The sequence below is a fragment of the Phyllostomus hastatus genome, unplaced genomic scaffold (genome assembly GCF_019186645.2).
Source record: "Phyllostomus hastatus isolate PE091 unplaced genomic scaffold, TTU_PhHast_1.1 phas_contig_58, whole genome shotgun sequence".
In the NCBI taxonomy this organism is placed as follows: Eukaryota; Metazoa; Chordata; class Mammalia; order Chiroptera; family Phyllostomidae; genus Phyllostomus; species Phyllostomus hastatus.
Window position 1 is genome coordinate 41,533,392 of NW_025333916.1, and position 288,358 is coordinate 41,821,749.

Genomic DNA, 288,358 nt, shown 5'->3' on the forward strand with positions numbered 1-288,358 from the left:
GAGCTTCAGTGTCTTTCAGACATCCCAAGAGAAATTTAAGTAGGTGGTTGATTAGATGGTTAAAATCAAAAGTTTGATTGTGGTTAATAAGTTGATTATAGGCTAAATCTATCCTGATTAACAGTGGTTTCTTTTATACCATCTTTTGAAATAGCCTGGATGAAATGTACTCTTTCAAGTAATTATTACTAAGCATATGGCAAGATTATAGTATATGTGGTTTTTACGGACCTAGGCTTCAGTCTAACTGAATGAACAAGGTGGAAATTCTTGAAACAGTTATGTAAAAAGCCCCATGTGATTCAAAGTGAAAATGAGTACTGATGTAGGAATGAACACAGGAGTCCAGAGGAGAATATCAGAGCCTCCATGCATAAGGTTAGGAAAGGCTAAAGAGAAAAGGAAGACAAAAAGCACTCTGGTAGGGTAACAATTATAGCAAAACAATTATTAGCATAGAAAGAAGAAATATCTTTGCATGCACATGGGTGCTATGAACAGGGTAATAGCAAAGTCATTTAATTACAGAGTTGATAGAGATACTTATTGGAACCCATATGATAGGGTGGGGTCTGTGTATGTACACAGATGGTCCCTGACTTATGATTCTTTATCTTTACAATGCTGCAAAAGTGATACATGTAGCAGGCACGACATAAGAATAAAATTCAATGCCCTTTATTTAATGTGCATTAAATGCCCTTGTCATTGCAGAAATAATCCGTTGTTCAGAAAAGTCTTTTGATGACATAGACAGAAAATGAAAGTGTGCTTTCCTTTGGCTAGTGTATTTAAATATTAGTTCTATTGTAGTCGCATGCCCCTGAGGCTATAACAATCCAAATTATTCCAGAAGTCAATAAGGGAGAAGACTTTCTTAAACAAATGATTCTTGAAAATGACTTAAACTTTGAGACAATTCTTTAATATTTTTTAGTATTCTTTGTTGCGCTGATCAGCCCTTTTCTCTTTGTTTCCCACTGAAGAGTTAACTTTGCAAAACAAGGAAAAACACACTGACAAAGTACACAAGCTCTCTCAGCATGGGCTCCTCGTGTGCAGAACAAGAGTGGCAGCCAAGGCTGGCTGTATAGTGCCTGCTATGGTCAGGGGGGACTCCAGCCAACTCATACGTATGGACTCACTCCATCCTTAGCACGCGAGGTGGCCTTGCTCCCATTACAGGTAAGGAAACTGAGGCTGGGCTATCTGTCCAGGGTCACATAATGCAAAGCAAAGTTTCAAGCTCAAGGACTTGGGCACCAGCATCTGTGCTGTTGGCTACAATGCTGCATTGTCCTACATGAACAGGCTGAGATAGCCTCCTAAGACTCTTCCTCAGACCAATCAGACAAGGGAGATAAAGAACAATATTTTTTAGAGGTTATATAAACATAAGCTAACATTTTTATTTAAATGAGTGGTGCTAGAATGAAACAAAATATATAGGCTATTATGGATGACATATTACAAGACCTTCTTCACCAAAAAGTACCTGATCTGAGATGCCAAATAAATGGGAGGGAAAAAAGAAAGACTTTATGTGTTTCATAGTACTATAAAATATTACTGACATGTCTCACCACAAGTAAAATAAAGTCTTAACAATATTCAGTACCTTATAGCTTTGTCCTGATTAAAGCACACAAAGAAACTATAACTTATTTTGTGAGTGTGGTCAAATCAGCTTAGGCTATAAAATTGTTATGTAAACTCATTTTATTTTTTACAGTGAATACAAATTACAGTTAGTGTATTAACTACCATTGCCTGAGAAATTTTGAAGTTGTTTTTCTCTAATTTTTTGAAAAACTATAAAGTTGTAATAATAAAAACTAAATTTTCAATCTTGTATTGGTGTTTATTCTATCAGTAAAGAGACACAGTAACTCAAATTTTTACTCTTATTACTATTCCTTTCAACTTCAATATGTTAGAAGATATTTCCCATTGTTTTTTTATCATTTACTTGTGGCTGAGATGAGCTATACCCATAGAAAATACTACTGACTAGCATTCATCTGTCTGGAAAAAGTCCAGCCATTGTTAACATGATGAGAATGGTTTTCATGACATCAATGTAACCTGACAGCCAAGAAGAGTGGACTGGAATGCGTGAACAATGACCACTTCACTGTGCTAGTCAGAGGAGGTGGTAGATGCTATTGAGTGAGTATGTGTACTGTGTGGCCATCACATTCAAAAGGACTGAGCATAAACTGTACTTGAACAATTAAAATAAAAATTTTAAAAAATGACTGAGTGAGTAGAACAATGAACCTGCATCAGATTTTTCATTAAGCTTGAACATTTTCTCCACAGAAACTATTTGGATGATTCAGAAGGCCACAGCTATGGGCTACTGGTGATTAGCAACTTCATCATGACAACACACCCTCTCATGCATCATGCTTCAGGCAGAGTTTTTTGGCATAACATCAAATCACCCAGGTAGCTCAGCCCCCCTAAAACCCAAATTTGGTGCCCTGTGACCTCTGGCTTTTCCCAAAACTAAAATCACCTTTGAAAGGGAAGAGATTTTAGACCACTGATGAGATTCAGGAAAATATGACAAGGCAGTTGATGGCAATTGGGAGAACTATGTGAGATCCCAGGGAGCCTACTTTGAAGGGGACTGAGGTGTCATTGTCCTATGTATAATGTTTCTTGTATCCTCTTTAATAAATGTCTCTATTTTTCATTATTACATGACTGGTTGCCTTCTGAGTAGACCTCATATATTTAAGTAGCTATGAGAAAAAAGTAGCAAAAGGGATTATACAGGGACCAGCAGGAGTAACGTGTGCTTGAGTATGGTTGGAAGGTAATGATATGAGTATAATAATTTCTAGTTTTAATTTGAATATTTCACCTAAAATATCATATTGTGTGCTCAAGTGTGACATTGTTATGTCACAGAATTACATGCTTATGATTTTATAATTAAAAATTTGGTAATAAAAAGGGGGCATTATTTGTGCCTGACCCTCTATAAAATGGAGTTACTTTAACCAATCTGCTAAAACTATTAACATTACGAGGGCTGAGAACTTAAACTTTTTTGAATTTTCCACTCCTGTATCAATGTCTGTATATATAGATGTAGCTCCAGTTAACTCTCCAATGGTCCCCTGAAGGACTCATGGATCCAGGCCACCTGATCACCTTCTGTAGGACACACATACACACCCACCTGAAATCCATTATCGAGACTACCAGACACGACCAGACATCCTGACACCCATCTTCCACCATCCAGACTGTCTGACATGTGACTGATAACCGTCCTGAGCCATTTCTAAGGCTAAGAATGCAGAACTAATAATTCTCAAAGATTTATTTTTACTATTTGAACTTCTAACTTTTCTTTCTTCTTTGAAATACTACAGGGTTTCTGCCTACCTGTGTTCCGGTTTGCCAATTCTAACACCCCTGGATAAATCTTTACCATTTCTTTCTTGTAAAGCCTCTGGATTCCTTTTGAATTCATTTGACAGTTAGAAAGATACTATGAGAATAATAAAATAAATGTTAGAAATTGTTCTATATCAGTATAAAAAACATAATTTTCATTTCCATTATTTTCAAACTTGTAAATGTTTCATATCCATGAAATAATCCCTCATGATTTTGGGAATTTTTTATTTCTTTTGACCAGTGTCATATTTTAAAGAAATGTTTTATTTTTTCTCTTGCTGTAATCTACTTAAAGTCATCTGCCCTGGCTGGTGTAGCTCAGTGGATTGAGCACAGGCTGTGAACCAAAGGGCCACTGGTTCAATTCCCAGTCAGACCACATGCCTAGGTTGCAGACAAGGTCCCCAGTAGGGGGCACGCAACAGGCAAGCACACATTGATGTTTCCCTCCCTCTTTCTCCTTCCCTTCCCCTCTCTGTAAAAATAAATAAGTACAATCTTTTTAAAAAATAAAGTCATCAATGTAATGTGCATTTTGTTATAGTTTAACAAGCAAGAACTTTGTTTTTAAAAAGCACAAATTTTCACCCTGGTTGGTGTAGCTCAGTGGATTGAGTGTGGGCTGTGAACCAAAGGGTTGCCAGTTCAGTTCCCAGTCAGGGCACATATCTGGGCTGCAAGCCAGGTCCCTAGTGGAGGCCACATGAGAGGCAATGACACATGATATTTCTCTTCCTCTCTCCTTCCTTTCCCCTCTCTCTAAAAATAAATAAATTTTTTTAAAAAAAATTTTAATATTTAAAAATAAAAAAATTAAAAGCACAAATTTTCACAATAAATCTTAACATTTCTCTCAACATCTGAAGACAAAGTAGCCAGAAAGCATTTCACAAGAGGTTCTATCTGAGTTGAGGGTGTGTGATAGCTAAGTCATGGTATTCAGGTGTGTGGTCAAACACTAGTGTAGATGTTGCCATAATGGCATTTTGTAGCTGTGATTTACATATACAACCAGTTGACTTTAAGTAAAGCAGGGACCTTCATGCAGTCAACTGAAGGCCTTAAGTGCAAGAACTGAAGGAGGATTCCCAAGAAGGAATTCTGACTCAAACACAGTAACATAGAAATCCTGCTTCAGCTCTGAACCTCCTAGCCTACCCTGAAGGTTTTGTGCTAAAGAATGCAACATCGACATAATGCCTACCTGAATTTCCAGCCTGACTACCTTCCCTACAGATTTCAGATTTGCCACCGCTGCAATCATGTAACCAAATCCCTTAAATAAATGCCAATTAACTAATTAATTAAAAAATCTCTCCCTCCCATCCCTCTCTTTCTCTGAAAGAGAGAAGAAAAAAAAAGACCTGAACTCTAAATTATGTGGAATGATTAATTTGATAAGGTAGAGATAGAGACATTTGAGAACTATTGTTTAAATGCTTCAAATATATGATAATAATGGCCCTGGCTGTTGTGGCTCAGTGGATTGAGTGCTGGCCTGTGAACCAAAGGATCGGCCAGTTCAATTCCCAGTCAAGGCACAGGCCTGGGTTGCAGGTCAGGCACCCAGTAGGGGGCACACAAGAGACAACCACACATTGATGTTTCTCTCCCTCTCTTTCTCCCTCCCTTCCCCTCCCTTAAAGTAAATAAATAAATATATGACAATATATTTTATAACCTATTGATGACATATTTATTTTCATATGGCTAAAAAACATTTCCTAAAATTATTGTATTAATGATTGTAAAGAAAGTCATAATACATTCCTACCAGAACTTTTCTAACTCACAATGCATTAATATCAGTAATTTAAAAGCATATGCATATGGAAACTCAAAAGGCAAAAATAATAAAGAAATATAATACAACAAAAACCTCCTAAACTACTCCTATATCAAAGAGGAAATTTAAGTTTCTACTAGCAGAGATCTTTAAAAATGAGATATACCCCAAATGGATACATTTGGTTTCCTCACTGGAAGTGCCTCCCCCAGATCCATATGCCGAGGCCCTGATCCCCAGTGTGGTGGTGTTGGAAAGCAGGGCCTCTGGGAGGTCATTGGATTTGGATGAGGCCATGCGGTTGGGGCCCCCACGATGAGGCAGACGAGTGCCCATAGAAGGACTCAAAGGGACAGGCGCTCTCTCTCAGCCTGGTGAGGCTACTGAGAAAAAGTAAGTTGTCTACAAGCTGGGAGAGGGCCCTCACCAGACCCTAACTATGCTGCTCCCCATTCTTATACTTCCAGACTCCAAAACTGAGAAATATTGTTGCTTAAGGCCTTCAGTGTATGGTATTTTGTTATGGCAGCATAAGCTAAGACATTTACCCTCCTAATTTTCTGCTGAAATAAGCCAAGCCAAAGAAAGTGGTTGAGAAAATTGTATACTGCTATGGGAAATTCAAGAGGCTCTTTAACTGCACATTCAAATGTCAAGGAGCTGTGACTTTTGAATAATGTCATTAAAAGTGAAATTATGAGAAAGGGTGAGTGTCTACTTCTGCTACCACACAGGAGGCAAGCAGAAGACAAACACCTGTGCTGGATTGTTAATACAGAGAAAAATAACATGGTCAAAAGATAATTTTGGGGGGAAAAAAAGAGAAAATGTTACAGTTGTGACTCTCATACAAATATGAAAATGAATATGTATTACAGATTTTACTTAACTCATTAATGAGGAAACTGTTGAGGTGTAATAACCAGTTCAAGAAGTTACTATTAGAAAAGTACAGAATTTGTTTGCATGTCTATAGACAAGAATTATTTTGCATTGCTACCAGTTACTACAACTTATACACAGTTGTAACACAGCTCCCATAGAATCAGAATCATATAATGTCTTTCAGACAAAAATCTAGACCAGTGGCTCAGCAAATCATTTGTGGATGCAGAATTTAACAGCCCTGGTTATAGTGACTTTTATGTGATATGAATAATCTACTATACAAGTTCTCCTCATCTCCATTCATTTTAAAAGGTCACGGCATTTATCCATTCAAGTTTAACGGTTGATATTTACATTACAAGCTGAAGAGAAGACCAGAGCCTGCTCCAGCCAGTCTCTTTATAGTTCCTCTGTTTACACATCAAGTTAGCTTTCAACCACCCTAAAAATCTGCCCTGTGCCATCAAATTATACACCAAATCTGAGCAACATTCAGATGTGAGAAAGGACTAAAGAGTGATAAAGAGAATTTAGGTGTGGCCTGAACATCTTATTCTTGCTCATTCTATATTCCATATTTTTTAAGAATTCTTTTTCCTTTTTTTAATTTCATTATTTATTTTTAGAGAGAGGAGAAGGGAGGAAGAAAGAAAGCGAGAGAAACATCAGTGCATGGTTGCCTCTCATACGCCCCCTACTGGGGACCTGGCCTGCAACCCAAGCCAGTTCCTGGCTTTGGATTCCTGCCTGGGAATCCAAACCACAACCCTCTGGTTCACAGGCTGGTACACAATCCACTGAGCCACACCAGCCAGGGCAGGAATTCTTTTTCTGATGTGTTTCCTTCTCCATATTCCAATTCTTAATGAGTATGATTGATCTCTCTAATTACTCTGGCCTGGATTTCTAGGCATTTTAATATTTGTAACAAATTTCTTTAACTTGGAAGAGATGATATATGCATATCCATTGAAAAGGGCTCAGAAGAGACAAGATTATTGTAGCTATTTATGATTACATGTTGATACTGGGATGATGAGGATTTTATTTTTATATTTTTGTTTGTTTTCCACCTTTTCTACAATGAAACTATAGTGATTTGAATTAAGAATCAGTATGTTTTATCTGAATTTTGATAAAAGCCTTTGAACAATTCAGTTTTCTCTTGGGAGTTTTTTCTATCTGAATGTGCTATGCAGAAAGCCTTAGACCAGACATTTAATGGATATACTACTCATGAAAAAATTGGACAGGTTATAATTATTAACATTAATTGTATCCTGCTTGTGTTCAAGGGACCCAAGTCCCACTCATTTCATCTCAAGAAAATGAGAGGAGAGTGTATTTCTTATGCAGTTTTGTTGAGTCCCCGAAGTTATTGACTTAATCACCACCACCACCATCATCTTAGCTAATTAAATGTGTTTTATATGCTAGACTTCCATTCTAGGTGAGGTGTTCCATATATCTCCTCCATCCTCCTGGCAACCCTGTGTGGCGAGCACTGGCATCAACGCCATTTCACAGACAGAACTCTGAACTGGAGAGATGTTAAGAAACTTGCTCTTCTGGGTCCCATGGCTAGATAGTGTTGGACCAGGATGTGATCTCAGATGACAGACTCTGTAGCCCATATTCTCATCTTCCGACCTCTCTGCCTTGCCATTGTCTGAACCACATTAACAAAAAGGAGAATAGCAAGCACTAATGGGGAGGGCACACACTCAGAACCTGGCAGAAGTAGGCAACATGTCTCTCCAGCCGTGCACTAGATTCACACTGACAAACTGTCCGTCTTCCCCGCCGTAAGTACAGGAGAGCACGTGATATAAACCTTGCCCAAGAGGTTTTCAGCTGGGTCATATTTTTACATCAGGCCAAATAGCACATGGGTTAACGAAATCTTTGAGTCCTTGAACATAATCTTTATGTACGAAATGGAATGGAAAGTCTACTTTCAGTTGAGTATGGAGGTGGAGTCCAGGGTCAGGGAACACACGGGGTTTTAGGGCACATCCTGCCTTCACAACCCAAGTATTATCCTCGTCCTTCTCGTTCCCCTGACCTTCCACAACCTGGATTCCATTCTCAGTCATTTGAACAACCTGCTCAAACATGGCCACCTGCCTTTCTCCCATGCCCACTTTCCCACTTACCAACCCTGGGAAAAGCTGACCATCTGTTCTTGATCACTTTCCACTCCCACTTCTGAGCTGCCAGCAATTATCAGAAAAGAAATAAAGCCATGGAAGTTGGCCTGACTATAAATTCTCATTATGAACCTCAATTCAGGCTTTCAGTAACATTCAGGAGCAATTTGCATTTAGTTCTTTATTATTTTCCTTTCCTGCAAGGGCTGATATTCCTGAACTTTCCCCCCTCACTCCTTCCTTCTAGCCCTGCTCCTTCCCTCACACTCATCAGGTTGCCTACCTTCTGTTGAAGCCTTTGTTGTCCCCATTTCCAAGGTTGATTTATTTTATAAAACTCCTCCAGATCCTAAAGTGATTTGTCAGCAACAAGACTCCCAAAGCAGGGGAAGTTTTGTCTGTCTTCAGGAAGCAGTAACCCAGAGTCATTCTCTGTGGGTGCTAAATGAACATTAATTAATGATGAATAAAGGATACTTCACCATCTGTTCAGCCCTGATTCAAAGTATACTGTTGTGACTTAATTGGATTATTTTTAGTCTTGTAGTTTCAGCTGGTTGAACACTAATGGCTGGAACTGTGAGATGCCATAGCAAATCATAACTCTCATTTTGAAATCCTCATCTGGAGGAGTGGCTAATTATTGAGTGATAAGAACATCCTAACAGCAATGAAAGAAGGTCTTTCCTTAAAGTGATAAAACATTCCCTCTTCAGCACAATAATTCAAGTCGTGTATAACAAGTGACAGCCTGGAGGACTGGGAGCTAACGGATGAAAGACAGGAAATGTACGGAATGCATGTTTTTGAAAAAGGAAAAGGAAACAAATGATATTTACTTATATGGTAAATAGCCCAACATTGTCTTTTTTGTCATTAATCCCCCAGCACTCCCTGGCACATACAGAGTTGCCATGCTGTGCTGCCCTCTGGAGGTACTTACTGTGATATGCAGCAGAACTGGGAAATAAATTTCAATACAGTCATTTCAAATTACTAACATGATCGCCATTTCTTCATGATGGAGAAATTAAGCTGTTATTAACATTACTGAAGGAAAAAGGTTTATGAGAGGTTATTTTACATTTTTTCAAACTTCCAAAATAAAACTAAGAATAAGAAGTAAAGATATCTACCTAGGTATGTATGCAAGGGATTGTTTTCTTAGGTATGCAAGGTAAGCATGTAGTTTAATTTTACTGTACTCTTTTTGACTTCATGAATTGTAGGCTAGACACACTAGGACAATTTATTGATAGCCCCAAATGCTTTATTTGCCCTAGTGAAGGACTTTAATAAAGTGCAATTTTCCCTAGTCTGCTTTTAGCTGCTTCAACGTAACATAACCATCTCAGATATTTAATGACACCAGATTTAAAAGGTAGTCAATGCCATTGCTTCTAAGAGGCATGCTCAGATTACCAGAGTACGTTGCAGAGGCCAACTGCTGGTCTTCGAATCTCAGTGCCACCACATTCCAGATATGTGGTCTTTACCTCTATAAGTCCCAGTTTTCCCTCAAAGAAAAATGAAAATTTTAATAAAATCTATACCACAAGGTTGTTTTGAGTATCACATTAAATGATGTATATGGGTGCTTTGTACAATACCTGGCATGCCTATGTTTTTTAAAGGATGTATTATATAGAAATTTCCAACCACGCCATTTGTCCTATGGGAGATCTAACTGCTGGACTGACCCAGCCCCTTCTGAAGGGTCAACTGCACATGGATCCCATGACTTGGACTTAGGCCGAAGCAGATTGGACCAGAGCAGGAAGCCTGGTACAAGAACAGTCAAGCTATATGCTGATGAGAGACCCACACAATGGCCTAATGCAACGTCTTTGCTCTAAAGGGATGACTGCAACAACTGAACCAAGAAAAAAATCCTCTTGGAGAAGAGAAGTGAGAGATATCAAGATAATCCAAAGGTGGCTAGAGCAGAAGCTAAATGACATGTACGTGGAAGACCATACAGGGAATACCTGTGACTCCAGAATAAACAAATAAGCAGAACTGTAAGGCAAGGAGAAACCAGTCTGTAGTGGCGGAACTTGTACGAGAGTCCCAGTGAGAATGTGAGTCCATATGGTGAGTATAGATAGATAAACACAAAATAAACCCTTGTTGCCACACAACCCTCTGGTCCCCAGAGAGCATTCCCTGGCCATTCTCTCCAGCTGGGTCCATCCTGCCTGGGCAACGGCAAAGAGGGTATTTCTGGCAGTAGGCTGCCCACATTGTGCAGAAACCAGGGTTGGGAGCATTCACTTTCTCTCAGCCCTCAGTCCCCAGGGTTTCCATGCCAAGCAACAATGCTCTGCTGCCCGCATGGACTCAGCCAGAGTCAGCAGGAAAAGCTACTTTCTTAGTCCCCAGAAACTCTCTGGAAAATGCAGGCTCAAGTTAACCCTTTTTACATTGTGTCTATGCCCATGCCTTTCACTGATTCTGACTTCCCTTCTCTTTCAGACCTTACCTGGCTCAGCTCATCCTATGGGTGTGTGCTCTCATCGCTGCAGCGAGAGCTCATTCCCACAATGTGTTCGGTGACTCTGTTTTCCTGACTGATAACCTAATTCATAGTCATTTAAGGAGCTGATGGAATTGTTTTTAATATTTATCATACACCAGACACTGGTCCGCTCTACATGAATTAAATCATTTCATTCCCTGCAACAATTCAACCAGTTAATGTTGTAATGATCCTTACTTTATAGATGAAGAAACTGAAGCAAAGCAATTCTAAGTAATTAGTTCAACATCAATTCCCCTGAAATCTGCAGGTATGGCCTTCTTTGATTCTCCCTATACCATTACAAAAAAGTCCAAAAATCCAGCTTAACATATATGTGTACTGGTTTCTTAAAGCCTTAAAAAAAGTCTGATTAATATTCCTAATATATTTTCATATATATGTCCTTCAATATTTTTACTTTGATGTAGATTCATAAAGAATCATAAATGCCCTTAATAAAGTTAAGAAGAAGAGGGCCAGTGTGGGATTACAAGTAGAAACAGAAGGAGAATAATAGAGTGTGAGGTGAGAGTGGGAGTTGGAGGCAAGCTCATAGAAAGCCTTGCAGTCTACGGTAAGGAACTTGGTAAGGCCGATGGGAAGGCAATTATTTGCAGGATTTTGAACAAAGGGTCACTTTGTGGCTCAGGCTGTGCATACAACACAGGGCTCTGAATGAGGCTGCCTGGGTTTTAATGGGGAAAAGGCATATCATGAGCCATGTTTTAAAAGGATAACTCTGGCTGCTGCTTGGAGAAATAAAGAGTTGGGATCTGAGGGTAGAAGTAGGAAGGCTAGTTAGCAATCTGTTACAATTGTCCAAGCAATAAACACTGGTGGCTTTGATTAGAGAGGGAAAAGGTAAGAGTATAAAGAAAGGATGAGTTTCTGGGCATGTTTAAGAGGTCACTGTCAAGATTTCCTTGTGGCTTGGACATGATGTGTACATTGGCTTTCTATTGGTACCCAACAAATTGCCACCTGAGTCCTCTCTTCAGAGTCTCACAAAGCTGAAATCCAGGTGCCAGTTGGGTTGCATCCCCATCTGAAGACTTAAGAGGAAAAGAGCCACTTTAAAGCTTCCTTGGTTTGTTAACAGAATTCCTTTCTTTGCACCAGTAGATCCAAGACAGCTTGTCTCTCCAAAGCCAGTGATGGAGATTACAAGAGTCTATGCTATCTGAGTTCTCTAATACAGGGAATGTTGAGGTCCTCTAATAACAGGCTCACCTGACTGGGTCAGGGCTACCCAGGATAATCTTCCCTTTGATTAACTCAAAGTCAGCTTCTCAGACATTTTGTTCCTTTACTGTTACCACATACCATAATATATCATAGGAGTTATATCCCATCACCTATACTATATTTGCCAGCATAAAGCATGCCATGTGTCCCACTCACCCTCAAAGGGAGGGGATTTCACAGGGCCTGAGTACTAGGGGCAGAAATCATGGGAGCCACTTCAGGGCACATCACCCAGAAAGTGTAAGAGAGAAGGGGAGCTTGCTTTCAGACATATTATATTTGATATGCCAACCTGAAATGCCAGTGGAGGGGGCATGGGTAGACTGTATGATTGTCCAGGCAGAAACCACCACATGGGGCCTGCCTGGGTGAATTACCCTCATTGCAGGTCCCTTGACTTCCATCTTGACAGTTCTGAAGTGTGATTGGGTCAACGTTCCACTATCAGACTGGCTCTGCTCATTCATAAGAGACTAAATTACTGACAGATTTACATTAATTCACTTCAGCAAATGTCACTGTAAAGCAGGCTGGATATTTATATAAATATGGTAAGCACTTTCCCTGTGCAGCCTAGAGTGGGCAGTGCTAATCTTTGACCTAATGACCCATTTTTCTACGAATCCATGACTGACCACTTCCCCTACCACTGAGCACATTCTTTCCGCAACTCGGAAACGTTCACTCGCGCTGCCCCTGAACACCACACGGCTCTGCAATGTTTCCTGAGAGGGACCGCTGCCTCCTGAGAATCCCTTGGATGCTGCTCTGCAGTGTTATATATTAATTTCCTAACTCTCCAAGAACAATTTTATCACCTTATTTCCCAATATCTTCAGGCTCACCTGATTGTAACCACACACTGTGCATACCTAATAAGACATACATAATCTCCAATTTTACAAGTGGAAATTGAAGCTCAAAAAAGTTAAATGACTTCCCTAAGGCCCACATCTAGAAAGGACCAGGGGAAATTATCCTTAAGTCTAGACAACTCCGAAGTCCACATTCTATCTTAAATATCTACATTTTAAAAACTGTTCTGTGGAGGCTCGGGGTGGGGACAGGAATATGCTTTAAAAATTAGAAAAATGTTCCTTTCTGTGTTGAATAATTAGAAGTTCTGTGTTGAATAAATTAGAATTGGCCTAGAGAACAATTGCCTATCATTTTCCCAATACTGTCCCAATAAGTGGAATAAGCACATTAGTACATCCCAAACACCTGTTTCCTCCTGACGTCACCACTGAGCCTCCAATATAATATCTAAATTCAAATAACTCTTTAGTGAACCCTTCAAACAAAATTAAGAACACACTCATAGTGTTCAAAATATTCAAACATTTTAGTATTTACCATATTTATTACAACTATATCCCTTTCTGGATGTCTTCACCACCAATCTCAGAGCATCTTGAAGGTGGGTGTTGTGTCTCAATCAGCTTTAAATCCTCAGCACTTGTGGACAGTTCACGTCAACCCAAAGGGTGTTCAGGAACTGTTGAATGAATGAATGAATGAACATATGAAAAAATATTTTATGACCTAGCATTGTCACTATTATTGCAATAGTAAAATAGCAAGGACATAATTCTCTGAAATGGAATTTTCTTCCATTGGCTTAAACAAAACAGTAAAAGTAAACAAGTAAAATATGCATTCCAATTTATATTCTGGAATATGTATGACTTAAAATAATAAAGATTAATAGCTCCTATTTATGAAGTACATGCCTACTCTTTGCCAAACACGGTGCTTTGCCTTGTACCTACAGCATCAGTTTCAATCCTGAAAAAACTATAAAGAAATGAGCATTCCTACCCCATTTCCATATGTAGTAATATCCTGCAAAAATCACACCTTTAGCAAGTTACACAGCCAGGATTTAAGTCCAACCCATCTGCTTCTAAAGTTCATGCTCTTCTTACCACTTTATAATATTTTTAAAAGTTGCTAAATAAATAAAAGCCTGTGGTAATTCAATGTGAAAGAAAAAAATAAAACATCCAAAAGTGTATTGTTTTGCTTCAGTTTCTATGACCACTTTTATAGTGCTTCAGGGTAACCATACCTTTATAGATATTTTATTGGGGGACATACTGAGTGACTCTTTGATCTCTGCAGTATCTCAGTTTGGCACTGGTTCTGGTTTGGATGATGAAGTTGTTTCAGCTGAGATTTCTTTTCATTTATTGTGCGTGTGTGAGAGATAGTGTGTTTTATACTGTGTCCAACCATTCTGGTAGTAGCATATGGTTAGTTTTGTTAATTGGGCTTTTTGTTGTGCTGTGTCTGCAAAGCCTTTTAATTTATATTCAAATGTTTGTCATCTTCTGGCAGTCTGTTCTGTGATGTCTGTGTGTGTTTGGTGACCCACGATTATACCATGTTTTCAAGCTGGGTTCTGGCAGATTATTGGAAGAAGCCGACCAGGTGCTGGCTTTGTGTTGCCACATAATTCCTTCTCTGTTTCCTTAACTAGCCAGCAGAGCTAGCCTTGAGAGAGGGTAGGGAAGGGGAAGGTCATTTTGGGGGCTCCTTCCAGTCAACTACATTGTTAGAAATTATATAGATAGGATGAAAGTTAGCTTATTTATCAAAGGTGGAATGCTAGATGATTTGTGTAGCATCAAACATTTAAAAAAAGCCTATTCTTTTCCAGGTACTGTGCATGGGTCAAGTTCTAGAGATTTGTAACAGAGGGGAAAGTAGGGGAGCCACTAAGAATGGTGTTGATTACAACACTTGAACATAACTGCTTTGGTTCAAATTCCAGCTTCACTCATCATCTGTGTGACTTTGGACAAAATAATTCACCTCTCTGTCCCTTAGTTTTCTCGTCTACATAATGTGGTTTGCAAAATATCGATTTCCTAGGATTGGTGAAAAGATTAATGAGCTAATACCTATAAAGCACTTAGGATAATGCCTGGGACACAGTACATCCACTGAGTGTTAGCTGTTGTCATTATTATTATTTTATATAGTTCCTGGTAAATACAGGGATCTGGCTAGTACAAGGGGTGCTGCAAAGTAGAAATATCAAGCCCAAAGGTGTCTCATCAATATTTTCCAAACTGCATTCTTCAGCAAATGAATCAATTTAGAGAAAAAACCCTCTGTGATTTCATATGTACAGGAAATGCCAAGTTACACAGATGACTGTGCATTTCACACAGCCTGCAGTAGGCCGATGGGTATTATGACTCCCAGAGAGGAAAGAGAACAGGCAGCGTCCAAGTGTGTTAAATACCGGACCTGTCTGTGGGGTCTGGATGAAGGGACTTAGCTAGCCCAGTGATCTAATCTTAAGAGACTAATTTCCATAGAAAAATCTTTGGGAAGTTCTGGGTAAAAGTTGTAGACAATCACAACTAGCAATTAGAGGGAAGCTAAAGTTAAGGTTATTAACCTTGTTCTTAACTATTTATGACTGAATTCTTAGAGGCTTAAGTACATTGCTATGATGTATTATGTGGCACCAGAGAGACAGAGAGAGAGCGAGAGAACTTATCCACAAAGCAATTCTTTGGTCCAAGACCAGATCCTGCGACACTTTTGATATCTCACCCTTTCTAGAATGACATTTCTCAAGGAGAAGCTCAAGAGCCTGTAAATCCTAAAAATGTGAGAACTGTAAGGTATAGCTAGGACTTCATTGCTACTCAGGTTAAATCATGAAGACAGAAAATATTGTCTCCAATTCTGCTTCTGGCAAAAAATGTAAAAATACACTTATTTGGTTGTTTGTCCTACAATTTGTATCCTATCATATTGCTTATTTCATGCTTCTCTAATTATGGGAGAGTTCAGAAAGCAGGTGGGGGCTCAGAGGGAACCAAAAGGAATGTGACAACAGGAAGTCACTGGAAAGTAATGATGTCTCACAGACATCCCTATATAGAAACATTTCTTCTCAGCTAAGGAACTCTCACATTTGGCTTTTCAAAAGTTGGTGTGGAAATATTCAACCAGTTTTTGATGGGGGTGCTACAGTCCCTGAAACCAGGTGGCACAGCTCCCAAGTTTTAATGTAGATATAATTCTCAAACGTTCCTCCTACGCTGTGCAAGATGCTAGGGGGGGAAATGGTGCACCTGACGCAGCAGTCTCATACCATCCTCACCAGTAATCACACAATTTCAAATCTCAGCTCTGAGCAAGGCAGTTTAGAAGCTTTGAAAACAGAGGGATGAGCCCCTTCACTCAAGTCAGCTGGGGAAGCGGAAGGGGAATCCTTCCAGAGGAAATGGGTACTACACTGAGAGCTGGAGGGTTAATGGGAGGTGGCAAGGTGATGGAATGTGGGAGGAAGAGATGAGTGGCACAAAAGAGGGAACCCTGCTGACAGGAGACAGAAGAGCAGAGCTGAGAAGTAGGTTTAATACGGTTGCAGTGCCGCATGCAGAGGAGCAGAAGCATGAGAGATGAGAGTGGGTAGATAATAAATGAATTCACAAATAGATAATAAATGACTTCACAAGTCAGGTTAAAAAACTTGAAATTTTCCCTGAGGATTATGGGGAGCTACCGAAGTGTTCTAAACAGAGCAGAGATACGATCACTTTGCCCTTTAGAAAGGTAATTCCAGTTGCTGTGAGAAAAATCAATTTAGTTGGGGAAAAATCATTTTAGTTGGGGAAAGACCATTTAGTGCACTGTGTCTGCAAAGAAGACAAAAAAGGATAGGCAATGGAAAGGTGTGAGAAATTCAGGAGGTAAAATTCGTGATTAATTTAATGTGAGAGATAAAGAAAAGAAGAATTGGAGGATGACTCACAACTCTTAGGTGTGTGGTAATTGTTGATTTTTGGAGACAAAGAAGCAGAACAAAGGGTGAAGATGGTTCACTCACCTTGGAATATGGGGAGTCGCACATCTACCTGGAAATGACCAGTGGACGGTTGGGTGTGAATCTGGATCTCAGCTGTGTGCCAGCTATGCTGGAGCTACCCTTGGATGGTGGCATGTTGGAGAGAGATGATGCCTAGAGAGAGTGCACTGAGGAGAAGAATTTCTGGGACAGTATGCTGAGAGACAAATAGACGACGAAGAACCCCCAAGGAGACTAAGAAGTCTGGGAATAACTAGAGAAGGAAAACCAACAGGAAGAAGAAAGGCATGTCCACCCATGTGGTAAGATGCTAAGAAATGAGAAAGGTTAAGCCCGAGATGCATTCCTTTCAGCGAACAGTATCAACGGCAGACGGAGTGCACTGAAGACAGTGGAGACGAGGAAACAGGGAAGAGTGATGTAATGGGGAGCTGTAGGAGATTGCTGAGCCATGGAAGGAGGTTTTTTCTCAGTGTCATTTTCATTTCAAGACAGGGAAGACCTAGACATTTAACTATGGCTGAGGAGAAGAAAGTAGATAGAAAAAACTGTAACAGTAGATTAAATAAAGCATTTTTAGATACCAGAGGGATAGGTTCCTGAGCTCATAGTCCTTTTTGTATCCATGCCACCCCCCCAAAAATTGCATCTATTCTATTACCTCTCTATGAGCCTTTTAAGTCTCCTTTGCATTGTCTACAGTGAGCTCTATGTAAATAGGAACTAGAACTATCCCTATTTACTCATCCCTGTGTCCCTCATGCCCACAGTAGGTGCTCAGTAAACATGTAGTTAGATACAGCAGGTGATGTTTAGCATTTCTATAATGCAAGTATTAAGAAATAGGGCTCAGTATAAGGACTATGGGTCATGTCATATTATTTCAAAGGCTAAATATGTCCTAAACCCTGCAGTAGCTCAACAATATTCTCGTCTAACTCAAACATTAAGACTATACGAAGAGGCAGCATGGATTAGTGTGCCCGCAGTCTGCTGCCTTTGGGCCCAGCAGGCCTGGGTTTGAGTTCCATATTTAGTTCATAAGTGAGTTCTACCACTTATTAGGAGGGATGTACCTCAGGCAGATTGTTCAGCATCTCTTAACATCAGTTTCTTGATCAGCAGAAGCTAGGAGAAAGATAGGCCTGGAGGAGAGGGACAGGAGCTAGAGAAACCCCATAAGGCAATGGATCCCTTCTAGAGTTGTCAGGAGAAGAAATAGTCAGAACCAAGGACTGCATATTATCATCCAAAGGCTTTCAGGACTCAGTAAACAAAATCTAACTGAGCCCTATCTGATAGCTATTTTTATGAACTTGCCTTTTTCATAGCTAAATATGATTTTTGTTAGTATTGCAATTGTACCTAAGACTTTTTAAAACATATGTTCCCTTAAGATCCTCTCCAGCAGACTGATATCCCAGCTTGATATCACATAGCTAGCAAGTAACGAAAGTGGGATTCAAAACCACATCTAACATAGAAACTAGATTTCAAATCCCTTCTACAAGTCAATTTTAAAAAAGATAGACAACCCATAGAAAGATGAGCATGAGATTAAAGAGGCACCTTGCAAAAAATTTCAAAGACGCCCAATAGGTAATGAATATATGCAGTGCGCTCAACACAACTGATTATCGAGGAAATGCAATCCACGAGGAAATACCTCCACGTCCCGACAGAATAGGGAACACCTGGGAGTCGCTGGAATAGTCAGGCACCTCATTTTCAGAAGACAGGAGTCCGTTTGGTGTTAATGTTGTATCAGTTTACCTGTGGTTTTTTAGTTGGAACACATAGATTTGAATAACCTAGAATTAAAGGAGCTTAAATTTAGTCTATGATGAGCCTTGTGATTTGTTTTGGTTTGGTTTGGTTCAATTTATCTGTTTTTGCAAGTTATAACGAAAGTTAATTTTGCAAGTTGACTTTCATTTCATTCTCAATTCCCCCTTCACAGTCTAATTGCCTGAAGGGCAAATTTTATCTTTGTGGCTATATATGTATATACTACACATTACTTTATATATATATATTCATTCAGTTCATATTAACATAAATATTATATATGTTATATATTCATATGTTAAGATAGATGTAGGCTTGTGTATATCTATGAAATATAACATACATATATAATATAAGGAGGCACCCCCCCAAAATAACAGAATTATCTTCTGGAGGGCGGGCACCTTGTAGTACAGGCTGTGTCTACTAGGTGAGTGTTCTAGGAACCCATCTGTATCAGTGGACAAGCTGGTGTTGTGAGAGGCTGTGTTCGGCTTCACTGAATTCCTTTGTGAAGACTCTTTCAATGCGTTTGCCCATTTCATAATGGGTGATTTATGAGTGCACCTGCCCACACCACGCTGAGTGGTCAGAAGTTTTTGACCAAAAACAGCATTGCCCCTGTGCCCCACCCTCCCTATTCACCCCATGGCACCCGGGGCACCTTTCTTTTTTGTTTCCCCGAATGAGAAAAAGTCTTCAAAGGGAAACAGTTTGCCAATGTGAAAGAGGTGAAACAAAAAACAGCCGAAGCACTTAAAAGGCATCAAAATTGACAAATTTAAAAACTGTTTTGAGCAGTGGAAAAATGCCTTGATAGGTGTATTTTATCAAATGGAAAGTACTTTGAAGGTGACTGAAGTTTAGCCCGTAAAACATGTAAAAATAAGTACACAATTTTTAATAAATAAATTCCAGGTTTGAGGGGGTATTTCTTTAGAATTCAATACAGTTAATGAGTTCTACACTTATGTGAACTTCCTTGACCTACATTATATTTCAATAATTTACTAAAAACAAAAAGAAATCAATTTCCCAGTTCCTATTCTGCTTCCCTTCTCTTCATCTTCCCTGACTAGTGGCCCATCTCCCCTCTGCACCACTGTTCTCTTCTAGCCATGAATTGATGGGCATCTTGGCTTCTCCCCAAGCCCACCTCCGGAATGTGGTTGCCCTGAGTCTACACAACTTCCCTGAGAAACCAGCTCCCTTTCCTCTCCTAGACCTGTCCTGCGCTCCTCACGCAAAACCCCTCTGGTGGTGCTGGGCCTTCCCCAACCCCTTTCACAGTTTCCTTCAGGAGAGGGAAGAAGGAACACATATTTCACCATAGGTTAGAAAGTAGCTTATTTTAAATCAGGAAGTTTCTTGTTTCTTCTTTCTTTCATTCTTTTTAAATTGTAGATACACTGAAATAATATCTTGCTCTGTGGAAAGAAAAGTTCTTACAATGCACCTATTAATGGTAATAAGGTTAGTATTACGAGCCCTGTGATTACTATATTGTTAAGATCACTTTGCTGACAGCTACCAGGTAGGACTTTGTTACACAAACCAGACAACACAAGACACTAAACATTCTCTATTCTAATTGTGAGGCACAAGGTATTTTTTAAAGAGCAAAATGGATGGGATTAACTAACTAATTTTTAATTTCCTTGTATTGTCCAAATTAAATTAATTCTATTTCTTTTTACATTTTTTCTTTTTTTTTTGTTTTTTTTTACTCTTTTTTGTGGGTAGGAAAAGTATAGATGTCAAACATTTAAAATTTTTCAGCCTGAAGAGAAAAGGCATCACTTTTCTCTAATATGGCAATGAATTGAGAAAATCTATTTATAATTAACAAGCTGTAATCTGAATTGTCATAATTTTGCTGCTAGATCTCCCAGTTTAACAAAATAGATGAGATGAAAACACGATATGTAAATTAATCATCTGGCTTCCAGTGAGAAGTTCATGTACTCCGTTCAGTCATTAAATGAGGTCCTTTTAATACCAACCAAGCATTTATTAGCATCAGGAACTCCACAATAAACAAGAGGTTTGTTTAAGAGTTGACTAGAGGCATTAAAGCTATAACTCTCAAGCTATAATTCTAAAGCCCTTATAAATTGATAGCTATAATGGAACTTAAAATTTTAGTTTAAACATTTAATTTTTTTAATTGTACAGATGAAGGGGAGAGGGTCCTGGAATGGGAATATCAATAAATGTCACAGCTGCCCCTGGAACCCAAAACCTGAATCACAGGCCAATGCTCCATACAGTTTCTACTGTATCCTTGTCCCTTAAATATGGACTTGTTATTTATATCTTGATAGCAATTATTTACATCATATTGTGGATTAATATAATTTCTACCTTTAACTCACTGGTTTATCAGATGGTAACAATGGATCATATGATCTGGGGACAAACTTGGGGACAAGGAGTATTAGTTATCTACTGATGCATCATCAATAAGCACAGCACTCAAACATCACCTATTTACAAGCTCTAGTTTCTGTAGACAGTGTCTGTAGCTTCTGTGGGTTGAGTCCAAGCACGGCTTAGCTGGGTTCTCTGCCTCAGGGTCCACACGGCTAAATTCGAGATGTTGTCTGGGGCCATGGTCTCATCAAAAACTTAACTGGGGAAGTATCTGCTTCCAAGCTCTTCAAGTTGTTGGTAGGATTCATTTCCTGGTGGCTGCAGGACTGAAGGCCTCATTTTCTTACTATTTATAGGACAGAGATTCCTCTCAGCTCCTAGAGACCATGCGGACCTCCCTGCTATAAAGGCTTCCCCAATATAGCCACCCACTTCTCCAAAGCCAAAGAGAGGCTCCCGCAAGACAGCATTACAGTTTTACGCAATATCACTGCAGAACCATAGAATTGTAATCACAAAAGACCCTGACACCTTTGCTACATTCTATTGGTTAGAATCAAGTCACAGGTCCTGTCCAAACTCAAGGGAACACCAGGGGGTAAGGCTCCTAGGAGCCACAGTTGAGTCTGTCTCCCACAATTAGATCAAAAAATACAAAGCTCACATTTGTATCCAAGTGGTATTTAAAGATATAAAAGTTCCCACATGCATACATTTGCCTTGAAAGTGCTAATATGTGTATGTCTAATTTAATATGAACACCTGAGTGGTGCTGGGCATTTCTACAGTGAAACAGCTCCACTGAAGGGCCCAAGAGTGAGGCCACCTTTGACCAGTCACCATCTCAAAGTGCAAGAATATTCCTGCACTTAGACGTGTTGTGAATGCTCTTCAGAGAGAGATGACAGACAAAATCTTATTTCAAGATTGCTACAAAATAGAAAAAACAGAAATAAATCCATTTGCATAAACCTTACAGACACTTAACTATTTTGAGTTTTAACTAATTTTCCATTGGGTGTACACCCAAAATATTTATTGCTGGCCATCTACCACATTTTCCAACACCTGTTTCAATTGTCTTGATTATCTGTTCAAATAACATACATTTTAATAGCTTCCTCTATGAGCTAAGTAGTGACAGTTTTATCAATGTATTTTCCCCCCAGTAATTCTTGGAATTCATGGACTTAGATCTGAGGAGCACTATAAGTAGTGCTGGGAACAGATGTAGGGAATGTTTTATTAAGACGAACAAGCAACACTAAGCTATTTCCTGTATTGAGAGGGTTTGGCTATGGCGATCCATAAGGGCAATTTTGGGGCTTTAAAGATGAGTTACAACTAATTAAGCATAGACTCAGCAATGTTAGCATATGGCCAGCTTGATAATAGATATTTAATAAGTCTCATTTAATCTTCAAAATAACCTTGCAAGTCATAGTATTATCCTTACTTCATGTATAAAGAAACTACTGTTTAGAAGTTAGGTAACTAGCCCAAAGTGAAGCAGACAATAAGTATAAATATTCTGACTTCATATCTAGTGCTATTTCCATTTTAGAATACCTACCTAGTGTTTTCAAGTTAAATTAACTTAATTTCTTATGTCTGAAAATATCTAAACTGATATGTGACCAACTGATATTATTTACTGGATTTGGCCCAAAATCTTATGCATTGATTTCTAGTTGATCTGGAGAGTGTGTGTGCTTCACAATTATTTTTTTTAAATACCCCATGGATAAGGAAATCAATGTACAAATGCCCTTGGTTATCCAAATTTGCCATGCCAGTGATCTGCAGAAAGGAAGGATCTTAAGCTGAGCTTTTGGCTACTAGAATCGACAGATTCCTTGGGGACTGGGAGAGCCAATCTGAGGAGCCACCCGGGGAGGCTGTGGAACTCTCTGGACAGGAAGTGCATCGTAGCAACTGTGGAGTAACCTGTCCTCTATTTGTCCTGCACATGTATATGGAAGCTCAGATTTTAAAAAAGAGGTCTGTTCAATTCACTTGGGAAAGGATGAATTATTCAATAAACACGTTTTTTGAAAATTATTCATTTTTAAAACACACATTCAAAAGATATCTATACTTTATACCAAAAAAAAATTCTTATCACATTAGTATAATTGCAAAAGGATTAAAAATATTATATACCTGTATTGGGAAAAGACTTTCTTAGTTTATCAACTATGTAAACACACATCTGCACACATGACAACTGTAGAGATACTTTATTGTTCTTGTCAGCATCCATTCCCTCCATTTTTTCAGTAAGATAAAGCCACTGATGCTTTCAGGAACCATTCCTTCCTATTGTTCAGCCCTTGTAACTAACTCACCATTGCTACTCTTTACAGCCAGGCCCTGGCCCATCACAGCCACATCCTTCAGGCCACTTCACATACATGGGGATGTGACCCATGCCAGGCCAGGCCTAAGGGCTCTGCTAGAATTTTCAAGAAAAAGGCTCTTTCTCTTCGGGGTCTTGGGAACTAAGGACTGGTAGCATAAATCCATTGCAGGAGTAAAGAAGGAAGGAAAGGAAAGAAGAGTCAGAGGAACAGCAGAAAAGATGAAAAAAATAAAAGATAAAAAGGAGAAAGAAAATGAAGACAATGATCAAGAATCCTCCTCCTGCAACATATGTTTGGAATATAATGTTTTAGCCTTGGGATAGTATTTGAGCCCCCAAATAATTTTGAATTAGGGAATGGAAAGGAGTTAGCAATTTTCAAAGGTTGAATTTCTTTAAATGACTATACTGTCCCTCAGAATTAAGGCAGAAAAATGGTCTACTGATTGGAGTGAAAAAAATACTTTCAATTAAGAGTATGTGTGCTTTCTGCTCTGCTGTTTAAGCTATCCAGTTTGTGGTTAAGAAAACTTGTATTCCTCTTCATATTCTCTATTGAAATTCATGGACTTTAAAGAAACATGATGGATAATGAGGAGGATGTGATTTATTATTATTCAGAAAATTTTAATGATCAGAGAAACCAAGAGCTTATGTTAGCATAAAATACTTCATGTCACATTCTGTATTTACCAAAATGGATGCACAATTATGTCAACTAATTTATACTTAATCCATTGTTGGAATAATTTATTTATGAGAATTAACTTGAATAATATTGCCACCAGTGGGAGAACTGAAATGGGCAAAAGCATAAATAGCATCAATAAATAACGGTATGAAATAAGTAAATGAAGAGGGACCATGGTTCACTTTCAGAAGCAAGTTAGGGCTGTTCGTGCTTACCTCACATGGAAGATAAGGACACAATCTGGCGTGTAAATGTCACTGAAATGCTGATCTGGCTTTCAGGGAATGTCTTTGTTTTACGCCAACCAACCCCTGTCTTCCAGCCTGCTCTGTCCACAATCATGTCTCTACCTTTGGCTGCTACCATATTTTGTCATGTATAATGTGCTCCTGTGTAGAATGCACACCCATATTTTTGGCCCAAACTTTCAGGGAAAAAACAACCCTTTGTTTTAATGTTTTAATTCAATTTTTTATTTTTTATATTTAGAAACAAAACCAATTATCATATTCCAAGGTATTCTTTTGCATATGGATATTGTTATTGCTTTCTAGAGGTGCACTTTTAATGCATAAGCATAAATAAAAAAATTAAAAGCATTTATATAGATATAGAGTTAGTAATACCCATATATAATTTGCATCCTTATTTTCACCTCAAAAATTTGGGCAAAAAAGTGTGCATTATACACAGCAAAATACGGGTATTTGTGGAAGAATCCTTAACACCTGCTCATTTTCAGTTTTAAGAACAACTTTATTCAGGTAACTATTATGGGTACTTATTCTCCACTCCTCCTGTATCCAAATGGAAGAATGTCCATTGGAAAAAGCTCTCACCTAATTCTTCTGCCTCCCTCACTACTTCCTGACCCTTAGCAGTTGTCCAACACTGCCTGCGACTGGGTGGGCAAGTTAATTCTGGGGTGTTTTTAGTTGAAATTTTTTAAATATCACTAAAGGAGTATGTATTAGTCTGCTAGGGCTTCCATAACAGGGTACCGCAAACTGGGCAGCTTAAACAACAGAACTGTTTAGTCTCACAGTTGTAGAGCCCAGAATTTTGAGATTAAGGTGTTGTCAGGGTTGGTTCCTCTGAGGCTCATGGGCAAGAAATACGTTCCTTGCTTCTCTCCCAGATTTTTGGTTTGCTGGCAACATTTGGTGTTCCTTGACTTCTCCATCTCCTCAATCTCTGCCTTCACTGTCACCTGGCATTTTCCCTGTGTGTGTGTCTGTCTATGTTCAAATGTCCCCTTTCCAAAAAGACACCAGTCATATTGGATTAAGTCCCTATCCTAATCCAGCATGACCACATCTTAATTAATTACATCTGTAATAGCCCTGTTTCCAAATAAGGTCACAGTCTATGGTACTGAAGATTTAAGTCTTTACACAATGCAATCCATAACAGAGTCCAGAGTCCAGAAGTAGATTTAAAGTGTCAGAAGAAAGAATCAGGAAACTTGCACAAACATCAATAGAGATCATGAAATCTGAAAAATAGAACAGAACCTCAGAGCAATGTGGGCATCATTAAACATACAAATAAATGCATAATAAAGTACAAGAAGGAGAAGATAAAATATATTCAAAGAAATAATACCTGAAATTAGTTGAGGTTGGAGGGTTGGGCATGGAGCCCAAGAAAATAGATGAGAGGTAGAAAATGGGAGGGGTAGAAAATGGCTGAAAATGTATTATAGCAGAAATATTTGTTCAATTTTAATTTCTATGGTGGGTTGTGCTTTGTTATCCCACCACATTACCCAGCTCTTCAGCATAATTTTACTACACAATGAATATATGTTATTAATTCTAGGAAAATTAGGGAAAAGAACCACTGATATGGAAGACAAAGCATTGGACACGAGTAGTGCAATGGAGGAAGATGGAGAAATCAAAGCCAGTTGACTAAGCCATAAACTGAAAAACTGCAAGAAACATTGGGTTTCACACCACACTTAAGTTAGAGTTTCAACCAGTTCTAACTCAATCTTCAGAGGCAAGGGAAAAACAGCCAGATTGCAATTTGTTTTACAAGTATAATTATAAGTTCAAAATGGAGAACATAATTACTGTACAAATGATACTAAAAGCTTTATGGAAAAAGGACTTGGGCTTCGTTGCTTTTTCATAAGTTACCACATGGCTTCAAAAAATGTCTAAACAAAGAGTTGCAGAGCATATGGATTCACATTGCTTTTTTTTTTTTCCTGCTTCAGATTAATGTGTGTTCTTCTTCTTTTAGGGAGATTTAATTCACATCACATGTTTGCATACCTGGGGGAATAGAAGTCGAACTTACAGCTGTGATTTCTTCTGTAAGATCATTTCCCATCCTTCAGTGTGAACCTTCACACCAGTGGCAAAGGATTCCAAACTGCTTGGCTACAGGCGCACATCACAATTCATTGAAATCTCAGATATACCCCGACAGCGAGCCACTCCAGAAGGGACCTGCCCTTCCCACCACTGCAGATCTCTTCAAAAATTGTATCCTCATTTTATCAAGGTAAACCTTTTTATGAAAAAGATAAATCTTCTTCAATAAAAATCCTGTAAACCTTACATCTGAGAACCTCTGTGAACAGTAAACAAATATATGTGAATGAAGAGTGAGGTGAACAAATAGAAAAGTCTTTGGGGAGAATTCCTCATCGTTTTTATTGAGGTGTAATCGACATTTCAGGGTTTTTATATTTTAACCACAAATATAAAATTTCACCTCCCATATTTTCCTTTCTAGAACTGTAAGAATGGCTTTGTTCTTGAATTAAAAATACTAACTATAATATCATTCTCTCCTTGGAGTAGAATTTTTTTTCCATGAGTTAACAAGCAACCTCTGGCTGCAACTTAGCAAAGCAAAAGCACTGCGGAGAAATGAGCAGCATGGCTCCCCAACCCTGAGTCAATCTGAAGGTCAAGGAGCAATGGATAACATGTTTCTCTCTGATCTGAACTGCAGGGTGAGTTGATAAAGACTAAGATTCATGCAGGGGACAGTGGACAGAATCCTGGGCACCTAGATGAACATAAACTTGCAGCCAGGCGTGCTACACCAGTCGCTGACCCTCACACTGACCCTGGCCAAGTTAACTATTTTAAGCCTAAGTTTTTTCTCATATGTAAAAGGAAGATAGTATTTTTAGCTTACAAGGTTGTTCTGGGACATAAATGAGATACCGTGAGTAAAATGTAGCTAATTTGGCAAATACTGTTTTTTTTCTCCCCTGCTGTCATCCCAAAATTATACAATAGGTCTAAAATAAAATCTTTATAAATAATGCTTGAGAATTATTTATCAATATTTGTTTTAAGAAGAGTATTTTTGTTGTGAATAAACATAACATGGGGAATACATTACTATAATCGGAATGGAAGGAAGTTTGAGCTGAGATTGATTTTTGATGCTCAGATAAAGAGTAAAGGGAACCTTCGTGTCACCTAGAAGCATCACACCCAATATAACCTTCTGGGAAATTATTAATTAAGTCAGTAAACGTAAAGTAATCAGGAGAGAGAAAGTGCCACAGAGCACGGCGACTGCTTCATGGACCATAAAATAGTCTCCACCCTCTTGCAATGCAGTATCTGCTGGTCGGTTTCTTCATCTATGCAAAGGAACAGGAGGCAGAGGGCGAGGGTTATAATCTTACTCTGGTTCTAATTGGCACTTTTTAATTTTCTGCAAAATAAAAATTATTTCACTAACCAATACTCAAGCAAATGTCTGATCCTTTCAGCAAATCTACAGAATTTATCTGGGATGATATGTACAGGAATGCTGTTTATAGGAGGTCCCATAGAGCTGGTACTGGGTAACTGGCTAACTGGGAGAACACAGAAACTCATGGGACTCACAAGGCTGCTGGAAGGTATTGTCGCCCTGTGTTCCTAAGGAATGAACATCCATTGTTTGCTGTATGAAGAGGCAGGATATCATAGATGGTGAATGGTGCCTTCTGGGCAAAGGCAAGGATTACAGGATCCACTCCTGCTAATTAAATGGCTTTGGGCAAGTGACCCAGACTCTCTAAGCCTTGTGTTCTTCATCTGTAAAATGCTAGATGCCAACAATAATAGCCACATTATAGGATATTTATGAGGGTTAATTAATTCAGGAAAGCACTTTCTCAAACTATAATATTCAGGCAAATCAATAGAAATCTTGGCAAAATGTAGATTCTGATTGAGGAGGTATGATGTCAAACCAAGACTATGCATTCCTCACAGGCTCCCAAGTATTCGACGCTGCTGGTCCTCGGACCACCTTTTCAGTAGTTCTCTCAGGCCCATCGCATTGTAAATATTCAGTAAGTATTAGCTTTATTACTATGATTATGATTAATTAAAGCACCAAATCAAAGACCTTGGCATGCCACCATTTCTTTCAGCTGTGAAATGCCTCCATAACTCTTTACAGAAACAGTGTTTTTTAAAAAATTGCATGCAGTAAAGTTAAAAAGCATTGAAGTAGTAGGCTGAGTAATAGCCACCAAAAGCCATCAGGTACTATTGGGACCAGATACACAGATCCCTGGAACCTGTGAATGTTATTTTGTATGGCTAAAGGGTAATTAAGTTTAGAATTTTGAAATGAGGAGGATATCCTGGATTATGTGGGTGGGCCCTAAATGCTATTACAAGAGTCCTTTTAAGAGAAGACAGTCCGAGATTAGATAGAAGAGGAAGTGATGTAAAGGAAGAGGCAGAGGTTGGAGTTAGGTGACCAGCAGCCAATGCCAGCAGCTGCCAGAAGCTGGAAGACAAAGAAGAATCCTCTCCGACAACTTGCAGAGAGAACACAGCCCTGCTGCTGCCTTGATTTTGGACTTCTGGCCTCCAGAACTGTGAGAGAATATATTTCTAGTATTTTAAGTCACCGAGTTTGTGAAGACTTGTTACAGCACTCATAAAACATAAATACAATTGGTTTTAGTAAAATATATGTATACAAGCTCAATTGATAATGTGATGAAAGCTAAACATTTTACAAAGTAAATTCTTTTCTTTTTGCTTAAAACCAAAGGTTCTGATCTGCAAGAGAAACAGAGAGACTTGTGGCACATTAACAATGAGGTTTTATTTTAGTAAATTAGAAAAATCCTATGTTCTGCTTCCACTAATACGTAGTAAGTTTCAGAGAAAGATAAAGGGCCCCCATTCTAAAAGTGAGAAAATGCCAGAGACACTGTGAAATTATAACTTTTATTAGAGATCTGGAATGGAAGAGACCTTTGTTACACTGCACTGGCATAGCTTATCCTCTTACCTTCAGGAAACACTCCCAGAGTTCTCACCAAAGCACTTTTGTAACATAGGGGGCGGTTGACCTTACACAGGGTGTCTCAGGCCCTCTGTGCCCTGCAGACTCTGGAAGAGGCCGGGAGTCCACTGTGTCCAGCCTTTTAGCTCTGAAAGATCTGGTTTTATCAGAAAGCACCCTGCCTGTTGGAAAAGATAATGGGGTTTCAGTTTATTTTTCATAATTAACCATACATTAAATGAGTCTTAAAGAAAAAACTGACAACCCAGAATTCTATACCCAACAAAAAATTTAGGCAAACTCAAAACTTTGTGGATGACAAAAGCTGGGAAATGCCAGCAAGAATGTTCCGCAACAAATGTTCAAAGAACTTCGTAAAGGAAAAGCAGTACAATAGCAGGTGCAAACTTTGTTTTACATTAAAAAAACTGAAGATAGAAGAAAATGGAAAAAGTTAAAGTCATTTCTCTCATTTTAATCACTCTAAAAATGAATTGATGAAGGCAAAGATAGTTACAATGTGTTATGTAGCTCATACCTCACATAAAAGTAAAGTATGTAACATTGGTGGCAGAAAGGATGAGAGGGAGGGATTGTAAGGTTCTTAAATATGAAGTGATATAATTTGAAAGCAGACTGTGATAAGCAAAAAGGCATATTGTAAATTCTTGTAAAAGGACAATTGCAGTGGCACATTAAAAAATAACATTGGCCCTGGCTGGTGTGGCTCAGTGGACTGAATGCTGGCCTGCAAACCAAAGGGTCATTGGTTTGATTCCCAGTCAAGGTACATGCCTGGGTTGTTGACCAGGTCCCCAGTAGGGGGTGTAGGAGAGGCAAGCACACATTAATGTTTCTCTCCCTCTCCTTCTCCCTCCTTTCCCCTCTTAAAATAAATAAATATTTTTTTAAAAAAAATAGCATGAAGACTTTATTCAAGACTACTACAATAGGGAAAGAGATTGAGTTCAACTTGCTGAAACAAAAGGCAGGGGGACTTTTAAATGCTGGGGTGAAATGAAAACATACTGGAGGACATCAGCAGGGACATTTGTCAATGTGAATAAGCCATCTCTGTTTGCTAATCATAGCTTATGAAAGACAGGCTCCTGCCCTCCCACAGAGACTGGGAGAAAGGGGCCCCATCTTTCTTGATGATTTCATTGCAGTGGAATGGCTCCCAGGTCCTTGAGAAAGAATGACAGCTCAAAGGGGCAGAGGAGAGATTTACAATTACAAGTTTTCTGAAGTAAATGCTCTAAGAAAAGGGAAGTAACAGCCCTACTGTCAAAAGTCCAGTCAGGCTGAGGGGACGTAGGCCATCTTGGTCATCCTAGGACAGCCATCAACAGAAGGGAGAACCCTTCTGTTCCAATAAGCCAATATTGGAAATAAAAATGGGACCATAAATGATACTCCACCCAAAGCAGGCAGAAAAAGAGGGGGAAAAGGATTGAAGAACAGATGGAACATGTAGAAAACTAGTAAGATGGAAGATTTAAATCAAACCATACCATTAATTACATGAAATATAAAATGGTCAGTACATCCCAATTAAGACACAGGCTACCTGATTATATTAAAAATCAATTGTAAATTACATAAGAAACTCACACTAAATATAAAGGCATAGAGAGGTTTACAAGGTAGAAAAGTAAAGGAAGGAAAATAATAATCAAAACAAATCTGTAGTGGCTATATTACTATCACAGAAAGAAACACCGAAAGAAAAAAGTTAACAAGGATGAACAATAAAGAGGCCACTTCACCATGAAGGCATTATGTTCCTAAGTGTCAATGTAGCTAAAAACGGAGCTTCAGAACCCTCGAAGAGTCACCGTACAGGTTCTTGGCAGCATCGTTAGTGCCATCGGGGAGCTTGCTGGAAATGCAGAGCCTAGGTCCCTACCGATTGTAACCTGCACTTGCAACAAGATCCCCGTGTGCTTCAAGTGCATATTAAAATTTGGGAACACCGATCAAGTGCATTATGCCACATTTCTAATAAAGAACAAGCACTTGGGTGATATGTTTTCACAATAGCTCTTCCAACCAAAAATCAATAAAGAAACTACGTATGTGAGGTGATGGATATGTTCATTAATTTGTGGTTATTATTTCACAGTGTACATGCATATCAAATCATCAAGCTTTACAAATAAAATCTATATAATTTTTCACTGTTAATTATACTGCCAACAGGAAAAAATTAATTAAATTATATATTCTACTTCAAACTCTCCCATGTAAATTTGAAGGAGACAAAAAACTATTCAATAAACCTACATACAACTTAGCCCAAAAGTTACAATTATTTTAATTTTTTAAAAAGAAATCTTTTTGTTTCATGGGTTCATAGAGCAACAGAATTCAGCAACAGTATTTTATAATCAAGAGTTGAAAGTTGGAGAATACATAAAGGACACTGGTAAAATGACAAACATTCCAATATCTCTTATTTAAAAATAGTTTTACCACCTCAACTCTCTTCAGTTACGTTAACGCTCTAAGCTGTCTGAACCACAAATATGATTCCCAATTACTTTATGATGACTGTTGTGAACAGGCCCACCTGTTCGCACTTTAAAAACTAGAGGTTCTCCACCCTTGCTGCTTTAACAGGACGCCCTGGTCCTGCCCCCGATATTTCGATTTTATGCAACAGTGCTGAGACCTTGGCATCAATATTTTTTAAAAAGCCCCCCAGGTGGTTTTAACGCACAGCCAAGGTTAACAACTACTACTATAAAAAATTAAGATTTTTTTCAAATAAACAAAAGCGACTGTGACTGCAAACCCATATTGGCTGTTCATTCTCTATCTCCCTTCTGTCATCTCCTGTGCACAGTCCCTGGTTTGCAAATGCAACAATCGGCCTCGCTATCTGAGCTAGCACAGAGGGAAGGCAGTGTCAGATCACAGCTTACGGTGTGCATGTCAGCGTCAGACATCAGCATTGAAGGACATTTCAGAATTCCTACTTTGGGTATTTATGACACACCATGCAGAGGGAAATCACAGAGGTTGGAAAGCTTTCCTTTGGAATTGACTTATAAATGCACACATGTCAAAACAATAAAGATGAAAGGAAGCCAAGAAATCAGTTCTCTTAATCTGACAACAAGGAGGAAATAGCATTGAGGCAGATAGAGCTGGTCTTAACACCTAATGAGAACTGGAAGGACTGCACCTGCTGACCATTGGGGTCACCTCCTAAAGAAGTGTCCTCACGCCAGGTGGTGGCAGTCCGCCTCCCTCCTTGTTACCTGAATTGACCCATAAGAGGGAGGGGGAGAGGAACCTACCTTTGCTGAGCACTCCTTTGTTCTGGGCACTTTCTGATTGTGTGTCTCGACTTTTCCTCACAGCAGCCTCACCAGGAAGGTATTGTATACCCACTTTTTGGATGAGGGGAAAATAAAATAGTAACCAAATGTCTCAAATGTACCCAGCTAGTTAATGGCAGGTCTGTTGGCTCCCAATGCTCCGCTTCCTTTGATCACCCTCCTACCTCCCAGGCATCACAGTGGCCAAGACATGGAGTGCCCGGGAAGCAAGCTGGGGACAAGGACGGCACCAGAGAGGAGGGAGTTATCCAGGCAGGACCTGCAGAGCCCAGAGGTAACCACTCTGCTATTCCTGTGACAAACGCCGCCACCCAGGGGCTTGAGTTGGGCAAGTAGATGGTAGAGGTGGGAAACTACAACCTTCAGCAGAGCAGGCCTGGAAGCAAGGGCTTGAGATGGGGGTGGGAGTTAGTTTAGGATTAGGGAGTTAATTTAGGATTCTTTTTCCCATGGATATTTTGTTACAGAGTCGAGTCTGTACCTATGATTAATGTCACAATTACACATAAAGAAGCTCATGGTTAATGGAACCTTTAGGGAGCTGGGTGGAGCCTAAACAAACAAAATAATAATCTAGGCCAGTGAAGCATAGAAGCAAGTGTCTTTAAATCCAAGTCTCTATCTAAATGCAAGTACTGCTCCAAGGAGGTATCATCTCACACCATAGCAGTTCAGCCTGATGAGAGCCAAGGGCATACCTGAAGGTGGTGATAAGACAGAGAAAAGGGTCTTTGTGCAAAGACACAGTGAGGGTTTCACAGCTTGGCAAAGGTTCGTCCTGGTCTATGCAATCCTGTAAACCACCTTGGGATTTACATTAGTGGCCACAGATCCTGCAATGCCATGCTCACCACAGAGTGCTCCCCTGCAGCAGGAGCTGGGTGCTGTGGACTCTACCCCAGCAGAACCACAAGGACACCGCTACAACAAGGTACAAGGCCACACCATGGACAACTCTACGGGCTGTGACGAGGCTGTGTCTAGTGTCCCATTGCTTCTGTGAGATGTATTGCTATAAATTACAAGGAGGCTGGCATGAAATTATATTGCTAAGGTCTATTTAATTCCCAGATGATTTTTTATTCTCTTTCATATTCACCTAAAATCCACTCCTATTATATGAAAAGAGAGATTTAAATTTCTCTAAACTAAGTTCATTATTTTTATTTGCATGTAAGACATAGAATTTAGAACAGTACATGTTTGTGCTATATGTTGTACATAATATATATTTGCAGGAGCAATGGTTTACTTACATGTAAATGCAAGCATACTAGTATTAGTAGGGATCAAAATAATGAACTGTGCAATGATTCTACATCTCTAACATCATCTTAGAAAAGTTGCCTCACTATTCCATACTCAGCCCAAATTTATCAGTAAATTTCCCCATCTTTACATGGTATCAAATGGGTCCCAAAATGTGTTCTGCTTTTCTCCACTGAAGAATATTAGTAGGCTTTTAGCATGAGGAAAACACTTTAGAAAAACAAACAACAAATAAAAATAAACCAAAATAGGCTAAAGCAACCTAAACATATTCATTAGCTATATTCTCCAGTTAATGCTTGATTTTTCTGATTTCTAATACAATCAAAATACTTACAAAAGAATTTTTGCTTTCCAAGAATATGATTATGCTTACAATGATCATCTTTGAAAATCCCTCATTTGTAACACTTATAAATCTTTGTGAGCAGTAATATAATGTATCAAGGGATATAAGGTATGAACAATAGCAATTTATTTCATTCCTGAGACACTAAAAACATTTTTGCTATTTGCTAGAAGAGCAAAAAGTTTCATTGGTGCAAGCAAATGATCGCTGTTCAAATGATAAAACCCTAAAATGTTTTATAAACTCTTTTTCAACAGGTCAACTGGGACTTGCTTTAAGAATCTGCATAAATAAATTATAAATGGATAGATCACAGCAGGCTGCACTGAGTGAGGTGAAACACCATGGGGTGAATTTTAAACTGCACCCAGCAGTAAAGAGGCATGTTCAGTATCAGCTAGAGCACAGGTTTCGCTTCATAATCCTTCACAAATCTCCGCATTCCGTGCCTTCTAGGCAGTCTCTTCAGTGTCCTTCATCAGATTTAATCTTTCTCCTTTCTCAAGTACTCGTGAACACTCTATGTGGCCTTATTAAAATTGACTCCTGCACAAAATATGGGGAAACTTAATTGGCTTTCTGGGCAAGTCTGTTTGTGATTACATTTGATACGAATGCTATGCATATTAGCCTACTCAAAGAAATAAATGAGGCAAGGTCTTAGCAGCACTCACACAATGTTACTAGAGCAGGAGCAAAGTAGCCTGCTGCACGGCATGGCTTGGCTCTACCCACATGACACACAGCAAGGAACGATAACATATAGCTCAATGAAAAATGGCATTTGGCATGCAAATACCAAGGAGGGCAAGGCTCCCAGTATTGGCTCTGCAGCCATCCAACATAAACTCAAACTTGGAAACAATTAAACTTGCCTATAAATCCAGAGCCTTGGGAAACTAATGGAGCTCTAAATCATGAAGGCACAGAAAAGGCAGAGGAAGAAAACTCATTAGCCAACTCACACAGTGGTTTTATGGATGTTCCTTAAAGGGAGGAGCGAATAGGACTATTATAAAACCACATATTAAATTTTTTAAGGCATTGAAGTTATAATATTAGATCTTAATACTGCTGGCATTTGTAATGAAAACTTTGAAATCCAGTGGATAAAGAAGCTATTTTTTAGAGGCTCATTTGAAGCATTTCGGAGGGATTATTCATCCATTGTCTTGATCCGCCAGGGTTATTGCTGCTACAGTTGTGCACGCGTAACAATGTGTCAGTCGGCAACAGACCACATGCACTATGCTGGTCCCGCAAGGCTCTAGCAGGGCTGAAAAACCTGTAGCCCTCACAAAGTCACAGCATCACACATTCCTCACCTGTCTGTGGTGCTGCTGGTGTAAACAAACCTGCCACACTGCCACTCATGTAAAAGTATAGCACATACAATTACGTAGACTTCATAATATCTGATAATGATGAATGACCATGTTACTAGTTCATGTATTTACTATCATATACTTTCACCATCATTTTAGAGTGTGCGCTTTACTTATAAAAAATTTTCTGTAAAGCATCATGCCGTGTTACATGGGCAGCAGCCTCACACATCTCATACTTACCTCATGTCTTGATGGCATCACTTTCTCTTGTACTTGATTTAACCTCATGCTGTTTTGTACAGGACCATGCAGTACAGGCTTGCAGCCTAGAGCACTAGGCTCTCCCGCATAGCCTAGCTGAGTAACGGCTGTACCATCTAAGTTTGAGGAAGTGCACTCTGTGATGTTCACACGACGACAACGACGACGGAATCATCTAACAATGAATTCCACGGAAGGCATGGCCCTCGTTAAGTGGCATGTGACTATAATCAAATTCTAACAGTGCCTGAGGAAAAGAAACCAGATCCCCTTCTTACTCACCATCCCACTCCACTCAGAATACTTCCTTCCACCCTTTAATTCCCTGCCCTCCCACCTAGTCCCTTTATTCTCTTCATGCAAATGAAAGGGGAGAGTAGGGTTCAACCTATCATTACTGTCTACTCAGCTTTAGGATTTTCCAGGCTCAAGAAGAAAACCTGAAAAGCCCCTCAGGGTGCATGCTAGGCAGGTGACACATTCCACTCTTGCACTGATAAGGTCCTTGGTTAAAGTGCAACACAGAATGAGGCTCACCATTTTAAAGGGGCAAGCAACATGTTTGCAGACTCACAGTTGCGTAGCCAAATCTCATATTTGAATCTAAAGCTGACCTTGAGTTCTCTCCTATCCTTGATTGAAAGTGTTTGTGGACATAACAGGTACCAGTCAACTGACCAGAATCTACCAACATCAAAAGTTTTAAAACTGAACACCAGAAAAATTACCTGGCAAAACCACTAGATTTCCTTGTTTTCATAATGTACTGATTTGTTAAATGGTTTTCCAAAGCATGCCACCCAATCTGGAAGACCGTATTGTAAATATATGTGCACCATTTGTTCACCTTGACAGACCTTGCTTTGATGTGCTGACAGGGGCTACTAATCAACACTAATCAATTGCACAATGTAATTTTTAAAATCACTCCTAATACTTGCAATACAGGTAGCATTTGAAATGTAACAGCTTTGTATTTCTCAGCTTCCTGGACCATGCACTCAATGTCTTCCTTGCACAGATGACCCTTGTCAGTAGTGATGGTAATCTTGTTCTCTTTTCCTGTACTCTTATCCACAGCAGACACACTAAAAACCCATTGGCATCTCCATCAAAAGCGACTTCAATCCGAGGAACACCACAAGGGGCAGGAGGTATGCCTGTGAGTTCACACTTGCCAAGCAGGTTGTTATCCTTGGTCATGGCACACTCACCTTCATAAACCTGAATCAGCACCCCAGGCTGGGTGTCAGAGTGGGTGGTGAAAGTCTATGTCTGCTTGGTAGGAATTGCATTATTGCTCTTGACGAGGACAGCCATGGCTCCACCAGCAGTCTCAGTGCCGAGGGAAAGAGTAGTAACAGCCAACAGCAGCAACATTTCAGTTTGTCTCCAGAGAGCAGGGCTGCCTGGACAGTAGCATCATAAGCAACAGCCTCATCAGGGTTGATGCTCCCATTCAACTCTTTTCTACTGAAGAAGTCCTGCAGGATTTTCTGAATCTTGGGGATACAGGTAGAACCCTCTATCAGGATAATACCATGCATCTGGGATTTGTCAAGCCTAGCATCACTAAGGGCTTTCTCTATAGGGTCCAGGGTGCCACAGAAAAGGTCAGCATTCAATGCTTCAAACTGAGCACAGGTGATAGAGGTATAGAAGTCAATTCCTTCATAGAGCAAATAAATCTCAATACTGGCCTCAGTGCTGGAAGAGAGAATATGCTTAGCATGTTCACGTAAGCAGTTAGAAGGAGAACAGCCCTCTTATCCTCACTGATGTCCTTCTAGTGCCTGCACTAGAACTGTACAATGAAATGGTTGACCGTTCGGTTGTTAAAGTCTTTCCCACCTAAGTGGTATCGCCAGCCATAGATTTTACCCCAAAGATTTTACCTTTTAGTCCCTTTATACCCTGCCCCCAGCAATCACCACACTGTTGTCCACATCCATGAGTCCTTTTTCCTTTTTGCTCAATCCCTTTATCCCATAACCTCCCCCACTAGCTGTCATCCTGTCCTCCATATATGAGTCTGTCCCCATTTTACTCATTAGTTTAGTTTATTCATTAGATTCCACATACGAGTGAAATCATATGGCATTTGTCTTTCTCTGACTGGCTTATATCACTTAGCATAATGTTCTCCAGTTTCATCCATACTCTCACAAAGGGTAAAATTTTCTTCTTTTTTATAGCCGGGTAGTATTCCATAGTGTAAATGTGCCATAGTTGTTTTATCCACTCATCTACTGATGGACACTCGGGCTGCTTCTATATCTTGGCAATTATAAATAACACTGCAATGAACATAGAGGTGCTTATGTTCTTTCAAATTAGTGTTTTGGGTTCCCTCAGATATATTCCCAGAAGTGGGACTACAAGCAGTGGGACAAGGTATCTTCCAAGAACTCAGCCAAATCTTGTGCATTCAACATGAAAGCAACTGTTGAAGATGGAAAACTTCAAGGCAAGATAAATGGTGAGGACAAACAGAAGATTGTTGACAAGGGCAATGAAATCACCAACTGGCTTGATAAGAATCAGACTGCTGAGAAGGAAGAATTCGAACATCAGCAGAAAGAGATGGAAAAAGTCTGCAACCCAATCATCACTAAGCTGTACCAGAGTGCAGGAGGCATGCCGGGAGGAAAGCTTGGGGGCTCCCCGGTGGTGGAGCCCCTCTACCTGGGGGAGTCTCCTCAGGGTCCACCATTGAAGAGGTTGATTAAGCCAACCTTTTGCATAGATGTAGCATTGTTCCACACAAAATACTGAAGGACCCACATTTGTAGCAAATTCCAGGCAGTTTTAAAAGTTGAGATGCTGTATAATGAACTGAGCATTGTTGATACTTGAACACGGACTATGTGCACAGGGAAAGGAAATAATGCACTTTATAAGCACTGTATTGTAAAGTGGAAAGTGTAATGTCCTAAATAGAGCTATTTAGAATTAGCACCAAAATAAATACATAAATAAATAAGTAAAATGTAAGTGATTATGCGCTCATCGGGGCCTGACAATTTTTTTTTTAAATCTATGTTGTAGATTTGGGTGTAGGGGGCATATTATGTCTTGAAGAGAAAATTGCTTGCACATATACTATCACATTTTTATCATTATTAAATATTTTTGTGTTGCAAATATTATAAACTATACTATTAGTGTGCATTAACATATCTATTTTCCATAATGCTGCACCTTTGAACAAAACTTTATCATTGATAAAGACATTGTTGATGCAGAGTATTTTATTTATACTGGTTTGCTCATCATGTCTCTTAATGTTGAATTCTTTTTTTTAAGATTTTTATTTACTTATTTATTTTTAGAGAGGGAAGGGAGGGAGAAAGAGAGAGAGAAAAACATTAATGTGTGGTTGCTGGAGGCCGTGGCCTGCAACCCAGGCATGTGCCCTGACTAGGAATCGAACCTGCGATGCTTTGGTTCGCAGCCCGCGCTCAATCCACTGAGCTACGCCAGCCAGGGCTGACATCTTGAATTCTTTACAACAAGGTTTTTCTATTGCAAATAACATTTAACACAAAGAAGGAGTTCTCGTTCCAATGACTTACAGACATATGATTTCCATCAGCCACTATTCTGCAGTTGGCAGCAGTCATAACGAGGTTCTCGAATGCATTCAGGAAGCAGTCCTTCTCAGCCCTCCCGTCCTGGCCAGGTTTCCTGTCACTCATCCTTCAGGCTCCATGCTCGCCTCCTCCCTTTAGGAAACAGACAGTATGTCCTCAGTACTTGTGGGGCTGAGATGTTTTCTCTTTCTCCTTCATGTTTGAATGTAGATGTCACCTTTGGCTGCCATTCCCTGTGGCCCAGTTAAATTGCATCTCTGCAGGGAAAGAGTGCCCCCAGTAGATGGGGACAAGGCCTCATGGAAGCTGAGTTGGTTCAATGTTCTTTCCCTTTAAGGAAACAGCCAACATTTCCTTAAAGGAAGGATCGTAGAAGACTGAGGTAAGTATCTGTGAAATGGTGATTACAGCCCCAAGTATAGAAGGATAATTAATGTAGCAAAGTTTTCTCCCTTTGTCCCAATTCTGGGAGGACCCTACTTGCAGAGAGGCTCACCGGTTGCTGTGAGCTGCACAGGGGAGCCAGAGGACCAGAAAAAGCCCAGCAAGGATGTACATTGGCTGTTTCAGCTCAGGGGAGCTCCCAGCTGCTGTTACACTCTACCTTCTTAGTTAGAAATAAATGAGAACACCTTTTAGGTGGTGACAACCTCCCCACAACAACATGCCTCTCACTAAGGACCTCCTTCATCCCTCATCAGAAGAGGAGAACAGGGAACACCAGAAGAAGCACCTGTGCAGAACCCCAGTTCCTGCTTCCTGGGTGTGACATGCCCAGGATGCTGTAACATCGCCACACCTCTATCCACGCACAGACGGTAGTTCTGAATGTGGCTGCTCCACAGTCCTCCACCAGCCCACAGGAGGGCAGCAAGGCTTCCAGGGGGTACTCCGTCCCAAGGAAGGAGCACTCACTGCCCCTGACTCCAGGTGAGCAGGGAACCATCCAATAAACACATTTTGGATACCTGCTGTTCATTGTCTTGTTTTACTACCAGGAAGTCCCTACTGGAAGTTTTCAGGGACAACCAGAAGCATGGACTGCCAGAGTCATTTGGGGCAATCTGTGAAGACAGTCTCCAAGTCAGAACTCTGTGGTCCTGAACATGCTGACTCCTGACCTGGTAAGATGAAAGCTGTTGATGTCAGCACCGCAAAGAGGGTAAAGACGAGGATCTGGTAGGAACCCAGGAACTTACAGAGACACACCCACATTTGTCTATGCATTGGCCAGAACAAAGGAAGATCATCATTATTTAATAACACATCTAGGGCAGATGCATTTTAAACCTTGTGTGGTCATAAGAGTACAGTATGTAGCAGAAGCACTCCAAATCCAGCTCTCTAGGATAGTGTTTTGCTTCTGACCAGCCTATGCAGACAGCTTTAGTTGAACAACAATAAAATAATTTTTTAAAAAAGAGGTGAACTATACTTGGCTCCATCTTCTTTGGCTTTTTCCCATCTTCAAAGTAATAAACTCCTCCAATTGTTGGCCCTCTTACTCCTTCCTCTCAGCTTGCCAAAGAATATTTAAATCTTCTGCCATTTAGAAGTGCCTGTTACTTTGCCTGTGCACTTGAACTCCAGGTGACATGCTTCCCTTCACCCAATCTATGTTGGTTGGATTTCTAATTCTAATCCCTCTAACATAAAACATTTCTTTGTCTCTCCAGTGACATCTTAAATCTAGGGGTCCCTTATCCTTGTTTACACAAAACATCATTTCTAGGGAACATTCAGATTTGCATTTAACCTTGTCCTTAATAAAACTTTACACTCCTGTCTTTGATGCATAAAATAAAGAGACAGATAATAGATAGATAGATGGATAGATAGATAGATAGATAGACAGATAACCACTATCATGAGGCTTCTGCCTGCTAATCTGTGACTCACCCAAAATGCTGCAGTCTCCCTTGTATTTCCCTCACAGCATTTAACCCACACTCTTTGTATTTTTGTTCTGTGCACCTCATACATGTGTCATGTTATACACTCATAAATTGAGATTACATAAAATTACATACCTAAATAGTGTCTTATTTTCTCTGTCTTTGGTTCTTTGGCACATTCCATGAAATCAGAAACTGTGACAATTTTTTTCCCATCAAATTCCACCAGTGCACCAGAGTGCCTGACACACAGGGGGTACAAAATCAGTAATATTTTGATAGGCCAATACTGACACAGATGAAAAAGACTGCTCTCTCACTCTGCATGGCAGCAAGTCCCTCAATGTTGTTTTCTCCACATCCATGGAAGTTAGTGACTCCCTCCATCACCTGGCAGATCAGTCAGGGGGTCCTCCCTAGCCCATGATTCAGCAGAATGCAGGACGCCCTTTCATGGGGGGAGGGGTATAAAGATGGAGTTGAAGCAGAACGGCACCTCATTGGCTCTTCACTGCTCAGAGACATTCCTTGCTGAACAGTTGCAAAAGCTGCTAGTTATTTTCATGATGTCCTGTTCTACTTTGGGTCTCCAAAACATATTCACACAAACACACACACCAACATGAGTATATCACAGTATATGAATTGTGCATTTTCAAGTTATTTGACTTAAAATCAAGTTTTGAAAGCTTAATTCTGAATACTTGATGGCACTTACCCCCTTTCTAATAAGTACTAATCTCAATTCAGACATTCATTAACAACTCTTTATTAATTCTGATTGTTTTCACATTTTCATTACACGTTCTTCAAAATAAAATGATGGTTTCCCCACAATCCACATAAATCAACTGATATATTAACTCAGGCCAAAAGAAACCACTCAAATGAAAACAGCATCATCCTCGATGGGTAGGAGCCACATGAACCACTCAGGTCTATCTTGCCATAATTAGCATAAATTGATACTTGCTTATGACAAAGTGAAGCCTAATGATAGGGGCCTACACTTGTCTCCCTACCACCACCCCCCTCCTATGAAAGCTTTTGTCATCAGAAACAAGTTGTACAGATCTAAGTTAACCAAACATTTGCAAACCACCATTCTAATTTAATACCGACCAAGTTTTTTAGTCAATAGGTTATAGATGAAGCAATTTCTAACTAGAATTTAAAATAAAAATTTATCAAAGTTTCCTTAGATAGTATTTTGTTTAATAACAAAAACCTGTGTGAAGTCCCCATACAGTGTATGGTACACACTATCTAAGACTTTTATCTTCTCCTTATTTTTTTCTTCCAATTATTACTTTTTTCCAAGTCAACTGAAACCTTTACCATGCTATCATGCATGTTTTTATTTTTCCACATTACTGTCTTATCTTCATGCACATGTAAATACATTTTACAGTTATAATCACAGTGCTCGACATTTGTGATTGCATCTTTCAATTAATATGTGTCTACTATTTCCACCTTATGAAATCTTTAACATTTTTCATAGCTGCCTAATTATCTCTTAAGTTCCTTAAGCACAACCTTATTATTGAATATTTAGGGCATTTTTAATTTATGTCTGTTATTGAATATATTTTTACATATAAATTTTTAAAGTCTTCTAAATGGTTTCCTTGGTATAGATTTCCAGAAGAGAAAATAAGGACCAAAGCCTCTGAAACTTTTTATGTCTCTTTCTCTGCTTAGTTATTTAACTATTTTACAAAAAGTATCGGTCGGTTTTCATTGCTCTATGGATCTGTGAGTGAAACCCTTTTGCAAGGATCTCAGCACAATTTACTTTTAGCTTTAATTTTTTTCTTATAACAAATATCACTTAGTATCTTATTATTAATTACCAGTGGGATTGAACGTGATATGTCTATTCTATAGATTACATGAACTGTCTATGTGTCCATTCACATTCTTACCCCATTTTTTCTATTTCCCTCTATTTTTAAAAGGTATTTTTAATTGGCTGTTTGAACCATGAAAAAAAAGTCTCTTAACTTGACCTAAATGCAGAAAGGCAATAAAAGCAAAATCAGCACAAACTTGCCATGTTGCCTTAGAGAACAGGGTTGTCACCAGAAGCCCATTAACAGACGAATAACCTTTTCCAGGGAAATGCCATCTGTTTAACCCAGTCAGTTCCTTAGGCTTGAAGAAAGAAGGAAATCTATTATTGTGGATTTGAAGGCCATGCTTCATTAGGAAGTTGTAATTTTTTCTTTTAAATCACCAAGTAACTTTTCTACAAACACAGTGATTGGTCATTTATGATAAAACAGGTTAAATATAATTAAGCATCCAGCCAAGGGAAAACCTATGCAGCTCATTCATTATGATCAACCTGATGTACACGATGTTCACTGCTCATACAAGATAACGGTTGTGATCACTTGTATCCTGCATTTTACAAAGTACGGGGTGGGGACATGCCCCATGTTACTTGACATCACAGAGAAGGGCGACCCCACGGAGCACCCAGTGTTCCGGTGCCTGGGCCGTCCTCAGGTCCACAGCAGCGATGTAATTCAAGTCCGTTCGGACTGGCTTCTTGTAGATGGGGCAGGAGTAAAACCGAGGATCTCTTAGAGCTGTAAAAAAATCATACAAGAAAAAAACTTGGTGACTTTCTAATTTAAGTAACTCAAACAGTGCAGAGCCAAATATCTGCATTTCGAAGGTCATTCCAAAGAGAGATGGGTTTGGTAAAATGAGAGAAATTCTTCCTGAGGTCAGTCAATCCCTAGATATGAAGCAGATGCTACCGCAGGTTTCCAGTGGACATGACAAGATATCCAGACATACTCAGGTTTTCCCCATTGGCCTTTTGTCCCATGTCAGTAACCCCTGCCCATATAACATGACCATGAACCTCCCGCCACTGCCTCCCTCCCTCTCCTTTTCTCAACATTCCTCCTCCACCCTTTCTCCTTTACTTTCCTGCCAAATTTTGTGCTCTCATGACCTCTCTGTTTTTTCTTTAGAGCTTGCTTTTGGCACAAGGCACCTGTCCCTTTTAATCCGATATCCAGAACCAACACCCACTATTATTTCATTATTATTATTATTATTTTAAAGTCCTGTCTTCAGCTCTCCCTGCCATAGTCCAAACCACATTTGAAATCACAGGACAGAGGATGGTCCCCCTCCTGCCAGGTGGTGTGAGTTCTCCATATGTAGAGAAATCTAAGTGGCTGAGAAGCAGAGTCGTAACAGAGTTCAGCTTCCTGAGATTCAGTCTGCTTTTCTGAAGTAGAGGAATACAGGGCGTATCCAAAGCCACATATGCCGTGAAAGACAACCTGTGAATGGCCACCCTTCAAAGGTCCTCCCTAATGTATTCATCCTTAATCAAAGGCTCAGTTTCTCTCCACCCTTGGAAAACCCCATGATCAGGGGCAAATCCAGGCCTCATATGGCCATAAACATACAATTTGGGAAAAAGGGATCTTTAAGAAAAAGAGTAAAAAATTACAAATATATAAGTAGGTTTGGGAAGGAGCCTCTGCATTGAGTAGACTTGGAGTTTAAGCTTCATTAGCTTCTTGTTAAATCTACTGTGTCCAGAGTGGTTTATCTGCATATCTTATAGCATCCGTCTCAGGAGGCAGGATATTATTTCCCCTTCTCTTCCAGATTATAAATTTCTTCAGGACAGAAGTTGTGTCTGTACCCATCCTTGTACTCTTCTGGAAGGCCAATATTATAAATGGCCCTCATATAACTATTGAAATGAAAACACATTTAACCAAGAGGATAACTTTGTTTTGGTTAATTAGTGTTACAAACATGGGCACTGATACATGAAAATGGTAACTTTCTAAATGCAATGTTAATATATCAAAGTGACTGAATTTATTTCTCCAAACTAACTTGCTCAATAATTTAGCTTTCCCTAACACATTACAAAAGCAAGGCACTATCAGAAGTTAAAGTCTCATTCGTTGGCCCCAATAAAACCTTCAACCTGCTGTACCATATGCTTTTATATCTTCACTATAATTAATTTTATTGGAAGATGTTAAATATCTAAATATGATAATATTATAGATAAGTTGCAATACAAAATATTAAATATTCTAAAGCAGCAATTCTTAACCAATGGCAATTTTACTCCCAGGGTGGGAGGGTGTGATTTGCCAATCTCTAGAGATATTTTTGGTTATCAAAACTGAGGAGGTGCTGCCAGCATCTAGTGAGTAAAGGGCAGGGATTCTGCTAACATCCTATAATACTCAGGGCAGCCCCTCCCAGCAAAGACTTACCTGGACCAAAAATGTCAGTAATACCACAGATGTTACACCTGGTTCTAAAATAGATATTTTACAGTATTTTCAAGCTACGTGTTTGCTTAATCACATGAAATTAATCCTTAGAAACAATCTAAGTAATGCAACACCTAATTTTTACATCTAGGTACTATTTTTAAAATTCCTGGAGGGAATATTATTAGTAATCATAATTGCACAAATATATGAATCTACGTGAATAACAGTAAATTCATGAAGTGCAGTCAATACTAACTCTACTAACTGATATATTTAAATCCTTTAATCTTAGGATCTGTAAACAAAACCAATATATAACTACTTGTTCTTCTGGATGAAAATTTTATTAATAATCATTTTGTAAATCTTACGGTAAGTCATTGGAGTCTTACATTTGAACCAAATGATAATTATAATAATTATGACTTGGCAAGTATTTGACTGCTCAGATTTTAATCCCCAGAAAAAATATAATTGGAAAAAAATAATATCCTTTACAAAAATCAGGTTTAAAAATCCTCTGTAATATCGATCCAATGTCATTTATTTGTAATTGCATCAGAACTGCAGGGGCCATGCCAAGTCACAGCATGCAGCAGACTTCTGCAGCAGGGCTGGGAGCCGCTGAAAATACACTTTCATAGTGGAAGTGCTGACAGATGCTCAACCACCACATAAACAGATGATTCCAAACCATTAAGCCTGGTTCGACAAATAACTTTGAAGGGGAAAATAAACATACTATGTAGGTAGAACAAATCAGCTAAACATGCTCAAAGCCTTGGGCTCCAGGAGGAGCGGAGAAGCGGCTGTCAAAACTGGTGAGCTACAGGCTTCAGGAGCCTAAAGGCTTTGAGGAAACACCTTGAAGGAATTTCATTTTCTAACTATGTAATCTCCCTCTCTAGCCTACATTTTTCATCCAAATGTTATTACATCATTTATTCCTTCCCATGCCCAAAATAACCAAGTTCTGTAGAGATCCCCTATGTAGCCTTTAAGTTAGGGCTGTCTGACCCTCGGCCTGCGGACCTCATGCAGTCCTGGATGGCTATTATGCGGCCCAACATAAAATTGTAAATTTACTTAAAACATCATGAGATTTTTTGTGTGTGATTTTTTAAAATATATTTTATTGGTTATGCTATTACAGTTGTCCCATTTCCCCCCTTCATTCTCCTCCACCTTGTACACCCTCTCCCACCCATATTCCCCCTTTAGTTCGTGTCCATGTGTCATTAGTTATTTAGCTTCTATATTTCCCATACTATTCGTGCCCTCCCTCTGTCTATTTTCTCCCTACTGTCTATGCTATTTATTCTCTGTACCTTTTCTCCCTCTCTCCTCCTCCCACTCCCCTGTTGCTAACCCTCCATGTGATCTCTGTTTCTGTGGTTCTGTTCCTATTCTAGTTGTTTGCTTAGTTTGCTTTTGTTTTAGGTGTGGTTGTTAATAATTCTGAGTTTGCTGTCTTTTTAATTGTTCATATTTTTTATCTTCTTTTTCTTAGATAAGTCCCTTTAACATTTCATATAAGGGCTTGGTGATGATGAACTCCTTTAACTTGACCTTATCTCAGAAGCACTTTATCTGCCCTTCCATTCTAAATGAAAGCTTTTCTGGATAGAGCAATCTGGGATATAGGTCCTTGTCTTTCATGACTTGGAATATTTCTTTCCAGCCCCTTCTTGCCTGTAAGGTCTCTTTTGAGAAATCAGCTGACAGTCTGATGGGAACTCCTTTGTAGGTGACTGTCTCCTTATCTCTTGCTGCTTCTAGGATTCTCTCCTTCATTTTTACCTTAGCTAATGTAACTATGATGTGCCTTGGTGTGTTCCTTCTTGGGTCCAACTTCTTTGGGGCTCTCTGAGCTTCCTGGACTTCCTGGAAGTCCATTTCCTTTGCCAGATTGGGGAAGTTCTCCTCTATTATTTGTTCAAATAAGTTTTCCATTTGTTGCTCTTCCTCTTCTCCTTCTGGTACCCCTATAATTCAGATGTTGGAACATTTCAAAATGTCCTGGAGGTTCCTAAGCCTCTCCTCATTTTTTCTGAATTCTTATTTCTTCATTCTTTTCTGATTGTATGTTTTTTCTTCCTTCTGTTCCACTCTATTGATGTGAGACCCAGTTTTCTTCCCAACACTATTGGTTCCTTATGCATTTTTCTTCATTTCACTTAGTGTAGCCTTCATTTTTCATCTAATTTGTGACCAAAATCAACCAATTCTGTGAGCATCCTGATCACCAATGTTTTGAACTGTGCATCTGATAGGTTGGCTATCTCTTGGTTGCTTAAAAGTACTGGCTTTAAGGCTTACATTTGTTCTTTCATTTGAGCCATCTTTTTTTTGTTGTTGTTTGATCATGCCTGTTACATATAGGGGGCGGGAGCCTTAGTTGTTCACCTGGGCAGGGCAACCCAGTTGCTGGGTTGTGATGTAGTATGTGGGAGCGGGGTCCGAGAGGGAATAATGGCTCTTGCTCCACTCTCTGTCGGACTTCAGTCCCCTCTGCTGCTTCCCACAAGCAAATTGGGCCCTTCTGGTGCTGGTTCCCGGGTGGGTGGGCTTGTGTACATTCTAGGACCCTGTGGGTTACTCCAGCGAACTCTCCTGTGAGGCTGGGAATCTCTCCCTGTGCCTCAACCCCCACAGGTGTTTTCAATCGGTGCTTTTAGGCTTTATTTCCCGGCGCTGGGGCCCTGGGTTGCTCCGTCTATCTCGCTGTCCATTTTCACCTGGTTTATCTGCGTGTGAGTGTGTGACTGCGGACACCCCGCTGCCTTGTGTACCCCACTGGGGAGCTTATTACCTCCCCAAGCCTGGGGTCTGTTAGCTGCCACCTGTGCACCTGAGGTCTGCCAACAGCCACCTGAGCCCTACGTGCCTGGGTCTGCCAGACACCACTTTTTCCTGCTACGACCCCTCTCCGCTGGTCTCCAACTCTGCCCCTTTCACCGATCTGGACGAATGGTTGTTGGACTTCCGTACAGTTCAATTTTCTGTCTGTTCTGGTTGTTTGTTTCTAAATTGTTGTTATCCTTAATTTTGATTGTGCGAGGAGGCACAGTGTGTCCACCTACACCTCCATCTTGGCCAGAAGTTCCTGTGTGTGTGTGATTATGTGTTGCAATGTATTTAATGTGGGGCCCAAGAAAACTCTTCTTCTTCCAGTGTGGCCCAGAGACACCAAAAGGTTGGATGACTTAGTAAATCATCCCTTTATTTAACCCCTCTTTTGCTAATAACATTTTACATGGGGTATCCAACCTTTTGGCATCTCTGGGCCACACTGGAAGAAGAGTTGTCTTGGGCCACACATTAAATACACAAACACTAATGAAAACTGATGAGCAAAAAAAGTTTAAAGAAAATTTACGATTTTGTGCTGGGCCGCATTCATGGCCGTGCTGGGCCACATGCAGCCTGCAGGTTGGACACCCCTTCTTCAGATATAAGATAGAGCTCCCTTACATAGGATATTTCTTTTAATCTTTCAACAAGCATGTCAGATATCAATAATAACAATAATAATAAAATGATTTGTTGTATGCTATGTGCTGAACATCGTCAGTGTAGTACTCTCAACAACCTGTGCGATGGGAACCATGATTAAATCCATTTCACAGATGAGAAATTGGACTGTGAGCAGGCAAGCTCCTTGTCCAAGGTTACAAAGCTGTGGGGGACCCAGCAAGAACCAGGCCTCGCCAGATCAGATCCAGAGCCTGTGCTCTTCATCTCAGCAATAGCTGGACATACTATGTGTATGCATGTGCTTCTGGGTCTTTGCAGAAAGATGTAAAAATCAACCAGCGATAACTAGATACCTGACTTCAGTTGCTAGCATATTCGAGTCCCCTCCAAAGCCACATGACTAATCACTAGGGTGATAAAGGCACGGGAGCAACCTAAATATCTAGGTGCCTGGCTCTAGGTGCCTGACTCTCTTCTACCTATGAACATGTGGCCCCACCAGTAAGTAGGCAGGGGAGGGGACCTCCTTTAGCCTGAAGCATGAGGAGAGGGAGGCCATTGGGTGAGATTTTCCTTCAGCAGAGGATGTTAGTATGTCTGCTTTAGCAGCTACCTGAGAAAAATAAACCCATGACTTCAAAATGCAAGGAGCTGCCCTTGTTTTCAATTTAGCCTTGATTTTCAGAGACTGCCTAAATGCAAGGTCTTAAGTAGAACACTAACCCCAGGAATTCCCAAAGGCCTGCATTCATCCCACAACAGATGATTGGGATTTTGATACCAGCTTTGGTGGGTGGGAATCACAGGCAAATTGCATAATGTCTCTAAACCTTACTTTCCTCATCTGCAAAATTGGCATGATATATCTTAGAGAGTTATTGTAAAGGTTAAATAAGTTAATATATGTGAATACCTGCCATTATATAATGTCTGGAATGCGGTACTTGCCCAAGATGTGTTAGATTTGTCTCTATATCCCTTCTTTACGATTCCTACCACGTACTTACCTCTTCACAAAAACAAATTCCCCAGGCTTGTATTCTCCTTGTCTTTGACAGAGTTCCAGGCTTACAAATTTGAAGTGGGTTAAGTGCTATGGGGCTCAGGAGTCACAAGTTCTCCACCTCCTGGGCACCCACGGGCTATTCCCACCCACACCCCACCATCTGCAGTGGTAGGTGGAGAAGGAGTTACAGGGCATTCTTAGAAAAATGTGTTCCCAAGCAGGAAATATCCTCATTAGCTGCAGGGACCCAGAGCTTTTTCTCAGCCTATGACATAACCAGAGGTACCTATAAGTTTTGCGTCATTCCCTCAAAATGTTGTAATCACGGTTTTCCCATCACATCAGCTACAGCACTGCAGTTCATTTATAAGCATCACTATCTACGAAGTAAATACATGAGGAAACAAATCCTTCCTATGTCTGCCTTTTTTCACCCTCATTTGAAAATAGAGGACCTGAGTTGTGTGGGTGCCTTTACCCTCTTGGTAAACTTAGCACTATTTGGGCAACTTCCCCATGATGTCTGGACAAGAAACATGAATAAAATAAACATTTGGGGATCTATCGCTCAATTTTTAGAGTTCAAATAAATCTCTAGACATCTTTCTGAAAATAAGTAAGCCAATTCAGTATAATGATAATAATGATAAATTATTTAAGCTGAAAATTGCCCTTCATATTAACATGAGAAGAATTCATTATAAGGATTTTAGTTTTAAAACACTGTGCTTTTGTTGGAGTGTCCTTTGGCCATTAACAATGCTACACCTCTTTATCTTAATTAGAACCCTATTCAGTTATCAAAAATGAATGAAAATTAGATATAATATACAAAAAGAGCAACAGAATGTTATTTTTATGATTAAACAAACAGCTCTCTAACAATAAAGTTAATTAGTAAAACAAGTTTCCACCAATTTCTATTGAAACCAAAAAAAAAGAATAGAGAACTAAAATTTTTTCTTTTTTCTTCTTTCAGTACTTTGAAATTAGTCACTTTTTCATTTGTTTATTTTATTTCCTCCCTTACCTGCTGCTAATGAGCCTCACTGTTGACTAACACCCAGCAGGGCAAACACAATGCTTGTAGAAAAATCTGTTCTTACATAAGGAATTGCCTGAATTATAAAATTATTACTTTAATACTACCATGCTGAGATGTTCAATGTCATATTGCAATGGATTTTTACAGTTTAGTCACAAGAAATAAAAAAGTAACCCTTAACTCCACATGAGAAAGACCTTTCTTGCATTTTATAAGGAAAACATTTTTACAACATGTTGACTAGCTACAATGATAGGACAACGCAAATTTTCTAAAATATGATTTTTAGCCAAAAGAACACTTGATTTTCATTTGTATAAAAGAGCCACTGTCCCAGGATCTCACACTGCCCTGAGAGCCAGTAAACACGAGGTCACAGGTAGTACGCTTGCCCAATCCCAGGCAGACTTGCGTTTCTCTCAAATACAGCCAGCGTATCCTGAGCAGGGTATCCACGGGCCAGGGCCTGTGCTGAGCCCTCACCTTTCTTTCCTCTCCCATGGGTTCCTCTTCTTTCACACCCCTTCTCTCTGTTCCTCCAACACAGCAACCCTTTGCTAACTCACACCTTCACACTCTTGCCTCTTGATGTCAGAAGAGCCACTTTCTGTCACCTGGATGCCAGTTCAATGTTCTTTCATCAACGAGGCCTTCGTCCAACCCTAAAGTACTTTACTTCTTATCATACCAAGTGTGTACTTTTCTTTATAGGAACAAAAACTATGTGACACCAGTATGTTCACTTATAATCAATTGTTGTTACTCATGGGACTCATGTATAAGTCTCCATGAACACTGAATTGGGGACCATGGAACCTGTGCTTCTAGGGGAAATAGAGGCTTAGGTTCTTGAGAGGCTTTGGTCCCATTTTCAAAACCCACCAATACAAAACTTTGTTTTATGTGTGTTTTCACTTAACAACACCTTTTTAATATGCATTGTTGACTCACTGACATTGACTTCGAGGCAGACAGCACTGTATCTCATGTCTACATGAAGCACATCTAACACATGTGTTTTCTCTGTAAGGCACGTGGTGGCCTTCTCATACTCAGGACACCAGACAGCACTTCAGCCCTACACTTGGGAATTCTATTATGTACAGTGAAAGGTACACACATGTGAAAATGTAACACCAAACAGACCACAAAAAGGACACTTGTTTACAGCTGAGACAGTGTCACATAGTCAATCTCAACTGGGGACATGCATGTTGAGAGCCTCACATTTTTCATTCCTTTGTGCATATCTGTCAGTGATCATGAAAATGCCAAAAACATGGATTTGGAGGTCACAAATAATCTTAGCCAGGAGGTGAAACCATAAATAGAGAATCCATGAGTAACAAGGATTGGCTATATTTGCTTTGTTTTAGGCTACTCATTCCCTCCTTTTTAAAAATATCCTCACCAGAGAAAATGTTTTATTGATTTGAGAGAGAGAGAGGGAGAGAGAAACATCAATGTAAGATAAAAACACAGATTGGTTGTCTCTTCTACACACCCCAGCTGGAGATCAAACCTGCAACATATGTATGTGCCTAGGATGCCTGGGATCAAACCCACAGTCTTTTGGTGTAAAAGATGATGCTCCAACCAATTGAGCCACCTAGCCAGGGCTGTCCTTCCCTTTTGAGTTCCACGACAATAGGGATTCTCCCTGTTCTTTTTGCACTGTTGCATGCCCAGCACCTAAGCAGTGCAAGGCAGATGTTCATTACCAGGTAATTATTCATGGAATGACCAAGGAAGCTAATGTTATTTCCCTCTGCCAAAGGAAATCGTTTTTTAACTCTCTAGCACACTCATTCTCCTCCTGCAGAGCACATCTAAGGAGTCTGCACCAACCTCCTAGGCATAGTTTTGATCTCCTTCTAAGGCCTCCTGACCATTCTGGGTGAATCTCTGTCATAACATGTATTAAATTCTATCTATATACCAGTTTCCCTCACTAGACTGAGTCCTTTGTGGGCTGAATCAGGTTCATAGTTATCTTGTGTCTCTTGCACCTAAGGCTGTGGCTGGTATATATATAAAGCATTAACCCAATGTTTGCTTAAAAAATAAGTTCTCATAGTTTATAAACTCTCTTTCCTTGGCCCATGTTCCAAATTGGATATTCATCTATGAGTGGGGATACTAAAAGCTGTCTTTTAAAAAGATGTTAAATTTTATCCCTTGCTTAAAGAAAAATATTTTGTCCTGCTGTCACAAAATCAGTATTTCCTTAGGATCCACTACCATGGTTACCTCTAAAGTTTACAGCTAATAGTAATCATTTCACTGTGTGTATGTTGGATAAAAGACTTAAATATAAGTCATGACACAATAAAAGTCCTAGAGGAGAACACAGGCAGGAAAATTGGGTATTCCATGCAGCAATATTTTCACTGATATGTCCCCTAGAGCAAGGGGCATAAAGGAAAGAAATGACAAATAGGACTTCATCAAAATAAAAAAGTTTCTGCACAGCTAAAGAAAACATCAGCAAAATGAAAAGGGAACCAATCGTGTGGGGAAATATATTTGCAAATGACACCTCGGACAAAAGTTTGATCTTCAAAATATATAAAGAACTCACATGAATACACTCCAGAAATACAAACAACCCAATTAAAAAATGGTCTAAGGACCTGAACAGATATTTCTCCAAGGAGTACATACAGAAGACCCAGAGACATATGAAAGGATGCTCAGCATCACCGGCCATCACAGAAATGCAAATTAAAACCACAATGAGATACCACTTCACACAGGTCAGAATGGCCACCATAACAAATCAACAAACAACAAGTGCTGGTAAGGCTGTGGAGAAAAGGGGACCCTAGTGCACTGTAGGTGGGAATGCAGACTGGTGCACCCACTGTGGAAAACAGTATGGAATTTCCTCATAGAACTAAAAATGGAATGGTCTTTTGACCTGGCAATTCCACTGCTGGGATTATACCCTAAGAATCCTGAAACACTAATTCAAAAGAACCTATGCACCCCAATGTTCATAGCAGCACAATTTACAATAGTCAAGTGCTGGATGTAACCTAAGTGCCCATAAGTAAATGAGTGGATAAAAAAATGTGATATATGTATACAATGGAATACTGTGCTGCAGAAAGAAAGAAGGAGCTCCTACTCTTTGCAACTGCATTGATGGAACTGGAGAGCATTATGCTAAATGAAATAAGCCAAGAGGTAAAAGTCAAATACCATATGATCTTACCTATAAGTAGAACCTAATCAACAAAACAAACAAGCAAACAAAATATAACAGAGACATTGAAATTAAGAACAAACTGACAGTAACCAGTGAGGGAGGAGGGGATAACAGGGGAAAAGAGGGAAAAGGTCATTAAGGAACATGTATAAAGGACACATGGACCAAGCTAAAGGGGAGTAAGATTGAGGGTGGGAAGTAGGGATGTGTGGGGAGAACTGGGGGGAAATGGAGACAACTATACTAGAACAGCAATAAAAATGTGAGTAAAAAATAAAGTGATTTTTGATAGATAAAGAAATTTTAATTTTTTTAAAGATTTTAATTATTTTTTTTTAGAGAGATGGGGAAGGGAGGGAGAAAGAGAGGGAGTGAAGCATCAATGTATGGTTGCCTCTAGCACACCCCATACTGGGGATATTGCCTGCAACCCAGGCATATGCTCTGACTGGAAATCAAACTAGTGATGCTTTGGTTTGCAGGCCTGTGTTCAGTCCACTGAGCTACACCAGCCAGGGCCAGAAATTTTAATTTTAAAAAATGAACAGGAAAGTTCCACATGCTCAGAAAGGTGTTTATTGCTGAGAAGAGTTTAACTGAGTAAAACACAACAACGAAAGCCCCCTGAAAACATCAAGTCAATAATGGAAAGCAGTTTAGGTCATTTTAGCCTTATCAAACAGAGCCTTTGATGACTTTGTCAAGGTAGAATAATATACGTGCTTCAAAGACATGTTATTACATTCATAGGCTGAAATGTGAATCCAGCAATTTGCCATTAGCTACTGGATTAAGCTAAATGTTCCAGAATTCAATATAGATTTCATGACCTGGCTTCAATCTCCAGGCTGGTACAGACAACACATCCAGTGAGCCCTGGGCTGACCTGCCTAGAAAGCCTCTTTCCACCATTTGCCCCTGCATTATCTCCATCTTTCCACGCCCAGTCCAGACCCCTGTGCCCTGACCACTTTACCCTATAATTATCTCACCCTCCAAACACCTGTTTCCTACATTATCAACTAACACTTTATCATCCATATATATTTTATCAGCTTTATTAGATAGGCAAGAGTTATCTGGATAACTATTTCCTTCCCAATAGCACCCAAGAAAGTGACTAATAGTCACTAAATACTCATTAAGCATGGGTGTGAATGTGAAGCTAGTTGATAAAAGAATCAAATCCTTATTTTATGATACAAAAATAAAAAGATTCTGTGTTTATAATGTCACTGAATCTAATAATACCAGCCATCCCTGAATGCACGAGAAAACTTACTGTTGTTTTCTGCATAAATCCTTATGACAGGCATCAACTCAAAGAGCACTTTTGGTTTGGACTCAGTGAGCTTCATGTTCCTCTTGTCCCAGCCAGCACCTTCAAGGTATAAGCCATAGACGTAGACACCCTCTGTGGGAGGGGCAGAAATGTCATCCTTCATCCACTTGGTGACTTCATTGCAAAGCACCATATTGTCCAGAGCCCAGCCTTTGTTGGCCCGAGTTATCTCCTACTCCAGGCAAGAACAAAAGCAGAGGATGCAGTTAGCAATTAGAGAGGTTTGTGTGTACAGAGCATAAATTCCAGTGCAGCCCCAAACTACCCTAATGCAAAGTAAGTAGAATGGTATTTAAGGTTAAAAAGATTCTCTCAGAACCAACACTCATGTCCCAAGTTAACCACTTGTACACATATATGTTTTATTTTATTATATATAATAAAATCAAATATAAAAATAACAAATAAAGACTTTGAAATTCAAGCCAGCAGCCTCAGAACAAGTTCCTGGATTTATGTTCAGGACAATGTAACAGCTAGCACCCATAAGAGACAGTCATTCCCTGTCTTATTATATTCTCTAAAACTATAATGAAAGAAGAGAACTTTACAGAGGAAAATTATAATAATACAACAGGTATAAATCAGAGCTATTACCTGTCGCATTGCAGTTAAAAATCCTTGGGGGTTAAAAAAGCCCGTCATCCAGAAGCAGTGGGGTCGGCCATTGAAAACCCACGAGGTAAATTGGCAGTTTCTTTCTATAAGTTCAGTAAACCAGAAACCCAACGTACTTGAAACCCATGACGCCTGAAATACATACATTTAAACAATACAAGCTTAATGTTGCTGTCTAACTAGCTGTGTTCACAGAAAAAAAATGATAAAATGCCAATTTCACTTTTAGAATTTAAAAGTCCCTAAGACATGAACTGCCCTGGGGTTCTGAAATTTAAGTTTCCAAATGATTCTTCCTCCTTGAGATGATATGACAGAATCAGCTAACAGTCACGTGAATACAGATGGACTGAGAGCTCAGATGCTGCCCCAGATGTCTGCGGTCAGTAGAATCACCTTCCACTTACAAACACATTCATCACCAATTCAGCTAGAGAGCAATTAAAACAATTGTATTAAATTTAACTGGTTCCAACTATTTTCCTTCAGTTACATTTTCAGCAGATGCGTTATAAACAAGATCTCTATTTGCATGACTGTGCTCATGGCCCAACCAATGCTTCACAATACATTCTCTGAATACCAACTCAGAGGAGCCTTTCTCCATTTATCATTTGTAACGAGACAAATAACAATTATATTCTGAAGTTTTTGTCGCTTAGAATGTACTTTGATTTCTTCTGATGAAGGAGCAGATGTAGAAACACAGGTCCCTTTACCACCAACAAATTAATTACATTCATTGCCTGTAACATTCCTCCTGAATTCACATGTGGAACTTCTATCTATTGTTACAACTGGCATGGATATGTCATTGACGTTATCAGCAGATGTGCTGGCGAGTGTCTCTGAATCATATTTTATAACATTTTACTGCTACTGCAATATTTTATGTATGAATAAATGTAGTGATCCATCTGGATAGATATACCACTTGAATTTTAAATATCTTAAAAATTAATTTTCCTGTTTTTCAAAAAAAAGGGATTCCAAAGACTGATAGTATATTGATCATAAATTAAAAATTGGGTAACTCCTTCTGCTCAACATTTATAGATGTGTTAACTAAAAGAGAAGTGCTGACACTACATTTGATCTGAGGACACAGGGAACCACTGTTGAGAGGGTGCCTCCTGGCAAGGATCCCTGTTGCAGAACCTCCCAGGCGCGGACCAAGCTCAGTTTGCTGGGTTAGTGGGAAACAAAACAGTGGCCAGTGACCAGTCAGGTTCTCCTTCTGTCACTGGCAGGGAGGAGAGGCAATTCAGATAGAAAACTGTCTGGCCTTGGCAATAAATTTGTGAAGGGTGAAAAATAGTGGAAGGGGTCCAGTCAAAGCTAATTTTGAGTTTCTAAGCTGTGTGATTAGAGCGATGAATAGTACTGTCATCAAATAAGAAGGAGAAGTCAATAGGAAGGGCACTCCCCAGGTACTTTATGCTGCCCGTGGGACCCACTGCCTTGGAATCTGCCCGGACCCTGAGTGAGAAATTGGAGGCTCAGCACTGAGTGAGTCTCTTCCGAAAGACTATCTGTTCTAACCCCATCAGGTCTCACCTTCCCAATAACCTGAGTAACTTCAAAAGGCCAAGCACCTAGTCACCCCATAACCCAGCCTCATCTCTAGATGCAGCCCTCTCCATACAGCCCCCAATCTGACCCAAACCTCAGCCCTCTGCCCTCCCAAGTCTTTCTACTGCACCTTCAGCATCCTCAGTGCCATGATGAGCCAACTCCTCAAGATCCTTCACCTTTTCTCTGAATATTTCCCCTACCTCCTCTGTAATCTCTCCCCCACCCTCACCCAGAAAAAACTGCTTCCTTTGTAGCCCTCTCAGAATGTAAGACACTGTTTACTGCACAGCCATCAGGGCCAAGGAAGGAATAGATATCCCTGTTTCTGACGAGTTATAGTTTCCCATTATTCTCTTCCTTTGAATCTCAGACACTCTGGACATCCCATCCTCACCCCTTCTTGTTTCTGTCACCACTGGTTACTGCCTCTTACTTATCAAGGAATTTGGCTCCTGGTTTGCTCTTCCATTCCATCCCCAAAATAATCATGAAGATGAGGATGATGACAGTGGTGATGATATAAATGGTGGTGATGGAGGTCTGGCGGTGGAGGTGCTGGTGGAGGAGGTAGTGGTGGTGATGATGGTAGTGAAAGAGGTAGTGGTGACAGAGCTGGTGAAAGTAGTAGGGATGCTGGCAGGGTGATGGTCATGAAGGTGGTAATGATGGAAGTAGTAGTGGCAGAGATGGTGGTGGTGGTGTTGGTGGTGGTAATAACAGAAATGGTGGTAGTAATAGAAATGGTGGTGGTGGAGGTGACAGAGGCAGTAGTGGCGGAAGTGGTAGGGTGAAAGTGATGGTGATGCAGGTGGTAATGAAATAGTGGTCATGAAGAAGGTGGTGGTGGTGGAGATGGTGGTGGTGGTAATAATGGTGGTAGTAGTATTGGAGGTATGTGGTTTTAAGAATAATAATAGCAAGGACTTATGTAACACTGGCCACATGCCAGACACTGTTCTAAGCACTTTACGTTCTTCAATTTAACGCTCACAAGGTCTGTAGTAGAGATGAGACTAATAATTCCCGTGTTACAGATGAGAAAACTTAGGCAAGGCAAGACAAGTAGCTTATCTGAGCTTGCACAGCTTGGGTGTGGCAAAGGCACAATTTGAAGGCAGGTATTCTGGCTTCAGAATTCAGCTCATCACCCATTAACTGCATTTATTTACTTCCGCTAATCATTCTTGGTGACACCAGGATCCACATGAATGACCCATTTAATACCCTACCTTCTTATCTCCTGACCTCTGATCTCTAACTATCCACTTAATTCACCCAGTCCCACCCTTGCTCTTTCAACCTTGTCATCAAACACTGTCCTCTTGGGCACAGCACATTATCTCCACAACTCTATTTCCTTCCAAGGACTAAGAGCTCCATTTACGTAACACTCCAGGCTTCTTTATCCCGTCGCTTCCCTCACTCCCAGGAGGTAAAGAAACACATCTGACTTGAGGGGAGGTGGGGTGTGGCACAGATAGTTTGTTAAATGACCAGCGAGTTTTCATCCCCTGTGGGAAGTGACCCCTACACTTCCCAATCTCCTATTCATGTTGTCTTGTTGTGTCCCTGCATCTATTCTGATACATGACGATCAGATCCAGTGTACCTCGTCCATTCCTCCCTTCTCCTGACTATGACGACTTCACAGGCCACATGGTGGAAGAGCCACCACCACACAGTGAGGCCTCCACCAGATGGTCCCACTGTAACTGTGGGGAGCTTCGGCCCCACCCAGCGTGTGGAAAAGAAAGAGAAGTAACCTCCAATGTGTGTCAGTAGATCAGCACGGAGACAGCAGGTGGTTAGGAAAGTCCTATCGGCAGCAGAAAACATGGAGATACTCGTTCAGAAACAGCAACTTTCTCTTTTTCCTCTGGGGCTCAGAAGCCTCCAGGGAGCACACACCCTGCTCTGCTCTGCAGGGGAGCCCTATGGACACCTTGCTTTTGGACGCCCCACATCTAGAACTGTGCAACAATAAATCACTGTTGTTTAAACCATTCAGTCTGTGGTAGCTCATTATGCAACCCCAGAAAACCAACACATCTTCCATTGCACTTGCCTAGGGAAGCCCAACATGGCACAACCTCGACCATTCACCCTCCCCAGGCCCACTCCCAGTCGGCTGAGTGTGGTTGCAGGAAACTGCACAACTGTACAGACCCAGTTCACTTTGTATCCGTGACTTCAGATCACAAGTGGGGAAAGCCTGGCACAGTTCTCCACCTGCCATCCATCCCAGTTTCCTCCTTCTGCCAAATCTTCAGGGAGGGTAGAGCACATATGCACCTCTGAAGGGGAGCAGGGACTTTCAGAAAGAGCTGTGAGTCGAGTACCCGAGGAGTTCCTACTGTGGCAGCAGAGTCACCCTTGGTGATGGCATATGACAAATGAGCAATTTCTCAGGGAATATGGGATATAAATACAGCAACACCCCTACCCTTTCCCAGGTCTCTTCTCCACCATAAGCAATCTTAGAGATTTCACTTATTTTCCCCACAAATTGCACTTGCATACAACACACAGAGGCTTAAACACAGAACAAAGAAGCTATGTCATTTAGGCGCCTTCTGCCCTCAAATACACACATTTTCCTGCTTAAAAAAGACACTCAGTCCTTTTTTAGAAAGGACTATTCCAAGTAGAAATTATTTCTTAAAACCACATCACATGTGACACAATCACCAACAGGTAATCAGTAAGCACACTTGTTATCTTGAGATATATATACTCACATATCTACAAACAAAAGAAAGAAAATGTTTAATATGCATGAGTATCTCAGAACATTCTCTTCTATGAAACTAGTATCATGGGCTCTGAAGCCCAAGAGCTTGGATTTAAATTCTGATTCTTTGAGAAAAGATATAACCTCTCTCAGACGCAAGTTCCTCATCTGTAAATTTAGAGCAATAAAATGTAAGACTGAAATGAAAGAATGGATGTAAATTGCCCACCCCAATACATGGGAAATGCTATATAATTTCCTTTTCTACCTACAATCTAAAAATGCAGGACTATAAGGGGATTAGTCCCTAAGCAAAAGAACACTTTCAAGTAAATTATCCATAGATGCTTTCCACTTGCCAGTTGCAACTCTTCACAACAATAAAGTGACTAGGCAGAGGAGGAGCAGACTTCAACGTACTTTTTTCCACTGAGCAGGAATTCTGGCATCAAACATGCAATTCAATGCATCGCGAAGATTTTCACTCATGATGATGGTGCCGTCGATGGCAAGTTTTAGCTCAGTCAGGGTGCTGCGGACCAGCGTGAGCACCCTTTGCATTCTGTCTATCTCCTGCCTGAGGAAGATGTTCATCGGCTGGAACAGTCCCATCTTCTGCAGCCTCTCTCTCACCTGTCATGGAGACATCCAGCACACGTTATAAAGTAGAAAGCTGTTAACATTTATGTCACTGGGACTTCAAAAAGGCCCCAGATTTTACAATTCCACAAGTGGTAGGCTTTTATTTTTTTTCACTGCCAGAAAACAGACAAGAAATAAGAAAGGAAACGTCTGTTAGAGGACCAGCCGATTTTCCAGCCCATATGGGGAAAACAGGCAGCCACTAATGCACAGGAAAATAAAAGCGCGTGACCACAGCCACGCAGCCTTCTACACAGCAACTGTGCTGATTTGGAAATAGTCACTTACTGCTAACCTAAGACTTTCAGATACATAAGTGGACACACACAAACAGACATGTATACATACATGACCATTCTGCTGCCTGCCTCAAAAAACTACACATATATTTTCAGAGCTTCCTGTTTGCCATCAAAGCACTCATCCATCCACCCACCCACCCACCCAATCATTTCCACCCTGCAAGCATTAATTGAGAATCTTCTACGAATCAGTTATTGTGTTGGGCTGAGTTGTATTATCCTAAGGTAGCTCTGATACATTCAGCAAATGGAGGGAGATGCTTCTAAACCCCATTACTTACCTTATTTATTTGTTTATTATATTTTTATCTATGTTTAATGCTTCATAAATATTTCAACCACTGCTAGACATGAATGACCTGTTTCCTGTTACTATAATGAAAGGTGTTTGTAAAAGCTGATTGCAGTATTGATTTTCTCCAGGCAAGCGATCAGAGTTTCTTCCCCAGGAAATGATTCCCTTGGTGATAGGTCCCTGAGTTCAGTCTACCGTATTCACAGCCAAAGTGACCTGCTTCATAAAAAGTAATAGGATGCTGAGGAAACAAAAGCCCGCAGGGTTCCTCCTGAAAACAGGTGGAAAGGGGGCAATACAGAAAGGAACAGGGTGGCCCTGTGACAAAAGTGTCACACTTAGTCTGGGTCATCTTTTAAGACAATGTGGAAAGTAACCTAGTTATTTTTGTTTTTATCAAAAGTTTAAAATTCTTGTCAGGGTAAATATCTTCACAATTTGCTAATATGTCTAAAAAATTAACCTTCATAATCATGAAATTGCTTAGAAGTTAGTTGCATATTAAAAAGACATACTAATAAGTGGACTAAATGGTAATGGAAACAATATAATAAAGGTTATATATATTTTAAAAGACATACTAGTGTTTTAAACCTGTGAGATGAAGAAGCTGCAAAGCAGGTTAATGATAAAAATACAGACTCCCTGAAATTAAGAATGCTTGAGTTTTAAGGTGTACATTAAATTGCACAACATTTTTTAAATAATCAGGTGCTACACTATAAAAATACATTACTTTTCTTTCAACAAATAGCAATGTGAAGTACCTCAATGGAAAGCTCTAGAAAAGGAATCCTAACCCATCAGTATATACTCATAACTTAATTATGAATATTAACATTCATATCAAGTTTTCTTATTATTTGTATGTCAAAATGATCACATTTATAGATTCAAAAACTTCTTTTTCTGGGTTTTCAGGAAGTGAGGTTTTTTAAAATATTTTTTTCAGAAAAACGTTTGCCCTCCTTCCTCATTCCCCTAACTGAACACACACATCCACAGCAGACATTCTGTCAAGATTTCGACTCACTTCAAACGGGCCATAGTCAGGGGGCAGCTTTTCCAGCATGTCGTCAGCCAGCCGGGCCACCACGGCCTCCCGGGTTTCATCCCCTCCACCAGAGCTGTCCTTGGGTTGGATGCCCAGGATGGTGTCCAGCACGTCCTTGGCCAGCTTGCTCTGGTACGTGATGTCGGCATTGGGGTGCAGCCCAAAGACCTCGGGGCTGTCGTAGGTGGGCAAACTCTGAACAACAAGTACCGTGGTAAGCACAGACTGCTGCCATAAAGACCGGTTAAATTATACTGTCTCAGGGAAGAAGCACGCTTTTATTAGAATATGTGTTTATAAAAGATGCCTTATTTGTATCAGACCACCATCTCAATAATTTCTCCAGAAAAAAATCAAAAGTTGCCTTGAAAAAAATTAACATTGAGAAACATAATCTGCTCATGGTACTTTAATGTCTACACCTCCAACAAATTTAATCAAAGACATACTGTCTTGTTTTATAATATGTAAGACAGAGAGGGAAATGTGGATTGGTATTTTGTTTTCTGAAGGTCTGGTCTAATTCAAGCCAGTTTTTTAAATGAATGTTGGATAATTAATGGTTATTAAGTGTTTAAGATACCAGAAAATGACAGTTGTAGCAATTAGGACCCAAATAAAAGAACTGTATTCTCCTGGAGAGAGACTATGAAAAGAGAGAACTATTAACAGAGCAATAGAGTCAGGGAGGAAAACAGCAAGAACAAGTGGGCAAAATTCTCCCCCTGCTACTAGACAAAAAGAAAATTTACCTGCAATTTGACATATTTCTACATGTGAATTGTTTTATTGTCCTATTCATAGTTCCCCTCCTATCTACTCCCTTATTTTATTTCTTTTTACATAATGTCTTCCTGTGTATGAACTCAAGTTCATTGTGAAATGAGATGTATATAAATAAATATATGTACAGGCATATCTGAGTTTATACCTTCAAAGGCACTTTTTTATTCAGTGCTAATCATTTAAAGACACATATAGTACAATTAAAATACATATATTTGCTGATTTGAATTACTGAAAGTGTAAAGATGATAATATATGATAAATTCATCACATCTATTTATCACAGAACCTCTAAATACACTAATAAATTTAGCCCTCTGGGGTTGTTGTGCTTTAGTTTGCTCACTATGAGATAAATCGTAGAGGCAAATGAGATTGCTAAATAATGATCTAATGAATTCAAGGTATAGAGACAGAAACTATAGTTACCTTGAAACACAAATCAACTTTCTTCCCCAAATTTCCTGTCAAAATCTATTTTATTCTTTCTTAGAGCAATGTTTCTCAACCAGGGGTGAATTTGCGCCCCCAGAAAACATTTGGTAATGTGTGCTGAACGTTTTGGTTGTCACAACTGGGTAAGAGATGTGCTGACATCATGTGGGAAGAGGCCAGGGTTGCTACTAACCCCAGGAGAACCCCCCATCATCGCCCCCTATGACAAAGAAGTACCTGGCCCTGAATGAAGAAGTTCTTGTATGAATGGACTCCTGTACACACTCACATACTGTCCGTTAGACCCAGATTAAGGAACAGATGTCACAAAATAAGGCAAGTGTATTGAAAACTAGAACAGACTGTCCAGAAGCTGCCTCTGTCCTGTTATCACAAGTCACTGAAGTCTCATAGGTGGAGAGCTCTGGGGAGTTTGTGCAGGTTCCCTGGCTCTCATCTGCTCAATCTGTCATCTCCCCAAAAAATATTCTTCACTACCTGGCTGGCATAGCTCAGCGGATTGAGCGTGGACCAAAGTGTCACAGGTTGGATTCCCAGCCAGGGTACATGCCTGGGTTGCAGGCCATAACCCCCAGCAACTGCACATTGATGTCTCTCTCTCTCTCTCTCTCTCTCTCCCTCCCTCCTTCCCTTCCCTCTCTAAAAATAAATAAATAAAATCTTTAAAAAAAATTCTTCACTGAAGCATTACAAGAGAATGGGAGGAGGGCATTCTTACAAAACACATGCAGAACAAATACAACCATTTTAATCATTGGGGAAATATAAACATGAAGAAAGCATCGATGGTGGAAGTTTCAATATGTATCACCATTAAAAATTATACTAAAGAGAGTATATGAGTAAATGTTGCAAATCAATAACCAAAAGGTCAAATGCTGAAGATATTTACTCTATGCATAAAAGTTTGACATTGACACACCTGGATATAATGAAGATAGTTATCCACCGTGCTGCATTTTGGAATATTATATCCTTGGTAAAAGCTGAAATCTGGTCCAAACATATTTTCACTGAACCAAACCTTAGCAAATGTGTTCAACAATCTCTTATCGTAGTCATCAGTGACTCTGCCTCCATATTGAATCTCGCCTATCATGTAGCGGATGGTGGTCCAGGAGACACCCTGGGAAAATTTACAGAATAACTGTGTAGAACTGATTACTGTCTTATCCTCATTTTCCCTGCCAAGGAATGTCATTTATTCACTCATTTATTCATAATTTAAAATGTACAGAAAGAAAATTAATTAGGCCAATATAAATGATTACTCAAAACTCATCCTCGTAACTTGACATAGATTCTGCTTCATATTTTCATATTTTAATTTCAACAGAAAAAAAGATGTTTATTTTTTTGAATATTTGGAAAGTTCTTTAAGAATCACACACTTCAAAAGTAATCTAGAGTTCATTTTCATTTTTTAAGGTTTTTTTAAAAGTTTCCCCACTCACTCCCCCCACCCTCTAAAAAACTCTGTTAGGTTGTGTTATGTGTAATGTCAACTTGACTTTAATATATAAAAAGATTATCAAAACTTGGTTATTTTTTAGCTGAAATCAAGAGGCAAGTATGACCTAAGTTGCTATGACTTAAAGATAATGACTTTGCAAGCACAGAAAATCATCACTCTTACAAGATTTACTCCAAAACTGCCCCCACCCAGAAAACACTGGTGATGTCTGCAGAACTTTCTGGTTGTCACAACTGGGTAAGTGATGTGCTGACATCCCTTACACCCCTGGGTGGGGGTCACGTTAGCTTGAGGACCCACAATCACCAGTGGCATGAAGCAGCACACACACGGTACCTTTTTGATATCCATGTCGTCTAAATGGTTTTGGATGAACTGCACAGTGGCATTAAAGTCCGCTTGATTAAATTCATAAGGGATGTTCCACCCCAGGGCACCAAACTTCCGCCTCTCCTGGACCGTGGAGTGCAGGAAAGCCACGGCGTACAGCAGGGGCTTCCACGGGGCCGCCGCGCTCACGTCCAGCAGGTCTTGGCTCACGCCTGCTGAGGTCAGCCGGGTGGAAACCTGGGTCAGCTCTCCAACATCTTCAGTTTCTACTGCTTTTATCAGTTATTAATTCTTTTTGTAAATTCCTAATATTAAACTTCACTTATCTTAAATTATTTTTTATCACATTCATATGGCGAGAGTAATTTAAGTTGGGTACCTGGAGGGCATCGCTCTCTGAGAAATCGGCAAAGAGATTGAGGGGAAGAGGGGCTGGCTGACATGGATCAAGCTCCTGCCAATCTAACAAGATAATGTGGGGAGAAAGTAGAGGTGGAGGAATGCTGGCAGTGAAATAAATACTGCTGCTATGACCACAACCACCACTAAATAATAACAATAATAAGCTTACATCATCATCATCATCATCATCATTATTATTATTATTAGGAGCATGTACATACACTATTTTAATTAATATTAAATTGTTAATACTGTGTGTATAGAAGCCCATGGCAACCTAAATATATTCCTGAAGCAATAGTTATGATGATTATATATGTATCTATAATACACACATAAAACCATAAATTTTCTCATTTGGTAACCTGTTTTCATTGCCATTACTCTTCCACATCCGTTTTATCCTGACATTACTTTATAAACTGGCAGGAATTTGAGTCCTGTTAACAATTCCAAAAAATCTCCTTATAGATTTTTCAGAATGATATAGAATTGTTACATTCATTATTATTATTCATTACACTAGATTCCAATCATCACAGATAGATTTTACGTTCCTTATTTTACATGTGAGAAAATGAAAACTCCAGTTGTTTGAGTGACTAACACCCAAGAGAACACAGCATTTTGTTGAGGGAGGATCAGAAACAGGATTTCTGACTCCTCAGTCCAAGCTCTTTTCAAGACCACGAGTCCCAGACAGGAAGCCATGAAGTACAGGAAGCAAAGGCAAAGAGAAAAATCTCAGTTCCAGTTCTAAATGGAGGGCATTTGGTCGGCTTTTGCTCCTTTTGTTTGATTTCTAACTTCACTACTGTTCTGATGTTATGGAATATGGCTTCATGAAGTAAAGGCAGGCCATAATTTTAGTTCAGCCTCTCCTCTTGGAAGGGGTTACCCTCCTTCCTCATGTATGGTGCATAAAGACCATATATGACCAAACATCAACTTTAGATATTTACATAAAAAAGTAAGTATCTAGCAGAAAATAGTATAGGACAAAATAGAGCAATATTAGGGAAAATATAAGGTGGGAAATTCTGAGCTCTGGTGCCTAATCCTGCCAGGTCACGTTCCATAACAACCATGACAAAGAGGCCATCCACTCCTCCACATGTTAAATAACAGTACTCTTTGCTATAACTATACTCTAGCTAATTCTGTTTCTACAATTTCTTTAAGAAAACAGTTCAAGTGCAAGATCACCAATAAACTTGGATGTATTCCTCCACTCACCGCCATATGTTCTTTTCAGTCCTGCCCGGAGGCCCTGCGGAGGCTCATTGGCAAACTTAATGGACATCTGAAGGAGTGTGATGGGAAACTGCTTGTGAACCTCAGTGGTCATCCACAGGCGGAAAGCGTCGTGCACAGTCTCAGTGTCTGTAACTATGTCCATCAGCTCAGCCATGAAATCCAGTCCCAGGTGGCAGTTCTGCAGAAGTGCCCATCCTCCCTGAGTCAACAACAGTGAATGGCAATGAGGCTATTTTGTGTTTTGCCCAGAGATTTAAGTTAGTATATTCTTTAAAAATTAAGTAATTATAACTTAACAAAACAGCACATTAAACACTTTAAATGAATCTAGGTCAAAACAAAGACACAATAAAGTTTAATTGAGACAGGTGTATCTTTTCCTGTTCCGTATACTGGTCCCACATATAGCATGCCAATTGTACTAATACGTGGCAGGAGTCACGAAAATAACCAATGTGGAGCATAAAAAGAGACAGTGGCACTTGCCAGTGAACATGCTGATTGAAAATATCCGTCTAGCTCAGCTCCTTCCGCAAAAGGCCATGAAAAGTCCAGGGACGGGACTTTTTTTGAAGGCATGAACTCTTAAGAACAAAAACAGCGAGGGCAAAGACACCATCAATAACATACAAAATGAACTCAAGAAAGTTGAATCCTCAGCTGACATTCAGGAAAGCTGAGATGTAAACTGAAATACCCTGAAAAACTCCCAAAACACTCAAGAATGGTGACAAGAGATCCCTTGGGAAGTCGAGAGAGAAGGTGGGTGAGAAGATTGAAAGTCCAGACCCCTGACATGTTCCTGCCTCACCTACAGAAGGATAGAAAGCTAATTTTCTTTAAAAGGCAAAACAGACAGCCTTTGCACTGGAGCACATCAGCACACAGGGTGCAGGAACCTCACTGAAAACAGACGAAAGAAAATGTTCCCACTAATTTTGAGACCCGCCCCTCATACCTCCCACTGACTTCCCAGAATACTAATAGCTGGGCATACACCCTCTAGAATGTGGAAGAACTTTTGCTGGGGAATTTGACCATTCTAAGAATAAGAGCCTTAGAAGATAAGCCTGATCTTTTTCATAAATTTTTCTATGAGCATAAGAATATTCCGTGTATAAAGCAGGACTGGAAAAATTTTAGGTCATATAATAATAATTGACTCAATATCTAAATCTATAGAATATTTTTTGCTAATATTACCCACAATATCCAGATGATAATCCTGAGTTGTTTTCTTGATCATTTTGTGGGTCATTTAGTTTTGACTGAGTTAATCCTGAGTTTAATCCTGAGTTCATTCTTTTTCCAAGAAACAAATCAAGCACTAGATCTAAAATCTTAGTAGTTACATATAAAATTGATAATTTTGGAATTTGATATATTCCCTTATAATTTTATTCAGAAGGATACAGCAGGTACTAAGTAAACTATTCTTTGTCCTTTGAAAATAAATTTTTAAGTGTCAGGTGCATACTTTAGTTAAATCTTTTTTATGTTTTTTAAATTTTTTTATTGATGTTCGAATACAGTTGTCCCCATTTCCCCACCACCACTTTCTCCTGACCTCCCACCCTCAATCCTACCCCGCTTTGGCTTTGTCCATGTGTCCTTTATACATGTTCATTTACAACCTTTTCCTTCCCTTTGAAAAATTTAATTGACACTGTCCACCCCTTCAAAACAAAAAGAAATTAAACATAACACTTAACAACATAAGGCTTTACTTGCTCTCCTTCATCCAGCATACAGGTAAATCCTAATCTAAATTTCTTAGGTGAGAAGTTCGATGCTTCAGTGTTCACCCACAGAATCTGTGGCCAAGGTTCTTCCTTTGAATTGCTGCACACTGTATTCGATGTTTCGAGTTCATACAGATTGTTCGTTTTGCTCCTATTGGGTAACTGGTTCATTCTGTCATATTGCCTCAAACCTTTCTTACAAAACTTATAAAAAGCTATTGTCTCTGACAAATAATAAGCATTCGAATAATACTGGATAAACGAAAGGCTAACAATATTCCATTTAAATTATAATTTGGTTGCCTGAAACTATATTATTATCAGTTACACAAATATATATTTTAAATTCAAGAAGTGTCCTGTTCACATTAGTGGTTTTGTTCTCAGTGCAGCAATAGGCAGAGGGATGAAGAAGGAAAGTAGAGAGGAGGGAGGGAAGAGAGGAGGGAGAAAGAAACCAAGATTGAAGCCTACCAAGCCCTCATGTCACACCAGACATGGGAGTCTTAAATACAGATGAATTTTTTTCTGTCTCCAGAAACATTTTAATCAGACCCCTTCATCTTCCCTCTCCCGCTGCAAACTAAGGTCATCAGACATAGCACAACCCATGTGAAGAGCCCCTGTCTTTCACCAAAGCTGGGGGTAGAGCTTTGAGGTAAATATGCAGATTCTAAAACCCAGTGTGCCAGGTTCTAGACCAGGAGAAAAGAACTAGATGCAGCACAGTCGTAAGGTTCTAGATTCCGCAACAGGGACCTAGAACCAAATGGTTTCATAGGGCGGGGGGGGGGCGGGCGGCGGGGGTGGGGGGCGCACTGGTTGGGAGTTGGAAGGAAAAAAAGCCAGTCCTGCCTCACGATGGGAAGTCCCTGGAGAGCATAAGAATCTGAAATATGAAGGATAACCAGACACAAGAAAGAGGAGTAGGGTCTGGCCCAATAAAGGCCAGAAAGGGATCTAAACTAAGACTGTGTGTTATGTTATCCAATAGAAACAAGAATCCAAGTGGTTATTCACCCCCACCTTGCTTAGCCAAAGTGTGATGGAAGAAGGGAGTAGGGATGGAGGGGTCCTCCAGACTGAACTGGACACCCTCGAGAAGGCTAGGCCAGAGTAAACACATGAGTGCCTTGTCCAGGAGCTGGGTTCTAGAAATGAAATGGAGGACTTCCAGCATACTGTTAAGTCCCTGAAAGTGCTGCAGCTCTGGACTAAACTATCCCATTAGCAAGGTCAATGTGGGGTTTCTGGAGTTCAGTGGCTCCCAGGCCAGGCCTGAGCACCACAGGCTCTGCATGCTGGAGAATTTGCAATCCACAAAGGACGTTAGGAACCTTGCCAGAAAGCAACAGGCCAGGTGTCCTAGAACCTCTAGCACCACTGCAGGGTATTGGCAGATTCCTGGCCTCTAGGATCTGGGCCAGGCCTGGGGGACTCCCGGAGATAGACTGTGCATTCTGGAACTCAAGAAAGATACTGGTGTTGTACATGCTGGAGTGTTCAGTATTCCAAGATTGAAGCTGGAGGGGCTGGAGTGAGTAACAGAGGGGGTGGGGCTGTGGACCCCACTGAAGGTTTGGGATCTGGAGTCGGTTTAGCATTATGAAACTGGTTAGGAAATAAGATTTTCAGCTGGGTAAGTTTTCTGTAAGACAAAGCTCAGCGGAAAAAAAAGTTTTAATTGTATCTGTTTTTCGATGAAAATTTTCTGATATATGTTTCTTATTTCATAAACAGCATGCAGTATGTAAATTTAAACTCTTAACAATGCGCATGCTCTTCACGCAATTGTTAACTCTGTAATCTGCAATATCAGCAATATAACACAAAAGTAGACGTTTAGCCTCACGTTTGCCATGGTCTGCTGCAGGAGCTTGCGTGCATGGACCTCCTGGCCCTGGCCCATGGACACATAGCGGGTTTCTATTTTTAATCTCTTCCCCAAGGCGATGATGGAATCCGTGGGATCTGAGCCCATAGACAGGAGACAGATGAGTGGTGTCCGTGGATCAGATTCCTCCCATGTCTTTTCCAAGTCCAGGATGACCCCTTCGGCATAGTTTTCTCCCATGGAGTCCATGATGTACTTGCGGGCCTGCCAAAAGTGGTACACATGTCACTGAAACTTGTTCTAACTCCTTCACATGTACAGTGCGGTATGGTTTCCAAAATTAATTTGTGTAGATTATCACAGTGATGTCCACATTAACCCTGCCAGCTACATAGGGCAGAGCCTTTCATAATTATACATGTTATATTTTTTCACTTGGTAATAATCTCTTTTCACTGCTGTCATCCCTCCATGTCCATTCTATCCTCACTGCCTTGTAAAGTGGCAGGAATCTGAGCCTCATTACTAACTCAAAAAGAAACTTTGTATATTTTCAGATTGATATGTAATAATCATAATGCTCATTATTATCATTAAATACATTGTTTTGATTAAAATGCATTCCAATTATCCTGGCTAGATTTCATTGTCCCTATTGTACAACTGGAAAAATGGAAACCCTGATAGAACATTATTCCTGCACCAGGCAACTGAATATTCCCTCATGTGAGCAGCCATGCTCAGGCAAAATGCTGAAAACAAGTCTGATGCTGCCTACGGGGAGGGGGGTTGCATGGGTCCACACTGCAGATCTTCTGCTCTGCTTCCCAGAAAGGTGTCTGATTGAACATCGCTAAAGGAATCTAATCAGAGAGCAAAAACTTTAGAGGAGAGAACATTTTTCCAGAGGGGCCTTCTAGACCTAGTTTAAGACTTGTGTGTTATCATAAGGGTCACAGGAAGCCATTTAGGGAAGGGCATAATAATATTTCCATTTCCTCTAGAACACACAGTATGGACTAGAGTGGACAAAAATGACGACAGGAGACCAGTGAGGAAGCCATGGCTGTTGTCAGCCTATGGATGTCAGAAGCCAGGATGAAGATACAAAGGAGCATGGAACACTTAGATTTCAGCTTTGGATCAAATACTTTATGAAAAAATAATAATCATAAGGAAGGGAGGGGCCATTTGAACCTTCTACACTGCCCATAAAGAAGGCAACTGCTTGACAATTCATCTGGGCGGAATACAAGTAACGAGGTTGAGAAGGAAACTGAAGGAAGGGTGATCTCAGTGTCCTGAGTTACAAAACTCCGTTTCCTTTTCTCAATAAATCATGGAATCTAGTTGTTTCATAATTGCACAGTACCTAAGTGGACTTGGAGAGGGTTACTCCATATGTTTTTGGAGTGAAGGGGAGAGTGAAGGGGAACATTTCCTACATTCTGTTATAAACCCTGCCTGCCATCACCCCTTAGGCTTTCTTGGAAAAGGCCTTGAAAAATCAACCTATGTTGAATATTACAGTTAAACCTTTAATTGCAAAAGCACAATGAGCCTTTTTTAGTAAATTTCCAAGATGGTAGGCCAACGGGTTAAAGATATTTAAAAAGATGGATACTTTGGAGGTAGCATTCATATGTAAACCATATGTAAAATATGTACAATCTAAAGAATTTCAAGCCAACTTTCACCCTTGCATCGAGGGTTGTGACACTTTCTGGGGAAAGGAATGCAGGTTTGGGGACGCTCTGCTTCACCTCTAGCCTCTCTCCTCCCTGGAAACCTCACATTCATCCTACTTAAGTGAACATCGTCTTACTACTAGCAAAAGACAGCAAACGTGTCATTTCTGAGTTAATATAAAAATGACACAGAAGAATAAGACATTTCCTTTATGTTATACCCATATACCAACCTTAAAAACATGGGGTTTTTTTCATTCATTTTTGTGGGACCATTTGGGCCAAAGAAGACTAACAAATCACTTAGCTTCAATGTATACTTCAGCATATTTATTTGTGGTTTACTTTTCCATGTTTCTCATTTTATTGCTAGAAAATAACATGGAAGACTACAAGAAATTCTCATTGGGATTAACATTTTAAATATTTCTTTACATTTAAAAGGACATTCTCCTTAAAAAGATTCTTTTAATTTTTTAATAAGCGCTTCATACTTGGGCAATGGTTCTGTCAGGACACCAGGATCTAATAAGAAGAAGGCGTCTGAAGCAGTCCAGAGACTTATCATAGGCATTGGGAAGAGGTTCTTCCTCTGGGTTTTCCTTATCGAACCAAATTTTCCACATTTTCTCATTCCTTGATATCTGAAAATACAAGGGGATAAGAATATGTCACACTATGGAAAAATCTTTCAGCAATACTTCACAGATATGTTCCATTGAACTTTCTGACCATTCCAGACATGTGTGAATGAAATTCCTTGGTTATTTTTTTATTTATGTTCTAATGCCCAAAGGTTTGAAAATTAACAGTCAAATGTTGTTTGCTCTAAAGTCACTCTGTATTAACACCAGCCTACAGCTAGCTTCAGAAGTCCAGAGAGTCCTGGGTTGTTTAATTTTATCTATGACTTTGTGGTTAACATATTTGTAAAGAGTAAAGAAATCAATGGAAACTCATTTTCATTATTTTAAAGAAATCTGACTTGCTCCATGAAATCCTCTCATGATGAAGAACCAAGTCTCATTCACTTATGTTTCCTCATTTTCCAAGACAACTCTACGTACAAAAAAAAAAAGGCATTTAACACATATATTTCTAATTGAATTAAGTTTTTGGCCAATACTCTACTAATTAATTAGAAATACACCACTTAATATCAGATAATAAGATTTCAGCTTCCTTTAGGCTACTGACAAGGAGAGAAGAATACTGTCCATTATCCTTTGGAGCTTGAAAAATCAAAGAGAGAACAGCATTACATAAGCAAACACCTCCAAACAGAACAAACAATGTCTACAAACAAAAACAATCCTATGTTCTCTGGTTTATTCCCTTTGATTAAATAACCAAGTGTACTTCTTAGTGGTCTAATAAGAAAAACCACTCCAGGCTTGTATTTAGAGAGTATCATGTAAGAATAATAAATAACCTCTTTCAATTATGAAAGACTACATAATGTAGAGAAACTGCAGGCATAAGATATGATCTCCAGAACATAACAACCTCAATAACAGGTAAGATCACCAAAAATCATCCTGTGGGGGACCAAACTAGAGTGCATTAAAATCTCCCAGATAAAAGTTATTTAACCCCCCCAAAGAATGGTGTGTACCCTAACTCCATGGTAATCATCAGTTGTAAGCCAAGATATAAAAAATATAGCAGAACTTAAGCTTCTAGTCAACTTAAACTGGGAAAGTCAAAAACCAAGCTTAGGAAATGTTCTGGTTAAAAAACATTTTTTTTAAGCCCTCACCCTATAGCAGAGCAAAGCTACCTTGCTGTCAATGTGATTTCTCTCTGATCATCTGATTTTCAAAAACCCTTATGTCCTGGCCTGTCCCAATTCAATTCTCTATACTCAACTTCCATGACCCCAACATTTCCACAGTTCATCAGCAACTGACTGATTATGAAGGGACAGTACCTTCTCAAGACAAGGGGCCAAGTGTCTGCATTAGATTCATACCCGGATGCCTAGCTGAAGCATATAATGGGAAGGGCAGAAGAAAAAGAAGAGGGAGAAGAACGAGAGGCAAGAAAGGGCAGTTAGCACTGAGAGGCTGGCTGTTCATATCTCTTTTCCTATTTAATGTCTAGAAAGAAAGCAAAACTTTTAAAGGATACCTAATTATTGCATCTACTTGAATTTATCAGTCTTTCTACGTGTGCATCTCCAAATGATGATACTAACACATGGCGCAGGGCAAATAATCTCTCATTGTAGACAAGTCTGCGATGGGTGATGTATGCTCTACCAGAGTGTAAGTGGGCTGTGAGGAAGGTCAAACACGTGTCATACCACTTTAAGACTGTCAATATTAAATCTTTCTCTTCCACAAATATTGTAGCTGATGATAAATCAGGAAGATGTTCACTGTGACATCATGCTACGTTTATTCAAAGCACTGGTTACCTGATCAAGGACATCTGAAAATTGTCTGAGTTTGCTGAGCTCCACCAAATTCAGCCAGGTCATGTCCAGGATCCATTTAGATGGCTTGGGCGGACAAGCTTTAAGGTCCAAAGAGGCACCACCTTTAAAATTAAACATATAAAGTTATTAGATTTTCCTTCTTTATTATAGAACAATCTATAAAAAATTTTGCTTAATCAATTTCAATTTCAATTATTTTACTTCCTTAACATTTTTAAGCTTAGAAATATAAACCATGGTGACAAACAAGATTAAGATTTTAATAGATAATTTCACAAAAACACATTTAAAAGTTAGTAAGATAACTCTGGAGCCAGGCAGATGCTGGATTCTACCTTATCTCCACCTTGCCAAGGTCTGGAATAAAACAGTTCCCCTGTCTGGGCCTTATTTTCAAATAAGTAGAATGGAAGTAATGAACCTTGGGTGTTGTGATAATGACATAATGACAAGACACATATGTGTATATCACATAAAACAGGATCAAGGACAAAGCCAAGAGTCACTAAATGAGCACTTACTGTCAACATTAAGAACTACTCAATGACGACACAAGCTAATTTTAGAGAGAGAACTTATCTAGAAATGTCAGCAGTATTATGTGTGTTTGAAGAGTTGTCTTCCATAGACCAGTATGTTATTTATATCCATTTTGAGCACACCCCTAGGGCCCAGCTGCATCATCTGCGTCTGGTCAATCCAACCACAACCAACATTTCCATTGGGTGCTGACTGCTATCTTTTCACTGATGATTTGCCTGTGCTCATGTCACTCCCATAACTCGCACCGCCCCATAAAAGAAATGACACCTTAAAAATGTTATTGTGGCCCACCTCAGAAAAACTACCCGTGAGAACAATTGTATTTTAAGTCAAAGAAAGAGTTAGTAATTCTTCTATGGTGTAAAATATATTGTTTAATAAATACCATCTATTAACCTGTTTCAGGGAAAATATACTCTAAGCATAACTCTTAAAGAATACAACCAATGCATCTGGCTACCTTTAAAGTAATTTTTTGAACAGAGTAGGTCATAAACAAATAGCTATATTTAAGATATTTATTGGGCCAATCTCTACTTTATCTAGGTACCATATACCCAACTAAATTGCTCTTTTTTGCCAAATCTATCTTAGTATATTTCCAGCAAGGTAAGTATGAACTTGAAGCCATTTCAATGAAAATATAAGCTCATAAAATCAAAACATTGTTTTAATACCAGTGAGCAGTTAAAAACCCAAGGACAATGCTTTTGTTTTGAAAAACATCACACCAATATCCATGAAAACTGCCCATCCTCCACCAGAAAATAAGGTACTCACCAGAGGGTTATGGAGAAGCTAATGCATGGAAAGGAAAGGATGTTCCTTGCAGTCAAAGCATTATTCGTTGTTTAATACAAGGTAGCTGTGTTATGAATATCTTCCCTGGCTCAAAAGTGTACAGTGGGCCACAAAGAATGATTGTAATGGGCAAGAGGCAGGGGCAGACATATTCCCAGATAATATGGCACCATATTAAATAGACTGATGAATAAACAACTGAGATAGGAATAATTCAAATTAAATCCTCAAGATGATAGAGAATTCTTCAAACCCTAGCTTGGGAAAAGTAAGTTTGAACTTTTACTCTAATACTTTGTAAAAATAACACATACTTATAACGAAAGACTTATACAAGTTATACCACATAATCATAAGTGGCAGAGTTAAGGCAGACTTAGAAAGTCATCTACAATCTCAGCTGATCACGGAAGCTAAGCAGGGTCAGGCCTGGTTAGTATTTGGAAGGGAGAAAGTCATCTAGGCTCATCCTTCCCCATCTTAGAGGTGAGTAAGCTAAAACACCAGTATCCAAACACTGTTGCTGTCTGAATAACATTTTCAAACGAGTGATTTAAAGTCCTTGCAGAGGGAGGTCACATGATTGGGTAGTTCTCTCCAGCACAACTATCAAAGCGCAATCTTCTGAAACTCTATTTCATAAGCACTGTGCAAGCCTCAGACTAATAAAAATAAACTAAAATACTAAAGGTAATACAGCAGTGCCTATCTGCTGAGCATATTCTACAGGCCAGGGTTTACCTAAATTATGTGATTCTCAATAATCCTATTCTGTAGATATGACTATCCTTGTTTTATAGCTGAGGAGACTGAAGCTTGAAAGGTTAAATAAGCTGCTCGAGACCACTCATCAAGAAGGTGGCAAATCCACTACTGTCCCTTAGAGTCTTCCTAACTCTAAATCCCATGTTGGTTATCATCATGTGACACGCTTGACAGTTTTCCAACGAGACAGACAGGCTACGTTCAATGTCATTTCCACGGGGAAATGCATTTCCTGCTTGGATTGAGGAGGTCAGAAACAACTTTCGCCTTGGAAATCTCAGTCAAGTAGAGGAACAGAGTACTGAGGCCAGAAATCAGTAGTATGTGAGGGGCTCTCGTAGAAGGCAACTCCTACCCCCACATATCTATCTAAGGTGGTGTTTCTCCAGATCACTCATCTGCTACATGGTCAGCTTTAGGAAACTTGGAAAATAAAGAAACCTAAGGAGCAAGAGTATAAGAGACAACAAATTAGAGAGAGAAAGAGAAAGAGAGAGAAAATGTCCATAAATCATACATTTCAAAGCTAAAGTCTAATTGAATGAGACTTGGTTGTTACTATTATATGCATATGCATATGTATATGAACATGGATAGGCACTTGTATATGTATCAGTATGAGTATGAGGGACCTACACACCCTCCAGGGCACAGCATGCGCATATCCACAACCCCCTACTTTCCCCATCAGGGTCCTCTTTAAGTTCCCCTGCAAATACACTCAGGTGAAGTCATGAAAATTGGCCCCCATCCCCAAGATGAAATTGCATCTTATCTTTAAAAGCTTTGCTTAGAAACGTTTAATAGATAAAATCATTTAGACCCCCCACCATCATTTTCACTGTCACTTCTTCAAATATTTGTTGTCCAAACATTCGAGAATGGGACAGCAGATTTATGTTTCCCAGCCTTCCCCTGGGCTGTCTCACTCAGCTGGCACAGGGGATCTGTCTATGAGCAAAGCTTCAGCAGACACAGAATAAGTGTCCACAGGCTGAGCTGCACGGCCACCTCACCCACCCACTCCAGCCTCTCTACTTTCTTAGCTCTCCCTCCATCATCCTCCTCACTTCCACTGGAGCCCTTAATGCCGGCTCCGCTTCCTTCAACACTCTTCCTCCAAATGTCCCCAGGGCCAGTGCTCCCTGCTCTTCAGGCCTTTGCTCACCTGTCCATCTCTCAGGGAGGCCCACTGCAGGTCCCATTAAATATCCCATTGAAAATTTTAAACCTTCCCTGTCCCCCACACCTTTATTCAGCTCTGTTTTCTCTGTAATGCTTACCAACTCTACACGTACTAAATAATTTATTTATTGTTTTACTATTTTTTTCTGTATCACCCAAAAATTATATAAGCCCTACAAAAGCAAGATTCTTCTTTTAGTTCACTGAAGTGTTCCAAGTGATTACTCTGTGCCCCAGGACACAGTGGGTTCTAAACAAATATTCACACAATTAATGAGCAAATAACGTAGCTCACGTAAATGCAGTCTGCAGTGAAATGCAAGGAAACTGTTATAATCAGAAGAAAATACTAAACAGGACCTTCGCAGTCATCCCTACACCTGCACCTGTGTACAATGCTTTCAATGTTATATTGACCTTTAATAAGGGTGAGAAACTCCTCATGCTTGACCCGGTTCCTCTGCATGTCAATCTTCAGGGTAAGCAGCAAGGTGAACAGGAATTTGTGCTCCTCGTACAAGCCCCGGGCAGCATACTTATAGACTTCGTAGGTCATGTGTTCGATGATATTGGCAATTCTTTTGCTTGTAATTGGGCTCTTGACAGACCTGGAGTGGAGAATATTTAAACATGGCTATCCCCCTGCTCTTTGCCGTTGTCCATATAAACGTCTTGAACAGTGAGTAAGTACCTTTGGAGGACCAATTCTCATTTTGTATACATCAAGGTTAAAACTTCTAAATCTAAAATAACAAGCATTCTCCCAACATGAAATAACATGAGTCCAAAAGATGTCAAAATCAATTTTACCCATGGAACATTATCACTCACAACCATGAGTCTTGGGAATTTTCTTGGTTAACAGAAACATATAACACCACAGGAATTAATCAATGGATGAATGGTTGCTGGAGTTTTCTCTGAGCATAACAATGACACATGAGAATGATTGGTTAGCACACTAGCAATTATGCTAATCTTAGATTTTAGATAAAAATAAGACTCAGCAGATGAAAAGGAAGTTACAAATGTAAAGTCACCATTCTACCCCACAGAGAGAGAATGATACAGATACAGAAGTCAGCTTGGCTTCCTGAGCACGGACGCACCTGGCTAAGGAAAGGTCAAACAAGCCAAGAAACTGGCGGAGCGAAGTCTGATACATCTCATTAACCAAGCACATCTCGGTGATGAGGAAATACAGGATGCTGCCCCGTGTAGCCACTGAAAGACAAAAAGTCAGGTTGCATGCACTATCAGGGTGGAACATAAATGACCCAAGCACTGATCAGCCTCAACTCTAAATGAAAACAACTTTTATTTGTATGTCTTATCAGTAACCACATAAGGGCAGCAATGGGGGTCTAGAGCAATGCTCATTCTGTATATTTAATTCTTACTTAATTATAGTACCTACTAAGCCTCAGTACTTACTAAGCTTAGTGAAGACTAGCAAGTACTTCACTATTTGTATTTATCAAATGGTACTCTCCACTTTAGAATTTCTAGATTCCTTATAAATACATTTTACTGTTTTTTATAGGAAGAAAAGACAACTGTAGGGATATCAAAGGTTTTAACACTCCACGAGTTGTGTAGGCATTGGAACGACCTCATTCTTAAGCGCCATGGAGAAGCTGTGTCCAACCTTGGCCTCGAGCTGGCAAAACAAGGCATTGCAAAGAGAATGCACCTGACTCTCCACCCGTAGAAGATATTGTTCTGACAATCTCTACAGGAGGAACGATAACTTAGTAAAGGAGACTGAATTCTTCTAGCTGGTTCCTCTAGCAACCAATAGACAACACTAACTTGCAAACTGGTGGAGAAGACTGAAGAGCTCTTCAGAGAACTGCCAGAGAACTGCCTTCCTGACACAGAGACTGAATACAAAACACTAGCTTATTGTTGCCAAATGATAAACAACTAGTGAACAGCCCAAAAACTGTGCATTGATTCCTCAGATCGCCCTAATATGTAATCAGATTTCCTTTGTTTTGCAGGCCGGCACTCAATCCACTGAGCCACACCAGCCAGGGCATGTAGTCAGATAGTCTTTAAATAATTTTTCTCTCTTTTCTACTTTAATAAGTTCCTAGTAACTTTAAAAGATTTTCCAACTAACATAAATTATAAGCATTTTAAAAATTAACATCACTATAAAATATTCTCATCTCAATTTAACTGAATAGAAATGCCACAAAACAAATGGCCACCCCACTTTGCATGGTCATTGGCATATAGTGTCCTTCCTTGCTTCAATTCTCATTTATTTCCTGCTTCATTTTCCCGTGACATTAGTCTTTCATTACCAAACTCACCAGGTCTGTATTCCTCCCGGGCTGAGTTAATTTGAATTTCTGTCTCGACCGAAATTTCCAACTTCTGTGTCACCTCTTCAGCAGTCTTTTTCGTGTTACTCAGCACAACAATGAGACTCTCGTCTTCCACCAGCGACCCCTGGATACTGGTCAGCCGATAAAGCAAATTATCTTCTAGCTCCTTCATTCTTCTTTTGTTTGCAGTTACATCTTCCATAAGATGAGTTCTTTCTTTCTCCAATTCCTGTTAATTTGCATAAATATATTTTCTTTCTTAATTAACAACTATTGTTTGTCTATTCTTTAAAAAGTTAACCTAAAGGGCTACCCTCAAATTCCTGCACTGTAGTTCTCATATTTGACTGCAGAAAATATGGACATCAAAATAAGAAGAGGAAAATTAATGGAGGAAAAAAAGAAGTGGTGGCAAACAATGTGAAATTTGCTAAAAATATTACCAATATTCCCTTTACCATTTCTTTCCTAAAGTCAAATCATTTTAAGTACCTTTTGGGATTACATTTAAGCTTGTTTTGAAGGTAACATATATTTAAAAAGATATTGAAATATATTTGAAGACAAATCTATGTGCCTCAGATTAAATACATTTATTTCTACAGGTACATTTAAATTGAAAAATCTTCTTGGCCTGAAAAGGGGCTGTTCTCTCAAAGAGAAGTGAAGATCTGTATCTTCCATGGGGAGATTGGGTTGAGAAGATTATTGTCCCTATTGGCTATTTCTTTGTCCTGGTAATTTGGAGAGGGAGAGGCAGTGGAAGAGAAGGAAAGAAAAGATGGGCTGGTGAGGGCTGGAGAAGGAGGAAATGGCCGTGACACTGAACAAGCCAGAGGGAGCAGGAGGCCCACAGGCTGGGGAACAACAGAAAAACTATGCTTCTGGCACCAAGTCACATTGTATGTGAAAGTCGAATTGTTAAAAGAGAGGTCCTAACTTTGAAGCTAATAAAAGCATCAGAAATGGAAAGAACAATGAGTAAATAGCATTTAAAATTCTAGTCATGTCTTGGTGCCAGAGGTACAGACATGAAAATTCTTTGTAACTGAAAAACGCTGATGTTAAAATCAAGGTTGTGGTAACAGAGCTGCATTAAGGCAAAGAGCAAAGAACAGTGGCCTCTGCTTTCCCACCTGGCCAGCTAACCATTGAACAGTTATGACAAGCAGGGCCCTACAAGGCTCCCAACTGGTACATATATGCTCTGAAAACAATGAGTGAGGTCAGGGAACATTCTAGAAAAAGAACATTTCCTCTTTAAGCAAAAGAAAATCTCAGAACTTACAATGCTTAATTATTTAAGATGTAGCAACTCAAGCAAAACCTGCTCTTACTATCTTTGTTTCCATCTGTTATTTGCTTATATTCAGAAGCTTCCTGAGTAGTTATTTTAATTCATTTATTCACTAGATGAGAATCTCAGAGTTGAGGTAATGTAGAAATTAGTGCAAACAAGTGACATTTAAAGACTACAATAAAATTTCCTTCCAAAGGCAGTTATAATAATAAAAACAGTCACACTAGGAAATGATAATAAAATTAAGGGGAAAAACTTCAATTATTTTTTATTGCCATAATCCTAAATTCCATACACTAACATGACCATTTCTGAGTTCCTAAAGGTGAGCTTTATAAAAGTCCTCACCAGAAGGCAGGTAAGAAGGAGTGAAGCAGTAGGAAGAGTGATGATTGTGAAATCAGAAGGACATGTTTGAATCCAGATTCCCAGGACTTATTAACTACATGACCTTGGCCAAGTCAGATAACTACAGGCCTCAGTTTCATCATCTCCAAGATGGACACAAAACCAGCTCAGAGAGTGATTGTGAGGATATCACCGTTAAAGCAGCTAAAACATCTACTGGATCATGAAAAGCCACTCAGAATGTCTCTTCCCTTCTATTCCCTCCCTTGATTCATTTCCAGCATGGATTTTCAGAAGGATTATGTTTATTTAGAAATAAATCGTTTTTAAAAATAAAATTATAAGTTGGCACCAAATATGTCATACTTTATATTTCACATGTCATCATAAAAGCATAAGGTAGTTGAAAAGGGATATTTAAAAAGGAGAACTTTCTACCTGGCTGGCATAGTTCAGTGGATTGAGAGCGGACTGTGAACCAAAGTGTCGCAGGTTTGATTCCCAGTCAGGGTACATGCCTGGGTTGCAGGCCATGACCCCCAGCAACCGCACATCGATGTTTCTCTCTCTCTCTCTCTATCTCCCTCCCTTCCCTCTCTAAAAATAAATGAATAAAATCTTAAAAAAAAAAGGAGAACTTTCTAATCTTGCACTCACAATGCTAAGGACGTGAGCTTTCGCATCTGCGGGCAATGAGAATGTGGGCTGTCAAACCCAAAGCTGCACTAAATCTTTGTGAGTCTTTTCCTGCACGGCCATTTTTTATTCTATTTTTCCCCAACTACATACCCTCTGCCCTAATTGGGGCATTAATTATTCCTCAATGGATTACTCTGACCATACCTAGTCTCCCCACTGACCCTTTTCTCGGCCATCAACTCTTTCTGCTCCTTGTTGTTCAGAGCATCGCCCTTAGCTTTTTGGAAAGGGCCAAAATTCTCAACATAGTTTGCAAAACCTGTCATGTCCCACATTTCCAATCTTGTCTCCACTTGCGAACTATAGAAATGGAACTAAAATTGTGCCTCCATGTTGCTTTAAAAGCCATTATTAATAAAATAAGGACAGTTATCATAATGCACATGATAAGGGGCAAATTATTCAATTCCTGATTTTAAAAGTAGTAAGTAAAAGCCTGAACACTACTGAGATGGTGTGGTCAATTTAACACCATTATTAACACTATTTAAATAGATTTGTCAATTAAAGTAGTACTTATATCACCAACGGCTTAAAATAAGGGTTAGAAGTAGAGTCCCCCCAAAGTCTGAAACTAATGAAATCATATTTTCTAAAATAAATAATACATTTTAAATAATATTTGGGATTACAAAAGCAAAGTATGTATTACATGGCACTCAAGTGGCCAAACAGTAGAACCGGGCAATAGTGTGAAAAAAAGAAAGGTATCTTTGAAAGAAAATAGAACAAAAGTAAACTAACGAACAAAATAGAAAGAGACTCATAAATAGAGTCTCTTTATGAATAGAGAACAGACTGACAGCTGTCAGAAGGAACGGATGTTGGGGAACTGGGTGAAAAAGGCAAACGGATTAAGCACAAACGAAACAACAACAACATATAGACACAGACAACAGGAAGGCGGTGACCAGAGAGGAGGGGGGATGGGGCGAGTAGAAAGGGTAAAGGGGAGATAAATGGTGATGGAAGGAGACTCGACTTGGGGTGATGGACACACAGTACAATATACGGATGATGTATTATAGAATTGTACACCTGAAATCTATATAATTTTATTAACTGTTGTCACCCCAAAAGATTCGATTTAAAAAGAAAAAGAAAAGAGTGCCATTGCCATTTGCTTTTCATTCGAGATTTAAAAAAAGAAAACCTCCTTTGGGGGTTTTAGGCATATTTCAATTTGTATGACTGATTTAAACTTATTTCTGTTGAATTACAACTTTAGTTCCACCAAAACATAAAAAGATAGCTCTTTTTCAATGTGAATGGGCAAAATTAATTAATCAGAATAATTTTGTCTGTAAGCATTCTCCCCACAAGAGGTTATCTGTTACACAGACCCACACAAAGCAGTAAACATTTGTGCTCTGTATTCTATATCCTAAGTCTATAATGAAAAAATTTTATGTAAACTGTGAAAATGTGAAAAGTATCCCCAAAGTCAATAAGAAAGCACAGCAGTGATTCAGTGCAATTTCAGGAAATACACTATTTATTAATTAAATGATCAAAAAACAAGTGGCTCAACAAAGGTACAAATGAATGCTAATATCCTCTGTGTACATAAATGACATCTGCAACCAAAGTTTTGAAACAATAAAACAAAACAGAGGACAGCCTTTCAGAGTTCTCATTTCTAATGTATCAGCCAGGCTTTCATCCCCAAGATTTTCTCTCTGCTGTACCTTACGCTGGTAATTGAAACAGAAAAATTAAACAACAGAACTCAGAAACGGATTTATTTTTTTTCTCTACCACCAGTGAGCTAGTGATAAGAATGTCTGCCTAGTGTCTTTATTAAATCACTTCCTATATCAGCCCCACCAGGCTCAGGTTCTTTTCCTCCGAAGGAAATAAATCACCTAACCTGTCTGCTCATCCGGAATTCTAAACAATAATTACTCCCGAGGCTTTGTACTGTGTGACCAGTAGAGTTGTTAATTGATATTAGTAGTTTTGTCCTAATACTACAGAGCTTTCTTTGAGTTTTTGACTTATTCTCTAGGACCAAGGTCAGAGTGAGCCATAGAAACTGGGCTTTCTTTAAAAGAATGTTGCTGGAGGGCCACTGGTGTGCTGCCTGCTTAAAACGGTCTCGATACATCACCTTCTGGTGACAACAGAAGGCTGTCTAAATCTACTCACAGGTGCATCAATCAGGTCAACAATAGAATATGGCCTTGATGTGAACTTGAACAGCTCACACATTTTAAACAACTGCCTTGAAGAACACAGGAAAGTATAAAGTTGGTTCAAAAGTCTGCCTTCTTTGCATTCATGTGCTCTGAGATTTCTACTTGTTTCTGAGGCAAATAAATCTCTGAGTCCGGCAGGCTGTACAGCTGAGCATTCACGAGACCAGATCCCATGTGAGAAGGCTTCTCACTGCCTGTGTTTTGGGGATGCTGGGAAGCTGGTGAAATTACGGAATCAAAGGATAGTGGTCCTTCCTTTGCATCGTAAGCTACTGTTCCAAGAATCTACACAACAGTAAAGGCACAATACGTCCTGACTGACAACATTCACCAACCGTTGCAGCCCCACATTTAAGGGATTTTCTTGGATGCTTTCCAACATCGACTTCCCATCTATGGGATCTTCCTAGCTTCCAATGCCCCCCTTGGTTCTATAACATCTATATTAGTATTTTATATTGATATTTATAATGACCCAAAAGTGTTCATAGAGAAACAACATCATCATTGATGTCAAAGGAATAATTTAAACCTTAAAAAAAAACTTTTTATATCTGTGTCCCCATGGCAGAGACATCAGCCTTTCTCAGTGGAGTCACTAGATTATCGGAAATGCCCTGAAGGCACCAGAGACCACCTCAGATCCACTTGCCAGCACCCAGGCTGGAGAGACTTGGCAATGGGAGCAGATTCAGTACATATGGTGAGAAAAAAACAGAAGCTGCAAAAGAAAAAGCTGCTTGTAGAACATATACTACTTAAAAGCCATCGAAAGTACATCCAGCGGCATGAGACTTTGCTTTAGAGAAAAGAAAATTCAATAGGTTACATATTGTGTTATAAAATGGGTCAGGGTACAAGACCCTCTTGTAAGGGCTGAGTGGCACACTACTCCGACCACACGTTCTACAAGAGTCATTTACCGTGAGACTGGAACGGATTCTGATAACAAGATGACAGAAAAAGAGTAATTTCTCAGGACATTGAATTTTTCCAGGACGTAAGAAAATGCCAGGCCTGGAATCCAGAGTGGCTTTTCAAAGCCATTTGAAGGCTTTTTTTTCAAAGGAGCTGAAAGTGTTCCTCGCTCCATCTTAAACTTCTGCTGCCACAATTACGGCTCAGTGCTGGCGCTGTTTTGTTTTGCCGCGACCACAATCTGTCAGGCTAAGTTATTTTTCCCAAGGAGACTCTATTCATCTCAGTGGAACAGAAAGAAATCCAAGGACCAGGATATTATTCAAACCGCCGGGAGAGCCCTTTATCTCCCCGAGGCCAGCGCCACAGGTGAGAGCAGAGCCTAAGATACAGCACTGGGTCCTGCCCGAAGACAGCGTCACGTGCTGCCGATCGGGACCCCGGTCCATCCCGCTGGAATGACACAGCAACCCTCAACTTCCTCAGCCACCTCCACTGAGACTCAGAGAATAAGCAAGTACATATTTCAAAAGTGTTATCACTTTGTAGCATCCATCCCAGCATACTGATATTAATGACTGTGTGAGTTTGCCAAGTCAGGTTAAAAGCTCTTAATGCCATTTCCAACTGTATGGCTCTATCATGTATGTACTGTAAGTTACAAAATAAAAAGAAAAGATTCATAAAATAATGAAGAAGCAGGGAGGGAGGGAGAAAGAGATAAACATATGGAAGGGTACAAGTATGACATAACACACAAAGAAGGTAAAAATAACAGGAAGGACAGACTCCACTAATTTTGCCAGTTTAACCTAAATAAATCTTCAGGTAAAGTAAACTAAACCCTCATTACTACTGAATCCAGAAGAAAAGCAATAGCAACTTCAGAGTCCACCCAATTTCACCAAAGCAGTCCTAATAAAATCCTCTGCATTTCTCTGCCTGACACTCACATGCTCCCCACAGAAAATGCTGACTCAGAACAAGGAACTTTCTAAAGTATTGGCCATTTTTCATTGAGCATTAAGTTACCCTATGAAATAGAATTTTTTTAAAAAGATCTAGTGTTGTGCTTGTAAAGCATCATTAAGCCAGAGCTTCCAGAAGGAGCTCAGTGAAACTCTGGTGTGACAAACTTCTGTCTTCTCACGACATCACAGAGCTTTCTTCAACAACAAATAAGAACAATATTAGGTGTTATCTGAGTACAACTTTTTAATTTTACACTCAAACCATATAACAATGAATTGAATGAAAGATAAACCTAGACATGTACTAGAAAGCTAAAAGTCCATAGGTGAATAGAACTCACAATAGGACAAACTCTTCAGAAAAGTAAAGCAATATAAAAGCAGAATGATGATGCTTAAAAAATATTCTCCTAGTTACATTGTTTGTTTAATAAGATCAATTGATGATATGTATGTGATTTATGAGATGCAGATAAAATATATTAAATAAGTAATTGGTTAGCAATTATCTAATACACTTGAGAATTAATAATGAAAAATATTTCAGAATAAAACAGGGGCTATTCAGTCCTATTGCAACCTTTATCATGTTGTTTTCATCAGTGAAAGAATCACAACATAATGCAGAAACGGGGTATCCCTACTTCACTCACCTGTTTCTCTGTGAGAATGACTCTACCCAACAACTGATCTTCTAGACCTTTCATGGTGACAGTGAAGTCGATGATGGAGGTGCGAGCACTAATTTCAGGGGTGTAGGCTGGGTTGGGCAATTTGGTGGTAATGTAGAGTCTGAAGCCATCCATCACATCTACTTCCTTGTCACTGACTTTCACCTTTTTTATGAAAGAAGTTAAAAGTTGTAAAACAGAGATGCACTTTACTGTGTCTTTTGTATGGAATTAAGCATTACTTTAAATAATTATATTCCTAAAGATAATTTATACTAAAAGTGAAATGGTGCTCAGACATTCATAGTGCTTCAAGCCACTAGGATGGAAGAAGGAAGGAAGGAAGAAAGGAAGGAAGAGAGGGAGGGAGGGAGGGAGGGAGGGAGGAGGGAAGGAGAAGAAAGGAAAGAAAGAAGGAAGTTCAATATATACCATGCAATAAATACAGACTTTATCATTGAAACTGCTGTGATCATACTGGGGAAGTGAAATGAATACCCCACCCAAAATTGTTTCAGAAGTCCAGACTGGTGATGTCACACCAGCACTGAAAGGATATAAACAGGTATACCACTCATGTGAGATTTTCTGGGCAGATTAGGCTTAGGCTCCCAAGCAGGTTCAAAATTATCTTTTGAGAGGGTCAGGAGGGGCAGCGATTTTAGAGATTTGTGGTGATTAGGGTATGGGGCTGGAAAGAAGGTTCCAAAAAATGGTCATGGACAGGGAGTTACATGATTTAAATTTCTCACCAAAGTCAAAGCAGAGAAAGAATGCCCAGGTTATCTTAACAGCCTGGCCAGGTTTGGGGTAGAAGGGGGAGGGACATGATGGGTCTTGAAAACTGTCCCCAAACATCAAGATGGAGTCAAACTTTACTGCACATGTGAAGTAGATGTTCCTACAAGTACTGCTCTTGAATACTTTAATTCTACCCAGGAAGGATAAGAAGCAAAGCAAATGCCTCCTGCCACTGACTGGAATTTGAGTTACTGCCCACTGAGAAAACTTCATCTATGTAACATCTACCTGATCTCACAGTAGTTGCTCTGCACAGTTTGTCAAAGGGGCCAACCTACCTTAAACGTAGACCCTGTCTTAATGAAGTTTCTCTCCAAAACATTTTCCAGGGCTGGATCTAGCTCCTCCCCAACATCTTCAATCAGCAAGGGCCTTCCAAGAGAAAGGCTGTCCTCCAGGTGGTTTCTGAAGTACTTGTGATTTAGAGATGTGACCTAGAAACCAGATCAAAATGTGGCCCTTGACCGATGGTACCATGATGCAGTGCACAGAGATAACTCATAGGAAGTTGCGTCTGAGCATCCTATCACAGGAGACAAATACAGAGAACTCAGAGATCCTTACTTAAAACCACACTGGTGAAGTGGTGCAGAAAACTTAAACTGTTTCCATTCTTTTGCTAGTGTCACACAACTCCACCCTGCTCTTTTTATTAGAGAGCCTTAGCCCCTCACAGGAGAGAACCTGAAACCTTTGAAAGATGGCATCAGTAGAGATCAACACAAAGGCAAATAATGCAATTTTTAGAAATTATTTCTAAATATCAATATCTAAGTATTGTACTTTGTAATGTACAAATGTTGGATCATTATGTTGTACACCTGAAACTAATATAATACTATATACCAATTACAAATTAATAAGATAAACAGAAAACAGTTCTGTAAGACAGATAGATAAAATTATTTCTAAATATCAAGTATTCCTTTATTCTTGCATACTTGTTGATCTGGGGCAATAAACTTGGTTACTAACATAAATATACCCAAACACAAATTACCTGGAGTTCATTTTGGCTTTCTTTATTTTTAATCCAGATCTTGCCTTGAGTCTGCGGATCAATTAACAAAGGATAGCGAGATGCTTTTGTAACAATAATTCCATTCTGAATGGACAGGTCGTCATTTGGCAGGCCTTGGAGATTCCATTCACTAATTGTAGGAGCATCAATCAACATCTCGTTGAGATTCAGATTGTCTGCAAACGGAATTTTCCGGGCTTTCATTTCCTTCTGCCAGTCATTTAACAGCAGATTGCGAAATTCTTGGTTAAATGGACCAGAATAAGACAGAAAAGCTGTGGCCAACAAAACATCCCCTATAATGGAAAACAAAACACCACTGAAATACTTTACGATCAGCCTTATAATTTTGCATAATATCAAAAATGAAAAAAAATCCTTCAAAACTAAATTTCAGAAACCAAATTATGACAGATGTTGCTGTGTCTCAATGAATAAGCAGTAGTTTGGTTCATGTTAACCAGGGTCCAAATGGTCCGCCAAGGGCTGGCTGCACCGAATTATTTTGACTTCTGAGCTTGATATACAAAACTTAGAAGACAGAGACTCCCTTAAAAGCGACCTTGTACCATTCACTCACAGGAGAATTCGAAGAGTCCTGATAATAAGAGGTTTCATGGTGATTAACACACCTAATAAGGATTACATAGATGTCAGACCAATGTTCATTCTTCTGAAATACTGGGGACACACACACACATACACAACATTAAAGTAATCGAGTGTTGGTTTGCATTTTGATTAAAGCTTAAATCTACTAACTCCCTATCACAGTCAACATATAATCTAATTAACAAAGGAATTTGCATACCTACAAGTCTTTTAGTTTGTGCAGCAAACTCTTTACTTTGCTCTGTCCACCTTTCCTTTTCTCCTGCCAGGCCACCGATCAGAGCAGAGGCCGTCTGCATCTTATGTCTGCACCGCTCGGCATCCTCAAGCAAGGTCTAAAAACCGTCAAAGCCAGCAGAAAACATTGGTTCAGATAAATACTGCCTCTGGCTCAAAAATGTAATTTAAAGCATTATATATTATCTGCCTTTCTGAGACATGTGAGCCATTCATTTCTTAGGAAGCATAAGATTCAATTCCCATGTGCCTGTGTCTGCCCAAGCCTGTTTTAAGGAACTTAAAGGAAGTTCCTGTTTTAAGGAACTCATTCAAGGAACTTGAATGAGGGCCCCTGCGCCAATTGGTCAGACCCTCCCCAGATGTTAACAAGTGAGAGATCATGAAAATTCGCATCATTGATGATTTCTCTATCTATAAAAGTAGAAATAAAATGCAAACACACATACTAATTCATAAAGCACAAAAAAAATTAAAGAAATGCATATCTCAATTTAAAAATTAGGACAATTTCTCATGTAAAAGTTTGAGCATCATTATTACTTCATCTAACACCACATCTCCTTTCACTTCAAGTGAAACTTTAGATTATCTTCAGTCTGTGGTGTCCTGTAGTCCACTCGCAAAGTTTAGCCACACTTGACTCAGAAGGTCACTCCCCTGCTGTCCCTTGTGTCAATCAAAGACCTTTAACCAAATGTCCACATCCTATTGCCACTGGTTGCTTAGTTTTTAAAAACAAATGGTTCTGTCTCTATGTTTAAGAGACTACTGTTAATCTACTTGTAAAAGTTTATATTTATGAAATAATAAATATGGATAAAGATTTAACTGTGTAACCAGTCCCTGGAAGTTCATGTACAATATTTATATAATTTGTAATACTTATCTATATATTTAACATATACAGCTAACACTTGAACAATGCAAAGGTTAGAGGTACCAACTTCCTAAAAAGTTAAACATTCACAGTAAGTTTTGATTCCTCAAAAACTTAACTACTAACAGCCTCTTGTTAACCAAAAGCCTTACTGATAGCATAAACATTTAACACATATTTTTATGTTATATGTTTTATATGCTATATTTTATAATAAAATAAGATAGAGAAAATAAAATGTTAATAAAGTCATAAAGAAGAGAAAATATATTTACAGTACTGTATACATTTATCAATATTTTTTAAAAATCCATGTGTAAGCCCTGGCTGGCGTAGCTCAGTGGATTGAGCGCGGGCTGCAAACCAAAGTGTCGCAGGTTCGATTCCCAGTCAGGGTACATGCCTGGGTTGAAGGCCATAACCCCCAGCAACCACACATTGATGTTTCTCTCTCTCTCTATCTCCCTCCCTTCCCTCTCTAAAAATAAATAAATAAAATCTTTTTAAAAAAATCCATGTGTAAGTGGGCCCACACAGTTAAAACCCATGTTGTTCAGGGTTCAACTGTATATGCTAAAAGTCCAACAATAGAGGATTATTTAAATACATTATGGCATGTTGTGAATAAAAGCTAGGTAGCAATACTTATAGCCAACAAAATAAGATTTTAAAACCAGGGCTACAGTAAGAAACACAGAAGGACACTACATAATGATAAAGGGAACAATCCAACAAGAGGATATAAACTTAGTAAACATTTATGTACCCAATATAGGAATACCTAAATATGTAAAGCAAATCTTGATGAACATAAAGGGAGAGATTGACAGAAATATAGTCACAGTTGGGGGTTTTAATACCCCACTGACAGCAATGGATAGATCTTCCAGACAGAAAATCAACAAGGAGACAGTGGCCTTAAATGACACACTAGATCAAATGGATTTAATTGATATCTTCAGAGCATTTCACCCCAAAGAAGCAGAATATACAAACTTTCCAAGTGCACATGGCATGTTTTCTAGGCTAGACCACATGTTAGGATACAAAACAAGTCTCAATAAATTTAAGAAGACTGAAGTCACAACAAGCATCTTCTCTGAACATAATGCTATGAAACTACAAATCCATCACAAGCCAAACACTGAAAACTATGCAAAGACATGGAAGCTAAATAACATGTTATTAAACAATGAATGGGTTAACAATGAGATCACAGAAGAAATCAAAAGATACCTTGAAACAAATGAAAATGAGGATACAACAATCCAAACTCTGTGGGACACTGGGAAAGCAATCCTAAGGGGGAAATTAAATTCATAGCATTACAGGCGTATCTCACAAAACAAAAGAAAAAAGCTCAAATAAACAATCTAACTTTATACTTAAAGGAACCTGAAAAAGAACAACAAACAAAGTCCAAAGTGAGTAGAAGGAAGGAAATAATAAAGATAAGAGCAGAAATAAATGAAATAGAGTCTAAGAAAACTATACAACAGATCAATGAATCCAAGAACTGGTTCTTTGAAAAGATAAATAAGAATGACAAACCTTTAACCAGACTCATCAGCAAAAAAGTGAAAGGACCCAAATAATAAAATCAGAAATGAAAGAGGATAAATAACAACTGACACCAAAGAAATACAAAAGATGTAAGGAAATATTATGAGCAACTATATGCCAACAAACTGGACAACCTGAATGAAATGGATCAATTCCTAGAAGCATACAATCTTCCAAAAATAAACCAGGGAGAATCAGAGAATCTGAATAGACAGATTACACTGAGTGAAACTGAAGCAGTAATGGAAAAACCTCCCAAAAAACAAAAGCCCTGGACTGGATGGCTTCACAGGTAAATTTTAACAAGCATTCTGAGAAGAACTAACACCTCTCCTTCTCAAATTATTTCATAAAATTCAAGATGAAGTAAGTCTCCCAAACTCATTTTAAGAGGCCAGCATTATCCTAATTCCAAAATCAGATAAAGATACTACAAAGAAAATTATAGACCAATATCCCTGATGAACATAGATGCTAAAATCTTTAACAAAATATTAGAGAACAAAATACAGCAATGCATCAGAAAGATCATACACCATGATCAAGTGGGATTTATTCTGGAAATGCAAGGTTGGTACAACATTTGCAAATCAATAAATGTGATATACCACAAAAAAATGCAGGTTAAAAAACACATGATCATATCAATAGATCCAGAAAAGGCTTTTTATAAAATCCAGCACCCATTTATGATAAAAACTGTCAGCAACATAAAATTAGAGGGAACACACCTAAACATAATAAAGATTATATATGACAAACCCACTGCCAGTATCATACTCAATGGGCAAAAACTGTAAAGCTTTCCCTTTAAGGTCAGGAACAAGATAGAGGTATCCACTTTCACCTCTTTTATTCAATGTAGTATTGGAAGTCCTAGCTACAGCAATCAGACAAGAAGAAGAAATAAAAGGCATCTAAATTGGAAAGAAAGAAATAAAACTGTCATTACTTGCAGATGACATGATACTGTACAGAGAAAACCCCAAGGACTCCACCAAGAAACTATTAGAACTGATAAATGAATTCAACAAAGTAGCAGTACACAAAATTAATATCCAAAAGTCAGTTACATTTTTATACACCAATAATGAACAGAATGGGAAATTAAGAAAATAATCCTGTTCACAATTGCTACAAAAATAATAAAATACCTTGGAATAAACCTAACCAAGGATGTAAAAGACTTGTACTCATATAATTATAAGACACTGAAGAAAGAAATAGAAGATACAAATAAGTGGAAGCACATACCATATTCATGGATAGGAAGAATTAACATCATTAAAACGTTCATACTACCCAAAGCAATCTATAGATTCAACACAATTCCTATCAAGATTCCAATGATGTATTTCACAGAACTAAAACAAGTATTTCAAAAAGTTGCATTGAAGTACAAAAGGCCCCACATAGCAACAGCAATCCTGAAAAAGAAGGAAGTTGGAGGAATCATACTACCTAATATCAAACTATACTATATGAGTTACTCATATAGCATATGAGTATATGACTATATGAGTTACTCATATAAAACAACATACAACACTTACATAATTTTGTAAAAAAAAGAAGAATATTTTACCCTTTGGACACTATGGATTGACCTAGAGAACATTATGCTAAGGGAAATAAGTTAGTCAGAGAAAGACAAATACCATATATTTCACTCATATGTGGAATCTAATGAACAAACTGAACTAACAAGGAAAATGGGGACAGACTCATAAAGAGCAGGATGACAGCTATGGGGGGTGGGGGAGCTTAGGGCGTGAAGAGATTGAACAAAAAGGAAGAAAGAATCATGGGCAACAGTGTGGTGATTGTTGGGGGGAGGGGTATAAGGGGACTAAATGGTAATGAAAAAATACAATAAAGGTTAAATTTTAAAAAAACAATTGTTGAGAAAAAATATATAAAAATTTATAATCGTGATATATCATTAAGTTAAAAATTCAATTTATAAAGCAGTATGTGCTGAATTATCTGTTATAGTTTTAAATGTATTTAAAGACATGTATAGTTGGAGGCACAGGTTCAAATATAAAATGACAAAGAGCAAAATATTTCTAGTGGTCCTCTCCATGGTTACCTATGTGCATTTTCTGTAAGGAACATGAACTGCTTTTGTAGTGATAACACAATCCAGTGCTTTACAAAAGCATGATATTAGCCCTGGCTGGCATAGCTCAGTGGATTGAGCACGGGCTGGGAACCAAAGTGTCCCAGGTTCAATTCCCAGCCAGGGTACATGCCTGGGTTGCAGGCCATAACCCCCAGCAACCACACATTGATGTTTCTCTCTCTCTCTCTCTCTCTCTCTCTCTCTCTCTCTATCTCTATCTCTATCTCTATCTCTATCTCCCTCCCTTCCCTCCCTAAAAATAAATAAATAAATAAATAAATAAATAATCTAAAAAAAAAGCATGATATTTATTCAGCCTGCCTAAAAGATTGTTTCAAAAATTAAGTAAGATAAAAGTGGGAGAGCATGAATTGAAGAACATAAGAAAAAATGCTACACACGATTCTGTTATCATCATCATCATAAGAAGACTCAGAACTCTCATGCTCCAGGACTGACTCCTATTCTGGCTGAACATCCCAATGTCTCACCAATGGTCCTTAGTGCCTTTTAGAAAAAGCCCAGAGCTTAGTCAGGAATGAGGTGGGTGTGTGTGTGTGTGTGTGTGTGTGTGTGTGAATTCAGTGAAGGATTTCTGTAAACCAAACCTTTGGAGAGAGAAAGTAAAAAAGGAATGAAGGGCTTATCACAGCCATGTAGAAGGGGGACAGCCCCTCCCAGGCCAGAGGACAGTTACCTGCTTCTCGGCCATGGCCTGTTCGTACTCAGCCTGCACCACATCCAGCTCTGCCTGCTTGTCGTCCAGCTCTGCCTGCGCCTTCTGCAGGTCCTGCATGGCCAGAATGTGGCGATTCTCCTGCACCACCAGGTTGGCCTGCACAGGACACACAGGAGCGGGGATGGGCGTCAAACCACACATCCAGCATTTCCGAGCCCAACAGCACTCAGCTCCGTCTCGTGGTTATACCTTTCCTTTGTTCCATCCTTAGAGTCTCTTCAAATCACATTAAGCCAAGCCAAATCTCATGTGAACTTGACATAAATGTGTACAAGCAAAAAGTTAAAATCCATCAGAATATAAGTCATATTTTAACCTTTGGTGGCCAAAATGTAAAATCAAGGCATTGTTGAGTTACTTACTGAAAATTTTAAGAATTTTCTTATTTCATGAGTCATACAAATACGGGTAGTGGGTGAGATGTGGCCTGTGGGCCATAGTTTGTTCATTACTAAATCAGAACATTGCAGTATTAAATATACATTGGTAAAGTAAAAAATATTGTAATATTAAGAGTTGCAGGGAAGAAAAACTTTTCTGTTTGAAATAATCCATATAGCAGATTACTGACCACTACTACTGAGGATGCTGAAACCAGAAGAAAGATGGAACATAACTGTTCACTGAATATAAAGTTCTAGGTGTTGTGGGTGGTTGTTGCCTTGATGTTGTTCCTGTAAATCTCATGCATTGCTTGCTTTTCAAACAAGAATTGATACCTTGAGTTGTGACCAATTAAAAATACCCATTTTAAGGAAGCCACCAGGTTAGACTCAATAGACATAATCAAAAGCAATATTAGCAAAAGACAGGTAGAAAAACAGCCCAAGCTTACAGGAATTTAGATTCTTTTGACAATTTTTCTAATATCAGATTTCTCCTTTTAAAAATCTTTAAAATGTTAAAATTGACCTTAGCAGGGAGATCCACTATGAAAGCCATCTTCTTTGTGAAATGTTTAAGATGAAAAGGTTATCTTAGAAGCATATCTTAGTGATAAATTATTTTCCTATTTGAAAAGCTCAGGCTCCTAAATTTTGATAGAATAACTCTTTAGGGGAAAAGTCTGAGTTCTATGACTGACTAGCACCAAGGACAGGCAATAGCAATGGTTAAAAATTATGTTTTAAAAGGAAACTGACTCTTGGGACATATCTTTCCTCAGTTCTCTTCTAAGCTGCACCTGTTGCCAAGGCTTAAACATGGAAGAAAAGCAATGTCACTGTGCCAACTCACTAACTTACCCAATAATATCAAACTACCACAGCCCCAAAGATTTTGAATACTTTCTAAGAATTTACTTTCAAAAAAATTTTAAGTGAAGGTCTCCAGAGTTGCTAACTAAAATGTATAGTATCTTTTGAATCCAACTGCTCACAAGAGGAATTGCAGGACTGTTCAGGTCTCTTCAACTCTGGGAGCCTCAGTGTCTCCACTGAGATATTGAAAATCTCTACCTTTTAGGATTTGTGTATGTGTCTGTGTGTGAGTATAAGTGAGTGAGTGTGTGTGTGTGTGTGTGTGTGTGTGTGTGTGTGTGTGAAGATTAGACAACATAAGTAAAAACCCAAGTCTGGAACCTGGCATACAAGTTCAGTAACTAATAGATACTATTATTGTTATTGTTTGTATTCAATATTTAAGACCTTACTGTTGTAATGTTTTGTTTATACAAACTGATATTCACTGGTTTTCATAGAGTTTTCAAGGAGAGACTCATTATAATAAACTTGAATAGACTCTAAATTGCTATTGTTAGAATTAATATTTAAGTTTATTCCCTACTACAGGGGTTGTGAGATAAAAGAGAATGGCTCCTATGTGTCTCCATTACTAATTAGCATTAAGGAGGTTGTAAGTGGAGTTTAATAAGTGTCCTTAATCTTTCCTCAATCAGGAAGCAAGAGTTTGTGGGTGGAGCCCTTCCAGGAATAAGAGACATTAGAGACCTCAATCTGTATTTCTTAACATATTAAGCAAAGCTACCCAATGATAACTCGTACTCTGCCTTTGACTTCTCCCCACATAGTGAATGCATAGAATCTACATGACTGTGTTTATCTTTACAACTGCAATTATGAGACATCTGACAAAATTAATGTTCCCAGATGCTAGGAAAGAACTCCCAGAACAGACTTCTCAGGAAAAGAAGTACAGGTTCCAGGAGCAAGTAAAAGGTCCCCACTTCTGATGATAATTCCCTTCACTTCCTACAGTGGGTTCCAGATGCTCCTTGGATGGGGTGGAGGCTGAAATGTACTGAACATAAGGAAGGCGACTCCATTGTTTTCATGTAAGCCTTATTCTGAATGCCACTATTTTGTACTGAATTCAGCTCATTTTATTTGAAGTAACTACAACAAAATAAAAACTACCCATCATAAATTCAACTGTAATTTCCTTAAAGACAATATGTATGCTAAAATATTATCAAGGATGCTCCATACTTTTCATTTGAGATGGGTATAGTTCAGTCTCTATCCAAACATCATTTTTTGAGCCATGCTGGAGTCTTCAATGACCCCCAAATTCATAAGGTCAGACAGCACATCAATTATTTTCTCTAAAAGTCTCCGAGCCAAATGAGCCTCTTTTCTTTTAAGGTTGCCCTAGGACCGCAAGGGTCTCCACAACTAAATAAATGGTCCTGGTGTAATAATAATTAGAAAATAAAACCAGGCTTGCAACTCTATCTCTGTCCTTTCTATTTTGGATTATTTCTATCATGATTATTAAATTCCTTGGGTAGTTCTAAGCATAAGTGGATTTTAATTGATGACTAAAAAGGATCAGACTCATACAAAAGCAAAACGACAAAGCCATGAGGTATAATTTTGGGGATACCAGTATCCCATTTTCAAAAGGATGAATGACATCATATTTTGTCAAAATTTTGTACTTGTTTTTGTATTGCTAAAGACTGAATGTCATTGAACAGTGGGGGACTGTGCACAAATGAAGTGTGGAAATACAGTTATACAAAGGGAAACATAGGCATATTCTCAAATCACATTAAATCATAAAGAATTAATATTCAATGTCTTTCCTGAGGGACAAAGGAGAGGGAATACTATGTCATGCCTTGCAAACAAGACCAGCCACCAATGTCTGTGTGTCAACCCTGCCTATTCCATAGGATTTCCTGGCACAAGATCCTGAACATCATTGGATAATTCTGTGCTATAGTTTTCTGTGTTTCTTTTTTGAAGTTGACAATGAATAGGAAACTACCCAGCCACCCACATGGGCTTGGTACTCTTGCAGAGGGTCCTTGCTTAAGGCTCACACCATTCTGATTGGAGTTGGAGTACAGAGGAGAAAGAAACATCTTGTGCACAAACTTTCTGTAACTTGTTGTTCCCATGGACTTGAGTACAATAATACCAAAGGCTGAAAACATGTACTGCATGAAAAGACAAAACCTGTTGACCTAGAGACCCCTTTCAGGTGCCCATTACACAGTTCCACTAGAAGGCTTACCTTCAGAGGCAACACCTCTCTGTTTATAGAAAAGAAGGAAGCCATGGCTTTAGTCCAGGAACACAGACCAGCTACATTCCCACATACGCGTTTAGCAGTTTCGATGTTGTAGTCTGCCATTTCAAAGTAAGGATTCAAAAATTCTATCACTTCTTCATTGATTGTGTCTTTTGGGAATTGCTATGGAAAAGGGAGTAAAATTCAGTCAAAATACTTCTCATGAAGTCATATTCACATTATGTTCACAATGCCGTTGAGCACTGAAAAGGATAAATGACATCACATTTTGTCAAAATTTCAGGATATCAGGCAAAAGTCCTGAAGGTGAAAGGAGAGTAAGCAATGATGGCAGAGAAGTCAATATACACTTTATCTTCTGTGGACAAGATATATCAACCCTAAATAAATTTTCTGTGATGCAAGGAAAAAGGAAATTATTTCAGTGATGAATACTAATATGGTTATTAGAATTCCCAAAGCAATAAAATTTTCATGTCATTAATCCTAAATAGGTGAATTATAAAGCCATAAAATCAACAATGGAAAACAAACACACAAAGAAATATTTAGCCTAAGGACATATATATTTAGCACAGTGACAACTAAATCTTAATACATTCAGTGGCTCTATTAAACTCACCTGAAATGTGAAGATAATAACTTAGGTATTAGGCCCTGAGGGTGATGAATTCATTTTTAATCATAGAACTATCAAGAATATGGGAGAATTATTATCTCCTAGAAGAATAAAAATTTTTAAATAGTAGCAGAAATGGATAAAGAATGCCTTCTTGCATCAAGAGAAAATATTGAACAAGCAATGAAACTGGGCCTCTTAAAAGTGGTGTTTGATCATCTACAAGAGGATGGTCAAGTGTTTTCCAAGTAGGAAAAAAAATTAGCGCCTAAATGACTCAGTGAAACAAGTCTTCACAGGAGATATGTAATGCAGGATAGAGCATGATCTCATTCAGACCTGCTTTAACACATGTTTCTTTAATGAGACTTGAAAGGGTGAAGCCAGAAGAAAATTCAGAAGAATATTCAGGAGCAACTTAAGGGTGTTGGTGACAAAAGGCAAATCGCAATGGAGGTTCCAGGATATATATCTGCTCTACCACCAGATATGTAATGCAGGAGCCCAGAGTCTCTTGCTAGGATTCAAGTCCACTGTCACATTTATCTGTGAAAATGTCCCTGCCACCATTACCATTCCAACACACCCAATCAGAGTTCACCGCCTCTTTTCCACTCAGCATTTTATTCCTTCACAGTGGCACTGACCTCACAGAGTCTCCTGTTTTAATTGTCCAGGACAAGTCTGTGTGGCCCACTAGTTTCATACGCTACTTCTAGTTAGAGTGGCTCTAAGACGATCTACCTACAGCAGCCACTCAGCAATGTTGAATTGAAAACAGAATGAAAGGTAGTGCTCAAGTTATGACTTGGGAAATGGATGTGGGTTGATTATTCCCAATTAGTTTTCTCAAGCTCTAAACATGAACAATAAAACAATAAAACTTCTAGAGGAAAACATAGAAGCATTCATTTTTGCCTTAGAGGTGGACAAAGATTTCCTAAAGAGAGCGCAGACAGCACTTAAGGGAAATATGGAAAAATTGGACTACATTGAACTTAAGCATCTGCTTATCAAAAGACACCATTATTACAATGAATAACTAAGGCAGAAAGTAGGAGATGATATTTTCAAACATATACATGATAAATTACTCAGATTTTATAGATAAAGAAATTCAACAAAGTAATAAAAACTTGAACTACCGACCTGTAAGTTCTGTAAAAAGTTCCCTGCAGTCATCAGTTTTAGTGACTCCTGCCAGGAAGGAATCACACAGCTTTTTTCCAGGTCAATTCTCACGGCATTGACTTTCCTTTGAAAGAGTAGCAGCACACAGTCCATGATCCTCATGATGAGGTGAGGCGGTCGGCCCAGCGTGCGGACGGTGGCAATGTCCGAAGGCCTGATGGTCTGTCGGAGGAAGGGAGGTTATCATCCAATCTCAGATGAGAAAGTGCAGACATATCAAAATGCTACGGTTTTGACAGAGGAAAATGAGCATTTTTTAGTTAGATGCAGTCATGGGAACTAGATGCATATTTAATCCCAAAGAAAACCACATCCCCAAAAGTCCAAATGTTGACAATTCAAACTGACAACGAGGAAAGAAACACTGCTGAGCAGATAAGGAGCTGTGACTTCCCTAGAATTCTACAGACCACTTGGTGTCAGAAAACAGAAGGGCGTAATCTGGAAGAAAAAAGAATAGTCATCACTTATGTACACACCAAGGATTCTCAACCAGGAAAACTCCAGTATTTTCAGAGCTTTTTGACTCATTAGTTATGTAGGTCAAGAATCTGCCTCTCTCTTAAGCAACTCTAACTTGTCACAGTGGGCTGAGACAAGTGGGTAGCCCCAGGGCTGACAGACTGAATAGTTAGAGGTTTCTTATCTGGAAACTGACCTTTAAATGACAGAAGTTGAGCAATAGGAATTTCACTAAGTTGTTAGAAAAGTTTTCTTTCATTTCCAATATTGAGATTTTTATAGCGTAAACTATTATTCTATGTGAATAATCACATAGAATCTCTGTGGTTGATAATCACTGTCCTCTCTCTTAAACTCTTTGTGGAATAAGTATTGGGAAAATATTAAATATAATCATCTGATAGTCTCCTTTATAGGACAAAAGTTGTACATCCAGTCCTTCCAGATCTTGAAAACCTTCTATCTTATCTGGATCTGCCTTTCTCCTGCCAGAAGAAGATACCCAGTGTCCTTCTCATCAAAGCTAATGATCTTTTCTCCAAGGACTGAGAAAGAAAGGAAATCACTGAACCTGATAGTTAGAAATGTAACTATATACTTTGAAAGGGTTTGTTTCAACAGGCTAGTATTTGTGAAATGAAGGAGAATTTGTGTTTAAAAAAGAAGAAGCAGCAGCAGCTAGAGAGAGCAGATGAACCTTTACTTGAGAAGTATAGCTATAAAGGAAAGGAAAGAAATATAATAGCAGCCAATGGGGGAAGTGAGGTAAAATTAAAGTTATATAAGGAATAAAAGCTGAACATGCTTATTTAACTTTGGCTTTAGAAAGGGGAATTTTCCAACAGAGTTGAGCTCATTATTTTAAGGCACCCAGGTAAAAGGAGTTGGAGAGAGGGCTATATATGAAGTTCCACCTATTTCAGCGAGTATTGAAATCCTCTTTTCTCAGCAGGCAAAGCAATGTGACCATTATATAATTTCCCATACATCGCTACAATATAATAGTTATTTAACATCTGGAGGCATTTTGTGTATTTACGTCAAGTCAGATTAGGATTGAGTTAGGAAGAGACAGATTCTTTGCTGTTACCTTATTTATTGTATCAATGTATGTAACCTCTTGCCACAATGTCAGAGTTTGGATGTACCTGGAACTTTCTTTGTATGCACTGGTGGTACCACATTTCAAGATTTTGAAAGGTCACAAAGAGACAATAAGATGGAAACACAATCAATGAAAGAAACTGTTAAGACCCTCTCACACATGCCCCATCATCTTACCCCTGTTCCCACACATTTCTGCACTGATGGTTACGTAATGCAGAATGTCTGAGTGATAGCACTAAATTAGGAGGATCCTGGAAAGTACTTTATAATATTAAGAGAGATGCTAAGCCTTTTAAGTCTTAGGAAAATGCAAGTATTTAAGCAAGACCTGAGATGCCATATGTTCTATTCCTAGGATGCCATTAGGTATCATGAGTTCAATAAAGGTTTAGAAGTTTCTTTACACTACTGTTGCCTTTTCTCTGTTGATCAGACACTTTCAGAGAAGCCAACAGGCCTCATAAAGGTCAGAGGTGAGGATAAAGAGCAGACTCTCAAAGAGATGTCTGCATCCCCATGTTCACTGCAGCATTATTCACAATAGTTGAGATACAGAAGCAACCTGAATGTCCATCGATGAATCAATGAATAAAGAAAATGTTTTGTATGTAAGTAAAACTCAGCTTTAAAAAGAAGAGAAAGAGATCCTTCCATTTATGATATGGACCTAGAGGACATTACTATAAGTGAAATAAGCTAAACACAGGAAGACAAATACTGAATGATCTCATTTATGTGTAAAATCTAAAACAGTCAGACTCATAGAAGCAGAGAGCAAAATGGTACTTGCCAGGAGCTGGGGAGAGAAGAAAGAGGAGGTGATGGTCAAAGGGCACAAAGTTTCAGTCATGCAAGAGGAGTAAATTCTAGAGATCTATACAGCATAATGCCTATAGTTAACAACACTGTATTATGTACTTAAAATTTGTTAAGAGAATAGATCTTATAATAAAAAGTACTAATAATGTTAAAGGGAGCAAGAGCATATTTTAGAAGGTGATAGATATTTCTATGGCCTTGTGGTGTTAATGGCTTCATAGGTGTATACTAGTCCCCAAACTCAAGTTGTACACATTAAATATATATGGATTTTTGCATGAAAATTATACCTCAATAAGTTTTTTTTAAGGAGGAGAAATGAGGTGCCCACCAACCTGACAGATGGAAGAACCTGGAGGACTTTAAGGTCTAAGGAGACAGCTTAGCCAGTGCACAGAGGAACGGTGAAGTGACAAGAGAAGACATGTCACATGTAAATGCAGTGTGAAAAGTTGGAGAGATAAAAAAAGAAGGCAAGATCTAATTCAGATAGTGTAGATTGACCCTGGAAGCTTAGAGACTTCACTTGGATCAAACAGATTCGGAACTGTTTCAGGAAGTATGCTAAAGAAGTGGTAAAAAATAATAATTACAGGATCAAATAAATGCATGCTTAGTTGAGCTTATGTAACTTGAATTAGCAGTGGACAGATCAGCAGAGTTCCCTCTCTTCAGCAGCATTTTTTACCTAGGACTCAATTACACAAGGCAGCAGATGAGTAAGACTGAAATAAAAGCAATCTTACATTGAGCCCCCCAAAATTTTAAATTGAGACTTCAGAACTGGACCAAACCCTTTCAGGTGTGTTCTAGTTCACTAAACTCATCATATTTCCTCAGAATCCAACCTCCTATCTAATTTCACTATTTGTTATCACCACACGATTCCACTAAATAATTGTGTTGGAAGTTCGATCAAATTCTGACATTAATGAACTACTTTAGATCAGTATTTCTTCATATGGGTAACTCACAGATAAACTCATAGAATGTTACGTCTTGCAGAACCACTACAATGTCCACAGGGAATGAGTGAAGAGCTGATATTTTAGCAATTTTATGCAGCTTTCTCAAATCACATAGCTTATTGGTGCCAGAGTAGAAATGAGAACCCAGGACTCCTGACTGCCATGGCATGACATGGCCCATCAATGAGTCATGAGAGGGAAATGAGATGTGACAGAGCACATGCAGAGTCCATAAAGAGCTAATATCTCCAAGCAAAAAAATGTTACTTGAACTTCTTCCTGTGGAGACAGCATTGGTCTGAAGCACTGGAGCATTTCCTGTTGCCATCATCGTTTCTTAGTCCTCCTCCTGGGCCCTAAACTTGATGTCGGTGATGTCACACAGACTTACCTGCAGGGCCGCTTCTGCCTCTTCTAAAGCAGGTTTGGCTGCTTCCAGCTTCTCTTCAGCAATGGCTTTATCTTTAGAGATGCTGTCTACAATGGCCTGCGCTTTGTCCTTCACCTTCTGTACCTCAGCCTTGACCTTTTCAGCAGCCTGTGCCTTCATCGTCACTTCTTTCAAGACCTAGTTCAACATAAAACAAAAATTGCCAAAGACTGAGCTGAAAAGGCATATTTTTTTGCCTTGATTTTTGATTTTGTTCACTTAGAAAATTTTTTGTACTTAAAACTATGAGTATTGTATGCTAGTAGAAATACATAATTTGTACTTTTGTGGGTATAACTTAGCAGCTATGCACACGTCATTGACATTTGTGAACGGGGAGTGCAAAATGAATACGGTCCACGTGTGAATGTCTACCCACCGTGTCAGCTTTATCATTTGCCAGTTGTAGCTCCTGTTCTTTCACCTCCAGTTCTTTGCTCAGTGCTGCTACAGACTCCGAAGCTTCTTTTAGCTTTTTCAACCCGGTATTCATCCTGGCATTGAAAAATCCAAGGGACCAATGTTAAATTTTCTGGTACTTGGCCGCATTTTCCAAGTGGTCTACTATTATACATAATAATGGCCATATTTGAAGAAGGAGTATATATACAAATAGCAAATTGATTGGGGCTTGACAGAAAGGGTGCAGGGCCAGGCTTGATTCTAGTCTGAAGACATTTATAAGTTTCCCATAGGCTGTGTGTGGGAAGAGAAAACTTGCTAAATATACCCTGCATGACATGAGGAACTACAGTGGGTCTAGAGTCTGTGCCATGTAGGTAACATGCTTCAGGAAGTTTAGCTAAATGAAAATAGACTTCAAATACTTGAAGCCCTATCTTGGAGGAAGCAAAGTTCATCACTTCTACTTGTCAAAAGGGACCAATGAGGTTTAAAGAAGAAAGATCTGAGATCAAGAGAAGAAAGGAAGTTAAAGCCATGAGCACAGCATCACAACAGGACTAGCTGCCTGCCCGAACCTGAAGTAACGCATTGTGAAGACCGAAGCCCTCGGAATCCAGTCACCCACCCAGGTGTCCCTCCAGCATCAACTCTGGTGATTCTGGCCATATTCAGGCAAAAGATGTAAGTGGTCTGAAAGAGCAGGGAAGAGGGTGAAATTCAGAACAAACTTCAGTGAAATAGGGTATTCCCCATGCAGAGAATATCAGACAGACCACCCGAGACACGCAGAGATGCAGAAAGGGTGATAGACTGGTATGAGAGGGGGGAAGAGGGGATATCTGAGTCCTCAGCTTCCGTCCAGGTCTACCATTTCTATAATTTTGTCAGTCATTATTAGACAAAGTAGTAGGCTACCGAAACACTTGGCAACATTTTATCTTACTGAGCAAGAATAAAGCCCCTAGCAACCATAAAACACTTGCATAGGCTCAAGAGGAGGGCTGTTCGTCCCCAGCACTATTGGCCCTTGGGGATGAAGGACTGTCTGATGTAGAGGGTGTCCTGTGCACTGCAGGATGATTGGCAGCACCCCTGGCCTCCACTCAGTTGACGACAGTAGCACCGCTGCACACCCCCCACCACCCGGGTTTCAACAAACAGAAAGGTTCACTAGGAGCACATTTGCACCCCACCGACAGCCACTGAGTTAAAATAACTCTGTACTTGAACTTCACATTCACCTGTTGGCCAGAGTTTGTACTTCCATGTGCTTCTCTCCATATATCAACTTATAGCCCTGGATAAAGGAGAGGTATGACTTGGGAGTCACGTGGGTACAACGTCGGAATCTCTGGAAATAATCAACACACTTCTCAGCTACGCCGTCCTGGAAGGAGCCCATGCACTGGACCACTTCCTTCTTGGTTTCCAAACTGCAGTCAATGCCATAGGAAGACAGGAAGTGTTCCGACACTAGAGAGAATAAAGACAATAGAGTATGAAACATGAGCATGAATGACCATTGTAAAAGTTAACTGGCTATTTTTAAAAGACTCAGACATAGCTGAGGACTCCATACCATTTTTACAGCCCCAACTAGGTAGATATAAGTCGACATTTTTTGGTCCCGGGCCTATGACTTCAATAATTTTACTTTCCCTTTCATGCACAAAACAATCACAGGCTCTAAGCCTATCATTCTTTGTTTTCTGGTACTTATACAGTGAAGTCTCTACACAGCTGCAGGTTCTGGTCAGCAGCCAGGCTGCTTTATGGTTTACATAAGAACAAAAGTGGCACAAATAACTCAGAAATCAGTGCCCACCTGGTACTCATATTTAACAATCTCATTCACTTTTTACTCAGAATCTGTCATAGCCTTAATTCCCCCAGGCTCTGACTGCATATGACACATTGAATGTTCACCACTAAAATTTTTTATGCCTGGGCCAACTTGTTCTTAAATGTGGCAGCCAATCATTTGCAGTCAATTCTATTTTACAGCATCCTTTAAAGATGTTTGGGTAAAAAATCTCCTGTTGTCGACCTTTATCTTCCCAACATTGCCAAACATGGGACCAGTTGTCAAACAGGGTTTCCTATTGTAAGAGGAGGCCACAAAGTCAGAACTAACCAATCACCACGTACACGTTAAGTGTCTGCTCCACACCTGCCCCTGGGATGATGCCATGGGGTGGGAAAGGAGGTCACACTTGGTCTCATCCCCCAGGAACCTAACAGGGTTTTACCTATGCAGTTAAAACTTACCACAATCACCTTTATGAACCTTAGGAAAAAATGGCCTATGGATTTGCTTTAAAGATACTTAAAATATTAAATGATATACATAAGAGTGGCAAATATTTAGAAAGTGGCCAACAAAAAGAAATAAAGAGAAGGAATCAAGTGAACAAACGTATCAAGTGGCAAAGAAATCAAAAATGGTATCTTTCCACCATTATACATTGATCACTAAATTGATGCAATAATTGTGGGGCAGTAATTTATATCTATGTAAGTAATAGAGACCATTTATCAACTTGGTTATAAATACAGTTTACCATATACACTGAAAGGCAACAAATTAAGACACTCAGAAGTCTTAAAGAAACCATTTAAATTACAGGAAGTTTAAGTCTGGGCACTGGAAACATAGAAATAATTCTGACCTATGACAAATATTTTGTAGGTATTAAGAACAACAGCTTCAATATTCACTACATGCCAGATACACGCTCTACTTGGCATTATGACATATCTTCAAGAAAGTGCCTACTTTCTGAAAAACTCCAGTTGTTCACCACTATTTTCCTTCTAATATGAACAGAGAGTATCAATAGTGGTAACTTTTTTCTTTATGTGGGAAGTTGACTTTTTGTCTCTCCAAAAATCATAGAGAATGAAAATGGGATGGATTAAAGTATGTTTTCCCTGAGACCAACAATCTCTGATGCAGGGAAGGTTACACAAAGGATCAGATAACTTCCTCTTAGGGTGACCCAAGGGACAAGAGCCCACAAAAACCCTTCTGCCATGTTCTGTATCCATTCACCAAGGCGGCAACGCCAGTACTGGGGCCCACCTTCAGGAGGTGTGTTAGGTTGCAGTGGGTTATATCCTGGAGTGTGCATTCAAGTCACTTGATGGGGAACAAGGTGTGGTATGTCTGGGACAGAGGGGAGAACAGTGGGCTCAGTCCCTCAATTTTGCTGTCCTCCAGTTTCCACTTCATTTGGGTTAAAAGAATGGAGGTAACAAATTGAGGGAGGCACTTTAGTTGCCTGTCCAGTAGCCATTCACTCACTTTGTCACTAAAAAATCCCAATTTTGCTCAGGGTAGCAATCCGTCCAACTAAAACTTGGATTCCCCAGACTCTCCCGTAACTAGGAGTGACCCAGTTCTGGACAATGACATGCAGACAAAGCTCCTGGGGAAAAGTCCTGTCCTGAGGCAAAAAGGCAAAGCTCCAGACAAGTTGCCTTGAGCTGCAGCAGCCACCAGAGCCTGGAAGGACAAGAGACACACTCTGAAGATGACAGCAGGACAGGAGAAAGACCCCGATGATGCTGTCCTGCACTGTGCACTCTACGTTCCCATGGTAGCAGGAAAAAGGAAAAAAACTTACGTGTTTCAGCCACTGCTTCTCTTGTAGACAAACACACATTCTTAATTGATACATTCAGAGGGCAAAGCATACCTAACCTTGGAAGATCTTAAATCACAGAACCTTATCAATGAATCCTTGCAACGCCCATACGTGATTGACAGTATTGGGTCTACTGTTGTAGATAAAGCTAATGAGGCTCAGAGAAGTTTGCTTGTAGGAGGAAGGTTTGGAATTCTAACCCAAAGGTGATGGACTCCAAAGGCCAGGTCACTTTGATTTTGAAATTCAAATAGAACCAAAAGAAGTAGAGTCTTTAGAGTGCTAAGAAAGCATGTTTAATTGATGACCAAAGTTCAAAAATATTTAGTGAGTAATGAGCTTCACAAAAGTGTGATACTTTCACTGGAAAGCCATGGGTACTCACGGTTTGTGTGCAGTTCCCTCAGTTCTCCGTGTGCTACACCATTAGTTGTAAACAGTTGCAGACGTAGAACTCACAGGAACAAAATGTTGTACGTATGATGTAAATTAAGTAGTAATTTTAAAAGAGGGCCATGTGATTTACGTAATTAAAATGGCCTTCTTTGAAAAATATATATGCCAAATATGTGCTATTGCTTTTGCTTGAGATATCATTTTCAGGTGAGGATGGCCTATTTTCAAAACTATATGCTAGTTTAAAGTGGAAACTAGAAGAGCGTTACTAATTACTTTGGAGAAATCTAAATGAAGTTAATTGATTTAGTAGTAGTTTGGAAGTTTGAAATCAGAGTTTCATTAAGAAATAGAAGACTGCCAGAGTGAAGATAAATACAGATATTTAGAAACAATTACTTCAGAACAATGCCATACAAAGCAATAAACAAAGATTTTCCAAAATGGAGATTATTAAATGGTGGGAAAGCAGAGTTTTACAAAATAAAGTGAAGCATATTTTTCTTTAAATGCTTCATTAAGAGACTCAGCCAATTTAAATTTGAATACATAAAAAATATAGTTATTAAGAGACTACAAATACAATATTAAACTGCTGAGCATGTTTAAATTAGAAAAATACTCTCCACAATAGCAACAAACTACCCAAAAGAGAAATTAAAAAAACAATCCCATTTAAAAGAGCATCAAAAAATAAAAATAAAAATAAAAACCCTTAGAAATAAACTTAACCAAGAAGGTATAAAACTTGTACACTGAGAATTATAAAACACTAATGGAAGAAATTAGACATACATAAATATATGGAAAGACATCACATGTTTATGAGTTGGAAAAATATTATTTTTTAAATGTCCATACTACCCAAAGCAATCTACAGACTCGGTGCAATCCTCATCAAAATCTCAATGAAATTTTTTTTACAAAAATATAAAAAACAGTTCTAAAATTCTTATGGGACCACAAAACAAAAACAAAAACAAAAACAAAAAACAAAGAGAAGGCATTACAGCCCCTGGGTTTTTTGAATATGTTACAAAGCTACAGTAATCAAAACAGTATGGTACCAGTATGACAAGCAGACATATAGACCAATGAAACAGAATAGAGAGTCCAGTAATAAACTCAAGCATATATGGTAACTAGATCTTCAACAGCATGCCAAGAATACACAATGGGGAAAGGATAGGCTCTTTAAAATGGTGCTGGAGCCCTTACTGGTGTGGGTCATTGTGTTGGGTGTCTGGGGTTGGGTCTGGGGTTGGGTCACCCGGCAAACCAGAAATTCTCTGGTTCTATTCCCAGTCATGGAATGTGCCTGGGTTGCGGGTCAGGTCCCTGGTGGGGGGCATGAGAGAGGCAACCAACTGATATTTCTCTCACACACCAATTTTCTGTCCCTCTGTTTTTCCCTGCCTTCCCTGTTCTCTAAAAATAAATAAATATAATCTTTTTTAAAAATGGTGCTGGAAAAATGAATATCCATATGCAAAAGAATGAAATTGGACCCTTATCTTACAGTATATGCAAAAAGCCACTCAAAACATACTAAAGATTTAAATATAATACTGGAAACTGTAACATTCTTAGAAGAAAACATAGTGGGTAACTTTCTTGACATCGGTCTCAGCAATGATTTTTTTGGATATGACATTGAAATCACAGGCAACAAAAGCAAAAATAGATAAGTGAGACTATATCAAACTAAAAATCTTCTGTACATTTGTACTTTGAATATATTAAAAATCATTTTTATTTAAAAGCCATGGATTGGAAAACTGTAGTTGTCAACCGTAGTGTGCTAAGGACAAAAAACTTCCCCCATGGATAAGAACTTATATATAAATATATATTTATATATACAAATATATATATAAACAAATACATATCCATATATATATTCGTGTGTGTGTGTGTGTGTGTGTGTAACGAGTTAATCAGCCCTTCCTCTCACTGGGTACCACAGCACTGGAGAGCAGATGTGGGAGACGGGGTGGGGAGGGCAGGTGAGAAGGTAGACTCCAGAATCCTTCCTCTCCTCTCCTTTTTACTGTGTTATATACTATTACTACCTGTGGGGTTTTCCTGGGAAATAAGACTCTTCTTATTCATTATTAAAATACAAAAATCAGACAAAACAGTTTGAAAGTCACTGCCATTGAATCAGTACTCCCCTGAGGTTCTGATACAACAGGTCAAAGGGGAGACCTAAGTAACTCTGCCATCTAAAATATCCACACAGAACTCCTCACCAAAAACAGCTGAAAAAACCTTTAACTAAACGAGTGATCTCTAGCATCTTTTTTACTACTTTTACATTCAATTCCATTTACATAGTGTAAGAAGCGCTAATGTTCCGTAGGACGGAAGATCGGACAGAAGCAGAAGCAGCAAGGACCCCAGTCACAGAACCCACTGGTGAACTTCCTTCTTTAAGCGCAGACACCAGCAGAGGAATGCTGGATAATGAGTTCCGATTTGATTCCCAAGACTGCAGCCATGAGAAGAAAACGTTCAAGAGACACTTGGCTTAAACTACTCTTATGTTGATCGACCCACCTAAAACAGAACACAAATGCTATCAAATTAAAACCTCAGTGGTTTCCTGCGACACTCCAGAGCCTTCCTGGGGGTCCACCTGAGACAGAGTTTCAAAACTAGAGTTATTACACATTAACCCAAAGGGGTGCAGGCCGAACATCTCATTCTCTGATAACCACGCTCTGTGAAAAATGAGCTACCAAACAAGAAAGAATCCCCTCTTGCAAAAATCCTCTAACCTTGGGCAAAATGACTTTTGACTCAACCCAGGACAGAGACAGCAAGCAGCACAGAATGTAAAGAAACAAACATTGTAAACCAAAGACTCGGACACAAAAATTTCCACCACACTAACTAACCGGCAATTAAGGCGTCCTTCGGCCATCGGCTGAACCAGTCAACAGTGCATCCTGAAATCAGGGCGGGGAACTTCAAGGCCCGGTTTCGGAATTTCTCCCCCACCGGGGAGAAGCAGAGCACAATGTGAAGGTTCTGTCGGACCCGGCTCATGAAGTAGTCATACAGGTTCTCGTTGGTCGGAGGACGTCTGGGGTGTTCTTTTTTCATGACCGATATGAGATCGCTATTAATTTCATCAATTTCATCACGAGCAAATAGATTGGAGACCTGAAAAAGGTGCACATATTCAGATTCAATACAGACATAAGAAAATGGATCAAAACAAGTAGCTCGAGAAATGTCTTTCCTCCATCTGTGTTCTTAAACTCACCTTTAGAAAATTAACCAACAGTCTTCAGGAAGAGATAAACCACATTTTAAAACAGCCAAACAATTCTATTATTAATTGTGAAGTCACAGGCTGTCCTTGTTACCTCTCTCTTCTGTTTTTTTTTTCTTTTTCACCTGGGGCACCCACTGAGGTTTTAAATGTATATAGCTCCCCATTTGGGGAGTTTTATTCTCCGAAAAACCCAATAGAAAAAGGCATTCTTCATACTGATCACCTAATCCCCAATAATAGCACTTATTCCAAACTCCCATGCAAGGAAACACGGGCAGCTCTAAAGTTGGAGGGAATCTGAAGAGACAAAACACAGGAGGGATTAATGAGCTCCTACCTCACCGGATGATAAAACATTGTTCATATATTCCAAAAACGACTCCTCCTTGATCTCATTGTCCGTGAAAATAAAAGTGATTCCTTTGCCTTGTTGACCGGCCATTCTATACAAAATCTTCAGGTCTTCCATCAGATTTGATGTGTTGTAGGATCTAAGAAAACATGGTCACTGTGTCATTAGCTAAATTATTTTGATGGGAAGGAAAGAAAGATCCTTAAGCCAGTGATTTATGCCATTTAGTTAACAAAAAAATGTTGATATTGTTCCATCAGATAAGTGTTTCATTGTCTGTGACAGTTACCAGTTGAATTATATTTACTTACAAAGATGAAACTGACTTTTTAATAATTTCTTTCAGCTTCTAATAGCTGTTCTTTTGGAAGCAATAGAAGTGCACCATGATGGTAAAGTTCTGAGTACTTTGCTGTTCACCAAAGCCAAGAATTATTTTTTTATTGAGGTAAATTCACATATAATATTATACTAATTTCAGGTACATAATATAATAATTTGATATTTGTATACAAGTGGGACAAAAGAGGGTTTGCAGTTGTGAGCACACAAAACACAGAATTTATTCTTGTATTATTTATTAATTATTATATTATTTTCTATATGAACAACTGTAAACCTCCTTTTGCCCCACCCTGTATTTTGCAAAATGATTACTTGCAAAGATGAAATTGATTTTTAAAATTCCACATTTTGTAAAACATTATAATTAATTTTTACACACAAAAAATAACTGAAGCCAAAGTAAACCTGAAACAAACATATAATGTTTACCACAACTAAATGTCATCTGAATGTGCTTGTTTCGTTTTGAAAATAATTTTTGATAACAATAATAGAAAGGTCAAGTCAATCTATGCTAAGCACCATCTGCAATGACATTCTAGAAGACACCTCACAGACTAAATTAAACTAAACTAAGTCATGTTAAGCCTTCATTACGTGGGGTGAGAGAGATACCCTACTGTAAATGGTGCCCTCCTCGTCTCCAAACATATGACATCTTTGGGTCCCACATGAAAGGGTTTGCTGAGCGATCGGTATACTGTGGTAGAAGAGCTAGAAACATTATAAAATATGGCAGTATAAATCTTCTCTCACTATCAAAAGCAATACTTTGGTGGAAATGAGCTTGTAACCATGGAATGTTACAGAGGTCCCAATATAGAGAAGCCCATTACCACAGAAGGTAGAAATAAAGATATTTCAGCCCTGGAGACTCAGATTTACTCAATTATTATTTAAACTTTGTATCATTGAATAAACTCAACAGTTCAGAGCACAAGAGCAAATGGCTTTCTGAATTTTTTAAAGCTACTAAATATTTAACTTCTATACTCTGTGCTTTTTGCCATCTATAACCTGTATCCTAGAACCAGAAGCACCACTGCTGTGTGTCAATATTTTAAGAAGACTTCTAGAGAAGTAAGATCTGAGAGATTAGAAGAGAATATCAAAAACAGAGTGCCCCCTGAAAAAAGACAAAGGAAAATATCTTGCCTCAGTTCTTGTGATATGTGAAAACTTCAGCCCTGTCCCCTGGATCAAGGGGGTCAAAACATATGGCCTAAGTCACACACAAATGGCCATCCTTTCCAAACCTGAGGCTCTTGCCCCTTGACCCTCAGCCTCATGGCTGTGTAATGGCTTAGCAGTAGGATGGTGTCTTGAGGGCTATGACAAGGCAAGGGGCAGTGACCTCCCCTTTCCATCAGTAATGAAGCATTCCCAATATGACATGTAATTTATCACAGACAGAGAGGAGTTGTAAGATGTTTTTACTTAGGCAATTTGGTGCAGTGTCAGTCAAGATAGACCAGAAGTTAGCAATATTGTGGTCAATTCCCAGGCAGATCTGGAATTTCAGAGAAGACATTGCCTTTCAGCGTCTCAGCTATATGAGAGGCTAACGTTATACGCCTGGTAAACCTACAAAGGCAATTTAAAGTTTAAATTAGCTTTGCATGTATACACAGACTTCCCTCAATGAGACAGGTCAGCTAAATGCTTCCCCATTGGGCCAAGCCACAGCTCTAGATCAATGCCCAATAGTCAAGACTTTCTGCGCCTATACTAGAAATTCACTTCTAGTAACTTTCAGCCCAGCTAAACTTCCCGAACCAGCCTCTTGCTTCTCATCTTGGCTAACCCCAAAGCTTTCAGAATTCCCCTTGCTTATCTCTCCATGCTGACTTTTTTCTCTTGCTAATTCTCCCTGCACTACACACACATTACTGAGGACAACCCTTTCGGAGTTCCCTATCTTGATGCGGAGCAGTTTCCCAAGCCAGAACCAGGATGGATAAGTCCAAAGGCTCAGCTAATGATCTCTTGAATCTGGCCTCTTGTCTCCATCCTCACTGCCACCACCCATGACACCTTCATCCCTTGCCTAGATCCCTGAGACAGCCTCATGACTGTTCCATTTAGCTCCTTCCATCCATTTTCTGCGCTGCATACAAATCCAACATGCCTTCCCCAGTGGTAACTCATTAATGGTTTCCTGTCACTCCAGGAAGGAGTCCCACGCCCTCACGACACCTTCAAAGGTCTCCATTTCTCCTCCTTCCCCACTTTCCACCTGACCCCATACACCCACCCACATTTAACTTCTTCCAGGGCCTCAAGTGGGACTTCACCTGTGACAATCACCTGTGTTCTTTCATCTGAAACATTCTTTACCTCTCTTCTACTCTGAGGTATTTTGACTCACATTCAGGTCTCGGGTGGAACATCTCTTCCTCCACAAAGCCTTTTCTAACCATCCCCTAGACTAGATTAGGAGCCCTTCCCCTGTTTTCAACAGAACCTGGTCTGCATGCATTTCTTTTTCATAGAGAGCACCTATGTACCACATCTTAGTGAATGAGTTGCTCAGCTGTCTGTCCCTCGTGAATTACCATAAACTCCATGACACTGGCCAGGTTTACCTTACTCACCATGTACTCCCCAGCAACCTGGCCAGTGCCCAACACACGGGTGATGCTCAGTAAACATCTTTAAATGTGTGAATGAGTAAATCTATATAAAATTTCTTCTATTCTTCCAGGTTACTAACATTCCTGAAATCCGAATTAACATTTAGTAGGGATAAACTTCTTCTGATATGATCCAAAAGGAATACACACAAAACTCACATCATGCGTAACACAAAAACAGAAAGGCAGCTTACTCACCACAATGAGAGGCTGAAATGTTTCCAAAGCAAATTATTAATGTGAAATTTTCAGGGTTTATAACAAAGGTCAAAAGGAGAAGATACGTATAAGAGAAATGCATTCTTAATTTCAGGTGGCCCCTGAGAACCTTTTATAAAATCTATTTCAGGTTAAATAAAATGAAATCTTGTTACCTTGTCAGAGTGATCTGGAAGGAAGTATAGCCAGCAATGAATGAGGCCAGTCTCGTCAGACTCTGCTTTCCTGACCCGCCAACCCCAACCAGGAGTGCATTTCCCCGAGGAGTACGAATGATGCGTGAGATCTGGAACATGGAAGGGCAAAAGCATCTATCATTCAACATGTAAACATTCCATTTTCTTATTTCTTCTACTTGGCATTTTGGAAGGTGTTGCTTCCTCAAGATCAAGATAGAGAGAGATGCTGGTTGGAGGAATGAGAGCATTGCGGAAATAGAACAGTGTTCAGTAATACTGAAGAGAGGTGGGTCTGTGGGGTGTGCCTTTAGGAAACTAGGGGGAGACCATACAGATAAGCCAGCAGCCAGCCCAGACTGCAGCTTGCTCTGGGTCTTCAAGAAGAGAAATAAAGGAGACTTACAGGTTTCCTTCAGTTTGCCCAACCTAATGCAGTAGGATGGGAAAGAAAACAGACATTTCAAAACAACATGTATTTTTGAAATACAGAAACCACAGTTGATTAGATAATCCTCCACTTTTGAAAAATGACAGTTTACATTGAAGAAAATAAAATTCCCAAAATCTGGCATAGATACAGAATTTTTTTTAAAGAATGAACATAAATACCCTCCTATTATTTGATCAAGACAGTGATACCTAAGATATCTACCAAGAACTGATTATGGATGAACCAGGAGTCCACTCTGTTCCAGTCAGTAGCCCCGGATCACTCCTCCCCAGCACAGTAAAAGTCCATGTTTCTTTGGCTTTTACTGGTATCGAAGGAACTACTTACACCATCAGGCCTCCAATCCCACCTAGAGGAAATTCAGTGCAAAATTCAGTGCAGATTCAGCACAGAGTCTTTCCCTCCTAACTGCAGGCTAAGCCTCAGATATTGCTATAATACCCACTTTTCTCCAGAGCGTGGGCTGGGGGCTCAGAAGGAGTCACTTGCCTGTGGCTGAGAAGATTCCTGGGTAACTCAGGCTGTGCACGCTGCCAAGGTTTTGTTAAACATCCTTCCTCAAGATTCAGAAACAAGCTATGCTCTACTCATATTGACTACTATAGGCTTTTGAATTATTTCTCCCAATTCATTGTGAGTCCCAGGAAATGAAAACCATTTATTTTCCTGTCTCCATGGTGGACCTGAGGACTTGTGAGATAGGGAGGTAACACACCCCTTATTCCAGCCTCCTCCTCACCCTTGCCACATGGTTGTCTCCAAAGTTGTTGTGGGAAGGGGAGGAGTGGGACTGGCAAGAATTCATGGGATTGATGCCAATGTTTATCCGTATTCTTTCCCTGTATTACTTAAAGAGGCACAGAAAATGCAGCTGGGGAGCAACTACGGGCTATATTAGAATGCCCTGTGTCTTCCTTGTTTAACATCTTAACATGGCTTTTGTCATAACCATTCCCTTTGGTTGGTGCTGGTGAATGTATTAAAGGTTTAAATAATTGTTGTTAATTAGGTATTGGGACCCTTTGTCCCAATATCTTTTTTTTTCCTGCAATCGGGTCTATGTCATATTAAATTTTTTTATTCCCAGTTTCTAGCACATATTTGACAAATGAACATATAGATGAACAAACAAAAAGAAGGCTTTAAAAACAGACTCAAAAAACTCATAATCTAGTTAACAGAACTAGGCGGGAACACAATCAAATGAGACCTTCAAAAGGGGCTGTTTTGTCCTATTTATGCAGACTGTGAGAGAGAGAAATTCACTTTTGAATTCCATTAACAAATATTTAAAGATATAATCATGTCCATCTTGCCCTGCAGGTGCTCACACTCTAGCAGGGGACAGAGACCTACAAACGGAAACCTGGTAATAGGTGGTACGTGCTGGGACAGGAATAATGGCAACAGGAGGACAAGAAGCAAAGGAAACAACACTGCTTGCTGGAGGCAAGTCCTAGGTGTGGAGCTGAAATCTGACCTGAATCTTGAAAGATGACTGGAAGTTCATCATGCAGAGAAGGCGACATGCCAGGTGGGAACTAGGCTGAATTTTAAGAAAAGGGAATGGGATGCATGTGCAAAGTCTCAGAGTCAGCAGATGCCCAGAGTATTTCCCGTAGGGGTGGGAACTTCAGGAGTGGGTACAGAAATATCAGGACATGAGGGACCAAAGGATTGCTTTGGGGTGTACTGGGGACTTGGTTCAATTTCAAACGTATCTATCAAGCCTCTCTAGTGTGCCTGTTTCAGCAGCACTCCACCAATGAATGCTGAGGTGAATAAACTGGATGCCCATCCTCGTGCAACTTGTCATACCTTAGGAAAGACAAACATGTAAATAGATCCACCTACACAATGCAGCACCTGCTGGGAATGTGGTATTGGTAAGATGCTCTGAAATCGAGATGTGTTTCATCATAAGAAGTTGTTTTTTCTGGATTACACACTATGCATAGTACAACCCAGGCAGCTGGAATGCTAGGCAGGAACTAGATCACAAAAAAAAACACATGTCAGGGCTTGAACGTTAACCAAAGAGGCAAAAGAGATATTGCAGAAATTTCTCTGTTTAAAAAAAATCCCTATCTTAATTAAGGAAGGAATTAAGAATTATGCTTAGTCTCAAGATCACATCCTGCTTTCCTGCAATTTTATCTTCAGTTCTCTCTCCTGTCTTCAATCATGTCTTATAACTAAGTCACATATTTCAAGACTCAGACCTACATGACACTGAGTTTGGATGTACTATTCACTGAAAGCAAGAGTGTAGAAGAGAGGGTCAACCTAGAAGATAGTGAGGACTGTAGCATTTTAGCTCAAAGTCCAGTCATGAATTCTTTGGTGAATTCCAGACCAGACACATTAGAGGCTCTGAGAGTGAGGCAAAACAATGTCAGGGACCCTGTGCTGAGGCACCCAGGCCTTGAATGTCATGCACACAGTCAAGAAATACTCATCACTCACCATCTGTACTATGAAACACAGAAAAAAAAAGTGCTAAGGAACTACCTCAAGCACAAGACTAACATAAATAACCTCTTCTTCAATTTGAGCTGTTATGAAATCTCAGGCCAATTAGATTTTGTCCCCAGTAGTCAGTCATAAAGTTGCCTTTGATATTACCTATTCAGAAAAAAATGTTTCTCTTTTTTTTCTTCCTTTTAATCATCAAATATGATACAATGTCTATTCTTCCTGAAACACCTAACTCTTACTCAACTATTAATTAGAAGCTACATTTAAAATATTACTTATGTTTGGTTTTGAAAGAACATTTGTGCTTTTAATTCAGTACAGATGTTTCAGGATCTGGAGAATTTAGAGTTTTCAGGCTAAATGCCTCATGCTGGGAGATTCAGCCTCACAAACAAATCCTGTCTTCCTCCCTCTCCTGGACTTACCCCATCCTTGCAGAAATGCCTCCTGCCCACTCTTGCATTTTCATGGGGAGGGTTGATTTGATAACCTCTACAATCTTCTTCATTTCTGAGATTAATTAATTACTAGAGGTGGCAATTTATAATTATGAAATCATACCTCCTAGTTAACTCTAAGCAATGGAAGAAAGCCTCGAAATGTCTTCTTTCTAAGAGGACACATAGTAGTCAGAAGGAGCAATTCACATAAACAACATGAGAATATCAGCAACAAATTTTAATTGGCCTTATCTTCCATCACAGATAAATTAGGTCATATAAGTTTTCAAGTCAATAATATATTTTACTTCCAGCCTTTGAGGATCAACTGCCCTATGCATGGATACTTCAATGACTAATCTGACAGAAAGGAAACGGCTTTCTTGGTGAATTTCATTCCAACAGAATTTTCATCCAACTCAAAGTCAATTGTTTATGCATTATTTCTAATTGTGGTAAAATACATCTAACATAAAACTTACCATCTTAACTATTTTTAAGGGATAGTTTAATGGAATTAAGTGCCTCCACATTGTTGTTCAGCCACCACCACCGTCCATCTCCGAAACCATTTTTATCTCACAAAGCTGAAACTGGAATGTTGAAGCACTCCCCAACTTCCCCTTCCCTCTATCCCTTAGCAATAACTATTCTACTGTTTATCCTGGTGAAGCTGAGTACTCTAGGTACCTCATATAAGTGGAATCATTCAGTAATTTTCTTTTTGTGACTGACTTATTTCACTTAACATAATGTCTTCAAAGTTTTTGCACTATTTTTTATAGTTATCTTTTGCATGATGCAAAGAGAATAAGCAGACACTTTTCCAGTGCTTTGAACTCAGCTGTCAACCACATTGATTCTATGTAGTGAAAATATTGAGCTGGAAGCTATAGAGCAACACTGAATAAAATTATCTTATCACACATTTGAAGTACACACGCTCTGATTTTAAACCTGTATGTGTGACATGTTGCATTCAGTTTAGAAATTAAATTGGAATATAGCACTGTGTTTATTTTTAAAATGAATATCCTCCTAGGAAATGAAAATGAAAAGGAAGGAAAAATTCTGGTGTGAAGCCAAGAGTCTGTCACTTGGGGGAGGTGCTAATAGGCATGGCCACTGACCTTGACTAAGTGGACCATCGCATCCACAAAGAACACCAAATCCATGCCAGCACCACGGACACTCTCATTATGGAGCTGCAGGAACATATTCAAACGCTCCTTCAGGTGATCAAAAGACTCAACTGGCTCATAAACTTTGGGCATCTCCGCATCAGCCTCCTCAGATGTTTCTCCTGGGATTGGGAAGAAGAATCAATTAAGTGTCTTCAACTCACTGGGCTTTACTACTTCCTTCAATGTAAATTAATACACTCACAGCTCTACAATTTAACCCTAAATGTTACTGATTTTCATCTAAATGTCATATTATGGATTTTTATAGAAGCAAACAATACTAAAAGCATTAGAAATGTTGTAATCAATATGCCATCATAGTTCTTTCCTGCCCAGAAGAGGCCAATTTCAAATAATGTTATAAATACTAAATTTAACTTGTATCTATAATTGAAAATTGGTATTTCAAGGATCTTCCCAGAAATATTCTCTAATCATCAAAATGAAGATCAAAAGAAGTAGGAATTTAATATCAAAATCAGCAGCAGAGGTCAAGAATTAAGTGATTTTTTTAATCATAATAAAGAGGTCATTGCATCTGCTCAGGCAACTTTTATAGTTTAGAAATTTTAGATTAGTGGTGAGGACAAAAGTGAATTTTAGAGAATGAAAGTAAAGGGTTGAGAGAAAAAGAATAATGATTTCCTAAATAAATAAATACATTGAATTATTTCACGGGGAAAGTATTAAAATCAATACATTTTTAATTAGAAACATAACACATCAGCTGAACACTTTTCCAACTTTGACTACAAAGCATAACACCAAAGAAAAGGCTACACTAAGCATATGTAAATTCACTGTCAATTAACAGTAACAGGAACAAAAGTAACACACTCATCGAATATACTAATAACAATTTAGAAATTCACTGGGTACTAAGAAAGTGACTGTATCCTCCAAATTCAATACTACATAGTCATTTTCAATTGACCCTGCCCTAGATAACTGTATATTAACCTTTGTATGACAAAGCAAGGAAATTGATTTAACATAATCATTAAGATTAGCCTAGTTGCAAAGCTCTCACTAATTGAATTCCAATAGTCACATCACCATTCCATAAATGTTCAACTCAAGCTTCGAGAAACAAAGTGCTCTGAAGTCACAAAACATTAAGCGTTTGCCTCCAGGTGCCATCCACCCTCAAATGCATTTGTGCTCCTTAAAACTATAATCGAAGTATTTATCTTTCTGAATGAGAGGACATAAAGTTCATAAATTCTAATTGTCTTGCAAATGCTCCTACCTTTACAGCGTTTTTGTATTTGTGTGACTGGATTTAAAATGAAATGTGTCAGCTTCTTTCTGGGGAATGATCCTTCCAACTGCATAGCCAGCAATAAACCTCCTTTTACAATTTTCATTCAGAAACTTGATAGATCACAAACATCCTTATTAAATCTAGTAAGGGGCTGCCTGGTCATTTTCAACCATTTAAAAGATATAAATAGCATGTGTTTAAACATGCCTTTATAAATTTGGAAATTAGCTTAAAATTCGTTCTCAGTGTAGAAGAGGTCATTGAATGAAAGAAAAATATTCTACTTAAGCCCACTTATTTTTAAGGGAAAAAATAATTGGAGTACTACTTCTTTTCACAGGAAAGGATATATATCTCAATTTTTCATAAACCATAACCACAAAAGCTTGCCTCCACATCACCCATCCCTTTCCAATTATAGTCAATGGCTCTCTCAGATAGTTTGAGATCTTTCTTTATAGTTTGAACACTTGGAATGACCCAAAGAATAACAATTATCATTTTTGCTACCTCTCACTCAGCAGTGACTGTGAGCCACAGATCGTCTAAGCCAGTCTGCAGGTAACATTTCATTTATTCCCCACAGTGCCACATGATGCATATATTGCTATTCCCATTTTTATAAATGAGGAGAATGAGGTTCAAGAAAGTCCAGAGACTGCCCTGGCTGGTGTGGCTCAGCAGATTAAGCACCAGCCTGCAAACCAAAGGGCCACTGGTTTGATTCCCAGTCAGGGCACATGCCTGGGTTGCAGGCCAGGTTCCCAGTATGGGGCGTATGAGAAGCAACCAGATGTTGATGCTTCTCTTCCTCTCTTTCTCTCTCCCTTCTCCTCTCTAAAAATAAATTTAAAATGTTTTAAAAATAAAAGAAAGTCCAGAGATTTTCCCAGCTAACGTGCTATGGGTCCCTTCCTCACATCTATCTCTGAGTGACAGCCATCAGTCCTGTGCACTTTCTTCTGCACTATCCTCCCTCCCACCTCTACCTGAAGACCCAAGACTCCCATGAATAAAAACTAGTTAGTCTTTAAACACCATGAATATGCATTTATTCATTCATTCTATATTTACTGGGCACCTCGGATGTCCTGGGTTTATTTCGGTGGTGTTTACTAGGCAAAAATTCAGCATCCCTAAACTGAACCTTCCATCCTCGGATAACCCTTTGGGGAATCTCAAATTCTGCTTCTGCTGAAACAACGTGGGAAAGAAGGGAAAGGGTCATAAATGAACATGTATAAAGGACCCATGGACAAAGCCAAAGGGAGGTAGGTTTGAGGATGGGAGGTGGGTGTGGGTAGGGCAGGGGAAATGGTGGTGGGGAAATGGATACAACTGTTTTCAAACATTAATTTAAAATATCGAAAAAAAATTCTGCTTCAGTAGTTTACCTGTTGCTTCAGGTGCATCCCTCAAGAAATCCACAAAATAAGAGTCAATTCCACAATCTACCAAGAGCGTTTTCTCTTCACCAAGCTCCTCCTCCACCACACTTACTAAAGCCTTATCAAACCAGGCCACATCATCAGACACCGTGAAGCGATCGGCGATCACGCGTTTACATTCATGCTTCCACAGCCTTAGCAGGTCCTGTAGAAAACACAATTAAAACATGTTACCGATGGCCATCATGCCTGAGTTGGGAATTCAAGGTCATAATACTGTAGAGTACCATCCTTCCTGATTTAAGATGCTTTAGAAAGTTAGGGTTAAGATATGTTGCACTTAACTTCATTTCATATTCATCTCATTCAATAATATTAAACAGAAAGTAGTGTCATTTTCAGCCTTTAAATTAAAATGAAAACATCTCTAGACAAAATACTAAAATCATTCTGATCAACCAACAAACTAATAATCTATGTGAACGTCTTATGTTTATGATAAATGAATCTGTTTTGATAAGATGCCTGCATCCATTTGGACAGAACATAACAGAAAATGCAGTATATAAACAACTCTCACTTATACAGTTGAGATATTACAAGGGTATATTTCCTTAACACAATGTGAAGGTAATTTGTGGCAAAAAAAATGAGTTATCAGAAGAAGGCAATTGCCTAGTCTAGATAATTCAAGGCCAAAAGTTAACTGGAAATAAAGGAAATCAATTGTTCAATACACCTGTTCCTGCAGCAAGAATAACAAATGCTTGCCAATGCTCATTATTTAACGTGAAAGACTGGTGGAAATTTCTTAACTTGATAACATTGTACAAGTAAGAAGGGTTTTAAGCTATTGTATTTCTAATGATAAAATGCTATTTAGTTGCCAGAGTCTAAAACGAGTATAATGAAATATATTCAAAGATTCAATTAAAACAAAAGTTCTTGATAAAACCAATTGCTAAAACTATTTATGCTGATTTAAAATAAATACCAAAAATGGCTACTCAAAAAGTAATACTGGAGAACTGTATTCCATTGTGCCATTAATTTATCGATAACCTTGAGGGAAAATCAAGGTAAAATGTTCATTGCTGTTAAAGTGACTTTCATTTCTCTGTAACAGAGAGTGAGTTTTCACCAAAATGGTTTGCCTGGGAGTCAGATCCCTACTTTGTGAGCATCTGGGCAAAGGTTTTTCTTTAAATAGTCAACACGATGTGCCCAGTGACAGTTCAGTTGATATCTGTCTCTGCTCGTTTATGTGGAGAAGTCCCCCAAAGCCCCTTTGCTTAACTTTGGTTCGACAAAAGGCTGAAAGAGAGGCCAAGGTTGCCTCAGCCTGAGCCCACCAGCCATGCTTTGGTTCCTTGTTCCAAGAGAATTTTTTAATGCTAGGAACTGTTATTTTCATGCATATACACAAATGTTCATTTTTCTGGCAAATGAACTTTCTACTGTTCTGCCTCTTTTCAATTTTACCAATACATAATTCTTTCCATGCATTTAGTTATATGGAAAGATCATAAATGAGTAACAAAATGGCTTCTTTTTTCAATTTTGAGTATTTATAAAGATAAGTACTTTTTTAAAAAGCTTCTTTTTTAATATTTATTTATTTATTTTTAGACAGGGAAGGGAGGGAGAAAGAGAGAGAGAGAGAAACATCAATGTGCGGTTGCTGGGGGTTATGGCCTGCAACCCAGGCATGTACCCTGGCTGGGAATCGAACCTGTGACACTTTGGTTCGCAGCCTGCACTCAACCCACTGAGCTACGCCAGCCAGGGCTTAAGATAAGTGCTTTTAAGTTAAAATATCACATTTAAAATGTGAAAACTACTATTTAATAAATTCAATAGTGATCAGTTCCATTATTTAGTATGAGAAAAATACCTTATGATGGGAAAAATAAAAACAATTGTTTCTTTTACTCTTTAATAGAAAATAACTATGAATGCCATTTCCTTAAACATAAACTTAATTTAAGTAGAATTTTTAAATGAAATTTTCTAATATACTTTTTTCCTTATGTTAGTTGAAAAGCAGGAAAAGAAAGAATATCTGTACTAAAACATCTCGAAACATTTTCATAATTCTACTAAAAATTACAATACTAAGACTTTTTTTTAAAGACTATTTATTTTTAGAGAGAGCAGAAGAGAGGGAGAAAGCAAAGGAGTGAAACATCTATGTGAAAGAGAAACATCAATCAGTTCCCTTTTACACACCCTCAACCAGGGGCCAAGCCCAAAACCCAGGCATATGCCCTAATCAGGACTGGAATTGGCAACCCTTCAGTCTGTAGGACAATGTTCAACCCATTGAGCCACACCAGTCAGGGCACTAAGACTATTTAGTGTGCATGGTAAATAACAATGTTATTTGTTTTTCTTTCTTATTTATTACTTACATCTGGTTCCTTGATAACCTCTGACGTAGTATTATTCAGCATTCCCTGCCAGATCCTAGAAAGATCTCGGAGATTAAATACATAATGGAATTTTGCAGGGGTAGGGAGCATTTTAATCTTAGTCATCTGCCATAGCCGGCGTGTCAGGGGAACCAACTTAGTCACTGAATCTCTCACTTCTTCTGAGAAACCCCTTTGGATACAGTAGTAGCCCATCCCAATCACACCTGAGATGGGAGAAAAGGCATAACATTTTTACTGACCGCTCAAATCAACTAAATTAAAATGAAAAACATTATAATGCAGAGTTTGTGCAAATAGTTACACATTTTAATATATAACTGCATATTAAGGAAATTTATAGTATGTTCTTTTGTTTTTTAAAACCTAAAAAATAGATATAAGTTCAATTAAGTTAGTATTTCACTCAAATACTGAAAAGGTAAGAAATGCTCCTGAAACTCAAGCTAAACTACCGTATTTTGCCATGTATATTGCACACTTTTTTGCCCAAATTTTTAGGAAAATAAGGATGTACATTATACACGAATAACTAATTCCATATCTTTATAAATGTTTGTAGTTTTTTATTTATGCTTATGTGTTAAAAGTGTAACTCTAGAAAGCAATAACAATATCCAAATGCAAAATACTACTCTGGAATACGATAATCAGTTTTGTTTCTAAATATAAATAAATAATTGAATTAACAAACTAAAATGAAAGATTTTTGATTTTTTTTCCTGAAAGTTTGGGCCAAAAACATGACTGTGCATTATACATGCTAAAATACAGTGACTCAATATTGTCAAATGAGTAAACTGATAAATATATAAAGATGCCTTACAAAAAAGATAAAAGGGGGGATTTCATGAATGCTCTAAGATTTCCCCATTCTTTTTTTTTTACATGTAGGTAGTTTCTATTACTTTTTATTTTACATTTTTCAATTTTTATTGTATTTTTTCCATTACCATCTAGCCCCCTTATATCTATCTCCCTGCCCCCTCTGCAATCACCACACTGTTGTCGGTGCCCATGAGTCCTTTTTCCTTTCTGCTCAAGCTCTCCGCCCCAACCTTCACCCCCCACTAGCTGTCATCTGCTCTCCATCTATGAGTGAGCATCTATGTTGCTTGTTAGTTCAGTTCATTCATTACATTCCACACATGAGTGAGATCACTCTGACTGGTTTACTTCACTTAGCATAATGTTCTCCAGGTCCATTCTTCTGTTGCATTTCCATGCATTATAAAACATTTTAATTTACCTTATATGTAAAACTTTCCAGGCCAAAAAAAAAGATAATTAAAAGTTAACACTCATTGTTTCTGGTCCATTTTACTTTTCCAAGTTTAGATAATTCACATAGCATTTGGTTTCCAAACCTTTGCCCACTGCTGTGATTGAAGGCAGGCACTGCCCAGGGTGTGAAGTTGACATTTTAGTCTGCCAGAAATTAATTAGGATGATCCTAATGAGTTTTTTCCTCAGTATCAAGTTCAGAAATGCTAAATTAATGCCTAACACAAATGACATAACACATTCTTTTTCTGCAAAGAGTAATTCGAAAATCAGTTATGTCAGTTACTACTCAGTTAAATAACTATGGTTACCTACTGGGTTTGTGTTTCTTCAACAAATTATTTCTGAAATACTCCACAGTTAACCAATCAATAACCTATTACTCTACCAATTACTCTGAAGGTCCAACTATGACCAAGCTCAGTGCCAAATTGTTTCTGTGCAAAATTATTTTGGGAGGCCAGAATCATCAAATAAGCTTGTTGAAGTATCAGCTACATAAACTTTTTGGCATGGTATTGTATCAATCCAGGCTTTAAATATGTGCATCCATGAGAAAATTATCTCATTGTATTAAGTCTTTCTATAAACAAAATACATTACTTGAGAGTGATAAAGACAGCAGATGGAGAAGCCACCCAGTGCTTCCTCTGTGCTGACCTCTGAAAGTACATTTTCTCACTGGAACACAAGGAAGTGTTCTTCCCTTCCCAAGCCCCATCAACACTCATCTTACCGAAGATCTTGTCCATGGAAGCATCGGAGGGCAGCGTGCAGTTGAAGATAGAGAACTGCCTCTTGAGTCTTTGGGGTATATCACTGCGCCCGCCCCCGGGGTGGATCATGGCTGCCAAAACCTGGATGTCCACAATGCTGGTAAACTCGCCAGGCTTCTCGAGGTTATAAAAGCCATTCTGCTCCATTAGCTGTCGCACTATCTCATTAGTAACCTGAGAAAGGCAACTTTCAGAATTAAAATGTCACTCCTTTATATTCCAGAACTGAACATCTTGAGTGCTTCAAATTAATGGACTTGATGGGCATTCAGAAATTGTATGTTGGAAAGTTAGAAAAATTTTTATTCATCCTAGGATGAATCAGTGTTGAATTAAAGCAAGTGCACAGCAGAATCAATATACCTGGTCTCCCCACTCATTGATGATGGGCATATTCACATCATCAATAAACACAGTCATCTTCTTTCCTGCAGGAGGGCCATATGTTGTGCCCATGCGTTTATCCATGTAACTCTCTATTGTCCTCTGTTAAATGAGAAAGGAGACAGAAATGTCTGTGAAAATATCTGCTAAAATATGGCCAATTATTTTAAATATTCAGGGACACCTGAACTGATAGGAATTACTCGGGAAAAAATCCAAAGTCTTCTTAATTCTGGAGAGCAGAGTATAAAGCCCCTAAATTATCTTGATAATGTTTACAGTCTGAAAATCTAACTTAATTTAGGAGTAAATCAAATTCTAATCAATGTAAATTTTGAATGGGATAGGACTCTTCAGTCCATTTTGACAGATTCACTTTTGTCTTACTCTGTCTATGTTGATGAGACTCCAACCTCCAACCCCCATTATTCAAAGGGCCCAGCCCTTACAATCAGGGACAAAGCTAATCAGGGCTACTATTCAAGAAGATTCTTAGGCCTGTGCTCAGAGCTGCACAGCCTGCTGGCGTCTGAAGATGGCTCTCCTTCCACCGGGAAGGCTGCCAGCTGGCTTCTGCAGCCTGACACAGTCCAGACTCACTGCTTTGGGGCAGATGCAATCACTCCAAATCACTTCTCATCCTGAGACAAAACAACAACACCCACTCGTGTCTCCTCTCTCATTGCTACATTCTGAGCTTAGGTGGCACAGGAGACTACACTACACTCTATAAAAACACTTTCCTAGCAATATGAAAAAGAACATTAAAACTGACAAGAGTAATACAATGCTATATGTCAATTATGCTTGAATTTAAAAAAAAACTGACAGAAGGAGTATTGGAAGGGGTAAGAGGGAAATAGGAGAGGAATCTAGATTACTGACTATGATATCATTTCCCTGGTAGTACAATGTAGTTTGTAAATTAATCAGTCATTTAAAATGTATGCACTAAGTAAGCAGAGCAAGCCCCGCAAAGAAAACAGAAAGGGCGGTGCAGTTCTGAAGCTCTCTCTTAAAGACCTCATTGCATTCCCACCACTATACAGATCCTTGATTTTAAGTCATAATAAAGATAATGCATAAATATAGGAGAAAATGGAGGTATAGTGACATAAAATGCATTCTCTTCCTGGCCAAAAAAAAGTTTTCTCTTACTACATGATAAGCAAACTGGTAAAAAAAAAAAATCACTTCAATATCCAAGATACAACCACAAAATAAGGCAAAGATATAGCAAAAAATCTATTCATCTGTCCCTGGAAATCTCCACAGTTTATTAATTTCAAATTTTAAGTTTCCATCCTCATTTTAATAAATAATAGCAAAAGATATGAAAAATTTTCACCATTTTTAAGTAGAAAGAGATATAAATATATCACAACTCATGCAATTGAAAAACAAATCTCCCATGACAACAGTGCAATGGCAAAGAGAATTTTATATTCCATGACATAAAAGCAAACTGCTGGAAGTAATGAACTAGGCTAAATTTAGCTCTGCTTTCCAATGAATTTAAATGCATAAGGCAATTAATAATCTCCTGACACCTCCCTATGGCACTAAAGCTTTCCAGATATTCTCATGTCTATTAGTGAGAACTCACAGGCACATGAAGATTTCATTATCTCTTGGGGGAGGGGGCCTTCTAAGAGCTGAAAGCCATAAGTGGACTAGGTGAGATAATTTGAAGCAATGGCCACATACCTGCACTTTCTTTCCCTTCGTTATGACCCTCATTTCTTTGAAATAGCAGGACATTACAAGTAAGTTATATATATATATCATAAAAAACTAATTTGACAAAAACAGAAACAAAGTAGGGAGAAAAGTTAAATAGCCTGTGAATCTGACATTGAGAGTTCTTCCTTTTTTTTAGAATTGCTGCCCAATAAATAGTTACCTAATAAATCTGAAGTTCGGTGGGACCTCCTGAAACACAGTAATTGTGTGTTCTACTCCATCACATACCTACTCGGGAATATTTGGGAAAACCATATACTTGGACCTGTATCTCCAATGGGACTTCCCCACTCAGATGATCCACAGCATCACAAAATCAACATATCTAAACATAAACGCCTGTTATTCACCCCAAAGTCTGCACCCCCTCCTGGGTGTTCATTTCCAGGATAGGCCCCAACTACCTAATTGTCCACATCCAACATTGATACATTACTTCTATTATAATTTCAATATTGCCTTTTAATGTATCTCCTCCTCTCCTCTCTGAATATGCCCTAGGTCAGTTATTTGTCTTTCCAATGGGGATTAATGTCACAACCACTTAAATTGCCTTCCTACCCTCCTTCAAGCAGTACTAGAAGGTTCTTTATGTCATTTACAGTCTGTATTGTGTGATTTATAATTGTATCTAGAGTTCTCTGTCTCCCTAAAGAATCAACCTAAAGAATTACTGACCATTTTTGTAGTATTCTGCCACCCACATTCTCCATGATCTTCTTGATCTCTGTTTCCACCTCATCCACAGTTTCGGTGATATAAACGATAGTCCAGTTAATAAAAACAGGTATACTAGTTTATTTCATTACTGTCTGTCACCTCTGCTAGAATATAAGGAGGTCAGGCACCTTGTATCTTACTCATCATTGCATCCTCAGTGTCTAGAAGGGTATCTGGTATAATGTATTTATCAGAAAATATTTGATACATAGAGAAATAAAGACAAGAAAACTAGAAGTCATTTTTAACCTCTTTTCTCTCTGTTCTATCCCTCTCCTCCAACAACATCCACTCAGCCTGTCGGTTCTGCTTTCTAACCACAACTCTCTTGATCCAGCCCAACCTCCCTCCTGAGGAATTACTGCAACCATCTCCTCTCGGGTCCCTCCGAGTGCAGCCACGTCTCCTCCACCTTCTTCTCCACTCTGCAGCCAGCACGAACTTCCTCAGGGGCCATGGAACCCTGCTCAGTACTCCCAAGGTTCCTGTTAACACTTACAGGGAACTCCATCATGCACCCTGCTTTTACCTCTCCAGGGTCATTCTAAATACTCGGTCTCTTTGCTCCAGCCTTCAAGGTTCATTCATATTCAATAAAACACATACCATGGAATGATGCTCACCGCACAGGCTGGTTTACAGTGTTCCTTATGAGATCCTTATTTACATGTTCCAAAGTAACCATCTCTGAGCCAAAAAATCTCTCAGGGTCAGCATTAGCCAAACACAATTTCTGAAATATTGATGTAGAGGAATGATCTTCCATAAAAGTCCCTTCCCTCAACCTAGGTATTCATTTTTAAAAACTGAAGTCTAAGCAAAAGCCTGGAGTAAATGAATTTTATACTGTCCTCAGAGAATAAACAAAAAATTTTACCTCAAAATCAGAGAAGGGTCGACATGACATCATCTTAAGCAATTTGTAGAACCCAAAAAGGACCCTGTCTTGTCTATCTCACACAGATGGAAAACCAGGCTAACCCAGTTATGACAGTGGTATTTTAAGAAACAAAAGCTAGGTAGTTGGTGATTCAAAAGGACTTAGCAATGGGGGTAAGGAAAGCTGCCCCTCAGCATTCTAAGCTAGAAGCCCTAAAACTAGCATTCCTAGGTAACTCAATTTTCTCAACTAATTTCTTAACAGATAATTCAGGCTCTATAATTCCTAAAAATTAGTATAATATAAATACTAAATTCCATCAGGTAATGGTCAACCCTTTCATTAGACTAGCTTTTGCAGTCCCCTGAAGAAACCAATCCCCTCTTCCTCTGGGCTCTACAACGCTTAGATTACACCATAAGTAGCTGTACTTGCTTGTGCACGCGTCTATTTCCCCCATCAGACGGAGAGAGAAGCGTTGCAGGGGTGGGGTACTGGCAGGGCCATGTACTGTTGAGGAGGTTGTGCATTGCCCAGTTTTGGGAATTACCATCCACACAACTGTCCCTGTGAATGGGACATGGCACAAATCTGTGTCACCTGCGCGGCCTTATTCAATAGCTCTGACAGGATTTAAGTCAGAAAAAAGGGGTGAGCTGCTATTTATCCCACTTATTAGCACTGTCATTTGATACAAGTCATTTAGTATTTCTAAATCACAGCTCAGAAGTTGGAGTGTATGTAAAAATACATAAATCATATATGTACATATGTGTATATATGAGTATTATCTATAAATGGTATTATATATGAAAGCACTTAGTGAGCTTAATACATTATTTTAAAAGGATATTTTATTATTACTGTATGTATTTCTATATATCAGCACCTGAATCATTGTCTATACATATTATGTCTAATTAAATTGCAATATAAAATATACTTAAGCTTCCATTTATCTGCTATTTAGCTAAAATATAAAGATGGAGAGTTTATGCTCTTTATTAAGAAATCTACTGCCTAGCTTTCAGTGGTGACAACCTCCCCACAACAACATGCCTCTCACTAAGGACCTCCTTCATCCCTCACCAGAAGAGGAGAACAGGGAACACCAGAAGAAGCACCTGTGCAGAACCCCAGTCCCTGCTTCCTGGGTGTGACATGCCCAGGATGCTGTAAAATAGCCATGTCTCTATCCACGCACAGACGGTAGTTCTGAATGTGGCCGCCCCACAGTCCTCCACCAGCCCACAGGAGGGGCAGCAAGGCTTCCGGGGGGTGCTCCGTCCCAAGGAAGCAGCACTCACCGCACCTGACTCCAGGTGAGCAGGGAACCATCCGATAAACACATTTTGGATACAAAGTGAAAGAAATCTACCACTTAAATAAGTTCTTCCCATTTTATTATAATTCATCCAAACCAAATGAAAACAGTCTTACATCAGTTAAGTTTAAAAGTACTATTATAAAAACAGTACAGTATAAATAGTAAAATGATATCTAAAACAACATGAAAATGCAATAGTGCATAACTAGAAGCTAAAAGTAAAACAAATGCACTAAGTAATACATCAATTATGTGAAGATTAACATGCATAAAGAAAAGCCATTGGAAGGAGGATATGGGTGGACTGGAAAATAAATACTCTAATCTCCCTCCCCCTTAGTGCATTAACATTAGCAGTAAAACCTGACATTTTTAGAGAACTTTTTCTCATTTTTACCATTAGAAAATACTGTCAAATAATCTCCGGTTCTCCTCTGCAAACTGGTCTTCCAGCTGCACTCTGAGGAGTCAGTCAAAGGAATGTCCTGCGCCTGCAGGGATCCCTGCAGGAAGCAAGCGCACGGCTGGAAGGGGCTTCAGGAGCCCAGCTCCAATTCCACCACAGCAAATCTCTGGCCCCTTGTTTTGTACCTTAGTCTTCTGCATAAGATTTCATTTAAAAACGAGGTTCTGAGTCTAGGGAAAAAAGTGTGGAATTTCCTTACTGGCTCTATGATTCTCAATTTTTTTTAAATATTTTACTTATTTATTTTTAGAGTGAAGGGAAGAGAAGGAGACAGAGAGGAAGAGAAACACCATTGTGCAAGAGAGAAGCAGTTGCCTCTTATACACCCCCAAACGGGGACCTGGCCCTCAATCCAGGCATGTGCCCTGACTGGGAATCAAACCAGAGACCTTTTGGTTCAAAGGCCCACACTCAATCCACTGAGCCATACCAGCCAAGGCTGATTCTCATTTGTTAAAAAACAAAACTTATTGCTATGACCATTTATAAGATAACCATTTATAAGACAACTTCTATTCAAAAATGTTATAATTATATTTAGAAGAGACAAATTCAGAATTCAGAAATTATCTTAAGAAACTTTCACTTTCTTAGCTCTCTGTTTTGTTTAAAATTTGAAAGATATGTATGGATTACTTCCAAAAATAAAAAATACATTAAAACAACATTTGTTTTGGAAAAAAAATGAGACATCTATTTTGAAACACTAACTGAACTCCCTTCAACAAAGAACAGGGTGAACCACACACATTTTTTGCCCAAAGCACACACTTTTGGTAGTGACAGGGATGCCATTAATTATGGATCTCATGCAACGGAAGTAAAGCAGACTGTCCCAGGCAGAGAGGGACATACAGTCAGTCCTCCCACTGATGAAAGATACGGAAGTGACACCGCGGTGCAAACCAAGGAAAGCCTGACGAAAACAACCTGCCAAGGAACAGACACGTGTCCTTGAAGGGACTGTGTGCTAACCGAGTTCACACGAGATGATTAGACGTTATCTATTTTCTCATCTCGAATTCCAGCTTCGTCTGCATCCAGACGAGTGGGAGATACACAGACAAACGTTCAGCTCCAGCAGCCCTTGTTTAGCATAAAAGGCTGAAAATTATAATGTGAAAATTAATTATAGGAGTCGGGCTAATTGAAAGCTTTCTAAAACTAATGACTCCAACTTAATCGAAAGCTTGGAAGCTCAGCAGTTAAAAGAGGCACTAAACAGGGTAGATGATCCTACAATGCTTCTGAACAGAAAATGAAACAATGAATTATTGATGCCACCTTCCACACTGAAGGACGGGAGAGAACTGGGCTAATGTAGTTGTGACTCAGGTAACAAAACCTGAAAAAACATATTTTTGTTACTGTTGTTTTAAAAGTCTGCTTTATAATTCTAATTATCATACTGCAATATGGGACCACTGCTAGTAATTTATGAATTTGTATATCAATAAAGAGGTTGCTTTCTAGATAACGTATGCCTTTATATTCCAGGAAATAAATATCTTACATTAAACAAATACATACCACAGATCTTTATCACCGTAAAGGGGTAAATATCACCAACAACAGTTACTAACAAAAATACAGTGATCAGGTCTTATTCTATACTAACAACTGTGGCTGGCCTTCTCCCCAGTTCCTAGGAGAAAGCCTTTAAACCATGGAATTTCCTGAGTAACAGGAACTTGTCATTCACAGGGGGTCCCTCAGACCATGTATGCCAGAAAATCCCTGTGAAGGTTGGGGCTTTGAAGTACACATTATCAGCTGACCTCCTTGGATGGGAGAAGACTTGGAGATTGAGTTCAATCACGTCGTCAGTATTTCTATCAATCATGCCTATTTAATGAAACCCCAATAAAAACTCTGGACACAATACTTCAGGTGAGCTTTCAGATTGCTGGTATATACCATGTGGCTGGAGGGTAGCACATTCTGAGAACACAGGAGATTAGCGTTTGAGACTCTCAAACTTTAACCTATGCAGTCCTTCTTTTAGCTGATCCTGAGTCATACCATTTATACTAAAATTGTAACCTTAAGCATAGCATTTTCCTAAATTCTGCGAATCATTCCAGTGAACTATCAAAACGACATGGGAACCCTCGTGTTTGTAGCCAGTTGCTCAGAAGTGCTGGTGGGCTGGAACCCCTGTGCTTAATTTAAGGCTGTTAGAAGTGAGGGTACTGTTGTGGGAGCTTAAGCACTTCATCTGTAAAGTCTTTAGTAACTCCAGGTAGTTACCGGCAGGACTGCATTACAGCCCTAAAGATTTAATGCAGTCTCAAGGCATGTGACTAGCTGGACAAGTACACAACACAACAAAAAAAAAATCATACTTTGATTTAATGTTTTAAAATCTGCAGCCATGAGTAGAGTTATAATTTTAACTTTTAAAAAGGATATTGTTCTAAAGTAAAACTAATTAAAGTTCTTTAAATGCAAAACAATATCAAGGAATGTGTATAATGTTAGCATCTTACAGCCTAGGATAATTTAATGTACAGTTCCCCAAACTCAAAATACCACTGCTGAGTCACTGCAGGGCGGGGCTGACCTTCCACCCAGACTTTCCCACCATGACACGGTATGAAAAGTACTCATTTGACTGACAGCTGTCCAGGATTGAAAATGCCACCTCTCAAAGAGGAACATTATAGACCTGACAGTCTTATTTAGAAACTTAATCAATGGTCTTAGTTTATTGGCATTTGGCAGTCACCAGTTACAGTGAGTGAGAAAATGCCATGATGCAGCTATGATGTAGTCAACAGTTTTCACTGCTCTTTGGTATTTTCATTCCGACAACTAAAGAACAACACAGTTAACCAAAAGCAAACTTCTTGGGATTTGGATTCTCCTAAAAACTTTCCTTCCATTTTAAATTTATAAAATGTGTCTTTTTGTTAATGCATGACTTGTTCTAATACAGATATGAGAGGTGATTCAATAACAACTAAACCCTGAACTGACATTTAAGATTTCCTCTCCAGTTTCAATAGGTTTTTGGTTTTTTTAAATAGTAACAGGAGAAAACAAACAGCCAGCCACAGCAACAGGTCATTCTTGGCAGCTTCACTGACAAAGGCAATGCAAATTCAAGGTTTTGGGTTTGTTTGTTTGTTTTTCTGTTACTCTTCAATGATATGATAGGGTATTAACTTTTGTATGTTAAGATTCTAAGATTTTATTCCTTGTTGCCATTGATAACGTGAGCTGTTATGGAATGTTAAGTCAGGGAACGAGAAGATAAAAGTGACAATATAAGAACCAGAACATGAAAAGTAAACTGTAAAAGAATTAGACCTGAGCAAAGACCAGGTGGGGAGTCCTTCTGGCTACTGCCCTGGTGTGGAGTCAGGAAGAAGTGGATTGTGCAGCAGAGAGCAGGGAGAATGAAGAAAAGGAAAAGATGTGAAAAGTGTTTCCTTAGATACATTAGCACCCCTTGATCCAAAAATGACTCCAATGTATCTAGCCTAAAGGCTAGAATAGTAGTAACACCCACAGAAAAGCAGACAGTGAAATGGAGGGTCCTAATGATTTGATTTGACTTGTGACTAGAGCTTTAGAAATCTCTTCTCTCCCTTTCTCCCTCTCTCTCTCTCCCTCTCTCTTTCTCCCTCCCTGTCTCCCCCTCTCTCTCCCTCTCTCTCTCTCTCTCTCCCCCCTCTCTCTCCCCCCTCCCTCTCTCCCCCTCTCCCTCTCTCCCTCTCTCCCTCTCTCCCTCTCCCCCTCTCCCTCTCTCTCTGCTCCCTCCTCCCTTCCTCCCCTCCTCCCTCGCTCCTTCTCTGTACACTTCATAGACCTAGCCTTGCCCCCTGATAATAGTTAACCCCTGAGGCAACAGAACACAATAGCCCAGACCTAACTAATAGTCACAAGGTCTGGACCTCTGTTGGGAACCGCCCTGCCTGGTATCAGAAGCTGTAACCCCTACCAAGGCTAAGGCTGAGGGAACAACCTTGGAACCGTAAGCCACCAAGGACACAGGCATATCACCCTGGCAGGAGCGCTGCTTCTGCTGCTTCATTCATAACTGGCCCCCAATGCTTGGTCGGTTAGCCAATGATGGGTAAGTTTCCCCAAGGGGGGAACAATCTAAGACAGGCATGATCACATGGCAGGCCCCCAAGAAAGAACTTTGGGGCCTACAGTGAAAGGGGGTGATGGACCCTCACCCCTTGGCTTTGACATAGCCTGAGTCCTCATTGTCTGGGAGAAAATCTCCTAATCTCTTGGTTCCCTTAGTTCACTTGCTCCACCTAAGCCTGAAACAATGACAGGGTGGTGCAACCCTGTGCTGAAAAGGGCAGGTTCCCTGGGTGATCAGGCCTAAGAAAGAATATGTAAGATCCTGTGAAACCTGCTTTGTTTAGAATGCTCTCAGTTGAATGATAAGGGTCCAGGAAAGAAGTAAATTTGTTCCTCAAAGTTTTACGGCTCTTTGACCCTGACTCAAATAGGCCCTCAGACTTCCTTGTTATCTATTGTTTGATCCTTACTTCCTAGCAATGAGTAATGATCTTTACCTGAATTCTTATGCAAAAGAAACCAATAAAAAGCCTCTCTGGTGGGGGAATGGGGTACGCTCCCCACTAGATAGAGTGGCCATTCCATTCCTACTTCCCCACAGGACCTGGTTGTCTCTGTGTATGTTTGTCTCGTGTGTCGACGAGCCATCCACAGCGTTCCACGGTCACTGCTGGCCGGTGGCTGCATCAGACCTCTGACCGGCTTAAGACAACATCTTGACCTAAGTCATGTTTCAGCTCCGAGTCCTAAGGTGGAATGACCCCTGGCTTCTTTTCCATGAAAGCAGACAGAGGGAGGTCAGAGCAGTCCTCACAGCTGTCCTCCAGACTTGAAGAAATGACATATTACCCTTACCTCACTTCCAACCAATCAGTTTCTAACACAACCCCGAACTCCTAATAAAGCCACTGTGTCTTGTGATTTTGTCCTATATAATCTATAAACTACACATCACCCAGGAGTCGGATCTTTAAGAGCACAAACACACCTGTCCTCTGGATTGGCCAGTCCTATAATAATAAACTGCTTCCTTTCTTCACTGCCAACTGCTGCTCACCCATGTCTCTGGGCCAGTGCAGGCAGGCAGATGGACCCAGATACTGGGGTTTGGGAACAACAGTTAAGGAGAAGATGTAGGATTAGGTGGAGGAATAATTGATATTTCTTTCAGTCAGTTTTGTAGTTTGCATGTTCACAGGCTTTTCTACATAGATCTTTTAAACAGGATTAAGGCCTTTATCACCTTATATAAGCTGTTTGTTTCTCCATAATTTAAGATGTGTATACATTTTCATCTCTCTAATTAGAGAGAAACTCTCTTGTGGTTGAATAACAGAGATGATGGAAGATGACTAGGGGATTCACCACGGCTGTGGGAGGGGAGATGCAGCTCGGTGAACACGATGAACAGTGGTGAGGCGTGAGCAACCACTTCATCAGAAACCTGGGCTTCCTGAGCAAACCCAAAGAGCCAGTACCTGAAACATTAGTGGGGTGGTTGCAGAAGAAAAGTTCAGACTCTTGATCATGTGACTTTCAGGATCGTATTTTGACATAAATCCTTTGATTATGACCGTTTTGGCTGTTCCTTGCTCGCCAATTAACAGCACAGCCTATAACAGAAGTTGAAGGAAAAAAATCCAAGAAATACAATAAGATGATTGTCATGGGCTGAACTGAGTCCCCTCCCCCAAATTCATATGTGAAACCCGAATCCCTCGTCCCCTCAGAATGTGACAGTGTTTGGAGAAAGGATCTTTAAAGAGATAAGAAATGGCTTAATGAGGCCATTAAGCTGGGGGCCCAGTGCAACCTGACGGCACCCTTAAGAGAGGAGGAAATGCGGACACACGAAGGAAGAGCGGGGACGCTCGCACGCAGGCCCCGGGAGGACGTGGTTAGAAGACAGCCAGCCACCTGTGAGCCAAGGACGGAGGCTTCAAAAAATAAAAAAGCGAAGCCTACTGACACCTTAACCTTGGACTTAAAGCCTCCAGAACCATGGAAAACAGAAAATGTGTCTTGTTTAAGCCACCCAGTTTGTGGTATTTTGTTACATCATTAGCAGCAAACTAATATAATAATTCAAAGAGAAAGTTTCTCTCCAGAAAAACAAGTCAAAATTCTTCTTCCTCCATGAGAAATGATGAGATCTGGTCAATGCTAATTTTGTCCTTGGAGAATAATAAAAGAAGTATACTAAATTTGGATAATATTTACATTTATTCTAAAGAACAAAATAAAGCATTCTCAAACAAAGGCAAGATGCTTTGTGTTTTCAAGTGACACTTTAAAATATATGATTTTTAATAAAAGTTAAAGAGCCATACCTTGCCCTGTTTAGCAATGGTTTTAATTAGGAAGTCGGTCCTCACATTGTCAACATTCGGCACCAGGATGGAGCCATATTCTGGGGTGGCATTAGATGGATACTCATATTCCTCGGTACATGTGCTCCAGTGCATCCATTTGCCTGAGACAAACAGAAAACATTCACCTCTTCATATTCCTATTAGTAATGTAACTAACTAATGAGCAGACATCCTGGACATCTCGTGAAGGCATCTTCCAAAAACTCCCCCAAAAATAAAAGATCATTAAAATCAGAGGTCTAAGTACTATTTGAGTACATGTTAGCTGAGTCAAAATTTCCCTAGGAACTGTTCCAAATTGGTACTATTAAGAAATATTTCAAAGTATCCTGAAATTTCTTTTTAAACATGTAGATTTTCAATAATATAGAGCATATGTAAAAACACAGAATACTGTGACAGTAGTATGTACCCAAAATCTTTTTAAAATGTTTAATGTCACAAACTTTTCATTACTCACCTCTGTCATTGTTAAGACCAAAAATAAAAGACCCTAGGATGCCTTATATAAATATCGTATACGTATGTATTTCATATATTTGCATATATGTACTTTATATATATGGATGCACATATACTTAAAGTATATGTAGTTGTAGATGTATAGATGCACACATATTTGGTAAAAAATATACTTCACACTGTAATTTTTATATAAATTGCTAATTGTATAAAATGAATAGCTGAACTTGATCTGATTGGGGGATTTTTCAATTTTTTTTTAATTCATTAAAAGTTTAGTATACATTTAACAAGAGGAAAGTATACATTCAGAACAGAACTGAAATAAATATTTGGAAAAGAAACAATTAGCTTTCTTCACACATGAATATTTCTACTTTAATTTTACAGTCAAGAGTTTTAATAACCACTTAGAAATACACATATGGCATATAAATATTAGGCATTTGTAAATAACTGTTCCCAGGTGTCACGTATGAGGGAAGCGAGTGTCCTCACCATCGGAAGTGACGTAATAGTCAAACATGGTGTCATCGGCCCCCACTAGAAGCGGCAGATCCAAAGGCAGTGCTTCCTGAGAACGCAGCCAGTGCTCCAGCCGGCGCCGGCCATCCAGCTCCAGCAGGGCCCCAATGCTCCACATCAGGGAGAAGACGTACAGCCTCCCCAGGTGCTCCGGTGTGACCTCCACACCTTGCTCCTGAGCGCAAAAGAAAAAACTTCAATTACTTAATTCTCAAACCAAAACTTTGCTTGGAGGTTTTAATAAAACTGGAAAAGGGTCAACATTTGTCCCACCCCAAACAAAAACAAAGGAAAGGTAAATAAAACTGGGGAACAAATGCAGAGTTGATCTCTAAAAATACCAACCACGCTGATTTGCAAAATAAATTTAGAATGCCTATGGGATGACTGTGAACCTGCAACTGAATTACAAAACCGTGGCTTGCTTTGTGAAAAAAAAAATGTTTAAAAAGAGAGAGACAAACAGACAGGCAGACAGAGAAACACAGAACATGCAGGGACATGTTTCAAACATTTCCCCTCCCCCACAGCTCTAACAAAATCAACTTCAAATATTGAGCTCTCTGCACAGCATGACTTCACTAATAAGAGAAATTCTCCAGAAAATTGAGCGACTTACCTTCAGAGGTATGAGGCCTTGCAGCATGTTAATGCTCTGCATGATTACGAAGGCCTCCAGCATCTCCATCTTGTATTCTAAGTTCTGAACACTGAAGCGGTACAAGTCGGGAAAAGATTTGGTGTACAGCTGACGAAGAATTTCAGCTTCTTCAGGCGATCGTTTCTTAAGAAAACCCTGGCAGTTTACAAATTCAGGCATTAATTGAATTTATTAGCACATCAGGAAAATGGCCATTTTAAGACAAAACATTTAAAACATTGATTAATAATATCTAATGATTATATTGTACTTCTGATGGACCAAGACTTGCTATAAATTCTTTCATGTATTAGAACTCATTTAATGCTCAACACAACTCTAGGAGGTAGGAGTTATTCTTGTCTTCCTTTTACATAGGAGGAAACTGAAACCCATGGAATCTAAGTGACATGCCCAAGGTGCCACAGCTGGTGGGTAGCTAAGGCCACAATTCAAACCCAGAGTCTGGCTCCAGCATCCACACATTCATCCACAACACTGCACATGAGCTCAAGTCTTGAAGCCAAGATAGAAAAAAAGTTTCCAGCTCTTCAATAAAATATGCTAGGAGAAAATGAGGAGGCAATTCTATAGAAATAATGTTTTTAAAGAAAACAGAATAAAAGATGAACAAAGGAAATCCATGCCCAGATTTTACACAATGGGAAACAAAGATTTTTACAAATAATTGTTTCTTTTGAATTTGTCCAATTTAATTAATGTAGAAAATATCAAAGAATCTTCAGGAAAATAGAGAATTTAATCATTTGGGGAACCCAATATTAGGAAAGTGCATGTGATTCATAACAAAATAACAATTAACACAAAACAATATTTTCTTACATTGAAGAAAATTCCCTTGGCATCAAGAATCAGCTTATTCTTAGTGACTCCAAACAGAAGCAATAAAATATTGGTTTCAAATTACTCACCAATTTATGAATTTACCATGGTTTCATATCAACAAAAGCAAACTACAGCACTGTTCAGTTGAAGGAACCAAAACCATCATACACAGGTGAGTAACCAGCCTGGTTCCCTGGAGCTGAGACTCCCGTGAACACCAAACGTCCCCATTGCTCTGTCCTCTAATAACTCTTTCAGAGCAGCCTTGCACTGCCCTAAACGTGTCCAACCTTTGATTTTTGAGTTTTGCTTCTTCCTACTCATTTGTAGGAAGAAACTGCATTATCTAAAGGCATGTAAAATATTAGGTAGGTCTGCCATTAATGGAAATATCCTATTCAGCCTCAAAATGGGCAGGATATAATAGAAGCCTATTTCATAAACAGCACTCTCACTATTCATTAGCTAGTAACAATAAAGTAGTTTTTAAAGCCTTTGTGAATTGGTAATATTTGCAGAAAATTATATAAATACATTTTGACTTGGAGTTCTCTGTGTCTGTAGTTACCAAGCCTGAATCTATATTGTGCTTTAGAAAAACAAAAACAATTCCTACAACCCTTCTCCAAGAGATTCTAATGTGATGGGCTTGGGGTGGGAGCCAATCATCTGTATTATAAGAACTGTCACTGGTGACTATTTTTGCAAAATCAGGGTAAAGAACACTTGCTTTGTATCCTCCTTAATGAATGAATAATTTAATTGTAAAATTTGAAATCTCTAGAAGCAATTTTAATGCCAATATGTTGGTATTATTTTGCTGTATAATCCCCTCCTTCCCATCTTCATACATGACCAAATCTAAACCCTTCAAGCTGGGAGTTGTACAAATTCAGAAAATGCATTATTATAAGTTAGGATATACCCATACAAAACAGAAGCACAAAACTTTAATGGCAATACAAACTAAACATCTACTTTATCCAAATTATGAATTTATAAGTTTTCTATCAAGGTCATCTCCAAAGAAATTATATAAATAAAAATAATAAATCTAACAGTGTCAAAAAAGATTTTTAAATGGTGTATCTAATAAACATTCTGCCTTACACTGTATATCTATTTAATTATAATCTAATTATAAGCAATATACTCTAGACTCTATTGATGATAATAAAATACTTTATCATGAACTGAAGAGAGATTATCTGAAATATCATTTCTGAGTAAAACTTAAAACTAATATTATAACTACTGAATCTAATAAACATCCCTTACGTGCAATTTTAATAAATTGTCTTCTTCAAGTTAATATTCAAAGATGGTTGCTCCCAAACTGTATGTGAATGAGTACCTTTTAAAAATGTCAAGAATCCCCAAAGTGATAAAATTAAATTTTATGTATTCAGTCACAGTCTGGTGGGGTTATTGATTCACCGGGGCCTTGCAATTACTCCACAACCCAAGGGTTGGAAATCGCAGAACATGATTAGAAAGCACTGAAGAAACCTTCATGATGGTAAGGGGCCATCAGGGGTAGAATGTCCCAGAGCACTCAAGGATCTTCCACAAACATTAGCATCAGAATTCAATTACACCCTGCAGGTCTGCAGAAAAATCAGCATGCACTCTAAAAGAACAAACAGCAGAGGATCTGTTTTCCTCTTGAATTTTACAAAAGAAAGACTCCAGTCATACCTCAAGAATAGGACTCCAGTCCAGGATGGAAGAACTCATGAAAACCATGCCATTCCTTGAGACGGTAGCAGGAGAAGCATTGTCAATGTTATGAGGCTCGAAAACAATCTTGCAGTTTGGAGCCATGGGAATGCGATCACCATTGGCAAGGGTGAGAGTTTTGTTGTCATCCAAAACGGAATTCAGATTTTCAATCCAGATGGCATCTACTGGACCATCAAGAACTATCCAGATATGCTCCCCTAGATTCCAAAGGTGGGGTGGAAAAGCATGCGTACACAAATGTAGACCTTAACGAATTTCTTTAAAGAACCACCAAACACCAGTGTACATCTAAACAGAATAATTTGTTAGTTCAGTACAGACTTCATTTTTGTTATACAAAATTTTCTTTCTGAAGAAGTCCACTTTCTCCTGTGATTTTATAGAAGAATCTGTTTTTTAATTGGCTGTTCTTAACTAAGAACAACATTTCTAGAATATTCAGTGAAAATAGGGTAAAATCATTTTATTCATTACTATTAATTTTCCGTAATAGCTTTTTCTATCTATTTTACTCTTAGATGTCACAGAAATACAGACACATTTTTCAAAAGGAAAATAATTCCCTTTTTAACCAAGAAAAGTAAGGAGAAGAAGGGCAAAAAAGGTTTTACATACACTATTCAATAATTTTAGTATTTCAACATTCACAGATATTATACTGATTTAGGACTCAGTCTTCACTAAGATATTACATAGAGAATACAGTTTTTCCACTAATTTTAAAGAGCCACCAGAGATTTTACTTAGAAGTGCATGTCAAAAATAGTACTTGTAATTCATCTCCTACCTTTCTTAGCCTTCAATGTCTTCCTCCAAAGGGTAGAAAATATCCCATCAGTCCAGTCATTCGTGGCCACATCAAGCCGACCGAACATCTGTGGGGCTGTAATTGCTTTCGGATTCATCCTCATTTCCCGATGTGGTTTTCCACAATCTACACCAAGTAGATCCAAATATTAAACAGCTCAGGTGTAGAGTGAACCATCATTAAACACCATTGCAGCCATTTGCAGGGTAAAGTCAGCAGGTGTTCGAAATATGAAAATGCAAAATTACATTGATAATGTATGTCTCACTGCATTTCCAACTTGTCATAATTAGCCTCATATTTTATTGACTAAAGCATATTCGTTTTTATCTTCTGGAAAAGAAAACTGCCTCTTACCTTAGGGGAGAAAAGGATACCATGTTGGAACTGATGAGGAATGAATGTAATCTGGAAATTCTTCAGATTTCACAGCTCAAAAACCTGTCGGTCTATGGTGTACTAGATTAAATGTTATACCTGATCCATCACCTACAAGACTCCCAATCTCTCCACTACCAGCTTTGATTTGCTGGGATGTGTTCTTGCTCATTTGGAAAAATAAGCTAAACCAATGTGCCGTTGGAATCAAGAACAAACTTTGGTGGCCAACCTCAAACAAGGTATTTGAATCTTTCAAACCCTTAAACTATTCTTGAAATGTTCTGGATTCTGCAAGTAAGAGGCTGTGGTTAATAAGCAGAAAAGTTCCAAGTAAGGTTTAAAGTATCAACCATAAGATAGATGCTAAAATATTACATACTATGTGAAAGATTAACACAGGCACACATGCACACACGTGCACATTAGAAAAGGTGCCACGTTTGAAACCTACTTAGAAAATTAAACCGGACTTCTCTTTTTTTAAGATCACAAAGAGCACCAAGGCAATTATGTGCAGTATTTTATGGTGCTGAAGTTCAACTTAGTCACAATTCAGCTTTTTCAGCGAATGACAGCCGTAAGACTGGCAACACTTTTTCTTTTTAACCTAATCACAATTTACAAAAGGCCAGCAAACTCTTAAAGTGTGTGAGAGAATCATAGGTGAGACCTGGACTTGGTCTGTTTCCCATTCAAGATAAACTATCAAAAACTAGTTAATTATGGTAGTAGGTAGAATTATATCACTTTCATTTAGAATAGTGCAACATTTTTAGGAAAGTACTGTAAGAAAAAAATGCTTAACTTTCAAAATGTTGGTTCAAGTAATTCCTGTAAATTCTCCTTTTAGGCATTTCTTGAGTGCCCTCATCACTCGACCTTCACAGATTCTGCCTTAGTGCAGGCACCCTTTTCTTGCCGTCACCTTCTTTTGGACACCAGACTACCCGGCCTGTCCCTCAGTCTATTACCTAAATGACCACCAGATGGTCTTCTACACACACTCAGGGTTGACCATAGCACCATGTGACTCCCCAGCTCAATGGCTTCCTGTCACCTACAGAATAAAACCTGGGCATTCAGCATGACTTACAAAGCTCCTCATGCCACACCTACTGTACTAATTCAAATTCCCTAGAAAGCAAAGCCTGGGACAAGAATGTGGTGCTGGGAGTTGGTTAGAAGTCAGAGATAGAGGGAGACAGGAAGGAGGGTAGTCAATTAAAGGGCACATTGCTGAGTGGGCCACAGATGCAAGTCCCTCTGAAGGACACGAGGTGGAGCATTTGCCATCAACTGTTCTCCTGAACTGGTTGAGGCTATAGCTGCCTTGGAGCATTAATTCTCACCCAACCCCTGTTTCCAGGCTGGGCCAGTTCCCTAGATACAAGGAAAGTCATCAAGCTGAAAAACTGGGAGAAACCACTGGTGTTTGGGGGAGAAGCCATTCAAAAGCCACATCTATAGAGTGGGGGCAGGCCAAAGGATGGGGCTGGGCACCAACAGCACCTGCTACACCTCCTCATCTTCCCCACTCCCACCCACATACAAGTCAATTTATTCACACCAAAGCAGTTCCCTGGGGGTATCGTCTTCTCCGCATCCGTCTACATGCACAGTCTCCATTGTACCAGGAAGGCCCCTTATCCACCTGCTGCTCAGCCTCCAAACCTCAGATGAAGCGGCACCTGCTCTGTAAGCCCTTCTGTATTTCCTTGGAAAAGATTCTGCTCTGCTTTGCCTCTGCTCACAGAGTAATCATCCCAACTTTCCTCATAGTAACTCCATGATGACTTAAGAATCTGTGCCCATGTCTGTCACCTGTTACACTGTAAGCTCCTTGAAGACATGGCCATTTTTTGTACCCGTGTTCCCATTTCCAGTATAGAACCTAGCAAAACCTCCAAGCATAGAACATCAAACAAATGTAATGAGAAACATATGTGGTGAATAGGGAGCCACATACGTGGGTCTTGCACTTCTTCAGTAGAAGTTCGGCCCAATTGCATTCTCAATCTTTTGGATAATTAAAGTTTTCAGCAAGAAGCAATGTTTAAAACAACAAATGCCTGGCCTACCTATTAAAACTAAGAACAGGTTAATAAAAAGGAAATACTAAAACCAAAAACAAGTTAATAAACAGCATATAATCTAATGATTAATTCATCTTTGAAAGGATCTTCTCCAACACCAATGATGCCATACAAATTATATATTATATTATATTATATTATATTATATTATATTATACACAATATATCTGTATTGTTTAATGCTTAGTGCTCATTTTGCTCAAGTCATTGTACCAGGTGCATTTGTAGTTAAGAGAAGGCAGTTTTATAACAACTACAAAAGTATTCAGCATAATCGGAGAGGGAAAGCACGTCACTTTAAAGCTGTGCAAAAACCCCAAAACAGAACATTAACAACACACTGAAAACCATGCAGTAATCCCTCAGGTGTCAGCTCAGTGTTGGTGAAGTTGGGTGCTAGCTGCGAGTGTTGTCCTGTCTCAGTGTGAAAACCCAATAGATGGAACTTTGATGTAGAGAATTCACTTCATCCCATAGCTGAGAAAATTGAGACGAAATCTAACATGTGCAGGACCCTGGAACAAATACTGGCAAGTGCAGTGGGGCTCCAACCAGGCACCTTTCCCTGTGGGACCATGTATGATGCATTCCAACAACCCAAGCTCTGTAAAATTTTGGAACTCAACTCCACCACAGCTAAGGGGTGCTTAGGAACAGAGTCATCAATGTCTAATCAAAACCAGAGAATACAAGAATAATCACGAACATGACAATGAACATTATCCCTAGATGACCTTGGGCTAGGAACTTAGATAAGAGGCTTAGGGATATCTGAAAAGTAAATGCATTGCTTTAACTTCACCAGAAAAACACCCAATTCCAGGTGAAAAATTAGTTTATATGTATAGCTAACATTTAGTTCAATGTTGAAGATTAGAAGTGCTTTGGGCCTTTATTTAGAAGTTTTTATTTTGTTTTTGTGACCAGAAATATGCCATAGAACTTAAGTCCTATTTATGTCATTAGCCTATGGTAAATAGTTTTTGTTTTGTTGTTTCTCTGAAAATCACAGTTCCCAAGAACCTATAGATAACATTAAGTGAGGACTTACTGCCTATGAAACCTAGAACAACCACTCACAGAAACACAGAGTGGTGATTACTGGGAGTTGGGGAGAGTGGAAATGGGAAGACACTAGTCAAAGGTACAAACTTCCAGTTACTAGATTAACAAAATTTGGGAATCCAATGTTCAGCATAGTGACTACAGCTAATAATAATAATATTGTGTCATATATTTGAATGCTGCTAGGAGAGTAGATCTTAAATGTGCTCATCACAAAAAAAAATAATGGTAACTATCTATATGATGGAGCTATTAGCTAATACTGTGGTGTTAATCACATTACAATTTATAAATGTATCAAGTAAACATACTGTACACAAACTACACAATGGTATGTGTCAATTATATCTCAATAAAGATGGAAAGACATGTTTTTCCCTTAAAGTTCCTTAATGTATTCTTTCTAAAATGTGCCCAATAATCAGTAATACAGCATTCCCTCCTATGAAAATATATCAATGTATCTACCTTTGCCTCCTTTGGGGGCATTCAAATGTTTCGCAACAACTTAAATGTGTCACCCAGAGCAATGCATAATGGCTGCCCGTTACCTGTCATGGCTTTCATCAAGGTGTGGATGCAGGTGGTTTTCCCTGCTCCACTAGGTCCCAAGGTCATCATTCCATGTCGAACTCTCTGTGTTTCAAACAGCTGGATGACTTTCAGTCTCCAAGGAGGATGGTTGATTAAACCAGCTTCTTCAACCTGAAAACGTAACAACATGCCTTCAATGGGCCACATCAGCAGTGAGCCGGACTTACCACTGTGCCCAGAATAAGCACAGACATGGAGTGGGAGGTCAGGGAATGAATGGGCAGTTACTATTTAATAAGGATGAAGTTTTAGTCTGGGAAATGAAGACATGATATGGAGATGGATGGTGATAACGTTTACACAATAATGAGACTGTGCTTAATGTCATTCAACTGTTCACTTAAAATGGCTAGAATGGTAAATTTTATATCATGTATTTTACCATAATAAAATATATATATTGCATAAAAAATACACATACATAGATGAAGAGCAGGGTAAACATAACTAAATGTTATGCCAAGCTAATAAGAAACAGCTGCATTTGTCTTTGGACATTGAATGCATTGTTGATATTAATATTTTATTGAATGTATATCAAGAGCAATTTAAGAATAAAGATTTAAGTATAAAATGTATTTTAAATGTTTAATTTAAAAGATGACACTTTATAGTGGAAAAAAATCCTAGCATACCAGGTTGACTGAAATTCCATATAAACCTCAAGCTCTTTATAAATCCACTGAGTGGTTTTTATCTATCCAATACTATATGGGAGTTATTCTGTGCCAAATTATTCTACATTTAATTTCCATACCACTATAACATTAATATTATTTATATCTCCATTTTACAGATTAAAAAACTGAGGCACAGAAAAACTAAGTAATTTGGCCTAGATTAATACTTGAAAATTATGAAGTGGGGATTTGGGCCCCAGAAATTCACCTTCCCAGTCTATGCTCTTAACTAGCATGCTATGTTTAAATGCACTATAAATGATGCTTTTGTTTTTACTTAAATAATTTTGGACAATAATTATGTATCACTTTACACTATGTATACTCTTCAGATCTTTCACATGCTACAAATTACCAATGTAACTCACCTTATAAATTATTTTGTATTTAGTTTTTTAGATAATGCTACAATTAATTTGGCCACTTGATAAAGAAGCCATTTACAAAATGAACTATCACTCTTCAGTGACAAAAAAGGAGATTAAGACTTCCATACACTGATTTCTAAAGCAAAATAGCTACTTAATACTACCATATTTGATCTTTATCACAAATATCTTCAAGAGATTGAAATGTATTTTATAAATATGAGCTGATGATCATTTCTATGAAACTTTTTCCCCCAAGCTCTTCTTCATAAGAAAGGCAATTGAGACACAAGGTTTACATAATTCATTTCCGTTCCTAAGAGACTACAAAATGTTAAAGCTGCACCAAGTGTTGTGGGAAATCCAGACATCTAATGGTACAGATTACCTCAGAGCCCAAGGAAGGGATCACAGTGATCATGAGGGAAAGAAAAAAATGACAGTGAGGAACCACATGAGATCACTACAAGTGACACCGACAGAGCCACACCGCACAGGCAAGGCAGCCCACCAGCCCCTGCTGGCCTATCACACTTCGTTCTGGAATCAGGTGTGGAAGGGTTTCCACCAATAGCAAGGCCACGAGCACAGGGTCAACCGGGTGTGTGGTTGTGAGTTGGCAGGAAAAGCTCTCTCCCTGGAGTGCCACTGCCTCTCTCAAGCCAATAGTCCCTCCCCACTAGGTCCTAGGCCCCCAAATAATAACATTTAAACATTCTGAGGTTTGTTTTCCTATATTCCCTGAAAATATTAATCAACTAGTCCTTGTACATAAATAGCAGAAATCACTACTACACAAATTACATGGCATTTTTATTGAAATTAAATGTATGTATTTTATGTTACTATATTCATTAGCAACAATAAATTAAAATACACTCTCATCAGCAAAAAAAATACAACAATCACAGCCTTAAGTGGTGTTCTCAGCACCCACAGATTTGGGGGGCAGGAGCTCCATGTGATTCCCATGAAATTCACATGAAACAGACACAGTACTTGATGTCCTGTGAAGTGTTATTACCTGTCTACTAATTGCCACCTCCAGCTCAGGGTAGCCTGCCTTGTCCAGAAGAATATTTGGGAAGAGATCTTCAATCAAACTCAGAAATAAGGGTTCGTCCTCATCAATCTTGAAGAGAGAAGAACGGGAAATCAGAGCAACAATTTCGGCATAATCACAGCGATGCGCAGGTAAACTAATGATGCCTGGCACAGCCCAGATCGCTTTGTCATAACCATTAATCAGTAAAATATCATCTTCTTAGAAATTAAGGAATGTTTCCCTCATGTTTCCCCTAAGTTAAAAATTATTTTTTAAAAAAGAAAAGGGAGGAAAGTGAGGAAGAAGAGGGAAAAAGGAAGAAAACGTAAAGAAATTAAGTATGCCTACATGACAACCTTCCTATGTACAAAATAATCAGCTTGGGGTGCAGCTACACAGCCTAACATTTCTCATTTAAACTTAAAAGAATTTATAAGGGGAGGTAGCAGCAAATTCATGAACTGGAACTTGGTTCATACTTTCATTTTGAAATAAAAATATATCATTCTATCACCCTGTATACATCCACTGATGCTGGACAATTGATTACCAGTTTCTACCAAATGAAACTGAAATGCAAGAGTCCAAAATTAGTACACACTTGTAAAATTTACATACAATTTTATGCCAGGCTCTACAGACTTCAAAGGTGAGATTTTAGCTCTAAAACACACACAAAAAATGATTCAAGGTATTTAGGAATTTGACGTGGATATTTTTTAGATCCATCTGAATTCTTTTGGAATAGGCCCATGTTAGACTAGACACAAGTCACTACAAAAAGAACTGGAAAAGCATAATTTAAAGTTACGCTCTCTAGCACTTTATGTGATAATTAGGCATTTTAAATGATCGCGTTGAATAAATATTTCTACATCTCATTTGTGCTGGGTTAGTTGAACTGTTATCTGAGCGAGTGGAACATTTCCATCTGCGAATCCTACCAGTTTAGAGAGATTCATGTCTACGTGGGGACGCGCATGACAATCGTGGACTCCGTGTCCGTGGGGTTGGCTCTTTTCGCTGCGCCCAGTGTTCGCAGAACTGACAGAATGTTACGCAGACCAAAGTCATAATGTACCTGAAAAATGTGAGGTACATCAGGCTTATTTTCAATATTAACTTACACATGGAAATTATGCCAATTTGGCAGAAGACCTGCTCACCATGATGAATAAACGCTGATTTTCCTTTAGAAAACCTGTACAGTGAGTGAAGCAATAAATATTTTCATCAATACGTTTTTTAGCAAATAGAGAATTTCCAGAAGAGTCCTCTCCTGTACCATCATTAGCATTAAGCCCTAAAATCAGAATTAATAGATACATCCTGACAGGGAGAAAGGAATACATTTCCTCTTGGAGTACACATGTCCCTTCAGCTTCTTCTTAATCAGTCATCCGTAAGAATATGTCCTCGTATCTCTACAGCTAAAATCCTGAACCAGAATGAACCTGAGACCTCAGTCATGACCATCACGTATACATGTACTGACATGCAAACAGGCAAGGGTGTTGAGAAGGAGGGAATAGAGGTACATTCCAGGATTACCTTGGCCAAATCACAAGCCAAGCCCCCAGCTTTGTTAGTCCCTTAATATGTATTTAAAAACTCAATCATGCCAAATTTTACCACATATAAAGTGCATAACTAAAAACTAATTGTCTAATCACTATGGAAACTATGACAATGCCTCAAAAAAATTAAAAATAGAACTGCCATATTATCCAGCAATCCCACTTCTGGGTATATATGCAAAAGAATTGAAAGCAAGATCTCAAACAGATGTGAGTACACTCACATGTGTAGCAACACTATCTACAATACCTAAGAGGTGGAAGCAACCAAAATACCTATCAAGTGATGAGTGGATAAAGCAAATGTACATATAATGGAATATAATTCAGCCATAAAAAAGGAAGTACATTCCATCACATGCTACACCATGGATGAGCATTCAGGACACTATGCTAAGTAAAATAAACCAGGCAAAGAAAGATAAATCCTCTATGGTCTCACTTACATGAGGTATCTAAAGTAGTCAAATGCATACAAACAGAAAGTAGAATGGTGGCCACTAGGTGCTGGGACAAGGGAAAGAGAGGGGCTGTTCAATGAGTCTAGAGCTTCAGTGCTGCACGATGAAAAAGTTCTGGAGATCTGCTTCCCAGCTTTGTGCATGTATGTAACTCTATGGGACTGTACGTGTTAAATGGTTAAGAGGGTGAGTTTAATGTTGTATGTTTTTATCACAATAAAGAATACCTATAGAAAAAAAAAACAATGATCTGCTAACATAACTGGGAGCAGTTGCACCTAGTACCAATCATTTGGAGGATATATAAATAATAAAGTAAGGGCTGTAGGAGTGGGGAAGGATTGAAATACTGAGGAGAAGAGATCAGGAGTTAGTGATGTGGGAATTTTTCTACATGGTAAAAAAAAGATTTCTTTGACAAAGGAAAGATATTCAATGAATAAGGTCTTCAACAAGCAGAAGAAACCAAGAGTGATGGTGACAAAAATCGGGTCAGTCTAACTACAAAAACTCAATGGCCAGGGTCAGAAGACTCTGTCTGTGATTGAACACTTGCAAAGAAAGAAGTTTTGAGTGACAATGTAAGCTAGATGAACCTGTGAGTAATAACAAATAGATTCAAAGAAGTTTAGAATAGAGGCCACAGTGAGTAGAGAGATCAAAGTATTATATATGTGAGGAATGTTATTCACATTTTATTTGTATGTTTATTATAAGATATCATTTACCATATGCTTTTAGGAATTTTTATTTCTATGTTCTAGACATTTGTAACATAATCCCTGCCTCCTGGTCTTCGAACCACTATATGCAGGACCTGTGATGTGCTTCTAACCAATAGAATTCAGCAAAGGTGACAGGTTGCATATGGTTACATACACATGATTATGTGTCATATTAGGTAAGGTTTGTGATGGTTAATTTTATGTGTCAATGTGACTGGTCCCTGAAATGCTTGGACAGCTGATTAAACATTATTTCTGGTGAGAGTGTTTCTGAAAGAGATTAGCATTTGAATTGATGAACTAAGTAAAGCAGATGGCCCTCCCCAGTGTAGGTGGCACCATCCAAACCACTGAGGATCGGAGGAAGGCTGGATTTGCCCTCTCTGCCTGATCGTTTTGCTGGGATATCAATCTCCTGCCCTCAGCAGTCCTAGTACTCTTCCAGACTGGGACTGGAATCTACAACATTGACCCTTCAAACTACACCTCCAGCCTTCCTGGGTCTCCAGTTTGTATATAGCATATCGTGGGACTTCTCAGCTTCCATAACTGTGTGAGGCAATACCTTATAATATCTCTTTATATACAGACAATACACCCTATTACTAGCACTCACCTTGCTGGAAGCTTTTTCCCTGGCTGACTTTGAGAAAGTGTGTGCTCATGTTAGAGACACCAGGTGGCAAAGGATGGCACCAAGCTCTGTGGGAACTGGCCTCCTCCCACTGACAGTCAGAAAGAAACTGAATCTCTCAGTTTTAGAATCTCAAAAAAAAGAATTCTGCCAACATCATGAGTGAGCTCGGGAGTAGATCTCTCCCCAGCCAAGCATCTGATGAAACCACAGCCTCAGTCAACATTGACTGCAGCCTTGTTAGACACTAAGCAGAGGACCCAACTAAGTTGTGGCAGGACACCTGACCCACAGAACTTGTAGGATAATAAATATGTATTATTTTAAGTTAGTAATTTTGTGGTGACATTATTACACAGCAATAGATAACTAATACAGAAATAGTAAATGATTAATTTTGTGCCTCTCAACTCTGGAATCCCATGAAGTCAGAAGCTGCTACTCTAAACAGTGTAGGAAATTGGCAAGGAAGTTACAAGAAATAAGCAAGTTGAATAGCAAAGCTTGGCCAAATACGTGAATGAGCGTGAAAGAGAGAAGAGTGAATGACAGTGATTCCTGAAAACCACGATAACATATAAGGCATATTATGATAAATGTATATGTGGGATAAAGAGAAAATACTAACATCTATAGTGTTTTGGCTCTTCAATCAGTCCAGATAGTGTTCACCTCATTTCTATGCTGTAAGCATTAATTTCTTTCACTGTACTTCTTAATAAGACTATGCATATAAAATTATGTTTATAATGATACAACTCTCTATATCAATAAAGTACCTGTCAACAACCCCAGCCTACAATTTTTCAAAATGAAAGACTTTTACTGAGTAGAAGCATGAAACACGCACAAGCACACAGAAACCTCAGAATGCCGCACCTGCTTAGAAAGCTGCTCCTCACACAGCTTGTAGAGCGTGAAAAACTTCCTGGCCAAAACAATGTTGTCAATGAAGCCGCAGCTAGCCAACTTCACTCTTATGATAATCTGACGATCGGGGACCATCATGGCCACAGAACGGAAGTTAATCTTCAAGTTTTCGGGGAGTTCCTGCCGCCCAGCATAGCCAGGATTCTACACAAAATAAAACCCAAGGGTGAATGACGTGATCACGGGCAGCAAGCACATGTCAGCATGGTGTTAAAAGATCCATTATGGACACATCCACAAATCTGGGCTGACAGCCAGAGAATTCATTTACCTATCTTCCCCTCCCTTTCACTGAAGAGATTAAGTGGTGAGTTACTAATATGAGCTTTGTTTGACACCAAAGGCTTTTGAACTGGAGTGAAAATTACAATCCCAATTTCCATTCACAGGAAGTGGGTGACACGTGACCAAGGAGATGTATGAAAACTGTGGTAAGAGTTCTACCTCTTATCTTCCTAGCTTCCTTAGCATTCATATCTTCCTTACCATGGTCAGAAAAAGTCCAAATTCAGGGTTCATGGTCACTTTATCTCCATCAGTAAAAATAAAAGATTTTTTATGCTCCTTTTTACATGTCAAAATAATGGAAATTTGCTGGGCTGCAACTGAGAGGACTGGTAGATCGATACGGTTAAATTCATCAAAACAACCCCAGGATCCAGACTGTGCCAGCCCTTAGACAGGAAATAAAATGAAAAATTCAATTAGTAATGTAATTTTGGAGAGCCAAGAAAAAGGACATCACGCAGTTGCCAACACAAGCCAGAAATAAGCTAGTTCCGAAATAAAGTGGAGCAAATAGGTCATGCATGAGTGCCCTGAAATAGCTCACAGTGTGTGCTGTATCTGTAAACACCCACCCTGCGGGGACAGAGAAACAAGACAAAAGGCCAGGGACATTGACATTTGATCCACCCAACACTGCTAGGATTCAGATTTTCCAAAAAGTTACCCTACATGCAGCCAATTATTGAAAAATACATCTTAATAAGATATTCCACGTTAACTGAAATTTCTCTACAAATTAAAAAAAACAAAACAAAACATAACTTTCACCTTTAAAAATCCGTCCAAGCCCTCGGAAATCCATCTGGTCTGAGCAATTGAAAACCACCACATATTTCCCAAGGCATCGTCCCATATCCTTGGTCGTTTCTGTTTTGCCAGTTCCTGCAGGTCCAGCGGGCGCTCCTCCCATGCTCATCCCCAGGGCCTGAGCCAACGTGATATAACACCTTGGGGGGGAGAGACATCGCTAGAACCACAGCACCAGCCTCTAGAACATACTTGTGAAACAGCACAGTGAAATGAAACCCACACAAGATTCAAAAAACGAAGATCCAGGCCATGGTCCCTACATGACACTTCCCACACTGCATTCTAAATCACAGCTATCTTTATGGACATCAAGGAAAGAGGAGGGCATGGTCTATGGGCAATTAAGTTTGAAAATTCTTGTAAAAAGTTAAACAGCCTTTTTTTAAGATGAATACTTGGGTTTTATTTTTTAATGTTTTATTTTTATGCTATTACAGGTGTCCCAATTTTTCCCCTTTGCCCCCCTCCACCCAGCCTGCCCTCCACTTCCACAGTCAGTCCCCACACCACTGTCCATGTCCATGGGTCCTTCGTGTATGTTCTTTGACTGGTTCCTTCACCTTCTTTCCATCAGTCCACACCTACTCCCTCCCCTGTTACAGCTGTCAGTCTGTTCCATGATTCTGTGCCTCTGGTTCTACGATACCATATATTGAGAGTCACCAAGAATAAAAAATAGTACATACCAATTCCAAAACCAATTATGCAACTTCTTCACTGAGATCTACCATATCTAAAAAATAGTATTCTAGGAAACAGATTGGGAACCATTAAAGTAGATCAATCTTTTTTTGAATCTGAGACTTTATAATTTGATATAGTAGAGGGCCAATGGTCCCGTGAGATTTAAATCACACATTGTTAAATCATCACATCTTAAATCCATTTCTGGGAGCATATACTAAGGCATAAATCTTTAAGACATACCCTTCAGAGACAAACACAGATTTGTCCAAGGATCTTCATATAATCATGTACATTAACATACATGTACATACTCTCCCCAGAGTGTCCTCTATGTGTGTGACCCTTGCTCCATCCCATCTCTGCTTTCCTTTCCAGGGTCTTTGCTGATTCAGAAATGTCAGCATTCATGAATGGGATTGGAAATTTTATGTGATGCAGTGGCCCTTGCACGGCTCTGTTAGTGTTTTCTGCCCCCCTGTCAGACTGCCACGGGCTCTCTGCTACCAGGAACCAGGTCTGGTGCACACTCGTACCCCCAGCTACTTGTCTCAACCCTGGAACTCGGTTCTGTACGAACATTTGATGAATAAATGGCTTGTGCCAGTCCAACCAGTTATGCACTTTCATCTGGTTCCTCCTATCCCAATAGCTACTGGAATTAGACATAAAGAAAATGACCTTGGTACCAAATCAACAATGACCCACCCCATGACCCAGAGCTCAGTAACACACAATTTAGCCAAATCCATCAGCAGCATTAGTATTAAGCATCCATCTCACTCCAGATGCATTTTGTCACATAAATAGAAGTGCTTTGGGTTCCTACTCTTAAACAGCATTGATTCTAAAATGTTGGCACTCTTCCTAAGGCAACAATGGCACATGTATCAGAAGTTTGATGAGAGCACAGAAATGCTAAGGACACTGGAGGGTTCAAAGCAGAACTTTCTTTCTGGAAGCAAAGACAGCATGTTTATAGGTTGATGCGAATGATCCAGGAGGAATAGAAAACTGGTGATGCCCTCAGAGAGGAAATAACCATTGATTTGTAGAGTTGTCTTTGGATGGCAGCACAAACCATATCTGGGAACCAGGAGAGAAAGCTGGCAGCATTAGGACAGGTGCCTTGGTTCACAGATGTGATGGGGAAATGAGGACAGGTTCTCTCCTGCAACAGCATCTATCTTCTCAATAAAATGGAACCGAGGCCTTCAGCAGAGAAGGAGAAAGGGAGGGAAGTGCTGGACATTTGAGGAGGGAGGAGAGGTGAAAGAAGTGCTTAAGTCTCAGGTGTCTCAAGGAATTCTTCATATGTTGGGATTATCCACCTCTCCACTTCAAAAAAAGGAGAACAAACTCAAAAAGGATGCCCAACGGCATCCAGTATAAATGATCGTCACTCCAGACATAAGGAGGAATGTAAGGAGTGATGAAGATGAGAAAATTCTAAAGGAAAGTGATACACAATAAAATCTCTTGCTAATCCTCCACTCTCAGTTGAAAGCAAGTGTTTCCTTTAACATCATGAACACATAGAAGGAGCAATCTAGAAGATGACAGTTCTACTATGTCAAACTTTTACATTTTGCCTGATGATATTTGCAATCTAATAGCCCAGAGATTCATTCTGTGAAAATGGCTGATGCTCAGCTTCAGTTTCTACTTAAGCCAAATACTGATTTTAATGCACAGCCACTGTGTCCAAAGTAAGTATTCAGTGCACCCCTCAACAGAGCGTATACAAGTGACTGATGCCACCAAGTTTGGATTAGACTAAGTGAATTACAGAGTATTAGCCATGGAAGGACCCTTGGAGATAGCCTACTTCATCTTACAGATGAGGAAACTGAGTCCAGGGAACCTGCACCACAGCTCTGGCTAACACAGCTGGCAAATAACAGGCAGGGTGCAGATCTAAGAATTCCAGATACTCAGGCCAATGTCTTCCCCATGCTTTACACCAGCATTGACATTCAATTTCTTTCCTGCTAAAAAACCACCTTATTTGTCCTTATACGACAACAGGTGTCACAGTGCCCAAAGCAGCCCTCAAGGCCCATGTGATCTGCACCTATTGACACATGGCACTTCGTTCCCTTTCTGGCCCATTTGATGTCCAGAGAGATCATTTGAGCTTGGCCTCTATAAGACTAAAGGCAAAGGAAGCAAAGTCTGTTTCGAACACAAACCTAAACCATATGTGGAGACACACATGTAAAGCTAAGAATACTGAATTTCAAAGACTTTGGAATAAAAGAGCTTATAACGCCTAAGGAGGCATTAAGCAGAAATCCCCTGAGTAACTCCCGAGAATACAGACGTTAGGGGGCGGGGCACAGAGGCTGTGGAGTCACAGAGCCCTTCCATACCTGTCTGTGAGAGGAGTTATGACAAGCCTGTCAGTGCAGCCCAAAAATTCGTTCTGGTATATGAAAGCCACATCTGTGATGTGGATCTTCATCTTGTCAGCATCTTCATTAAAATAAAATCTGCACTGTTTCAACCATTCAAAGTCTGTAGGGCTCTTGATATGCATGTGACACTGAAATGCAAAACATATAGGTCAAAACTGGGATGAGACCTATTTATTAAGCATGCACATTAGCATTCATGTATACCATAATGTTAAGTAAGCACAACTCAAAGACTACCCGACTCGTTCAGAAATGTCAACTGTGCTGTTGTCCAGCCTACCCCTCCACTGACCAACAAAAAAAAATACTTTAGAAGACATGGGTGTGGGAAAATTCAAGAGAAACCTCTCATTAAGCTTCCCAATTTAAACAGCATGAAATATTTTAATAATACCCTTCTTTCACCCTTAATGCCCGATACCACAGTTCTAGCTATGAAATACTGAGTATGGAAAACACCTTTTGGCATCCAAAGACAGAACCAAGTAGTCTCGTGAGAAAAAAGGCATCACTTGTGATTATGACAAAGTACACTGTTGGTTTTATTTAAGTCCACTAATTATTTTTCCTGGGATTTACAGAGGGCCAACATTTCTAAACCTAATGACAAGTTATTGCTCAGCAGTACTTTTGTCGAATTTTTTAACCAAAATTTTAAGCCACTTTAATCTTTTTCTTCGACAATTAAGAAACCTAAAATTTCCTGGCCCTGTCCAGTGTGGCTCAGCTGGTTAGAGTGTCATCCCATAACCAAAAGGTTGTGGGTTCAATTCCCAGTTGGGAGACATATCTAGGTTGAGATTTCAGTCCCCAGTCTGGGTGCATAAAATCCCCAGTTTGGGTGCACACAGTCCCCAATCCAGGCTCATATGGGAGGCAACCAATCAATGCTTCTCTCTCACATCACTGTTTCTCTCTCTCCCATCCTCTCTCCCTTCCTCTCTTAAAAAAAAAAAAGTCCTCAGGTGAGGATAAATAAAAATTAAAATTACCCTGAGCCCTTTATTTCTCAGAGAGGCAAAGAGGGTGCTTAAATATTAAGAGAGAAGATTAGCACACAACAGCTTGAATGTGCTGCCTTATTTCCATTATATCAAAACCAATCTTTCATAATCTTCTTTACATAATGGGATGAGACACGATCCAGAAAATTATTATGAAAGTAAGAGCGTCTTGCCTCTTATCTAATGTCCTATTTCATAGTAGAGGACAAATTTCTTTTCTTTTCATATTTCCTATTTTCAATATCTACTAAACTCTTTTCCTCCCTGTTCTCTTTTAAAGGCAAAAATCTGTATGACACCTGAATGTCACAAAGTATATTATAAAAGACTATTTGCAGTCAATGACATAAAATGTAGTAAAACTTGTTAAAGCTGTGATTTATCAATAGCCTTAAAGGAAGGACTAAGTGACTCTACCAGCAATACTACTTATCAATTCTGTAGCAAGAAACTGGTAATCTTCAATATCTAAAATGTGCACAAGACAAATGAATGCTTTTCAGGATGCTACATGACATTTTAGTATTTAAAATAATCACATAACGAATTTTAAAATAAAGCCTAATTGCTTCGATAACATCTTAGCAGGGATTATTGGGATATGAATGAAATTTCATCTCAAAACAAAAGAAAACCTGACAAAGAAGCTCGCATCGTAAAAATCCTTCTTTGCCTGAATTTAACCTTTTCATTGAGTTCATTCAAACTAATTCCAGTGGGTAATCACAGACAGTCACCAGTGTGTGCTTTTCAGTACATGCCACAGCACTTCTAAAGCATTTACCAGGTCATCGAAGATATCCCTTTGGTGCACATGAATAGTGATCAAAGTCTCATATTTAACTCGTTCCATGGAACTCAGATCTTTGGTTGTCATGTCGATCAATGTATTCAGTAGCTCCAGGAAGGACTGATTGGTTTTCTGCATGATTTTTTTATCAAACTTGGCATTTCTAAGGGCTTCTTCTGAATCCCGTGTCCATATCATTTGAATTCCTAATAATCCAACCTGAGGGAAATAAAAGGGCTTCATGAGTGTATATGGCACATGGTTGTATTTAAATAGAAATTACAATGTAGTGAATAGTTGTGGTTATTATGCAAATATGATATCAACCTCGAATACATCAATTTGGTATGTCATAACAGAAATTAGGAAAACGCTACTCACACTGTTTACCTGATGACTAAATATGTATAACCTTGTGATGTATCTATAAGTTTTTTCTTACAATTTTAAGTCATTTATTGTTTAAGTCATATTTCTCCCCAGCTAGATTTTAAGTTACTGACAGGGGAAGCATATGTCTTAAACCTGCTCTTCCCAAACCAACACAGTGTTTACGTGCAGTAGATACTTGCAAAATCTTCACTGATCACAATGACTAAGAAAATATTGTTTTCTGTAGTTTAATGCTGAAATATAGTTTTCCTTTTTCTGGCAAAACATATACTCAATACACTTTTATGACTTTTGCACTAAAGAGATTCAGTAAGGAAAAAACTTTTAAATTAAACAAAATATATCAAATGTCTCTACAACACACATGTGTATATATATTTGTGTGTGTGTGTATACATATATAAAACCAAATAACCTACAGTTGAAATCTTTAAGCTTATCTACATTTAGAAAATTCTTATAAAAATCTTAATATTGGTCCAGAGTTAAATAGAAGCCAGCTGTGTAGTTTACAATAGAAAATGTATGAGCTCTAAAATGACTATTCTGTAAAAAACACTTTCCAATTTTAATACACTGACCTGAGCAGGGAAGGAAGAAAGAAATTCAATCAGTTGGAAACCTGTTTCTTGAATATTTTCTGCTGCCTGGCGAATCACATGATGTAATGAGGACTTTGATTCCTCCAAGAGAGAATTAAGCCACACTTCCACATTGCCCTCTGCCATCACGGGTTTATCCAATTCAATCGTCTCACCCTCTCGAGAGGAAATTGACAGAATGCGATCATAGATCTACGTTAGAAGCCAAAGAAATATATAGCTATATTCATATAAAGAATAAATTCCTCCATTGCCCTCATGTCACTGTTATCCTTCCTACAGAAGCTAAGCTACAGATTATAACATAAAAGTCAAAATATGATATAAAATCAATTTCAAAACAGTAGAGAAGTTATCCATGAAAGCTAAAAGGGAATACTAAATCAATTCTAAGTAGTCTATACTTCTGAGGGAAAAACTTGTTTTCTAAGAGAAATATTCAATATAAATGTGATGATCCAAAATCTCTAGTTTCCCCAAATGAAATGAAACTCTCTAAGAGCCTGTCATCCACACTCGCTTATCAGGTTGACATTAGCAATGTCCTGGCCAATATGATCAATGCAAACACCTAACAAGGTAACTCTACTTCTGCACGCTACAGTGTGCTCCTTACAGGAGTTCTTGGTTGCTCACAATGTTTTCTAATTCAATCCCAGTTCCAGATCTGGTCATTTCACTTCAGCTTCCCTGTAGTACAGCATACTGAGTATAGCATGGTGTTTAGGGTTCTAAAGTACCCATTCCAATGGTGCTCTGCCATTCACCGATCATGCGACCTTGGAGGACATGTGTCTGAGACTAAATCTCTTCCCTAAAACTACTCATTAAAAACTGTGCCTTCCCTACTTCTCTACCTGCTTCCCTGCTTGTTCGTGCCAATTTAAAAAATAACACCAACTATAAACTAATTGTGAATATGTATTGTTTTTATTGTTTAGTAAGTGGAATATTGTCCCCTTGATCTCAGAATTAGAACTGAATCCTAAATCTCAGATTTAGACCTGTATTAATGAAGCCAATGAGTACTAAATTTCAGGGTCTCTCACTTACTTGGACCCATGTCAAGGTTCTGAATATAAATTGGTATTTATAATTGCATGAGATTTAGGACCCACAAAACCAGGATCTGCCACTGATTGTAGATATATTATGGCAGAAACAAAAAAAATGAATGCTACTTTAAGAAGTAATTGCTATGAACAGAGGCTAAAAATGAGGAAATTTAAGTTATGTTCAAAGCACAATCAGAGAGTGAGAAGCTTCACCAAGCACCACGAAGTTCTAGCGCTGTAGCAGAAGGATTTGAACATCAAAAAGCACTTTTTGGATAATGCATTCCCCTTTCAACCTACACGTCCTGTAGGCCTACACAAACATTGATTTTTAAACCATTTCCATGTCTTCCTTTCTTCTCTACCCACCCACTTGGTCCAGGCTTTGTTGTAGCAGCTCAGCCTCCGCCATCCTGACTTTGCAGTCATTTCCAACACTGGTCTCCATGCTTCTCTCTATTCTACCACCTACACTGAGCCAGAGAATCTTTCCAAAACACAAATCAGGTCATTGCCTTACATAAAAACCTCCCATGGCTTCTGTCACATGCCCCATGAAGTAGAATTCCATAGTGTGATGCACTTGAATTTTGGGAATCTGGTCTACACCTCCTTCTCCCTTTGCTCATCACTTCCTATTATGAGTCAAATTGTGTCTGCCACTCCCCCCCCCAAAAAAAACTGTGTTGAAGCCCTAAACCCCAGTACCTGTGACTGGGATCTTATTTGGAGATAGAGTCTTTGCAGATATCATTAAGTTAAGATGAGGTCCTGGAAAACAATGGACCCTACCTAATCCAATGAGTGATGTCCTTAGAAATAGAAGGACATTTAGACACAGATACACAGGAAGAACGTCATATGAGGACAAAGGCAGAGACTGAAGTGATGTGCCCACAAGCTGAGAGACACCAAGGGTTTCTAACCACCACGAGAAACTAGGAAAGAGGCATGGAACAGACTCTCCCTCAGAGCCTCCAATGGGAACCAGTCCTGCGAACACCTTAGTTCAGAATTCTAGCCTCCAGAACTGGGAGAGAATAAACTACTGTTGTTTCAATCAAAGACAATCTTGGGAAACTAATATACTCCACTCCCTCACACTTTATACGTGCACTCCTGCCCCACCTCCCCTTGCCATTCCTATGACCAGAACATGTGTCCCTTCTCCACCTCCCTGGCTATGTTTCATTTACCTTCAAAAATCAGCTCAAACACCATATTCTCCTGCAGGAAGCCTTCTCTCACACCCCGTTCACCCAGGTTAGGGCTCCCTGCCAAGCACTTCATGATCTTTGTGTACAATACTAGCACAGCAAGTCAAAAATTACCAACACTTTGTCAAATTTCTCTTGAATGTTGTAGTGCGTAAAAATAACTTCAGTACTATTTAGGATACATTGTTCCTTGGAACCCTGGGTCTAGCATCATGCCTGGCACATAGCAAGGTGCTTGAACTTAAAGGGCTGGCTTTTAACTGTTTACAATGGCTTCTCTCTACCACTGCACTAATTGCACACTATAGACTCCACCAGATCATGAATTCCCGGGGCTTTGTAACCTCCCGTTGTCAGGCATGACATCGGGCACATGGCAGTTGCTCAGCAAGTGCAGACCGCATGGCAGGATGCTAAATGAATGGCACTACAGGTTTGCATGAAGCATTCAAGGGGAACTGACCGTGTCATCAAACTGGTAGTGTCACTTTCCTGGAAATTGTGGGTGAAGGGATGGATCAGAGTACAGGGGTGTCCAACCCATGGCCTGAGGGCCACATGCAGCCCAGGAGGGCTATGCATGCAGCCCAATGCAAAATTGTAAATTTACTTAAAATATTATGAGATTTTTTTTTGTTTTTCTTAGTGTTAGTGCATTTAATGTGTGGCCCAAGACAACTCTTCTTCTTCCAGTGTGGCCCAGAGACACTAAAATGTTGGACACCTTTGGATTAGACAATGTCCCCAGCACCTTTATAAATGTGGTCTCCCTCACATTGAATGATCTCTCTTGGGACCCATACAAGTCCATGATTCTACAAAGTTGTTGGGAATGTTAAAAAGAAAAGGTTTAAATTAAGCATGATGAAATACAGGGAAGATCATCATGCCAAAAACGTCTGAAGCCTGATTAAAGCAATCAGCTTACAGTGGGCATTCTGTCTAGTCAAGGCACTATTTTATGAGCAATTGGTTTCTTTGTTTTATTGAATTTCTAAACAGTTAACTTGACATATAAAACCATGAAAGCTACAGACAATGCATTCTTCATCACAGTTAAAGTACTGTTATTCAAATGTACACTCTGGATATTGTTTTTAAAAATCACATAGTTCTAAAGGTAAATTGGGCCCAAAAGTTTGCTTTTAGTCACTGGCTTAGACTTAGTGGCCAGGGAAGCAATGTTTTGTAAACAGAACGTTGGAGAACCATTTAATAAAGACTGCAGAGATCCTAAGATATAGCAGTGGCTGGACAGTGATTAGAATTAGGCGAACCTTTTCATGGAACTTGACAGTTTTAATGTTGTCAAACACATTCAGCAAATGGGCTTGTATAGTGTGTGGGTCCGAGGCCTGGCCCAGAATCTCCAGCAGGGCCGGGTCTGAGACAAAGAAGAAGCGAGGAAAGCAAAGTCGTTTTCTCTCCAAGTATCTAAGTGGGAAGGGAAAAGATAAAATGCTGTAAACACACAAAGCAAGACTCTAGACATAAATTATTCTGGGTGGGAAAAGAGGGAAAAATTTTGAGACAATCTGAACTTCCTACATCCCGTTCAGTGTTCTGGTTTTGCTCTCCTTACTGATTCTGCCAGGGAGTATTCCACATTCCAATGGGGAAACAATTTCCCTTGCCAGAACTGCAGGAAGAATTTCTTCATTCTTCACAACTGTACTGTATGCATTTGACTTAATCTAAAAAATTGCATGCTTTCTTGTAGAAAATGGGAAAAATACACACAGGACGTGTTTGTTTTGTTTTGTTTGGAAACACAGCACTGTCAGGTAAAGGGTGCTGCGTTCACGGAACGGCATCTTTAAAAATCCAATGAATCCATCACCAAAGAAGAAGCAAAATCCAGCTACAAATGAGCTCAGCAAAAGGCCTTGGCTCTGCTCTCCGCCTCCCAGAGTTACAGAGACCCGGCCAGTGCTTCCATCATTGTCCTGCTTCCAACCACACTTCTGTTTCTCCGTTTGCTTTATTTTATGATAATTCCTTATGTTATGGGTATTTTTTCTGTTCTTCTCTCTCATACCTATGCTTCTGTATCTTCATTTTCCAACACATTTTGATATAATTAATGCAGTTTTAATTGCAGTTTCTTTTTGAAATCCTACCATACTTTTAAACTCTGGGTTTTTTTTTTATTTCTAGTCTTTCATTTGTATTCAATATCACTTATTTCTTATTTTTTATTTGTATTATTTATGTCTCCTATATAAAATAATGAGAGAATTATTTTTATTTCATAGAAGCAGAATTCTCTTCTTAGTGTTTTTATGAAAAGACTACCTGCATGAGAAGCGGAAGCCAGGTGGCAACCTCAGGGGCATAAACGGGGAACTCTTGTTAGTCCGTGTTTAATCAACCACTAGACTTTTGTCCAGTGGGGTGTCCAGGATGAGGGTCAGAGCTAAATTCCTCAGCACAAAAGAGAGGAATTTTCTCAGGCTCTGAAAGAGGCAAGGAAGGGAAGGTCATCTAGGGAGAGGCCCGTGGTAGTGAGGAACTTGGGAAGGAAATGGGCAGGTCTCAAGTGCTGACAGTGGGTGAGCTTGCTGTGTGTGTTGCCATCTTCCCCTTCGACTCACACAGAATATTTACTAAAATACACATTATGAGCTAGTAGTCTCTGGGCAGTTTGGATGTATTCACTTTGAGTATGTCCAAAAGCACAAAATCTGTCCTCAAAGAGAGAGAAGGATAAAAACAGAGGCTGCCCAAAGAGTCTCCTCTTATATACCCCCTCATTTTCTTGAAGTCTTACTTTAATGCTTACAATGTTTTATTTTGTTTGCACTAGCTTTTTACATTCCTTACTTTAAATGTTAACATTATCATTTTGAATACCCTAATCCTTCTTATTTATATAACTTTGATTTTTATTCTTATTAACTTCCTTGCCAATTCCTGACCATCACTTGCCTAGTCTGGTACTGCTCATGAGCCAGGTCATGTTTTCTGTCCGTCCAGATCAAGATGGAGGGAGGCACGCAGAACATAACAACCAGACCTCTGTTTCAAAGTAGAAGAGACAACTTATTCCTGATCCCTTCCATCTGTGCAGACCCTCATCAGCATCGGTGAGAGGGTCTTGTTTTTGTGTAAATATTAGTACTCAAGTGTCTATACTGGGCTTACATATTTTGGCTCATAACTTCTCCTTGGTATCAGGTGCAAAAGCCAAGGGGAGCTCAGTAACAAGTGTGCGTAATTTCAGAGTAGACTTTTTCTCTGAGTAGTTATGAAATATTGACATATTATCAAGTGACACAGTAGAGTGTGTCCATAAGAAGAAGAAAAAATGAAGTAAAAAAAGAAAACTTGAGGGTGTGTGTGTATATCCTTGCAGTTCTGTGTCTCTAGAGAACCCTGACCAATACAATAATCAATAGTTTACCCAAAGCTTCTCCATACATACTGACAATTCTGAAGAGATTAACAGCTTAGAAGGGGTGATATTTAAAAGCCTGTGTATTTGTTATAAAATAATTCCTGGAAATGAAATGTACATCATGGTAACTATAGTTAATGATATGTATTACATATTTGAAAGTTGCTAAAAGTAGATTTTTAAAGTTCTCATCACAAGAAAAAAATTGTAACTACAGGCAGTGATGGATGTTATCTAGACTTATTGTGGTGATCATTTTGCAATATATAAAGATATCTAATCATTATGTTGTACACCTGAAATTAATATAATGTTATATGTCAATTCGAACTCAATAAAAAGTAAAAAATAAAATAAAAGCATGTGTAGATAAATGTTTCTACAATAGTATTAATTAACATATTTCTATTTCCACAATTTTATCTTGACTCTCCAAAGGGGAAAAAAGAAAACTTTTTATTACTCTTGGAATTCACACAGCCTCCATATACATAAGAGTGTTCTGCATACTGATCTTGTTTCTGTATAATCTTGACTCTTTGTGCACACTACAAATTGTTCAAGCTGTTCTTGGTTCAGTGTAATGAAATCGGTTGGTTCTTCAGATATTTTTTCAAGAAGGATACCGGAAAAATAGGTGCATTATTTTTTACAAGCGAGGACTGCATGAGAACATTTGCAAGATCTGGTCCCAGTAATGAAAGGTGTCTTAAATGCTATACTTCCAACATCAGGACAAATCTAATAAATGCTTGGAGACACTATAAGGCTCCAAACTATCAGTTTTATCTGTGCAACATTGGGCGTGAATTAGTTCTCAGCAAAAGAAAACTGACTTGGCTAATTCTGTCTAATCTCTCTGGTCTCTTCCACCTCTAGGATGCTAAGAGAGCCTTCAGAGAGCAGTGAACTTACCCGGTGAGGGATTTCTGGCATAATTCCAACTGGTCCAGCAAGTGTGGTAATAGCTGCCCCATAGTTTCATCTCCAACACAACACTGAACCACGTTTGGCATTTCATGCGCCCGATTCATGATCTTCACCCAAGACTTATCGATATTGGAAAAGCGTTTGGCTTCCTGTAAGAATGAGGTGAGAAAGCACACTAGGACACGTCTGTGATCTCAAGTACAGAGCCTTTCACGTACTTTCTGCTAAGGCCAGATTTCTGACTAGTCTGGATACCCCAGCTTTACATGCCTGAAATGTCACATGGGTTCCAGCTCAATTCTCCTTGTGCTTTTTGCACCTACTGCCCTTTTTCCTAAATAAGAATCTGTAGCTCACCCCTCATACCCCATTATGTTAACTAAAATCAGGAAACAGATACAAAAGTAATAATACAATATGGGACAATTTGGAAGGAAAGGACATTCCTAATTGTCTCTACCAGTTATCTCTAAATGAAAGAATTTTTTCATTTTTCAAATTTGCTACACTGAGCATTGAATTGCTTGTGTATTTAGAAAATAAAATAATAAAAATAAGATACACAATTAATTTTAGCATAATGTTAACACTGCAAATTTTTATAAAATACTTTTGGGGGGGAAATTCAAAATGTGCAGATTATTTTGAGAAAGTAGGAATGACTTTTATTTTCATCATTAAAGCTTTATTTGTTCAATGAGCATGTACCATCAAATATGAGAACAAGAAACCCCACCTAGCTCCTAGCATGAACAGTAGTGCATGCAAGTTTCCCTTCTTAAGTCCAATTTGAGATTCTTTTCCACCCATCAAGAAGAAAAACACAATGCAATATGAAAGCAAAAATAAGTAAATAAACACTTAAAATTTCAGTGTATACATATATTCACTGATAGCCAAACAATAAATCAGCTAATAGATCTGCCCTCTACAATTAAACTGAAAAGAAACCAAAGAGAAAGCTAGACACCCAAGAGATCACTCACCATAATCATGCCTCTAAAACTCAAATGTACAGTTAAAATGTTAGAATTTTGCAAACAAGTCAAGGTAATTAAATAAGAATCCTTGAGATTAGGTTTTAAAATTTTTTTAATATCTCAAAATACAGTCTATATCTACCTAGTGAGATGATTATACTTTGAAGAGAAAAACACACTCAATACTTGAGAAGAGGGCCTTTTTGTTTGGGACCTTTTTTCCGACAGATTTCCACCCCTCAATTTTACAGTTCAGATATAATTAGATATATTGTATAGTGTGAGTTATTTTAAACTGTCAGTAGTAGAACAAATTATCCCACCATTGTTAAGATAACTACTCCATAATTCCACACTGTTCCAAAGTCTACCTTCAAATTATCTGAAGTATATCAATTATGCAGGGATTCATTCTTTTTTTTTAACCTCCCATTTCCTATAAAACCTCACAGCTTTGTAGCATTTGTACTTTGATTCTCACACCCCTTCTTTTCCATAATTACTCTCTCTTTGAAAAGCAGTTCAACAGCAACTACAAAAAAATTGGGGAGGTGGTGGCTCAACAGAAGTTGAATTACATTTTTAAAAGAATTATTAGTTATTAGTTCTCTAAGTTAAACACAAAATGAGATCATTTTTTAAAAATTCTGAAACCTTAGGAAGCTGCTTGGCAATATCTCCTCCCACAAAGACGGCTTCTAAGTAAATCCACAGGTTTTGCACCATCATCCAGTTCTCGATGATGTCTGTTGAGTTGGAAAGTAACTGCACCCATTTTTGGATCTGGGCTTTGAATGGCATGTTGTACCTAAAACAGGAATTACATTCAGCATTTAGGGTTTTGTGATGGTTTCATTTTACTGTTGTTGTTTTCAAATAAAAACGGGTTTTAAATATCCTAATTTTTACCTATTTCTTTACAACTCTAATTATGTCGCTGGCTTGTAAAATGATGCTACCAAGTGATTAAGTCACCACCATTGGTTGGACATTGTCAGGCTAACTTTTTCCCTTTTGATCCATAGCACAGAGCAGTGGGAGACGTGTCCCCTAAGGAGCAGAGCAGGTATGAGGTTTCACTCCCCCGGTCTGCCACAGTAGTATAATTCTGGCCCTTGCTGCTGCAGCCAGCAGAGGAATGTTCTTGCTACTGAGCTTCTGTGTAGTTCCGTGGCAACAGAGATTTTGTTTTATTCATTTTTCTTCATAGCACCATAAAGAGCACATGGCACATAGTAATTGTTCAATAAATTTATCTTGAATGGGTATTCCTCACACAACTCTGTGGATTTGATGTCACGAGTAAGCAAGTTTCTCCAACCCTCACACAAATAGTTTTCACTTAATTTACATATGTGCCTTCTCTCCCTCCTTAGGGTGTGTCATCTTCCATCTGTCCCCCATTCTGATTGGGTATGAATAGTAACTCAATTCCTTAAATCTCACCAACCCCTAAGTTGTTCAGACTTACTGTTACCGATGATCCAAATCTCCAAAACCTATTTTTGAGAGTATTTTTATTTTATCTTTTATTGTTGTTCAAGCACCGTTGTCTTCTTTCCCCCCCACTACTGCTCCTCACCCTGCCCCATCCATCCCTGCCTCCCACCCTCAATCCTATGCTCTTTGGCTTTGTCCATGTGTCCTTTATATATGTTCCTTGATGACCCTTCCCCTATTTTCCCCCATTAGCCTCTCCCTCTTCCCCACTGGCTACTGTCAGTTTGTTCTTTATTTCACTGTCTCTGATTATATTTTTCTTGCTTGCTGTTAGGGAACCTTAGGGCACTGTTGGTGGGAATGCAGACTGGTGCAGCCACTGTGGAAAACAGTATGGGATTTCCTCAGACAACTAAAAGTACAACTGCCTTCTGACCAAGCAATTCCACTGCTGGTATTACCCTAAGAATCCTGAAACACCAATTCAAAAGAACCTATGCACCCCAATGTTCATAGCAGCACAGTTTACAATAGCTAAGTACTGGAAGCAACTTAAGTAAATGAATCAGTAAATGAATAGATCAAAAAACTATGGTACGTTTACATAATGGAATACTATGCAGCAGAAAGAAAGAAGGTGCTCTGACCCTTCGCAACAGTGTGGATAGAACTGGAGAGCATTATGCTAAGTGAAATAAGCCAGGTGGTGAGAGAGAAATATCATATGATCCCACCTATAAGTGGAACCTAATCTAAAACCTAATTTTATATTCCAGAGTATTTCAAACACGTAGATGCACCCAATAAATAAAAAGAATAAGAATTTTTTAAAAATTATCCATACACGTATACACTGAAAAAAGAGTGGCATTTTAAAGAAAGTATACTAATATGTATCTCATTGATATCCACAGTCTACGTGATTACCATGTATCGAAGAAGATCCTAGTGAACAGAATTATTTCAGAAAGAGCAAAGGGAAGCCATGAACCAAGGAAATGCAAGTCCCTGGGTCTGAGGCCAAAGCGGGACGGCTTTGCTGTTACTGTCAAACAGTGTTAGACTGGTACCAGCCTGTACCATTTTACTTTTCTTTATGAATTAAATCCACTATCTTGGTCATGAAAGGATATACACTTCTAGTCCGTAAACTTGTTGGCAAAAGCTTTTCCAGGTAGAACAATTATGTTGAAATTCAGCATAATTTTCCCCCGGGACGCTAGAGCCTGCTGAGCTGTCAGCTGTGTGGCGGGCTTGTCAGCAGCCAAGTTGAAATGTTCCACGAGATCCACTTGGCTAATTGCATAGTTGCGTTACTTTGTCTAATAGACAGTCTCAGACACACTCCACAAATACAGGATAATGAAATAAAAACAGTAATATGCATGCTGTGCCAAAGGACTGAGTAAAAAATCAGTATTGTTAATATGGACTACATTGTAGGAAGGGTACGGTTGCATTTTTTAAACATTGATTTCCCTGGAAATGCTTGGTCTTATGGTTCCTAAATCCCAGGAAAAGATGGAGTTCCTCCTACCTGTTGCTCAGCAGGGAGCCCAGCAGCATCAAGCTGTCCTCCATGTTGGCGATGATTTCCGAGGTGCTGTCTCCGCGCAGAAGGAGTTCTCCGCGGGCTTTAAAGCTGCCAAATGTGAATGTTTTGGTGTCCCACTCATTAATCACTTGCTTCAGCTTTTGCTCGATGTCTCTCTCTTTTACAGCGCCGATACAGATGTCCTATTAAAATGGCATTGTATCATCTGAAAGGCACACAGCCTTCTCTGATAGTCTATGTTCAACGGAGGTCTCACCTTCACTCTGCTTCATAGGTACCCATAAATACTCATATTCCCAGAACTAAGCTGCAATATAATACGTGGTATTTGTGTATGTACTTGCACAAATAGAGAAGGAGGTGGAGATAATACTAATTAGCTGAGCCATAATTTAAAAAAAAAATTCCCACCAAATTATTCCAGAAAGAAAGTTAACAAAAAAGATGCAACAATGTAATATTATTCAACTCTGAGAGAAAAGGAAATCTTCCCATTTACGACAACATGGATGGGCCCTGAGGACAATAGGTGAAGTAAGATAAGACACAGAGGAAGACAATATCATACCCATTACATGTGGAATCTTAAAAATTGAACTAAAAAAAACGATGAATTGGTGGTTACCAGGAACTTGGAGGTGGGGGAATGGGAGATATTTAAGGGTACAAACTTGCAACTAGTAAATGAGTAAGTTCAGAAGATGTGATACACAGCATAAGTGTAGACAAGAAAACTATATTATAAATGTTAAACTTGCTAAGAGACTAGATCTAAACTGACCTCACCACTAGAAGAAATGGTAATTATGTGATGAAAGAGGTGTTCCAACACTGCGACATAACTGTAATATGAATGTATCAAATCAATATGTCATACACCTTAAACTACACAAAGTTGTGTGTCAATGATATCAAAAATTTTAAATGAGTATCAAAAATATGCAGCAAACATTTAAGTTCTGAAACTTTAACCAGACTCAAAATTTAACGTGTCTCCAATTTAACTCAAATCCATGCAGTATGAGAGAAGGCTTTAGCAGAAACCTGATTTCTTCCCAACTCTGAGCACTTCCCCAGTCTCCTCCGCAGCCTTATCTTCTCCCGGACCACGAGTCAAGTCCTGCTCTTGCTCTCCCTCACCTCACTGCTCTGCTCCCTCTCTAGCTCAGCTCATCTATGTTCCTTTCAGATCTCTAGGCAAGACCCACATCTGAGTTGCCTACCGGATTTCTCTACTTAAACACATAAGGGAACTCCAAACACAATTTGTGTAATATCAAAGTCATGCCCAAAATCAAGTTCACAGTCTTTGTACCTTGTCACTCAACCTGATTCCCTTCTAATATTCCCAACTCAGTGATAAGCCCCCATCATCCATCTAGATTTCTCAGTGAATCTAGGGTCCATCCTTAGCCCCTCCCCCTGGTTTCTCCTACTGTGTTTCCTCCAGCACCAAATTCCACCCAGTTTTACAATCTAGAGATCTCTTTAATCTTTCCTCCCCTCTCCAGCGTCACTAACTGCCCACTCATCCAACGCACCATCGTCTCTTGCCTTGGATATTCTTACAACTTCCCAAATGGTTTTCCTATCATCCCCCTTGCCCTCCTCTAATCCTTTCTCTGCTCAGCTACCAGAGTGAACTTTATAACATGAAAATCTAACCATGGCATCTGCTGCTCAAAACACGCCTTCCAGATGACTCCTCATTCCTCCAAAGCCTAAAATCAATAAATTGTTCCAGCCCCACCACACCTTCCCCGTCTCAGCAATCTCCTCTCTCCCCCAGCCCAACCCCAGGCACTCTGGCCTTCGTATGGCCCCCCACAAACACCTCAGACCCTTCACACATGCTTTTCTCTCTGCCTGGCATTGTCTTTTTTTTTGCATTTTCTAAGCCTTTCATCACCACCACACAAGCACACTCCCCTTACACAGTCGGTTCTGTGCATGAACCCTACCCTGTCCTACCTTTATCACTCTTCTCCCACCCCCTAGAGAAGTCAAGCCCCTTTTATTGCAGTGACTCCATAGGCCGTAATACTTCCCCTTCAGTGGTACTCACCACAGCTTGTAGCTATAGCCTTTTTTGTATAAATATTAGATTAAGCAAATGAACTGATGAACTATGAATGCAGAGATGCAACCTTATGTCCACAACACTTAGCACAGAACTTGTCACATAAACATTTGCTTAAGGAATTAATAGTTGGATGCCGGGGGGGGGAAAGAGTTTTAATTGTCCTGGCATGGTATACTGATGCAACATTCCACAATGTAGGAACACTATCAGATGAATTCCATGGGTCCTCCCAGCCCCCCACCCCAGCATGCTGTCTCTCAGCTGTACCTCTATCTCCTCTTTGTATTTCAGAAGCGGTGCCTCCATGATGTTCCTTAGCTTAAAAGCTTCATTCCCCACATCCAGACGGTGCCCAGTGAGAGCAGCGATCCTTCCCCAGTGCCTCTCCACCACGGCCTTGTTGGCCATGCGCTCCAGCAGCGGGCAGCACTCGCTGAAATCATCGATGGTCTTCTTCAGGTCCAGAAAGGCCTGCCAGTCCTTCGAGGCCCGGGGCAGCTTCCGACATCTGTGAAGGGAAGGCACTGAGAAAGTTCATTTGAATCTGAGCCCAGAAGTCCAAGTCCAAGATTGTCTGCCAGCATTTCTATCAAAAATACTCATTGTAAATACCTATCACATTTTTAAATCTCATGAGTCAGATGATACCTGTTAGTACATTTTTATAACAATTACTCTTCCCAAACAACTAACTAGATAAAAGGGCATTATTTTAAAGGCTAGAGGTGCCTCTTGATTCAATTCAATTCTACAAACACATCTTGAAACTCTCTACCAAATACAAAGCTCAGCAGAGAAAGTATCTGGCTGAGGACCAAAAAAAAAAATACAACAAATGACCCTCCATTATCTCTGGGTTCAATATTAAACAGGACATAGAGAAATGATTGGGCTCTTACTTTTATTCCAGAAAATCATTTAACATTAACTTTTGAGTGTTTGATAAGTGCAATATAAATAGATATCGGCTCTACTGAGCTGTAGAAAAGCCCCAGACAAGATTCATCCCAGCTTAACGGATGTGCCTGTCTCCCTGTGTACACACACGGGGTAATGAATAAATAGCACTTGACAAGGGTGGTGTCAGACAGACAACTGCAATGCAGCATAACATGCTTGCAAAACATCTGCGTGAAAAGAGAACTTGACAGCCAATCAAATAAGAAAGCAGTTGAGGTTTAATAGCGCTGGGTGTGTTAAACATTTAACTTCTCACCTGTTCTGGAACTCTAAAAGTTCATTGTTGATTTTTTCAATATTCACTTCTGACCACAGGATATCATGATAGCTATTTACAGTTTCTATAACACTGTTGTACAGAGTATATATTTTCTGGAGAAAATTCAGCTGCTTCTTTATTTCGAGAAGCTGAGGGTACTGGGTAACTGGCAGACCAAAAAGCTCCTCTCCCCCAGTATAGGTGATGTATTTCCGATAGATATTATCAAATTGATTCTAATAAAAAACACAAGTGAAAAACTTACCAAAATAATTTATACATGAACAAACATGCAAAGGAAAAAGAAAACTGGCAAATCAGCAAATCAGCAATGTATGAACTCTGAGCACATATATGGACAACAGTGTGGTGATTTTCAAGGAGGGGGGGTGTAAAGGGACTAAATGGTAATGGAAAAAAAAACACAATAAAAAATTTTTTAAAGAGAAAAATACTGAGTGTAATTAATTGCACAGAAACCAATTCTAATTGTAACCATTGCAAATCATACTTTTTTAATGTAAGCACATACCATATTCCACAGTAAGCCTGTCTTGTTCATGGGGGAAAATTATGTGCTTAAAACACATTAAGGTTTCAGTTGTGTAGAAGGTCATGGACACTGAAAGGTTACCTGAAACATGATGAGCCTATCCCTGGCTTCCTGGGGTTTCAAGCCACTGGCCATTGGACCATTCTGAAATAAAGAGTTAAAATAACTGTAAAATAGAATAACACATCTGCATACAAATTCCATGAGCTCAAAATATGTGAACATCAAAGTTAGTGTTCATTCATGTCATATACATGATAAGAACCAGTTTTTCATTTTAAAAGGACTCAGGGAAGTAACTCATTTGGGAACATTTTCAAGCCTCACTCCAGTTAATGGCACAACTTCCATATGCCAAGAAATTTTGAAAATTAAAAATAGGTGCTATTCACTTCCTAGATATCAAGGCAAAGGTTAGTAACTACTCTATAAGAAGCATATATGATGTCTGCTTTTGAACTAAAGCACTAATGCCAAAAATCTCACAGATTTAACCATTCTAGCAGCTATTTGTAAAGTAACTACAATGGTAACATTCCAGTCAGGTTTTCCTGCATTAGAACACCTTAAATATGTGGGTCACTGTGCTTCTGCACCCATGAAGCTGGCGCATGAGGCAAATTCCCTAACTTCATTAACTTTGTCGTTTGGTGTGCTACCAGTTCATAGGAATGCATTTTACCCTATGCTCTACTTACTGCCTTTCCGTAGTATATAATAATCATGGGTCTCACTACACAACATACTCCCAGCAGAAGGTTCTGCATTAAAACTCATACACATGTGATAAAATATGGACTCCATCTGCTTTGTCCATCTTGTGTCTTTGGCCCCAAAGGCAGGTCCTGGCACACACGGGGCACTCTGCAGTACTTGTGGAACTAATGAGTGCCATGGGAAGGAGGACCATTGTAACTGTATGTAAATAGTTTTTGTCTACACAAATTTCAAAAGCTACCAAACAACTCCAGTAACAGTCCAATGATGTAATATAAATAGCACGTTTAAATTCCCCATTTCCTACTGAATAATTCTGCATGAACTTTAAGAGGAAAGAATGTGAAAGGGAAATGGCTTTGCTTTTATGAAAATTAAATTCCCATTCCTATAGAATTTCATTAAATTTGAAACAATCATTAAACAACAACCACATTTTGCATCCACACCCTTGTATTCCCATTTACTACATGTGGACACAAAAGTGGGACAGTAAAGAAGGCTGGTCAGAAACACTGATTCATTTGAAAAACGGTGTTGAAAGAGAGCTCTGTGGGCACCCTGGGTGCCAGAAAGATGAACAAGTGCATCCATCCTAGAGCAAATTGAGTCTGAAACATCACTGGAGGCAAAATGACAAACTGAAGCTGAACTGCCTTGGGCACATCACGAGAAGGCAGGGTTCTTTGGAAAAGACTGGGGAAAATGCTGGGGGAAATGGGAAGCAGCAGGAGAGAAGGAAGACCAAACACGAGACGGATTGACAACATAAAAGAAGCTGTAGGCGTCAGTCTGCAGGGGCTGAGCAGGGCCAGTGAGGACAGGACAGTGTGGACGTCGCTCATTCATAGTGTACCAGAAGTGGGAGCCCATGTAACACATACACATGCACACACACACTTGCATGCTCTATTCACTCTTCCCTGAAAATACACACAAAAAATGCTAGAGTCATACCAAATCATACTCCAAACAGAACTGGTGACAGTCTTGGTGGAAGATTTCCACAGTACTAATAAGCTCTTTCCTGAAACTGGGCTGCAGTGAGACTAATTCATTCTGAACTTCACTGGCACGTGCTAGAAGCTTCTCCCAGGCATAACGCAGGGTATCGACTTTATCCATCTCTTCCTTTGCTACCAGAAGCCCGTATTTGTTAAGCAGCGCATAGGATTCCTAAACAAAAGAAGAAAAATTTAATTCCTTTCCATCAGATGCTTAAATCTACACACAGTCACTCATTAAAGCATTAGAATGGGAAAGACTGGCATTATCAGGACCTGCCCAGAGAGGTACTCAAATTGCAAACTGTAAAAGCTTAAGTGAGTGGCTGAGCCCCTGAACCTCAGGTCTTCATCTGTAAAATGGGAAAACTCCCTGGCTGCTTCACAGGATTTTTGTGAACCTCAAAAATATAACTTTAAAAGGGGGTAGGATCCAGGGTGGGAGGCGGGGATGGCTGGAGTGGGGAGAGTGGTGGGGGGAAATAGAGACAACTGTACTTGAACAACAATTAAAAAAGGAAAATAAGAAAAAAGATATCATTTTAAAATGCATTTTGAAAACTGTAAATCATTACAGAAATAAAAGGTATCTGTCTCATATTTCACTTGCTGGTAAGAGGTTCCAATAGTAAGACACCAAGGATGTTCTTGAATCACAGCCTGGGCCACGTTGTTGCCCTCAGAATGCAAAATCCTGGATGACCCTCTTGGCTAGAACATTAAAATGAGGCAAGGGTTGGTTTTCATGAGGGGAAAAAAATTCCCTAAATATCTTTGGCCCCTTCTCCTACCGTTACTCCTCCCCATACAGGTAGGATGGATATCTCATTGTTGATTTGGGAAAAGACTGTTACTTTGGGAAGACGCAGGCCAGGGCCCCTCCACCTCTTCCCTGTTTCTCCTTGGAGGCATGCCTCTGATGGGCAGCCCCGTCCAATAAAATGGCGCAGGCTCCAGAGGCCTGCAGCTTTCCAGTGCTGCCTCCCGTGGGTGAGTGGGTCCAGTTCTGGGATTCAGCACTCACAAGCCCACGTGTGTACGTAGAGTAGAGGTGGAGGGTATAATGGGAATATGAGAGTTATACACAAAATCATGCGTCCCAAATAAGTCCTATCCATAACAAATGTAGGAGACCATCCTGTGTGGTGTGGGTCCAGCCCCCAGTGGCAAACATTTACTGCAAAGTAACTTTCTAAAATCCATGCTAAACCTTGCAAGGATGAGTGTAACCGGTTCAACCACTTGTCATTTGCAAATATCCCTCTTCTGTGATGTGATTAGCAGCATTGGCTCCTTAGTTTTCTGTAAAAGGTAACCACCTAAAGCGAACCTGTGAAAAGTAAATGAGGACTTTCTTGTAATGTGCAGAGATAGAAATAAAGGCCTGTCATGGTGAAGGCTGTGGCTTTTGCTCCCCTTGAGAGAAAAGCCATGCTGTCCTTTTTCCTCCACTGGACTTGGTAGTTTGTGTGAATGTCTCACTTCATCCATAATGATGCAGACAAAGTGGGCCGGTGTCTGCATCAACAAAGATTGTATTTTGATCTTGACTACTTGACTAATAGTTTTGCCTTAACTCTCACGTGGAGAAAGCCATGTTGTCAGTCACTGGGCCTCCTTTCCACGCCCCAGCAACTCCCCTGGTCCTGCACAGAACAGGGACTCTTTGCCTTGATGTTTCTTTCCATTCCCAAGAAGACCACAGTGGGCCATGTGATCTCCCGGACCAACCACAGCAGAAGTTCAAATGTGCAGTCATCTGCACCGTGTTCATCATATTTTGAAATTTCTAAAAATTCAAAGATGGTCCAAAAAAAATGTGAGACTAGAGTACAATCCTGAGCATCAGAGTATGAGTCCAGACATGCAAGCTATGGTGTGAGGAGAAGACATTGTTTTTATGTCTGGAATTGTTTCAATGCTACAAGTATATGTGCCATTTAAAAGAATAAATATAGTAGTCCATTCCTAATAGAACATTTTCATCTAGAAAAGATAGTACAATAATAAAAACAAAAGTAATGTGCAACACTAACCAAGTTGCATAACTTCATTGACCCTCTGTTTCCTTGTATGTAAAATGGAGGTTGCGGGAAGGATTAAATGAGTTAATACAGAATTAATGCATGAATGAACACTCCATCCATGTCCTGTGTCCCCAGCTGCTGGGAGTGTTGGCTGTGGGGATCACACTACCATCTTCCTAGGAATTTCTTCTCAGCTAAATGGGAGCCTCCTCATGGGGAGATTATGGTCAATAACCAACAGACTTAGGGGGACAAAGAGCAGTCCCCTTGCCTCGAGGTGGAAAAAAATTGTGTGATACAATTCATGTTCCTCTGCCCCCCATGGGACCAGGTGGAAATCAATCTACAGCTAAGATCACATCCTCACTTTTCAACCCTGAACCTGACCTCATGCTTTCCTATTTCCCTCACTACCATCCTCTGGTGAATACTCATCAGTAAATCACTTTTCCAGAAATCCTCATCTCGGGTTCTGTCTCTAAGGGTCTAATACTGGCCCACAAAAGGCACCCTGTAAAGGTTAGATACCATCTTTGCTGAAATCGTTGTTCTTAGGTTCAGCATCCAGTACCTCTAGTCCACACATGGTCAGTATTTCAGCTCATCTTGCCCAACACAAGATAATTCTACCATGAGCAAATGATTAGCAGTTACCTCAATAGGTCCTACTTGAAAGTCAATGGGAATTTGCTGCTCCCTGATTTCCTTCAGTGCTGCCATAGCAATCCGAATGTCATCTAGGTCTTTAATTGGACGATTCAGTTTCTTACTGAATTCTTCAATAAGTGCAAAAACATTTTCCATCTCACTCCTGTATTTTTTGTTACAGTGACGACCAATGACAACCATCCAGGCCTTTGTCTCAGCAGTCAAGGTGAACTTCAAATCGGCTGTAAACCCAAGGGCCCACAGTTCAGTTTGGAAAGCTTGAACCAATATAAGAAGACCCAGTGCAACTCTTCCCCAACAATAAATATTTTGCATATGAATAGCTCTCTAAACACATGAAAAGTCAAACTGGAAAAAATTCATTTTTCTTTATCATGATATATTCATTTATTATATAAAGTTTGTTTTCCAGCGATTGAAAACACACTTCAAAAATGCTAAAAAAAAAAGTACATATCAAAATCATTGGAATGTAGCTTGAAGTTCATTCCACTTATTTACTGAAGAAAAGGTAGCCCTGGCTGGTGTGGCTCAGTGGATTGAGTGCCGGCCTGTGAACCAAAGGGTCACCACTTCAATTCCCAGTCAGGGCACATGCCTGGGTTGCAGGCCAGGTCCCCAATAGGGGGCATGTAAGAGGCAACCACACATTGATGTTTCTCTCCCTCTCTTTCTCCTTCCCTTCCCCTCTCTCTCTAAAAATAAATAAAATCCTTAAAAAAGTAAAGAAAAGGTAAAATTTTATTGCAAATATAACAGACCCTCTTTCTCTGAATTAGCATTTATTTTCAAGGTTTAGCAGCAAAGTGTTCAAAGTAGTCCACAATCAATAATTATGCAGACGGGAATTAAAAACAAGTCCACAAATTGGTCTTAAAGCTTGAGGACCATAAAAAGAAAGTCAATCTTTAAGACAGCTACAACTCCCTGGAATACTAATGTTGGTGAAGAGGCAGAACAATACTGTTGAATTTTTATGTCTGTCTGAGAGAAAACAAACCAACCTGTGTACAGAGCAATGGCACCCACACAGATATATTCAGGCTCAGCAGCGATTTTCTGCTCTAGGTTTTGGAAATAGATAATCTGGGATTCAAATTCAGGAAGCAGGGGGTTTTTCATAATAAATGTCATAATGGTTTCTTCTTTCTCCTTTTGCCAAATGTGATTGTAGCATTTGAAGCAATCCATGGATGTAATAACTTCCTAGGATACAAATAGGATTATTTGTGTTAAGATGGAAGAATCAGAAGTGGCATCATGCTGACAGTGAATATTTGCCGATTGCTGATGGTTCCCCTGGTTTCACTAAAATATTGAGTTAGTGAACTGCATGATTGGTTGGAAATGTCACAAAACTGGGACCATGGCACAGTAATGTGAACAGTAACCCAGGACTAGTAACTGTGAAATGGCAGCCATCCCTAGCCAAAAGAAGAGGGGGACAGTTTCTTGAAAGTAGAAAAAAAGAGTCTACGAAGACTCTTATGGACAAGACCCTCTTGAATGGAGCTGGACCTTGGATCAAAAGTCACAGCTCAAAATCATGCCACAGAGAATACTCTAAAGAAAAAAAATACCCTAAGGTCACTCTCTTTCCCCCAGCCCAATTTCTCCCCCAAGACACTCCCTGGTAGAGTCTACTAAAACTCTCAATGGAAATCTATTGACTTGCTCCTTAAAGTCAGGGAGTGGAGATTGTATCTGGAAGGGCAAACAGAAAATATCCAGCATCACACCCCACTGCACTGAACCACATAAAATGTAAATTCGTTGAATGAGGACTGACATCTGTATGATATTCAATCTTCCCATCTGTTTGTTTAATTCCTTGTTAAATTCTAAAGTAATCTCCATAGAGACTCCACATAAGTCTTAGTACATATGTTCCTAGGTATTTCTCAGTGATGCTATTTCCCACTATTTTTATAAATGGCTATAGATGGCATATAATTTTTAAAAACTGATTTTACAAAAACAGGCCTGTTTGCTAAAAAGTTTGCTTCTGTAAGATGAACTATCTCACTCACAGTTGGTAACCAGGGATTGAGGACAATGCAATGTGCAGGTCCCTTTATCAAATGCCAGGTTCCCTAGCGCAGTGTTCTGCATCAGCTAGAGCAGCCGGTCACGGATGGGAACAATCCTCTGGGCCACACACCCTTCACCTCTTCTTCCCTTTGGGCCAATTTACTCATCACTTTGTTCTGAGAATGTTGTCACAGTCCAACTTGATCTTTGTATATTTTATCCTTATTTCCATAACTAAGTGGCTTCAATTGTTTCTTATACCACCTTCTACCAAGTTTTTTTCTTTCTGATAGTACAGTTCTATACTTTTCAGGATGTTATTAAACAGGTTAACATTTTACTATGATTGTTATTGTTTTTCTTGCTACTCTGGTGATGAAATTTCCTAAGTTTTGTGTGTGTGCCTCAGTCCTGCTTTTCTCAAAATCCCTATTTTATTAAATGTGCAAATTTGCAAAACAGAATTTTCAGGAACACATCAATTGCATTATAACAGAAATGCCTATAATTATCTTTCAACTGACTACTAACCTAACCCTTATTGGGCTTTTTTTTCATATTATCCTCTTAGATTTACTTGGTAGATAATCATATCATCTACAAGGAATTAAAAAAAACTGTCTCCTCATTTATAATGTTTCTAGCTCTCGGGAATCAATTTTTTCTATTGGCTTACATTATAATTTCAGAGTAACATCTGCTTAAGGAAAAAAATTTAAATTGAAATAGAATTAAAATGCAATTATTTGAAAAAATAGAGTATTTTGAACAGCATTCTAAATGTCCAATTAAATTAAGTAAATCACACCAAACCAAGAAGTAGCTTCACTGCAACTCCCAATATGCAGCTAAAATGCCCCTCAGAGATACAGGTATAACAGGTGTTGAGACTTCTCACCCATTAAAATGCAGAAAGCTAAGCCTGTCACTGCTGTCCCAACTGAAACTGCTCCCAAGGCAAGGGCTGAAGTGTTAACAAGAATGCCCAGAATGCACAGCAACAGCAGACAGGCATTCACAAACGTGTGATGGTTTGGAGAATGAATTACAGCTTATCAAAGATCATTGGATACTGGTAGAAATTCCAGAATCCTGTGCTCTTTCAACATCTAAGAGTTTATAATATTAAAATATACCCTGTTTTAGACTTTTCATTTATTCTTATCTAGAAGTGTCAGTCTTTATTAAATTGGAACTTTTCAGAGTGGAGATAACCTAGGGCTTAAAGGAAAAGTTACATGAACTACATATGTAGGGCTATTTTTTGCTTACTTGTTTATTTTTGTCAAGGTTATCTTGATTGCTTCATCTAGCTAGCTCATCTTTTTAAGTCTGGCAATGTTATAAGTTGATGAACAGCTTATGGAAGTGCTGAATGTAGGTCAGGTTTATACTCTGATCCAATCAACTATGGCAAGAGAAAAGGAGCTGGATCCTGGGATTTTGTGTGGTTGAGAGAGAAGCATTCAGAAGGGTCTATGGCTGTGGCGGGTTGGCCGTGTCTAGCACTTATGACCAAGCACTCATATATCCTCCAGAAACAATTTTCCCATCCTATCAAACTGGAAAACATCCTTCAAGTTATTCTAGGTGCCAACCTTTCCTATTACTTTAAGGAAGATTAATATCTGTACATTTCCTCCACATAATAAAAAAAGCATATGCAATAAAAGTGACAAAGAGATAAGTATACTTGTTGCCAGCAGTACGTGAATTTCAATTGCTACGTCTTACCCTGAGATTTTCATAGAAGAGGCTGCTTATGTTAAGAGGAAGAATGGACTTTATTATTGATTTATTTCATTCTATTTTCCAGATTATGAGACATTGGAAAATATATCTGAATGGTCATTATCATCATAGAATACTCTACTTAGCGTTATCATTTAGTATAGAGCTTGATAAACTAAGTACTACATGAATATTTGTTAAATTGAATTGTGTGAACACTGTCTCTAGGGGAAAATTAAATACAGGAACTTCCGTATATTAAGAAAGGAAAATTGAAAGTGCACAAAAGCAAAAGCTCCCAGTTCTCTTGGGAACACATTAAAATTAAATTTAATATTCTCCCACATGGTTACAGCAATGGTAGCCTTTCAAAATGCTTTCAAAACAAATAAAACTCTTTCCATCAAAACTAAGTAATAGAAAAGGTGTATTCATTGAATAGGAACTATTTCCTCAACACTAAAAACTACATTAAAGAGTCAACAGATCTTAATGACAATGTGAACATAGATATTTTTTAAATAGAAATTGACTTCAGGGTTTTGAGTCTTTCTGACCATAAGAACAGATTTTTCCCAAACAAAAAAGGGAAAGTAAAAGAACAGATTGGAAATAAAAACTGACCCAAATTTCCACCCATATCCAGTACAACTCTGCACTGAAAACACTAATGTTTTCTCTATTTCTCAGTATTATCTGATTTCCACATGGCAATATACATACATTTTCATCTGATATATTTTAAGATTTGCCTGACTACACAAATACGAAAAATTGACTGTAAATCTTATTCTATTTCAAATGCACTAGTATCACTGACTCTATGAAGGTAAACTATAACACCAGTCAGACTTGTGCTTTGGGACACACAAAAAATTTTAAATTAGATTTGAACTAAATAAATAGGCTAAAGGCGCTAAAGAGAACACAATATAAAAACATAGTAATGATTTCTCTCTTTCACCTTGCAATCTAGAATGAGTCTTTAAACAAACATTTGCTGAGCACATACAAGGTACCATAAGCAACTGACTAAAGACACAGTAGCTGAGACCCCAGCTACATGTAGGATAAGCTTGTGATGTTCAGCTTCATACAGGTACATGTTAAGAAGCATAGGACCCTGGCCAAAAATCTTTGTGACATACCTTTTTGGTGGAGTTGATGATTGTGCTAAGCACAGAGACTAATTTTACAATCTCTTTGTTGTCAGAAACATTCCTATAGTAGTTCCTGGTTTGCACAGGAATGGGTAAGTTTACAGATGCTATCTCAAAAGTATCTAAAAGCAGAAAAAGACAAAAATGTTTATATCAACAGCATAGGGAACATACTTTAAAAAGAGGAGGGATTTCTATAATGGTAAAGTAAGGACCTTTGAAAATCTCTTTATAAAAGGAAAAAAAACATTGAAAAAATTGTCAATATCAATTTTTCAGGACTCTAAAAATTAACCAAAGCTTGCAATAATCCAACAAACATTTGTTTAGTCAAGAAAAAGGCTAAATCTTGTAACAACAGTGAGTTTTGTGGAGTTCTATGCCCACTGCCCCCTCCCTGGCTACGCAGTAGCCTCAAAAGACATCAGCCTTGCAAACACTGTGATTCAAAATCACAGCCCTGCAGTCACCAGAGGGACCGGACTGGGTGTGGAGCTTCTCAGGAAACCCAATAAAGTTGTCACTATTTGACCTGTCTGGACACTCCCTGGAAAAGCCCAACTGAAAGAGTTTATTTCACCTCACTCAAAACTCAGTAAGTGAAAAATAAAATACCTATCTCCAAGGCGTTTGTCAAATATAATCAGCAGCAACTGTTTAACTTTACAGCTGCCTGTGGCAATGCTACCAGTTGGGGCAAACAAGAGGTTGACCAAAAAGTTAGAGATCTGGGGAATGAAATGTCCACAGAGGGCACTGTAGAGCCCTGACATATTCCTGGAGCTCAAGAAGGCCACACATGTGTACAGAGCTAGGCACATGCCCAGGGAAGACCTAAAAATGCCCCCATTCTTTTAGCTCTGGTGGAACTTCAAGCTTTGCACAATCAGTGAATAAAGATTAAGGCAGTGTTAAAACTTACTGAGCTCTCAGGGTGCTCAATGCATAGTGCTCCAACATGCAGTGTCCCCAGGCAAGGGTGGAAGGCTTCTGATTCAAAGCATTAAAGGAAGTCTCTGTGCAATCATTAGTTGACCACTCAGCTAATCAAGCAGTGATTACAATAGTACATACCCCAGGAAAGACACATTTTATAGGATCAGTCCAGGAAAGTCAATGAAGAAACAAACAGTAACAGCAACAAAAGTCTGGAGGTTGGGAGGAGAAGAGAATCAGATTCTCAGAGCTGCCAAATTACCTTCTTTAAAAATCAAATTTTCCACAAAAGTTTAAGTTGTGAGACAGGCAAAGAAACAGGAAAGTAGCGCTTACACAGAGGAACAAAAGCAGCCAACAGAAACCATGTGACTTAGTGGACATGTGACAGCAATTCCACTCAGACGCATATACCCTAGAGAAATGGAAACAAAAGTCCACACACAAAAAAAATGTGTACATGAATGTTCATAGCAGGATTATTCTAACAGCTAAAAAATGGAAATGACCCAAATACCCATCAGCAGATGAATGGGTGAATAAAATGTAATATATCCATAAAATGGAATAGTATTTGTCAACAAAAAGAAATACAGAACTGATAAAGGCTGCAATATGGATTAATCTTGAAAAGTAAGTCATGCTAAGTGAAAGCAGCCAGTCACAAAAGACCACATATTATATGATTCTATTTATATGAAATGTCCAAAATAGGCAATTTCACAGAGACAGAAAGTAGATTAGTGGTGCCACAGCTGGGGTGCAGGGGCATGGGGAGTGACTGCTAATGGGTGCAGGGCTTCTGTTTGGGGTGATGAAAATATTCTAAAAATAAACAGCAGTGATGGTTGTGAACATACTAAAAACCACTGAATGATATGCTTTAAAGGGTCAATTTTGTTATGTTAGCTATATCTCAAAACTATGGTTTGAAAAAGATGTTGCTTATTTACTTATTTATTTTAACTGTCTTTGTCATGACAAAAATATATATATAATTTTTCATTAAACATTTTTCTCAATTTAAAATATAATTCATAATTGAGAAAATTTTGAGTTTAGAAAATTTTGAATTTTAAATTATTCTAGGAAGTAAAGCAATGTTTCTATATAATAAAAAATTGAGATTAACACAAATGATAACATGCTTTTTAGCTAAAATAAATAAATAATATTGTAAGTTGTGGGTGAAGTTGTTTTGAGCTGTCTTTTTTTTAAGATTTTATTTATTTATTCTTAGGGAGAGGGGAAGGCAGGCAGAAAGAGAGGGAGAGAAACATAGAGGTGTGATGTGTGAGAGAAACATCAATCACTTGCTTCTCAGGCCACAACTCAGCCATGTGCCCTGACCAGGAATCAAACCCGCAACTTTTTGCTTTGGGGGCCAACACCCAACTAACTGTGTCACACTGCTCAGGGTATGTTTTAAGCTGCCTTATCCTCCTCAGTAACAGATTGTTTTAAGGAGGAACTTGCTTCAGTTTCTTCCCCATGGCTAGTTGGTTCATCATCTCAGGGGACACAAGCAGTAACTCAGAAATAGATGGGGTCTGCTGCCTGCCAGGCTGCTTTAAAACAAGCTCACAGAACTAAAGGCAGCATTCAATATAATCAGCAACTTGCATGTCCTGTGTCCCCTAATTTTACAGGACACAAAGGAAAACCATGGGATGTACAGCATGTACACACATCATAGTATGTCAGCAAAACAGGACACATAACGGGTCAAAAATGTCTCTTTGGTACCAGGAAATATTCATTGTGATGATGACAAGTATCTCTTTAAACTGAGAAATTAAACCCATCTTGTCCCCCGGTTCTCATCATCACATTGGACCAGAAATCAATGATGCACCCAAAACTGTGGGATAGCCACTCGAGGTAAGCTGTTTACAACGGGTGATATTAAAATACATGGATCTTTATATCTTACACACTTAAAATTGGCTCACAGACTAGTATTCCAATCTAATATGATTTGAGAATTGCATGGGGGAAACATGCTTTTCAGCTCAGTAAATACTGGTTTAAGTGACTAGTTAAAAAGAACATTTACCTTGAGGTTCATTTTCTCCCATTTCAACCTCAGAATCACTGTCTTCATTATTCTGCAAAGCAACCATTTTTCTTTCATGCATCTTTTTCTACAACATAAAAGGATATTTTTTGGTTAGTCCCATGTGTAAAAGAAGCAGCTTGCATATGAAGTGATTTCTTCCTTGCACACCCACCTTGGACAAGAGCTCACCATTCCACTGTCTAACCCCCTTGGTGACGTTGACGATGCACTCCACAGCTTTGTTCAGCACTTGCTGTACATCCTCCAGGGCAGGAACCATGATGATGTTGGGAATGGCCAGAGTGACGTCTGCCCGGAAAATGGGTCGACTGTTCGGCCTCACCCGAGATGCACTGTTACTATCTGAGTTAATGCAAAACAGAGAAAATGTAATCTCGTTAACTTAAAGCAGGATTTATTTCATCATTAGCCAGAAAAATTAAAGCACCTAGAACAATACATAACAGGTGTGTAATCAGACAAATATTTGCTGAATGAGTGAATGGAAACTGTTGGAGAATCTAGTTTAGCTCCATGTAACAGAGCACCTCAGTAGAGACCAAGCCCTTTTCTGTTGTCACAGTTTGTTGGCTCTCACTCCATGGGCACCCACTTTGTGGGATCAGCTGAATTACGTAAACTCTTATCTGAAATATTGCAAATGACACTGTCCCAAAAGCAGGATGCCAACAAATAAGTTAAATGTAAAAAAAAAAAAATAAGCAGAGAATTAAGAACAAGAATAACTATCAAATCAAGCCAAAGTTAGAACAAATAACCACTTTGAAATTTCAAATAAAACACATTCCTTTCCTGCCACAGTGTATATAATCCAAACTTGTGGCTTATTACTGCTCCAGGCTTCCTGATGGCACCTTCCACTTCCAGGAAATTCACCTTTAAAAGCAGAGCTTTAAAACCAGACTTATTCTGGTTGTCAATGCAACTAAAACCCTGTATTTTTTTTTAGGTGGCATCACTGACAAGATGCCACATTAGGAACTTGCAAGAAGCTCGCCTTGCTGAGGTCCTACGGGCTGGGTGATTGACAGATAGAGTTGCCAGGGCCTTTGAGCCTTTTCATTTGATTAGGTTCCTGGGTCTGATGTTACAACTAGCAGAAGCCCAGGAAGGTCTATTTAATGTTATTTTTAATATTTAACGTAACTGGCCCAGCAGCCTTAGAGAGGGGATTTCCGAAGCCAACTCTAGAAGCTGTAGACTAAACATTTTGCAGTTTTTATACTCATATTCATATTGTCTTATCACCTCAGACTCAGATACAAGGCCTTTCAAATGGAGATTTTAAAAAATTACTGCCATTTATGTAAAATAATGTACTGTGAACAAGTTATTTAAATGGAAAATAAAATGCTTTCTTTAATGAAACAAAAAGTGGAGAAGAAATAAAGTATAACTAACCATGTATATCCAAGAAGATTTTAAAGACACAGAAATACAGAAAATCGTGTGTGTGTATAACTTTATATATAGGGTCTGGCACAAATAACACCCCTTTTTATTACAAAATATTTTATTAAAAAATCACAAGCATGTAATTCTGTAAAATAACAATATCACACTCAAGCACACTGTATGACATTTTAGGTGAAATGTTCAAATTAAAACTATACATTATTACACCCATATTATCAGCCTACCAACCACTCAAGCAGGCCTTACTTCTGCCGGACCCCATACATACATAGTTAGTAATACCTGTAATATATAAAGTTGGGAAAGAAATGTGACTTCATATTCAGCATATCACCCAACATTTGATAAGTTCTAATAGAGAACTGTCTTCCGTTCTGAGCTAAACAAAACATAATGAACCATGTCACCAATCAAAACATTCCTTCAGTGTATACACCTGTCAGTCATTCACTGTCAATTAAATATTAAAGAGGCTTTCCCTTAAATGTCAATTTTCAAAATAAATAAAAAGGCTTTATTATCCTATTATTTTCCCATGTTAATTAATTACTTTTTTACTGTTTTCAATTTAAAATTTAATTTCAGATTGTCTCTAGACTGGATGGATTTCTGAGAAACGCAGCACCTGTCTCTGTATTGCGCTGAGGAAGAGACGACTGTACTGAGAATGAGGAAACTGGCTGGAAGATGCTAGAGTGACACAAAATTAATAAAAAGTGTTTGTGCTTTGAACAGCAAGGCATTAATAAGATCACTCTCACTTTAAAAGACTGGCTAATCACCTAACAATTTAACAACGAAAATTATCTTTCCATATATCTTCTTTTAAAGTATGTGTTTTTACTTTCACTAACTCATTTTGCATGTTTTCACCTTATTATAAAAAAGATTAAAAGTAATGCTGACTAGTATGTTATCGTCAAAAGCTAAGTAGCCTTAAGCAAGTTACTCAACTTCCCTATTCTCCGTGTTCTCCGTTTTAAGACAAGAGCAGTGATAATATCTACTTCATAGAATTGTTGGGGTAATCAAAGTTCACAATGTATAAACTTATAAGAAGGCACTCGATAAATGGTGGGCTTTTTAACTATTTAATTTTAACAGGAACATACACGTGCTCAACCAGCCACTATGTGTGGCCAGCCAGTGGGCAAATTCTGTGGGATTATTACCCCGGAAATTAATTGTGTTGGATGAATGAATTCTTCTGCGAATGGCCTCTAGTGCATTCCTTGTAACTTTCAGAAGAGCATCCATGTTTTGGTGATTGAAATGAGACAGCAACTCTCGGGCTTCCTCCTCTAACATCTCAGTCTCTTTCTTCTTTCTCGCGATTGTCACCACAGGCAGGGGGCCTGACCCAGCATTAAAGGAAGATGTTAAGGAGTCAGAATTTACTTCTCTTTTTGCTGTTAAAAAATGAGAAAGATTGAGAGCAAAAGAGACGAAGAGAGAGAGGTGAAGGGAGAGGGAGAGAGTGAACCATCTATTGCAATTAAAGAGAAAAAAATTAAGATAAATTACATGCAAATTTGGTAACAGTTAAATGTCACACTTCTTAGAAAGTGAAGCCATCAAAGGATTAGAAATGGAAATCAGGTCACCAGGTGGACTGACGGAGGCCTCTCCTCCTCAGTGTGAGGAAACAGGAGGAGAGGCAGGAGCTAAGACTGAAAAGCAAGACTGGGCCCCCGGGGCCTGGGGCCTGGGACTCTCTCTTCCACCAACATCCAGAAAACCTCAGGGGAATAGCTGTCCATGTCCTTATCTCTCCCACAGTACATTCGCTCCAGTGTGGATGTACTGCAACAGAAACCCCAGTCCATAATCCATCCCACTCTACTGAGAAGGTGAAAAAACACTCAAGTACAAAGAGAGCCAACAAGGGCCAATGCAAAGTATGTGTTTGTAGAGTTTAACAAAGAATAATGTAATTAATGACATAGAGGCATTACTATATACTCAGAATCATAATTTAGATTTATAAATATCCTTATAAAATTGGAAGGGTGTTTACAGAAGTGTGAAATTAATTGCTACACAGAAAATTAAATTTTAGTTGTCAGTGATATCCTAGAAAAACAGCATCTCTCCACTATCCCATCTCTTACCTGAATTTTCATTTTTGGAATCAGCACCATTCACACTGAATGCCTTCTCGTTTTCTTCTTTAGATGGAACTTCCACATCTAGCAGCATATTTATTAGCTCATTGACTGCTTCCTCCACCAATGAGCTTTTAAAGTGTAGTATCTGTGCACCATTTACACAAAGGTCCTATGAAAACATTAGCACAATGTCATATTTGTTTATCTAGCTCTTGAGAGCACATCAGTAAGGGTGGTAAATGCCACAGACTCAGCCTCCAAATGAGATTTGGGCCCCCAGCCATGCCCGGCCACACCCCTCACACTAACCACGACCAGGCATCCTATAAGGGAACATGTTAAAGACAAGGAAAGCAGCTTGTCCAAGGAAGACAAGTACTACATGATTTCACTTATATGTGGAATCTAATGAACAAAATAAACAGAATAGAAACAGACTCATAGACACAGAGAACAAACTGGCAGCTGTTAGAGGGGAGGAGGGTTGGGAAACTGAGTGAAAAAGGTGAAGGGATTAAGCAAAAAAAAAAAAAAAAAACCCTCATAGACACAGACAGCAGTACAGTGATTGCCAGGGGCATAGGGGAGTTAGGGGAAAGAGGAGAGGGTAAAGGGGGGATAAATGGTGACAGAAAGAGACTTGACTTTGGATGGAGGACATACAATACAATATACGGATGATGTATTATAGAATTGTACACTTGAAACCTATATAATTTTATTAACCACTGTCACCCTAATAAATTCAATAAAGCTTTCTTTAAAAAGTCAAGGGAACGAACTGGAGCAGCATGGGTAAACCAAAATTACAATTATTTCCCCAGCAGTGGAGGAAATAACTCCAAAAGCCATCAGCAGCCTCTCTCTGTCCATGAAGTTTCCTTCATTTTATGTAAACCTGCTCTACCCAGGCTTCCCTTCCTCCCCATCTTTGCCAACAAGGAGCAGTCAACCCTAACCAACCTCAGATATTCCCCTCCCCCTCCAACTAGATTACACATTCCTCAAGAATGTAATTTAACAAGTATAAACTAGTATCATTAGTTTACTATTTAACTAATAAACTAATATCAATTCTGTAGGATGACATTATGATAGAAGATAGATAGATAGATAGATAGATAGATAGATAGATAGATAGACAGACAGACAGACAGACAAACAACTAGACAGGGCCAGATGATGTGATAACGCAGACAGTCAGGGATTTACCACCTCATTGGAAAATAAGCCCATGAAGCAACAGACTGTCAGTTGGTCACCAAACCCAGCTCCATTCCAAATCCCACCATTATTTATCTGGAGACCCTCTAATGTGCTTGTGGACCATCCACTCCAAACATCAGCCTCACAGTTCACTTACCTCCTCATCACTCATGACCTTCACCTCCACTCCACCACTACAGGACACATGGCACTTTTATTTATTAACATAGGAACATTCTAATGTGTCCTGAAACTATTAAACTATTTTTAGCATCAAATAAAGTATAAACTTCACTCTCAACTCAGAACTTCACCCAATTGCCAATTTTCATCCCTCGTCCAGAGATAATTATGAAAAAGAGGCAGAGACAGTGACAAGAAAGAGGCCGGACAGAGGTAGAGCAAAGGATGGAAGAGAGCTAACACCGCCTAATGACAAGTATCGACTCTGGCACCAAACTACCTGGGTTCAAATCCTAGCTCTACGTGATTCTAGGAAATCCTTCTGTGCCTCAATTCTCCAATCCATAAAATGGTGATAAGAGTAGAACCTACATTAGGTTGGGAAGTATTCAATAATATATGTAAAATATTAAGAACAGTGCCTGGCACAAAGTACACATTCAGGAAGTGCTTGTAATTATTATCAGGTAGCAAATCATATATAACCACCAGATCTCTGTTTGCAAGCTTGTTCATCTCATTCCATATAAATTAGCTCCTTGTTCTCTGAGAGATCACTAATACTTTTTAATACCTGCATCTTAAATCCTCTGACTCCACACACTTTCTCCTAATGACATTTTCTTTTTCACTTCAATCATTTCTTTGCCAGTATCCCCTACTCCATCACTCTGTCAGCCTTCTGCTGTCCCACGCAGGAGAAGTCCAACCCCAGTGAACCAGGTGGTCTACTTCTCCACCTGCACAGGTCATGGCAATGCAGATGGTTGGCACTGGGAAGTCATGGTCCCCAAACTCAGTCTGGCTGCCAGTGCCTCCCAGGAATCAATCTACATGACTCCTACCACATTCCTCTAGCAGGCCCCACAATTTCTGTGTCCTCAAGTATTCTCAAATCTTTAGACTATCTTCTCCCATCATACTCAGCTAGTGACCTTGATTTCTACAGCACAAATCAAATGGAGGCCATGACATGGGGATTCACCCAACTCCCTGACACCATGACTTCACCCAGAAGACAACAGGCTCCATCATTAGCCCCTTTTCCTCCTTTCTTCAGTTAATGCAATGTTTCTTCCTTCTACTTAAAATAATCTCACAACCTGAGTTATAAACCAGAGTTGCTGTTTTCCCAGAAACCATGCTTACCAACCATTCCCTTTCTCCCTCCCTACTGGTTTTTTCCCTCAGCATAGAACACACTCAGTGAACCTCAACTCAACATCTTCCTCTGGCTACCACAGCAATTGCCCCAGGGCCTTTGCACTTGCTGCTCCCTCTTCCCGGAATGTTCTTCCCCTGGTTTGCTCACTCCCGTCTATAATCACAGATCATCCCTGACATAAAATCACAGCTCTTTGTCAGGTAATCCCCTTTTCCCCCTTACCCTCTTAATTTTTCTCCACTGAACTAGCCTGACATGTTGTTTGTTTGTTGGCTTTTTGGTACATTTTCCTGTATCCTCCACTTGAAAGTAGGCTCCATGAAGGCAGGGGTTTCATCTGCTTTGTTCATTGCTGTGCCTCCAGCAGTGGTTTGTATAAAAGGAGTTCCACAAAAATAATTGAAAGAATAAATGACTTATAAAAAATAAACAAATTCAGCCCTGGCTATTGCAGCTCAGTGGATTGAGTGCCAGCCTGCAAACCAAATGGTTGCTGGATCGATTCCCAGTCAGGGCACATGCCTGTGTTGCAGGCTATGTCCCCAGTAGGGGGCACACAAAAGGCATTGATGTTTCTCTCCCTCTCTTTCTTCCCCCTTCCCCTCTCTCTAAAAATAAATAATTAAATTCTTTTTTAAAAATAAATAAAATAAACATTCAAGGGAAATCATTCTTTTATAATGGCAATCATTCATTTATATTGGTAGTGATTTATTTTGGTAATCAAAAATGCAAATTAACATTAGGTTCTATGATCTTGCTATTTAAACTAAAATGTTTAAATTATAACATGTAATTAATTTTTATAATTTATTACACTATACTTATAATTTCTTTATAATAAATATAGTAGTATACAATTTATTTGTTATAATAAAATGTCATTATAATTATAATAAAAAGTGTTTGTTGGAAGATAGTGCAAGTGATACTATCACATTGCTGAAGAAATTGTAAATCGATACCCTTCTTTTGAAAAGCAATTTGGCTACAAATATTAAGAGCCATTATATAAAGCTACATTTTTTGATATGGTAATCTTACTTCAGAGGTAGAAATCATTTTAAAGGGGAAAAGGGTGTGATGCATTTAAATATATTCATTGCAGCTCTTGCAAAAATATCAAAACTTTTGGAAGTCATATAAATGTCCAGTAACAAGGAACTAGCAAGTACATTCAAATCCATCAACTCAACAGAATATTCTGAAAGCACTGTTAAAATGGTAGCTATGAGAGCCATATAGCAACATGAAAAATACTTTGTGAAGAAATGTTAAGTGACAGAAAAAAAGTTTGAAATCTATATGGATAGCAGGGATCACAACCTTCTTAGGAGGCACATAAATAGGCAGTACACCAAACAGTGTGCCCTAATGACAGGAGGGGCTCACTGTCCCTAGGCTGCTTGTGCAAACAGTGTGGTTGGTGCTAACCATCTGCCTTCCTTCTGGGATTCTGCACTTTGGGTCCATGTTTAGGCAGAGGTGCCTATGTGACCAAACCCAATAATAACCTTGGAACTGAGTCTCTAATGGGCTTCCCTGGGCAGACACACTGCATACATGTTGCTGCATTTTTATTGCTGGGGGGAGAGTGAGCTCTGTGTGGCTCTCATGAAAGGGAGAAAACACAAGGAAGCCTGAACGTGCATTCCTCCGAACGCCTGTCCCTTCCGTTACAGCATGATCATGCATTCTTTCTGTGGCATGGTCACAGGCCTTAGCCCTGAGTGCAACTGGACTCTGAGTTCCATGAGCCCTTCCAGTGGGGATAATTTTGGACATTCCTGATGTACCATGTTAAAATCGTCATTGATTTTAATGATGTTCTGATCATCAGGATGCCCATCAGGGACACTGTAAATGACATGAAAGTGACATTCCTAAGGGGGCACTTCACGGACCACCACTGCCAGGATCTTAACCTGTGTGCCAGGGAGGAAGTGTCCTGTTGGCAAATGCATCTGAGGAAGACTGGGTTAAAGAACGCTAAATGGGCTCTTTTCCAGGAGACTTTCTGAAGGCCTTATCTTCCAACTTAATTATTTTTATTATGATATTCCCCGAAAATGAGGGAATGTTGAACTAAGTATAAAATTCATAGGTTCAGAGTTCTTAAAATTCTAAAAAATCAAAAACAAATGTATAAAGTTTGTACAAATAAGAAACCAATAACATTCAGGTAAACAATGTTAAGTTTACTACAAGATGCATGGAGTATTCTGTGGAAATTCAAGGGTGGATTTTTTTTATTGTTTTATTTCATTGTTTTTCAACTATGGTTGTGTCCATTTTCTCCCCTCTACAGCCCCTCGCCCATCCACCCCCACTTCCCACCCTCGATCCTACCCACTTTGGCTTTGTCCATGTGTCCTTTATACATGTTCCTTGACGATCAAGGGTGGATGTTAGCAAGGGAACTGTATAGATGTGGATTCAATTTTATATGCAAAACCTGAACAGTACTTTTGGTTCAACACTGCTAATGACAGGAAGGCCTGCTTACACAAAAAGGCTTTAAAAACTATCTGAATGCATGTAGGCTTTGCTTCTTAGTTCAGACTATTCAGGTCCATGATTAATCAAAATGAAGGCCTCATTTAATATATTAATATGTAAAGAATCTGTAAGGGCAGGGCAAGGCACAGTGCACCCTCGGCAATTTGGACACCAACTCCACCTTTCCCAGGTTTCCCGGCAGTGGCTCCAGAACCGTGTGCTGTGGAACACCACTTTGGGAAACACTGCTCTACAGAAGAGTAAAAGGAAGAAATTCTGTCCAGAAGCTGTTTAAAACAATTGTTTGATTAATTAACCCTAGTTTACTAAACACTCTTCACCTAAATAGCTCTATTCTTCAAACAAATAAAGAAAAAATGACAAATGTGCTCTACAGTCATTTCCGTCGTACCGATCTGAAACGATTTCTTCCTCGTGTCTAAGTGACTGCCGACCTTCATTTCTCTTCATTTGCAAATTATTTTCAGAGGACTCCATGTCTGAATTACATCCATCCCTGACCAATCACAGGTAGAGAAAAAAATGTAATTTATCCTTCAAAAAATGCCCTCTACAGAAAAGTGAGTCACAAAATGTTTACAATAAATGAAAACATTAATATTCTAACAACCTTTGTCATTTGGAGAAACTCCTCGCAGGCAAGCGGCTCCTCCTGGGGGAGCTGACAGAGCGGCGTGCTGCTCATTCCTTCCAGAACGGCGTCGATGCGGAACTCGATCAGGTCATTGACCCTGTCCACCAGCAACTCCAGATCCTCTGTGGAAAAAACAGAAGTGAATAAAAAAGATTAAGCATTTCGTTATTGCTGTTGTTGTTATTGCTTTTAAATCAACACTTGATTAAACTGCAGCAGTAAAACCAGGATAAAGTCACTCCATTCCACAGTTTCACACTTGGTTTTCTCAGCCTATTCCTTCTTTGCCCAGTTCCCCGTTTTCTCAGCCTGCCTTATTCCGACTCAGATGGGAAGACTGGGCACAAATGCATCTCCCCAAGGAGGTGTCCTGTGACCTGCACATACTCCCGCAGCCCTCTCGTCTGAGCACCATTCCATTGCCACCTCCATACCACACAGTCTCCTCTGGAATGCATACTTGCCATTCCTCGCATCTCCGACGCTTAGCCCAGTGCCCGTTCCACAGGGGGTATTCCACAGATCCTACCAAAGTGCAATTCCTCCAATGTTTCTTTTACTGTAACTATCATAAGGTACATTTTTTTTAAATTGTGGCAAAGTAATATTGAAATACTGAACACTAAGTGTGATGGACAGAAAGGCCAATTCTGATGGAAATCAACAAATTAATTTCCAAAGTAGAAATGATGGTTAATGAATTGCCATCTATGAAGTAAATATATTTTTCAACTCTTTTCACACAGTTAACCCTTTTTTTTTACTGATACTACTTTCTTCTAGGAAATGCAGTTAAAATTGAATGCAGAAAAATCCATGCTATGTACTTGTGATATACCAGAGATGTAAACATTTCCTTAAATAAATACCTTTACTTCCTAAAGAAGCCCTAAAAGTTCCAATCATTTCTAAGTTAATTATTAAAGAGTCTACTCAAGACACCAAATAGTTCTGCCTGGTAATAGTTCTGCTTACCCATTACTAAAAGAGAGCCAACACTTTTATTTAAACATGTGTGTGCTCAGTAAAACTTTTCACTATTTCTGATTCTTCAAGCTTCCTCAAGGGCATCTGAGGTAAGCTGATGTCTTTGAAGAATGCATCTTCAAGGACATGTCACCCCCCCCAAGGGATGTCTACATCCTAATCCCCCACAAATGTTACAAAGGAGACCTTGCAGATATGATCAAGTTAAGGATCTTAAGATATGGGGATTGCCCTGGATTATCCAGGTGAGGCCACGGGAGTCACTAGAATATTAATAAGCAGAAGGCAGGAGAGTCAGAGTCAGAACACAATGTGACCACTGAAGTGGAGAGACAGGGAGAAAGAGACTTGAAGATACTACCCTGCTGGCTTTGAAGATGGAGTGACCGGCAGCCAGCATATGCTCCTAAATGAACGATACAAATAACTACCTACGAAAGAGAAGGATTGGCTCACTAAGCAAAATAAAAATCCAGCTGTTGTTGAGCTGCAGCAAAGTTTGCCTCCCAAAGAAACTCAATCTTGCTTTGACCTCACTTTCTTAATTTAAATTACCAAAAAGAAACAGAAGCTGAGAATTAATAAGAGTTTCTTTAGAAACTAGCTCCTTGTCTCCAGGAAACACTCTAATAAAATATCCAAATTGTTAATGCTCCAATCCTGATATTCTCTAAGGAGAATATTACTAAAGTCTACTTTGGTAGCCTGTTCTTAAATGGTTGTGATAACTCCTCTTATGAAGTTTTTATACAGTTTATAAATGCCTCCTTCTAGAACTTTAGCCAATTTCCTCTTGTTTTCAGTCCTGGGAAGATATATTTTAGAAAGAATATTGGTTTAAAGGCAAGAAAATTGGGTTCTAAACTCATTTTACCGCATACATCCATTAAGATTAGAAGTCATTTAGCACCTCTGGATCATGGTTTTTCAATTTTAAACTGAAGGTCTTATTTAAGATTTCAACTATCTTCTCTGCTTCTATAATGCAACAGTTGTCTGATCATTTATTTAATATTGTTCAACCTTCCAATTATAATGAGACTATAACACCTCTTAATAATATCCTAAGGCCTCTTTACAATTTGTCTTTGAATCCAGTTCCCAACTTACAAAGCACAACAAAAGATTGCAGGAGGGTTCGACCATTAATTCCTCTCTCCCACCCCAGCACCTCTCAGTTATTATTAAGCACACGGCACCTGGTGAAATAAACAGCTGGACCCTTCTAAGCTCCAAGTTATTTGGAAGGTACAATGAAAAACTACTAATAAGAAAAGCTCTTGACAATACAAGCTATAAATAGACTACTTCAGCAGCCACCTACGTGAGTTAGAGAGAGACTATAAAAGGAGCCACCACAGGAGGGGATCTAGAAGAGACACCCCAGAAAGGATGACTCAGAAATGAGATGATGGGGTCAACAGGTAGGAAAGGGGCGAGGGAAGAAAAGAAACAGAAAGAGAATAGCTATATAAAACTATGGCAATCGTGAATTCATAAATGTATGGATGTCTAGTATGCACCTAACTGAAAGTAATTCAAAAGTATAAAAAAAGAAAAAATAGTTCTGGCTGGTATGGCTCAGTGGATTGAGTGCTGGCCTGTAAACTAAAGCGTTGTTGGTTTGATTCCCAATCAGGGCACATGCCTGGGTTGTGGGCCAGGTCCCCAGTAGGGGGTGCACAAGAAGCAACCACACTGATGTTTTTCTCCCCCTCTTTCTCCCTCCTTTCCCCTCTCTCTAAAAATAAATAAAACCTTTTTTAAAGGTTTTATAGCTACAACCTGCATTTAAAAAAAAAGAAAGAAAGAAACAGCCTTATTTTCATGTCCTCTGTGGTTAGTTCAGGGCAAAAGATGGAACTGTACTTAACCACTAGAAGAAATCAAAAGATAGTCTCTGGTCCCAACTGTAAAACAACAAGAGGCCGCAGGAGGAGGTGGCCCCATGTGGTAGAACAGTCTCGTGAGCATCTGGCAGTGAGACTTACTCTGGGCTACAACACATTGGGGGAACTGGGCCACGAAGAGAAGGTGGAGGACATTGGGTAGGCAAGGAAAATGCAGCATCTTTGTCTTCCTAGAAACCCCCCATCCCATACCACATCCCAAACTGTGTTCCACTGCCCCCCATGGAAGGTCTATAAGGTGTGAATATGTTCTCCTAGAAGGCATTCGAGGAATTCTGGGAAATGCCACCAAACAACCCACTTTTAGAGACCACTGGACACTGGCATAGTAAAGGCTACAAGAAGTCCTGCAGAGAAAAAGCCTGCCTGACTGTTTCAACTCGAATCTCCCAGACTTACCTGAGCCCAGATCCCTTCTCCGCAGGCTGTACACATTCTGGGAAACTGGATTGTAAGAAACATACCACCTTACGTGTGTGTGTGTGTGTGTGTGTGTGTGTGTGTGTGTAACTTTTAAAGGCATTATAGCATTGTATTCCTCATTAAAACAATGTTGCATAAACATTTCCCATATATCCTGTTGTTCTACTCTGTCCAAATGTGCACATTTTTCAAACTGGGGTCTGAAAATACACTAATCTATTAGTATAAAAAGCTGGATGACTCTAAAAAGCCTTTAAATTCTAATGTCCAACAATAAGAGTATTTTTAATGTAGTTAACCTATGGGAATAGAATCAAATAGTAAATATATATACTTTCCAGGAAATTAATGAATTCATATACTTTGGTAAAATTCCTTAAGGAACGGCTTGAAAATAACACTCTCATTGCACGATTTATATCACAGCAGTACCTGTAAGAAATTATACAACAGACATTAAGAATTCAGCCTTTCAAACTGAGAAATAATAACCGCTTAGACAGACTTACTGATCTTTGCAAAAGCGTTTTTCAAGTATTTCTCAATGTTCAGTGACGTCCAGGTCAGTGCAGCCAGGCCAGGCTGGAGAGCTTCATCCACTTTAGCCAAATGGGGGCCCATCAGTTGCTCTATGGTGGGAGGCATTTTTGACTTCACTCTCTGATATTCAGCCAGCATCAACTGCAATAAAATAGGATTTGAATAATCCATTAATATCTCACATTAATATAGGTTAATATCACTTTTTTAATCCAATAGGATGACTCTTATTTAGGGTAGAGTTTTAGGGCTCCAATAGCAGCCTGGCAGGAAGAGTGGCCAGAACAACATAAGAATAGAACAAAAGACAAGAAACCTCTACATAAATACTCATTCCTAATCTGATAAAACACAACTAAGGAAGTGAAAAAAAGAATTTAAGAGTAAAAATTTCTTTCCACTTACCCAGACCAAAAAGGGAGAAAAGTTTTGAGGCCAAGTGACTTTTCTAAACCAGGTTAACTCATGTTACCAGTGCCTTAACCTGTGTACCACTAAGCTCATTCATTCAACTTTGTACGTTTGTACCATGTGCCTCCTGCCCCTCTGGGCACTTCCTGGGGACCATACTCACCACCCAAAGTGTAAGGGTCATCAGAGGCCTGCCTCAGCCCATGGCTGGAATTGTAGGCAAGTCCAGATGCAAGACCCAGATACAAGGAGTCAAGGATCAGTGTTGATATTATCAAGTGTCATAGCTTAAAGTATCATCCATATACCAAAGACAACCATTTTTTTTCCATTAAATTTATTGTGGTGACATTGGTTAATTAAAAATTTATAAAATTTATATTTCCAGCCCAGACCTTATTCCTGACATCTAGATTCATACATGGCAAGAGCTTGCTCAATACCTCCACATGAAAATATAGCAGACATTTTCAACTTAACATGTTCAAAACTTCCCCTGAACCCTCTCTGCCCACAGCATTCTCCATCTCAACTGATGGCAACTCCATTCTTGGCAATGAGTGACCCTTTCTTTGAGCAATCAGGGTTTTCCACAGCACAGTTTACCAATTATCTGAGAAGAATCTGGGAACTTTTTTAGGAAGGAGAATATTTAGTCTGAAATTCTTTTTTTTAATGATTGCTTTTTTTAAAGATTTTATTTATTTGTTTTTAGAGAGGGAAGGCAGGGAGAAAGAGAAAGAGAGAGAAAGATCAATGTGTGGTTGCTGGGGGCCGTGGTCTGCAACCCAGGTATGTGGCCTGACTGGGAATCAAACTTGAGACACTTTGGTTCGCAGCCCGTGCTCAATCCACTGAGCTACGCCAGCCAGGGCAGTCCGAAATTCTTAAGTAAGACATAATTGTTTTAGCCAGGAGCAGGCTATGAATGAAATCGAGCTACAGATCGAAAGGGTGTTAGCTGAAAGAGAAGTCCTGGTGCAGATGGGCAGGACAATGAAGACTACTACGGCCCCTGCCCCACCGCAGGAAGATATTTGGGACCAAAGGCACAGAGGGTTAGGCAAGGCATGGCCACACTTGACAAATAATGAAACCTTTTCCAGTAGGGGAGACATCCAGCAGGAACTTCTTAGTGTTAACAAAGGTTGGATTTTAACAAGGGAAATAACACTTTCCCTCAGTGAGCAACCTGAAGTAACCCACAATAAATAGTAGATGCTCTGTAGCCATCAAGAAAATCTGGTATTGTCAACTAGGTGAAAGACTTTCAATGTAAAGGTAATAGAATTTTTAACGTGAAACATATTCATAATGCCACTTTGCCCGGGTACTAGGATTTACCTCCCAGCAACACTAAATTAGATCAAGAAGCCTATTCCAACAAGAACCTACTATACCTATAATATAAACAATGATCGAATTGTTATTAAACAAAATTCCATTTCTCCACCAGTGCAGTTCTCAGGCCAAAACTCAGAATCATCCTCACCGCCTCTCTCCCTCACACCAACATGCAATCCATCAGGATATCTTGTTTGCTCCAAATCCAAAACACGATCCTACATCTGACTAGCTTACCACTGCTACCACCATCACTGACTCTCACCTAAACTATTATAATAGTCTATCACTGCCTCCCTGCTTCCATGCACACCCCCTACAGTCTCTGCTCAATTTAGCAACTTCAAGAGAGACCCTTTCAAAATGAAAGTTGGACCACATCACTCCTCGGCTTACATGGTCACTTTGCTTCCCATCTTATTCAGGGCTACAAGTTCTTATGTTGGTCTGCAAAGAGATACCCAGTCTGGACTCTATTACCTCTCTGTTTTCACTTCTAATCACTCCTTTCCTCCCTTACCTGCTTCTGCCCTAATAGCTTCCTTAGCCTCAGGGCCTTTGCATCTCCTTCAAATAATTATTCAAATGTCACCTTCTCAATTAGGCTTATCCTAGCTACCTATTTAAGATGGTAAGCCATCATCAAAAACCACCTTTTTGTCCTATTTTTTCCGTAATGTCTATCACTTTTCTAGTAGACTATATTAATTTACCTATTAATAATGTTCATTATTTATTTTCTGTCTTACCCAACAAGTATATAAGTTCCATAGGGACAAGAATTTTGTCTGCTTTGTCCAGTGTGTATGAAACAGTACCCGGCAGATAGGAGATGATCAATCATATATATCTAGTTAATTAATTAGTTCTCGTCAAAAGAAGAATTTGTGATCAGAAACTCATGGTTCCTGGTGCTCTACTGAAATTTACCTGTTGTTAATACTGAGCTGTACCAGTAATTTATTCATATGTTATCATTTTTAAATAAATATAATAGTACTTACAGCCTACCTTTTATGGCAATGTTAGTATCAACAACAATTAATTATAAGAAAGTAACTTGAATGTACTTGTTAAATACAATTGTTTTTAAGTTCATGTTTTTATTGTACATGTTTGTGTTACTTTGTCATTAAATTAATGTTTTCCAAAGTGTTTTCCCTGAAATACCAACCCCAGAGATTCCCTAAAAAAAATGGTCTCTGGATGGACAAGTTTGGAAAACACTATATAGTTGGTTGACCAAAAAGTTCATTTGGTTTTTTCCCTAAGATGGCTTTGGCAGTGTTTAGTTGTCTTTAACTTCATTTGAAACAATTTTGTTGTGATTGTATTATGACAGTTGGCATACCAACGTGCATGTAAAAAAATTAATATTTGTGAATTTTTATGTAGCCATTTTAATTTTAAAGGTGTAAGAAAAAAATGTAACATTTTCAGTATATTATGCTTTATTATTTCAAGAAAGGTAAAAACACAACTGAAATGCAAAGAGATTTGTGCAGTGTATGGAGAAGGTGCTGTGACTGATCCAACGTGTCAAAAGTGGTTTGCGAAGTTTCATGCTGGAGAGTCTCACTGGGCCATGCTCCACGGTCAGGTAGAGCAGTTGAAGTTGATGGTGATCAAATTGAGACATTAATTGAGAACACAGGAGATAGGTGACACACTCAAAATATCCAAATCAATCAACTATCAGATGTTGTTAAAAATGAAAAATGTATCTTTTATTTTACAGAAAAAACATATGGTCTTTGGGGGCAACCCAATACAATATCTCCTCTCCTGGACAGTCAACTAATATTAACAATTCTGGAAAAACTGTAAGAAGTGAGCAAAAAGCCCAGTGAAATTTGTGAATGTCATTAAACCCACTATTTACCAAATGGGCCACATGGTCCTTTTTTCTTATAACGCTTTTCCACAATCTCTATATATCTTTTCAATTTCCAGAAAAGCCACTTTTGAAATTTCCTGAAGCTTTTCTCTGCTGCTCCCTTTTTTTCACTGTCCATCACTTATTCTATTAAGGAAGCAATTCTTACAGTCACCCTTCCATGTCCTACCCTAATCCTCTAAGCCCATGAAGTATTACTCACCAGTTCTATAAATGAGAGGCTGAGGCTTAGGAGGGTAAGGGCATTTGCCCGAAGATAATCATTTGAATTCAGATCAGACTGGCTTCAGAATCTATACTTGTAACTATTAGCATGTACTGGCTCATCTCTTTCTATTTCCAACTGCCTTGCAAGGAATAGATGAAGAAAACAAGCCCTCCGCTACTTTGGCATATCCGTGAAGTCTGAAAACTCTGTTATATATTCAGCACAATAACTCTGCAACCCCTGAGGTGGTTCCCCAAATCTGCCAATAGATCTGCTCTTACCAGCCACTCATGGTGGGTAGAAACCTTTAACTCTTTCAACCTCCAAGATATAATAAATGTCAACCAGATGATAATTGACTTGCTCAAACTGTCATTTTCAACTGTGGTAGTTTTAAAACATTCTATAAACCTGCTCTCCTCTGCTCTCCTATGTGGGGTCTATGTCCCCTCTCCTTGAATCTGGGTGGGCTTATGGACCCCAACAGAGCACAACAGAAGTGATGCTATGAAACACTGAGGCTGTGCTAAAGGCCATACAGCTTCCTCCTTGTTTACTGTAAACACCCACTCTTGGAAACCTGAGTTGCCATATAAGAAATTCTACTACCCTGAGGACTCCATACCAGAAGGTCACACACAGATGCTCCAGTCCTTAACCCCAGCTGAGCAAAGCTTCTAGCCATTCCCACCAAAGAACCAGATGTGAGAATGAGGCCATCTTGGACCTCTGAGATCAAACATCTGCCAGCTGAACAAAACCATAGTCAATGCCTCATAGAACAGGAGAATCACCTAGCCAAGCCTTGCTTAATGCTTTACCCACAAAATTATAAGATATAAGACAATGATTGTTTTAGGCCACAAAATTGGGGGGAGGGGTGCTACATGGTACAGACTACTGAAACAATTTGGTGGACCAAATTATCATCAGTATTTTTATATTCTTAAAAATTATTATCTTAGTAAAAAATACTATTTTCTCAGTAAATATGTAGTTTGACTAAGTGATATTCCTCACATGCAAAAAAGGTCTAAAAGGGAATCCCAGCATGCTGACTAGTATGTGATGAGTCCACATTTCAGGAACATTTGTCCATTGCCAGTAGTAACATTTTAATATAACATGGAGGAATAGGAAAGCAGCAAACTCCAAGTCTGGGTTCTGGTCCCACTTCTGCAACTTATTAGCTATGAGATTGCTAAGTCATTTAACTTTTCTGAGCCACGGTTTTGTCATCTATAAAATATTATTGCAGTATTTTGTTCTTACCTAACACAGTTGTGGAAAATACTTAGTGGGATAATAACCACGAAAATGGTTTAAAATATAAAGCATTATGCAAATGCATGGACTTATGGGCCTTATCCTATCATGGTAACCGCTATAACATTGCAACAATGATTCACATTGTCAAATATCATGGCTGCATCTCTGACCTCAATTCAACTGTCCTCTTGGCATGACTTGTCACTGCTGACCAGTCCTTCCCTCAGGATACTTTTCCCACCTTTGGCTTCTTGGACACTTGGTTTCCTCCCACCTCAAACGTCAATCTTTAATTTCACTGGCACACTTGGCCTCTTCTATCAGCTCTATTAATACTGGAGCTCATCAGGGCCTGGTCTAGGCCTTCTGCTTTTCTTTATCTACATCTTGGAGATCTCACAGGACAATAACTTTAAATAGTGACTATATTCTGATGATTCTCAAATGCCTATCATCTTCAACTTTGACTTCTGCAACCGGACTTACACATCTATCTGCATGGATAACACCTCCGCTTGGATCTCTAAAAATCAGTTTATACTTAAGATGGGAACAATTGACTCCCTCCTGTTCCCCCAAAACAAACCAGTTCCAGGCTTTGCCATGTCTATAAGAGAAACATCCATTCAGGGTTGATACACATTTCTGGGCCGGTTGTGCAGAACATAACCTACACTGGAACATATAACAGCCATAGTTTGAGTAAATCCCTTGAGTTGCTCACACCAAAAACAAAGGAATCATCCTTGAGTTCTCTCATAACCTGCCTGGTGACATAATTCTCTAATTCACTGATCTTGAACTTGGCTGACATCCTAGTTCAAGTCACCATCATCTCCATCCTGACCCAGTGCAACAGCCTTCAAAGTGGCTTCACTTTCATGTGCTTCACAAAGTGCTTGCTACCATAAAACCTGTTCTTCAACCATTAGTAGGAATGATTTCTAGTATACAAGGCACTTTTTTCTCCTGCTCAAATTCCTCCCGTGGCTCCCTGGTGCACTCAGACCCACAGTCTTGGTTTGCAAGATCTGTAATGACCCAGCCTTGCCAACTCTACTGACTCAGTCCATGGCACTCGCCCCTCAGTCACTCCACTCCAGTTATCCTGGGCACTTTCTAGCCCTCATGGTGACACACTGCCATTTTTTTTTTCATGCAAACTGAGGCTAGCCAGGACAAGTTAAAAATAAAAGCATGATACCTTCATGTTACTGAAGTTCTTTTTGTAAATATCCCGTTTCTGGAAAAGGGCAGCTGCAAGTGGTGACACTTCCAGACCCATCTGTGACATGCACTGTGTTTCTCTAAATAAAGTTAGTATCTGAGGGTCAAAGTTTACAAACAAGTCTCCTGTGCCTGGAGCCTTCACCAATAAAGAAGCCTCAAGTCCTACGTGAATTTCTTCAATCTGTGAGAAGAGATCAACATTATCACTATTAGAAATTTCCATGCATGCACGGGGTATCTAGCTCGGCCATTCCTGGGAATGAGGATCATCAAGTGTTATTCCATGGAGCTGAGCTGCTCAGATTAAAGACAGCGGGGCCAGTCACTCTTAACTTCACTTAGGAAAGGGCCTTCAAGCTCTTGGTGCTGATGGTGCACGGTCAGTTCCACAAAACACTTCAGTCATGACTCTCTCACACCGACATGTAAGTGAACACTGAAATTAGCAGTGGCCTCTCAAAAGCCATTTAGCTCCCTGATGACTTCAGACCTACTCCGTTCTTTTTCCTAGTGAAAGTATCATAAGACCTGCTAAACTTGGTTTTCAGGTACCTGGAAAAGCAATGAATACCCCTATGGAGACATCTCTGCATTGGTTCAGACACCAAAAGGTGAACCGGGGAAATGAGAAACCACTTTAGAGGCCTAGTAAGGCTGAATTTTATCCTCCAAAATTCATACACAAAGAAAAATTTTTTGCCAACCTACCAAGAATGGTAGTTTGAAATGTAATTTGATTAACCTGGTGTAGACAAAGAAAACTTAAGACTTTGTTTAACAGACATACTAGTGTTCATTGACACATTAAGAAACTGAATGGAGAAAAAAGAAAAGGAAAAAAATCCTAGTCAACCAGGTAAAAAAACAATAAACAGGACCTTCTCCCTTATGAGTTTGTTACCTAGCTATGATTTTTTTTTCAAAATTAATCATTATTTTTCTTCATGGACATATTACATTCTTTGACTGATTACTTACCTACAGTCAACTAAACCTGTCTTATAAAATGCCTGTAAAGCAAACTTCCTACAAAAATAAAACTGTTCAGTGCTAGCAGAGGGTGTGTCATTGATTGACAATGGAGACGTCTTTGAAGAACACTAATGTACGGACTTACTTGTTGAAGCCACACCCTGTGGTAGAGAATCTCAAACTCCAGGAGGACCTTGGCCACCCTGTTGTAACTGCGAATCACAGGTTTGGCTTCGGGCGTCTGTAGCACAGCTGGGTGCTGCTGGAAAAGCTGCATTGGTTGCTGAATCCTGTGGAAGAGCTGACGGGCCCACAGAATCTTCCCAGCAATGGGAGGCTGGTCTCGGGCCAAAGGAGGATTGCATTTCTGCTTTGTATACAGCTGTGCGATCATATCAATGTCAGCCGCATAGTTTTCAAGGATACGCCGGTATTTGTCATCAATACCAAGGTTGGGTATATTCAATCTTATTTTTTAAAAAGTGAAAAGCCTTAATTAATGAGATGGTATCTAGAAATCTCCTTTATTAAGGCATTTTACAACACATGCTAACAGAAGAAAGTAAGTTATTTGGCTAATTTTAAAAATCAAAGTAGTATCAATCCATCAGATCTCAATAAAGTGATTTTTAAAATAAAGTATCAATCCTTAAAATCTAGGAAAAACTAGATAAACTTTTTTTGAATTATTGAACATCAAGTAAGACAATGATAGGCTGTCATAGGTACTTCAAAGCTAAGAAGAAAAAACTCTTAATACTCCAAAGAACTGAAAAACTGTGCCCTGTTATCCAGAATGTCAAGAGATTTTCTTTCCAGTAGAATATGAAATAATAATACCAATAATACTGTAAGGTAAACTATGTTTACATTATCCCAATTTTAGAAAAACAGAACCTAGAAAACTATTCTCAATTTTTACCTTTCAAATTTCTTTAACATACTTAGAGCTTGATTTGTGTTCTGAATCTTTTCAAATGTAGCGTCCATGAACTTCTGCAACTGATTCTAAAACAGAGTAAGTTCTGATTATGAACAATGAATTGCTGTTGGGAAAAGTCCTATTTAGCATCAGGATAAAAGAACTTCCCGTTTTCTGCAAACACATATAACACAGGACAGAATATAACAGAGAATTTAATACTCACCTGAGCTTGACAGAAAGATAAATGCCCAGAACCCAAAACAAGGAGGGACCTGAAAGCCAGGGCAGTCACAGGAGTTGGCCTGTGGCAGAGCCTGGGGGTCACCACTGAGGCTCTAGCACAGCAGGGTGGAGAAGTTGTGGGGTCCCGACACTTTCAGCAGATCCCTGCAGAAAGCCAGCCCCCTTGAACTGCTGCCTAGCCCACGCAGGAGGGTTAGACTGTATGCAAGTTGGGGAAAGTGGGGTGTCAGGGGTGGCTGCCATCTGGCCAGAGCTGTGCATGGATAAAAACAAGCCCTTTACTTCCTCTACAAGAGCTGGATGATAAGTATTTTCTGCTTCACAGGACACAGGTCTGTCTCTTTCACTGCCACTCACCGACCACTGTACTGCAAAGGCAGCCCAAGACAACCCGTAAACAACCAGGTGGGGCAGGATTTGGCCCATGGGCGCAGTTTACTGACCCCTGACCTGGAGCAGTCAAAACCCTATGCCTGTGCCACTCCTGGATGAGGGGTCTGAGTTTACTCACGAGCCCAGAGGTCTAACCCAAGGAATTAACGTAACAGCAGTCTGGGTTGGCAGAACCCCTAGGGTCCTGGCAGAAGGAATGCAAAACCACTCTACAGAAACACCTCCATAGCCCAGAACCACAAGATCCCTACAGGAGAAAATAAATAAATATCTCCTGAGAAGATAAGTTCAAAAAGAATGACCTAAATAGCAATTTCTTACAGCCCTCAAATCTATTTTCCAAAATGATTTTCGTTATGGCTTGTCCCGAGAACCTCACACAACTTTTTTTTAACATTTTATTTATTTATTTTTAGAGACAGGGGAAGGAAATGAGAGAGAGAGAAACATCGATGTGTGGCTGCCTCTCATATACCCCCCACTGGGGACCTGGCCTGCAACCCAGGCATGTGCCCTGACGGGGAATCAAACCAGTGACCATTTGTTTCACAGGCCCGCACTCAGTCCACTGAGCTAGACCAGCCAGGGCGAGAACCTCACACATCTTATGCCATTGCAGAAATCTGCCCAAAAATAAAACATAAAAATGACTACAACAAAAAAAATTAAGTACGTGATTTATCCTTTGTTCAGTTTAATATTTAGCACAGAGTTGTCATTAAAATATAAATTGAATCAAATAAAAGAAAAAATATTTCTTTATTTTCTATTTGGTGCTTCAAGGGAACATTCCAATTAATTCTTTTTCTCAATTTACCAGACAGGAGTTTTGAGTCTCTACAATTCTAAAGGGATCATCAATTTATGTTGTGATCAAATAGGGAAACAGATGCATGTGCCTTGAGAATTAGTACCTAGATAAGCTTGATTTTCCATAAGTAATTTGGCAAGACAACCCGTGGGAAACACCCAGGACCCCACAGGAAACACTTAGCCCTTGAAGAGATGCTGCTCTCCGTGGGAACGCCACAGTGCCCCCTTCGCCAATCAGCAAGCCCCACAGCTAAAGAACCGCCACACCTATTACGATGTGCCTCCAACACTTCTCACTGCTTCTGCTGAAACTATAAAGAGCGGTACAGCTAGCCTACCTAAGGAAATACTCACATTTTTTCATTACATAAAAATCTCTGAGTATAAACTATGAAGAACTAGAACATTTGTGATGCTTTCACTCCCTCCAACTTCAGAAACCAGCAAACCTTCCCTGAGCCCTAACACTGGTACCTGATCTTCCTTGCTTTTCCATGCTATAACTTCACAAAGACCTTGGATTAATCTTCTTTTCTCTCTGAGCACTAGGTCCATTCTTACAGTCTTTTCGAGTCCCACCATGGAATCCTCACATTCACTTGCTCTCTTACTACTTATGGACTCCCAACTCCTACTTAGTTTTCTGTCCAACCTACTAGCACCAGCATGACCTCTAAATCTGGACAGGATTCCAGGCTCGGGAGGCCTTGGCTGTGGAGTCCTAGACACAGCCCTGATCGGAGACACTGGGGTAGCCCACCCCACCCCCCCCCCCAGTGTTTCATCCTGGAGATACCACGGTTATTGAGCCTCTCCATTTCTGCCTCCAAAACTCGACCCCTCACTTATTCATCCACTGCAATGGGAAGGTCAATATTTTTGCTGAGACAAGGGCCGAATTCACAAGTTATTTAAAGGAGAACATGTAGAAAGTTTACTTGAAAGAATGAGGATTGGAAAAAGGTACCAAGAAGACAAAGGAAAAATGGTCATCCAGCCAAAGGTAGAAATGGCCTATTATGAGATGGAAGCTAAGACAATAATAATGTCGAATTTAAAAAAAGAAAGAAAGAAAAGATTTAAGAGGCTAGGAACTAATGTCTATAAATAATGCTTAAAAACCAGGATATAAAACAATTATAAGATTATATTCTTGGCTCTAAAAAGTGGTCACCAGCTTGAAAAGTTTCCACCATCCCACTCATCTCCCCCCCCATTTACCTGGAAAAGATCAACACTGTTCTGGCATCGAGCACCACCTCCTCTCGGAGCCTCTCCCGAGCCCAGGCAAGTGGAAGTACCGGGCTTTTCTTCTCCTAGGCTCACATCCTGCCTTACGGGTCATAGTAATTCTAGTATTCTGTATAATGTTTTGTAGGTTTGTCCTCCCTCTAAGTTTCTTTAGAACTTCTTTGGACTATGATGTTTCCATCCTCAGTGCCTGGTACAATACTTCTAATATATATGTGCTTATATTTCTGTCACAGCACATATCTGCCTTCTGTGCACTGTGAGCTCTGAAGGCAAATCTACTTGATTTATTTCTGTATTCATAATGCACAGCATAAAAGCCTAATCCATAATTGATGAACAGTAAGTGTTTGTTTAATTATAATAAATCTAGTTCTTATGAATTCATTCCTCACATTTTAATTCAGCAAACATTCTTTGCTCTCCAATTATATAAGGTGCCCCCCACTAGGCCCTGGAGACACAAATAGAAATGAACAGGATTCCTGCCCTCAACATGTCCACCATCCACCTATATTCCGCATATAAGCTACTGAAGTGCCATGTATCAGAAACCCCTGGGAAACAGGGGAAGACCCGACATATACACATTGACCACGGAGCGCAGAAACAGGGTCTGCCGCTGCCCATCAATTTCCAACCAGAAGAGATCAAGATGCACCGTCCTTAAGACTGAGTCGGCCCCCAGTAGTGGTCATTATTTAAATTAGCACAGGCATCCCATCAACTGAAATGTGTCTTACAACATAAAGGTTAAGAACTTCAACCCTAGAGCCAGACTGCCTGGGCTTAACCCCCACACGACCACTTGCTGTCTCTGTGACTTTGGGCACGTCACCTACCCTCACGGCGCCTCCGTGTGCTCTTTTGCAAAATGAGGGCACTACGAACACCCACTTTACAGCATTATTGTGATCATGCAATGAATCCACACCTATGAAGTACTTAGAACAGTACCTGATATACAGAATTAGCTGGTTTTACTATGATTCCTTCTACCACGGAACCCACCCCTCCAAAAATACTTCAGAGTTCTTTTTCCCTTAAGGTATACCGGCTTATTTCAAGCCAAAAATTCTGGAAAAGAAGTGACAAAAGGCAGTTTTCCTTTAATAATCATAAATGGTACAATTTTTCACCTCACTGGGATGAAAAAAGTCTGCTTAGTAATTATGGTAGACACCTAGTGGGTTGTCTACCATAGTAGGTGAGCTTGTCCCCACCTTAGCCTCCTCGATTCCCCTCCTCTGAGGGCAAGCGTTCCCAAGGACCACAGGGGGTGCCATCACACCTGCTTTACCACATGACCCAGGGCCAGACACCCAGCAAGAATTGGCCAACCCAACATGTTCTTTAGGAATTTGGAGTGGGCTGGACCTGTCATATGTTCTCAGAAGCTGATGACAGTCATCCACTGTTCGTGTGGACTGAAGGACAAGATGGCCAGTCTGCAGCGAGTGGGGGTGGCAGGGCTGGGGGCTTAGGGAGAGAGAAGGGGGTCCAGATGCGGAGTTGGTCCTGGTGCTACTGTTTCCAAGGCCACCTGCAGCCCTGCCTTCGGGGTCTGCCAAATGTCACTCACCATTTGATTAAATGACCTCTGGTCATAATCATTACTATAAAGTAACAGACAAATGGAAACATACTTCTGTATTCTAATAACCCTACTTTTCAACAGAACATGAAAGTTAACTGTCTAAGTACTAAATGGAAGACATGCAGACATCTGTGATTACAGATCATTATCCGAAGTTACAATGCCGACTCTTTAATCTGTGAAAAAGAGCCTTCAGTTATTAATCTGAAATCAAAAAGGCCCAGGACAAGGTTGTTATCAGTCACCTCCATGATGAAGATGCCTCTTCCTTCTCATGGGTAATGATTAGCAGCTTTACACAGAACAGAAAAAGTAAACACGTGACTGTCAACAGGAATTTTACACGACCTACATGAAGGCCATTCGTCTGCTTGCAAAACTCTTCATAATCCTGGTCAAAATCCATTTTCCGCTGGTCTAGGAAATTATATTCTTTTTTCTTTATGGAAGCAACAATACCCTGAAACATTATGAAAGAAATAAGACAATATTTCAATATTCTAGTATCACTTAATTCAATATAACCTTTAAATGCAGAATGATCATTACCAAGAAAGCAACTTAAATGGAGCCTATTTCTTTAGTTACATCGCTTAATGCTCATTACAGCGGTATAATGTTGCCTACTGCCTTCAAAGCAGTCATGTGGAAAGCATTTTTCATGAAATTTTATGTATTTTTAAGAAAAATGCAAAATAAAGATCACATGTAAAAAGTAGAAGTGTTTTCTGTAAAAACTTCTTACTAATCTCATCTGAAATAATAAGAAAGAAGCCCAGAGTAGAAGTTACTAAAATATTTTTCATTGAAGTTTGACTTCTCACAGAAAATAAATAAGACTTTAACAGAACACAAACTCAGAAAGAAAACAGTTATAACATCTACAGATAAAATACTATCTTCTAAGCCTCAAATGTCTTAAATAAAATGTCAAACCACAACCTACCATTTAAAGATTCAGGAATTAATTGCTTCCTTCTCCCTGCAAAGCTGCAGTCTGTGACTACAAGAGTACAAATTAGGCAATTCATCTCCCTGAAAACACTATTATCCAAAGTTTTGTTTGCTCTGAATAATGAGCTATAATGCGCCGTGATCGTTCTTAACCAGGTGCTAAGCCATTGTCAAACTCGGGAGCCCACACTGTTGACACAGCATATAATTTTTATGAAGAATGTTGGGCCTCCTTCTGCAATCTCCTCTTCAAAGTCATTTCCATTTATACATCTATTCAAACACCTTAATAGACAAAAGCATATAAACTGCATAACTCCGTGAGTCAAGTTTACTAGTTAAAACAACCTACTTTTTCATGCTATATAACTACAAAATCAGTTCTGTTTAGAAATTGTATATATTATGCTACCCATCGTGTTATAGGAAGTGTATAGAATAAATGTGAAAAAGCCACATTCTACATTTTAATGTGGTGATTAAAAAGATTTGGGGCCCTCACAAAATTCTGCTCTATGTTTGGATTTAATGGTCGTTTAAGAGTATTAAGTAAATAAATCAATTAATTGTGACCTTTAAACCAACTAATCAAACTCAATCTACTAAATCACTAATTTGACAGATTTGAGAAAGTAGTATTTTTATTTATTTATTTTTAAAATTAAAGTTATTGGGATGATATAGGTTAATAAGATCATACAAGGTTCAAGCGTACGTTTCCATGATACGTGGTCTGTAGGCTGCAGTGTGTGGCCCACCACCCAGAGTCAAACCACCTTCTTGTCACCATACACTTGGCCTCTTCACCTTCTACTACCCCTCCCACCCCCTTCTCTCTGGTAACCACCACATGGTTGTCTGTGTCTATGAGTTTCAGTTTTATATCCCACATAGGAGTGAAATAATGTATATATTGCACACCTGTTGTGTGCCAGCTAATTGTGAAGACACAGAAATGAACAAGACAAACGAATGTTCCCGCCCTGGGGGAACTTACATCTTTGGTGGGAGAGAGAGGGATTCAGAATCTATGCAGTCACAAACAAGTGAACAGGATCATTTTAGCCAGTGATAAAAGGAATAATGTGACAAAGAATGATTGACGCACAACAAAAGTCAAGAAAGACAAATTAGAGGGTCATTTAAATCAGTATCTGGAGGCTAAAGAGGAAAACTCTGTGAAAATCAAGAGGTAGAATTTTCCGGAAAAAAAAAAGGTACTCCCAGCATCTGGAGAGCATAGAATGAGGAGAAGAGGAACAGGCAAGGAGGTGGGGAGGGTGGGCCAGGCCTGACAGCCAGGCAAGAGCCTCGCAGTCATTTCTGTGGATGCCACTGTGAGCTTCTAACTCTGGTACAAACACAAAGATCTCCCGTGCAGATGGTACGCTTTCCTGCACCATCTACCTCTTATCTCACTACCTCTGTCTGCCCCATCGACTTTAATTGGTATTTCATTTCAGATTTTCGGTTTCTCTTCCCAGTACTTTTATCAGCTTAGAACTGCCTTTATCTGCATTTAGGTGCATAGTTCAACTTCTCATTCAAAGATAAACTTTGAAATACATTCCAAAGTTATTTTCTCATTAAAAATAGAAAATAGATTCCAAATTGAAAAATAAGTGGATATATTGCTTCTTGTCTTACAAAACTGTCACCTTCAAAGTACAGATTTTCTACCACACAAAATTACACAGGAGTCACCTAAAATGTTTTCTGCTACATTAGGAAAGTTTTTTTTTCTTTTTCTCTTCCAAAATCTGGTACACTCAGGAGATGAAAAAGAGCCCTTAGATTGGCCTAAACTGTTAGAGCACAAAAGCTGGCAATAAATGATATGATCTTTTTCAAGTTCAAGTACAAAAAAATCTAAGTTTCAGTATCATTGTTCCCAATGAGAAAAACATTTACTACATCCACATTAAAAATTGAAAACACATTTTGTTTGTAAATTGTTTTTTTAATCTTCAAAACATTATTAGATCACGGAGTCCACTTTAAAGACTAAGATTAGTCACATATCTATCCTTTTAAGATAAAGCAGTTAAATGTGAAAATAACTAGACTAAATAGCTAAAATAAAATTCAGTCCCTTTTATTTTTGACACGTGTCCAAACAAAATGCTGAAATGCAGAGATGATAACAAAACACTCAGCACTCAGCATCAACAAATGCCAGACACACAGCATTTGCTTCCTTAAACTTATCCCTTCACTTGTCCTGCATGAACAAGTGAAGGGATAAGTTCTATCAAAATACTTTTCTTGGGCTACTAATGAAAATGCTTTTACCAATGATGATTAATTTCAGACAGTTGGGGAGCGGTTATCATTATCATAACCGCATACCTGAAAAGAACATATTAGCACCATTACATAATTCTCAAATAAATTTAATTTCTTTATTGGTTAAGGGCTATGGGCTTATATTTCACAGTATGAACTATATGAATCATTCTAAACCTGGTTATTTGCATAAAATATCTGAGTTTTAGTTCTGGATTAGAGCAGCAAGTTTAATTTTGAAACAATACCTGATATTTAGTGGCCATGTCTTCCAGGCCCTCAATTTTAGAATCTTGCAGGACTGAATATGTCTTAAAGGTTGTAAAAATGTCCAGTATCTTAGCAAGCCGTCGGTGGAAGGTTTCGAATTTTCCAAAAATATACATCTCGCTGAATTCAAATTGTTTTTCATTTGGATCCTGTTTTAGCTTTTGTTTTGTCTTGTGAAAGCAGTGCTGGTATTCCTTAAAACCAAAAACCAAAACATAAGAAAGGAAGGACAACAAAGATATCTTAGTCATTTCAGCAAAGGTGATGGCAACATTAGGGCAGAACTGCAAGTCCTTTCAGTATCCCGCCTTTTCATGCTCTCGTCCATCAGCCTGGAATACCATCTTCTCCCACCCTCTGCTCTAGCAAAGTCCTAAGTACTCATAAGGAAACTGAGAGATGCAGCCACCCCACATTCATCTCACCACATTAGCAACAGCCTCACTCTGTGTCTATCTCCCCAATTCATCTATAAGGATCTTAAGAAAACCTTAGTCATCTTAAACATCTTTGTATCTTCAGTACTTAATGGGTGTTCGGACACAGCAGGCCCCCAAAGGAGCTAGATATAAGTGCATAGGTTTTACAGAAAGGTTTATTAACATGTAACTTTCTTAACAGTAAAGAATTATTGCTTTTTTCAGCAACCAAGAATATAATAATTGCTAAATAATTTAACATGCATCACCAAAAACAACATAAAATAATGAAGCATTATCTTTGTGTATTATTAGGCTGGCCATTACCTGCTTAAGTTTAATTGCAGATAATATTTTTTCCACAACAACATCCTGTGGCTGGCTCCACACGGAAGCAGTTCCATTGTTGGTAATATAAGCTTTACATGCTGATATCATCTGATTGGTCACCTGGAGTTTTCCAATAAAATGGTGTTATGTGCATAGAACAGTCATCAAGTATAAATTGGACTAGAGGGTCCTTAACTCTTCTATCTCTCAGGGCATACAATCTGTGGGCTTGAGCTTTGGATTTATTTGTTTCCATAACAACTATGATCAAGCACTAGCCCTTTTTATTCTGCTTGATTGAGGCATAATTGATTAATAAAAATTGTATATATTTAAGGTATGCAATGTGATGATTTGATTACATATGAAAAGATTATCACAATCAAATTAATTAACACATCCATCACCTCAGAGTTATCATTTTTCATGTATGTCTTGGGAGCAGTTAAAATTTGCTATCTTTAACAAAGGATATGAAGGACCTATACACTGAAAACTATAAGACATTATTAAAAGAAATTACAGAAGACACAAAAAATGGAAATATATCCTGTGTTCATGGATTGGAAGAATCAAGATGGTTAAAAATGTTCATATTATCTGAAGCAATGTGCAGAGTTAATGCAATCCCCATCAAAATCCCAATGTCATTTTTTAAAGAACTAGAACAAAAAAATCATCAAATTTGCATGGAACCACAGAAGTCCCCAAACAGCCAAGGAAATCCTAGGAAAAAAAGAAAATAAAACCAAAGCTGGTAGTATCACATTCCCTGATTTCAAATTATACTACAAAGTGGCACTAATCAAAACAGCATGGCAAAAAAAAAAAAAACAGACAACCAGAAAGATGACATAATCGAGAGCCCAGAAATAAACCCACATGTATACAGTCAAATAATTTTGACAAAGGAGTCAAAAGCATACAATGGAGAAAAAGAAAGCCTCTTCAATAAATGATCCTGAGAAAATTGGAAAATCACATGGAAAAGAATGAAACTAGACTGCCTGCTATTAGTCACCATACATAAAAATTAACTCAAAATGGATCAAAGACATAAATACAAGACCTGAAACAATAAATTACATCAAAGAAAACATAGGTACTAAACTATGGACCTTGGTCTTTAAGAGAATTTTATGAATTTGACCTCAAAGTCAAGGAAGGTAAAAGTAAAAATAAATGAATGGGACTATATCAAACTAAAAAGCTTTTACATGACAAAAGAAATGTTCAACAAAACAAAAAGGCAACCACTGAATGGAAGAAGATATATGCAAACACCATCTCCATTAAGGGGTCAATATCCAAAAAAAAGAACTCATACAATTAACAAAAAAAAAATCCAGTTGAAAAATGGGCAGAAGACCTGAACAGACATTTCCAAGACATACAAATGGCCAGCAGATATATGAAAAGACGCTCAACTTTACTTGCTAGTAGGGAAATGTAAATCAGATCTACAATGAGATACACCTCACACCTGGTGAATGGCTATCATCAACAAGACAAGTAATAACAAGTGTTAAAGAGTTTGTGAAGAAACAGGAACTCTCATTCGCTGTTGGTAGGAATGTAAACTGGTACAGCCACTATGAAAACAGTATGGAGGATCCTCAAAAAACTAAAAATAAAGTTACCATATGTACATTGCATCCTTATTTACTATAGCCAAGACATGGAAACAACCAAAGTGTCCTTCAGTAGATAATTGGGCAAAGATATGTTGCATATATACAATGAAATACTGCTCAGCCACAAGAAAAGATGAAGTACTGTCACTTGTGACAACATGGATGGATCTTGAGAATATCATGCTAAGCAAAATAAGCAGATGGAGAAGGTCAAGAACCATAAGATTTCACTTATAGGCGGAATATGAAATTCAAAGCAACAAATAAACAAACAAGTCAAACAAAAACTCGTAGACACAGACAATGGCATGGTGGTTACCAGAGGGAAAGGAGGGTGGAGGGAGGTAGTAAAGGGTAAAGGGGGTCAAATATATGACGACAGAAAGAGATTTGACTTCGGGTGGTAAACACACAAAGAAAGCACTTCTATATAATTTTATATATAAATATATATATATTTATATATAAATTTTATATATATCTTCTATATAATTTTATTAACCAATGCTACCCAAACAAACTCAATGTTAAAAATTTAAAAAATAGAAAGATCTGCTCTCTTAGAAAATGTCAAGAATACAACACAGTATTATTAATATAGTCACCATGCTGTACATTACATCCCCAGAACTTATTCATCTTGTAATTGAAAGTTTATACATTTTGACTAACGTCTCCCCATTACCCCTGCCCATCACCCTGGCAACCACCACTTTCATCTCTGCTTCTATTTGTTCGACTTCATAGAGATTCCACACATATACTGTCAAAGTCATTTGTGAAATCACAGAGTTGGAAGCACCATGGAAAATCAATGATTTGGGCCCCCTTGTGTATGGAGGATGAATGTCTTAACCAACCTAGAAATGATTCACTTTCCAACCTAACAGCTGTTCAGAGTTTTCCCCGATCTCCCTCAGTAGCTTAGTAACTCACAGTTCCTAAGTGCCATGTAAAGCATTGTCCACCCTGATCATTTCAAATCACCAGTCTGCAGCAGAAATGTCAGAGGGAGAAGGCAACACAGAAAAGAATAAAGCTAATGTAGGTAACTACTAACATTTTATGCATCCATGCAAAATTAAGAAATTTCAGAATTTTCTTGGTCCTTTTTTTTTAATTAAAAGGGAAACTGGAGGACTACTGCACACATGGAATGATGTATTGATAGTCACTGGATCTGCATAATATGGATGTGGGAGTTCAGTATACAATTTTCTTTGCTTTTGTAACTGCTTCAGTTTCCCATAAAGAAAGATTTTTGAAATTTAGATAAAGGGTGGTTTTATTATCCTGTTCAACAACAATGTCTGCAAATAATATGCATGAAATCTACAGTACTAACACGAGTTGACTTTTCAGTCACCTACCCAGGAAATGTCCCCCATGACCCCAACACGGAGTGTTACAGGGTGAGGTCAGGAAAGGATCTCGTGGAGTTCCTGCCTTGCTCCTTGACCACAAGAGCAGAGGAGCTGCCCACTGAGCACTCAAGCCTGCTGTCCCTATCCCCAGTAACAATCATAACTCCTACTGACTCAGTGTCCACAACACAAGTCCTGATGAGTTGAAAATTCCTCTATTTTAATGCAGCATTTAAGATTTTTGCCTTGGCAATGAAAAAGTCATTTCCTTCTTAGAGAGCATTCTTAATGGGAAAAGCAACAGGCTCACCATAAACACTTAGGAGTTAGGACATAAGGTTCAAACATTGTCATATAAAGAACTCACACGACTCCATCTAAGAAGACAAGCAACCCAATTTAAAAATGGACAAAGGACTTGAACAGACACTTCTCCAAGGAGGACATACAGAGGATACAGAGACACATGAAAAGATGCTCAGTATCACTAGCTATCAGAGAGATGCAAATTAAAACCACAATGAGATGCCACCTCACACTGGTCAGAATACCCGTCATAAACAAAGCAACAAACAATAAGTTTTGGAGAGCATGTGGATAAAAGGGAACCCTAGTGCACTGTTGGTGGAACTGCAGACTGGTACAACCACTATGGAAAACAGTATCGAATTTCCTCAGAAAACTAAAAATGAATCTGCCTTTTGACCCAGCAATTCCACTGCTAGGATTATAACCTAAGAACCCTAAAACACCAATATAAAAGAACCTATGCACCCCAATGTTCATAGCAGCACAATTTACAATAGCCAAGTGCTGGAAGCAAGCTAGGTGCCCATCAGCAAATGAATGGATCAAAAAACTATGGTACATTTACAAAATGGAATTCTGTGCAGCAGAAAGAAAGAAGGAGACCCTACCCTTTACAACAGCATGGATGGAACTGGAAAGCATTATGCTAAGCAAAATAAGCCAGGCAGTGAAAGACAAATACCATATGATCTCACCTTTAACAGGAACCTAATCAACAAAACAAACAATCAAGCAAAATATAACCAAAGACACTGAAATAGAGAACAGGCTGACAGTGACCAGAGGGAATTTCAGGGGAAAAGAGGAAGGGTTTGCAGGAATAAGTATAAAGGACACATGGACAAAAACAATGGAGGGGGGGGGCAGTGGAAATGGGAGGGAGGTGGAGAGAAGCTGTGGGGGTGGGCTGGGATGGGAGTAAAAGGCAGAAAACTGTACTTGACCAACAATTAAAATAAAAATTTAAAAGGAATAAAAAAAGAAAAGAAAAAGAAAAAGAACATTGTTATGGTTTTTGGCAGAATCATTATAATTGCTGTATAGATTGATGGAACACAACAAGTGGCTTTTATTACCATGATCACTATTCTGACAACACCAAGTAGACAATTGTGCTATCAAACAAATTTGGTATAGCAGCATATCAAATATGAAACAGGAAACAGTTTTTCTCTATTAAAACGTACCCATGGGAATAAATAATGTGCTAAAAACCCTAAGTAAGAAATTCCAAAAAGAATCTTTTTCCATTTTTACTATATAATGCAATGTTTATTTATAATAATTACTTTGAGAAATAATGCCTCATGATTTGCCAGAATCAGCCTCTCACATAAACTTAATTCTATCTCTATTGTGTAATTAAGCTGTTTTAAAAATTTGTAGGATACACAGATGTTGGATTGTGCTAATATGGTACTATTTAATTACCAAAAAATTGACCATTGGCAAAGAAATTTAAGTGATCATGAACTTTACGATATTCACCTACCTTTACAAACAGAGATGTAATCTTCTCAGAGGTGTTATAATAATGAGAGATGCTGTAGATCATTTTGATTGCATTTATAAGTGTAGGAATAGCATCAATCATGGATATCTGGAAGACACCACAAAAGTTTTCCAGGAAACAAACATCAAATTCAGCAAAATTCAATAGTCTAATCATGCCAGCTTAATTAGAATAAAGTTTAGCTACGTGACTTTTACTTAAACTTTAAAATATTACCTAATACTTTACATAAATATATTTAAGGATCATTTATTATGTAGTCACATGCAGTTAATCAAATCTTGTTTCACTGCAAGAAACACTACCTTTCTTTTAATGACAAGGAGATTGTATTAACTAAGAGTCAACTTTGTAATCTATAAAAGCAGGTAGAAGATCAAACAAACACCTGCTCGATGCTTCTTCCCACCGTAGTGTGGCTCAGAATGTAAGTGCCAATATTTAATGGAAAGTGGAATGTGTCGCAAATATTTTTTAAATATCACATAGGTACATCTTTGATAGATTGACAGGTGCATGGATGGATGGATAGACAGATGAACAGGCAGATATAGATACACATATATAGATACATGTGAATATACATAAATCATTTTCTTAAGAATGAAAAGAGATTTCCAAGACTTTTTGAACAAACTAATATCTACAAACCAAAACACCACATTCAATTCAGCAGGCACAAAAGCGCCATCAGTAGACTGAGTAGAAATCGTTAACTCACAGGGTCACTGCTGTACAAGGGGTCACAGCATTTTTCCAGCGTATACAAATATTTGACATTGTCCTTTGCTTCGTTAGCTGCATCAGTTATTCGAATGTCCATCTCCCGCCAAGTCTAAGTGCAGTACAGAAAAGCGATTTTAATGTGATTATTAATAGAGAAACTTCCAATGTAGCATCTACTAAGTGTCACCACGAGTCCCTTGAGTCAGACTTTCAGTTTGTCCTGTGCCTCTCACATCAAACTGAATCCAGAGGGGTGAAGGACACTGCCACACTGAAGAGCAATTAAGGTTTTTGACTAAATTTGCCAGGTATCTCTTTCAGGCCTTCTCTTGTAAAACCTAGTAAATAACTGGGACAGAGCACCCAGGGGCAGCACCTCCCTTCCAGCCTGCATCTTCTCTTCTCCTCCGGCTCCTGGACCCACTCTGCCCCTCACCCCCATATTGTCTATCTTCACTGCGTATCCCTAAACTTCTGTTCATCCAATAACGTAGAAATTATCTAGTAATTGCCAATCACATGCCAGGACTGTGCAATGACCTAGGAACTTCAAATGTTCCTAGGACAGACATGTAAATGTAGGAGAAGTAAAATTATGTGATTTAGCACAAGCCAGCACATTCAACTGACTTCATGGAAGTCCTACTAATATTTCTGAACTATAGTACAATGAAATGATTGCATTCTTTGACCAATGATATAAAGGAAATCCAAAGTATTAGCTAAAACAAATTATTATTGATTATTTAAATCATTTTCATAGATTGAAACATCCATGCAAACAGCTAATGAACATTCTTAACGGCACCAAAGCCAGGTGTGGTCGGCACCTCTATGATGGTCCCCCAGGGAGCACTGACTCCTGGTATTTGTGTTCTTGTGTCATCCTCACCCCTTGACTGTGGGCCGAGTCTAGCTATTCACTTCTAATAAACAGAATGTGACAAAAGTGATAGGATGTCACTTCTGGAATTCATTTATAAAAGCTGTGGCTTCTATGTGGTTTGCTCTCCCGCAATCTGCCACTTCCTCCCTGTAAGGGAAGCCCGCTGCCATGTGGTGAGGAGCCCAATGGAGAGAGGCCCACATGGTAAAGAACTAAAGGAAGCCTCCAGCCAACAGCCACCAAGGAACTGAATCCTGCAACAACCACATGAGCATCTCGGAAGCAGATGCTCCCCAGCTGAGCCTTCCCAGGAGGTGACACCCCTACTGTGACCTCATGAGAGATCCTGAGTCAGAGGCACCCAGATAAACCTGCACCCAAATTCCTGACCCACAGATTGTGGGTCACTAAACGTTTAAGTTGCTAAGTTTGGGGGTAAACTGTAACACAGCAGTATAAAACTAATATACCAGAACTAAAATATTTATAAGGTAAGTTTTTGTTATTACTACTCCTAGTTGGCCTTAATTCATAATGTACACAGTCATGTTATGGTGTTACATCTTAATTACATGCAATGCCCTCTAATAATACCTTTACATATAAGTACATCTGCCAACAAATACCTTTACTTCAAAGGCTATTCCCACAATACCCAAAATTACAATAGGGTAAAATTATTCAATCTTAAAGTTTTTTTCTTGAAGGTATAGTAATATTTTTCTATTCTTAATCACTCTCTGACCTAACATTCCCATTTCATAAAGCAAAAGTACGTGGCTGACAACCTTGAGAAGTTTCGACTTGGCAGCAGCAAGCACTGCCAACACAGCCTTCACATCCGGGCTTTTCAGTTGGTCCAAAAGGTAGTTAAACTTGGAGAGTCTTTTTTTCCAGTGCTCCAACTCTGCTCGGGGCCCAAGGTCATCCGCCTCCTTCCGCAGCTGGTTGTTCTCAGCGAGGACCTGAGAGGCACAGGACAAACGTGAACCACTGAACAGAGCTGGCAATATGAACATCATACAAAAGCAAAAAATAAAGAAATAAATGATGCTATCTCAATCATGCTGTATTTTTAATTGTTTGCAGGCTTTGAATGACAGCCTTTAACTAACTTAACATGTATCTATTTTAAAAACTTCTACAAAAATAGTTAACTTATTCTAACTGCAAATTATTTAAGAGTTTTAATACATTTTTGGAGGGCCTGACCTCAGCAAGTTTCCTTGGCTATTCATTTACCTATGTACAACCTTGAAGCAATACAACCTTAGGAAGCTCCCAGGCCTTACGTTGGTTAATTTTTTTAAGATTTTATTTATTTATTCTTAGAGAGGGAAGGGAGGAAGATAGAGAGAAACATCAATGTGCAGTTGCTGGGGGTCATGGCCTACAGCCCAGGCATGTACCCTGACTGGGAATCAAACCTGCGACACTTTGGTTCGCAGCCCACGCTCAATCCACTGAGCTACACCAGCCAGGGCTTAATTTTTTAAAAGATTTTATTTATTTATTTCTAGACAGAGGGGAAGGGAGAGAAACATCAATGTGTGCTTGCCTCTCATGCGCCACCCAGCCCCCACTGGGGACTCAGCCTGCAACCCAGGCATGTGCCCTGACTGGGAATCAAACTGGCAACCCTTTGATTCACAAGCCAGCACTCAATTTGCTGAGCCACACCAGGCAGGGCACTGTTGGCTAATTTTAATTGTGTTTACTTTTTGATATAATGTCCACCTTCACTTAGGACTTTTTTGGAAATATTTTAAGTTAAATCTCAGGATCTCTTTTGCAAGACACACAAAATTAGAAAACTCTTTCTATTTCTACAAATGTGCTCATCAAAGTAAATCATACTGAGGAAAAAAAATAGCAAAGTGCTGCCTTCTAGTTGTGCGAGTATACAGAGTCGCCAACTTTCATCTTAGAATTCTCACTATCTCTTCCTAACTAATGACTATAATAAAGCCATGTGAACCTGTCGCCTCTTCAAGGACTGTTAAAATATTAGGCAAATATGCCTTCTTCCATTAGCTAGTTCAGGATTGTGGCATCAGGAACTGATGTTTGGTTTCTGGAAATTACCTGTTCTGTTTGTTTGATCCACACTTTCATACAACCTTCTACTTTTTCCAAAGTCTCAGGGTTATTAGCTAGAGTCAAGTAGTCTATTGGTTCCTTCAGGGTTTTCAGTTCAAATATGTCACACTTTTGAAGGTTCACCTGATTAAAATGAAAATTAAATAATAAGGTGATGCTTTTTAAACACACAAATACACACACACACACACACACACACACACACACACACACACACTGGGTGATCCCTAGGCTTAGAAGTGTCTTAAGGGGATCCTCTAGTCTAAACTGCCCTGCTCTGTGCAGAAAGACCCTGATGGCACAGTGGGACATAAGATGCCCAGTCCCCCCACACTCTGAGCACACCACTCAAGAAGATGGATTCTGAGGTCAACTTTGGGGTCAAAAAGGAACAAAGGCTGAACTAGAGAGAAAGACAGTCATAACATCACAGATTTGGGGAATTAATAGGAAACTTGAAAATCAAATAGTCAACTCATGAAGCCAAAGACAGTGGAGAAGCTTCAAGAAAACTGATTTGGAGGGGAGTAATTTCTAATCTATCACATTCATATTTGGAAATGTTCTCTTGTCCTTGCCCAATAACACCTTTATAGTTAGCAAGTTTAGTGCCAAACACATAGATTTGTTTGGGGAGGAAAAAAAGAAAAGGGTAGAAAAGGATGTGTGTTGAATTTTGACTTGATAATGAAACCTAGTAATAGAAAATGGACCCCAATATTTAATGAGGGCATTTTCCTTCTGGTATCTGTGCACCTGACACTGTGAATCTCTAAATTCAGATCTCACACCCAATGTCACTTTACCAGCCACAGAGCTAATATGTTTCTCAACTGGTTCAGAACCAGCAGGATCAAATGTGGTTATTTGCCATGCTAAGTGCCAACGTGGCCAAAGATCCACTTCACAAAGCCCAGGCCCTAAGGGCTTCCTGGTGAACCAAGGTCAAACTAAAGAGCACGCTAGGACATGTGGGAGGAACAAGCTGGGGCATGTTGGGCACCAGATACTGGGATCACACTCTCCTTCTATTTTTATTTTTTTGTTTACTTTTTATTGTTATTCTATTACTGTCGTCCCAATTTTCCCCCTTTGTTCTCTTCTGCCCGTCCCACCCCCCTGCTCCCACAGTCCATCCCCACACCGTTGTCCATGTCTGTGGGTCATCACACTTGTTCTTCGACTGGTCCCTTCCCCATCTTTCCCCCATTATCCCTCTTCCTGCTCCCCTCTGGCTGCTGTCAGTCTGTTCCATGTTCTGTCTCTGGTTCTATTTTGCTCATTAGTCTATTTTGTTCATTAGATTCCTTGTATAAATGAGATCATACAGTGTCTGCTTATTTCACTTAGCATAATTCTCCCCAGACTCTGTTTAAAACCAGAAGAGACAGTGGTCCGCAGAGGGAAGCCGTGCCCCTGCCGCCACAGCCTGCTGCAACGAGACACTGCAGCACCCGGACAGACCAATCAACATTTCCTGTTTTCTTCACTTGGCTTCCGAACAAAGCCCTGCCCTCCCTGACCCCTAACAGCCCAAGTCCTGGCCCCGACGCCCACCCCTGCTCAGACACACTGTCAGCCCCACCCCCATGGGGCCCAGAGGTGCCATTGTCCTCCCTGGGCCTGGCCTCCTCAATTGGTGTTTTGCACACTGCTACCCTCTGACAGAGCTCTGAAAACCCACCAGGGCAGCCACGTGCCTCCACTCCCCTGTGCCTCTGCTCAGGCTACCCCAGCCCGGAAGGCCCTCCCACCTCCACCCCTTGCCTCTCCCACTCTGCACTTTCCAGGTGCCACGTAGACAGGACTCGTTGGTTTTCAGGGAGGGCTCTGGGCCCCACGAGGCAACACTGCCTCCCTCCTGTAGGAGGACCCATCCACTTTTTAAAACACTTCTGCTACAAAATGAAGTATATTCATAGGAAATTATGGCTTTTTTATGTACAGTAACAATTTAATTTGGTCCAAGTTGCATTTTACTATGGGCTGAACCATGGTTAATTGCTAATATAACAACTATGTTAGCTGGAATCATCCTGCTCCAGTCCGGATAAAGTTTACGGCAGTCACTCATTCCGCATCCTTTAGGAAGCCTCCTACCACCTCCCTCCCTCCTTCCCAATTTCCCAGTGGGTCTCGGTGTTCCTTGGAGTGGAGTGAGCATTACATTGTCATTGGTACCATGGGATCCATTCCTCTCTCTCCCATCCATGCCTCAGGGGGCTGTCACCTACCCCAGTAAGCACTGACGAAGGCTTACTGCAGGCAGGACAAATTTTGGCTCACTTTTACCATGCTTATTCTTAAAGGCCCTTTGGTCACTGGCTGAACCACAGGACCTGGCCCACTCTCTCCCTCTAGATACGTGCCAATTTCTCCTCTCTCCCCATCAGGATTGCCTGCATCCCTACCCACCACCCATACCCACACCCACACCCTCACCCACACATGCTCTGCATCCAAGTTCCTTCCTTCTGTGATGCAGAGCAATAGCACAAATATTTCATATTTTGCAGCCACACATCTGAAATGCCTGAGCCTTCCTTCATAGTCAGCATTTCAACGGAGTCTCTGATGCATTAATCACTCCAAACTATGGGAATTTAAATCTAGTCCCCACCCTATCTTGAGGGGGCAATAAAAGTGCCCACAAGATTGTTTCAAGATTTGCAAGGTGGTGGACCTAAGACTATGTAAGAGAACTATTACACACATCTATGTTGATTTGTTCACCCGCCGATCTTTTGAAGAAATAACTTATTTGTCCTTACCTTCTCCCTCAAACTCTCCTGCGCACTGGACAGGACACTGACAAAGCCTTCCAGGGAGCTCAAGAAGTCCTGCCGCATGCTGGACGCTTCCTGAAGCCCCTCGAGCTCGCCCCAGCCCTGGCTCGTGGCCCTGAGAGCCGGAATGAAGATGTCTGACAGCAAATGCCTCATGCTGTTGAGCAGGCCCCCATCTGTGGCATCTAGCATATTAAAGTTCACCTCCTGGAAAACAAAGAGGAGATCCTTTTCTGTAAAAATTACCTCCAGTCACAACATAGCTACTAAGTCTTCTCTGAATGCTGTTATTTAACCAACCATCCTGTGAACGGAAATAAAGACCAGTCAAATGAGAAAAGCAAAGGCTAGTGATTCAGAGCTCGCTCAAACTCCGCCACCATCACTTGCATTTTGGCAGAGACGCGCAGACAGGCAGGGGAGTGGGAGAGCATTCTAATGGAATGCCCTGATTGCAGGCTGCTGGCCGAGAGATGCTGGAAGAGGGCTAACTAGAAGTGAGGCATCCTGTGTGATTGGTCAGCGGTGCACATTTGGCTTTCTCTGGTTGGACCCAGGGAAGGCCACTGGAAGTGTGGACAAAAGTCAATACTGACAAACAGCCTGGCTACCTGGGTTGTTTACCATAGGTAGGGGGTCACTTTCCTGGGCAGGTTGCTACAGTCGCAGCTCAATCTTCTATTTTTTATTTTTTTTATTGATTTATTTTAGAGAGAGAGAAAGGAAGGGTGTGGGGGTAGAGAGAGAGAGAGACTTGTTATTCCACACATTTATGTATTAATTGGTTGATTCTTGTGTGTGCCCTGACTGGGGATCAAACCTGTTCCTTTGGCCTATTGGACAATGCTCCAACCAACTGAGCTACCCAGCCAGGGCTCAGAGTTCTATATTTACATATGATCTTGCCACTCTGTTTTTCTATTCAGTGTCTCTGTGCAGTAAATTTTAATTTTCATACTCTGGTTAAGACATAGCTTCATACTATACTAAATCTCAATCATCACAATAAAAGAATGAAACAAATACAACATAAGATGTTTACCAGTTTATCTACACCAAGCAAATACAACTATTAAAGGCAGGGGAGACATGTAAACATGAACTTTATTTTGCACAAAAAATAAATAAAGTTATATGTTCACTTTTTAAAGTTTTATTTTAAATGTATGAAATTTGCCATAAAATAAATCATATATGGGGAATTCTTTTCAAAAGGAGAGACTTTGCTGTGACGGGTGTGGCTCAGTGTGACCGGTGTTGTCCCACAAAGCTAAAGGTCGCCAGTTCAATTCCCAGTCAGAGCACATGCCTAGCTTATGGGTTCGGTTGCCAGCTGGAGCGTGTGCAAGAGGCAACCAATACATGTTTCTCACTCACATCAGTGTTTCTCTCCCTCTCTTCCTCCCTCCCTTCTCCTCTCTCTAAAAGTAAATAAATCATTTTTTTTAAAAAGGGCAGCTCACCGTGACACACACACACAAAAATGTTGTATCAATTTTTGTTAATATATTGACTCTTTAGTCCTCTTACCTAATAGATTTAAAGGAAATGTCCTCTTAATTGTTTGCTTGCAATGCTTTTAAAAATACTTCTTTGAAAGTAGATTTAGATACTTAATGAATATTTATTAAACAAGGGGCATCTTCGCTGGAACTTGTGTGATCTCGGTGAGCAAGTGCAGGGTTGCTCTGGCCCTTACCTGGTGAATGTTCTCAGGGGTGACGGCCCTGGAAGGGTCTGTCCTGATGAAGAACACACATATGCCAGTGAGAGCAACATCTTTTCCCTCTGTCACAAACACTTTAGGTTTTTTAATCTTTCCAGAAAGAGGGTTTGCTCCTCCTGAAGAGCTATGTTGTCCTACAAAGGCAAAAGAATTTTAATTTCACCACTGCTATTTGCACTTCACATGGTTGCATCTTGGTATGAAGTTTCCTTGTTGAAATATTGTCGTATTGGCTCATCCATGTGCCTTACAAAGTCCACCACTTGGGCAATCTCTAGCCTGAACGCTAAAGGATCTAAAAGGATCGGTTTGTTTCAAAATTGTTGCTTTAGGGGGAGGGAAACAGGAAGAAGAGAAGCAGGAATAAGAAAGACTGGCCCAAAGCAAATTCTTGCTAAAGCTATAAAAGTCATCCCTGTCACAACGGGCCTTCACAGGGGGCAGTGAAACGGGGTGAGAGAGGGGACAGCATCTGTTGGCATGTGCTATGTGCCAGGGCCTCTGTGTGCTTGGAATCTTGTCCACATTATTAAAACTCCCTACAATCCCGAAGGCCACTGTGACAGGTCCCAAGTCACAGCCAGCAGGTGCAGAGCCAAGATCAAAAACCAGCTCTAACTGCAAAACTCCAGACCTCCACCTCCCACCACTGCTCCTTCTCTGCTATAGTCTGACTGGCCCTTTACTACAGTGCTAGCGTCAGGCCCGTGGTGGACAGTGTGCCCTGCAGAGCCACACTCTCAGGGCTTCAGTCTCGGGCTGCACAGGGCAGCCACTGCCTAGCCATGTGACCTAGGGCAAGTCACTTAATCTTTTGGTGCTTTCATTTTGTCATTTGAAAAATGAAAATAATACTACTAAAACCCAGCATCTGGAATTGTTGTAAGGATTAAATAAGTTAATACCTGGAAAGCCCTTAGAAAAGCATATCAAAATACTAACTCACTAACCATTATCATTATTATTATCTGAAAATTCATTTTTGGCCATCCAAGCATGTAGCTCATGTAGCTCATGTAAGTACACAGAGTATGCTCTGAGGTATTCCACTGTGCTCTCACCTGCCCAAGAAAGTGTTAGGTCTCCAAATGAGCTGGTGGCTCAAGCAAGACTGTTGGGGTAGGAGCAAGGTTATTAGTGCTGATGAAGGGAGTTGTGGAGGGGAGTGGACTGGAAGGTGAATCCTAAGACCCTGCATTTAGAACTGCTTAGAGGAATTGGCCTCTGGGGCTCTTTCTTCCTCATGGTGCGGATCTAGAGACTTGGACCAGGGTGATGACAATGAACCCCTCCAAGAAAGGTAACCAGAAGACCTCTCTCATTCAAAATTGTGTCCCACTTCTGACTACTGTCTTCTGGGTCTCATGAGGAAGATGTTAAACTAGAAGTTACAACAAGGCATGATGATATGATAGGTATCAGAAACAAAGAGAGGGTTAAGGCAAAAAGGAATTCCTGCAGAAACTTCAGAGTGTCCTAGAACTGAGTAAACTTCTCATCCACATGAGGATTTAAAATTCTCCGGAGAGTGCAGACTGAGAAAGGATGTGGTGAGAACGGCTGTGCTGTGCAAAGGGTGTGGGTGTGAGCGCTTCCTTTACACCTCAGATCAGTGCTTCCTTTGCACCTGTCCCAGGCTGCCCAGGATTAACGCATTCCTTCCCCAGGATATGGGACTGCCAATGCTAAAGGCGGGCAAGTCTCAGGCAAATCAGGATCATTGGTCCCCATAATCAAGAAACAGATTCTTCAACTGCTTAAAGCCCAACTACCTACCGAGTCTGATTTGTGTATCCTCGAGTTTCAGGACAAATTGGAATGGGACATGACACCTCCCTCAAAAACCTAAGCACAGCATGCAGCAGGGCACATAGAGAGAAACTAGGCTGAACTGGGAGCTGGTGACACGTCCATGGATGGTAGGGACAGGAAGTGGGAAGGGCTTCTAGTGAACCAGGTGGGATCCCTCTGAAAGGACAGTGAGCCTGGAGCCATCTTCAGTCATGCTCAAGAGGAGTGCAGGGAGGACAACAGAACAGAGCCAGTCGGGTGGCTTATGCTGCCCAGACACAAGAGCAGCAGGCAATGGCCATCTGGAGGACAACACATCATCAACGGGTACACAGCCAGTGCAACCAGTGGCCATCTCCCGAAAACTCACCACAGTGCCCACAAGAGAAAGGGCCCAGAGAGTGCAAGGTCAGCAGCTCATGCCAGTGCTAGTCCAATGGAAACTTTCCCACCACCTCTTAGGTCTAATCGCTGCCTACTTCAAGCCTGTCACAGTCAGAACCTGTGGCTAACACAATGCAGACAAGGGGTGGGAGGATAAGAAGAGAAAGAAGAGGACCATATACAAATATCAACCTTCAGAGACCCCTGCTGAGGGTAGCAGGGAGGTAGGGAGAGGGCCAGGAATAAAGATTTGACCTTGGATCAGCTAGTGTTCATCAACTGGACACTTTTAGTTTCTGAACTGAGAATAGGTGTGTAATTTGATGCAACCGTAGGAATTTTTCTTATCTAAGAATATCCAGAAAAATCATGCAATAGTCTGAATTTTAATACAAAGTCAGAAGAAAAACTACACCCACCGAAAAAGACTAAAAAGACAGTGGGAAACAAAAATAAACTTTTTTTATGTTTAAGTCGCATAAACCCTTCCTGTCCGATGTAAGATTGACACATGAAGGCTCTTTCACCCAGGATGTAGTTCATAAATGAACACAACACTTCAGGAGCTTTGCACTCTGGGACAGAACTCAACACTTATATATTATTTTGATTTTTTCATTTAAAATATAATACACTTTGTGACCACAAAACATCAGATAATTTTGAGAAAATGCTAGTCATTTAGATTTTGCATGCATAATTTCCTCAGTTTTTAAACAAAAAACCACTGTCATACTGTATACCAACAGCAATAACTATTTCCCCTTTCTTCAAAAAGGTAATAAAAGGGTCCATGTGATATTATAATATAATCATAATATATTTGCTTATGTCACTAGTGTGGCTTTAAAATTGTATGAATGTACATAAAAGTAGAATGGGATTTGCCCGTTGAATCCACACAAAGATTTACAACTTTTCCTTAAGTGAAAATGACTAAATTTATCATTCAATATTACTCATTTAAATCATAGTTAGTAGAAAATAAACATAATGTGATATTTAACTGGAAAACTCATGTAAAGCTTATTGGCAAAAATTCCTATGTTAAAAAGAAATAGTGCCTACATAGAGAAGAAACAGATGCCCCTCAGTTCTAGAACATAATTGTGTGAAATGAGCCAGCGTGTAAAGAAAGGAAGTCTCAAAATGTAAATTACTTTATTGTTCCTTAATCACTAGCACAGCCTGAAAAAGTAAACAAAACGTCCCAAATAAAGACAGAACAACCAGGCTAAATACCCATCATTCCCTGTCCCCTTTCCTAAAGATAAAAATAGCACCTGAACCTCACCGCCCCCATCCCTGCACCTCACTGCTCCCTGCCCAGCTCCCACAGTGGCCTTCCGCTTCATGCCATCCTCTGTTAAACTGACCAGCACATTCCTGGGTTAGGTCACATCAAATGTGGATACCTGTTTCTGCTACCTCCACATCCTGATAGTAAAACATGAGGTGACGAAGACCTCCAACAGCAAAAAGCTGATCGATTCTTTCAATCTGGGGGCGGAAAAAAGGCAAAGTTACAACTTTGTTCTGAATTAGAAACTGCATTTAAATCAGCATTTATCATCACCTTTCTTATTTGGATAGGACTGCAGCTGATGCAAACTGTATATGAGGCATCTATTTCTTTCCATACAAAACCATGAGGAATAAATGCCTCCCATTATAAGAACTCAATTCAAAAAGTAATTCAATTAATCATAAAAATACTTCCTAAATATGCACATTTGAAGAGGTTATCTGTCCATTTTGTGTAATTCCTAAAGTGTTGAGCTGTTGAAGGCAGATAGAAATATAGATCAGCATTTCATTTTCATTCAATTGCAGATCAGAGAGAACAAAGCTTTCAATACCTAAAACCCAGTCTAACACACTAGGGAAAACTCTTAATGTTAGAATGCAATAATTATTGGAAAATGCCATGAGAACACATGACCGTGAACAGTCCGGCCAATAGGAACCTGGACCCTAGCCCCACGCACCCCACCCATGAAGTCCACTGGACATCTAGAGGTCTGCCCACTGGCTGCAACCGATGAAAGGGCTTCCTTTAAGTAGTCTATAGCACAGCTTTGAACTCAAATTGGCAGAAAAGGGTAAAACCTACGCATCCATTAGGATGGCTACTGTCAAAAAACAGAAGATAACACATGCTAGCAAGGATGTGGGGAAACTGGACCCCTTGTGCACTGCTGCTGGGAATGTGAAATGTCACTGTGGAAAACAGTATGGCTCCTGTCAAAACATTAAAAATAGCATCGCTATATGATCCTGAAATTCCACCTCTGGGTATACATGCAAAAGAACTGAAAGCAAGATCTTACAGAAATATTTGTACACCCATGTTCTAAGCATTCATAGCGGCATTATTCACAGTAGCCAAAAGGTAAAAGCAACCCGAATGTTCCCTGACAGATGGATAAACAAAATGTGGCACATACACTTAAAATTAATTAAGATGGTAAACGTTATGCTATGTATATTTTACCACAATTTAAATTTTTAAAGGATAAAATCTAGCTGAAAAATTTTAATGTGAAAACTCTCTTCAATTTCTACCATGTTATAGATACAACCATTAAATGTGAGGAAAAGCAAGTTGCCCTGTTTTCTTGGTCACATTCCCTTGCCTGAGGATGCTACGGGGATGAGCAGGATGCACTTCATGAGATTACCCTCCAAAGCCAAGGAGGTAGTGAGAGAGAGACTTCCGTCACGGCCGTAGTGAAACCCCTGCCCCTGTAGCCCAGCCTGTCGGCCTGAGCCAGCATGCTGCCTTTACCTCCAGGCTTTAATATTCCTGAGTCCTGAATATGACATAGCAGTTTCACTTGGGTTCCCGCACTTCAGAATTTTTATTCATTCACCCTACCCGCATTATCCCAAACCCAGATGTCTGAATGAGGAAGTAAGGCAGAGGTAAGCAATGCACCTTGAGAACAAACTCTCCAAGACCAAATCAGCTATGGGACTCTGTCTCCTTCTATGCCTCCATGTTTTGGGGGAAATGTTATCTAGATTCTGGTATGATGGAAACTAAATGGGATACCAGCTGAAAATCACTTAGAAGAGAGACTGACACATGGTCAGTGTCCAAAAAATGTTAGCTGTGATGAGAAAGACGAGGAGGAGAAAAAGGGCATTTCCTCAACCTCTGACTGATTGATCTTACAGTTTAGCCATTTCAGTGTTATCCACCCTTAACCGTCCCACTGACTCCAGTTAACTGCACCAGAGGGCCCAGCAGGAGGGAGCAAGCGAGTGCTGGAGTGCTGGGGCCGACTCACCCACACTCGTGGCAGCCAACTGATCACAGCTCCTCTCAGCGTAGCCTTAGTTACGTTGTGTTGGCAGTTTGGAATCAGCCATGGGGGAGTATTTACATGGCGTAAGTCAGCACCCATTTACTTTGTGCTCCCCTCCACCCTCTTGCCCAAAGCTCGCTGTTAAACACTTATAAGCCTACCACTGAAAAGCATCAACAGCCTGACCCTCGTTCAACAAACAGGGTGCTCTCTTTCTCTTACACTCTCTCTCTCCCCCTCCCTCCCAATAAGTTAAAAAAAAAAAAAAAAAAACCTTCAGGAACCATCACAGGACTCCTGGTATGTTTCTTCCCTGCCCAGGAAATTATATCCTTCAGAAGTTTGATTTTCCCAACCAAAGTCAAATCATATTGTAATTTTGGAGGGAATTCATGACAGAAAATGGAAGTCAAGGTCAGAAACAAAGTTAACCAGATTCAGATGCCAAAGTCAAAGCCAGGAAACAATGACACAATTCAGTCTTCCAGGTTAGGATAAGGTAAGCTCAAAAAACCAAAAAAAAACAAAACCCTAAAATTAAATAAAATAAAGTAAAATAAAATAATAAAATAAAATAAAATAAATCAGCCTCTGAGAGGAGACTCTGTCCTCCAAAGTTCAGGCTCCAAAATGGCACCTGAGCCCAGCTTCACCGGATTCAGAGAGATGCAGACACTGCAGTCAGAACCATGGAAATTAAATGACAATTACACGTGCCCCATTCACCACAAACACCTGGCAAGCCCTAAGCTCATTCTGCCATCATCTGTACAGAACCAGAATGGAGTCCTGTCCATGTTAAAAACAGGCACCCTCTAAGGCCCTGCCCGGGACCCTGCCATAGGACAGTGTTGGCAGACCCTCCATGCCCTCCATAACCAAGTCAATGAGAACTCAAGTGCATCGCACCTGACTCCCTTCAAGAATGGCATCCTCCACTTCGGCTTTGTTCACGTCCACACAGGAAGCCACAATGGCAAATAAGTAGGCATGCCTGCCATCCAGACGAGCCCGCTTGGCTTCCTTCTCCTCCTTCAGTCTTTGCTACAGGAAAGGAACAAAAATGTTATGTGGCAACTGCTGTTCTAAAATGGATTCATTTTGCAATAACTTCATACAATTGTTGCTTTTTCAAGTCTTAGTATTCAGAAAACAAGTAGCTTGTTTTAATGATACCAGTTTTATGTGCTGTCTTCTATTTTTAGAAAGAATGTTATTTCTATCATGAAAATAGCATTGTTTTGAAATTGCATACCCCAGATAAGCCAAAAGAAATAAAACTCATCTGTCATCCAGAAATTACTACTGTTAACATTTTGTTCTAAATCTTTACAGTCTTATTTCTATGCATATATAAGCATTCAACACACACACAAAAAGAGACTCCCATTTTTGTAAATATTCCCTAAGCCATTAAAGAAATATTCTTCTACATTAGCTTCTATCTTTATTGTCTACAGATTCATATATGGTCTTGAAATTAATTTCTGAATACCATTAATTACTTTTAAACTAATTGTTAATTACTATAATAAGGCATCTTCAACATAACCAATGTTAGCAGGTTGAAGTATACATATCTTTCCAAATGCACTGTACTCATAAAACATATGCAAATGCATGCACAAATCTCCATATTATACTATAACATTTTTCATGCATTATCCCTTAATAATAAATCACAGACTTATTCCAGTTTAATACAGACTATTCCTACCTGTGTAATATATGCAAAAAGTTCAACAATATGGAGGTACCATAATGTAGTCAACAATTTTGCCCTTGATGGGCATCCAGCTTCCAATTCATTTCTTCAATTAAGTGCATTACCTTTAATGCCATGAATGAAGATATAATTTTCTAAGAAAGAAATGGAGAATGGAAAGACAAGAAGGGGAGGAAGTTTGGGGAACACCAGTATGCCAGGGCAAGGAGGACAAGAAGAACAAACGGGGAAGGCTGAGCAGGAAGAGAGACAGAAAGGAAACCAGGAGGCAGCACCACCGCCAAACCATGGAGAGCGGCCAGTAGTGCTAATGGGATAGAAGATCGGTCTGGTCACTTAGGATATCCCCAGTAATTGTGTCTACAGGGTGGCTACAGAATCCCACATTTCCTTTTGCAATATGGCCATCCTACTAACCTTTCAAGAGATGGATTCTATTTACCCTCCTGTTGAATTTGGCTTGCTCTGTGACCAGTTTTCACCAAAAGAATGTGGTGAGAAGTAAGACTACATAACATCCTAGGCTAGACCTTAGGGAACCTTTAGCTTCTGCCTTTGCACTTGGGAGTGCTCTTGGAACCCAACCACCATGCTACGAGAAGTCCACGCTACATGGGGAAAACACATGGAGAACCACCAAGGTATTCTGGTCCACAGCTCCAGTCGACCTCCTAGCTGACTGGCACCCAGCAGCAACTTCAAAACTGTCTTAGGCATTCCCCTGGCTGGCGTAGCTCAGTGGATTGAGCGCGGGCTGGGAACCAAAGTGTCCCAGGTTCGATTCCCAGCCAGGGTACATTCCTGGGTTGCAGGCCATAACCCCCAGCAACTGCACATTGATGTTTCTCTCTCTCTCTCTCTCTCTCTCTCTCTGTCTCTCTCTCTCCCCCTTCCCTCCCTAAAAATAAATAAATAAAATCTTAAAAAAAATTAAAAAAAAAAAACTGTCTTAGGCATTCCAACCTAGTCCAGCCTACAGATAACTGCAACCCAACCAAGGCCATGTGAAACAGAAGAACAGCCCAGCTGAGCCCAGTCACCCACAAAATCGAGAGAAACAAAACAGCTATTGTTGCTTTAAGCTGTTGAGTTCTGGTGTGGTTTGTTATGCAGCAGTAGGTAACAGAGTAATCCTTGTTAGAATAATTTTATTGGTTGGACAGAAAGTAAACGGATGTATACTTGAGAAAAGGATGATTGGGAAAAGAGAAAGTAAAGCTATTGAACATCAACTACTCTTTCTAGAAGCTCAACTCTAAAGGAAATGTTTTCAGAGCTCTATTAAAAAGCATGCTAAGCACTGAGTATGTTCTTACAAACACTGATTGTTCTGTCTCCTAATGACAAGTGATAGGAAGTGCTAGTAGACAGAGAGGAATTTAGAGTCAAAGAACTACTTAAAGTATAAAAACTTTTAGGAAAAGTAAAGCTAAAAGTTGGGGATTTCATTTTTCTGACTGAAGGGACTATCTGAGAGAAGCTAGGGGGTAAGGTTTTTTATTAAAAAAACTAAATAATATATCTATTTCCTTGACATTTCTCTAAAAAGAAACTAACACAAGTCCTGACACAAAATACACATTCCATAAACTTCAAGTACAAGTAAATTGAAATCTCTTTCACCCTGGCTAGTGTGGCTCAGCAGACTTTGAGCGCTGGCCTGCAAACCAAAGCGTTGCCAGTTCAATTCCCAGTTAGGGTACATGCCTGAGTTGTGGGCCAGGTCCCCAAAGGGGGCACATAAGAGGCAACTACACATCGATGTTTCTCTCCTTCTCCTTCTCCCTCCCTTCCTCTCCCTAAAAAATAAAGAAATAAAATCTTTAAAAACATATTTTAAAAAATTAAATCTATTTCAAATGTGGCTAAAACCAGGAATATGTCCCATTGTTTTGACTATTTTCTACCTTCCTAAAACCAGGAATATGTCCCGTTGTTTTGACTATTTTCTACCTTCTTTCCTGTCTGAACAGAATAAAATGCTTTTCTCAGAGTGATCTCTCTGAGTTTACACTAAATGTCTTCAGCAGCTTAAGAACACAGTGGGAAACCAGGGGAGCCAGGAACTGAGCAACAAAACAACGTGGCAAATCCTGGGTAGCCAAAAAGAACTTTAAAAAGTGGAGAGCCAGAACAGTTGGGCAGGTGGTAAAGCAACTAAAGGCTTGCAAAGAATATAGAAATTTAAATAAGGTTCTACCTCAGCTACACATTACTGGAAGGCCTAATTTTATAAGATTCCAAAGGAAAAATATGAATGTTCTGGTGGAAGAAAGGAGAGACTGGTCCCAAAACAGAACACTAATTATCCTGTTTCTACTTAACTATTACAGAGAAAAAATACTTCCAAAGCAGTTTGGTGTATACAAAACAAATTACCAATGAATGTGTCTTCACAGCACATGTTTTCAGAGCTATATTAAAGAGCACATTAAGCACGGTTGTTCTGACTCCTAATGACAAGTGATAGGAAGTAAACCCAGTGCCACTCACAGGAAAGGCCACAGCGTTGATCAGTCTCAAGTTTCACTGCCCTTCATATGAGGTAACCTGGTACCACGAGAGGCTTCTTTTCCCTACCACAAAAAGTCAATAATATCAAACAAATATTTAGCAATCAGATCAGCTCATTGTCGGTCCATAAACTTAAGCTCTCTGGCTGCTTGGGAACAGCAGCAACAGCAGTCAGATGACCAGCTGTCTGGAGGTGGCTTGTCCTGCTGGCCTTTGTAAGGTCCAGGACCCTTGGCGAGGGAGAGTAGAGTGGGATTAAGAAGGCCAGAGACAAAGGATGGGTTGTTTTTTAAGTCCCATTCAAACTGTTTTGCGTTGCATGAGTGAGCACTGACTGATGAAGCTGGGGAGAATGGCCAGAAACCTATTCGATGTCCCAGGACATCTGCAACAAACCCTTAAAACATTTCTGCATTTTGTTGACAAGGTATGTTAGTACCACCTAGGAATTAAAGAGTGATTAATGTGCTACCTCACCAAAAACTGAGAGCTGCTTTCAAGGCAGGGTGACTTCGGGAAGACAAACAGGCCCTGGTGTCGGAGTAGGGCTGTAGGTTGCAGTCCCAACTCTGCCCCGAAGTGCACGGCCTTGCCTCTGTCATTTAACCTCTCGAGGCTTCAGTTTCTGCAGCTCCAAAATCAAAGTGCTGAGCTAGGTGACAGCTAAATTCCATTCCCTCTCTAACATTTGGGCTACTTCTCATCAGTTCAACAGTTAACGGACTGGAGACTCGAAATTTTAAAGAACAAATCTCAATGAAACCCAATGAAAACCCAATGTGTTTTCAAACAAAGCACAATGAAATCCCATGTGTTTTCATAACAAAGCTCTGTGATTTTTTCTCATGACAAACCCATCCATCCAATTTTTAATATGCTGACCTTAGCCTTTAACTCTGCAGAACCCAAGCCCAAGTCTACTTGTCTGTGTACAGAAACTGAGTATGAATTACCGTATTTTGCCGTGTATAATGCACAACCACTTTTCATACGCATTATGCACGGGATTACTTTACCCATGGTATGTAATCATTATAGCCATGTATAATGCACATCCTTAGTTTCCCCTCAAAAATCTGGGCAAAAAAAGTGCACATTGTACACAGCAAAATATGATACACATTTCATTTTGACTGCAGGTTGATAATCCCCAACTATGTGAGAGACCATATCTCATCTGTAAAAAGAAGAAATGGGAAAGGTATTTGTGAGATTATATGAAGTCAACCAGCATGGAATTAAAATGGCATGGCCAAGGATTTGACCTCGAACATCAAAATTCAGGTGAAACAAACTTTTTAGTAATGATTTTTTAACTGCACAAATGTTTGAACTCCCTCTACCCTTAGAAAGCTCAGACCCAAGCCCTCTGGCACCACTGGCAGCCAGAAGTGGTCTGGACTAGGAGCTCCTTTGTGGCCGAGCAGGGACGCCCACTCCAAAACCTTCATAAAGGTGTCAGGCTACATTTTGCTCTGTTTGCCCTGGTTGCACTGCTAGTCATGGACCTGCTGGTCATCATGGCTTACTGTGCTTAGGTTTAATGGTCACAAAAGCCCTATGAAGGAGGCATTATTATCACTGCACATGGAAACTGAGACCGTGGACCTATTAACGACTTTCCCAAGAGCCCACAGCTATGTCAGTGGCTGGGCTGAGGATCAAGCTCTGGCATGTCCCAGGGCCAGGCCAACAAACAGGGCATCCTACACAATGAAGAATTTGCATCCATTCAATTTGATATTCCATAAACCCTGTTTTTTCTTTAAATCCACTCAAGGGTTTCTAGGGTACAGTGTGGGGAGACCCCATATATACTGCATGGGTTATAGGAGTTGTGAGTGGGGAGTGGAGTAAAATAACACCACTCTCTGAGTTACACTGGTGGTATTTTAGTACCAGGATGGACTGGTGTCCAGCTGGCTTCCAGGGGACATGCCCTGTGTCCAGCTCTCCCATCACACTTCTTGTCTCAGCAAATGGTAACTCCAGTCCCATCCTCAACTCCTAAAAGTATCTCCAAGGTGGTCTCCCTGCTGGAGCAGCCAGTAGGCTGGGCTCCATGCTTCCCGGCTCTTCACTGCTTCCACTGAACAAGTTCATTTTTATCTACATCATACCATATATTCCAGGTCCCCTTAGTTTGCTTTCACACAGCAAAGTGTGTGGGGCAGGAAATGGGTTCTGCAACCAAAATATATATATGTATATGTATATGTAATTGTATAATATATAATATATTCTATATCCTGTAATATATGTCCTATAATATATATTATATCTATCCTATAATATATTATATATAGTGTCCTTATATTATATCTTATTGTATATGTGTGTGTATATATGTGTGTGTATGTGTGTATAGTTGTATAATATATATTATATATCCTGTAATATATATCCTATTATATATAGTGTCCTTATATTATATCCTATTATATATGTATGTGTGTGTGTGTGTGTGTGTGTATCCCCGTGTTTTAAAAAAAAAGGTTTTTAGGTGATATGATTATCCATGTGGCAGGTCTGAATCTGGGAAAGAGATCTGTCTTAATGAGGTCTGGTGCACATATTTGAATGAATACACGCTGTTTGTTTGGTTTGGGTGGCTTGTTCTTTTATGTACATATATGCATATGGCATGTCACAAACGCAGTACAGGTGAGGGGAGTATAACATAGATTAAAATCCCCACTGGCAATAACTGTAAATAATGTGGAGTCTATGAATTACGGTTGAAACTCCTTGTCTTAAATCTCCAAAGTAAATAACCTCTGAAACTGATTTTGCTCTGCCTCTCAATATCCATCTCAAGTCTACAGATAATGAATCACCTGAGGAACGCGGTGCTAAAGAGGCCAAGGATGTGGGTTTGCTCATCTTGGGCCTGTTAGCATCGCTTGATTGATTCCATCTTCCTCAACTGTGGATGGATCAGGAAAAATCCATGAGAAGAAAAAAATTACTCAAAGTATATGCCTGACTGAAAGGCCTAATTATAAGTAAAATACGTAGTTCTCTTCTTTTTTAAGGAGGCTACCCAAAAAGCCCAGGCTGGTTTAGCTCATCTATCTACCATATATATTACCTGACCCTCCTTATCTCCTAAACAGTAAAATAAAACAAATATCAACTGAATCTCACCATTCCTACAAAAGTATCAGCTCCACAGGAAGTGATGTTTTCTATTATTTTTGCAATTTCTCCTGTGCCCAGGACAGACCTGCCATGTAGTAGAGCCTCCACTGATATCTAATCAGTGGATAAATTAACCATATTAATCATTTTGCAAGTCACTCTCAAGTAATTGAGGGCTGAAACCATTTATTTCAGCTCAATATGAGTCCACAGTTGCAGGCTCAGAATTCAGTCAATAAGCTCTAGGTCTTCGATACTGTTGTGACTCCAGCATAAACCACAGCATGAAATTCTGCCGCTAGTACGTATGGAGCAGAGCTCTCTCAGTTCACAGCAAGTATCACCGACCGTGCTCATCCTGCATCCCATCTAGGTGTGATGAACTAAGAACACTGAGGGGAGCAGCCATCCTGCTCGGTATCACTTAGGGTCCTATCTACACGGTTTATCCAATCTCCACATCTTTCCACAAAGAGAAGCCCCCCTTTGCCTTCCAGCATTTTCATTTCTGCCCACAGGGTTTCCCCTCCAGGAGAGGCTGTTCTGTGATGCTTCCCGGACGTCCAAACTTGCTCTTTAATTGGCTGGGAGAACCACAGTTGAACGGCCCTCTGCTCCTCAGTGTGCTTTTCCCATCTTGCCTTTTCTTCCTCCCCTTTCGTTTCACTTCTCCAGGTGAAGGGCCACAGCTGCAGAGGAAGCGCTGCACCTCTTTGGTGCTTAAGAGCACTTCAGCAAAGTGGCTTCTGGAAGGGAAAGACTTCCCAGGCTGGCTAATCCACTCACAGCAGGTGCTACAGTGAAGCCTCTTTTATTTCACAAGCGCTGTACACATGTACACACACACACACACACACATTGCCAAGAGATAGCACTCCAACTGAGCCGGTCCCATCAATTTCCCGGTGTCCCAAGAGTAAGCTCTGGAATCTTCTCTATTCTCTCTGGAGTATTTTTCAGAACCTCTCAATCTCTTATCATATACTAACTCCCTTACCAGTCATTCATTCCAGGCAAATAAAGATACCCTCTTTAACCTTCTACTACGTGTGGATTATTCACCGAAGCCAACCCAAAACGTACTGCAGGGGTTTCCCCATTATCACAACCTCCTCTGCCTCCAACGTTCCATCATCCAAATTCTAACCCAGACTTCGTTTTCCACATACCGAATTTCTAGACCTGATCGAGACTTAGTGGACCTTCCCATGGCCATCAGTTCTATCTGACCCCAGCCCCACAGTGGTTCCACTCCAAAACCTGAAATAACACACTTGTGGAATTCCAAGAGCTCCTCCGGCAGCAGAGACCAAATAATTCAAGGCGTTTTCACCCACATGATGAAGAATATATAACATGTCACTATTCACATTATATAGGACACAAGGATGAAATTCCCAAACTTCCCTTATTCACCACAATAAACCAGCATGCTTAAAGCTGGCTGCTCATTAGAATCCCTGGGTGCTTTAAAATACCGATGCCTGGGCCTCTCGCCCCAGGAAACTCTGACTTCTCCCGTCCAGAGCGGGCGCTGGCTGTGCTTTTCCTGTAAGGCTCCTTGGGTGGTTCCAGGGTGCGGCGCCGCCTGGAAACACCGCCCTGGAGGAGTCTGCGGTGTGGACTGATCATGACTGAGCAGTAAGTGCTACCGGGCTCTCACGCGAGGGAGGACCTTCATGGTGAAACCCAGGGGTGTAAAGTTTGGGCCCTTTCAACTCCAGACCTCTTGTCTTTCCCTCGTTACTACAGCTGTACACAAATTGACAGGAAGGACCACGTCAGCCCCGTGAGGCCTGGAAGTGCTCTTCCCGCCACACCATGGAGCACAGAGCCCGGCACCAAGCAGTCATTTTTCAACAGGTACTTGTGGACTGGGCGAAGTCTGCCCTCAGTTACACCCTCTCAGGGTCTAGCAATGGTGTGATTACCACACAGGCATCTTGGGCATTAACTCATTCAGGCTCAAGGGTACTTGCTTGGGTCATAACAAATAGGATGTGTCTCCTCCTCACTCCCCAGCTAAGTCTTGTAGCCATTCACTTCCTGACACTTCAAGGAAATTGTTTTGACCTTGCATATGTGAAATGTGTTCACCGGGCCAAGCACCTCTGGGCTCGATTAACAGAGGATATTGAAAAGGCTGTAGCTCTTTTGCCAGAGAATAACAAAACTGACATCCTTTCAGCTTGCAAAAGATACCTGAAGGCGAAGGTTCTTTTTTCCGTCTTGGCTTCTACTGTTCAGCCCAGGGGAACAATGGCAGCCTCCCTGCGAGTTTCTCAGAAGAAAAGGAGTTGTACCTCCCAAAGGATCAGCCCTCTCCCTGCCTCCTACCACCCCCCACAGTCTCTGCCCCCAGGAGAGTCACTGTTTGGCGAAGCCTAGCAATCTGAAATCCGATGAGTGGCAGCACTCCCGCGCATAAATACATACAGTGCAGAACACGAACACCCCTGTGGCAGGGGCTGGCTTGTTCCCACTTTAAAAACAGCTGCAATTAGGTGAATTTAAGTCAAAAGATTCTCATAAATCCCCCAAGTTATTTTTCTTCCTAAAAGTCAACAAAGTCGACCAGCAACATTATTTATTTCAGTTTGATTTCAGGGAAGGTAAAAAAACAGAACCCGTAAGTCTGAAATCCATGTCCTTTGTATGTAAGTTGGGACTAAACATCTTCATCGGTGAGAAAAGCAGAGGGGTGGCAGACATCATCTCTGGGGCACATTTTTGCAATTAAATTGGTAAATATATACAGAATTATTTCAAGTTTTCTCATTTAAAAGAATTTGTGTTTGTTAAACAATGAAAAGGATATATGGCTTTACTTTTCCAGACCCATAGAGATTAGGCACATTTGGTAGTTATTTTCAAGTAATTCTGGATAAAGTCAATTATTACATTACAATAACCTAATTATAATACAGCATCTAGAAATAATTGTAGACCAAGGTTAAGGATAGGGAGATTTATAGTTTTTAAGTTAAGTAGCTTTGGATCTTTGCCATTGAATATTTTAGGTCTCCAAGTAATAATTTAATACTTCATCATATCAGTTCACTACATAGAAAATGCAGTCATTATTTACATAATATACTGCAACATTAAAGTTATTCTGTTAATATCATACTTCAATGGAGTGAACAGAACCATTGTCCTAAATATATAAATGAAACCTCTAAAATATTTAACTTTTTCCCAAAAGGTATCTTGTGCTGGAGGAGAAACTAATTCATTAAGTATACTCAAGATTCCACCATCGATTTTAATGTTTTAGATGTGGTGGTAAAGTACAGGAAACTTTTTAGACATGTGAAAAGTTTAATTCATTTACTTTTTTGCACAAGCATAAATAAAGGTGTGTTAGTGCCAGGCTCAGTGTTGGGGGGGGGGGGGCACTTAAAAATGGAGAAAATGCCACCCCTGTTCTCCAGGGACCCACAATCCGGTGAGGGAACGAGACATGAAGACGGATGTCATTCCACTGCAAGGCCGTGACCAGGGCTCTAGCAGATGAAAAAGTGAAGTGCTGAGAGGGCACAGAGAAGGCGGCTGTCACCTCCTCAAAGTGTCAGGAGACTTCTCAAAAAACAAAAATACAGCAATTCAATCAAAAATGGGCAGAGGACATGAAGAGACCTTTCTCCAAAGAAAACATTCAGATGGCCAACACGCATACGAAAAGACACTTAATATCATTAGTCATCAGGGAAATGTAAATCAAAACCACAGTGAGATACTGCCTCACACCTGTCAGAATGACCATCACCAAAAAGGCAGCAAATGACAGGCGTCAAAGATGTGCAGGACGGGGAACCTGCCTGCGCTGTTGGTGGGACTGCAAACCGGGGCAGCCACTGTGGAAAACAGTACGGAGGGTCCTCAGAAAACTTAAAATAGATCTACCATGGGACCCAGCAATTCCACTTCTTAGTATTTATCCCAAGAAAATGAAAACACTAATTCAAAAAGGCATGTGCACCCTTATCTTCATTGTAGCGTTATTTACAATTAGTTACAATAGGCAAGATACGATAGCATTATTTACAATAGCCAATCCACCTAGCCAACTTAGGTGTCCATCAATAGATGAAAGCATAAAAAAGATGCGGTATACACATATAATGGAATATTACTCAAGAATAAGAAAAATGAAATCCTGCCATTTTGGACGGCATGAATGGACTTGGTGGATATTATGCTCAGTGAAATAAATCAGAGAAAAACAAATACCACATGATTTCACTTACATGTGGAATTTTTTTAAAAAATCAAAACAAAACAAAATCAGACTCATAGAAACAAGAACAAACTGATGGTTGCCAGAGGGGAGGGGGATGGAGGGAGGGGTGAGGAAGTTCAAAGGAAGGGCTTATGGTCAAGAACAGTGTGATAACTTTTCACGGCGAAATGGTTACTAGACTAAGTGCAGTGAGCACATCGTAAGATATGTAATGTTGAGTCACTGTGTTGTACACCTAAAATGAATACTGTATACCAAATACACTTTAATATTTTTTAAAAGAATGAATAATGCTTGCAAACAAGTTCAGAGGCTTGGCTGTAAAATACTGACTCTGAGAAGGAGGCATCAGAATATAGGGCTGGGGAAGCGGAGGGTAGTTGGTGGCTCGGTGCTTAGGAAATGCAGAGACAGCATCTTCGCTGTTTTGTGGTGAAACAGCAGACTGGAAGATGGCTCTGCCATCTGGGCTTTGGGCATACAGAAAAGATACAGTGATCAAGCCCCAAGGAAGCATCGGTTTATCGGTTTGGTTGAGAAGGGAGTCCCAGCAGAACCTCCATTTTCTCCAGACATGAACTGGCAGTGGAGGAGGTTCCAAATCCCTCTCTATACATTCGCATAATAAAAGGCTGCTGAAGTGACCCAGGTAGTAGAGAAGCTTATTCTTCAATGTGACCCCAAAGGCACATCCTTGTACCTCCAGGTCTGTGACCTCATTTCCAGGCCTGCAGGATGTGGGTGGGGGATATTCACACACCCCAGAAAACTCGCAGCCTGACATCTTCTGCCTTGATGACCTCTCATCAACAACAGAAGCTTACAGGCCTCAGAGAATGCACAGAGTCCAAAGCACCTCAGTGAGTGTGTTTTTCCCCCTCAGGCACGCACTGCCCCAAGAGATGCAGCAAGTATTTCTACAAGTAGTTATAGTGCAGGTGGCAATGTGCAGGAAAGCCTAAGGATGCAAACCCCATTTTAAAAAAAAAAATTTGAAATATTGACATGTAGCCTTATGTACTATCCCAAAATTAGTAGATAAAAAATGTTTCTCACAGTTCCATCAGTGTATAACTTTGAACGTTTTTAAAAGTATTTTCCACATAGGTGTGAGATAGGATAATCCAAGGCACATACGAGTTTATAGACAATAGCTCCTTACCGTTAGAACTCGGCTGACACTCTGCTTCCAGAGCTGTCTCCTACCGATCCTAAACATCGCTGCGATCTGCTCAGTTTCTAGACTTTTCCAGGATGATCTCTTCTATCTCCTAGGAGACCTATGCAGCATCCAACAGACTTTGAAATAAAAAGCCCTCTGGAGGACCTGAAGTCCACTTTTACATTTCTAATTTGCATGTATTAGCCACCAGATACACAGAATAAAACTTAAAAGGGCACCTAGACTATTCAAGTGTTCCTTCTAGAGTCTCTCCCCTCAGGCCTCTCCCTTGTTCCTTGTGTTGTTAGGGAGATACTGTTTATATGCTGCACAGTTTAAACATGTCTCTTAATCATGTTTCTCAACCAATCAAATCATTTGAACTACTTGGTTGCAACATATTTCTTCTGATGTTTGTTTAATTCTATGCACTGCCCAACAATAAGCTTGGAGTCAATAGAGGTATTTGACTAATTTCTTTGAATAGAGAGAAACTTTAAACTATATCAAAATACAAATCAGAGAAGCTACAGCTTTGAATAAATTGCTCAAGAAATTCAATCTTACTTTGTCTAAACAATTTTGTGTGCACGATTAACTGCCAGCATTGTGGCTAATTGTGACTAATTGCCAGATAGGCTAATTGTGACCCAAAGGAGCCATTTTCTCCCCATAAAGAACAAGAAACTTATTTCATATGCAAATAGCAAATGATGTCCATAAATTACTTGTGCACACACAGTCGCACATACAAATAAACAAGGTAATTTATTCTATGTGACTAAACATCTTGATCGTCCTTACTATGAAGACACAATGGGAAATCACAGCCAACATGATATGAGAGCTCCAGTATATATGATTTCTCTCATCAAGAATAAAAGGCAGAACATATAAGGCTGAGATGTTGAATCCAGGATTTAGTCTGTAGAGTTCAAGGTTCAGGAACTCAAATGCAACCTAGTCATCCAAGATAATCAGGAAATGGGGAACTCACCTTACAATATCCTGCTAGTCAATCTCACAAGAGACTGACTTGAAAACTGGGATGCTAATTTGGTACTGACACCTACTGCTAATTTGGATGCTAATTTGGTATCTGAACTTGGGAAACTCATTGATCAACAGCCAACACTAGGACAAGGCCTCCATATGTCAGGTTAATAAGAGTCAACAGTCAGACCTAAATACAGTAAATCCTCAGTTAACATTGTCAGCAGGTTCTGCAACTTTAAGCAAAATGACCTATAACAAAACCACAGTTTTGATGTAAACAGGAGTTAAATTCCTAGGGCATCTCCTCAATGTTATTCAAAGACCTGCTGGATTATTTGGTAAGCAAAGAACTAGAGCACAGGAAGTTAGAGTTTGCTCATGGGATATTTTTTAAATCAGTTTCTAGGTATTTGTAGGAGACTGTTCTGCATGGTGTGGGCCCACCTCCCACTGGGAGATGCACAGGACCCACACCCATGGATAGGTTCTCCCGTGGGGAATTGGGCCTGCAATGTACCTCAGCTGATATGAGTCTTGCTTTTTGCTAAAACTCCCTCACCCTGATTTTTAACAAACATTTACTGCAAAGTAACTTCCTAAAATCCATGCTAAACCTTCCAAGGATGAGTGTAACTGGTTCAACCACATTTGCCTTTTCATTTGCAAATATCCCTCTTCTGTGATGTGATTTGCAGCATTGGCTCCTTTGTTTTCTGTAAAAGGTAATCACCTAAAGCAAACCTGTGCACAGTAAATGAGGACCATCATTTAATGTGCAGAGATAGAAATAAAGGCCTGTCATGGCGGAGGCCGTGGTTTTTGCTCCCCTTGAGAGAAAAGCCATGCTGTCCCTTTTCCTCCACTGGACTCGGTAGTCAGTGTGAATGCCTCATTTCATCCATAATGACATGGACACTGCAGGCCGGTGTCTGCACCAGGTATTGGTAAGTGGCTGTTTTCTATTCTAATTACCACAAAGACACGTGTCTACACTGGAAGTCATTCTTCTCTGTGTGGTGTTGAAAAGTCATCAGCAAGTCACAGGATTTTCTCATCCTCCTGCTCAGCATCTCAGCATCAACCCCAAGAATCCTCTGTTGAGCGTATGACCTCAAGACAGGGGTTCCAATTCATGATATCACTGCTTCTCTTCCACTAGTTACATTTAAATCGGCTGCTTCCCTGATGGTATTTTAGGCACCATCCTCACTTCATGAGCAGCCCATCAACAACATTATCTCTTGGAGAAGAGCTTCTTTCTGGGAAGATTTCCACAGATGGCTGATGGCATTCATTTTGTGTTTGTCAGGCGTAACCATGGCTCCCTCAAGACTTCCCAGCAAACAGTAAAGTTTTCCATCTTCCATGCTGAACTTCAACCTTCTTGGGGCAAAGCAGAGGCAGCAGTTGTCATAAAGGATCTCCTTGAGGGACCCAGACCTGAAGAAAGCTCCCTGAGAACTGTGGTTAAAAGAGCACCAACAAAGCAAAGCACAAGCCTCAATCTATATCTGACCACCTGCCACCTAACTGCCTGCCTGAAATAAAATTGATTTCTGGTCATTGGAGAAGAATTATCAAACCATTACTCAGCAGAAAACTCCAGAGGGTTTTCCTGCCAGTGGTTTCCACCAGGCACCAGCCTCAGATGACAAGGCTCCTCCTCCAGGAACTCAAGGCCAGGAGTTCTCCAGCCCCTTCCAGGCCAAGAATATTGGCCAAACACAAATCTGAAGTCAGACCTCACGAGCAAACGAGAGTGGGCAATGGGCATCCTGTAGGGAAGAAAGTTCATCAGAAATCCAAGTACCTTCAGGGAAAGTTTAAAATTACTCTTTCTTTCGCTCACTCATTCATTCACTCACTCATTCACTGAATGTTTATGAGTGCCTTTTATGGGGCCAGGCACTATACTACGTACCAAGTATAGAGCAGCTCATTAAAACACACTAATCAAACATTAAAAATAATTTTATGTAACACTCAAAGAGAAAAAATAATGCTGCCAATTGAACTTACATACATCAATTTGAAGAGGCATCCTGAACTCACAGACGTCAAAATGTGAAAACTGCACATCTCAGAGTCTATGAAAAACCCTCATCTGCCTTCACTAGGGGAAGACAGTAATATATATGTATATATATAAATAAATAAAATACAATTACAAATTCTGGAAAGTGCCATAAAAAAGAAAATACAGTACAGACTTCCCTTGGATCTGTGTTCTGAATGATGTGCCATTTGATGATTTTATTCCACATCGTGAAATTTCCTGAACTCACCCCTAAATGACAGCGAGTCACCTACCCTAGGCCTTGAAGACCTGTGTGTGCCACCTTACGCCACGCAGAGTCATAGAGAAGTGCAAGTGTTGGGGTAAGACAAACCTGGATTTAAATCTCAGCTCTGTCCCCTTCTAGCTGTGTGATGTCGGCACTTTCGTTTCCTAAGTTACAAATAAACCCACCCTGCCTAAAAGACTCGTGATGATTTAAATATGCATAGAACTCCTGGACCGCTGTCACAGGCACCTAACAAATGAAAAATAGAACTACATTTTTCGGTTTCAAAAAAAGTTCTTGGAAATAAAGAACTGACAGTGACCAGAGGTGAGGGGGTAGGGGGATACAGGGAAGGAAGGGGAAGGGGCCAGCAAAGGAACACGAATAGAGGACTCATGGACACGGACAATGCAGGGGACTGACTGTGGGAGTGGGGTGGACTGCGTAGGGGTGAGTATTGGGGGAAAAGGCAGGACAACTGCGACTGAACACAATAAATACAAAAAACAAGTGTTTGAAAATAAAATGGGTCATTGTTTTAAAAAATAGTTCTGACTATACAGTTTGTGACAATATCAATGTAGGGGACAAATTCCCAAAGAATTTAACCTGACCCACAACTTCTACTCTAGAAGTGCTTGGAAATTTGGCTCTAGATTTCTGAGTATGTCCCAAGAAAAAAGAGTGGATCCAAGTTTTACCAGTTACCATTTACACATCTTTCATATTTTGCATGTCTAAGTGTCTTGCTGAGGCCCAGCAGAATCAAACGCATTCATCAGTTTAATGGCCCAGTAAACAGTGACTCAGGGGCAGCATGTGAGAATGGCAAGTGAATACAGTGGATGAGAAAGGACCACAGTTCATCCATTCTGAGTTACGCCTTTTTTCCTTTTTACCATATTGAAATCAGGTGCATCTGATATCCAATGTCCCCTTCTAACTGCTGTGGGTTGGCAGCAATCATGACACAGTTGTCATTGCCAGAGTTTGTGCAGACTCATGCCACCCCGGGAGGCATGACAGGCCACTGTGATATGTCAACAAACCACTAAAGATTCATTTGAGGGAGGAATGTGTGTCCTGGTTGTTTTCTGAAAATCTTCCACTGACACCTTCTGGGAAGATCAGAAAAACACCAGCAACACAACTTACAGAACAGGTGGCAGTGGGTAGAAAGAAAATCCCAGAAGAATCAGACCCTGAATCTGAAGAAGTTTTAGAAATTTCTTACCCCACTCATTGCACTTATATTTGTATGAATGCACAAGGGTGACATAACTTTTTTAAATCTATGTGTAAGTAGATCTCAAAGAGCTTTTCTCTCTTTTTTCTGATCACTGTGAAGAATACAAACTAGGTTAAAAAAACTAGCACCCTCGAGAAATTTATGGTTTAGCAATTAAGAGCCAATATATTTACTAGTCTTACATAAAAATAGGAACAATATATTTCCTATCCAGCAGCATCATAAAAAATACCCTATGCCAGGATATTCTTTAAATGAAGTTGAAAAAGTCTTGTAAAAATTAAATTTTGTTATGAAGAGGGAAACTTTACATAAAACGATTAATAGTTAAGCTTCCCTCAAACTATAAGAGAGCTTATCAATTAAAATGAAATTTGAAGAAGGCTGAGTTTAATCGACAGTTACTTTTCTATCTTAGCGTGAATGGAACGGTGGTGTGTCTTTTGTCTGATGATGGCTTAGATCAGATGAAATGCAGTTTTACTGTATCTAATGATCAAAGGAAACCTCTTGGAAAAGGAAGGATTTAAGTCAAGCCTTGAAGAAAGCTAAGATTCAAACAGGAAAAGGTAGGACATAACATTTAGGGAAGGTATCACAAGCAAAGCATGGAGGCTGGAATTCAAAGAGAGCCTGCCTTGTACTGCAGCTGTGAAGAAATACAGTGATTAATCTCTGAAGGTAGGCGGAGGCTGAACTGTGGGTGTCAACTGAAGGTAGCTGCCTGTGCAGGCATTAGGAAGTCAATGGAGGAAAAAACTGATGAAAGTCTTGTTTAGGAAAATTATGTCAATCACAGGAAGGTCAGAATGGAGAAAGACGGAAGTCAGCTTTCTGGACATAAGGAAACAAAGGGTTTGATAGAGGGGTGGAAGCAGGGTCACCCAAGCCAACCAAAAACAAATAAACACACTCAATAAAAAACGGCAAATCCTCTGGTCTCATCCACCATTTTGTTACTTCTTAGCCACTCCTAGATAAAAATTCCAGTTGAAGAAGGAAGAGGAAGGAACAGAGAAATGGAACTGGACAACTAGTAACATTGGAGAGTACAGTTGTCAAAGATGATTCATTTTGTCAAGCTTGGGTAGAGTGAAGAATCAGAATAACTCAAACAGGAACGGGGTAATCTAGAGAAAGTGCATGTTGGAGACTAGATGACTAAAGAAATCCAAACAAAGCTCTAATTCTTTACTTCTCCTATTATTCTTTTCATAATGAAAACATGAACATCAGTACATGCAAGACCAGAAACATCTAGGAACTTCTTCTTTATCCTATCATAATAAAAATTTCATAATAGAAAGAAAACAACTTGTATTTCATTGCATAACTTACTGCCCATCCCAAGATCTGGTCTCTCGTATTGAAGACAGCAAGGGGCAGTGACCAATACTGAGAAAGCCCCAGCCTACACTCACCTGCTCCTTCCAACTCCCACCAACAGACGCGTACGAGCGTCTGCCAGAACCCAAGGCTACAACTGGAGAACTGAGAACTGAGCAGCAGGGACCAAATCTCACTGTGGGATCAGTGTGAGGGCTATTTGCTGTTACCACAGTTGTACTCATTTTTGTTAAGCAAGGAAAGAAAAAAGTAGAGAGTTAGGTTCACCAGCAAACATAAGAATTCTCCCTTAACCCTGCATTTAGTTCCTCCGCTTTTCTCTTGGGCTCAAACATGAAGTGGTAACCTCAAAATCTTGTCCCTTTCCTATGGAAATATTTAAAGAGAAAAGTGAACCAAATGCAATTCAGTATAACCTTAAGAAGTATTAGTTAGTTCACTCAAGAGACGTCTTTATTTTATTTTATTTTTTTATTTTTATTTTAAAGTATATTTTATTGATTATGCTATTACAGGTGCCCCATTCTTTTTCTCTGCTTTATTCTCCTCCACCCTGCCCCTCCTCCCACCAGCATCCCCTCACCTTAGTTCATGGCAATGAGTCATACATGTAAGTTCTTTAGTTTCTCTATTTCCTATACTATTCTTAATGACCCCCTGTCTATTTTGTACCTATCATTTATGCCTCTTTTTTCCTGCACCTTTTCCCCCATTTTCCTCCCTCCCCACTAACAACCCTCCATGTGATCTCCACTTCTGTGATTCTGTTTCTGTTCTAGTTGTTTGCTTAGTTTGTTTTTTGTTTTCATTTTTGTTTGTAGGTTAGTTGTGGATAGTTGTGAGTTTGTTGTCATTTTATTGTTCACAGTTTTGATCTTATTCTTTTTCTTAGATAAGTCCCTTTAACATTTCCTGTAATAAGGGCTTGGTGATGATGAACTCCTTTAACCTGACCTTATCTGGGAAGCACTTTATCTGCCTTTCCATTCCAAATGATAGCTTTGCTGGATAGACTAATCTTGGATGTAAGTCCTTGCCTTTCATGACTTTGAATACTTCTTTCCAGCCCCTTCTTGCTTGCAAGATTTCTTTTGAGAAATCAGCTGAGAGTCTTATGGGAATTCCTTTGTAGGTAACTGTCTCCTTTTCTCTTACTGTTTTTCATACTGCTTATGGGAATTCCTTTGTAGGTAACTGTCTCCTTTTCTCTTACTGTTTTTCATACTGCTTTAACCTTAGGTAATGTAATTATGATGTACCTTGGTGTGTGCTTCCTTGGGTCCAACTTTTTGGGGACTCTCTGAGCTTCCTGGACTTCCTGGAAGTCTATTTCCTTTGCCAGATTGGGGAAGTTCTCCTTCACTATGTATTCAAGTAAGTTTTCAATTTCTTGCTCTTCCTCTTCTCCTTCTAGCACCCCTATGATTCAGATTTTGGAACGTTTAAAGATGTCCTGGAGGATCCTAGGCCTCTCCTCATTTTTTGAATCCTTGTTTCTTCATTCTGTTCTGCTCAAATGTTTATTTCTTCCTTCTGCTCTAAACCATGTTTATTTGAGTCCTTGTTTCCTTCCCTTCACTGTTGGTTCCCTGTATATTTTCCTTTATTTCACTCTTCATAGCCTTCACTTTTCCCTCTATTTTGCGACCACACTCAACCATTTCTGTGAGCGTCCTGATTACCAGTGTTTTGAATTCTGCATCTCATAAGTTGGCTATCTCTTTATCGCTTAGTTGTATTTTTTCTGGAGCACTGATCTTTTATTTCATTTGGGCCATATTTCTTTGTTTCAGCACACCTGTTACATTGCAAGGGGCAGAGCTTTAGGTATTTGCCAGGGTAGGGCAACTCACATGGTACTGTTTGGCGGGGAGGGGTCAGAGAGAGAACAATGCCACTTGCTCAGCTCTCAGCTGGCTTTCAGTCACTTCCCCCACTATTCACAAGCAAATTGAGCCCTTCTGGTGCTGATTCCAAGGTGGGTGGGTTTGTGCATTTTCGAGAACCCTGTGGGCCTCTCCAATGAACATTCTTGTGAAGCTGGGAGTTTTTCCCGCCACCAAAAACCCTAAAGGTTTTTCAGTCAGAGGTTTTGAAGTTTTATTTGCCCACACTGGAACCCTGGGCTGCGTGATCTGTCTCACTCCAAAGTTATTCCTCCCGGGTTATCTGCACACAAATGTGGGACTGCTAGCTGCCATGTTGCCCACCCAGTCTTCCAGCCGCCACCAAGCATCCTCTCCACCCCAGCTGCCCATCTTCACCCCTCTTACTGGTTTGGATAAATATTTCTTCTCTAACTCCTTGGTTGTCGGAATTCCATACAGTTCAATTTTATGGCAGTTCTGGTTGTTTTCTATTTTTAAGCTTGTTGTTGTCCTTCTTTTGGTTGTACAAGGGGGCAAAGTGTATCTACCTATGCCTCCCACTTGGCCCGAAGTAAGAGACCTATTCTAAAACCAACAGAGAGTAACTCAAGCCCAGGGCTTCTAACATCTCCCCATCAGAAACACAGCAACCAACCAACCTGAGTAACTGCGTAACTTATGATACCTTAACTTTGCATTCTCCAATTTATTATTACTTTTATCATAAATGCAAACCCATAAAAATAATCAAGACATACTTAGAAACACCAATAGTTAGCACTCACACCCATGCCAAGGCGTCTGGCAGAAAATGAAATGCAGTGATTTTCGAGGCAGAAAATCTTTTCATTATGAGAATGTGATCAGATACAGAAAATCCATTTATCTGAAACCAAGCAGTAATTTCTGGAAAAAAATGTTTTATTTCTCTTTGAAAACCTGAAAGCTAGACTTGGGAAGACATCAGAAGAAGATGGTTCCATCCAGGACAAAGAATTATTTGATCACCTTAGAAAGAGACTGGTTGGCAAATGATCAGAGTTCAAGAGGAGGCTCAGCTGCTTTGCTTTTGGTGACCTCTGACCTCCACCAGTAGCACAGCAAACTGTTAGAGGTCTGGGGTGGATGGATCTGTCACATCTACCATATTTTGCTGTGCATAATGCACACTTTTTGGCTCAAATTTTTGAGGGGAAAATAAGGATGCATGTTATACATAGGTGGTACCTGAAATACCTTGTATCTGTTCTTGTGTTTTGTAATTATGTGTTACATAAAATTTCTTGTACCATAATATATTCAAAAATAGATGCCAAAATTTGATTATAATACAAAAAAGTATAAATATAAGTAAATAATTTTTAAAATTAAAAGATTTTTTTCCTGAAAGCTTGTGCCAAAAACTTGGGTTCATATTTTACATGGCAAAATATGGTATATTTCTGGGTCTTCACACTGCTCTTTAAATGAAGAACAGTCCCATTTATAACCTCATCCAGGAGCTAATTGGGTCTTTAAACCCCAAATCACCCACAGTCACAAATGAGTTACTCTGCTACCAACAATACAAAATTTATTTTGCCAAAGAAGAAAAAATAACCCAATTTACTTACCTGTTAGTATTTTCTATACTTCACCTTTCTTAAAGACCATAACATAGGCTGTAATAAATGTCATTACCACCTACAGATTTCGCAAGCCAAATCTCAAACACTACCATTTCCTTCAACAGCAAAAACATCATTTCAGAGAGCAAACACACTCCATTACCACATACATGGAGAATAAATTTGTTTTATTGCTAACAAAACTACATTACACAGATGCTATGCAGACCATGCATTCTTTCAAAGCTTCTTTAAGGATGATTTGTAATGCTTACTTCTTACCAAAACTGGCATAGTGACTTCCTGATGGAGCAGAGATAAAAAGACACCAAATTAGCATTAATATATGCATATATTTCTGATCACAAGTACATTTAACAGTTGCTTTATAATGCAGTATCTAGTTCATGCTTCTTAAAGAATCGCCAGCTTCCTGATTAACTCTGCCACAGAAAACACTGAACTTTGAGCCTCGTATTCAAAGGTAACCCCCAGGTAGGTTCAAACATCCAGATGAAATGGTACAAGTAGTTGCATAAGTCAACTTTCAATAATTCAAGCAAATTCTAAGTTAGGAAGAGCAATGTATCTAGACATGAAAATATGAAAACCAGGGTGAGTCCAGGATTTTGAAAATGTAACCCTCGCCTGGTGATTTAGTATTAGACATGAAATTAATTGGGAAAGTTACTGTCTTTGAATTGGTTTAACTTTCAAGTATTATATCATTAAAAATGTGAGAAGTTTCCTGTTTAAAGGAAAACAAAGAGAGAAAGGAGTACCCTAAAAATGAAACCTGGTAATATGACTCCTTTCCCAGGTAGTAATAAATTAATTCCATATTTTAGCAGTTGATTTAAGAAGTTCTTAAGATTTTAAGAAAATGTTTTAGTATATCTTATTAATCTCACCAAAATATACCACCATTATACTTATTCAGCTTCTCTGACACACCCAACACAATATTACTCAATTATAAGATATAAAGAGTTTATAACCTAGCAAGGGAGATAAAACTACAACTAGTCAACAAAAAGTATGAAATTACAAGCACCTATCAAGGTACATGGGAATCCAGGCTTCTATAGCTCATTAGTCTGTGTATATAAAATATACCTGAATATACAATAAAACTTAAAAGGTAAATACTTTTCATAAAACTTGGTTTTTTAATTAGTCTAAATCACTTAAATTAGGAGCAATAACATACCTAAAAAGGGAAAGGAAAAATAAAATTAAAAAGCTAAAAAAGTCCACACTGTTTTCTTTTTATAATATAATAAAATAAAGGAAAATAAGTTCCTGAGGTAAGCATTCTGAAGTCAACTAGAACAGGCCATGAGAAGAATACTCTGTGTTTTTATAGATAGAAAGTAAAAGAGAAAGAAAAACATCGATTTGCTGTTCCACTTACTTATGTATTCATTGGTTGCTTCTTGTATGTGCCCTGACCAGAGATCCAACCCACAACCTTGGCCTATTGGAACAATGGAGCTACCCGGCCAAGTCTAATACTTTCTGCTTTTCCATTTTGTTCTTCCCCTTTTGCCAAAGCAAAGGGTTAACAGTTGTATCTGCTCCAACAGAAAATTCTAGGACTGTGTCTCCCTGCTCCCTGTGAAGCCACCACACATTTGCACTGTGGCCACTTCCTCCGGGAGGCTCACTGCACCTTCTGCTCTGGTTCTTCCTCACTCTCTCCTAACCTCCCATCTGCTCCCGTCTCCCTCCTTTCTTATCCTAAAGCTGAAGGAAAACCATCTTTCAGCCAAATCTGTTTCACATCATCACCGATTTCCTTGCCAGTTTGAGCACCATTTTGAAACGACCTGGGATGCAGCCGTCAGCATTAGGCTAAGGCAGACCTAGGGAGTGAGGCATGGTCAGGGCTCCCCTGCCAAACACCAGGAGGAAGAAAGCACAAGGGCCCAAACGTTTATTACACAGCCCTAGCAAAGAACGGAAACACAAAACCTGAACAGTTAATTCACTGAGTGATGTAGAGCAGTAAGAGAAACTGCTTTTTCTACTTCAGAAAATGCACAAAGCCTGAAAACGGCATCTCCTAAAGGAATCATGAGGCAATTAGGAGTAAAAGAACCACAGTTGGAAGTCAATTTTTCTCCTTTTGGGAACTATTATATATTTCTCTTATTTTTTTCCTAAAGAAAATGAGGTGGAAACATTCTTAAGTTACAAAAGTGTGTCTTGCAGAAAGTTTTCCAAGTGGTAGGCAGTTGATCTAATTTTTCCCTAGTTAGTTCTATCAGAACTTTGTCAACAATCAATCTCATGAAAATCAGTTCAAAGCTCTTATTTAAATATTAAACTTTTATTCTAAAATGTAGGGGAAAGACCTAAAGGGCAGGAGCAGTCCTGACCAACATCGCCCCCCCAACACTGAAGAAAGAAAAGAGCTTCGAGCTGCCTCCTGCCCCTCCCTGCAAACCACGTCCTCGTGCAAGGACGCCACCGCGTGCGCACTGATCCCTAAACGGACCTTCAGACTCCGTCTGTAACACTCTAGCTCCTCCCCTGCTGAAGTGCCCTGCCTGTGTCAAAAACCTGCCCCTATCTCTCCCTTCCTGAATCTCAGGAATTCTCGAATTTCCTTCTCTGAAATTCTGTTGCTCATCCTTTGATTCTCGTAGTTCTCATCTAGTAGTTCATTTTAGAGATATAATTTGTGCTAGGGTTTTTTAAACAAGGGGTTTGAATATTGTGATTAGCACATGGGATAAATTTTTCAGTCACCTATATGATAAATAGTAATAAACCAGCAATAATATTTCTTTTTAAGTAGCATGTCTATTTCCATTTGTTGGTTAAAAGTTCATTTTTTGGTCATGCATACTGTGATAGAAAAGAACTTTAAGGGCAGTTTTCTCCACTGTCCAAGCTTCCCCTGGTTGCATCCTCCTTCCCAGAACCTAGGCACCTCGCAGCATTGGTGGCAGGCCCTTGGTTTTCGTGCTGACATCAGTCGAGGTGTTTTGAATCTGACCGGAGGCTCTGGCCATACTGCCTCCAGCATTACATCTTTGGTCTGTTCTCCCAGGGACTTTGCTACCTTCCCCTGATGAGTGGGCCCCACCTCAGCCATCGGGCCTCACAGATCCCTTGAAGTCCGCCGTGATCACTATCCATTCCCCCATTGGGGAGTCCGAACTTCCGTCCTTGGCTGTGAGGTCACTTCACCCCTTGCTGCAGTGACCCCTCCTGGGAAGACCACCAGTCAGCATCTTCAGGCATCTTCCAAATCCCCCACATGTGAGGACCACGCGGGATCTATGGGCGACGGGGAATCACTAAGAGCTGCCTCGTGTCCTCTGTTGACACCAACATACCATCCCACCATTTCACTTTCTCCTCTCCCTTCCCACTATTGGCTCAAAGAGATTACATGTCCCCTCCCTCTTAGCCGACCTGAGGTTTCCATGATTTCCCCTCCCAACCAAGCCCCTCAGGCCAAACCCCAGACTGGCGCAGCCACTGGGCCCGTGAGGAGCCCAGTGAGGGTCTTCCCTCTTTAACTCACTGCCCCTGATCTGTCCCTTTTCTGATCCCACCAGCACGAAGGCCTCTTCACTCTTCCCGTGGGGTGACCCCTCTATTTATTAACCCTCTTGAAGGTCATTTTTCATGCCATTGTTTGTTAGTTATCGTCCTATTCTATCTGTTGTCACTTTTCTTTTGTAATTCGAGGCTACAGGCCGTGAGAGTGGTGTTTGGGGTATGCGGAAGAGTCACTGATAAGTGTGAAACTTTTCCTGGTCTGTGCCCTGACTTTAATGGAGGATTTATAATTTCTTATTCTGCATGTGTACTTTCCTCCACTAGCCTAGACTGAAGCACGAAGCTTGCACCATGAGCAACTCTCCCATTTTTTGTCTTTGGAATATACAAGCAGGTGCTCTTTCTATCATTTCACCGAGTGATTATCAAATGGGATAAAATTGCAAACCGAAATTTTATGACCTGAATTATTTATGAGTGAATTTCAATTTACTGAGCATCAGTTTGCCATTGCTCTGAGCCATCAGCTCAGGTTTACAAATATTTTCCTTACAGGGAATTGTTGTTGCAGTATTATTTGTAGTGTGCAAATGTCAAACTGGTAAAGCTCTACTATTAATAATGGATCTATAGACGCCTGAAAGGAGCTCTGTGCCTGCAACCCACAGGCTTGGTTTATCGGTCTTTTTTTTTTTTTTCATTTCTTTTCTTTTTGAAAAGAAATCCTCAGAATGCCAGTTACAAGGTTTACAGCATTTCAATCTTATGCCCTATAAAATCTTATGTTCAGAGGTTAATAAAATGAGATTAATCCAGAGATACTACATGTTGGTTCTTTTTTTCTCTCTCTCTCTCTTCCAAGCACAATAGGTTAAATGATGTAGCCTCCGAAATGGGTAGGGATTCTGCAGACAGCTGACTAGTGGATGTCAGCTGCCACCCAGCGGCTGAAAGTAAAATCACCCACACCTACTGCCAGCAGAGCTAAGGAAATCCAAACCCAACCCACATCCCAGAAGTACATGGAGGGTTATCAATCATCTCTGTTTACTGTCTCATGTTTCCAAAGAAGACAGAATGATGGGGAAACTATTAAATGCTTTAATGAAAGACGAGCCAAAGTCTCCTCTTTTATCATTTTAAGCCATAAGAAACTTGTTATATGTTCAAATGGTTTCCCTTTCAAGAATTACCAATTTAGAAACTTTGCCTACCCGTATACCATGAGCCAAACTAAATAATGAAAGAATTATACATTATAAATACATCTCACTGAATGGAAGATGGTATATGAAAGAGGCAAAAATTTCAGTAATAATCTCTAAAGAAGAAAACACGGGAATACATCCATATAGTGACCACAATATCAGTACAGTTACAGAGTGAATTCAGTTTGAATAACTTTGATCATTTCTCTTGTATGAAAGGTAATAAAACATCTTTTTTCTTCTTTAAGTTTCTTCACTGCTTTTAAACACTTTTAATACTAATATTTAACATAGTTTTATTATTATAAAATAATACACATTTATTGTGGAAAATATAAAAATAAATATCACCACAATCTGAGCACTATTAATATCATATTGATTAGACAGGCTTTAATTTATTTAGCCAATACTTTAACTGTTAGCCTGGCTCCAATCTTTACTATTATAAACAATATTACAATGAATACTCTATAAATCCTTGTATAGATCTGTTAAAAAAATATTCCTCCATTTCTGTGGTAGCAACAGGGGGGTGGGAGGAGGAGAGGGAGGAAAGGTACAGAGAATAAGTAGCATAGAATGTAGGTTGAAAATAGACAGGGGGAGGGCAAGAATAGTACGGGAAATGTAGAAGCTAAAGAACTCATAAGTATGACACATGGACATGAACTAAAGGGGGGGGGAATGTGGGTGGGAGGGGGTGTACAGGGCGGAGGGGAGTGAAGGGGGTAATGGGACAACTGTAATAGCATAGTCAATAAAATATATTTTTAAAAATATTCCTTAAAAATTATACCCTTTGGTTCCCATGAGAAATTTATTTGTTTCTTCTTTGCCTGCACACCGTGAGAAATGGCAAGTCGCTAATACTGCAGTGCTAGTGCAATTTGCAGGGTTTGACAACAGTGAAGCTGAACATTTTTAAAATATTTATTGGATATTTGTGGGTTTGTTTGTTTGTTTGTTTTACTTCTGTGAATTGTCTGTTCACACCCCTTCCTATTTTTCTCCTGGTAATTTTCTCTCTATTGATTTGTAATTGCTCTTTTTAAGACTGGATTAAGATACAGCACACATACAGAAAATGAATAGCTGCTTCAATATTATTATCATACAAAGTAAAAATACAAAAGCCTTAAATATTTAGATCACGACAGGAATTTTATTTGTATAAAAGGCATAATCCACTGTGAGTATATACTAGCTATGTGCCAAAAAAAAGTACTAAAATAAAATAAGCAAGACTTGTTAAAAATATAGGCAAAACTAACAAAAACTATAAGAAAAGGATGTTCAGATAGGCTGTTTTAATAGAAACATATTAAATTTAATAATGCCCAGATAATAATATTCTTTTATAGGCCATATATGGTTAACAAAATTAGTCATTTATTAGAACACAGAAAACCTTACTGCATTTTAAACTTGTTTAAATGAATCTGTCTCATTGAATAGAGGTAAAGTTCAACAGTGACGGTGAAACGCGAATTTCCCTGGCCCCAAACCACATCCACAAGTCCCACGCATCCTCCAGAGCAGGGGTGCCAAACTCATTTTGACCGGGGGCCACATCAGCCTCGTGGTTGCCTTCAAAGGGCCTTAACAGTTAAGGAGTAGTTACATTTGTACAGTCCTAAAATTATTCCGGCCCTTTGAAGGCAACCACAAGGCTCATGTGGGCCCCAGTGAAAATGAGTTTGACACCCCCGCTCTCGGGTCTCTCTCCTGCCCCAGAATTCCCCATCATGTCCAGGGAGGCTGAAACATCAAACTGATGCCTGGGTGCTCTCCATTACTATTACCCGCCTTCCCCGACTTCCTTATGGCCAAAGTCCTAAAGAGACCAATTCCTCCAAGAGTGCACAGCCACCGCTTCATGGGCCTAGATGGGTACCGGGCTTCTGCCCATATGGGTGCCAGTGGTACCACCACTATTTCTCTACTACCTCGGAACCCACCTGGCCAAGAGGAGACAGGCGGATGGCTCAGAAGCCATGGAAAGCTGCTTTAGGCAGTTGGGCTGGTAGGGACCAGGGCAGCCCTATGGCATGCTGCCCTGGGGCTTCCCGGGAGCTGGGAAGTATCAGTGCAGCACAGACTGACTTTCTAGAGTACACAGAGGGAGGGGAGAAATAGCAGGCATCCAAGAGGCAAAAGCTTAGGAGCACTGGTGAACTTGGACACCAACAAAAAGAGCAGATGCCACTTGTGACTGTATAGCATGAAACGATATTAAAGTCCATGGCTTTAGAAGCCCCGAAGTCCCCTGCAATTGATAATTATGGGGAGCATGAAGAATACAGAACTGTACGCCAGTGAGCAGGGTAACCGTGCGCTGGGGAAAGGAGATTCCCAAACCTTTGGAAATTAGTGAACCCAGCTTTGAGCTAGTAAAGCATGCCATTGTGGGCCACAAAGTGGGGAAACATGGGGTTAGCAACAGATGGTGTTTGACTCCAAGTCTGTCTCACAGTGACCCAGTAGGTACATCAACTCAACCTGTGACCTAGTGGACACGTGAACTCATCCTGCGGTCACTTCCACAATGCCCACGTGTACAATCAGAACTGATGTCCCTGGCAAATAGCAGAACCCTCCATGTTACCAGGCATGCATTCTCCCGGAACACCCTCTTTCTATGAAAGCAGAAAGCAGCGTTACCATCTTGATGTGGCAGATGCAAGTGGCCCTCCCTACCACAAATCCTTTGAACACTCCTGCCCCACCAGTTCCTGTCTCGAGGGGGATGGTCTTCGAGCAGGGCTCCTCGATCTTGGCACACAGATATTTTGAGCTGGAGTAGCACACCCTCCCCACTCGTGACAATGTCTCCAGACATTTCCAAATGTCTTCTGGGGACTAAATTGCTGTTGGTTAAGAAGCACTGAATGACATGAAATAAGCTTATCAGGGGTAGGTTCCGTTTATGGATGGTGTTCCAGATATGACGCTTTGAACTACGAAGAAGCACAATTCTTATTAAGCCTCTGCATTTTGGAGGCCATATATCCCACGTTTGGATATACTGCAGCCCTAGGACTCAGGTGTGCTGCAAGTCTGGGATTCATAATTAAACATTTCCAGCATCATTTGAGGAGCTGTAGCTTCTCAGCCTCTGCTCACTCATGCCATGGTCTTCAAGCCCAGACGTGCCTTCTATACCCCCCCAGTTCTCGGCGTCCCTGGGAAAGCCAATGAGAACGGAGCACAGGAAGCACACCCCTCCTCCATCTCTGTTCCCACTGATCACACCTCCTTAGTCCCAACCCTCTCAGAAAAAAATGGTGCCATGAGTCAGAGGTCTTTAAAAGTTCTCCATTAGCTTAGGCGAAGCAGAAAATCTATTCGCTTCTATTTAAATGATGGTCAGGACAGAAAAAGTGGGAATGCTGGGGTGAAACTCAGCGACCTTTGCTGAGCAAGTCATGTGTGCCAAAAACCCTCTACATTCTCATCTCAGATCCTCAGAACAATCCTACCTAGTAGCTTGACCCCATCTGACAAAGGAGAAAAACTATAGCTTCAAGAAGAATCTCACTATAGGTGGCGGCTGGAAAGCAAGGATATGACTGATTGCAAAGCCTCCTCATTTTTCTACCGTACCATGGGTGAGTAGACATTTGTAATGCTACTTAAAAACCTGGGCCTGCCCTGGCTGGTGTAGCTCAGTGGATTGAGCACGGGCTGGGAACCAAAGGGTCGCTGGTTCTACTCCCAGTCAGGGCACATGCCTGGTTTGCAGGCCAGGTCCTCAGAAAGGGGTGCATGAGAGACAACCACACACTGATGTTTCTCTCCCTCTCTTTCTCCTTCCCTTCCCCTCTGTCTAAAAATAAATAAATCAAATCTTTAAAAGAAAAAAAAACTGGGTCCACATGACCCAGTCTTTTTTATATAAAGTATCGGAGTCCTGGACTCAAAAGTGATTTTTGAAGATCTAATGATTGCTTGATGATCTCCAAGAATATTAAAAGGGATTCCATTCATCACCCAAACGACATTTCTCACAAGCCCCTCACCTCTCTTCCCCCATTCTCTCACACCCCAAAGCCGTTCCAGGATTTCTCAAACCCAGACCTTCCGCAGCTTTTCTCTCTCCCTTCCCTCTCTTCTCCTCTTTCCTCTTTCCTGGCTTTGGCTCCATCATCCCCCTTCTAGCCTCTAGGGTTCTCCGCCAGAGAGCTCTAACTTCCCCTTCGAGAGTGGAAGGAATAGTGACAGATCTCTCACATCCATGTCCTGGGTCCCATCCCAGGCCAAGTGGGATGCAAACACGTCTGGACGTGTGAAACGAGCCAGAGAAGTCCTCAAGGAGAATGATTTATGAAAGTTAAATTACATTAGCATTTTAGGAGATTTTTCTGCCCTTTCCCTTATTTTAGCCAATGGAGAAGAAAGATCGGCAGAAGATCACTCAGGAACTCAGGGGAGAACCAGGGAGGGAAGGACAAAAGTGGCTCCTCTCCCAGATAATATTTCCACCTGTAAACTGTGGCTCAGGACTGGTCTTGTGGGAAGGAGCGGCACATGAGCTCACTGGGGAGTCTGGGGGAACCGAGGGGCAAAGCTGACGCAGCTTTGATGCTCATGGGACCAAGCGTCATCCCTCACGAGAGGAGGGTCTCGAGCACACTCACACACAGACACACCACGGCTTTGGGTGTGGCAGCACCTGCCTCCCACCTGGGTCATCAGCACCAAGAGAGATGCCCTGCTACCAGAACCCAGCACCTTTCACCACTACTGTGATGGTGGGTTGTATGTGTCAACGTGCTAGGCAGGGAAACCGGATATTTGGTCAAGCACTAGCCTAGGTGTTGCTATAAAAGTATTCCCTAAGTGAGATTAATACTTAAATCAGTAAACTTTGAGTAAAACAAATTACCCTCCAAACTGTGGGTGGGCCTCAACCAAACAGTTGAAGGACACTTTGTGCAATGGTCCTCTGCCGTGTGTCCACACGGCCAATCCCCACACCTCTGGCCAGTCACCCCTCAAATAACACCTTCACAATCGGGCCTACTCAACCGCTTTATTTAAATTGCAATCGCCCCACAATATACACTTAAAAGTTCTTACCTTTCTCTCCTTTTTTCCATAGCATGAATTATCTTCCAACATATAAATAAAATGTGCTTGTTTAATATTATTGTGTATAGCCTCCCTTGACTAGAATGTAAGCCTCACCAGGACGGGGTTTTTGGTTTGGTTCATTGACATAACCCAGACTCCTTAAGCCGTGCCTGAGACAGGACCAGTGCTCAACAGATATGTGTGGAATGAATGAACCTCTTCTTGACCCCACGTCCCCCAACCCAGCTACTTCCTTCTCCTCCAAATGCCTCTACGGAATGGTTTCCACCCACTGCCCTCCACTGTCTTCCTCATTCTCCCTTGAACGCATCCAACCTGGACTTTGTGCCCTCAGCTGCGCCGCCACAGCTCATCAAAGGCACTGGGAACTCTGTGCCTCAGTCCATGGGCAGGCTCTCTCTTCATCTTAAGTGACAGCTTTGTTTGGCAAAGTTGATCCCATTCCTTGAAAACTTTCTTCACTGTACCCCAAACTCCCTCTCCTGATTCTGCTCTGACCGTCTAGCTTCCTCTCCTCCTCCCCCCAGATCTCCAACCCTCCTCCCCATTGACTCTCGCCCCTGAGATGACGGACTGAACCTCTCAGTTCCTGTCTCCAACTCTGACCTCTCCTCTGAACTCCAGCCATAAACATCCAACTCCCAGCTCCCCATGCAGATGACCACAGGCATCAAACTCAGCATTTCCCAGATCAGGTCCTCCTTGCCTCCAAGCCTGCCCCTCCCACAGCCTTCCCGTCTCAGAAGAGGGCAGCTCCATCCTCCTAGTGAAAACTGTGACTCATCCTTGACTCTGCTTTCTTTTCCTTCCTTTCACTTCTAATTCATCCCAAATCCTGTCAGCCCTGCTACAAAGTACACCCAGAGTCTGACCGATTCTTAGATCACTGCTACCACCCCTGCCCAAGACACCATTACCTCTCACCCAAATTATGACAGTACCTACCAAATGCTCCTGCTTTTCCACTTCTACTCTCCCACACAAACCAGAATCATCCTTTCACAGTGAAGGGCAAAACTCGGTCTCCCTGCCTGGCCCTCTGGGATCTTCCCACACCTCTCTTACTGCATCCCCTATCCCTTCCAGCCCCCGCCACCCTCCTCCAGGTACAGGGCCTCCCTCGGCTGTTCCATTAACATGCCCAGCACACTCAGGCCACAGGACCTTTGCACGTGATGTTCCCACTCCCTGAAACCCTATTTGATTTGCCAGAGAGCCACCTCAAATCCTCAGGACCCTGCTCACACGCTCATTTTTCAGTGAGGCAACTCCTGGCCACCCCACATAGCATAACGAGCCCCACAGCACCACCTCCACAGAGTCCTCCAGCCCCTGCCTCGCTGATTTTGTCTGCAGAGCTCATCAGCAGCTGACAGAACTATGTCCTATCCCCACTGGAATGGAAGCTAGCAAGGCTGGGACTAGGTCTGTTGTGTTCACTGCTGTAATCCCAGCACCTAGAGCAGCACCTGGTTCACAGTAGGCGACCAACGAAGACAAGTTGAGTGGAAATCCAGGCGACTCGGTCGGACACTGGTGGTCTAGGAAACATACTTCTGAAGAAAAGTCATGAGTTCTTTGGAGCCAGGACTGGGCCTTGTTTCCGTTGCGTCCTGGCAGGGTGCCTGGCTCGGAGTTGATCATGTAAATGTTTACTGGAGAGATGAAGAGGCAGATGGAGCTGGATGTTATTCATTCCCCACACTCATCCTTCCGTTTGGAGGGACTTCATGGAGATTCAAGGGAGGGAGACCACTGGGTTTTCTGGTTTGGAAGGAGGAGGGACCCAGTGGAAACTACTGGCTCTGGCTCCCAGTTCTGCCCGGCCTCCACGAGGCTGCCAGCTGACCGCTGTCACCCCTGCCAAAAGAGGCAGCTCTGAGACAGACATCCGGTATCCAGCTGGCGGAATCGGACTGGCTGCGGACAGGAAGCCACGTTTTCCGATTCGCTTACCAACACCAAATATTAAATACTAAATATTTCCCTCTCCATCAGTCTGATGTCACCTTCATCTCTCTATCCTTCTAAGTCCAGGAGGGAAAGGAGGCAATGACCTGTTAACCCACCACTCTCAAATTAGCTCTCCATATCTTCTTCCTGCCTCCACCTAATCCCACCCCATCTTTCTCAGACTGTTGGTGTCTCTGTAAGCAGCCATTGCCTCCTGGTTTCCCAAGAAGGGCACATCTGGGGTGTTAGGCCATCATTCCCAATCCTGGCAGGCGCTTGAATTGATGCAGATGGTTTGTATGAACACATGTTGCCAAGCCTACTGCAAAGACGTTGAATCACCCAGCACCAGTCCCAGGGCAGGAACAGGGCTCCAGCCCCACCCGTGGAGTGGATGCAAGTGCCCCGCCCCTCCCATTCTGGATGGAGGTGAGGACGATGCCTTCCAAGAGTGTATTTCCCTGCAACTGAGCTTACAAACAGGTGCAACCTTCCAGGCAACCCCCCCCTACACACACACACACACACATGTTGGTCCCCACCCAAACTTAGAAGCCGAACTTGTTAAGTGGCTGGGACAGTGGTCCCAAATTTTTAAGTCTCAGAATCCCTTTACGCTCTTAAAAATCATCAAGGACCTGAAGCCTATGTGCATGTGGGTTATATCTGTTGATGTTTGTTCACTGCACTCAAAGTTAAAACTGAGACACATTTAAAACACAAGAATACACAAGCACATATTCTGTTGGCCATCAGAGCAATGACACTGTCACACGTCACAGTAACCACTGGAAAGCAACTCCACACACAAGATGTCTCAGCAGGAGAACATAGTTTTGACCTCAGAGATGCCCTGAAAGGATCTGAGGGTCCCCCGGGGTCCTGGACAATACTGGGAGATCTTCCAGGCTGTGGGAACGGGCAGAGTCTCCAGGCGGCCTGCAGGAAGCTAGGGGCATGACCAGACTCCGGCTGACGTTATTTCCTGCTTTGAATGGAAGCAAGAAAAGCTCTCAAAAATGAAACCCACGAGGCAAGCAGCTGAAGTTTTCTAAAACCTGCAACACTGGGACTACTCCCAACCTGCCTCTTGCTCAATCCCTTGAACAATTTCAGATCCAAGTTCTGGCACCAACAGAAAACGACTGCCGGGGCAGGCAGAGGAACAGCCCCCAGAGATGCCCACGTCTTAATCCCTGGAACCGGTGAATATGTTAGGGAACATGGAAAAACGGGGTTAAGGGTGAAGGCGGAATAAAGGTAGCTAATCAGCTGACCTTACAATAATAGGGAGATTAGCCCAGGCTCTCCCTGTGAGCCCCGGGCAATCCCACAGGTCTTTAACAGTGTGCGACAGAGGCAGGAGAGGGGGCAGAGAAGGAGATGTGACTCAGGGAGAAAGATCAGAGAGATACAATGTTGCTGCCTTTGAAGAGGGCTGTGGAGCAATAATGGGGCGCCCCTAGAAGCTGGAAAAGGCCGGGAACACATTCTCCCCTGCCTCCAGAAAGGAAGGCAGCTCTGCCAACACCTTGCTTTCAGCCCAGGGAGACCTGCGTCAGACCTCTAACCCACAGAACTGTTCAATAATAAATGTGTTGTTTAAGCCACTGGGTTTGTAGTAATTTGTCACAACCGCCATAGGAAATTAGCACAACTGTTAACATTTGATCCCTGCACCTAACAGGAAACTTCCCAGAAGAGCCCTGAAGGAGGGAATGCCTTCCTGTGGGCAGAGCTCAGGACACTGGCCAGTCACCAACAGGAGGCCATGAGAACCCCTCACCCACCATCCCCCCAGCTCCCCAGCTCCGCACAAGCAGCTTATGCTCTGGACCAGCGGCCAGTCCACAGTGGTCTCGCTGAGGCTGTCACTCTTTTAAGTGTTTTTCATTGTCAGCAGCCCCTCAGCCCCCACCTCCATGACGTTGCACCAGTTGTCCTGAGGACTAAGTAACAGCACCTAGTCCCCAGCTGTAGAGACACTCACTGGCCTGGATCATGGCCACGTGGAAGGAGTGACCACCAGTAGGAGATGTGGGGACATCACCACTGGGTGAAATAGCTGGACACATTTCAGGTTGTCTCCTGCGGGGTCAGAGGGATGGAGGAAGTCAATGCGTTCACTATGGAATGAATGCCAAAAGGAGCATGTGCGTGCATTCTGAGTGGCCCAGCAGCCCAGGGGCAGAAACCCCCATATCAGCCAGTCCCTCAGCCCAGAGCACAGTCAACCCCCTCTGTCCTGGTTACACCCCCTACTGCCTCCAGGCACCTGGGACTCACTTCAGAATGCCCCAGCCCTGCATCCTACAGGGCCGTTTGGGTCAGAGGACACCTGATCAAGGTGGAGAGATTCCCTCCCTAGAATTCAGAATTAGAGGCTAAGAGAGAATCCATCTCCTGGGTGGCTGTGACTGTAAAAGCTCAGAAACCATGGACTGGCTTCTGCCTACAGGCAGACTACGGACACAGTCAAGCCAGTCTCCAGAAAGAGAGGGACAAGAGTGAAGCCAACACCCTGTGTGCAGACATCAGTGTCTGGGTCACTTGCCGGTCCTGGCCCCTGGCTCCTTTCTCAGCCCAGCATCACCGTCACCACCACACTGTGATTCCCCGCCACAACACTGCCGAGTCCTGGCCCGTTCCTCTTACCTGCTTTAGTTGGTTTAGGTTTCTTGCAACCGTAAGAATCCTGACTCGCACGTGGTATCACTACTACAAGGGCATGGGATCCTGCAGGGAGCATTTACTAAGGCATCAAATCCATAACCAGTGTTCAGTTCCAGGATAGGTTCCTCCGAGCAGACTCTGGGGTAGCCATGCTAAGCAAGACTGCCAAGTTCCACACTTGCCTGCTCCACCCCCATCCCTCAGCCTCACCTGTCCCTGGGGCCCTGGACCACTTGTTGCCCCCCAGCTGTCCCTGTGCATCCAGATCTCACACGCACAGCCCCACAGTCTCTCTGGCTTCGTGCCCAGACCGCATGCCTCTCGTCTCCAGGCCCCTGGAACCTGCTCGTCACCCACGACACACAAGCAGAAGAGCAGGAGGATTCATGTCAACGAAGCCAACATTCACCGGTGGGAAAGTGGAACCCGTGATCACGTCTCCTTCCTTTCCTCTACTGGACTCGCGGTTCACGTGGCTTCGTGGCACAGTCCCACCCACTGCTACCTGGAATTGGCCAGCAAGTAACACACCCTCACGTGTGTGCTCCCTCCTTCCCTGATGCCCTCCCTCCGCTTTTCCCTCGCTCTCGCTTCCCTGGGATTGCACTCCCAATAAACCAGCTACACAGACCCATGACCCAGGGAACTGCTTTTTAGGGAACTCATTCCAAGAGGTTTTTGGCTGCAAGGAGATCTATGGTAAACTTAGGAGCTGAGTATAATAGAGATGAAAAATTCCTGGCTGGTTTGCTTTGTGGTGACTGACAGTGCAAGAGGATACCTTATCAACTGAAACACAAGACAGAAAACCACAGAACCCCTAGGAGTGTGGATTACACCAAGTTACTTAGTAACATCTCTCCAATACATTCCTCACACAAGAGAATGAAAGTGAGATCCTCTTAGCAAATAAACTAAATTTAATGCCTCACTGTCTGCCAAGCGTGAGAGAGTTTAATACGATGCTTCAGTGGGGCTCGTCAAACCATGACTACTTTTGCCTGGAGAGAAAGGAGCACATAGTGATGAACTACATAAACCTGTCACATGGAAACCACAACCTAAAGAAGGCAAATTCAAAGAAGCCACTTCCCAGACAGCCACTAGGTGGTGGGCTTTCCCCACTCATTGAGTTCTCCACCCCAGCTCCCTGCTGTTGTTAGTCTGTTTGGTAAGAATTTGTGACCCAGAAAAACTGAAATTGACTTGCAATAATCTGAGAAGTTAAGAAATCTCTAAATTTAAAACGTGGGAAAATGTTTTATTATAAATGTAGGACAAGTTTAAACCACGGAAAATGTACTTGTCCATTATCTCTGTGTGTTTTGTTACTATGGCTCCTTTTTTAAAAAGCCTCTGATTCTAGAAAGGGAGGCATTTTTCTTTTCAACTTTATTTTGTATTGGTTTCATTGTAGCTCAGTGGTTAGACAATCATATATTTTATAGTGTTCCACACAATATTTTCAGCACCCCAATTGGCACCACACATAGTTATTACAATAGCATTGACTATATTTCCTACGCTGGACTCACTTTCTCATGGCTACTTTGTAACTGTCAATTGGTGCTTCTCACCCTTCGCCTCTTTCACCCGGACCCCTGAGCCCCCGCTACTCTTGCAACCACCAGTTCCCTCCCTGCATCTATGAGTCTGTTTCAATTTTGTTTGTTCATTTGTTTTGTTCTTTAGATTCCACAGGCAAGTGAAATAATTAGGTATCAATTAGGTATTTGTCTTTCTCTGTCCGACTTATTTCACTTCACATAACACCCTCTAGGTCCATGCTGTCACAAATGGTAAGATTTCGAGTCTCCCTTTCCACTGTATACTGTGTACGGCCACTTTTTAATCCACTCATCTGTTGATGGGCACTTGGGCTGCTTCCATAGCTTGGCTATTGTAAGTACCACTGCAATGAACAGAGGGGTGCACGTATGCTTTTGAATTCGGGTTTTGGGGTTTCTTCAAATAAATCTCCAGAAGTGAAATCACTGGGTTATAAGGCAAATCCATTTTTAATTTTTTGAGGAAATTCCATACTGTGTTCCACAGTGGCTGCACCAATATGCCCTTCCACCAAGAGTGCAGTAGGGTTCCCTTTTGAAAGAGTGATGCATTTTTATTAGAGTGTTTGATGAAGTCTTTGGCTCTGTTTTGATTTAATTTGGATGAATACGTGTGTTTGCTGTTTAAACAAGGTATTTTCATAACCAAAAAAATCTCCTAGAACAGCATTTCTCAAGTGAATCCAAGGCACAAAAGGAGGTTGTGTACTCAAGGTCACTGGAGACCCAAGGGAGGTGGCAGGGCCAGGGAGTGGAGGGCGTACCGCTTGTGGGATGGGAGTAGCAGCATAGGGATGCTGCGATAAGAGCACCGAAACAAAAACAAAAAACTTCACAACAAATTTTCCAGCTTCACAACAAGAGATGCATAAAATAATTTACTGTCAAGCTATACAATGGGATTCTATGCAGCCATTGAAAATCATGTTAAAGCATTTTAATGAAACTGAAACCTGCTTATATGTTGTAAAATGAAAAAAATAAATCAGACCCCAAAAGGGTATGAATCCATTTTTGTTTAAAAATTAAAAATTAATAAAAATAAATTGCATGGACATATATGTGGGAAAGAGAATACTACTGTTTTCTGAGACTGAGGGAAAGGCTTGCAGATTATTTTTATGTTCTGTTGGCTTTATCTATATTTCCTAGGCTTATTTCTGTCTTATTTTTATTTTTATTTTAATTAGTAGCACTACTCTCTCCTAGTCCTCTTCTAAGCACTTTATAAATAACAACTCACTTAATCCTCACAAATATCTATGAAGTAGCTACTGTTACAAACCCCATTTTTACAAGTTCAAATGTTAAAGACACAGAGAGGTCAAGTTAACTACTCAAGATCACATAGCTAATGAGTGGGTAGAACCAGGATTCAAATCCAGAAGTCTGGCTCCAGATTCTGTGCTCTCAACTGATTAAACAAGAGCAAAAGTAAATAAAAAGTACAAGGAAAAATACAGGAAGAAAAGAAGGAAGGGAGAAAGGAGGGAGGGAGGGAAGTAAAGAGAGAGAGGGGAGAAGCCATGTGCCACAGGGAAAAACACCCATTTCCTTTTGAAAGCTTTAAAAATTGCTTACTGCCTCTAAAATTTTATTATAAAAAGGAAACAGGGTTTTGTTTTGTTTTTTTAGGAAAAGTATGTACTGAAAAATAGATAAATATCGAAATGGTTAGCCCCAAATACTGCAAGAATTCAGAAACATGTGCATAAATGTCTTCAATCAGAGATCTTTAATCTTTTTCCTACATACTCCCCACTGGCTGCTCCCCTGCCCCTTCAGAACACAATAGGTGCAGAGGGGCCGAATTTCCATCCCGACCCCACAAGTCTGGACTTTGCCTCTCTCCAGCACGCCTCAACCTGACTAGGACAAAAAGTCAGCATTTTTTTTTTTAACTAAAAGAAAATGAAACTGTAAAAGTGGGGGGCAGGGGGACCCTGCGGGTAATGCCCAAGCTGAAAGAATGACAAACCTCAAATATTAGCCCATACCACTCAAACGTGTGTGTCCAAACAGGAAACACACACATCCCTCCAAAGTAAGATAAGAGCGAGGGCTGCAAGTGCACAAACAAGTCTGTGTCTGCAGCGCACACGGACCGGCCTGCTCAGCCAGATGCTGCTGCGGGGAGTCAGGGCTGAGGGAGAGGAAGGAAAGGGGGGAGGAAGAGGGGGGCGGGGCGGAGAAGGAACAGACGGGAGGCTGAAGGAAGGAGGAAGCAGGATGAAAGGACGGAGGGGCACAGAAGACAGAAGGGAGAGGGGCGTGATGCGGGAGCCTTCATTTTACACGCGAGGAAGGGACACCAACACATGCACAAACTCACGAAGCCCAAAAACCTATTTCTTTCTTTTCCTCCATACAGACTTCAGGCAAAAAATCCCCACCTGCAAATGTCAGGATTAAATTCTGTAAAGAAGTGCGAGTGTCATATGTAACAAGCATTACACAAAAGCCTTTATTTCACTGCAGTATCCTCCAGTACACAAAGCAGGAATTAACAGGCCTTTTTAAAAAGTAATCTTAATACAAATAAAGCAAATGCGGCTTAGGGGAAGGAGACCCAAGCCCAAAAAGCTGCAAGGTAGTGTCACAAACTCACAAAGAATGAGACAAAAGTTCATTTTGCCCATTCACCTCAGCCACCGACCTACCTTCCAGGAAACAGGTATTTTTAAATAGTCAGGGATTAAACTGTTTTAAAATAATATTGTTTGTGTCACTGCAAATGCCAAGTCTTGTTAAAAGGAGCTCTCTATTCCACTTGGCAGGATGCAGGTTTGTCTGGTGCGCAGCCACAAAGACCGGTTGGGTAGCGGTGGCTACTTCAGCTGCAAGAACAGGAATAGCTGAGCAGCTTGGAATGGCTTGGAATTCTTCAAATCTGTTCTGCCCAAAATGACTGATCATCCTCATCCTCGCCCCTGCAAACATACTAATCCCACAACACCCCTCAACCCCAACCAAAAAAATCCACCACATTCCCAGATTACCCACAAAGCAGCGCATGGTACACTGAAGAAATTCAGAGAAAGACGGAGACAGAGGTGGTACCTCTTTAATGAATCTTTGTATCACTGTCCTAAAAGATCATTTGCACCTAAGCTTTGGTCTTTAGCCTTTGACCAAATGCATACAATTTTTAACCTAATTTCTCTACATTCACCAATTTACTGGTGATGTGCTAGGCCCTGTTTTATTTCACTCTGGTGCCAGTGGCCTCCAAACTTGACTTTTTTAATCCATAAAAATGGGGATTGTAAAAGTCTAGTTTTAAGAAATTCCACTGCAAGAAGGATGCTTCTATCCGGGCATCCCCTTGTAATGGGGCTGTACTTATGTAACACACTTGAGGAAGCCCTGCTGAGGTACTGGTGCTCCACTCCCATCTAATCGTACTCCCAATACTAAAAGGCGACTAAGAAGGTCAGGATGCATTATTAGCCCTTTTTAAATCTTTAGAACGAGGTTTAAAATATTAGTCCACTGCACATATATTTCCACACAGTTACCAAGACATGACTGAAACTCCCAAGGTGAAACTTAAGCAGCCTCTCCCCTCCTACACCGACTACCACGACAGAGACCACTAGGCACTGAGGCAGTTACTTTTTCTGATGCCTTAATTACCCCAGGAACACCACAGCTCTTCTTTAAGAAGTGGCAATATATGGGTATTTCTGCTACTCATTAACGCCCTTACAACATACACGAGCCAAAGAATGGGCAATGAGAAGTCACAGACACAGGGGTGATGCACATCCTCGGTGAACAACGGATGGGCGCCTGCATTCTTCCTCGGCTGTGCCCGTCTGCACATGCTCAGCTGTGAAACACAGAATCTAGAATTCTGACAAGGACACCTTGGGCCCCAGAGTCATCATGAAGTTAATAAACAAATGTAATGATGATGCAAATGCTATGTACTATAACACATTCAGAAAGAAAGCAAATATGTCATGCTCCTATTTCTCTTTAAGCAGGTGGAAGATAATTTAATGGTAAATGAAGTGACTGGGGAAGTTCCCATTTTTAAGTTTTTTGATCAACACAAGCCTGGTGAAAGGGTACTGAATACCCAAAGATTCTGCGATTAATTTCCTCAGGAAAAAAAATCAAATATTCTGCCCACTCTATTGTCAACTGTAGAGATGACAAAACATAGATAACATAGAATTCAGTCTCATGAAAAGACTATTTGGTAAATAAATGTTTTCAATTGCCTAATATTCTCAGCATTGGGCTAGACATAAACATAGGTATTTCCCCTCAGAACTTAAGGGCATAAGTAAAATGAACTGTATAGTCTCTGCTCACAGAGATTTTTAAAGCACGAGCTACAACTATACACAAAGCATGAACTACAAATAACATATAATCAAAGCCTGCTATGACACAGAAAATAAGATTATTCTGTTCCAGCAATTTTCAACCAGTGTAACTCAAGAATTTTTAAAACATGGAGTAGCTGATTATTTAGTCAGGGGCACTAACCTCTTTTCCTTTAGACTGTCAGATAAAAATGACAATAGCCCACACAACTGTAACCGTCCAATGTGAGCGAATCAAAATTATACCTATTTTGGGGGGTCAGATCAGCAAAAAAAAATTTTTTTTTGGTGTGTCACAAAATTGTAGTAATTGGTTTATGTGTACCTTGAGATGAAAAAGGTTGAAAATCGTTGCTTGACTCTAGTGAGCATATTCTTCCTATCACTACTATAAGGAGCCCCCATAGGTCTGACAGTCTCCTCCACTTAAAAGCTTAGATGGAGAAGTCAGGCCTAAGCTGGCTGGCCATGAATGACCTCAGTTTCACCGGGCTCTGCCTCTTTGTCCACTGCCATTATCACATTTGTCTGTAACATTTCTTCTACCTGTGTGGCCAGCTGTGCACTTCCTTATGTCCACTTGGGACAGCTGCCCAGGTTCATTGCCACAAACCATCTTCAGCAGCATCTATCCATCACACATGGGTGGCAGAGAACCTGGGTCAATGGGGGCAGATAGGTGCAAGCTTGTCATCAGACAGGACTCGGGGTGGCTGACAGTGGCCAGTCTGCGGTTTGCCCCTCACTGATTCCCTGTGCTGCTCACGCCATGACAGTCGCATGCATTTTGTGCTGGGTCGTTTTTCATTTTAACGCACTTAGGGTTTTCAAGCATCTCCCATGCTTGTCTTCCCAGTGTGAAGGTTATCTTTCAGCCTCAGTTTCCTCACGTATGAGATGGAGATCACGCCAGCACCTACCTCATCGGGCTACAACTGGGATGAACTGAGATCATTTGTGCAAACTGTTCGGCATACACATACTGCATTAGTTTGCTCGGGCTACCATAACAAAATACCACAAACTGGGTGCCTTAACAGAAATGGATTTTCTCCCAGTTCTAAAAGTCCAACAAGAAGTCAGCAAGCGTGGCTGCTTCTGAGGCCTCTGTCCTTAGCTTGCAGATGCCCACTTCCTCACTTGCTTCCCCCTTGGTCTCTGCTTATCTACGTCCTTATCTCCTGTCATGATAATGATACTGATTGTATTGGATTAGGGCCACAAGTTTGACCTCATTTGACCTTAATTACCTCTGTAAAGCCTCCATCTCCAGATATAGTCATATTCCTAGGTATTAGGGGTTTGGACTTGACCATATTAATTTTGGCAGGACACAATTCAGCTCATAACACATAATAAGCATGTCCACTGTGATACTTATCAAAACCTGCTTTGTTGGATATATTGATGTCTTTATTACTAAATCTTTAAGTGCTCTGAGCTCACAGAAGGTCTTTTTTCTCCTCTCGGTGATGATCCTCAGGCCCTATCTAGTCCTCGGCCACCACTGCAGCACCACCTCCTGCCTCCTTACACACTAGTCTTCCCACAGCGGCCGTGGCCTCTGGCCTTCATAGGGATTATCGCTTCTAGCTGGAGAGCTCTGCCCTCCCCTGACATAACTCGCTTCTGCTGGCCCCTTTCACACCCTATCCATAGCTGTCTTCCCCACTGCAGGGTTGGCTCTACACATAAGGGCTCTTCTCTGTTTGTTCCCTGATGTGTCCCCAGTCCCCAACACAGTTCCTGACACTCAGTGGACCCTCTTTTGGGGAATATTGCTCATCAGTGATGAATGCTTCTTCTGAGCTGTACCTTGCTTTGTTTTATTGTAATGAACGCTGACATGGACATTTCAGGATACCAAGGTATCACAAACTCTCTTACCCTTTATCCCAAGTAGGCTAAATACGGTTGAGAAGTGGCCCGCACAGTGTTCGGACCTCCGAGAGTAAGATCTTTTCTTTTTCCCAGTGTCCAAGCATTCCGAGGAAGTCCACAACCACTCCCGTGGGGTGGACACAGAGGGCTCTCCCCACAGCCACAGCCAGGCCCCAGGTTGTTGGCCCAACCTGGAGGATGCTTCCAAAAAGAAAGACATTCTGATTCTTCATATTACCACCCCAGGGGCAGAAATGTTGGCCCATAAGAATCTGATAATTCTCTTAACCCATCTTTGGGTAGGAACAATGACAGGCTTCCTCAAATGGACTCAAAATATCCCAGGTTTACTGTTGAGTCGAAGCTACTGGTTTTTATTCATAAACAAAGTAATGTGTGAGCAGTTGTTACACCCACCCCCTCCATTTTTGGTCTGTTTGTTAAAAGTGAGGCTACCGAAAGTAAAGCCAAAAGCAAACAGCAGAAAGGTATAAATAAACAGCCACTGTGCTCAGTGCCAGGAAAGAGCTTAGCATGACTAAAGCAGAAAATGTTAACAGGTAAACTTCCGCCTAACATTTCCTGTGCAGCTGAGACCAATTCCTCGAAATATCCATACGCAGAGCAGCCTTTTTCTCATGCAGACACTAGCCTCCGACGTAGGGAGAAAATAGGGTCTTCGGACTTCCCTGTGGAATTTAAAGTTGTGCATGGGCGACAGCCCACAGATGCAACAGTCTGTGCTTGTTTGTTTCTGCTAAATCATATAACAACAGAAATCCATATTTGCCGCATCAATGGTAAATTATTACGGCTGCTAAAATCCTTTCCACGTCAGCCTCACCAACGGCCATTGGTGAGGGTTAGGAAAAGGATGCAGTGTGGGGAGCAGTACTGAACTACACTTTGCTTCTTCCTTGCTGCTCTTCACCCTGATCCAGGCATGCTCACTTACCACCTTCTGTTTCCAATGTATGTAAAGTAAAGCTGCTCACCAACTGGGGGGACACCTGAGCTGTACAATAGTGTTTACAAGGATGTGACCTGGTGCACACACAAAAAAGAAAATATTTACCAAAAGATGCCAAGTTTGTATCAGGAGAAAGTCATGTAAACATTTAGAGGGTATTGTCCTTTATACTTTTTTCTAACTATAAAATTTATATTTACATGTATATAATTTATGTTACTATATTTGTGGTTTTATTAAAATATATAATTTACATTTAAATACAAAAATGTTTATATATTTATCATATGTATATTCATTATGGAAAATCTTTAAATAAAGAAGATAACAATGAAAAATAAAATCTTCTTTATTACCACCAGCCAGAGATAATCAGTATCAATATTTTAGTATATGTCCTTTTATTTATTCTGCTATCTATACATATTTGCATACCTGTTCTGCATTTATAGAATTGGAACAATACTGCTTTAGTGGCTTACTATTTTCATGTATTAATTGTGAACATTTTCCCATGTTACTAGTCTTTTTTAAAAATATTTTTGTATTTATTTTTTACAGAGAGTGGAAAGAAGGGAGAAAGAGAGGGAAAGAAGCATCAATGTGGGAGAGAAACATCAATGTGTGGTTGCCTCTTGCACGCTCCCAAACAGGGACCTGGCCCACAACCCAGGCACGTACCCTGAACCTGGAATTGAACTGGTGACCTTTCAGTTTACAGGACGACACTCAACCCACTGGACCACCAGTCAGGGCATTGTTAAATAGTCTTCAGTAATTTTTTTTTTGAAAATTCAGTAGGTAAAAAGAGATACATCAATTAAATGTCCTACATCACTACTCAAGTTAAACAAGAGACATTTGATCATTTTAAATTCTTTAACTTCAACTTGAACAGACCAAGGCAAAAGTAGAGGAAAAAAACACAGCATTAAAATCTTAAAGCAAGCATAATTAATCAAACATTAAGAACATGGTACAGAGGTATTAGCCATGTTTTATACCCTTACAGTGGGAAACTTGATGAATTCATGTAGAATGACATAATATGTGGATTTTAAATTAAGACACACAATGGTCACTGGTTTACTGATATTAGAAGTAGCAATTCCACTGTCATCTCAAGGTCACTATTATCATTGACATAAAATGGGGAGAAGTCACTAAAAAGGCTAAAAAGAGCTAATGAGAATTGTCTCAATGCAACATAAAATAGGTATGTTAGAAATTCCAAGTACTTATGACATCAATTATACAAAAGTGAGGACATTAATAAGTGTCTACCATAACAAGATGTTCACAAGAATAAAACAGTAAGTTTTGAGCAATCTACAGAGAGGAGGAAAATACTGAAATATTACTCACATAAACTGTATACATTGCTCTTAATGAAATATAAATTTAAATGTATTATGTCATGTCAGGGTGCATATTTTATTGATGACCATAACCAGTATAGCTATAGTTAGATAGCTATGGATAGTGTAGCCAGGTGAAAAAATATACAATGTCCTTAAAGGTAAATGCTAAAACAAATGCCTGAGTGTGTTTTCACTCCACAATACTCATTTTTAAAAAGAAAATGAAAGAGAACAAAACCAGATGAAGTGAAAGCTGATTCCAATGCTGAGTAGCTTCCAGTCGTTTCTCATCTGCTGTTTATAGAGGCAAACGTAAAACACATAAAGAAACTAAACCTACGGGGCTTTCTCTATGCACCATCCCTCTCTCTCTCTCCAAGGAAACTAAACATTTGCTTTCACCCAAACCCAAGGGCTAACGAGAACTAGACACAGCGAACAAACTTGGCACCAGAGCATCCTGTGCCCCACCTGGATCTCTCTGATGCTCGCTATATGACAACAGGTCGCTAGGGCCCACGTCGCTGACCGCCAGAGGTCTTTCCGCAGCCAGAGGAGAGAAAAAAACAGTGAGTTGAAGAGAAAGGGGCGAGGTAGTCCCTGACCTTAACACTTCTGCATTTTTGTGGGTGCTGGGGGACTTCGCTGACCACCACACCCTGAGAAAAACCTGCACAACACATAAACCAGCAACTCTAGTCCTACAAGCTCCTGATAGTGTTTTCAGACACTCCCACGCCCAGAAGCTGAATCCCCGGCGAGATTCTAGACGGCCGTGTGGAGCCCACGGAGCCCGGAGCTCGGGGCAATCCGCCGGCCGCGCAGGCGCCGCGGGGACAGGCAAGGAGTGGGAGCTGCAGGGACCGAGCGCGCACCGTACCGTCTTGTCCATTGACGCTGCGCTGCGGCACCTTGCGGGGACCGCAGCAGGTCCGGGCCGTCGGGAATTTGGCCCCGTAGCAGTCCGGGTCCTCTGCCCACGCTGTTTCCAAGTGTCGGCTCGGGCCGCACGTCGTCCAGCTCTAGCGGCTGTTTGCAGCTTGCGCGGTTGCCTTGGCGACAAGCATTGCTCCGCCGGGACCTGACTTGCTTCTCCGGCTCCCGCCGCTCCGGCGCCTCCCCGGGTCCGCGCCCGCGCGCGCCAGCCACTTGCACCGCAGCCCCCTGGGGGCCGGTCCGGGAGAGCGCAACTTTCCGCCCGAGCCCGGACGCTGTTTCCTGACTGTTTTCCATCAGGTTTCTGTGAGATCTCAGCAGAATATTACTTCTAGCATCAGCCAAGTCAACTAACATGGAGCGTGTTTGCGGGATTTTAGGCTTTTCTAGCTCAAAAAAAAAAAATCAAATGGAATTTCGAATGTTTCAACTGTAATTCATACATCTTCCCACAATCTCCTACTTAGGTTCCTCTCATTGCTTCCTTGTCAGCTTAGAACGCAGTGGAAATGTTTAACTTTGAATTTTAACCTGGAAGTGACAAAGGTAATTTCCTAAGTACTGTCTACTGGTAATTTCCTAATACCGTCAGAACAATAGCTGCACTGGTATGCACGAAGTTCCCAGGAACTCTGCCTTAAGGCTTCCCAAAGGATAATATACACATTTCATACCTGCCGGCCCTCTTCTCTCTGGGACTGTCCATTGGAAATATAATGTATGCCACATGTGTAAGTTTGTGTTTTTTAGGGGCCACGTTTTAAAAAGTAAAAAGAAACAGGTGAAATTAATTTTAATAATGTTTTATTTAACCCAATAAATCCAAAATATTATTTCAACATTATCAATGTTAAAATTATTCGTGAGATAGTTTACATTCTTTTATCCTACTTGGTCTTCAAAATCTAATGTGTATTTTACACTAACAGCCCATTTCAATTCGGACTGGCTACATTTCAAATGCTCATTAGCCAATGTGGCTGATGAGTGCAGCACTGAGCAGTTCAGGTCTACTGGATTACTAGCTCTAGGAAGACCAACCCCAAACTTCCATGGAGAGATTCCTTCTGCTCATAGGGTTGTTAAATAGCATATCAACTCTTGAATAGTGTTCAAATTCTTACAAGGAAAAAAATCCTTAATAAACTCTAAACGCTCTTTAGAAACTAAGAAGATCAGAAATGACTTCTTGTTCTACCTTTTTAAATATTAACTAATAAACTATTTTAGAGCAGTTTTAGGTTCACAGCAAAACTGAGCAGAAAGAAATGACATTTTAGCTATCGGACTTTTTAGGCATTTGTGTAACTCTGCCTACCACAGGCATCTTTGCCACATGACACCCTGCGTGTTAGTTCAGAGAGAATGCTGCCCCGGGACTCAGGACGGCTGAGGCCTACTGGTCCCCACTCTCTCAGGGACTGCACGGCAGCAGCATCCTGCCTCTCGTGTTAGCATGTTGTCAGAGTTAACTGTACACCTAATATTCACTGAAGAAGAGTTAGAGCCAGGCCCTCAAGAAAAGAGTTGTTATTTTAGTAGAGGTGAAAACTTGCCTTGGCCAGGGATGATAAGCCCCAGAGAGAAAGGGTATCCATATGGCTAAGTTTGAGAAATGGAAATGAGAGCTAGCACTTTTCTAGATGATATGGTGCATTAGTTCGTTTTATCTTAAAACACACTCTAAACTTGGCATTGCCCCCCATATTACCAAAGAGACAGAGAGAGAGAGACGAAGTGGCTTGCCCAAGGCTCCATAGCCAGAAGAGCAGAAAGAACTTGAGACCCCAGCATTTTGTCTCTGCCTGGTGACTAAGCCATAGACTGTACTAAGATGACAAAGGCACTGAGGACAAAGGGGTGGGAGGAGGAGAGGGCGCCTGCAGTCCCAGTAACACAAAACGGCTGACTTCAGGAAGAAGGCCAGGGCTAATGCAGTCAGTACTGTCCCCATGGTTCCCTGGTCTCTGCCATCTTAGGCAAAATTCCGAACTGGACTCTGTTGTCTTTGGTATTCTCTTCCTGCTAAAACATTCTGCCTTATTCCCAGAGGGCTGTCTGCTGTTCAGGATCCCCCAGCTAGAGCAAGCAGTCTTCCTCAGGTCAGGCCTGGGTTCCTTCCCTAGCCACCCTAGTCCACGACTTCCCAACCTTAGGCATCACTCTCAAAGGCCCCGCTTCCAGCTTCCTGACTAATATTCTAGAGGAATTCCAGCAGTGAGCAGGCATTGGGCAGATAGCAGTCTCAACCAGCTCTCCAGCCCCACCCACAGCTGTACTCTTAAACTTGACTTTCCGGAGATGGAATCAGCTCAATCATAGGAACCTTGAGTGAGATTAAGAGGTGGGCTGGGAAGATGCTTGAGCTGGAGACGCCCACACACTGTTGCTTTGATCCTGCCTGCTCTGACCGTGGCTGGAAATAAGCCCACCATGAAAGGAATTGAGCTCACCTGCTCTGGGAAGAGATGGAATTTCTTACTTTTCCTAAAAAAATTTAAAGTAAACCTCAAACTAAACCCCCACACACACTTAAAATTGCTCTTTTAATAAACAATTCATCTTTGGTGGCTTGGTTGCCCAGCATACAGTAGGTACTCAAAAAATAGCTCTTGAATTTAAGAAGACCAAATGAATTAACACATGGTGATTTATTTATTGTCCACCCATATACAGTCAAAGACATCAACAC

The 288,358-nt window shown here is 40.0% G+C and overlaps 1 protein-coding gene and 2 pseudogenes across 1 annotated transcript; 1 reads left to right on the plus strand and 2 right to left on the minus strand.

Moving 5' to 3' along the window:
- Nucleotides 1-36,778: 36,778 nt before the first annotated feature.
- Nucleotides 36,779-37,922, minus strand: LOC123824561 (annotated as a pseudogene).
- Nucleotides 37,923-38,238: 316 nt separating this feature from the next.
- On the plus strand, nt 38,239-38,609 carry LOC123824562 (annotated as a pseudogene).
- Nucleotides 38,610-43,443: 4,834 nt separating this feature from the next.
- Nucleotides 43,444-239,870, minus strand: DNAH5 (dynein axonemal heavy chain 5). The gene is given in 80 exon segments (XM_045847800.1): nt 43,444-43,965; nt 55,664-55,895; nt 56,321-56,473; nt 61,068-61,280; nt 62,920-63,135; nt 65,105-65,308; nt 65,993-66,198; nt 67,625-67,844; nt 71,240-71,485; nt 73,404-73,553; nt 75,329-75,450; nt 79,061-79,251; nt 79,753-79,867; nt 80,965-81,208; nt 88,067-88,249; nt 89,164-89,319; nt 89,886-90,202; nt 90,718-90,853; nt 96,021-96,158; nt 99,543-99,722; nt 101,329-101,532; nt 105,118-105,294; nt 105,536-105,650; nt 106,803-107,034; nt 112,505-112,772; nt 113,225-113,378; nt 116,592-116,722; nt 121,115-121,287; nt 123,827-124,025; nt 126,232-126,458; nt 128,273-128,486; nt 128,676-128,798; nt 139,352-139,486; nt 140,204-140,346; nt 141,206-141,407; nt 141,852-142,028; nt 144,417-144,658; nt 145,249-145,395; nt 149,360-149,513; nt 151,475-151,582; nt 152,440-152,460; nt 152,463-152,576; nt 155,772-155,966; nt 156,309-156,496; nt 156,879-157,057; nt 159,977-160,149; nt 161,810-162,034; nt 162,790-163,002; nt 166,360-166,516; nt 169,395-169,558; nt 171,044-171,197; nt 173,367-173,566; nt 175,735-175,975; nt 176,684-176,922; nt 177,321-177,383; nt 178,914-179,132; nt 181,642-181,877; nt 182,661-182,862; nt 186,567-186,700; nt 189,571-189,658; nt 189,746-189,936; nt 192,183-192,419; nt 193,122-193,287; nt 198,803-198,948; nt 202,656-202,827; nt 209,020-209,226; nt 210,163-210,484; nt 210,940-211,025; nt 215,592-215,699; nt 218,728-218,943; nt 219,496-219,618; nt 224,298-224,405; nt 225,040-225,153; nt 226,719-226,895; nt 228,016-228,153; nt 230,802-231,023; nt 232,516-232,676; nt 236,133-236,217; nt 238,938-239,072; nt 239,859-239,870. Coding segments are annotated over 80 exon segments (13,830 nt in total). The 3' UTR covers nt 43,444-43,813.
- Between the last annotated feature and the right edge of the window lie 48,488 nt (nt 239,871-288,358).